Source organism: Arvicola amphibius, chromosome 4 (assembly GCF_903992535.2).
Source record: "Arvicola amphibius chromosome 4, mArvAmp1.2, whole genome shotgun sequence".
In the NCBI taxonomy this organism is placed as follows: domain Eukaryota; kingdom Metazoa; phylum Chordata; class Mammalia; order Rodentia; family Cricetidae; genus Arvicola; species Arvicola amphibius.
This window is the reverse complement of record NC_052050.1, coordinates 83,835,236-84,097,951: the sequence shown is the minus strand read 5'-3', so window position 1 is coordinate 84,097,951 and position 262,716 is coordinate 83,835,236. Positions and strand designations below refer to the sequence as shown.

Below are 262,716 nucleotides of genomic sequence, written 5' to 3'. Positions count from 1 at the left end.
GGCCTTTTGAAAGCTAAGCAAGAACTTTCCCTGAACCACATCTCCAACCTGAAAAAATTTCTATTCTGAGATTGCCGAAGTATCATCCCTTCCTTGCTGGCTAAGTACCCGCAAGTGTAAGCTTCAGTCGTTACCTGCTTAGTTTTTCTCTATCAACTGTGCTAAATTGTCTTGCACAAGAAAATGAGTGCTCGGTGTGAATGGGGGCATACAGGACCAGAAACCTAAACCTTATAAACACTTCAAGGCGAAAGAAACGGCATGTTTACCCTTCGTCTTTGTTTCAAAAAACCCACTCTTTCAATCAAAACCTCGAGGAAGAGAGGCATCAACGGGCAGCACCAAGGACCAGAAGAACATGCGCTTTAGTACAGGCTTTAGGTTCCAGTCAGCACCAGGGACAGCGCTCGCAAAGCAAGGCGCTTCTGACCACGCTATTGGTGGCTTTGGGGGCACCCCTCAGCTGGACTACCGTGTAGGATGTAAACACTCGTCTGGCCTCCCGGTTAGTGGAATTAAACGTCAGGTCCAGCCGGGCGGTGGTGGCGCACGCCTTTAATCCCAGCACTCGGGAGGCAGAGGCAGGCGGATCTCTGTGAGTTCGAGACCAGCCTGGTCTACAAGAGCTAGTTCCAGGACAGGCTCCAAAGCTACAGAGAAACCCTGTCTCGAAAAACCAAAAAAAAAAAAAAAAAAAAAAAAAAAAAAAGTATAAAAAAAAAGTCAGGTCCAGAGAAGTGGAGTGTACCCGAGGATCAGAACATGAGCCAGGAAGAAGTTGTTGAATCTCCAGATGTGCACACCATTTAAGTTTGTCCTTCACCCCCTCCTGTCCTGTCGCACAACCACAGAGAGCAATGGCAGGGCTGTTTTGTCCTGAGGGTTGTAAGCCTTCTTGACGGGAACCACAAGTCTACATTAGGATGCAGACAGGTGGCAGAGGGAGAAATACACAATTTCTGGTTCACGGAAAACACTCTCATTACAAAGTGAAGAATGTTCTCCAAAAGAGCAGCTACATTTGCTGTTTTGTTGTGTTTTCTCCAATCAAGGCCTCGTGGTAATTAATTTCTGTGTTCCTACTTGACTTGGTCATGGGGTGCTCAAATACTCCAGTAATATTAGTCAAATATTATTCTGGGTGTTTCTGGCGCAGTTTTTTTGGATGAGGTTACATTAAATTGGGTTGCATAAAACAGTTGTCCTGCATTGGTTTGGGTGAGTTTCATCTAATCAGCTGAAGGTCTGAATAAAATAAAAGGCTGACTCTTCCCAAGAGAGAGAGAATTATGCTACTAAGTAGCCTTTGACCTGGCACATGAGGTTTTTTTAGCCAACAACTTTTGAAGAAGGATGTTAATTTAGAAGATTTAGGATTTTTCCAGAACCCATAATTGCATGAAAAAATATATTCATGCATGCATGCACATTCATGTGTGTGAATGTGAAGGCATGCACGTGTTGGTGTGTGTGTGTGTTGTGTGTGTGTGTTCATTTCCCTGCAGATTCTATTTTTCAAAAAAAATCTATAGATCCTGAGTGGAGTCCACATAACTTGAGTCCACATAATCCAAATGGAGGTGATGCCAAGAGGCACACACAGGGCTAGGAGAAAGAAGACAGGGCAGCTAGGAAGGACATACTGATAAGCAGATAAACACTGTAGGTGGATGCAGTCAACTGGTCCTCTTGGGAATGGTGTGGGAAGCATCCATGGAAATGATGTGCTGTGGGCTGCAGGGCTGGGAGGTTAAACCGCCATTTCCCCTTCCCTCTCATTGGGAATGAGTTTGGGGCCTTATTTGCCACCCTTCAGATTGATCTTATAGCCGATAAAACTACAATGTACCTCAGGCCCTGTCCACCTTGTTTGTCTGAAACTCACTGCTTAGTTCAGGTTGACTGGCTAGTCAGCACTAGGTCTTCATCTCCTCAGTCATGGGATTACAAGCATGCATACCACACCTGGCTCTTTAGCATGGGCTTGGGGATTGAACTCCGGTCCTACTGCTTGCATGGCAAGCACTTTACTTACTGAGCCTTCATGTCTTCTACTCTATTAGATTGTGGTCATGCGGTCTTGTTACCATGGCTCTGTAATATAATTTGAGTTTGGGTTTTACACCCCTCCCCCAGCATTGCTCCTTATGCTGAGGACTGCTTTCAATATTCAGAGACTTTTCTTTTTCTTTGCACTAATTTTAGAATTGGGTTTTCTAGTTTCATGAAGAATATCATCGGGAGTTCGGTGAGGACTGCATTGACTCTGAAGTTTATTTTTACAATACTAACATCACTTCCATAAAACTAGTTCTCCCAGTTTGTGAGCATGGGAGATCATTCTAGTGTCATCTCCCAACTTCTCTCTTCGGTGTCTTAAAGTTGTCACAGTAGAGCTCGTCCACCACATTGATTAGCTAATCCTAGGGTATTTGTTGTTTGTGTTTGTTTTTTGAGACAGGGTTTCTCTGTGTCCTGGCTGTCCTGGAACTTGCTCCGTAGACTGGACTGGCCTGGAACGCACAGACATCTGCCTGCCTTTTGCTCCTGAGTGCTTGGTTATATATAATTGTTATCTTCTCTCCCTCCTATGATCCTCTCTTGTCCCCCTCTTACTATGGCTAATCCTTTTCCCAATAAGCACCCTGTCCTACCTTCATGTGTCTTTTGTGTGTGACTCAATGAGTTTCATTATGGTGTTTGCAGGAGCACGGGCAAGAGGTAATTTGCAGGAAGATCGGTAAGGGGTAGTTTGCAGGAGCACAGGCATCTTGCCAATAGCTACACCGCTGGGGAAAAAAAAGTCCTCTCTTCATAGCTGGCACCACCTCCTTCTCTGCAGAGAGGTGGTGGGGAGAAGTTAAAGATGCTCTCCTCCTTGCCCCTACCTCTAGCTGATAAGGGAGCTGACCCCTTTACCAGCAACACTCAGGAAATCAAGCCCCGCCCTTCATCTGTGCAGCACAGCAGAGCTGACCCCGTTGACGAGGACACAAGTGAACCAACTTGGAGAAGCTGAGCGTAGGCCGAGCCCCACCCCTCATCTGCCACATGGCAGCATGGAGTGGTGAGGAATGATCCCCTTCCTGCCCATCACCACCTAAGGCAAGTGGGAGAGTGGACCCTGAGGTAACAAGAGTGAGAGAACAGTCCCTGCCCATCATGGGGTGCAACACTTGGGAGAGCAGGCCCTGCACCTCACCAGGTTAGCAGAGGTGTGGGGGAGCCGCCCCTGAAGCCTGTGAGCATAGAAGACCCTGTCCCCATGGCTCACCTGTCTTGTGGCAGCAGGGACAGGGCAAGTATGCGCTTCCCTTCCCGCCACCAATACCTTGAGGCAGGGGGACAACTGGCCCTGAGGTCACAAGAGTGGAGAGCTGTCCCTGGCCCCCACCAGCTGCACCACTCAGGAAGAGCAGGCCCTGTACCACACCTGGGGCAACATAATAGGGCCAACCCTGTTAGCAGAGGTGTGGGCCAGTCCTGAAGTTGAGAGTGTGGAAGAGCTGTCCCCACTACTACTCACCTGTCATGCAGCAGTGGGGGTGGGGAGATAATCTCCCCATATCTGCCACTTACCACCTGCAACCGAGAAGAGAGCTGCCCCTCCCCCTTGCTGACTGCAGCACTCAGGAAAGGTGATGAGCAGGATATCCTGCTCTTGGCCTGGGCGGCACAGCAGAGCTGACCCTGTTTTCAGAGGTGAGGGTGACCCAGCCCTGACGTTTTGAGCAAGGGAGAGCTGTCCCCATTACTCATCTAACATGTGGCAAAGTGGACAGAAGGGAGATGCTCTTCCACCCCATCCCCTGCCCATTAACACCTGAGACAGGTGAGAGAGCCTGCCCTGGGGTCACCAGAGCGGGAGAGCTGTCTGCCCCTCACCATCTACAGCTCTTATGAGAGTGGCCCCTGCACCTAGCCTGGGTAACACACTAGAGCTGGCCCTGATGGAGTAGATGGGGGAGGGCCGACCCTGAGGGTGTGAAGGCAGGAGAACTGGCCCCACCCTTCACTCATTGCTGCAATGGTGAATTAGCCAGGGTAATGCTGGAGAGCTCCCCCTCATGGTGAGAACAGGGGAGAACTGGAGGGCTGACCAACCCTGCAGCTGCCTAGGTCCCAAACCAGGGTTATGAATTGGCCCATTTCAACATTTATCTATGATCTCCTGGAGCATGTAAGGGGGTCTGACCTACAGACCCAAAGCTGTAGGCTCTCCATGACACAGGGTAACAACAGGATATCTGAGAGGAGTCTGAGTTAAGGCTCAGCATTAATAGTGTAGCAGAAACTAGAGACCTTGAATCAGACCAATGACTCTTTGCAATAAACACTTGAAAGTAAAGATATATAGACAAAGGGGTTTACTATGTGACTCACCGTGTCACACTGCAGCTTCCATAATGAGAATTTTATTTTTTCCTTTTTTATTTTTTCTCTTAAATTTTGTTTTATTTTTTGTGGAGGGGGGTTGGCAGGGGGAGAGGGTAGATGCAAAGAGATGGGAAAATGAGTAGAATCAAGATGCATGATGTGAAAGACATACAAAATAAATAAAAAGTTTTAAAAATATCTTTTGGGGGCTAGAGAGATGTCTCAGAGGTTAAGACCATTGCCTGCTCTTCCAAAGGTCCTGAGTTCAATTCCCAGCAACCACATGGTGGCTGACAACCATCTGTAATGGGGTATGGTGCCCTCTTCTGGCCTGCAGGCATACACGCAGACAGAATATTGTATATATAATAAATAAAAAAAGAGCACTAACTGCTCTTCCAGAGGTCCTGAGTTCAATTCCCAGCAACCACATGGTGACTCACAACCATCTGTAATGAGATTTGGTGCCCTCTTCTGGTGTGCAGACATACATGTGGTCAGAACACTATATATAATAAATATATCTTTTGGGGGCTGGAGAGATGGCTCAGAGGTTAAGAGCATTGCCTGCTCTTCCAAAGGTCCTGAGTTCAATTCCCAGCAACCACATGGTGGCTCACAACCATCTGTAATGAGATCTGGTGCCCTCTTTCTGGCATGCGGGCATACATGGAGGCAGAATGTTTTATACATAATAAATAAATAAATCTTTTAAAAAACCATATCTTTTAAAAAATTAGTTAAACCAGGATGTGGCAGTGCATACCTTTATCCCAGCACTTAGGAAGCAGAGACAGGTGGATTTCTGTGAGTCTGAGGCCAGCCTGGTCCACAGAATGAGTTCCAGAATAGCCAGGGCTACACAGAGAAACCCTGTCTCTAAAAACCAAAAAAATAAATAAAGAAAGGAAAGAAGAAAGAAAGAAAAAGATTTTAAAGGTTAGTTTAAAAAAGTCCTCTGTCTCCTTCATGAAAGGCTGATGGAGTGTCTATGTGTTACTTTCATTATTAATAAAGATACTGCCTTGGCCCTTTAAGAGACAGAAAATTAGGTAGGCGGAGTAGACAGAACAGAATTGTGGGAAAAAGGAAGCAGAGTTGGGGAGACGCTTCAGGCAGTCACCGTAGTGAGTCTCCATGCTTCTCTCCGAGATGGACGCAGATTAAGATCTCTCCTGGTAAGCCACACCTCGTGGTGCTACACAGATTACTAAATATGGGTTAAAGGAAGATGTGAGAATTAACCAATAAGAGGCTGAAACTATGGGCCAGGCAGTGTTTTAATAGAATACAGTTTCCGTGTAATTATTTTGGGTAAGCTAGCCGGGTGGGCGGGACACAGCCCGCTCGCTCCTTTCAACAGATTGGCGCTCCAACGTGGTGACTAAATCCACTTAAAAACCTGAGAGGGCTTTAAATAACGGAGGGAGAGAGTTTAACACAGCTTTTTGCTGTTTGCCTGGACGTGCCGTAGAGAGATTTCCTGTTTCGGCAATAGCGGCAGAGAAAAAGCTGAGTCATTTTAAAACGCGGCTTTCTGGTGCTGTGCTGCCAGTGCAAATTCTGGCTACAAAGCATTTCAATGGCTTTTATGGGCCTGGATATCTGTGTTCCCGCTTGGGAAAAGTCTTTAAAGAGACAGAATAAAGTAAGTGGGATCGGAAGGAGAGTGTGCTGAGACCGTGCCAATGGCTCAGAGCTCCCTGCCTGCACCTGAGCAGATGGCGGAATCTGGTTTAGGCAAGCGGGAGAACATGGCGGATTTCTGCTGCCATAGAGAGAGATGTTTTCAGACTGCGCAGTGCTCTGTCTCAGATTTGGCTGTAACTTGGATGAAAAGAGTTTCTGTGCTGCACGCTCAGTCTTAGAATTAAACTGCTGAGTGCGGCTCCAATGTGGACTGCTGTGTGCCTGGAACTGTGTGCGGCTCAGGGGCACCAAATGACTGAGGCAGGAGCGCTCCGCCATGCTGAATTGTGCTGATCTCAGTCAGGATCTATTGTAATTACCATGATAACAGCGCAGTTAAGGTTTAGACTTGGCTGGAAACAGGCAGTACCGTATTACCTCTACATGGCGCAACTTAAGTTTTTAAGAAGTGCTTAACCTTTTAAGAAGTGCTCCTGGATAGTAAAAAAAAAAAAATTACAGATTCATAATAGGAAAGATTCAGACATAGAAGGCCTTTAAATGGCTCACAATGTTGGATGAATATACGTAGGCTTGAGAGAGAGAAAAAAAATAAATATATAGAGAATAAAGTTAAGGGCCTGTTACCTCTACAGTCATGGGTTTTTGATCAGATTAACAGTATCAGATGTGAATTCCCTCCTATGAAGCAGGCATCAAATCCAATCAGAAAACAGTAGGTTACCTGATAACAGACTTGACACTATTGCACCAATGGACAGATTTTGACTCATTGATTGATAGTGTTGTATAGATGCCTTTTCTTCATTGATTGAGATGATTGTATGTTTTCTATCCTTAATTCTATTGTGTAGTGAAATACACATTGATTTGCATATGTTAAACCAACTTTGCATTCCTAGAATGAAATGAACTTGGTTGTATATATGTTCTTCCTATTATATTCCTGAATTGAATTTATTATTTTTTTCCCACAATAGGTTTTCTCTGTGTAGCCTGTCTTGGAACTTGCTTAGTAGACCAGGCTGGCCTCAGAAATCTGCCTGGCAGCTGATGGAGGAGGGTCATCTGTCTATGTGTTACTTTCATTGGTTAATAAGGAAACTGCCTTGGTCCTTTAATAGGACAGAAAATTAGGTAGGCAGAGTAGACAGAACAGAATTGTGGGAGAAAGAAAGCAGAGTCAGGCAGACGCCTCAGGCAGTCGCCATAGCTCTCCTCTCCAATATGGACGCAGGCTAAGATCCTTCCCGGTAAGACACCACCTCGTGGTGCTACATAGATTACTAAATATGGGTTAAAGCAAGATATGAGAATTAGCCAATAAGAGGCTAAAACTAATGGGCCAGGTGTGTTTAAATGAATACAATTTGTGTGTTGTTATTTCGGGGGTAAAGTCAGGCGTGTGGGAGCCGGGCAGAACGCAGCCCACTGCTCCTTCTACAAGCAGCCTCAAAAGTGCTGGGATTAAAGGCTTGCACCACCACCCAGTAAATTAGTAAGATTTACTGGGAATTTTTCTAACTGTTTCCATCCAGGGAATTGGTATATAATTGCACTGGATAGTTTTATATCTACTCAACTCAAACTAGCATCATCTCAAGAAGGAAACTTCAGCTGAGAAATTTTTCTCTGTAAGATAAGGTTGTAGGCAAGCCTGTGGGGTATTTTCTTAATTAGTGGTTGATGTGGGCGGGCACAACCCATTGTGGGTGGTGCCAACCCTGAGCTTGTGGTCCTGGGTGCTGTAAGAAAGCAGGCTGAGAAACTATGAGGAGCAAGCCAGTAAGCAGCCCTTGGCCTCCGCATCAGCCCCTGTCTTCAGGTTCCTGCTGTGTTTGAGTTCCTGCCCTGACTCCCTTTGATGACGGACTACAGTGTGGAAGTGTGAGTCTAAAACCCTTTCCCTCCAGCTTGTTTTTGCCACTGTGTTTCACTGACTAGGACAGAAATTGGTACCAGGCTCACGGTGTCTTGCTGCGGCAGACCGGATGTGTATTTTTGGAAGGATTGTGGAAGTACTTGGGAACTTTGGTCTAGAAACTCAGTGGTCCAAACCTGGTGAGCTGTTCTGAGGATATGGGATGTTAGAGGAAAATGCTGAGAGCTCGGCCGAGAAGGGAGGCCTGGCTTGTGACGTGTTGGAGGGAAGAAAAGTTTCTTTTCAGGTTGAATTAGGAAGCTGTGGCTCTGGTTAGCTGAGCCCACCATTATCAGGAGAGCAGCCACCACCAAAGAAAAACCTTTGCTTTACTGTGACAATGGACATTGGTTGTCTGGGGCTGAAGGACCAGCTGTGGTTAAGAAGACCAGCATCCTTGAGGTGAAATCTGAAAAGTGTGTTCTCAGGGTCAGGACACAGAAGCTGTGCTCCAGAGACGGCCAAGGCCGAACTTGGTACTGTAAGAGTCACCGAGGTGGTACTGATTTTGAATGCATAAGGGTCTTGGAGGGCAGCTGACAGCTGTGTGCCAGGTCTGGAGTTGTCTAAAGAGAGCCCAGGAGGGTGAGGGTGTTGGAGAGGGTGGATCCAGAGAAGAGACACAAGGAAATTGCAAGTGAATGCCAGACTTTATTTTTTCTTTTTTCTTTTTGAAACAGTTTTTTCTCTGTTTTGAAACTCGACTCACTCTGTAAACCTGGTAGGCCTCTAACTCACACAGAGATCCACCTGCCTCTCCCTCTGGAGTGCTGGGATCAAGGCATGCACCACCACACCTGACTGTGAAGGCCAGGCTTTTGACATTGACTCATTTACACTGTTAGAGTTGGTTTTGCTTTGTTCAGATTGTTGACTGTGCCCTGGTTCTTCCCTCTTGGAACAAGAAAGTTTTTATTTAGCTCATTTTTGATTTTACAGGAGCCCGCAGTTGAGAGACTGAATTTTTAAAAAATATTTATTTATTTATACATACGATATTCCATCTGTGTGGATGCCTGCAGGCCAGAAGAGGGCACCAGACCTCATTACAGATGGTTGTGAGCCACCATGTGGTTGCTGGGAATTGAACTCAGGACCTTTGGAAGAGCAGGCAATGCTCTTAACCGCTGAGCCATCTCTCCAGCCCGAGAGACTGAATTTTTAAAGAGACTTTGGATTGTTAAGTCTTAGAAATGTTAAAGACTGTGGGACTTTAAAAAGTTAGGACTGTTTCATATTGTGATGTTAATACGTGATCGTGGGGATGAATAAGAAAGGAAAAGTTTGCCTAAATAGTGATGCGTTTGTGTGTTAAATGGACAAGGGGTTGATTGTGTTGATTTTCTGTTAACGCGAGACACAAGCTAGAGTCAGCTGAGGGGAAGGAATCTCAATGAGAAATTTTCTCTGTAAGACTGCGCTGTAGGCAAGCCTCTAGGGTATTTCTTAATTAGTGTTTGATGAGTGTAAATGTTAACTAGATTTGTGAAATAACCAGGCCAGCTTGAAGATAAACAACTATATTTTTACTTATTATAAGGGGAAACTCATGCCACGAGAATGGGAAGTCCAAGCTCCACTGTGTCCCACGGGAATCACCCAGAGAGAGCGAGCACCTGGTCCCTCCCAGTTTTTCTTCCTGGGCTCCTGGTAGCCATGCCTTAATTAGGTTCCACTTCTTGGAGGTAATTGGTTATAAAAGCTCCCCCATCAAATGAGGGAGGGTCCAGCCTATCGTGGGTGGGGCCATCCCTGGGCTGGTGGTCCTGGGTTCTGTAAGAAAGCAGGCTGAGCAAGCCATGAGGAGCAAGCCAACTAAGCAGTACCCCTTCATGGCCTCCGTGTCAGCTCCCACCTCCAGGTTCCTGCCCTGACTTGCCTCAGTAAAGGACTGTGATATAGATGTGTAAATCCTTTCCTCTCCAACTTGCTTTTGGTCATGGTGCTTCATCACAGCAATAGAAATACAGCTAGGACTGTAACACAGAGAAACTCTGACTAAGAGCAGTTTTCTTCCTTTATTACTGCCTTGTCTAGTTCCGGTGTCTGGGTCAAACTGCCTTTGCAGAATGACTCTGGTCATGTTCCTTCCATTTCTATTTCATGGAACAGACTAAAGAACACTCGTGTTAGCTTTGAAAGTGTGGCAGAGGACCAGGTGGTGGTAGTGTACGTCTTTAATCTCAGCACTCGAAAGGCAGAGGAAGGCGGGTTTCTGAGTTTGAGGCCAACCTGGTCTTCCACAACAGCTGGGACTGTAACACAGAGAAACCCTGTCTCGAAAAACCAGGGGAAAAAATGTGGCAGGACCAGGTGTGGTGAAAGACACCTTTAATATCTGCACCGAAAAGGCAGAGGCAGGTGGAGTTGAAGCCAGCCTGGTTTACATAGAGGAATATGTCTCAAAAATAGTTTGTTGGAATTAGATTGATTGAATATTGAATGCATCTGGACCTGGACTTGTCTTCTTAAATTATAAGTCACTTATACTCATGTATTTAATGTGTGTATGTGTGGGTATGTGTTGCAACTCACCAGGGATCAGTGCTGAGGAGTTGGAAGTTAAACTCAAGATTCAACAGAATGTGATTTTTGATAATTGCTGCTCAATACTGCACCTTTATTGGGCATCTCTGAAGCTTTTATTACAAGGCCACTCAGGGTTCAAGGCAGGGTGGGGAATCAGTCAAAAACATAGAGCAGCTCCCATCACTGTCACCAGAAGTGCTCAGGAGGTAGGAATCTCACAGCAAATGGCGGCTGTCTGCACGGTGTCTGGACATGCTAAACTGGGAAAGGAAATATTTTTTTTGCCTATAGCATTCCTCAGGCAGGTGGAGGCATTCATCCCAGGGGAATAAACCAAGGTCTAAGGGAGTAGAGTTCACACTGTAGGACAGACTAGGAAAGTCTGTATATATGTAGGTGACTTATATGTTTGTACTTATGTGCCTCGACATGCAAGTTGAGGAATAGATCAACTTGTGGGAGCCAGTTGTCTCCTTGCCTTCTCTGGGTTCTGGGATCCAACTCCGGCCATCAGACTTGGATGCTAGGAATCCTACTGCCTCTGAGCCATGTCTACAGGCCTGGGGCTTTTCTTTGTTAGAAAACATTTTACTGCTGTTTCAGTCTTACTGGTTTTCTTGTTTTTGTTTTGTGAGTCAGAGTCTCACTATGTAGTTTGGCTGTTCTGGAACTCACCATTTAGAGATCCAGCCGCCTCTGTCTCCCAAGTGCTGGAATTAAAGGTCTAAAGGCCAACTTTCCTGACCTGTCATTATTCTTTAATTTGTTTTTAATTTATTTTTTAAAGAATTATTTATTTATTTATTTATTTATTTATTATGTATACAGTATTTTTGTCTACATGTATTTTTGCAGGCCAGAAGAGGGCACCAGATCTCATTACAGATGGTTGTGAGCCACCATGTGGTTGCTGGGAATTGAACTCAGGACCTTTGGAAGAGCAGGCAGTGCTCTTAACCACTGAGCCATCTCTCCACCCCCCCTTAATTTTATTTTTTAATGAGTACTAGTGTTTTGTTTCATACTGATTTGCCTGGTGCTCATGGAGGCCAGAAGAGGGTGTTGGAACTGGAGTTACAAGCAGTAGTGAGCTGGTGGGACTCGAATCCGGACTCGAATCCAGACTCTCTGGAAGAGCAGCCAGTGCTCTTAATCACTGAGATTTAGTCTCATCGCTTGTTGGGAATGCTTGCTATTTTAATCTTCTTGATTTTAGAGATAAAGTATCTAAAAGTTTATCCATTTCTACTAGATTGTCCAGGTTTTTGGAATTTAAGTTCTCAAACTACTCTCTAATGATTCTCTGTAGCTATTGGAATAGGTTGCAATACTTCCCTTCTTCCCACACTTTCCTTTTTTTAAAATTTGTATTTATTTATTTATTTATTTATTTATTTATTTATTTATTTATTATTTATGAACAGGTTTCTTTATAGTCTTGGAGCCTGTCCTGGAACTCACTCTGTAGACCAGGCTGGCCTCGAACTCAGAGAGCCACCTGTCTCTGCCTCCCTAGTGCTGGGATTAAAGGTGTGCGCCACCCTCGCTGGCTATCCCACACTTTTCACAACTAATTTTATTCATTTTAATCTTACTTTCCTTTTATTTTGGCTAGGAATTGTCAATCTTGTTCATTTCATCAAAGAGCCAAACTTTGATTGGTATCTGTGTATTATTCTTTCATTCTCTAGTTATTCATTTCTACCCTGGTCTTTACTATTTCCTGCTATTTGCTGCTCTGGAGTTGCTTTTCAGGACCTTGAAGTACATTGTGGCAGGTGAGTGTGTGCTCGTGGCTGCAAACCTTCCTCTTAGAAAGGTTTCATCCTTATCCCATAGGTTCCTGTAGGACACGCTTGCATTTTCGTCCAGTTCTAGGAACTTAATACATCTCCCGCACCTGCCCCTGGTTTTTTGTCACATGGCATCAGACCATCCATATTGTATAGGCTCTGTGTTTGTGTAGTTCCTGTAGGGTTGGTTTATTTATTTATTTTTATTATTGATTTCCATCTATGTATGGTCTGATAAGATAGATAAGATCATTTCCATTTTTTTTTCCTTTTGAGGCAGGGTTTTCTTTTTTTCTTTCTTTTTTTTTCTTTTTTCTTTTTTTTTTGGTTTTTCGAGACAGGGTTTCTCTGCAGCTTTTTTAGAGCCTGTCCTGGAACTAGTTCTTGTAGACCAGGCTGGCCTCGAACTCACAGAGATCTGCCTGCCTCTGCCTCCCGAGTGCTGGGATTAAAGGCATGCGCCACCACCGCCCGGCTGAGGCAGGGTTTTCTTAGTAGCCTTGGAACTCACTACGTAGTCCATGCTGGCCTTGAACTCACAAAGATCTACCTGCCTCTGCCTCCCCAGTGCTGGGATTAAAGGTGTGTGTCATCATGGCCTGGCCCCAGCTTCAATTCTCTTACACTTGGTAAGACTTGATTTGTAGCCTAGAAGATGACTTGTTTTAGAGAAGATTTCCATGGTCTCTTGCCCATTCAGCAACAACATCAAAGCATACAAGATGTGGACATGCACTGAGAATCAGTTATAGCCCCTTGATTTGTCACCATGGATGACACAACCAAGAACAGCCAAACTGTTAAGGAATGAACTATGAACTTAAGAATTACTTAGGTTCCATATGAAAATAGTAAATGAGCAAGATAAGGGAAGGAAGCAGGCAAAGAGGAGGAGGAGTTGGAGCAGAGACATGAGGAGGAAGGGGGGGGCTGGATGACAAGGTAGAGGAGCAAGAGACTAGAAAGCAGAACAAAAGGAAACCAATAAAAAGGACTTCCTGCAGGGGAAAAGTTTCCAAAAACTTTAGACAAATGTAAGGGGATAAAAAATATAAGATTTTAAAGCCAGTCAGACATGGTGGCACACGCCTTTAACGTCAGCACTCTCGGGAGGCAGAGGCAGGAGGTTCTTTGTGAATTCAAGGCCAACCTGGACTACCGAGAGTGAGTGAGTACCGGGGCGGCCAGGACTACACAGTGAAACCCTGTCCTGAAAAAAGTTAACTGAATAATGCAGAGTAAGCACACTGCTAACACTGTGGGGTGACATGGAGGGAACATGGGGGCAAAAGGGACTCGAGGAAAAACCATTATCCCCGCGCACAAGATTTCATCAACCACACTAGATGAGTGCATGAAAGGGAACAACAAAAATTTTATGAGTTTTAAGAGCTACGGTGATTAGGTTCTAGAAAAACTTTTTTTCCTGGATCTCCCAAACTTGCAGACTGCTAGTTGCATGCACAAAGGGGGAGGAAGTAGTTGAGCTGTGGAGCCTTCTTAGTGGACGCTGATGCTGAATCCGCAGTCAGCAGATGTCCGATTCTTCCAGGCCTGGCTTCACAGGGCTCTCTTTTGTTCTCTGCACATCAAGGGCCTCTCCTAGGCACCCTTGATTTTGTACGGTGTGGTGTGGGCAGACTCTCACTCTGCAGAGGCTCCTTGAGCATACACTTTGCGGTGGCCACTTTTGCTGTGGGCTGTCTCTCAAGTGCTGGGAGTGTGGGAAGCGACCGCTGTACGGAGATCAGTAGCATGAAGACCTATCTGCCTGTCTTCCCAAGTCTCCTGAGGACTAGTCCCCCTGCCAGAGGGGTGCAACTGTGGGTGTCCAGTGAGCCTCTAGCTCAGAGTTATCAGGTTCTGCAGCAACGAAAGGCAGCTCTGCTGTCCCAGGGTCTGATCCATGCTCCATCTCGGGCTTTGAGCTCTCAGACTCCAGGGCATTTCTCAGTTGCTGAGATCTCTTTCCGGCCATTGAAAGTGAAGTTATATGCTACGCTTGTTGCCTGCACCCTGAGCCCACCAAGGTCCAGCCTTCCTGCCCTCCACAACCGCTTCTCTGGGTCTTCCATCACCAAGGGGCTACCGCAGGCCAAATTGAGGCTCCCCAGCCCGGAAATGTCCCCTCGTCTCATCCCCCTGTGGCAGTTTAGAATTTGGTTTTATTTTCAAGTTTTTGCTTTGTTTACCAGGTAACAAGTTTCTTATAGTTCATTTAATTGACCTTTCCTCACCCCTCTCCTCGCATCTCCCCATCTCTTCCCCACTTAAACCCGTCTTCCTCCAGTGCTCCTCCCTCTACTTTCATGTGATATGTGTTTTGTTATCTTTTCTACTCCATTTTCTGAAAGTCTCCCTTCTCCCATGAGCCCCTTTCTAGCTTCCTGGCTGTTTCACACACCCTCTCCTTCATAAACACACATAACCAAAGTTAGACTCTAGAATCCTCATATGAGACAGAGCGTGCAGCTTTCGTCTCTCTGAGCCTGGATTACCTTGTTACAATAGCTTCCAGTCCCATTCATTTCTCTGCAGGTTTTATTTTTATGACTAAATAAAATTCCAGATGTGTCTAGCCACATTTTCATTATCCGTTCAACATCTAGGCTGGTTCTGTTTACTTGTACTTGCAGCAAAACTAAACACGAATGAGCAAGGTGTCTGTGGCAGAATGAGGTCCTCTGGGCATCTGGCCTGGAACCCTGGTTACAAGAGATGCTCTTTCACGATGGTGTCTTGCTTCTACTGTCCAAGTGATGCAGTGTGATGAGATGGGATTTCTCACTACCACAAGCCTGTCCTTTGGAGACATCTCAGCAAAACCTGCCACTGGATTTGAGGCTCATGAGGGCTATAGCTTGTTCTGAGGATAGGACTGCCCAGGTTTCCTGGTGCTTTCTATTGATTGATCTCACACACACACACACACACACACACACACGTATATATATGTATATATATACATATATGTGTGTATATATATATATATATATATATATATATATATATATATATGGTTTTTGTTTTGTTTTTTTTTTTGAGACGGGGTTCTCTGTGTCTGTCTCTGTCCTGGACCAGGTTGGCCTCAAACTCCAGAGATTCGCCTGCCTCTGCCTCCCAAGTGCTGGGATTAAATATGTGCATCACAACTGCTCGACTTAGCTATGGTTTTTACATCCCCTGACCCTACTAAGAATTGTTGGTCTGAGGCTGTGCTTGGCTTTCTACTTTGTGTGGTGGTACCTCTTTCCTGTTCTTTCCAATATTCGTCTTCCTTCATGGGTTTCTGGGGACTTTCCTCTGCTTTTTTATTCTTTAAAAACATTTTTGGGGTAAGATTTTACTTTTACGAGTGTGTCTGTCTGCATGCTATGTACCATGTGTATGCAGTGCCACACATACACATGAGAAGGTGTCAGGGCCCTTTGCTCCAGAGTTATGGAGGGTTGGAAGCTGCCATGCAAGTGCTGGGACTTGAACTCCTGTGCTCTGAAGAGCAGTCAGTGCTCTTAACTACTAAACCATCTCACCAGCCCTTTCATTGGAGGATCAAGACAGGGTCTCACTATGTAGCCCTGGCTAGCCTGAGATTCCCTATGTAAACCAGGCTTGCTCTTTAGTCAGAGGTCTGCCTGCCTCTGCTACTCATGGGATTAAAGGCATGTACCACCACACTTTTTTTTCCTTATGTCTATTTTTTTCCTAATATTTCTGTCACAAGATCTCACAGAAGCAGCCTCCAGTCTGCCATCTGATACCGCTAATCAATGTCTATCGAAGTACCTGTATACGCAAATAGATTTAGACTACGTATTGACCAGCTAATGAAAATGAGGCTCACAGGGATGTGACCTTGTAGTTCATCACGGAGAAATATTAAAACATCCATTAGCTGGGCATTCATAATGACTTTATGGACTCATAGCTATGTAGCTGACAATGGACAGCTTTGTAACAGTTATGAACTTCTCTAAGTCTGCTACACCCTCAAAATACACAGAGCACAGCTGCCCACAGCTAAACGGAGAACAGCCAAACTTGAGAAGCCCAGTGAGAGAACTTGATGCACTTCTTCCACCACCTGGATGAAAGTCAGACAGAACACAGTGGGACATGCGAGAATAGAAAAGAGATTAAAGGTCAGTGAAAAATTCCCACGGTCGACATTTGGCTCATTGCAGGTAGGGCAGCCGCAGTCACGTGCTCTGGGCTCTCCCCCTCCTCCCTTAGGCTTATTCATTATTTGCAGCGCTGTGTGACACCTGTGATTGCCATCTCAGTACCCGTGAGAAGGCATTCCTATCTCCACTCCAGCTGCCCCAGGACTGATAAAAGCATCTTTCCTTCCGTTTATTGGCAATGCCTGAATCTTGTCTGGAAATGTTATTCTTCAAGCCCTTTGTGTGTGTGTGTGTGGGGGGGGGGCAATGAAGGGGTGGGGTTCAGGTTGCCAGCAGCTTTTAATTGAGAAGAGATTACACCTTTTATACTGCGTAGTTGCGTGTAGGATTAAATGTGAACTAGGGTGTGGCTTGAGATTCAGGGATTGAGAGGAAGCTCGCCTTGACCGTGGCAATAGGCACCAGTCACGTGTGTTAATGAAGGCTGTCCCTCTTGCTAGTGGTGAGAATGGCTGCTTGATAAAGTAGGGACTTTCCTCAAACCAGCTAGGGACTAGAGACCCGAATCCAAACGCCTGACCTTGGGAAAAGGACTTCTGGGAGCAGATTCTATATTACAGTTTCTTAATCTTACAATTGGCCTGTTCCCCTCACATGCTCCTAAAAGGGAAGGTCCTGATGTCTTTCTCTTTTCCCATTATATTGGACCATTCTGATTTCTCCGTATTTACTAACTGAACTGTAGCCCTTAATGGCTTCAGGCTCTGGGTCTGAATTGTAGGCTTTTCATCCTTGGGATCAGACGTGTCTGGTCAATCTCTAACTTTCCTGTTCTTGGTGTAGTTAGGAGGGTACAAAGGAATTCCTGGTTTCACACTGGTGGGATTTTTTCCCCATAAAGAATTGTTTAGAGAGGCTACCAATGTACACATTTTCGTTCTTTACCAAAGCCACAGCCGAGGCAGGCAGATATTCCTTCCAGTTTGCAGCCCGAACCTTTTCCTTTCTGTCTCTCTCCCAATAGGTAGCTGCTGCTGTGGCTCCTCTCCTCTCCCCCCTCCCCCTTCTCCCTCCCCCTCCTCTTTCCCCTTCTATTCTATAACCCACTAAATAAATATCCAACCTCTGCATGGCACGCCTATCCATCTTGGTCTCTCAGCCGCCACATGGCTCCCTGCCTGGGACTCACTGCCCTCATTGCCTGGGACTTGCTGCTCCTTGTGGCCCGCTGCCCACTGCCACCACTCGGGAAACTGTACCCACCATGCGGATGTGGCTCCCTGCCTAGGACCCGCTGGCCCTCATGGTCTGCGGGCCACTTGGGGACTCTCTACTTGGAAGGGTTGCCTTTGTGGCCCGCCATGGTCTTGTGCCTGCTGGCCACTGCCTCCACTCGGGGACCTGTGGCGTTTACTTTTACCATTACTCATTAAAAAAAAAAAAAAAAAAAAAAAAAAAAAAAAAAAAAAAAAAAAAAAAAAAAAAAAAAAAAAAAAAAAAACTTGTGAGCTTTTTTGAGCAATAATTCAATTCTTTGTTATGTAGATCAGTTTTGGTAGTTTTATGTTCATTTGTTCTAGTATGTCATTCTTATTCTCAGCTATTTCTGAAAAGTCCTCACTTTTTCAGTCTTCTCCCTTCTTAGCTTAAGCATTTGTCAATTTGATCTTTTTAGGGAAAGAACTTTTAGTTTGACTTTTAATGTCACAGCCTGTGCTTCACTCATCTCTCCACTTTTTTTTTTTTTTTTTGTTTTTTGGTTTTTCGAGACAGGGTTTCTCTGCAGCTTTTTAAGAGCCTGTCCTGGAACTAGCTCTTGTAGACCAGCCTGGCCTCGAACTCACAGAGATCCGCCTGCCCCTGCCTCCCAAGTGCTGGGATTAAAGGCGTGCGCCACCACCGCCCGGCCATCATCTCTCCACTTTTATTCCCTTTGGTTAAACAGGTAGTATTTGAGTGTGCACACTTGGGGTTTCAGAACAATGGATTTTGAAGGAGCAATGGGCTCAACCTTAAGTCACCAGCCATGTTACTCCTAACAAGAATTAGTCTTGTCTTCTGAAAACATTAAGAAGACAATGTTTTCATTAGTGAAAACACTAAGGCTATTTCTTTATACTCAAGTTTTCCCTGCATCTGTTTACCTGATCCCATGAAGGCCAGAAGAATGTGTCAAATGCCCTGAGACTAGAGTCACATTTGATTGTGAGCTGCCATGTGGGTGCTCGGAATCGAACCCTGGCCCTCTGGAACATCAGTCAGTGCTCTTGACTGCTGAAACATCTCTCAGTCCCTAAGGCAAAATAAAAACAAACCCCATGTTTGACTGGGCATGGTGGTGCATGCCTGTCCCAGCACTTGGGAAGAGTAGTACTTCAGAGCCACCTTTGGCTACACTGAAACCGTTTAAGAGGATGTACTGTGAAATTGGCCTCCTAATAGTTCTCCACAGATCTCTATATGCTGTGGATTCATTCTTAAGAAAAACAAGGTTTGATAGAGGAAGACCCCCTGGAAAATCTCCAATGGGAAAGGATGGCCCAGATGATTCAAATTTTCAGAGCACCTCTGTTGCAGTTTCTTCTGAGTTCTGCATCCAGTACAGCTTCAAGACTGCTGGCTGAGATGATCAAGCCTCACAGAATACTCCACTCAGGACTCAATCATAATCCTAAATTTTCTTTGGCTGTCCTGAATCTCACTCTGTAGACAAGGATGGCTTCAAATTCACAGAGATCTGTCTGCCTCCACCTTCCAAGTGCTGGGATTTAAGACGTGCACCACCACGCAACACTCGATAGTTGACTGTTTTTGTGTAACTTCAAAAATACTGTACTAGCATCACATCTTGGAATTAAGGGGGATCTGGCTTGTACTAGGCTTTGTCTTGGTACAGCTGGGTTGGATCTTTACACATCAATGATGGGGTTATTGGCTTCCTCTCCATTTGTGTCCAATGGCCTTAGCGCTTTTAATTTCCAGCTCTTCCTTTGCATTTAAAACATGGCTGCTTGGAATAAGTCATGTGGGCCTATCCTGGTTTCCGATATGCTTTTCTCACCAAGTGTAAACATCTTCAGGAACTGTTTAAAATGAGACATGCAACAACCCCTTCCCCCTAAACAAATAAGAGCCACTGTAGACTATTAGCTGTCTTAATGTCAATTCTGTTCAGGGAATAGTCAGGCCAGAGAGTTCTCACAGATGGGCAATAGCTGGTCTGTTGGTGGGGATGTCAGAACACAGGCTGATCACCCAAGCCTGTTACAGCACACGGGCATGGTTGTGGTACCCTAATCACAATTATCAATACTAAAGATGATGGATACCATCACAGATTATGTCTGAATACTTAATTCCCAGTTGGTGGGACTGTTAGGGAAGGACTAGGTGTGATTTGGAGGTCTCACTGTGGTGGGCTCTGAGGTTTCAAGACTTGTGCCCTTCCTAGCAGTCTCATTCTTACCACCCCACTTTCCGTCTACTTCCTGGTCTGTGTGTGGACCAGGATGCCAGCTCCGTCTCTGAGTTCAAGGCCCAGTCTACACAGCGAGTTCTAGGACAGCCAAACAAAGATACAGGGCGGGGGGAGAAGTCTTGAAAAGCAGAAAAAAGATGTATTCTGTCTACCATCATAGATGCTAACCCTCTGAAGACATAAGCCCAATTAAGTTCTTTCTTGCATAAGTTGCCTTGACCTTGGCGCTATTTATTTATACAGTGTTTAGCAAGCCTGTGTGCCTAATTTCTTTCTTGCATAAGTTGCCTCGACCTTGGTGTCATTCATTCATTCATTCATTATGTATACAGTGTTTCGCAAGCATGTGTGCCTACAGGCCAGAAGAGAGCACCAGATCTGGTTGCTGGGGATTGAACTCAGGACCTCTGGAAAAAGAGTCAGTGCTCTTAACCACTGAGCCATCTCTCCAGTCCCAATCATGGTGTCTTATCACTAATAGAAAAGAAGCTAATATAGAAGCATTAATTATGAGAAGTACCAAAATGTGACAGGCAGAAGCACAAACACAACATATTTATCTTTGATGAATGTTGCAAAAAGGGGGTGGTGGGATGGGAACGAATCACGTATGAAGTACCCTAAAGTATGTGATACCTGTACTTTAACCACCTATAAAGCAGAGGTTAAGCTTAGTGTCACAGAGATAACTTTGTTAGGATTCATGGGATTTCTTTTTCTGTTATCCAATGATGATAAAAATCACACAATGGCCTTTATGTTTAAATGTTAAGGGTTTTTTGAAGGCAAATTGGTACTGTTGTCTCCAGGACTAGTCAGTGCACTAAAAACAGGCCAGCTCGAGTTTTACTGCTTAAGGAAAATCACGTGAACTAATGTTTGCATTTCTCTAAGCTGTGCTACAGTATCTAGCAAAGCTGAATATAGTTGGGAAATGCAAAGACTAGCCTGCATCTAAAGTGAGTATGCTGGTTAAATCCACACTCCTGTACTGTTCCCCCTACGTGTCACTGGATGAAGAGCTGAGGTCTGCACTTGAGGGCTAGAAAGGCTGTGCATCAGCACACTAAAGAAAACCGCAAGGCTGCCCCACGGTTCCTGGAGAAACAGCTGCTGTCTCCATCATTAAAGTCCTTCTGAACTTGAAACTCTTAGTCTATTTACCAAGCCTTGGCATGTTACTGGCCCACATGTCACGGCTCTCCCCTCCTGTCTGCCCCCCTTGCCACCACTACCAGTCTCTACTTGCTTTGCTAAAAGAACTTCAATGTTACTCTGTAGAAAATAATGCTGAGCCCAGGGACGACTTTTTCTTACAATGAAGAGTAGACAAATGGGACATCTGGAGTTAATCTGGGGCCTACTGTTTTCTTGTCACCTTAACCAAGATCTGTTGTACCAATGCCATCTTTTACTAACACGGAATTTGAGAATGAGCCATATATAATGTTGTTCCAGAACAATCTGAACAACTTACTGACCTCTGTGGAGCCTCAGTTTTGTAACATGTAAATTTGAGGTAAATGTCAATCAAAGAAGAGTGCTAAGTTCTGAGGGCTCAATAAGTTGGGACTCCTTGTCTAATGAAAATTATTGAAAACACATCGCTGCCAAACCACTTTCTCTCCAACTCTGCTATCTGATGGTTTCTACACCATTTTAGTTTAATGCTCATCAAACAAAATTTATTCAAGTAATTTTCTTTTTAGAATCAATTCAGTTAGAGACAAAGAAACCCAGTTTGTATAGATAATTGTGAAAATTTCTTTACTGTGAAGTTGTGTTCACATGATTGGTAAACAGTCTCCAAACCTAAGGATTACATCCTTTGGACGGCTTTTATTCCCAGTATCTCGAACCCCTTGGCCATGACAGCAGCTACTGCTTCACACAGGAGCATCCGCCACATGTTCACCTTCACTACTTGCCCTGAGAAAGAAAAGACAGCACAGATAAAACCTGACAATTCCCAGCGCTTTCCTAAGCCCCCATGAAGTAATTACACACCATAATCGGGAGGGACACCACCCCACCGATTCTGTTCTCAGGCTTGACTCGGTAACACACAGCCATCAATGATACTGGCTGTTTCCAATACCAACACGACTTAGACCCATTTTCTGCTTTGATTGGCCCCATCTCAAACTGTTACATAAGCCACAGCTTGCTGTGAGCTTTTAGTTTCTGTGCACTGTCCTGGTGTCACCCTTCCCCAAGATGGACAGTGGATGGACAAGACACTTACCCGTCTGCCGATCTTTCTCCACACAGTAACAGCTATCGTAAAACTCTGTGAAAGTAGTTGCCAGCTCATATATATAATCGCAGAGAGTATGGAGAAATAAGTCATCTAAAATCTTTTGTAAAATCTCAGGGAATCGTAAGATGCACCGGCCAAGTTTCCATTCCTTCTCATGGTCTAAAACAATCTTGGTTTCCCGAGCGGCTTTCTGAAGCATCTCATCATCAATACTGGCCAGACGTGCAATAGACCTGAAATACAGGTAAGTACATACCTTTAGGTCAGGCACAGGCTCTTTCACAAAAGAACGTAATCTAGTATGACCAGGGTAAAGTAGAAAACATCAGCAATTAAAACAACCTCGGCTGTAGAGCCGACCTGTAACCTCAGCACTTGAGAGGCAGACGATCAGAAGCTAGCCTGGGACACAGACACACACACCACATGATCCAGACCAATTCTGAACAGAGTCTGAGTAGTCACCTGATCCTAGTGAAGGCATATAGTAAGTATGCAGCCGTGTTTCCTCTGTCGTCCAGCATCTTGTCAAAGGAGAAGATGTAGTCATTCAGCCGGTTATGGGACAGGTCAGCGTATTTGATACAGCCGTACGCAACAGATCTCTGAGCAGCTGTCAGCTCCTCCTCAGTTAAGACCTTTGGGAAAAACAAGCACTTCAGATCTTGCTCACTACTGTTTCAGCCCCATGGCCTCACAGGTAGGAGACTGAGTCCGAAGTACCTATGGAGTTATCGTTTTCTGTTTTTCAAGACAGGGTTTCTCTGTGTAGCCCTGGATGTTATGGAACTTCACCTGTAGGTCAGGCTGACCTTTGAATTCAGAGTAATCATAACTGATCAACATGAAATACCTAAAAATAAGTTAGGTAATATGCCAATTTTATTATTATTTAAACAGGACTTCAAGTAACTCAGGTTTATTCCAGAGTCATGTAACCTTGAACTCATCCTACTGCTTCCAGTGACTAAATGCTGGGGGACTGCAGGTATGTGCCATATGGTATTGGAGATCGCACCCAGGGATTCACTCATGCTAGACAAGCAATCTATTGACAGAATCATATCTGTGTTTTCTTTAAACACTGTGTCTAAGGGAGGAATAAAAACCAGTGGGAAGGAGCTAGCGTGAGAAAGAATTTCATGTGGTAGAAACAAATTATTGGATAGTTTGACAATGTGAAGAAAGGAAGGATGAAACTAAATGCTTCAGCAAGCTACAAAGGACCTGAATAAATCGAACAAGGCATAGAAAGGATGTCTGTTCCCCTCCCATCTTTTTTTTTAAACATTTATTTATTATGTATACAATATTCTGTCTGTGTGAATGCCTGCAGGCCAGAGGAGGGCACCAGACCTCTCATTACAGATGGTTGTGAGCCAGCAGGGAATTGAACTCAGGACCTCTGGAAGAGCAGGCAATGCTCTTAACCTCTGAGCCATCTCTCCAGCTCCCCCGCCCCCATCTTTTGAGATAAGCTATGTACATAGACCTGGTAGGTCTTCAACTGCTGTAATCCTCTTGCCTCCCATAATTACAGCCAATATCCCATGATGACTGACAGATCCTAAGAAAAAATCTATCACCAAGGATGAAATAACTCTGTCATCAAGGAAGGAATAACTGAAATGCTGGTAGAGTTCTAAGACAAAATCATCCTATGGTAGCTTAGGCCAGCTTTGAAATCAAGGTCCTCAGGCTCCTAAATGTTAGACTTACAGATGTAGGCTCCCATGCCCAGCCTGAGATGTCCTTTACCTCTGCTGCATAATCACAGCTGAGTCCAGGTTATCCAAACAGCCCTCCTTTCTATAAGGAAAGTGCCTACTGAAATGTATGCCTTTATTTGGTTTAAATTACTTAGGAACAGACTTCAAAGACTTAGAAAGCAAAATGTTTTAAAACTACAACCTTCCAATTGCTTCTAACTCTGCCTAACAGATGACTATTACTTCTCAATGGTTGGTCTATGATCAGATTTTAATCAAGTATTTTAAGCCTTTTATGTGGTAAGCTTATTCAAAAGAATCCCTTTCTTGTACAAGTAAGAGCCTAATAAAGTTGAGTTCAATTCCCAGCAACCTCAGGGTGGCTCATAACCACCCAATGCCCTCTTCTGGCCTGCAGGGATATATGCAGGCAGGACACTGTATACATAATACCTAAATAAATCTTTTTTTTTTTTTTAAAAAAAAAAGAATTTTGATGTGTCTTTAACTCTTAAAAGAATAGAATATCCTTGTTTGTTGCTGAACTCTCATCAAAATTTGAACCAAGTCTTCATATTTCTTAACCAATGGAAGTACATTTGCAGACCTTATTCCACAGTTAATAGCAATTTGGTATATCCTTCCCACATTAAAACCCATGGAACTGCAGTTCAGCTGGTGCTTGCCTAGTGCACACAGGGCCCTGGGTTTCATCACTATAGCACTGTATAAACTGGGAGTGGTGGCACAGGACTATTGAGGATCAGGAGTTTGCAGCCAGCTTAGGTCACATAAAAGACTACCTCATAGTTTTGCTTTGTTTCTTTAGATATGGCCTTATTATGTAAGTTAGGCTGGCTTCTAACCTGTGCTCTGCTGCCTCAGCCTCCTGAGCAAGTGCTGGGGATTATAGGCCTATGCATGGACACTTCGCTAAAAATAGTAAGTAATACTACTGTTCACATATTGAGCAAGATCCTTACAGTCTATGCTCATACACAGTTCACAGCCTGTTTGGGCTACAGTGAAGGCTTCTGCTTCAGAAGATAAGCTATGCATGGGATGCCTGCTTTACAGTGACATTAGCTACAGCTGCAAGAAAGACTGTAGCAGCCACTGTCCCTTTGCTCTTATACTGTACAAACAAGCTAGTATAACTCAAACACAATTCATTTATATGATGAGTCATGCCTGTAACCTTCAGAGTTCAAGGCCTGACTAGGTTACAGTGAGCCCCATTCTCACCTTCCCCAGCAAACAAAACCCTGAAATACACACACTGTGTGTGTGAAGGGTCTCACCATTGCCTACATGGGTTTTGAACGCCTACACCAACTCTATTACTTCTGAGCACTGGTATTATTACTGGTGTAGATAGCACATCTCGCTTTGCTTACTGTTTTATCTACCAGTACTGCATCCTAAATTCTTCTGTGTTCATCCAATCCAAAGTTTCACAGTAAACAATAAACGTTTAAGTTGGGCAACACAATGAAGACCTACCTAAAGAGACAAGTCTCATGACACCTTGAGGGGCAACCCAAGACATTCAAACTGCAAGAACACTGTAAGACACCAGAGTCACACTGCAAACCCACACGAGCCTCATGTCAGAGCCTTCCACACTGTACCTTAATTTCAATGCAGTTGTGGGATGCAAAATGCTAACCACTATAATAAGCATGTTTCTGCTAACATAAGATCAGTTGTGTCAGTGGAGTTATGAGATGAACGCAGACATTGCTAGCTCACAAAACTCCCAAAGACACAGAGCTAGGTGCCTCAAGTCTGCCCCTCAGCATTGCCTTCACACCAACACTCAAGAGCCCTGCACCACCTTGTGAAGAACTCCCGACAGCATTCACAGTGGACAGGGGCTCAACCTAATTATCTGAAAATATTACGCAGAAGAGTCACAAAAACAAGCCTAAGGATGATTACATGAAGAAGTAAAAGGGTGGCTGTGGCAGTTTATGGCACAAGGTCAGCCTCAGATATGTGTTAACAAAACTACAAAAGCAAAGGTCTCCAGAGACACAAGTGCTTGCCTGCCATGCCAAAGCTGACACACTGATGAATGAAACCGAAAAACACTGTCTGTTTATAAATTATGACAAGGGACTGAAGAGATGGCTCAGAGATTAAGAGCACTGGCTGTTCTTCCAAAGGTCCTGAGTCACAATGGTCCCAGCAGTCACAATTATCTGTATTGAGATCTGGTGCTCTCTTCTGGTGTGCAATCATACGTGGAAGAAGAGCACTGTATATGTATTAAATAAATTTAGAAAAAGAATAAAAGATAAAAAAAAAAGATTATGACAAAAGGCCCATTGTAGCCAGAGTAGCATACACCAATAAAGCCAGTACTGAGGAAACAGGCTGAACATGGAGTTTAGGGTCAATCTTGGCTAACAAGGGAGAACCTGTTGCAAAACCTCAACAAACCCACACTACGCATAGACTGTTTGGAAAGCAGAGCAGGAGGAAGTGGTGGAGAGAGGGCCTGAAAAACTGAGTGCTGGACATTACTTTATAAATAGGATCTTGATAAAGTCTTGAACACCGTGAGATATTCTTAACTTGATACTTAGCATGAATACACACCTATAATCCAGCGTTTGGGAGGCAGGAACATCCAGAGTTGGCTACATGAGACCTTATCTCACAAGTCACATGGTTTCTGTACTTTCATAAAAGGAGAGCCACATGCAACAGCACACAAAGGGGGAACTTAAGAGCTCCTGTCCTACCTTGTCTCTCTCCTTCTCCTTTAACTTGTCCATGGACCGTTTCAGTCCTTCTTCTAGCAGGTCCATAAGGCGCACAGTTTCACCTGAACGTGTTTTAAACTTCTTCCTAAAAGACATTTAAAGCCCTATAAAAAATTCTGAATTAGACTGTTCAATTTAAAAATCCGTGAAAGCGAAGGTTTGAGGGGTCCAGTCACATATGGCGACCTATGCCAAGGTAACACAGCCAATAATAATAGTCCAGCTGGCTACCAGGGATGAGCACAAAAGAAAGTTTTCCAGTGTCTCTCAACTCAACACATATTTGTTCTTAAGCCCCTGGAACTCTATCCTTGCTACACTTTAATTGTGAAATAAAGAATAGCATCTACAGGGCTGGAGAGATGCCTCTTATTGGTGAGCACTGGCTGCTCTTCTAGAGTTTGGTTCCCAGCACTCATGTTGGGCAGCACACAACTAATGACCCGCAGCCACAGCTCCACCATATTCTGGACTTCACAGGTACCTGATGTACAAAACAAAAATATCTAATAAACTCACTTTCCTAGAATATAAGATGTTTAAATGTTTTGCCCTTTCAGAAAAATTACTAAATCAAAAAAATCCACTGCACTTGCTTCTACACTGGACTAACATAATAAAATACTACCTGACAGGAAGAAAGCCAACCACAAGTTCAAGTTGGTAAATACCGAATATAAATATCCCATTATATTTACCTTTTGTCTCAAAGACTGAACAGAACAGAGGGAGATGACGGGGAAACAGAAAAAGCGCAAGCATGGACACCATTAATTTAGAATTGATAAGCTCCAGCTTCATGCTTTGTACAAAAATGAAAGGAGTGAATCTTAAATTCAACTGGACTCTCAATGACCCACACTTTTTCAAGATTGTAAGCAAAGGTAAATGCACCAAGGGCTTTGAGTACGCTGCCAAGCACGCTGTGTGAAATGGGCACAGTCTATCTAGATGGGGATGTGCGAAGGCAGTCCAGTGCTCTTTCCACACAGAGCACACGCGCATCCCTAGGCTGCATCCTCTGCAAGAGCTAACTCATGGGAGAAGCGGCTTTGCTGAGATTCCATGACAGTGTAGTAGACTCTCAATTTCTTGGTGCTACTGGGGGACTCAGGAACAGGAAGCCTTTCCTGAAGCTCTGGGGACCGGGGCCATCACTGCCAGCTCCTGCCTGTCCACTCACTTGTCTTCTCCTAGCACCACGCCGAATCCAACATGTGCCACTTGAGTTACTTTCGGGTCATACCAGCCAATCATTTGAGCAGCAGCAAAAATTGTCTGGAAATGTACAGCCTACGAAGAGCAAAACAGACAGTGCTTGTTAGTTTTCTAATACTAATTTAAAAAGACAACTGAGCTAGTCGGTAGTGGAGCACACCTTTAATCCCAGCACTCGGGAGGCAGAGGCCAGCCTGATTTACAAGGCTAGTTTCAGGACAGGGTGCTCAGAGATCACATGACAGTCTTGTTAGGCAAACATCATTGTAAAGTTCTCCAAAACAAACAAGCAAGCAAGATTACAATGACATTTTCTACACTCAGGTCTTAAAAGAGGCCAGGCAGTTGATGCCTGCCTGTGATCTCAGTGCCTCAGAGCTGGAGAATCGGGAGTTAAGGGCATATTCAGCTGTGCAGCCAGTGTTGGAGATCAACAAGTCTCATAAAACAAAACATGTTTAAAGAGCAACGGAGGGAGTGGGGACACTGCTCAGCGTCCCAGCACTCGCTACCACATACAGAGCACAGGCTCTGATCCTCACCACAGCAAAAACAAAGTGACTAAGGACAAATTCACAAAATGGTTTCTTCCTACTAAATTTTAAGTTTTCATCCAGAAAGGTAGGGTTTTAAGTTTGTGGACAAATGGATTACTTGAGATTTTATCCCACAACAAAAGCTATATGGCTTTTCTATTTCCATGAAGTAAAATTTCGATGTGTCTATATGTTAAAATTAATTTTAAGTAAAAGCTGAGTCACAATGCCACATTAACAAAGGGGAAACCTATGACTTTTTGTAATAACCAAAAATAGAATATTACACAGAAGGACTTGTGAAAAAAACAAAACCAAATGTTGGGCTGCACCACCATCACCCTGTGTAGCCATGGTTGTCCTGAATTTAGAATCTACCTGCCTCTGCCTCCCCAGGCTAGGAATAATCTATATGTTCAGAAAGTAGCTACAAAGCAGGCTCCAACCCTGTTCTTTCTCCAGTGATGCACCAGTGTTCCGAACTGTACGTTTCTAGTAAATTTTTAAAACTCTGTAAGTGCTGAATGCAAGCAGGCCCGGCAAATTCAACTTACTTGTCCATTGTCCACCACGTAGATAAGCTTATCTGCTTTCTCCTCAAATAGTCTCTGTTTGATAGCAGCTAGGTCAGATGTATCATAAGTAAAGCCCCCATCTGACTTCACTATGGTTAACGGTATGGAACACCCAGGCACAAAGACAATTTTTCTGCCATCATCCACTTGCACAAATCCTAGCAAAAAAGGAGAAAAAAACCACATAAAAATAAAATTAAAAAAACCTTCATCATTGATGTGGGAGAATCCTCTGTTATGATGCGAATATGTTTTATTACCACTGGTTAATAAAGAAGCTTCTTTGGCCTGTGGCAGGGCAGAATATAGCAAGGTGGGAAATCCAAGCAGAGATAAGGGAGGAAAGAAGGCAGAACCAGGGAGATGCCATGTGGCAAGAGGTAACAAACCACAAGCCTTGTGGTAAAATATAAAATAACAGAAATAGGTTAATTCAAGATGTAAGAGTTAATTGATAAGAAGCCTGAGTTAATAGGCTAAACAATGTTGTAATTAATAGTTTCTGTGTGATTATTCGGGCCTGGTGGCTGGGAATGAAAAAGCAGTCTCCGTTTACACATTACCAAAGCTAAAAGAGCCTCCCTGAAAGCAGAATCCTAGTTTATTCTAGGACCACATAAATACTTAGCCATTTTAAGAACATTTTGTTATTTAAAAAAGTAAGTTTATATTTTTTTGCGTGTCAGAAAGTGAGGGTGGTACATGTACTACAGTGTGAGTATGGAGGTCAGAAGATACCTTCTGGGAATTGGTACCCTCCTCCTCCTCCTCCTATGTGGGTCTCAGGGACTAAACTCAGGACACCAGGCTTGGCAGCAATCCCTCTACTGCAGAGCTTTCTCACCAGCCCTGAGTATTTTAAAAGGTGATTACAGAGCTGAGGAATAATTTACTCCCACATGATCTACTGCCGATACTGATTTCAGGGCGCAGGGTCAACACGATGGCAAGGCTCTGCACCCACAGCACACCTGGTCAAACTCTGCCACCACACCCAGTGGAAGCATCCACTCAACAGACAAAATATGAACATATGTGCTTTTCTGGGTGGAATCATGACCTTCCTCTGGATATGTTCGAACATAGCAAGATTTGGTATCTGGAATAAGGAGCGGGAAGAAATAAAAAGTGCACGTGCTTATAGTGAAAAAGTAATGTTCTCAGACCCAAGCAAAGTCAGGAATAGAAATGAACTTTCTAACAGCTACATTTGACTTATGTCACTTATAATATCGAGTCCCAACTTTAATGTTTATAGTAGCTACAGTCACTATGCAGATTATTTTACCATACTACTTACAGTTTAGGAAACAGACTCATAGGTAGTAGCTAAAACTACAGTCCATGAAGGAAGACTGCCTGTGTGTAAATTTCAGGTTCATTGCCTTTGGGCCCAGACTTCTCTGTGCTGATAAGGGCTGAGCACAGAACTAGGAGTTATGTATGACAGCATTTCTAGGGCTGGAGAGATAGCTTAGTGATTAAGAGCATTGACTGCTCTTCCAGAGGGCCTGAGGTCAATTTCCAGCAACCACATGGTGGCTCACAACCATCTGTAATGAGATCTGGCCTTCAGGTCTACACACAGCTGACAGAACACTGTGCACATAATAAATAATTTAAATCTTAAAAAAAAAAAAGACAGCATATCTAAGACCCTCTGTTCAATCTTTAGTTCCACAATGCCAACAAAACCCCATGAATATTGTTTTATTATCTTCAAAGTGTGGTTCCCAGTCTCCACTTCCACATTCAGGCTTCAGGGTTGAAGGATGGCTCAGTTGTTAAGTTAAGAACACTCGTTCTCTTGCAGAAGACTGACCTGGGCTCAGTTACTAACGGTCACAGGACAGACAACTCACAACTGACTCTTACCCTAGTTCCAGGGAATCTGATGCCCTCTTCTGGCCTCCATGGGTGTGCACATGGTGTGTGCTCTCGATAAAGCTATATACATTTTTTATTTATCAAGACAGGGTTTTTCTGTGTAGCCCTGGATGTACTGGAACTCAGAGATCTGCTTGTCTCCCAAGTGCTGGTATTAAAGGTCGGCACCACTATGCCTGGCAAGATATATAAGCCTTTAATGAAAAGATCATGAACCGTGGTAAATTTGAGACCAGACTGGAGTATGCAGTGAAACCCTGTCACAAAACTCCGAAATCACGGGGCAAACTTTTGCACAATTCCAATTAAAAAATGGAGAGGAATGATAACTACGACCAGAGTCACAGTCACCAACAGCTACTAAAACTACAGGGCAAAGTGTGACAGATGTACAGTCGACCTAAACCAAGACAACTAGACATTGCTTGTATTCTTGAAAAAAGCAAACCAGACTGAATGAATCCTCTTTAAAAATACAGGCAGATGCAGGTTGGTGGTGCGCATGCCTTTAATCTCAGGCAGAGAGAGGAGGATCTGAGTTTGAGGCCAACTTGATCTACAGAACGAGTTCCAGGACAGCCAGGACTGTTACACAGAGAAATACTATCTCAAAAAACAAACAATAAAACTCAGATAGAACCAGGTATTGTGGTTCATGCCTGTAATCCCAGCATTTAGGAAGCTGAGGCAAGAGAATCATTAAGTTGAGGCCAGCCTGGTATACAAAGTGAGATTGTTATGCCAACAGGATGAATTCTATAAACCTTCTTTCTTTAACAATAAAAAAAAAATACATCCAGGCATGGTACTGCAATGCCTGTAATCCCAGTACTCTGGGGGCAGAAAGGGGAGGAGTGTCACAAATTTGAGGTCAGCATGGCCTATAAAGTTCCAGACTAGCCAGGGTTCCTTACAAAGCAAGAAAAAAAAAAAAGTACGCAGAAAAAGGAGGGCTACTATGTATTAACAGACCACAAATAAATGTAATATTCAGACTCTGAGAAAAAACCCTATGATTAAAAATTTATAAAGCTGGACATAGTTCAAACATACATTTGGAAAGCTGAGGCAGGAGGAAAGTGAATTTTAAACCAGCTTGTGGATTCAGAGAGACCCTGTATTTGAATATCAAATTAAAATAAGTCCCATTGGGACATCTGAATTGCCTACTGAATGGCATTAAGATATTACTGTTGGGCGGTGGTGGGGCATGCCTTTAATCACAGCAACTCGGGAGGCAGAGGTAGGTGGACCTCTGTGAGTTTGAGGCCAGCCTGGTCTACAAGAGCTAGTTCCAGGAGAGGCTCCAAAGCTACAGAGAAAGCTTGTCTTGAAAAACCAAAGAACGAAAAGAAAGACATTCTTGCCCAGGCTGATGCACAGCAGCACATGCTTTCCTAGCATGCACATGTCTTTGGGTTCCATCAGATTGGGGACGAGAAATTATTACCAAACATGAAGGTTTACACTTGTTATCTCAGCATGGGGAGACAGAGGCAGAACAATTTCTGAGTTCAAGGTCACCGTGGTCTACGTATTTAATTTGAAGCCAGCCAGGGCTCCATAGCAAGACCCTGCCTCTATCACACACAGAGAAGGAAATTTAGGGAGACAGTGACGCCGGAGTTTCTGGAGGAGTAGACACAAAGCACACGTCCTTTCAGAGACAGCGGGAGACAGCATGGCGTAAGTGTGTGGGTAGAACAGGGTGTGGTCTAGCTTTACTATATAACTGCTGACATTGTGTGATGAGTTTGTCTTCTGTAATCATAAATTTCATTCTATTTTTGTCTGCTTGCAAGTTTCAGTGATAATAAAGGACCCAGGATCGATACCCAGCACCCACGATGGTTAGCAACCACCCGTAGCTCCAGTACTAAAAAATCTGGCTGCTCTCTTCTGACCTTTGCTCATACACATGAACACACACACACACACACACACACACACTAAACCCAAAATAAATCTAAAATGTAAAAGGATGTAATGCCTACCTTTATCTTCAAATTCCTTTACAATATCATTCATCCTATCTTGATAGAAGGATTCTCCTCTCTCTATTAAAGTGATGTCCAATGCATCATAGATTTTCTGAAACTCTAGAAAATATCAAATATAGTAAATGAATAAATATTTAAGCAAAGCGGGGGAAACCACACCATTTAGGAAGCTTTATAACTGGATGTAACACAAACAGAAATTAGTAACACTGAATATGTACAACACAGACAGTATATGTGTGCCACCACTGGGGAAGAGAATATGGTGCCATATATGAAAACACTAGGCCGTAGGTACAGCTCAGAGGCTCAGCACGGGCTTAGCCAGCCCCTCACCCAAAACATCATTACTAATTTTTTTTTGTCTATCTATAAGAAAAACACCCTTTCTAAAAATGTAAGTGAGGGTTACAGGTGCAGCATTTATGGGGCTCTGGTTCAGTCTTCAGCACCAAATAAAGTAGCGTGCTTATGCATGCCCATGATCCCAGCCCAGGTAAAGGGAGAAAGAAGACCAGAGCAGCCATTTTGAAGATAGGCTGGACTACATGAGAACACTTCTCTAAACAGATATGAACTCAAATATGGTATTCTGGATTTCCAGCCCAACTAAGGAAATCTAGCAAAGGGATGTTTCAGGCCAGGAATTCAAGATTATCTTTGACAAACCAAGAAGACCCTATTTCAAAGTCAACCTGGACACAGTAGAATACTCTTATAATTCTAGCATTAAGCAGAAGGACGGTGAGCTAGCTCAAGGTTAGTTTAGGCTATACAGCAAATACCTACTCAGAAGCAAAAGACAACAATAGTATATATTTAAAAAAGGAAAAACCAGGCTACACATGGTAGCACATGCCTTTAATCCCAGCACTCAGGAGGCAGAGGGAGGCTGATCTCTGTGAGTTCAAGGCCAACCTGGTAGTGAGTTCCAGGACAGTCAGGGTTATGCAAAGAGAAGATCCCAACACAAACATCACCTAGCTGGTGATGAAAACATTTATTCAGCTTTCTGTTTGGTACCCCTGACTAGTTGGTGAAGAAAACATTTATTCAGTTTTCTGTTTGGTATCCTGACTTGATTCTCATTTACAAATGACACAGCATTTCCTAAGTGCAACACTTTCATACCTTAAAATCTAGGTTACAAAGCAGTCATCAATAATCTTTGCAAAAGGCCTATGGTGATATTCATTCATTTACCAGTCAAAGTGGTCTTTTAAATTGATTTTGTGAAACCAAACATGGTGGCAAATGCCTGTAATCTAAGTACATGAGAGGCAGAGGCACTGTGAATTCAAAGCCAGCCTGGGATTGAACTGAGACAAAGACATAGACAGCCAGCCTTGTCTCAAAGACTGGCATTTGATTTTAATCTTTGGAACCCATGTGATGGAGAAGCCTTGTCAGCCAATTATCTTTAAGAGGTAGTCCAAGTTAAGGCGTGGCTTTCTGGGATGGGGGACGACCTGTGCATGACCCAGGTGCCCCCTCCACCCCGTGATTTCTTTGGGGCACAACTGAGCTTGGACTTCTCGTTCCTGTTTCATGAGTTTTCCCCTTATAATAAATAAAAGTATAACTGTTTTTATCCTTTAGCTAGCCTGATTATTTCCCGAATCAAGCTAGTTTCTACACCCGTGTAAAAACCTGGATGTATGGGCTGAGACGGCTTAGCAATTAAGAGCATATACTGCTTTTGTAGAACCTAAGCTCAGTTCCCAACACCCATGTCAGTAGATTCACAATGACCTGTAACCCCAGTTCCCAGGGATCCAACACCTCTGTCTGGTTACTACAGCCACCAACAAAGACATGCATCATTTAAAATAAAATAAATTATATGCTGGGAATGGCAGCACATACTTTTAATTCCAGCAGTCTGGAGGAAGATGGGTCTCTGAGTTTGAGGCCAGCAGGTGTATACAGTAAATTCTCGGATGTGATGGTATGCATCTGTAATCCCAGTATCCTACAATGAGATGGATTTGGATTTGTTTTTCAGGGTTTCTCTGTGTAACTGCCCTGGATGTCCTGGAACTCACTTTGTAGACCAAATTGGCCTGGAATACAGAGATCTACCCGACTCTGCCTCCCAAGTGCTGGAATTAAAGGCGTGCGCCACCACCACCTGGCTTGCTACAATGAGCTAGGATAACTGAGGCCACGATAGCCTGGAGCACAGCATGAAGCACAGCAGAAACAATACAACAGATCCTGCCCTATAACGAATAAGGAGAACAGATTCCCCAAAGTAGCCCTTGTCCTCTGATCATCAGGTGGGCTATGTGTCAAAGCACACACCCGAGTTCACACAATTAATTCAGAAAAGTAGATGGGAGGTTTGAGAAACAGGCAAACAAGCAAAACCACACAAAGACCCCAATTACAAAAACCTAGTTATCAATCCCGAATAAAAACACTCACCTGCACGGGAGACATCACAGATGAGGTTCCAGGCCTTTATGAAATCTGGGTTTTTACTCTGCAGTGAAACAACACATTGATAGGCTCGCTTCTTAAATTCCTCCTCAGTATCAAACCTCTTCTTAGATTCCTGTTAAGAGATTTGTAAGATCCAATCATGTTGCTCTAGATAAAGAATGTACTCATTTCTGTACATATGCACCATAAGAAATAGACAACTGAGAATGTAAGTGCTCTACATCAAAGATAAGAAGAATACGAGTTTCTAAAAACAAATACAAAAACCAAAGTAAACCAGTGTGGTGGAGCACTTTTAATCCTAGCACTAAGGGGTTAGAGGCAGTAGGTTCCAGAGAGGTACGGACACAATTGTTCTCTAATACCCTGTTCTCTAAAACACCCAAGCCAACCAACAGAAAAGCACACCCTGCAAGAGTGCAACGATTGGCAACAGCTGAACTGGGAAGATAGCTCAGTAGATATAAAGTGTCCCCTAACCTGGAGGGAACAATAGTTCTATCTCCAGAATCTAAGAACAGCTGGGCCGTCTTGACAGCCACCTATAATTCTGACAGGGATTGGTGTGTATGTGTGTGTGTGGGGGTGGGGGGAGACAGCTAGACTAGACAGAACTCAAGAGATCCCGATCTTACTAAAAAGTGATCAAGAAAGATACCAGATGTTAACTCAAGCCCACACACACTCGAGTATGTGAGACAAACAGCCTAGATTTTTTAACAATGAAATTATTTTTTCTTAAATATACCAAACTCAACTGAGCACATAGCTCCTACTTATAACTCTAACATTCAGGAGGCAGCCAGAACACCAACTTTACAGGCCAGTCTAGTCTCAAACCGTCTCAAAATCAAACCCACAAAAGCATTCAATGTTTCATTTTTATTTTGGTAACACAGCTTTCTCACTTTACGGTATGCTTCCTAGTGTTTCTCTACAAATACATCGTTCAAGAACAATTGGGGCGAGTAAGCTGGTTTAGTTAGTAAAGGCGCTTGCTGCCCAGCCTAAGTACGCGAATTCAATTCCCAGGACCCACATGGTAGGAGAAAACTGAGTCTCACAAGTTGTCTTCTGGCTTCAGTGCTCACTCTAGGCATACAAACAAAACAAAACAAAAAAACAAAAACAAACTAAAAAACACTGGAAAACTGATTCATTACCAAATCAGTAAATTTTAGTAATGTACTGTTGGGAGCAGTGAGACCCCAGATCCTGAATTTCTTGTAATCCCCTGATCTGAGTACCTACAGCTGTTCTGAGCACGAGACCTTCAGGAGTTCCTGATGGCAGGAGAGTGGTTTCTGGTGGGTTTGGCTGGGGCGTGGCTGTCTCTATATAATCTGCCCCTGAACACAATAAAGGGGGCATTCTTGGGGAATTCAAGGATGACCCGTGTTGCTGTCTCTCTGTCTGTGTGTGTCTGTGTATTTTAACCTCCTGCCCCTTGCCCGAATCTTGCGAACTGGGTGCCAGCGCACCAAAAGCAGACACGGGGGCGCGGCGCGCGGCAACTGGAGGTCTCCACCGAGATAGTGGCAATGTACTGCAAAATCATTTATATTAGCAAATCTGTTTCACTATATCCAAAAACAATTTAACATGATTAGTTATTTTTAAATTTTTACTAGAAAACATCAAAACTCAAGTGTTTGCTTTTTAATCCATTAGTCTAACTCTTGGTTCATTTATCACAAGAAAAATGATTTTGAAAATACAAGACTGTATGTACAATACTGCTTTATGGGGAAGAGTCACAGAAAATTTTCAGTAGATGGATAAAAACTGCAGCATGCCAATCCAGAACGCTGACCAAAGTCAACACACAATTAAGATAGGGCTGGACTCACTATTACAGCTGAGGTTAATTTTGAACTCTAGATCCTTCTGCTCCCACCTCCCTGGTGCGGAGATTACAGGCATTTGCCCCCACACCCAGGCATATGTTTGTCTTTTAAAAACTGCTCTGGAAGATAGCACAGTGGATCAAGGTGCTTGGCTGATGAGTCAGACAGAGTTCAAACCTAGGACCCACAGGGCGAGAACTGATTCTTACAGGGTGTGCCTGGACCTCCACACACAGACAATGATGTACAACCTACCCTAAGATGCAAGCATAATAAAATCAAAAAACTTAAAAACACTACCACCACTTGGTTTCAGCCAGGTGTACAGTCAAGCTCCTGCGAGGCTGAGGCAGGAAAGTGCCATGAGTCTAAGGGAGTGAGGGAGTCAGGTCCCTGGAAGAACAGCTGAGCCATCTCTCCAGCCCATCAATTTTTAATATAGATCAATAAACCAAACAAAGACATGCAATGGGGTGTAGGGCAGCTATTTCTATGATTACACCCAAAAGTAAATGGACATTAGTGTGGTTGTTTCCAAGCACACAAGTTATCTATGAGTGAAAATGAATTCGGGTTTTCGAGTAAGTGAACTTTGTGGATCAGCTTTTACTTTCACCCAGGCAATGCAGCATTACCAAGGTAGCCACTGTATGTGGAAAATATTATTGGTAAGGATTTGTCTTTTCTGTAAAAGATTTTGTTTGAATTATGTATGTGTGTTCCTGTGTGTGGGTTGTGCACCTGGAAGCCACAGAAGGCACCAGACCCCTACAGCTAGAGTCAGAGAAGCAATTCAGAGACACCTGTGCGGGTGCCGGGACCAGATCTCAGGTCTAAACATTTGGCCAGGTCCACCTTATTCTTTTCAGCACAAAGTAACTTCCACTGTGGTTTTGAACTTCCTCTGGGAAAAGGGCAGCAGACATACAATTACACAACAATTGTGCCAAACCTTATAAAAGGCCTGAAGATCCCCGATAGGAGGCGAAACTGTCAGATAATCTGGAAACTGATCTTGTAGGTGAGCGATGAGCATGCCAAACTGGGTCCCCCAGTCTCCTACATGGTTTATCCTAATACCAACCAGAAAACAAGAAGTTAAAAAACAAACAAAAAAAACTAGCAATTAAATTAAACGTATACTCCATTAGAAGTCATAACATCTAAGTGTCAATCTGCCACTCTAGTAAAAGTTGTTTGTGTAGCTGTTTCCTCAATGGGGTTGCTAACTGTCAATTTGTGGAACTAGGAACAGCTGAATAGGGCAAGAACTTAGGATTTACTAATTTCTAACTAATGGGCTATAAACTGCGTATTATGTAGCTAGCTAGAACATTACAGCTGAGCCAAGGCTAGTCACTGACACTAAGCCTGAAGAACTGATTTTGATCCCTGGAAGGAGGCAACCAACTCTCATAAGTTGCTTGCTGACCTTTTAAAGTATCATTCCCCAAAAAAGAAATGTGTAATAAAAGAAAAAAAAAGGAAGAAAAATGTAACTTTCAATCAATTACTGTAGGGGACTTAAAATAAATGGCTCCAAAATGCCAAAGGGTAACATCCTTCCATTTCTGCCTTTAGCGACTGCTCAATCACGTTTCCTTACTCACCTGCTTCTTTACTAGCGCCAGAGCAATCTTTGGATCACATGGTTCTAGTTAGAACAGAATCCCAGTTTCCTACCATGGCCTACAGCGCCCAACACATATCCTCTGGACCACCAGGAGGTGAGTTCTTGTTATATATGAGGCACTTAAGAAGTATCTGGGAAGGCTGGAGAGATGGCTCAGCAGTTAAGAGCACCCACTGCTCTTGCAGAGGACCTGGTTTGGTTCCCAGCACGGCAGTTCACAGCTGCCTTTTTCTATAGTGCCAGGTAAATACAATGCCCTCTTCTGGCCTCTATGGGTTCTGCATGCACATGGTATACAAACTAATGCAGGAACATAGACATAATTTTTTTTAAAAATTATTTATTCTTATTTTATATGTATTTGTGTTCTGCCTGTGTATGTCTGGATGAGAGTATCAGATCTTGGAGTTGCAGACAGTGGTGAGCTAGGAATTGAACCCAGGTCCTCTGGAAGAGCAGTCAGTGCTTTTAATCACTGAGCCATCTCTCCAGGCTCACATAAATTTTAAATAAATAAATAATAAAATCTGTGGAATGAATGCATATACCCTTGGTTCCATAGGAAGTCTACAAAAAGGATGTAAAAAATTCAGATACAGGATAGGGACCAGGATATTTATAAGATTAAGATGTATTTTTATTTATGTATATGATATTGAGTCTGTATATACGCAGGCAAGCCCCATGAAAGCCAGAAAATTGGATCCCTGGCACAGGAGTTACAGGCAATTGTGAGCCACATGATGTGGACATTAGGAACTGAGCTTGGGTTCTCAGAAAGAGGAATGTCTCTCAGAAAGAGCTGTCTCCCCTGCCCCCAGGATATATTTTTCAAAGAGTACTTGGCAAGTGAGTACAAAACAGAACCGAGCTTTTAAGGCTGGGTGTTAAAGATACTTAAAAAAAATAAGATGTGTCATTTTTTAATAAAAATTTCCAAATAAAAGCAAGAGAACACACCTTAGCACATCATATCCAGCAAATTCAAAGAGTCGGCTTGTACTTTCGCCTATGATAGTTGACCTGAGGTGGCCAACGTGCATCTCTTTAGCGATGTTGGGAGACGAAAAGTCAATGACAACCTGAAACAGAAACAAGATTTTAAAAGGGGGCACAAGTATTTTATCATGCTACCATCTGAAATTAAGTCTTAAATATTATTCTAGATTCTGATTCAAGCATATTCGATTATCTGTGGCTCTAACTGCATATTAACTGATAAAGAATCCAATTAATTTATACAAATTACTATTCAACAATACTATATTCAGCAATAGTTGCATTAAGTACCAGTTATAAATCTAAAATGCCTATGGAATGAGATTAAAAAGTTATAAAACACCAAAAACCCACTTTCCAATTACACGCATGATCTTGATATAAAGTGAAGGTCATCCCCAGTGATGGTGTTCGCCATGCAAGTCTAAAATACTGAAGGATTAATTAGCACACAAACCTTTTTTCTCTCTCCAAGAACAGGCAGTTGAACTCCATTTATTAGGAGACTGGTCAACTGTTCTGACACAAAATCCTTCCTCAAGTGGACATTAATGAAACCTAAAAGAGTAATAAAAATGATCAGTCTTCCATTTTGGACGACTGTGTACTCTGAAGGGTTTCTCCATTTCACTTATGCTGGCTCCAGAAAGAGCTGTGGCAAAACTCTTAGGAGTCTAACAGCAGTCAAGACAATCACCCAAGCCCTGAAAACACCCGTCTCGGCATCTACTTCAACTATCACCCCCTTGTCCCCGAAAACTGCTGCGTATTACTCCAGCCCATCCACGTTCACAAATGGTTGGCTCATCTGAGCAAACAGAAAAGGCCCTTCCGCCACAGGCTTAGCCGTTCCCTAGCCCTTTGCTGAGGAAAACTTGACTCAGTGGAAGGCAAAGTAACCCAACCAAGACAGTCACCAAAATGGTAGCTCTTAATTTACAATCCAGGTTATTTTTAACGGGCTGGCTCACAATATATTAAACGCCTGGGACGGCCTGTACGTATCATGCTGCCTCCTGAGTAGATGTGATCACAGGCATGTGCTACCATGCCTGGCAATTTTTTTTTTTTTTTTTTTTTTTCTAAAAACTTTGGTGGCCACACAAAGATAAAGCTCAAAGATCTTGTTATACATGTTAGGAAAGCACTTTACTACTGACTTATATCCCCAGACCCAGCGTTCAAACTTTAAACCTTTTCAAATCTCAAAAAGCACTCATCAATACAGTAATTAAGAAAGCTAGCATATCATACCAGGACCCGCAATTTCAACTTTGTCAATATAGTCATTGTTCGGCAGGTGTTTGGTAATGTTTTCTGCAATTTCTCTAGGGTTTACTTTCTGCTCCTTTGCTTTGAGCATCTACAACACAATGTGAGACAATTCATTAGCACCACGGAGCAAGATCCTAGGGAATGTGCTGACCAAGCATGAGCTACATTTGTAAAACACTCAGGAAGCAGAAGCAAAGCCCAACCACCTGTGAATGGATAAACCAGAGCATCACCAGTGCCCAGAGGAACCAACATGCCCAAACCATAGTCTGTACTAAAACCAGCTCCCTGCCTCCCACCTCTTAAAGACACAACAAAGTCTAGGGTCACAAAGCCTGAGCCAGCAAATCTACACCCCTTCTCTCTCTCTCTCTCTCTCTCTCTCTCTCTCTCTCTCTCTCTCTCTCTCTCTCTCTCTCTCTCTCTCTCTCTCCAGGGTTTTTCTGTAGTTTTAGAGCCTGTCCTAGAACCGCTCTTGGTAGAGTGGGCTGGCCTCAAACTCACAGAGATCTGCCCTGCCTCTGCCTCCCAAGTGCTGGCATTAAAAGCACACACCATCACTGCTTGGCCACATTTACACTCTTAATTCCAAGTCATGAAACTGTCCACTACTGGTGTTGGAGGTCCTTCTGTCTATGTGTTACTTGTATTGGTTAATGAATAAAGAAACTGCCTTGGCCTGATAGGGCAGAACTTAGGAAGGCAGGGAAAACTGGACTGAATGCTGGGAGGAAGAAGGTGGAGTGAGAGGATGTTATGGATCCACCACCAGAGATAGACATGCTGGACCTTTGCTGGTAGACCACAACCTCATGGTGATACACAGATTAATGGAGATGGGTTAAATTAATATGTAAGAGTTAGCCAGTAAGAAGTTAAAGCTAATGGGCCAAGCAGTGTTTTAATTAATACAGTTTCTGTGTGATTATTTTGGTTATGGGCAGCTGGGACAAACAAGCAGCTCCTTCCCTTGCAACACACTATTCAAAAGCAGCACTGTTGGGCTGGGATGTGGCTGAGTGGCTGTGACTCTCTGGGTTGGAAGCTCAGCACAAAAAAGAAAAGCCAGTAAAAAGCTCACAGGAGTATTAAAGAAAAAAGTCTGCTCAAGAGCAAACCCTTCCCAATCAACACAGAAAGTGAAGGAAACAGATTAGGTCATGTGTAGTCAGATAACGTAGCTATTGCAGATAAAGAACTCAGCTTAAAAATGAAATGTGGCTGTTTGGAGCGGCACACTCCAGAAATCCCAGGAATGAGGTCTGAGGCAAGAGGACCTGGCAAGTGACCGTGTCTCAAGAAGCCAAAACAGAAAAGGAAGCCAGGTGGTGGTGGCACACACCTTTATTCCCAGCACCTGGGAGGCAGAGGAAGGTGGATCTTTGTGAGGTTGAGGCCAGCCTGGTCTACAAAGCAAGTTCCAGGACAGCCAAAGCTACAAAGAGAAAATCTGCCTCAAAAAAACCAAACAAACAACAAACAACAAAAAAACAGTCTATAAAGTCGGCTTTCAAAACATTCTAGCTCTAACAAGTAATTGATGGTGATCTTCAGCCATATGCTCCTTTAAAAACAAACAAACAAAAAAAAAAAAAAGAAAAAGAAAAAAGAAAAAAAAAAACCAGGGACATTTGTGAAACCTAGAATGCCCTTTACTTGTGGCAATTCTCCTGCCCCAGCCCATGGAGTGCTGAGATCACAGGCATCTGTCACCATGCCCAACAATAATGTGCTAACTTTATTTCACTTTCCAAATGTCATTAGCCACACACACCAATCCAGAACACAGCAAGAAACACCCAAAACAATACAAATGCGGCTCTCTCTGAGCTTACACCCTGGTCCCATGTGGAAAGTGTCCCTCTCTTGAAGATCCAAGTGTTTACTGTTATTTATGTTCATAGGAGTGATGATGATATGTCAGAAAATCAAGTCAACCAAGGCCAGGCAAAATGATACTTCACCTGAGAAATACCCATTGCACTGTTGCATTGATAGTCTCCAAACTTGGGCTGCTGACTTGGGGTTACGACCAGAGGAGGATTGTCCAGGTCTGGATACGCAGCCTTAATGGCATAGCCAAAGACATCCTGCAGGCAGCTATTGATGTTAATCATATTTTTAGTTGGTCTTCTTTTCCTTTCTGACTGAAGACTCTGCAGACAAAGAACAGCAGTGTCTTAATGAAGTAGTATAACATCACACAAAGCTCCAAATATGCTGAGAAAAGCCAGGACGGGAATGCTCAGACTGGAAGAGGGTTCTAAGAAATTTCATGAGAATCAAGACTGTCCATTCTGTATGCCTTAACAGAACACAAGCAATAAAAAGCAGTGATTGAATACAGAAGAGAAGTGAGGCCCAGCATCGGGAGGCAGAGATAGGCAGACCTCTGTGAGTCGAGGCAAACCTGGTCTACACAGTGAGTTCCAGGACAGCCAGGGCTCTGCAGAGAGACTCATGTCCAAAGGAAACAAAAACAAACAAAAAACCAGAAGTGAGTCATAAGCTGCCTCACCCCAAGCACTGGCAGGGGAAACTCAATGGGCAAAACAACTGCCAGACTATCCAGGACAAGAGAGGAACCCAGAGTGACAGCTTTGCCCACTGTAAATAACCCTGGGTCAAGCCCTACTTGTTATTTCTCAACAGCTTTTAAGTGGGGCATACTCATTTAAGATAGACGATAATTACTCCTATCGCCACTCATTACACCTCCACAGAACTGTCTACCACGAGACTGCTGAATGCAGAGAAGTACTTCGTCCACAGTGCGATACGCTATGCCCACATCACACCCGCCATATAAGATGTTATCAAAACCGATGACAGAACAGACTCCAGAAAGTCAGAGGGACAGCTGGATCTACATATTAATCACCAGGCCAACTAGGGCTACACAATGAACCTCATCTCAAAAAAGGGAAAAGGGCGGGCCTGTGACCTGTCAGCAGAGGCACTGGCCTAGCAGAGGCCTGGATTCGACCTCTAGAGCCCTCTCCACAGGAGCGGGCAAACATGCTTTCCGTGGAGCATGGCGAAAATGCTCCTGTGTTCTAAGAAGTGAACCTAGGGCCTCAAGTGTGTCTACCACTGAGCCACTCATAGTCCAACTATAACTTACAGTAATCAGCCGGGTGGTGGTGGTGCACCCCTTTAATCCCAGCACTAGGGAGACAGAGGCAGGGCAGACCTCTGAGTTCCAGGAAAGCTAGTACTAAGACTACACAGAGAAATTTTGCTAAAATGTTAGGTCAAACACTGAAAAGGGGAAGGAATGACTGATTATGCCTGAGATAAACTGGCAATTGTATTCTGGACTTGCAACACCCCAATTCTCTTCCCAAAAGTCTAATCAGGTCAACCAGCCTTGAAGAAGGTTCAATATAAGGTGTGGTTCTTTCTGGGAACATTTGTTCTCCACAGTATAATTCCATCCATGTTTACAAAAACACCTGCTGACACACAGAGTCAAAACAACTTTGTAAAAATAGAGCTTGTACTTTGGCTGACATCTTCCATGCTAAGAAATTAAAAATATTAACTCAGGGAAACAAATAAGAGCTGGTTTAAGGCTTTTTTCCTCTTCGGGTTTGTTGTAGCAGAGTCAGGCTGCTGAAGCTGGCCTAGAAATCCTGATCCTCCCAACCTCAAGTGCTGGATAGAGACATCAGCTCCCAAACTAGACCAACTTTAAGTTTTTACAAATAATCTTAGGTCCCCAAAAAATCAGTAACTTTTTTTTTTAAACTATAAAGATATTGGTATATATCTTTTGTATTAAGCATTACACATACACATAAAATCCACTGTACTTGATCTCATCCGAATTAATATGTACGTATATCAATTTAAACACTTTCACTTTTTTTCTTCCCTGATCCCTCCTGCCTCCACTACTACCAAGTGCTGGAATTATGGGCATGCACCACCACTCCAATGTTATCTGGTGCCAGGGACTGAATCCAGGGCCTTGACCTGTACTAAGCAGTCTAGCAGTGAGCTTGACAGCCCTTTTTTGGTTTTGAGACAGGGTCTTGTTCCGTAGCCCTTGAACTCCTGTCCCTGCCTTTCAAAAGATAGCATTACAGAGGTGAGCCAGCACATCAAGATCATCTTCATTGCTAGCCACGGTGCCATACTCCTTTAATTCCAGCTCTTGGAAGGCTGGAAGCAGGAGGACTGCCACAAGTCTGAGGGAGATGGGCTGCAAACCACATACGAGGATAGTCAAGACTATATTATATATAAGGCCAAGGCCCCAAATCAAATAAAAACCAAAAGAAATACACATCTTAGTACAATCACCTTTTACTGTAGCTTGATTGTATGCATTTCGTAAAACCTCATGTTATGCAAGAGGTAAAACAGCTCTTGAGAAAATTAAGATTACGAGATTTCTGAAAGTCTACGGGATTCTCTAATAGCAGTACTATTATAATAGCAATCTTAAAACCGCAGTGTGAAAAAGCTTTCTGTGAATATCTAATTAATAAGTACTAAGCAGCCAGACTCTGGAGGTAGAAGCAGAGAGGCAGGTGGATGTATATGAGTTCAAGACCAGCTTAGTCTATCTTAAAAAAAAGTACTAACTAGGTTTATGTCTCTGAAATACATAGACAATGAAGAGGAGTAAGAGAAACTGAGACTGCCATGCTCGTGAGAATAAGAGTAAAATTCCTTGCAGCCAGAACCACCTGGTATGTGCTTTCAAGTTGGGAAGTATGTAGCCCCCAAAGAGGAAACAGGCAGGACGAATGGCTACTGTATGCAATACTTCACCCCTGTGGTTTTTCTTCCTCTCTCTTTTTCAAGACAGGGTTTCTCTGTGTAGCCCTGATTGTACTGAGACTGGCTTTGTAGACCAGGCTGGCCTCAACTCAGATCTGCCTTCCTCTGCCTCCCGAGTGCCGGGATTAGAAGCACCACCTCCATGGTGCCCTCGTTAGTCTTTGTGTTATCTCCCCTACTGCCCTTAGCAGCACGGGAGCATTGAAAAATGCATCTGAATTTTAAAAAGTAAACACAACAGAGAATTCAGCATAGATAAATGCAGACCAAATGCATTTAACAAACCAAATTGTATTTCTTTAGTGAGGCATCCACGAAAAAGGAATTCTGGGTTAGAAGACATAAATACAAAGTAATTTAAGCACAGCTGATCCCAAACAGGTAATAAAAACTTCAAGGGAATGGCTTGGGCAATCCAAAGAGTAACACACACCGCGGAGAACAGCTATGAATGAGAATGATGTAATACTCCGGGCTGTGGCATCAGCAAACCAGAAAGGCAGGCCAAAAGACTGAAGGTAAGCGCTTTCTCTCCTACACTGACAACCATCGCTGAACTACACGGCCATTAAGATAGGGGCATGGCAGTACATGCCTGTAAACCCCCCACTAGAGAGTCAGAAGCAGAAATCACTGCAAGATGGAGCTGAGCCTGGAAGCCCATCTGGGCTGTAGTGAGACACTTTAGAGAAAGGGGTTGATGGAAGGATAGAGACAAAGTTTTGCAACATTAAATGAAAAGAAAGCTAAGAGATGCTATAAAACGTAATGAAATTGTGGAATAGCCAACTCAATAGCATAGAAGTTATGTATGAGTGCGTCTATTTTAAAACATCCCCCCTATTTGTTCCTAGACTTCAGTACCAAACCAAATAAATGAAAAAATTTTTTCTGACAGTGGTAATGATTCTTCAAAACCATTTCTTTGAAATGCACGGGTATAACCCACGGAAGAAATCTCAGCTCCCAAGTCAATCTTTAAGCCTGCATGATGAACCACTGCCAAGGGTTCTGGAAGCCACAGGCCTCACCAATTTCTCCATCATGAGCTGAATGAGTCTTAATTTGCCTTAGGCAGGAAAACAGATTTTTAAGTAAACTCCTCTTTTCAGTTTCTGTAGTGCATACTTTTAGAACCTCCAATAACAAAACATTTTCTTTGAAGATACACTCACCCTTTGAAGAATATTCAGTCTGTACTTCAATTTTAAATTTTCTTCTCGTAACTGTTCCAAACTTGGAGAATCTTCTAAGTGACTACCTTTCTTCAGCCGGTCGATCTCAGCAGTCAGAGACTTGATCTCCTTTTCCTGTAAAGGGAAGGGCACTTTCCCAGTCAGCTCAAAGGAACGTTCCCAAGATAATAGCAAACTGGACCAGAGGACTCACTTCCTCTTTCAGTTCTCCACAATATGTGGCCTGGGTGGTGAGAACGGGCTTTCCTTTTGATGCCAACGGTTTTACTAATATCAGCAATCATCCTTGATAAAGTAAACGTGTGTCTACCTGAGTGCTGGGAAATGAGGGGCAGCAGCGCTGAGAAAATAACCCGAGAAAGTGTGCACTGCAGCACACACCTATAATCCTAGCACTTGGGAGGCTGAAGCAGGAGGGTCGAAAGTTTGGGACCAGTCTATGACAGATATAGCAAGACCCTTTCTCAAACACATTAGTTTCGTCCTCAGCTCAACAAGGCACCTTGACATCGTCAGAGTACAAATTGTCTACGCTCCTAAATTTACGACTAAGGCTACAAAAAAAAAAAAAGGCAAAACAAACAAAAATTAAAACAAAACAAAACAAAAATACCAACAACAAAAAACAAAGCCGGTGAGAGCCGGGGGAACGTATCTCAGCGGTGCTTGCCTAGCATAAGAATGGCTCTGGGTTAGATCCCCAGAGGGACAAAGGTGACAGCACCATATTCAAATCACTCAAGTGTCTTTGCTTTTTCTAGGTCCAAAGTAAAATTCCCACATATTTCCCCCCCCTATTTCCAGTATCGTATACTATAAACGGCTCTCAGCAGTTAAAGCGCTTGCCCCTTTTACTGTACCTTGGAGCTGAGGATTTGCACAAAGCAGTTGCCTGTTGCAGGACAGGTTTAGGCAAAGGGTGTCCCTATCACCTCTCAGCTAGGCCCGGAAAAGAAATGAAGTTGGTCCCACTTTCGCTTTCTAAAGATGTGACATTGTCCCGGACCAAGGCTGGCGGCTTCGTGGGAAGTTTCTGGCCAGGGTCCCCGCAGCACACATCGGCCCCACCTGGCCTTGGCCGCAGCTTGCACACGTGCGCCGGGCTGCAGGGGTGAGCCTGGCTCTCCACACGCTTAGGCCCTGCGACACCCTCTCATCTCCGTGTGACAGTCGCACGACCCAGCCAATGATGGCATTTTCCTCGCCCAGCTAAGAGAAAACGGCCCGCCAGAGAAGCGTGAGTCTCGCAAGCCCCTGCGGGACGTCGCCACCGCCTACGGAAGCTACTGTTGACCCGGCACCGCTTCCGCCGGGGTCCGAGCCCTCCGGCCCACCCAGAGGACTAACCTGCTGGCAGCAAGCCTCAGCTGAGCACTGAAGCAACCAGCCCGTCCATCCTCAAGTCCTCGACTCCACGCCAAGTGTCCGGAAGCGGAAGTGGCTATTTATGGCCGGAAACGGAAAATTCCTACCCGGGTACCTCACTATTTCCAGTCCTTCAGAGTGCGCTCTCTGCTGCCCCCTGGCGGGATCCAGGAAGCACTGCGAGAGAGGCGGGGAGCTGTGTGCTATGTAGCTAGATAGGCTAGCTGATAATGGGGCCAGGGAGGATGGATTATAAGGAGCCGTGTTTAGTTAGGGCTCTCTAGAATCACCAAACTTACAGATGAATCTCCTCTCTCTCTCTCTCTCTCTCTCTCTCTCTCTCTCTCTCTCTCTCTCTCTCTCTCTCTCTCTCTCTCTCTCTCTCTCTCCACACACACACACACACACACTAATTTATTGGAATGACTTACAGGCTACAGTCCAACAAGGCTAGTTGTGAATGGAAAGTCCAAGAATCTAGTAGCTGCTCGGTCCCACGAGGATGAATGTGTCAGCTGGAATGGATGTGCTAGCAAGGCAAGGGCAGACAGATGACAAACAAACCCTTTCTTCTTCCATTATCCTTATATAGACTTCCTCTAGGAGGTGTGGTCTTCTTTTTATCTAAAAGTGTACCTTCTGGGCTTAAGGTCTGTATTAAAGGCATGTGTATTCCTGTAGCAGCAGGAGGCCGCTAGTTTGTTCCTGGCTGCTTAGCCCCGAAATAATCACCCAGAAACTGTATTAATTAAATCACTGCTTGGCCCATTAGCTCTAGCTTCTTATTGGTTAACTCTTACATGTTAATTTAATCCATTTCTAGTAATCTGTGTATCGCCACAAGGCTGTAAAGTTCCAGCGTCTGTCCTCCAGTGGCGCGCTCTCGACCCCACCTCCTTTTCTCCCAGCATTCACTTTAGTTTTCCCCTGCCTAGCTCTGTTCTTTTGCCCCTATCACAGGCCAAGGCAATTCTCCTTATTCATTAATGGTATTCACAACATACAGAGGGAAATTCCACATCATATTCCAGCCTTAAGATCCAGATCAAAGGGTTGTATTTACACGCCTCAAGATCTGGATTACAAGTATGCCCTCTATTTGAATATAGTTCATTCAGATATAGTCAAGTTGACAACAAGAATAGCCATCACAATCGCCTTAGACCAAAGCTACCCAGTGCTTGGACCGATGTGGAGGCATGTGTGTAGACTCTGTCTTCAAGACACATTCCTGGCACAGAAACCCATAACCCACCCCTCTGTTAAACAAGCTTTTTGATATTGTTATTCACATTAATGTGTTAGACACCATCTCCAGGATGGTGTGGATGTGACAGAAATGCATGAGACAAAGGTCCTCAAATTTAGGGGAGACTATGTCTGAAAAGGGAAAGGCAAATAAACAACAGTTTTTCTTTGGGTATGTGTGTGTGTCTGAGACAAAATTTTGTAGTACATTCTGGCTCTCAACTCTCCACCCCTCCTGTTTTAGCCACCTTAGCACAATGATTACAGGTGTGTACTGCCATATGATACTAACAATCTGTCTTAATCACCTTGCGGCCAGGCAACCTCCTAAAACATCTCTCAGGCCCTACTATTTTGTTTAAAAGAGGTAACCCAGGGTAGGTAGCCTTGCACTGTATAGTGGAGGCCCTTTTTTTTTTTTTTTTTTTTTTTTTTTTTTGAGTTTTCAGGACAGGGTTTCTCTGTTGTAACAGCCCTAGCTGTCCTGGAATTAGCTCTGTAAACCAAGCTATCCCTCAACTCACAGAGATCCACCTGCTTCTGCCTCCCTAGTGCTGGGATTAAAGGTGGGCACACCACTGCCCTGCCACAAAGAATAGTCTTGAACTTCTGATCTTTCACCTCCAACGACTGATCGATAACATGCCATTTGCCACCAAGATAGGCTAGTTACCTTAAAATTTACTTATCCTCATCCTAAACACATAATATTTATGAATCCATTGGTCTTAGCTTGCTGGTTAGAGATGTTGTATACTCACTAATTATATTATAGAATTGGAGAGAAAGCTCAAGCAGCTGAGACCACTGCTGTTTTTTCCAGAGGACCTGCGTTTTGATTCCCAGCACCCACATGGCATTTCACAAGCATCCATAATATAGATTCCTAAGGGATATGATGCTCTCTTCTGGTATCCAGCCCAAACACACAGACAAAACACTCACATTACATAAACAACAAATCTTTAAAGATTAATAAATATACTGTTATAATAATAAAGAATACAGTCATATCTACCTATCTTTTACTTTTGCTTACTAGAGCAGGCTGGCCTAGAACTCAAGAGTTTACTGTGTTCTGGGATTACATCAGTGTGTCACCTATAGTTTTCTACAGGGGCACCAGTGGTACCTATATCCATTTGAATATATGCATCATGCATTATCACAGCAACCACTACAAAAGGCAAAAAACTGTGAGGCATAGTGGATCATAACTGTAATCCCAGTACCTGGGATGTTGAGGCAGGAGGTACTTAACCTAGCCTCAGCCTGGGTTAAGTGAGTTTTAGGGCAACCTGGGCTTGTAGAGTAACACACTGTCTCCAGGTAAGGAGAGAGAGAGAGAGAGAGGAGAGAGAGAGAGAGAGATCGAGAGAGAGAGAGAGAGAGAGATGAGAGGGAGGGAGGGAGGGAGGGAGGGAGGGAGGGAGGGAGGGAGGGGGAGGGAGGGAGGGAGGGAGGGAGGGAGGGAGAAGGAGAGGGAGGAAGAAGGAATGGTCACAAACAATTGAGAAATGTCTCCACCGTTACATAGCAGGACCAGAAGGACTTTTGCTTTCAGTTTAGCAAGCTACTAAGTACTTGTTTAAGTATCTGTCACGTGTTAGGGACTACTCTGGCTCAGGGACTAAGGTAGTGAACAAGGTGTCTGGTGTATGAGACATGAAATTAGGGAATCAGATACATACAAATAGTTAACAAGAACTTCTATAATATCAAACCTGTAAGCTGCTCTTTAAAATTAGCTTCATTTACCCACTATCCTATGGCCAATAGTAAATTGATGATTGTTCTTACCATAGTCTCACTAATGGATTTATTTTTTCACATTTATTTATTTATTTATTTATTTATTTATTTATTTATTTATTATGTATACAATATTCTGTCTGTGTGTATGCCTGAAGGCCAGAAGAGGGCACCAGATCTCATTACAGATGGGTGTGAGCCACCATGTGGTTGCTGGGAATTGAACTCAGGACCTTTGGAAGAGCAGGCAATGCTCTTAACCGCTGAGCCATCTCTCCAGCCCCAATAATGCATTTATTTAGTCCAAAGTACTCTTGGAATGGTTGCACTAATGGTAAAGCCAAAGATATGAAAATGGGTTATCCCTAACAAGTAGAATATAAACTTCACTACTGTGGCTTAACATGGTGGATCTACAGCAATAGAGAGCGGATCTCAGCATTGTGGGTCTGCAACACCAGAGAGTAGATCTTAGCATTTAGGTCTACAACAGTAGAGAGTGAATCTCAGTAATTTGGTCACAACAGTAGACGTTGGATAAACAATGCAGGGCTTTAGTTTCCAAAGTGTTATTTTTTTATGTTGCCTTTCAAGTACTGGGGATGATGAACATGCAGGGAGTAGATGTCTGGGTGGCACGTTTTTAGTTTATATGGAACTCTGATGGTGTATTTACTGTGTGCGTAATTGATCCACAGTTTCAGTCAATGTGTAAGAAAGGAAGAATTGGGCAGGACTTATTTTCAATTTTACTAATCTTCTGAGACTGACTGGTCTATAACTCTGGCTGGTCTCGAACTCACTTACATAACCCATGCTGGCCTTGAATTTATGACTTGGTAAGTAGTGGGATTATAACAATGGCAGTGCACACATAAGTAAACAATGACCTGAATGTGGCAAGATAATACATTGCAATCCTAGCATTTGGGAGGTGGAAGCAGGAGCATCAAGAGTTCAAGATCATCCTTAACGACTATAGTAATCCATGCCTGAAATCCCAGAACTTGAGAAGCAGAGGCAGGAGAATCAGGAGTTCAAGGTCAGCCTTGACTATATAGTGAACTAGAAAGCAACTTAGAGTACAGGAGAATGGGTCTTTCTTTATTTCCAGCTCTGAGATTGAACCCAGGGATTTGTGCCTCTCTTTTAGGAGGGGGCGAGGCGAACTTTCATTATATAGCTCTGAAACTTGTTATTTAGAGCAGGTTGGCCCCAAACTCACAGGGTTTTGTTTCACTCTGATTCCTGAGTGCTGAGATTAAAAGTGTGTGCCACTATGCCTGGCTGAGACCAGCCCCTTTTCTTCTTTTTTTCTCTTTTCTTTTTTTTTTTCAGACAGGTCAATTTGTAGACCAGGTTGGCCTTGAACTCACAGAGATCCACCTGCATCTGCCTCCCCAAGTGCTTAGATTAAAGGAATGGGCCACTACTACCCAGTTTTTTTTTGTTGTTGTTTCTGTTGTTTTTTAGGACAGGGTTTCACTGTGTAACAGCCTTGGCTGTTCTGGATCTATGCTATAGACCAGGCTGGTCTCAAACTCACAGAGATCCGCCTGCCTCTGCCTCCCAAGTGCTGGGATTAAAGGTGTGTGCCACCACAGGTGGCTGAGAAAGACCCTTTCTTAAATAAAACAAGACCAAGAGAGATGGCTCTATAGTTAAGAGCAACTGACTTTATAGCACTCACCTTTAATTCCAGCACGTAGGAGGCAGAGATGGGTGGATCTCTGTGAATTTTGAGGCCATCCTGGTCTGACACTCATGTCAGATGGCCCATAATCCCCTGTAACTCTAGCTCCAGGGGATCCAACAACTCTACTGGTTGTCATGGGCTACTGCAGACACACATATACATAAAAGAAATCTTTAGAAACAAGCAAAAAACCAAGGCCATCCTAGACTACAAAGTAAGTTTGAGACCAAACTGGGATACATAAAAGGACCTAGTGTCTGTCAATAGACAACCAAATAAAAAGTACTTTGAAGTGCTGGGGTGGTGATGGCTCAGCAGTTAAGAACACTACTTCACAGGGTGGTGGCGACTCATAATCCCAGCATCAGGGAGGCAGAGGCAGGCAGATCTCTGTTAGTTCAAGACCAGCCTTGTCTACATAGCAAGTTTCAGGGCAGCCAAGGCTATGCAAAATAACCCACCCTGTCTTAAAAAAAAACAACAAAAATAAATTAAAGCAAGCAAACAAAAAAAGAGCCCTGACTTATTCCAGAAGACCTAGGTCCAATTTCCACCATCCACATGGTGGGCTAACAAGTGTCTGTAATTCCAGTTCCAAGGGAATCCAGCGCCCTCTTCTGGTGTCTATAGGCACAGCACCCACAAATATATCTCTCCACATTATATATATATATAGCACACTGAACAGGGCGTTGGTGGAACACACCTTTAATCCCAACACTTGAGAGGCAGAGGCAGGTGGATCTCATTGAGTGTGAGGCCAACCTGGTCTACAAAGCAACTTTCAGTATAACGAGGACTGTTACCCAGAGAAACCCTGTATCAAAAAACAAAAACCAACCAACCAACCAACCAACCAACCAACCAAGCAAGCAAGCAAACAAAGGCACAGTGAAGTCAGGCTGATAATCCCAGAGAGGCTTAAACAAGAAAGTTTTTCTGAGTTTGAGGTCAGTTTGACCTACATAGTGAGATCCTGACTCAAAACATAACCCCAAATCATAAATAGAGATGATTATAATAGTACCATCTGGGATAGGATATTGTAAAGATTAACCAGCCCAAAAATAAACTTTTAAATAGTGCCTAGGAGAAATTACCTGGCACGAGTGAGAAGGAAACCTGGAACAAACCCGCTTAGGAGTTTATTGGGGGGAGGGCGTGCACAGGCCTGGGGAAGTCAGTGTGCAGAGAGAGAGAGAGAGAGGAGGAGAGAGAGAGACGAGGAGAGAGAAGGAGGAGAGAGAGAGAGAGGAGAGAAGAGAGAGAAAGAGAGGGAGGGTGGCGTGGTCCAGCTTTTAAAGGCTTGCCCTAGCGCATGCACACAGGAGTGTTTGACAGGCTATGTCCATACACAGATGATGGGTGTCCACAATATGTGCAAAGGCTCTAGCTGAGGTCCTACGTGGGATGTAATCCAGTGCTGCATATGGGCTCACCCTCGGGCTACTTTAACATCCATGGGGGCCGTTAGGCCACACTTCTGCAACCATGAGGGATTGTCCTGCACATGCATGACCCTAGAACCCAGGAGGTATCAGCTTCATTGTATCTGACATAATCTATATATGCCACCCTTCATTACAAAAATTTGGGAGACCTTTGGGGTCTTTAATGGTAGGAAGTGGGGCATCATAAGGTCCTCTCATGACTGCTTCCTGCTGATTTTTGTGTGTGGGCGTTGGGCAGTTGAGATGCTTGACCACGTCCCTGGGTGGGCTGATTACTTTTGTGTTTTTTCTAGGCTCTGTGGAACTGGCTGACTGGCAGCTTGGACCTCGCAAGATGCTGGAAAGGAAGAAATTTGTGTCTGGAAAAAATTTTAGATCCCAGTGATTAAGGGAGGAGAGTCCCAAGATGGAAGATAGAGATTTGGGGGGGGGGGTGGAGGAGGAAATTTCCCAGGGGTGCCCGAGACCAGAAATGATAGGGGGAAGAAATTAAATACTACTATTCTGGGCGAGTCTGGTCCATTTAGATAGGTCAGTTGGCTTCCGGGAGCTTATGTTTTTGGTTGTGAGCCTAGCCTAGCCTTTAATGGCTGAGCCATCTCTTAGCTCTCCTTCGGAGTTTATGAAACAGATGTTTGAAAAGAAATAGAATTTTAGACATATTAAAAGCTTGTGATTATGATGATATAGTGTGGGGAGGAGGGAGGAAATGAAGGGGGGATTATTAGAAAGGGGAATTATGAGACCCCTTAAGTTTTTACCCAAAGCAAATCTTAAGGCACTTGTTCTCTTTAGCATCATGGTATTACCTGACATCCAGGAGACACTGCTGCAGTCAGTGATAAACCTGTTTGTTAAAGTCCGTTTTTGTGAGAGTTTTTGGAGTTTTGGGCGCTGTGAATGTCCCCAGATTCGTTATTGTTTCTTACCACCTGGCGCTTTTGGCCAATCCTTGTACTCTGGCTTTATGTTTAATGATGGTCCCTGTAATAACAGCTGAAGTGGTTAACTGGAAATTTAAGCATTGGCATTGGATATAGAGAAGTTGGTAACGCCAGATTAGGAAAAAGAGGAAGAGGGAGAGTATATGGAGTTTTTTGGCACAGGAGAGCTGAGTTTTTGGTGATGAGACTTCTATTTTTCTGGAACTGGAGAAAGAGTGGCTGATCTTTGGAACCTAAGGGAGCAGAGCCCTGTTTGAGTTACCGTATATGAGTACCTTGAGCTGGAAGAGTAAAAGGTTTAAGGTGGGACAAGTGACCCCAATGAGAATGTCCTTCAAGCTTGGCAGTTGTGGGAGTTGCAAGAATTACTTTAAAGAGGCCCTGCCATTTTAAGGGAAAGGGGTGAGGGGTATTGATCTGGGGGAAGAGAATAGTACCTGGTCTCCTATTTTAATCAGTGGTGGGCATGAATTGGCACATGGTTGAGGTAATGAGTAGTTGGTAAAATCCCATAATAGGAAGCAAAGATAGGATAACAGCAGAGTAAGCAGGTGATCAGGAAGGGGAGAGGTTTTAGGTGAGAGGCCGGGGGTTAAAACCGGCTGCCCACACATGAGTTCAAAGGGCAAGATGGAAAGGGGGCTTTTGGGGAGATCTCTAAGCCTAAGAAGGGCCAGAGGCAAAAGTTTTACCCAGTCGAGGTGAAGCTCCTGCGACATCTTAACAAGAACATTTTTTAAAGGAATGGTTAGGTCATTCTACCTTCCCTGAAGACTGAGGGTGGTATGGGATATGAAAATTCCTTAAGAGCCTTAGGCAAAGTTTGAGAAATCTGGGAAGTAAACTCTGGGCCATTATCCGACTGAGGAGAGATTGGGATTCCAAACTGGGGGACGATTTCTCAGAGAAGAAATGGGAAACTGTCTGGGCCCTCATTGTTAGTGGTGGGAAATGCTTCAATCACCCAAGACATGGTGACCACCAAAACCAGAAGATATTTAAACTCTTCTGACTGTGGGCATATGAGTAAAATCAAGCTGCCTGGCAATTCCTGGAAGGGAGCCCCTGGCCTGGTGAGTGGGAGAAAAGGGAAGCTACGATATTAGTCTTGGGATCTGAACTTTTGACAGGTTTAACAAGAAGCAGTGATAGCTATTTAAGAACTTTAAGTCTGGGCTGGAGAGATTGCTCAGAGGTTAAGATCATTGCCTGCCTTCCAAAGGTCCTGAGCTTCAATTCCCAGCAACCACATGGTGGCTCACAACCATCTGTAATGGGGTTATGGTGCCCTCTTTCTGGCCTGCAGGCATACACACATATACAGAATATTGTATACATAATAAATAAATAAATATAAAAAAAAGAACTTTAAGTCTTCAGGGGTGAGTTGGAGGTGAGCCTTAACAAAATGAAACACAGCTTTGCCATTAGGGTGAAAGAGCTGACGTAGGTAGGACAGAACTTGCCAGGTGTCAGGGGGTGAGTGTGAGAATGTGGGCTGTACTGTATGAACCCCCTGAGGTGAATGAGGTAGGTTTGGGCTCTGGAATGCTGCTGTTCTAGCTGCTTGGTCAGCCCAGTGAAAGCAAAGATATTTTGATATTGAGAGAAAAGAGCATCCCTGAGATCTAGAACTAAGAAATAGGAGGTTCCTGGAGGGGGAGTGGAAAGAAATGTGTAACAGTTAGGCACTACAGAATGAAGAGGGACCACTGAGGAGTTAATGAGCCGGAAGTCTTCAACCAGGCGATAGTTCTGTTAGGTTATTTTTTTTAACAGCAAGTATAGGGGTGTTAAAGGGAGAAGAGGTGGGGTGAAGTAGCTTTTTTTCTTAAAAGGTCAGAGATAATAGGCTTAAGTCCCCTAAGGCTCTGGAGAGAGAGAGGGGTACTGAGCTTGGGTAATATACTTAGTAGGATCTTGTAATTGGATAACGGTAGAGGAATGGTGTTTAGCAACAGAGGGGTTTTGGGTGTTCCAGACTTGGGGGTCTACCTGAGAGGCTGGTAGAGGAAAAGACACATTGGAGCTTGTAGGTTGGGAGGCTAGAAGGAGGAGGAGGGGAGCTGTTGGCAAGTTTGAGGTAAGGTGAATGGAAGGAGCAAATGAAATGGAAACTTCTACTTTTGCTATAAAAAAAAATTTCTTCCCATAAGAGGTACTGGGCAGGTCAGCACGACTAAAAATGAACGAGTGAGATAAATACCCTTAAAAACACAGTTAACTGGTGGGATCTGCTGAGGTAGATAAGGCTGTCCCCCTACCCCGACAATAGGGAAACTAGAAGGAGAAGTAGGCCCCCAGAATTCCCTCGGTACCAAGTATGTGGCTACAGTGTCCAAGAGAAAGGAGATGGCCCGTCCTGATACTATGATGTTTACCCATGGCTCCCTGTAATGGATGATGATTGTGGCCCGGGCAAAGGAGCCCAGGCAGCCTCACTCATCCATGGCCAGACCTAGGTCAACTTGGGAATTTTCTGGGTTTGAGGTCTCCATGCCACTAACTGCACGGGGACAATCAACTGCCCAATGGCCTTCCCTATGGTATCTTGGACATGGTCTTGTGGGACCAAGATGATTAGGGCATGCTCAGGCCCAGTATATTTCTAAATTCCCACGCCTCTACTCTGGAGAAAGGTATTTTTGTCGAGGCTAGACCCCGCCAGTTCACCAGTCTCCAGTCTTTTGTGAAGAGCAGCAAGCATTCTTAACTGCTGGGCCATCTCTCCAGCCCCATTAATCACTTATTTATTTTAGGTGTATGGGTGTTGTATGTGCATGTATGTCTGTGCACCATGTACAAGCTTGGTATGCACAGAGACAAGAAGAGGGTGTCAAATTCCTGGTACTGGAGTTACATATAATTGCGAAGCCACCATGTACAATGCTGGGAATCAAACATTGGTCACCTGGAGAGCAGCACAGTGCTTTTAACCACTTAGCTACCTCTCCAAGCCTCAGCTTTTTTTTTTCAAGACAGGTTTTTCATGTGCTGAGATGGTCTTGAATTCCTGCCTCTATTCCTCAGGTGCGGGACCACAGGGCACACACCACCAGACCTTAGGTTCCTAAAGAGCTGAGCAGCCACATTAATCTAGTGAAGAAATGAGTGGAACAAGCAAAATAAAAGAAAAGGGAAAACAACCAAACTCCTGCAGGACTGGGACGTGAGTGAGCCAGAGGAATAACACGTGAAGGATGCCAGGGAAACCAGGGACAAGGAACTCTTCAAAGGCCACTTTATTGATAGAGACGAATCCAAATGCCGATCTCCGCAGCCCTCCCCTCACTCCGTTAGCGGCTTCACTGGGCGTCTGAGTTGGGTGTAGCCTGTCACCGGTTTGGGCTGGCCTTACACCGCCAGCTTCACACTGCCTGCTTCAGGTCAGGCGGCCACATTCAAAAACACATCACAGCTCACAAAGATCCGTGGACAATCTTGGAATCCCCCCAACGGTTTCTGTACACCCTCCTCTTTGTAATATTGTACAAAATACGTTAACTAGGGCAGGTTAGCTGTGCTGTGCCGGCTGCAGCACTTCTTGAGGATCACCGTTCCTCAAACACGACCTTTTATTGCAGGGAAATCTCTAAAAGTTGTTTCTGTACAAAAAGAAAACTCTAGACAATTTGAAGAAGAGCAGCCACTTAACACTGCTTCAGTTCATTTAAATTTTCTTTCCCAAAAATACATTCCTAAATATACAAACTATACAATCTTGTCATTTTAATGCTGGTTTTTTTTGTTTGTTTGGTTTTGTTGTTGTTGTTATGGTTGCTTTTTCATTGTTTAAATATAACAAGAAAACCTGAACTAAAAAGTCTGTCAGTCTTCAAACCAACAAGAGTGCTCGGGGACTTGTGACTGGGTACCTTCATATACTGCCTCATAAATAACTTTAGCCACAGTCAACCTTCACAGCATGGTCCGTGCAACAAAGAAATACTTTTCTGGTGGTTAGACGTCGTCTGCAGAGAGAGCTGGGATGTTCATCCGGGGCCGGGTGAAAAATGCCATCTTCTCTCTGTGACGGAGAACAGGTATCTCAACTCACTTGGAATATACATGGACAGGAGACTTTCTGTTTTGGGTCTGAAACTCAGAGCATCGTATATGCCAAGCATACAGTCTGCCGCTGAGCCACATCCCAATCCCTGGGCTGGGCCATTCTTTGTTTATATACTGTAGGATACTTAGTGACAGCCCTGGCTTCTAGTAAATGCTCTTAGCATGTCTGAACTCAGCTGTGAAATCTGAAACCCAGCACTTGGGATGCAGAGACAGGTGGATATCTGTGAGTTCGAGGCCAGCCTGGTCTACACAGCGAGTTCTAGGCTAGGCTTCAAAAGAACTATAGAGAAAGTCAAAATAAACACAAAACAAACAAAAAAAAATCAAAAACAAAATGGAAAAAAAGCCAAAACAAAAGAGAATACATTTAAATAAATGAATGAATACATAAATAAGTGACTCAATCAATCAATCAAAAATCTGTGGACTCTAAGCATGGTGGTACATGCCTCTGGTCCCAGGAACATGAGAGGCTGATGGAGAAACATATCTTGAGTTCATAATTTTGAGGCCTTAGTCACATAGACCCATCTTTAAAAAAAAAGTATCAACATTGCCAAAAAACCCAGGTTGGCCTTGAACTCGCAATGTGGTGGATGGAGAGTGACTCTAAACGCTCTTGTTTTGGGAGGCCCAGGCCAGACGGCATTTGTGACCCTCCTCTGACATGTGTAGGCCCAGCAAAGCAAGGACACAGCTGTGATCCTCTCAGGCAGGCAGGCAAAGCCAGGAAATTAGGTGAGCATCCAGAGCACCCCGCTCTCCCCGCCTGCTTTATCACCAGCCAGGCCTCTGCAATTACCAGTACTGGAAAGGCTAAGAGGAAAAGATGAAGCAGGTGGCTCATTCATTAAACAACAGGATCTCACAAATTGGGCTGAGTTGTGCGGGGACCGGTAATGGCAGCACAGTGGTCACAGCACTAAGGGAGCCTGGCAGAGACGGAACAGCTGCTCCAGCACAGGCTACAGCTCTATTAGCAACCGAGGCAGTGCCCGGGAGCGGGGCCTGGGCAGGGAGAGGCCGGCAAAGACGGGCTGGCTGGGGAGAGGAAGCCATCAGTCTGGGATCACCGGCTCACCTGAAAGACTGTACTTCCGGTGGCTCCTTGCAGCTCTGGCCGCGAAGCCTATGCACATCCTTGGCGGCTGCCCTCATCATCTTGTCTGTTTGCAGCTCGCTCCTGTGCTCTGCACGATCCACCTGTGAGGCAAAGCAAACAAGGTTGGGCACGGGAGAGAGTCCTCTGGTCTGTAGGGCTTCCTACCGGCCAATGGAGACAGGACCGTGGGATCTGCTTTACGGAGAAGGATAATGGGCTGTGCTCACACTATCTGCCTATGAAGCCTGATATGGGGCCAGGGAACAGAGTCCCGTGTGTGCCTGAAGGAAATGAGATGAGAGATGCTCAGTGTAGCATACTTTGGTACCTACTTCTCAGGCGTCTGGAAGGGGAGATTTTACCATTGTTTCAGTTTTACAGACCAAGACTCAGATTGGGTTGTTTGTCTCGGAGACAGGGTTTCGCTTTATCTTAGTCTAGACTAGAACATGGTCTAGGCAGGTGTTGAACTCCTGGTCATTTTCCTTCTGTTAAGTACATGGCCCACCTGGATGAGGTACTTGCAACATATGATGAAGGATTAATGGTGAGGGGCACTGAATCATAAGCACCCACACAAAAACATCAACGATAGGGCTGGAGAGATGGCTAAGTGGTTAGGAGCACCGGGATGCTCTTCCAGAGGACCTGAGTTCGATTCCCAGCACTCACATGGCACACGGCAGCTCTCAGCTCTCCGTAACTTACGGTTCAAAGGGATCCGGGCACCCTCACACAGACAAAACACCAATGCATGTAAAATAAAAAATAAATAAAATAAATAAATCTTAAAAAACAAAACATCAAGGGTAAGCACCTGTAGCGCCAAGTCAACGGCTTCCTGGTTCCCTGAATGCCCGCAGGGGCCCGCAGGGGCATCACAGGGCCGTGGAAAGGCAGCCATCCAGTGGCACTTACCCTCCTCTCCAGCATCCTCAGCAGCAGGCGGAAGCGCTCGTCTCCACGCAGCCACTGTGGCAGCTCCTTCTCCCCATGGTTCTTGGCTTGCTCCAAATGCTCCTTTAGCTCCTTCAGCACCGAGATCTCCTGAGTCAGCTGGCTATGCCAGGTCCTCGTTGCCTGTAGGTCTAGTTCCAGGTCCAGCGAGGTGCGGATCAGGCGCTCTGTGCGCACGGACTTGACAGATGAAGGCTGCAAGGGGCGGAGACGATGCCACATCCACCAGAGGGCTCAGCCCAGAAACCCCACAGATCCTCGTCCCTTGGTCCCCAAGATCCACCTTCCTTTATGTGAAGGCACGCCCTTCTTACCGAACATACCCTCACAGTCAGACAGAGTGTGTCTGATGTACAAGGTACGCTACTTCAGTTACCCCGTTTCATAATAGCCCTCCAAGGGCCCAGCTGTTACTGTCTGCTCTTACCTACTGAGTCATTTCCCCACCCCCACCCCCCAAGCAGAAAATAGTTGAATAAAGAAGCTCTAGAAATAACTACTCATGCTTGGAAGAATCAAGCACAATGTCATCTTCTACCTGGTCCACAACCCAAGCAGAAAACATTGGTGAAGCCAAGTGGATCAGCCCTTTTTAAGTGACGCAATGAACGGGGTGGGGAAATTTTGGGGTAAGTTCATGATAATGAAGGTAAAAATCATTTCTATTAAAAATGATCTCAATACCTGGAGAGGATGGTGATTAAAAAAAAAAAAGAAGTTCTAGAATATTCTTCCAGATCGAATACCTGTCTACCTGTCTTGCTATCATGGTGCATGTGCAGGCACACCCAAGAATGCATGTATGTGTATACATGGCGCACATGTAGAGGTGAAAGGACAATTTTGTGAAGTTGGTTCTCTCCTTAGATGTTTACATGGGTTCCCAGGATTGAACTCAGTCATCAGGGTGGTGCCGCAAGCACCTTTACAGGCAGACCCTTTCCACCCACCCTGGCCCATGCCCTCTCCTTTTCCCCTGACACGCCAGTCCTCGGCTACCCACAGGCTTTCCAGAAATGAAGAGCAGCAGACACACAGAGCTCCAAGGTGAATCTTACCCGTTTCATCCGGACGCTTCGACGCTCCAGGGAGTTCCGGACAAAAGGTGGCTTCTTGGACAGAGTGGAACTATCACTGTCACTTCGATTCAGCTGCAAGAGAGAAACCAAACCAGGTGTGGTAACAGTGTGCTCTGGAAGGTTCAGCAGGAGCAGGAAGGGGATCACCTTCTTGAACTAGAGCCGGTCATTGAGCTTCCTATTCCAGGCTGTGATTTGAACTTCCCAGCCTTTTAGAGTGACCAGTCACTAAACACGCACTAGGTTTGGAGTGTGCTGTTCTAGCTCACAATTGTTGCCACATGGTGCTAAATGAGATGGGGCATCTTGCTGCATCCTCAGAGCGCCGTGTGGGGACTCTCCCCATGTTCCATACAGCTCACGAGTCATGGAACCCACCCAAAGCTGTTAAGGAGCTGCTCAGCAGGGATTGATGATGAGAGTGTCACCAAAGGATATGTTGTCTCTCTGTTCTACCATGCGAAGAGATGCTTATAGCCTCTATTCCTTGTCACCCAGAGAGCCTACCTTTAGTATCACAAATAGAACTACTTTTGAGACAGGTACTTGGGCCAGAGATGTAGCTCAGTGGTATAGCAAGTGTTTAGCATATGCCAGGTCTCCAGCACTGCCAGCAAAGGGATACAGGGGGAGAAAGAGGCTGGTCCAAGGTCAAGAAGCCACATCTTTGCAGAGAAGGCACGTATAGGCTCTGCAAACGTTGAGCTCAGCTGTTCTCTGCATTCAAATCCCTCTATGGGCTCATTTTTCAAGTTTCCCCAGAGGACCCCATTCTCATCTATGACAGTCTTTCTTTCCCCCATCCGGTGAGGACAGGGTGACTTCTTGATCGGGACTTATTTCCTAAAGGGGCAAGGTTGACACGGGCCACACCACTGCATCGGCCTGGCAGCTGTCAGTTCACCGCGGTGGGACTCTATGGAGAAGCTATTAGTGTCATTATTTTCATGACTATTTATCACGATTAAAGATAATGACATTAACAGTCCCGTGCCAGGCAGAGACTGAACCACAGCAGTAACTGGGCGACAGTGATATAAACGGTGACCACATGGGTGGAGCCCCTGCCTCCATGTTGGGTGCCTTAGTAATTGTTTTATTCAAACATTCCAGAGAGACAAAGATGATTTCACAGTTCACAAGCAGAGATCCCAAATGGAGACTTCAAGGCCCAGTGTGTTACTACAGGACCAGGCTGTGCATTGTACTGTGAAATTAATGTAGAGGAACCTATTGGTGGCACAAGGGACCAGAAGATGGTCTCACACTTTATTGTTTCAATTAAAGGTGTCTTTCTTAAAAAAAAAAAAATGTATCACTGTCTATCCCCACCCTCCCCAAGTTATCAGAACAATTTATCCTTAAGACCTGGATGTTTTCCTGTTATTAGATAGCAGGAGAAAGAACATTCTTGAACTTCACTATTTATTTGTTTTTATTTTTGGAGATGGTCTCATGCAGCCCAGGTTGGCCCTTAACCCTCTGTGCAGCTGAAGCTGGGCTTGAATCTCTTACCTCCGCCTCCTAAGTGCTGGGATTACATGACTACACTACCAAACCAGTCTTGATATCACTTCCTCCTATTTCCAAACATCCCAATAGGTTTAATCTCACACATGAAAGAGAATCGTTATTTTATTACTGCTTCTATTTAACAAACTAGAAGAAATGAGGCAGAGAACATAGTAATTTCAAGTCCCAGGAAACACCAAACTCAGTGATTGCAGGCTGATAATCCTAGATAGCCAGAAGGTTGAGGCAAAAGGATTACAAAGTGAGTGTTGGCCTGAGCTGTAGAGTAGGCTCAAGGCTAGCCTGGGCTACAGAATAAAACCCTGTCTCAAAACGAAAGGCAAAGATACTGCGGATATAGCTCAGTGGTAGCACACTTGCCTACCATACATGAAGGCACTGGGTTTAATTATTTTATGATGTAAAACAATAATAATTAATAAATAAAATTAAGGTCACAAGAGAAGACTCCATCCACTTGATCAAAGTCAATAACAAATGACACAGTGTTGCTGATGATACACAGGTGCTGTGGAACACTGCAGGAAACAGAATCACTGTCCCTGTCTCAGACTTAGAAAGCCAGTGGGGACGCCGCGGACATGCACGCAACCATAAAGCAATTGACATGACAGCAAGGCTCGCAAAGCAGGTGCCGAAAGTTGGGCCTGACCCCTGGCAGAAAGCAGCAAGTTCCAGAGATAGTAACCAGCATTGCACCTAGGGCTCTGTGCCCTGAAGTCACGTAGGGTACATCTACGAAGTCACCTATGAAATGGGTACAAATGTAATGGCCTTGTAGTGTAGTTCGTAAGATGAGTGGTATAAAACATTTGGGGCACTGGAGATAGTGTAGTGGGTAACAGATTTGTTACCTAAAGCCAGGAGTGGTCACATGTGCCCCTGTAAGCCCGGGGCTCTTGGACATAGAGACAGGAGAATTACTGCGAGCCTAGTTCTAGGTCAGTCAGAGACCTCGTCTCAAGGGAACAGAGTGAAAGGTGATAGAACAGGTGACACTGAATGTCCTCCTCTGGCTTCTGCGTGTGTACGCGGAAGCATGGTGTGTGCTATGCACACACACAGGTGAATACGCATCCCAACTATACACACGCACGTTCACGCACTCACAAACACAATCATATCCCAACCACACACGTTCATACACTCAACAATACATCATATCCCAATCACACACCACACACACACACACACACACACACGTTCACGCACTCACAAACACGTCATATCCCAACCACACACATGCACATCCACTCACTCACACACCGAAAAATAAAAATAAAGAAAATTATTACCTCCCCCCCAAAAAAAAACCCAAAAACCAAAAAACCATTTCGTTTTGTTGTAGTTGAAGATGCAAGCCCACCACAGGACAGAAAAATCCCACTTTGTGATCCTTGGTCAGAAACAATGCCCATCTCCTGGTATGGAAGCTGATGGGCCTTGTGTCTCACTTTCCTGGCTTCCCTTACAGCCTGAGTCAGGTCATCAGGTCAGGACTAGGCTGTCAATTGCATGCGATTGTCCTAGGCTTTGAATCCCAATATAACTCAGCTTTCTACTGCTATGTCTTCACATTCAGGCCTGCTAGTCGCTGTGCTGCACGGATGTACCACATTTGCCAATATCTCAGAGAGAAGCTACCAATCAGATGCCTGAAGCCACAGATGGCACCTATCCGAGTTTATGAGTTTCCCCTATGCATGCATATAAAATAATGTTTTGATTCATAAAACAAACACAATTAGAGACTGACAATAACTTCCTATAGATCTTAGCAATTTCACATATGATAGGTTTTCTTTCCTCAAGTCAGAACATTTGCCTTTTCACCGAGGAAAGACTCACAGCTTCTGGGGTGCATCTCAAAGGAAGGCTTCCCTACTCTTGTCCTTTGAGTCACTATTAAGTGAAAAAAAGATTACTGAACATAAGCATTTTCATAGCATGAAAGTCAGTCTGATAACAGACGGCTGATGTACCTGGACGGATGGGTCAGTGGTTAAGAGCAATTGCTGTTCTTGCAGAGGACCCAAGTTCGGTTCCCAGCACCCACAGCAGGGAGCTCACAGCCACAGCTCACCCCTGTAACTCCAGCTCCAGGAGATCCAATAGCCCGTCTGGCTTCCGCAGACACCTGCACTCAGGTGGCACATACACAGATACGTACACGTCCACTAAAGGAGCGCTGGCTACAAAATGACTGCTGGTGGCTGCATGAATGAATAACACTTCTCTGACGTGCTGATGCGTTCCATCTTAACAAAATCACAACTGTATTCTAATCCTGATGGAAAATGAGTCAATCAGTCATTTCCCCTGCCGTAGCCAGTCACTGATTTCCCTTCTGATGAGTGGCATCCATTTATTTGTATTTGATTTTCACCGCACATTCATATCAGTCTGCAGGAACTGCGGTCTTAGCCGTTACCCTAAAGCCTTCTCTAAATCGTTCAGAGCCCTCCTGTTTGAAGCTTCGGTGGTGGTTTTGCCTCTCTACAGTCGTGAGCTGACTTAACTGTAGCACCCTTCAGTGGAAGGAGGGGTCTCCCACATCAGTATCCTGTGACGTCAGGAAATCCCACACCTCCTACAAGCTTTGCGACCCCTATGAGCTTGGCCTGCATTACTCCCACAGATGTTGATCCGCTTGAGTGATTAGCTTGAGACATTAACCCAGAAGAGAAGGAACTCCATTTCCACTAGGAAGGGCTTTGGGAAGGTTTTCTGGGGGAAAAAAACTGAGAGGCATCCAGTGAGTTGAATTTGTATAGTTTGAGCTAATGAAAAGATGAACTTTTCTCATTTGGTCTCATACGTTTAGGCCTTGGAGATGGGCTCCTGGGACCCCGAGAAATTCCCTTTCTCCCTCCACAACAACAGCTAGGGTAAGTGGAAAAATAAGAGTGTGGTGGCTTTTCAATTAGAAGAATAGGCAGGAAGGCTGTACTTACTGATCCTCATGACTCAGTGGGTCTGCAAGGTTCCAGACAGGGGAAGGTACTGCAAGCATTACAGAACTCAGGGAAGGCATGCACTTGTCTTAGACACGCTACCCTCATGGCTAGAGGGGAGCAGCCGCTGGTTCCAGAGCCCAGGCAACTAGAATGACCCCTGGGACTTGGTAGGTGCTCACACCCTCCACACAGCAGCATGAAAGAAAGTAGGCCTCCTCCAGGCAAGGTTCAAGAGTTGGATAACCAGAAAGAGGTGAGAACCCGTCACAGGGGGGCAACCAGAAGAGAGAGAGAGCTGGGGGAAGTGACCTACAGAGCCCAGCCCTAGGCCAACTGTTGCCATGAGAGAACGTGTGGCCTGGGGGTCCCACAGAGTCCCTTGTTCCACTTTTTCCACCTCCACCAAAGAACTGGAATTTAATGTCAAACTTTATCGCTTTTTAATTTCTTAAACTAAAATGTTAATAAGAGGCTCAAGAGAAGCCTGAAACTGGACTGAAGTAGAGCGGCTGCCTAGCATGGGAGTGGCCTACGTTCACAATCAGTAACTCAAAAGCTACAAGCCACCACCCGCCACAACAGCCAGTGGCCTAGCACCTGGCTAGGTCTGTGGGGGTCTATTAGAATGTTTGAAGGTAGGGGAGATGCTTACTGGCCATTCCACAGAGAAGACTCTTTCTGAGCTCAGCAAGTGGCCATTCTGAAGGAAGGGCCGGGTGTGAACAACGAGGAAGGGAGCACACAGGAAGTACAGTACGGTTGATTACAGGACTGTTTACCAAGTCTTTCCTGTTTTTACCACCAGGACAGAGCACCAAACCCAAGGCCTTGCCCACGCTAGTCTGCTAGGTGAGCAGTCTGCCATAGGTGAAATCTCCAGGCCTTGCTTATCTTTTTTGAGGGGTGCATATGGGGATAAGTATAGGGATGCGAGGAGGGGTGGTGGTGGGGCTTTGCAGCCCAGTCTGGTCTTGAATTACTGATATTCCTGCCCCATCAGCAATCCTAATCCTTAGGTTATAGGTAGGTGTGTAATATCACCAAGCCAGTCCCTGGTTTCTGAGACAGGGTTTGCTATATATGCCAGCTTGGCCTTAAACTCAGGAGTGTCTTGCCTCAGCCTTTCTGACTCCTGGTATCATGGTTTGTGCCACCACATCTAGCTGACTTTCTCATTCTCTATCTAAAGCAATTTTTCCTTCATAGGAACACTTGAATTCCTTTTGAGGTGGGGTCTTATGTGCCCTAGGCTGGCCTTAAAATTGCTAGGTAGAGCCCAAGCAACGGAGCCAAAGATGACTTAAAATTCCTGATCCTTCTGCCTGTCCCTCCCAGGAGCTGGGATTGTAGGCTCATGGTACCACATCTGGAACGGCCAACAACTCTTACAGGTGTGGGCCATCACACGCAGTCAGACACTCAGTTTCTGTCGTGTTCTGTGGGGATACAGAGTCACAAAACAGTTCCGTCGCAATGCAATTCAAAATCAAAGCTGCCAGTAGCACCTTGCTGCGGCATACGCACACCACACAGGGCCTTTTACATCTCTCCACAAGAAGAGGAAGAGGAAGCAGCTGGCTAAAGAACATTCTGGGACAGACAAGAACAGCTTTTCACTTCTAGACATGGCTGGATCCACCACCCCGAGTGAACCTCTTCAAGGTTTTAGTCTCTGGCCTCTCTTGTCTCGGTTCCTTAGATTCTAAAGTGCTGGCATTTCAACTCCTTCTATGGGCTGCAGAAATGGTCCAGCGGTTAAGACATTAGCTGTTCTTACAGAGGACCCAGGTGACACCCAGCATCCTTCTGAGAGCTTACACCTGTCTGACTCCAGTCCCAGGCAACCTGACACCCTCTTCTGGCCTCTCTAGGCCCCAGACATGCATGTGATGTATAGATTAAAAGCAAAACAAAATGAAACTATCAGAAAATGAAAAACATCCTTCTAGGACCTTTGGTTTGTTTGTTTAAATCGCATTAAAAAATCTGTACTAAAGAAAAGGGAAGAATATTGGACAACCAAAAGTGAAGGAAATCCTGCACATATCTTGGTAAAGTTGTTCCTATATTTTCTTTTTACACAGTTTCTCTAGGTAAGCCCAGTCTGACCTTGAACTCTCAAACTCTGAGTCCTCCTGCCCTAGCCACCCAGATGATGCGATCACAGCTGTGCTGGGTTGTGATTTTTAAATCATAATCCTCTTCCTTTAGGCTGCAACTACATGTCCCATGGCATAGTCTTTCTTCTTTAAGAAGCTTACTTTCTGTGTGTGTAGTATTGAGTATGTGCACAGGGAAGGCTAGAGGGATTATACATGGTGTCTCCTTTCCCACCCTGTGTTTTATTCCCTTGAGACAAGGTCTTTTCATTGAACTCAAAGCTTTGGCTAGGTTGACTGGTATCAAGGTCCCGGAATCCACGTGTTTCTGGGTCCTAAAGCTGAGGCGGTAGGCCCATGTGTCCATGTCTGGCTCTTCAACTGGGTGCTACGGGATTCTAACTCAAGTTCACATGCCTGTCCAGCAAGGGTTTCATACCACTAAGCCCCACGTGCCAGCTTAGTTTCTTATATCAATCAATCAACCAATCAATCAATCAAGAGCAAAAGTATCCTATGAAGTGGGGTCCGTATGCTCCACATGAGAGAAAGTGAGGTCCACGTTAAACCTACCAGAGATGCCCATGGCACACTGTGAGAGTCAGGCAGGCTATGAGAGGGACACCTATTTGTATCCAGAGCTGGATCAGAGCCCTGCTGCTCCCAGGGAAGGGGAAGGCACCATCGCTTGCTTACCCGACACACGTACTGGCTCTGGGGTCCGGGTGAGAAGGTCTTGGAGCGGATGATGGTGTTCCCTCGAAGAAATGGCCCTGTGGAAGGGGCACCCACCCGCCGGTCCTTGGGCCGCACCACTGTGGGGGATGGGGCCACGCTCTCGGTATTGGTCTCTCTGTCCACCTGAGGAAGAAGTCAGTCTTGACACGAGTGTCCACCGAGTCTCTGGGCCCTCTCTTGGTCTACTTGGCAGCTCCTACTTCTGGTGCCTCACTTTTGGCCACAGGCATAGACGAACTTTTTGGGCTATCACCAAAGCTGATTTAGTCAGCTGAATCTACCAGAATGGCGACCCAGGCCAGAGTTCCCGTTCCCACTCTTCTACCGCATGTACTGCTGGGAGCTTGAGGAGGCACCAGCTCCTGAAAGCCACGGTGGCACTCAGGTTCGGGCGTGCTGACCAGGCGTGCTGACCATCCACCCCACGTACTGAAGCTACAAACAAGACCTTCAAGCTCCTAGCCATAACTCGAATGTTTTCTTCTGAAATCATGAAGGCAACTAGCAAACCTCCTTTTGGTTATAAGACTATGATAGAGCCAAGCATGGTAGCACATGCTTATAATCCCTGCACTAAGAAAAACTGAGTTCAAGGCCAGCCTAGGTTACAGTCACCAGCAAAAGATGGACATAGACACTTAGCCCAGAAACTATCTTAGCAGGAACTTTCTCAGTACCCTGCTCGAGTGTGACAGGAGTGCCCCCTCATGGGAGAAACTGCAGACGACACTCCTTGGTGTATACAAGGCAGAAAAAAAAGTGCTTGGGTTTTGCTCTAGGACTCCCTCCCTGGCCAGGCTCTGGAGACTGCCCCAGGGCTCTGTTCAAGAACACCACGTGTCTTAGCCGCAGCATCCTGTGAACTCTGAGAAAAGAGATCCATTCCAGGCCTATGAGCAAGGCTGGTGGTCCCATGTGAATTTAAAGATGAAGAAATGGAGGCTGGGTGGGAATGAAGTCATCCAACCAAGACTACACAGGGAGGGGCAGAGCCGGGCTCTGAACTAAGACCCATGTGACTGCAAGGCTTGAGATCTGGCTAGAGAAATAGGGAAGCCATAGAGGGCAGAAGGAAAGATAGGGCCCCTTCAGGTGCACTGTGTCTCTAAATACAACTCAAAGTGCAGGGTCAGCCACTTCTGGGAACACTGTCCACTTGGAGAGCTACCCCTGATGCTGACAGCCTTTTCTGATGGCGCAGACATTGTGATGAAATATTATCTTCCCAGATCAGTTCTGTTTACCTTTAGTGCTGGGTACTCCTCTGCCTCTAGGGAGACCTTTTCAGCGAAGACATCTTCCTCTCCCTCCTCTTCCTCTCTCTCTTCCTCCTCCTCAGCTACTGCTTCATTCTCGCTGGTCTCTTCCTCATACGTCCTGTGGTGACATAATGCTGTGGTGAGTCCCACAACACCGTTCCACCTCCACTTGCCTGCTCCTGAGTGCATCCAGGCAGGCAGGGTTTCTGAGACTTATGATGGTAAGGGTATTTATCAAAAGGACCTCAGTATAGGGCTGGGCTGAGGCTCAGAAGCACAGTATGTTCCTGGAGTGTTTGATTGCCCCAGATTCCACCTCTAGAACCCCCAACAAACACAATCTTCTTCCCTACCCTCACCTCCCTCCCTCCCTCCCTCCCTCCCTCCCTCCCTCCCTCCCTCCTTCCCTTCTTTCTTTCTGTATGTGTGTCTGAATGTGCATCATAAGGATGGAAGTCCCATGGAAGCCAGAAGGGGGCATCAAGATCCAGAATATTCTACATCAGAAAGGGGCCCGTCTAGCTACCCTTTCCACTCAGTCTCCCCGCTGTTCCCTGGTGGCTACCAGTGAGCTTTCCGGTGTTACAGATCAAATTTGATTTCTCTCGAGTTTCATATAAGCAGTCAAACAATACGTGCTCCTGCATCCTTGGCTTCTATTAGTATGCCTTTGAAGCTCATCCAGGTCCTATAATCATCAGGAGCTCACTTCCTTTTTATTACTGAGTAGCATTCCCCAGGATGTAGTGTGTTTAACACTTCATCCGTCCGTGAGCACCGAACTGCAACCATCTCTCAGTCACCGTGACTGAAGTTTCTATGAACCCAGGAGCAAGTCCTTGATATGGAGCCAGGGGGTCACTTCTGTTAGATATTGTGTTATTGGTTGAGGCCGCCAAAGTGAAACACCACAGAACTATATTTCCCACAGTTCTGGAGACTGGCGTCCGAGACGGAGGTTCCAGTACACAGCTTTCTCCTGAGGCCCCTGTCCTTGACTTGCAGGTGGCTCCTTGCTGCTGTTTGTGCTTCATCTTTCCCATACTCACAAGTGCTTGGTGTCTCTGTGTGTGTCACAATTCTCTCTTTTTATAAAGATACCTATCAGGCTGGATCAGGTCCGCCCTACTTTAATTGCCTCTGCAAGGCCCCATCTCCAGATGCAGTCACATTCTGAGGTACAGGCACTCAGTACGGTAAGAAAGAGCACTGGTTGCTCTTACAGAGGTCCTGAGTTCTATTCTCAGTAACCACATGGTGGCTCACAACCATCTGTAGTGAGATCTGGCGCCCTCTTCTGGCGTGCATGCACACACACACACACACACACACACACACAAACACACACACATATATATATATATATATATATATATACATACACACCGTATACATAATAAATAAATAAATCTTTTTTTTAAAAGAATTTGGAGGGGTGTACAATTCAGCTCATAGAATTCAGGGATTTACTGAATTAATGACTATACATTTGCCTTTTAACAGAACCGGCAGAGTGAGTCTCCGGAGTCATTCCCTCACAGTTCCAGCAGCAACACAGCAAGTGAGCACGTTCCAGCTTCCTGGCGACACTCGTGACTGGCAGCCATTCCATTGGGAACAGCCTTGTATCTTATTGTGGATTTTTTTAAAATATTATTTTTGAGACAGGGCTTCATGTAGCTGAGGCTGCTCTGAACTCCTGGTTGACGCCTGCCTTATTCCATCTCTAGTTGGGCTTTTTGTGTTCCAGGAAGCCTTTGTAAAACATTTCCTGCTACAGTTATTTATTATTTATTTGTTCATGGCTATACTGGGGATTGAATTCAGGACCTTAGACACACTTAGGCAACCTCTCTCCAACCGAGCTGCATCACAGATAACGGAATTTCCTATACTCTCTGCTAAAGCTTTATCTTTTCAGTTTTGATGTTTTTAGCTCTATGATCCAAAGCAGGATTCATTTCTGATTGAGGGGAAAATAAGAATAAAAATTAATTTTTCCATACGCTATAGCTAACTGTCCCAGCACCGTTTCCTGAACAGCCTCTGCCATGTTGCTCTCTGTCCCCTGGGCTCCAGGGCTGGAAGGATTCGCCAGGCTAATAGACTACACATGTTGGGTGTAATTTACATCTTAACTTCTCGAAGATGTGCACTGCTGCCAGGCCATGGCCCGTGTGAAATACTGTCACCATGCTGAGCCACCAGAATCCCAGCCAAAGCGGAGTATGTGACACAGAGTCTTCTGTGAGGCTTACTGTGGGGGAAACGCAGCATCTCCCTGAGGGTTACCCAATGGGGAGAGCCAACCCCCATCTCTCTTCACAGCCCTGCAATGGAGACTCCTCTCCACTGCGAGGGAGCTTGCGATAAGGGGAGTCTTGTTCTCCTCTGTAGCTCCAGACACAAAGACCCACAGTTGGCGTGGACACAGAACAATCTGTAGGATTCACTCACCAGCCCTTCTGGGCTGCTTCAGAAAGTCAGCAGTACTGAGGGAGGGCGTGCTCACCCCACAGGTTCAGTGTGAGGCGCACAGGCTGACAGCCTCATCCGTTGTCACAGGGGAGCTAGGTGGCTTAGCCTAACAGAGCCCTTGACCGCTGGGCCAGTCTCTGATATTTCACTGTAAGTCTGATTGAAATGTCCCAGGACAGGAATAAAGACCCCACTCGATCTCAACAGAGAAACAAAACACACATGGCATCCTTCACCCAATGCAGCGGCAAACAAAGCAACCAACCCAAAATGCCAGCTGATGCAAGGATGTTAGCAAGCAATGCTCGCTTCGCATGCAAGTCCGTTAGTAGCAGTATCTGTCAGATCATAAACAGGGACTTCATCTAGTTTCTATTTTAGCCGTGCTGGAGACTGAACTCTGGACCTCTTTCATGCTAGGCAAACTATATCCCTAGCCCTAAATGTACATATTCTAGGTTCAGTGAAGTGTTGGGGAGTAAGTTTAGTTTTAGGGTATTTTAGTCACCGTTAGTGGCAGTGTTTCCGGGCTAACAATCCTACCCAAGAAACACTTTGCCTTGTGTGTTCAGGTGACATGCTCAGGCTCAGGGACACAGCAGTGCCGCCTATGGTTATCACCCCAGACAGACATACATCAGGGCCTCTCCCTTGCGTGTGTATGATGAATGCAGGTGAGTGAGGGTGTGAGCAGGTCATGGTATGCACATGGGGGTCAGAGGTCAGAGGACAACTTTCCTGAGTTGGTTCTCTCCCTCTACTGTGTGAGCCCTGGGGATTGAACTCAAGTCTTCAGGCTTGGTGGCAAGTGTCTTCGCATACTGAGATAGTTCACTGGCTCCTCTATGTTTTCCTAATAACCAGGGTCTTGTTTTGCTCGTGACTCTTCAGCGGAATGAATGCAGTTTCTCCTGAGGTGCGGAGAGGTCCTCTGCACTTGGGAGGCAGAGGACACTGAGAATTTGAGGCCAGTGTTGCTACAGAACAGACCAAGAGAGAGAAATGTTCCTCTGATACTTGCAGTAAAGGCATCAAAATAGTTTTTTTTAAAGGGGTGGGTAGCTGAGATCTATTGGGCCTTAATACTGCAGGTCAGTGCCTGAGTTCTGGGGGCTGGTCTCTGGGAGACCTCCACTGGGCTCTGAAGCTGAGCAGGTGCAGAGAAGCTAGTGACTGCCCGAGGATCAAAAGCCACCTTCAGGCCTGGGGGAGGGGGCTGCAGATGGAGCCACCCTACCAAAGCAGCTCTGAGAGGCCTGGCCCTTTTTGTAAGCTGGCATCTGGGAAGTGTGAATGGCAGGGGGTGGGGAGAGAGGGGGCCACAAGGGGAGCAAGAACAGAGGTGGTTGCTAGGAGACGGCTTGAAAAGTTTCAGCACTAGCTTGGAATTCAGTAGCAACCACTGATCTCATGCCAGGCTGTGGGGAGAGGGGACCTGGGCTGATTCTGGCATCAGACCTGAGCCTGGGTGACTGTCAGCATCAGGGTTGCCAGGGACAGGGAGAGGGAGATAGACACTGTGACCAACTGAGAAACAAAGGAATACAGAATTCCTGAGGCCTGGTACGCTCTTCATCACATGGAAAGATGGTTAAAGAAGAGCGTGTATGTCAGCAGCTATCGCCAGCGGGCCCCATCCAGCCTGCTGCCTTGTTTCTTTTTGGTTGTTGTTGTCTGTTTTGTTTTTGTTTCTTTTTCTTCCCCTGGGGATTTTAAGCTGAGAAATGCTTTTACATTTATATTTATTTTTATGTGGAGACAGGGTCTCAAGGTATCCCAGGCTAGCCTTGCACTCACTATGTGGCCAGCTGGAAATCTGATTCCCCTGCCTCCACCTCCAGAGTACAATGACTGGAATCACAGGTAATGTGACATCACAGCTGGTTTAGGGAGTGCTGGGGAATTGAACCCAGGACTTTGTGCATGCTAGGCAAGTAAGTACCAATTGAACTACACCCTCAGCCCATTTTTAAATGGCTGAAAATAAGTAAGTAAGTAAATAAATAAATAAATAAGGCGGTGATCATTGTTGCAGGTACAAATGCTAAGAAATGTCAATCCCAGTGTCCACACATGGCGTGTCAATGGAACACAGACGTAGCCACTGGTTACTCATGGCCCACGCTGCTTTCACACTGTAGAGGCAACTTGAGGAGACATAGCGGAAGCTTTGTGGCCACAGCAGATGGTATCTGCCATCTGTTCCTGACCAGGAAACATATGGTGACCCCTGGAGTCAAAGACTGTAACGGAAGGCTCCCTCCAAGAGCAATTACAGAATTTGGGACTACAACAATGGTAACACAAAAGAGTTATTGAGCGTGTCCTCTAGGTTGGTGACTGCAATAGAAAGGCTGGTCTCTCTCTGTGCACTGCAGTTCTGTTCCCAGCAGCCAAGGTACGGGGGGAGCCAAGTGTCCACCAGCAATCGCGGTCCTGTATACGGAATGCGAGTCAGCCATAGTAGCTGTCACCTGTGACAACACAGAAGAACCTGAAGGACATTAGGCTAAGGAAAAGGAGACAGGCGCAGAAAGACACACACTGCCCATTCTCCCTTAGGTATGGAATAAAACCGTTGACCTCACGGAGATGGGTGGAGAATGGTAGTCCCAAGAGGCTGGAGTCAGGGGAAGAAAGGTCACGTGACTCAGAGCAGAGACTACGTTCTTGTTTTGCTACCACTCACTTTGGCTACAATTCAGAGCTGGTTGTGTGAAAGAATGGCTAAAAGAAACTGGACCTCGTGCAGGCTGGGGCTAGAGGATTATGCACGAATTTGAGGCTAGCCTGGTCTGCATGGTGACTGTCAGGCTAGCCAGGGCTCCATGGCCAGACCCCATCTGAAACAAAACAACAGAACTAGCCAACAGAATGGTTTAGAAGAGCAGAGTCTGCATGGTGCTCTTCGACAGTGGCTCGTTGGCCTTCCCAGCACTGTGACCCTTTGGTACAGTTCCTCATCTTGGGGTGACCCCCAACCACACGGTTGTTTGCATTGCTACTTTATAACTGGAATGTTGCTACTGTTATGAATTGCAATATAAATGTATATGCTTTCTGAGGGTCTTAGTGGCTCCTATGAAATGGACATTTGATCTCCAAAGGAGTCACAACCCACACATTCAAGATATGGACTATGAAGTAGATATGTCAGCCATTAGCATCTGTGACCACAACACACTGCAGTTACCTACATATGATACTGTCACCTGTATAAGTACAATTGACTATGCATCAATTTTTTTCAAAAGTAAAAGTGCATAGTGGCACACCTTTAATCCCAGCAGGAAGGCAGAGGCAGGTGGATCTCTGGGAGTTCAAGGCCAGCCTTGTCTACAGAATGAGATCCAGGAGAGCAAGCGAGACCCTGTCTCAAACAACAACAAACAAACAAATGAACAGGCAGAACTACCTTGCTGAGGGATGTACAGAGACAGGATTGACACCCTAGCAGAGGTCACGGCTGCTGAAGTGTATACTGCTATCTTGTTGTTCATGGGAAAGAATCCAACTGCATCAAACCACACAGTGGAACGCTGTGTCCCAACCTCTTGTCTAGACATTCTGATTGGCTCAGCAAGAAAGCCTTCCTGTCCGGAGTTAAGTCTTCAGCATTGCTGGACAGCTCTGTCTTTCCTTTCAAATATGGGGAGACGGCAGGCTGAGCAGTTTTGATGCTTGCTACCCTCGAAGGCAGAGTGTTCACCTGCCACAGATCCATTCCGGCCTCTTGGCTTCAGAGGCAGAAACTTGATTTTCCCAGCTAAGCAACAGTCCTCACTTCTCAATCTTCTTCACAGTGGGATAGGCAAGGAGAAGCAAGAGGAAGCTGCTGGATGTGACTTGAAGAAGAATTCTGGGCTGTGAGATACACGAGCATACTCATCTCTAATCCTTCCGGATGGACGATTGCCTCAATGGTGAGGCCTCAGTAAGACAGCAAACCAGAGAGAGAGAAGGAGCCTGAGTTTCCAGTAACACCATGGAGCTTGGAGATTGGATTGTTTCCTCCTGTTCTTAATCAACAAAGGGACAACTTCAACAATTTCCTCTTCCTCCTTCTCGTCATGCTGGGAATTGAACTTAGGGCCTTGTGTGCGCTTGACAAACATTTTACCAGTGAGCCACATTCCCAGACCAGGACTTTCTCATTCCTATCATTTCTTCCATCTCTTCCTAGTAACTAAGTGCAATTCTTACTGTACAATACACAATTTATAGCAAATGATTCAAATTTAAAATCTACAGTAGGGCTTAAATTTTTTTCTCTGTAACCTAGACTTTCCTCGAACTCACAGTAGTCCTAATTAGCATCCCAAGTGCTGGGATCACAGATGTGAGCCATCGTGCCTAGTTTTAATTTTTTTTTTTAGTGCAAATACATGTCAGCAGACTAAAACAAACAATAACATCAGGCAGGAACAACGCATGGGAGATTTTATGCAACATAAACTGTGAAAGGGTTTTAGGTACCACTGTGCCAAACGAGCCTTGTTGCCTGTAGAGACTATAAGCATAGGTCCTTGATGTTCCCAGCAGGACCTTCGCTCGGCTGCCCTGAGGTCAAGGATCTCTGTACTAAGCCCAAGGGTACATCCACTTACCAGCTGCCTTCCAGTGTCTGGGAGCCACTTCTCTCCTCCTGCCTCTTCTCCAGCTCCACAGCTGTCTGTTCCAGCAAGGCAGACACAGTATCCTGAGAGACAGAGGCCGCCAGGTCAGCAGGGGCTCCGGGTGCCTCCTTACCTACCAGCATCTCAGACATGTACCCCTCCTAGGGAATACAGGGTAAAGCCCGAAGGTTGGAACAGCCAAGCATCTGGCCCATGGTCACCCACACATGGGAACTATTGTTTTGCTTTCACTGGCCAGTCTGCGTCTCTCTCTCTCTGTGTGGATCTACTTAGCAGAATTAGCTTAGCAGTGAAGGGAAAACATCAGGGCTCCGATTGGAGGAGATCAGAGAGCTGTCTTCCCGAGTCTTTGTGTCCCATGAACCATCAATGACACAGCAGTGCAGTAAGGGTCTAGAGAGAGGTAAGCACTGTGTGCTGTGTGTCTGGGACAAGGACCCAGTGGCAAGTGGGAGACTGAAGATGTGGAGGGCTTCCAGGAGAAGGAACTGAATGGTGCCATTACTGAGGAGGAGGGTGTGACCTGAGAGAATTATTGAATCTCTCCGACCCTCATTTTTTCCCAACGAGCACCAGGAAAGTCTTTATGGAGATTATTTCTGATGATCTAGGCTCAGAAGAGTGACCTAGCAAACAGTATTCAGTAGACAGCCCCTGACATCTGAGCAAAGACAAGTTGTGGCTTTCTGATCACATGGTTAATTTACCACCATCCTCAGCCAGGGGTCGGGGTGGAGGTCACAAGGCTAGGAAACTCCTGATGAGTTCTTTGCGGAAGGAAAGAAAGAGCTAAAGTTAAGGGCTGTGGCAGATGGTTTGCTCACATATAGAAGCCCACTGAACCACACAGCCATCACGCTCTGCAGAGAGAAGCCAGGAGCTGGGGGAGGCTTTTTGGATGCATGCCTTTTTGGTTTGGGTTTAGAGACAGGGTCTCTTTGCATAACCCTGGTTGGCCTAGAACCTGCTTTGTAGAGCAGGCTGGTCTCAAACTTTCAACGATCTTCCTGTTTCTGCCTCCTCATGCTGGATTATAGGCATGCCAGAGATGGTGTAGGGATGTTTTCAATGATTAGCGCTAAAACATATTTTCAAACCAAAGCAAGGAAAACATTTTCAAGTAACTCAAAACAGGCCAGCTACCACTTACCCAGCCCTTGCAAGAAGCACTCGCTAGATCCATTTCTTCAAAGTTTCTCAACAACCTTATCTCAAACTCTTACCAGACACGGAAAAAACAAAACAGACAAACACAAAGGAGGCTCAGAGAGGTGACGTACTATTGCCCAGCTGGAAAGAGCCAATTCTGAACAGCCTTCGGTCTCGGTTCTCAAGAAAGAACTAGGGTTCTCAAGAAAGAACTAGGGTTCTCAAGAAAGAACTAGGGTTCTCAAGAAAGAACTAGGGTCTCAACCTCCCAGCTTTCTCCTTCCTTCTGTACTTCTTTTATCCAGGATCTCACTTGTGTTAGCCTGGCCTCATCACTGAACCATGAACCCACTCATATAGCCCTCTACATCACTTTGGAAAAACTTTAAGTTTTGTTTGTTTTTTTAAATCAGAGAAGCAATATAAGGCACAGCAGAATATAGAAGAAGAAAATAAAAACCCTCAAGGAGCTGGATCGTGACCACTCAGGGAAGACCATTCCTGGATGGCTCTCTCTTCCCCCTGTTTCTGTTTCCTCCTACCCCAGGCTCCTCTCCTTCACCACTGCAAGCTGGGATCTGGTTCATCGGGTACCCACTTAGCCCACTCACCATGTGGCCGGGCCCCGTAGCTCCCGCTGGTTGGGGTTCCCTGCACTGTTTCTTCAAGTATTTGTAGCTCAGGAGGTTGTACCAGCGTGTTGACCTCTCCCCGGACCGGCAGACCTCAGCCAGGCTGATCTGGGCGCCTCCCTGTTAGGGAGAAACAATGAGAAACGTATGGATATGCCAGCTAATGGAGACAACACGGAAAACAGGAGTCCCAGTGAGATAGCGGCAGAGCCTCCTAACAGGGTTTCACTATGCTGCTATGGCAGGTCTCGGGTGAACTTAAACCCCTCACGTAGCTGGGACTAGGGGTATGTAACCATACCTATTTATACCCATCCCCTGCTTTTTTAAGAGACCTTGAATTCACTTCGTCACCTACCTTAGTCCTGAACTCAGCCTCCTGAGTGCTAATTTTACAGCCATTACGCCACCACCTTCAGCTTCTATGAATGTATATATCTAATGTCTTCTGACACTCTCTTCACATGGCCGAGGCTGGCCTCAAACTTGCTGTACAGCTCAAAATGACTTTGAACTTCTGATCCTTCTGTCTCCACCTCCCTAGAGTTGGGACTATGGGTATGTGCTACCAGACTCACACATGGCCCATTTTTAAAAACTGGTTATTTGAATTTTGATTGTTGATACTTCTCCTGCGCTGAGCTAGGTTAGGTTCTGGGTTGAATACTAAGGACGACGAGGGTCCCTACACAGCCCCACTTCCTAGCAATTAAGAGTCCCAAGGAGCAAAACACTGAACAGGCAATTACAAAAGAGGTTGTTTTACATTCCTTATGGGAGAAATTTGCCAGCATCTTGCAAAATATGGATACATTTTACCCCGTGGCTTGGGAATTACACGTGTAGGCATCTATCATGTACTAAACGACCCATGAACAGGAACCTTCATTTTGGCTTTCTTTGTAAGAGTACAAGAAGTTGCTATGTAGTTGAGACTGGCCTTGAATTACTAATCCTCCTGACCCCAACTTTCTGGGATATTAGGTGCACATACAGATGCAAAACCAATCAACCCCTACACACACACAAAGAGAGAGAGAGAGAGAGAGAGAGAGAGAGAGAGAGAGAGAGAGAGAGAGAGATTTGCACTATGTCTGTGGTACAAAAGGTCAGATGATCATGTGTTTAATAAGAAATAACAAGCAGCTAAGGAATAACAAATCTAAATGGCTACTGATAAGAAGGTACATGGTAAGATGGGATCAGTGACAGAGTAGAAGCTTTTCCTGCACCCATCTTTGAAACATACAAATGCACTCCTTAAGTTAAAAATGAAAAGCAGTACACTGACCTACCTCACCAAGAAGGGATGTGTACAGCACCCTCCGATCCAGCCCCATCCGGAAGCCTTGCAGGCTAACCTTACTCTTCCTTTGGCATTGAAGAGTTCCACCCAGCCCTCTTCAGAAGAGCTCAGGACAGGTTTGGGGTTCAGCTTGCCCACTTTCCCCTTTGTCTTCACATAACAGTGGCTGGGTCAACGGATGGCAGGTGTATCAGAAGCCAGTTTGTAAAGCAGGCCTCTAGTTGGGGTGGGCTCACTGACCTAAGGGCTCTTCAACCCACCTGAGAGCCCATTTCTCCCTCTACAGGATGGTAGCTCCAATGCCAACCTGAGCACAAAGACTGTTTGAGCACCAACGGGATGCCACCGGTAAAAAATGCCATGCTGCACCTTTTTCTCATGCACAAAGTTACTTAAAATATTCTATAATACCTTCAGGCTAGGAATACAAGGTGTATCTGAAACAAACAAATTTCCTATTTAGACTTGAATTCCAGCTCCAGCATATCTCATTATATATGCAAATATTCTAAAACAAAAAACCCAAAAACAAACAAACAAACCACCGCCCCCCCCGAAATCTGAAACAGTTCTGGTCATGTGTTTCTGACAGGGATATTCAACCTAAAAGAGGAGGAACCAGGTAATGGCACTGATTGCTAAGTCTGGGTGACTAACAGCAGTTTCTGGGGGAAGAGTGTTGCATAGGGAGAGGAAGTCAGCATGCACTGACACTTTGCTATTTTGACATCAGTTTCCTCACGAGGAGAATCGCTGCTCTATGCAGGGCTGGGGGCGGTGGGTTACTGTCATTTCAGGAATTAAGTGCCTGGCACGCTCCAGGCACCAGAATAAATGTAAGTATATACAAGAATATGTATATTACTCCTTTATTCATTCAACAAGTATTCCCTGCAGCCAGAGAAACATCTAGAACACGATTCCTCCCCCAAAGAATGACAGTTTCCTGGGGAGACATACAAGCATGCTGGATATTGCAGTTTGGAACATGACAGGCTGTGTCTGAGGGACAAGCCTGGGAGGGATCATGAGAACGGCTTGGAAGCGTGACACCTTCATCAGGTTATTCTTAATGACAACAGGATGAGCTGCCTGCTGGCATAGGCTCACAGGCATGAATATCCCTCGCCTTCCTAAGCTGGAAGCATTTGGAGCGCATTTACGCACTCACGGACTCAATAGACACGATTTACTGAATAGCCTGGAAGGAAGCACTGGTGTTTGCAAACCCTCCAAGCAGCCAGACTGTGGGGGTGAGGGGCACTGGCGGTTTGAGGGAAACCGGTGATGAGCGGTAACTTCAAAGGATGCCACACGGCACTGCTTAGGTGTATTTTCTGTCCAGTTGCACAGGTTGGGGATGGGGTTCACATCGGCAGGGGTAGGCTTTGCCCGGTCAGTGACAGACACCAAGTGAAAAAGGAACAAGGACTCTATGGTAATGGCCACACACTGGCGTCTGCCCTGGCAGGACCCGAGCTGAGGGACACTGGTCTTAGTAGCTAGGTGGAGGCAGGGTGATGCCACACTAGCACAGGTGGTGGCATTACTGATGACAGTCTTAGGGAAGGAGGCTATGTGTTCCCCTAAACCTGGGGTCTGTGGAGGTGAGAGTCTTTAGTCACCCTGCAATGTAACACGGTGTGTGACAGGAACACATAAAGAAGGTGAGCGTGTTCAAATTCATGCCAGTCCTCGGTCATTTCACCGGATGAAGGTAACTTAGTTTTTTGGGGCCTTGTTTATTCCCTAAAATGAAGATCACCCGGATACCTCTTCCTGGGGCTGTGCTGAAGGTTAAACAAGGGGTTCTTGGCCCAATGGTGAACTCACAGATGCTGCTTGTAAGACTGACTGAAGGGCTTAACACAGGCTGGCGATTCCACAGCCCCAGCAAGACAGAGAAACACCGAGTAGAGCAGAGAAGCTCTTTCCCACTCCTGTCTCATGGCTTGTCCTCCTCAGCCACCCAAACCAACACTTCATGTTCCCAAAGTAGCCAGGCAAGGAGGCTTCCCATTGGTCATGGGCAGCAACAAGCCACTGTAAGATCAGCGGCCTTTTTTTTTTTTTAGCTGTTGCCATGGCAACCAGTCATGGCCAGACTTCAATTAGGAAGGTAGAATAAAAGGCACCCACTTAGGAGAAGAAAACAGGATTTAGTCTCTTCCCAGGGCTGAGGGAAAGACTCGCTAGAGGAGCCTGGGTCTGGAAATGCTTCTCAGTATCCACCATGTTCCTGAAACCATTTTTGCCACCATTTGTGGTCTCCAGGGAGCCCTGCGTTAGCTAAGAAAGGGCACTGAAGGGCTCAAACGTATGCCCTGCACACAAGGGGTCCAAATACAGCTCTGTTACTGTGCAGCTGTGTGACCCAAAGCAAGATCTTCATCTCTGTGCCTCAGTTTCTCACTGGTGCAAATTACCTATTTTATAAGACAAATGAAATCAATGGGGAGAATGCTTGTCAGGGACCTAATTTGTTGTCTGTCAGAAAATGTCACCCAGCTGACATTCACTGCTGTACTTGTGTCCATGGTAACATCATTATAAGAGGTGTGGTTTCTGTCGTGGGCTGAGAAGGAAAATGGCTGCCGCTCATGCCCACTGAGTATTTAGCAGGTTCCCAAATTTGCTGAATCTCCATCTGCATTTGGACCAAAGCACCAGGTGACGCAACACTTGCCACAGGCACTGAGTGGGGGCAGCACTGCAGGGATGCTTCATCGGACACGAGACCAGATGGGATGGTTGGCAGTAAGGGCTGCATTACAGATTTGGGAACTGAGCCTGGACATTGGAGACTCTCTGGTGGTGGGGCTGGGAAGGGCTAGCCGGGTGACTTGTCCTTATATCCTGAGGGTACAGTCTGCAAATTCCCCAGCACAAAGGATTCTCCACCACAAGCAGATCCAAGTGAAGCTGGATAGCTAGGAGTCTCCCACTCTGGGCAAAGACCCATGGCTGCCACCAGGAGAAAGAGCAGCCTGCAGGGGAGGCAGCAACTGCCACGGTTACTTTCTCAGCTTTCAGACGTGGATGCAGGGAGAAGGCTCAGTGCCGTGGACAAATCCCTGGCTTATCCTCTACACAAGTTCTACATTTTCTTCTGACACTTCATCTACTTCCAAAACAGCCCACACCACAGTTCGTCTGTATGTTAGCTGCCTTGTGTAGGGGGCTCTCTCACCAGATCTCCAGTGCCCAACACAGGCACAAGCACCTAATAGGCTCCCAGCAGAGACCAGGGTAAGCAGAGCTCTCTTTTAACTCGAAAGCCCACACTGATTTAAAGACACTGGAGCTGTCATTTAAACACTCAGAAATGGCACCAGAGTTAAGAAAGCCTTTCATTTGGTTCAGTTCATTTTATCCCAGAAGCCCCTGGGGAGGGGTTATTCAAGGTTGAACAACCTTACTCTGCCTGTATTTAAGTGCATGGCTTTCATAGGGCCGTAGCATCTCCAGCCCCGGCTCCCATCAATGCAGAGAGGGGGAGGAAGCTGGAGGAGCAGGAAAGGGTCTGTTAACTGAGAACCCATGTCAGACTCATTGGTAGGTGCTTTGTATGCACGCTCGCAAACCTCGAGACACTCCCCAGTGGGCAATCAGGGGGCATTTTGTAGACAAAGAAAGTAAAAAGCGGAGGTGTTTAGGAACTTGCCCATGATCCCTCAGCTCAGGGGGTAAAGGTGGGATTTGAATGTCAGGCTGTTTTTGTGACTCTGTGCTTCTTGTCTGATCTCTATGCTGCACGGTGAAGCTAAGGCCGATGGCATGCACTTCCAGGTCCTTTCAGGCTTGCTGCTCCTCTCACACCAAGGGGCTCTCACATACCACAAGACTGAGACCACTCTTCTCTGGGGAGGCATCTCTGCCTGAAATCCCGGTTGAATATGACACATACCCAACCTGTTAAGACCTTCATGCCCTAAGGACTGAAGGTCAGGTGGAGAGACAGACAGAGACAGACTGAGCTCTCACCAGGCACTCCTCCGCATGGCTCTTGTCTGTGGTACAGATATCTACACGTAAGGTCTTCTGGTGAAGGGCTGGGTAGGACATGGACACCCAGAATGCCTCATTGAACACGAGGGTATCTGCAGAGTCCAGAGGCCGGGTTCGGAACAGGCAGGTACTGCTTTCAGAGCAAGGCAGGATGGCTACACGGATGTTTCTGGGGGAGACAGAACCGTCAGAGTGCTGGGTCAGTTGTGTGGGGTGATGTACTGCAGAAATCCCCAGGGAGACAGCTGTCGAGGAGAGAGTGCAGAATGTCTTATGCGAGGGATTCAGGAAGGGTTCTGGGGTACCAGCTGTTCTTCCTGCCATGGGTCTCCAAATTCTTAAGGGTCCCAAAGGCTGTGGAGGCTGAAGCAAACTGGGTGCAAACACTTGATAGGCAGCAATTCACTAGAACTGAGCAACGGTGGGAACAGGGGCGCTCATGTACTGAATGGATGCTCGAATCTCTGCAAGCAGAATTTGACCATTCTGTTTTGTGTGTGCACATGAGTCGAGGCCAGAGGTCAACCTTGTGTGTCAATCCTCACATGCCTTTTAGTTTGTCTTTTAAAACAGAGTCTCTCGTTGCCTTGGAGCTTGCCAAATAGGTTAGGCTGGCTGGCTACCAAGCCCAGGGATTTGCCTATCTATGCCTCCCCATTTCTGGTCCTGGCACTGTCTAAGGGGCAGAAACGAGACAATCTAGAGGTCTGGTCTGGCCTTCTTTGGGTTTTGCTAGACTTCTCTTCTCCCCCGACATCCTATCCTAGGACACTGTCTTAATACAGCAAGGACTGTCTCCAGGCCTTGTGGTCTAGTTATAGGAGAAAACGTCTAGGTAGATGAATACAATGTAACATAAACCCAGGCTACAGCAAGACATGTAGACAGTGCAGGTGCCTGCTGTCCTTGCAACCTCTAAGGTAACACACCAGTTACGTCTAGAACTAGAGAGTTGCTTCTGCACAGAGAAGATAACAGGGACCTGACTGTTCTCATGAGGTCACAGACCAGATTTCCATGCAGGAAGGACCAGCTTGACCAGCATTCCTTGAGCGGTGGGTGGTGGGCATCCATTCTGTACCAGGAAGTGGGGAAGCTGTCTACAGAGGCAGTCTCCAAAGCTGATAAGTGTGCCACTGTGTGTGTTTGGACACAGGCAGCACTAGCCTGCTCGCTTGCATTAAATGCCAGCAGTGGTATCTGCAGTTAGAGCTTTCGCAGGGAGAGCGCAGGTGAGAGAGACGCACAAATACAGGGCTCCGTACTCACACTTTCTGCTCTTGTTGCAGTAACAGAGCGGAGAGGTTACTCAGCTGGATTACTAATATTGCAAATTGCCTGTTCTTCTCATCATACCTGAAATGAAGGGGTGGATAGAGCACCAATCAACAAATCATTTATTTCCTCCCCCCGTCCTTTCTACTTCCCCCTCCCATCTTTCAAACAGGGTCTCACTACATAGCCATGGGTAGCCTATGTAGTAGACCAGACTGGCCTTGAACTCATGGAAATCCTTCCGCTTCTGCTTCCCCACTGTCAGGATTAAGGGTGTGTGCCACCATGCCCAACATTTCCTTTCTCAAGAGTCATAAGTCAGTGCTGCTGGCTGCTCTGTCCAGTGTGGTAAGCTGAACAGCACTCACCCTCAGCTTTGCTGCCACAACCAGATACAGGTTCAGAACTGGCGGCCATCTGAATTTTCATTTGTTTGTTTATTATTGAAACAAAGTCTTACTATATAGCCTGGAACTTGCTATGTAGACCAGGCTGGTCTCCAACTCAGAGACATCCACCTGCCTCTGCCTCCTGAGTGCTGGAATGAAAGATGTGCACCACCGTGCCTGGTTCTGGGGATTGAACTCAAGCTTTCACGGTAAGTGCCTTTACTGGGTAAGCCATCCAACTGGCCCATTCATTTCAATTTTAAAGAGTTACCAGAAGTATTGAGGACCGGCCTCAACAAAATCACCTCTTACCAGTGTAGGGGTGTGGGAACTGAAGACAGAAACCACAAGACAGTATCAGGAGGGAGTTTCATGGATTACTCAGATCCTGAAATCACCCACTTTTATTTTTCCATGGCTTTTATACCCAATGTAAACTGGGGTATGAAATTTTCTGCTATTCACATTTTTGCATAAGAAGACGTGGAAGTCATCCCCCAGGAAGAGAAGGCAGCAGCAACAGCAGTGCACACATCAGAGCTGGGCTGTGCTCTCCAGGGTCAACAATCCTGAGTTAGGATGGTTGGAACCTGGATGGGGATGCAAAGGCAACCACCATAAGAGCGGATACTCAGCAAGCAGAAAGTCTGTGTGCGCAGCCACTGTTCACATCTGTACCAGTCATAAGAAGCTTGGCAGTTCTCATCTAAGGTGAAGAGGCCAGTACTCAGAAGCCCACCAAGGCTAGTGGGTCCTGCTTCTTCTGTGGATAGCCATGAAGGTACAATACTGTCAATGAGGAAGAGGCCCTATATAAACTCTTCCTCTGTCCTGTCGCGCCCCCCCCCCCCATCACTTACTTCAGGGCAATTTGAACCCGAGTGGCTCCCATGGCTTCCGATTCTTCACTGTCGAATGTAGCAGCTTCAGAAGTGCCCAGTCTATAAGACATCAGGGGAAGGGGTTAGTGTCCCCATAGCTGCCCATGAACAAAAGCCTTTACTGGACTCAGGGTCCCTGCTGTGTGCTCAGTGTGTCCCTGGACCCTCATTTACCCAGGTGCTTAGGACCTTCTCTAGAATATACTCCCTTTCTCTAGCATCTATTTCCCTGGCACACACTTTACAGTTGGCTCCCCCTGAACCCACATTTGCCCTGGGAGCCTTGGATACCATCTGCATCTCTGCTGCCTGCATGTTGGGCGTGGCTCCAAAGAGGGCTGCCTGGGGAAAGGCTAGGGCACCGAAAATGCCCTTCTGCAGCTCCACCACATCCTTTGGAGCATGGGCTTGAACATCCAGAGCTCACAGACTCCTCAGGAACAGAACAACAGCCAGGGACTCACCTCTGTGCAGAAGGCTCGTACACACCACTGTCCCCAGCCACTGACTCATCAGACACTGCAGCGGATACACAGGCCACTTTCAGGCCACACCCTGGGGACACACCTGCAGCTGTATGAAAGAAGTGGAAGAGGAAAGAAGGTCAAGTTCAGAAACCACACAATTGTGACCCGCTCTCCTAATGGTTCCAGTGAACTCTATTATACCTCTGAACACTCTAGTAAGGTCCTTCTTGACTTGGGACAAGGGAAGTGGTCACATGTGATTTCATGGCTGTGATGGCTGCTCTTTCTTGTCAACTTGACCACATCTGGAATGAACTAAAACCCAAATAGCTGGGCACATATGTGAGGGAATTTTTACCTTAATTAAATTATTTGACATGAAAGATCCATTTTAAATCCAGATCTTTGGGGTGGACAGATCCACCTTTAATCTGGACCATACCTTCTGCTGGAAGCCTATATAAAAACATGGGAGAAGGAAACTTGCTCTTTCTTTGCCTGTTTGTTCTTGCTTTTGCTGGCAAGTTCATTCCCCACCCCTGGCATTACAGCCTACTTATTTGTTATTCTAAGGAGTACTGAAGACCAGCTGAGACATCCAGCCTCGTGGAGTGAACAACTGCTGGATTTTAGGACCCTCTGGTCATAGGAAGCCATGTTGGATTAGTTGGACCACAGCTTATAAATCATTTGTCATTCTCATATATCCCCCTTTTCCCCCTCCTCCCTCCCTCCCTCCCTCTCTCTTTCTCCCTCTCTCCCTCTCTCTCACCCCCCCCCCCCCACACTCCATTAGGATAGAGTAGTTGGCCAGCAAGCCCCAGGGATCCACATCTGTTTTCTAGTGCTGGGATTATAAGCATACACTACCAATGCTGGCTTCTTATCACTTTTAAAACATGAATTCTGGAGGTTTAACTCAGGCCCTCATGTTTGTGAAGCAAACACTTGACTAGCTCTCCAGACCTGACAGGTTTGGGTTTTTAAGACTGGGTTTTAGGATGTATCCAAGGCTAGCTTCAAACTCCTGATCTTTCCGCCTAAACCTCCTCAGTGCTGGGATTACAAGACAGAGTCATCCTGTGCAGAGAGTAGTATTGTTTTCTAGGTCTTCCCTACATACCCGGGAAAAATTAACAGCCCGTTGCCTCTTAAAGGAAAGCAAAGGAGGATGAATCCACAGCCAGCTCCTCCTTCTCTCCCCCTCTTTCCCCTTAGCAGAAGCCTCTGGCTGGGGTCATAACTGGGCTCTTTGTATGTGGTCCACATTTCCTCCATGCCCAAATAATGGCGCGCAGGACCCACTGCCAGGCCCTGAGCTACAGAGGGGAAGAAATCACATCTTTCAGTCCATGAAGGCTAGCTCCAGATGTTTCACCCCACAGCCTAAGCACTTGTGTAAGCCCGGCCCTGGGGTAGACAGAGACACTCCAGGGGCTTGATGTATGGTTGTGCACTGAGATTGGGGTTTTAAAAGGCCGGGGAAACAGGCCATTGGTGAGGAGAGCTTGGGACGCATCTGGTGCTGGAGATGCAGGAAAAAAAGCTTTCCCATCTTTGTGCCACACCTGCTGAGCCCTGGGGGAGACTTCCCACCTTCAGCCCTGCTCGCTCTCTGCTCTCCGCTAAACCACTTAAGGAGATTAATTTGTCTGCTGACTGAACGGCAGCGCTAATCGCATAACCTGCTTAGTGGCTGAGCCCTGCCTGGCACAGCTCACAGCAGGGCAAGATTGCTGGAGATGGCGTGAAAGAAACAGGTTGTCACCTAGCTAGCCCAGGAGTCCAGAGACTACTTTTTGGGGGAGGAGGGGGATGGGGAGGGTCTCTTTCCAGGACCTGGTTGGAGTCTGAATGTCCCGATGTGGCCCTGGATCCTGAACAAAGGCTTCTTAAGCCAAGGAAGAGCTTTTACCCACACCTCCTTCTCCCTGGGGATCAATTTGCTGAGGCTTGCCACCTGCAATAGGAGGAGGCTTGTTTTTATTTTTGTTCGAGAGAACTCAGCGAGATTCCCTTCCTGATGAGGGAACCCCAGGGATCTCTCAGTCCCTCTTTAAAGAAATGGCTGACACCAGGAGCCTTTAGTTAACTGCGAAACCTCACTCCCCCACTACTGACTCCTATGCACAGACTGGCAGTTCCAGGCACAGCAGCCACGCTACTGCCCATTCTAAAAAAGACAATGCACACTTTGCAGAGGGATGGGGCTTAAATGGATAGACACATGCTCCAGGACCTGAGTGAACCTTGTATGCCTCGATCCAACCACAAAAGCCAATACTGTGGTTGCTAGGACACTGTAGGGGCAAGGTGGGGCCCACAGATGAGCTGCTACGTCATGTCCAGATGGGGCGAGCAAGTACCAACATCTGTGGGACACTGAGCCCATCCAGGGATTGGGCTCTGAGATCAGAAAGACCTGCTAGCTTCCTCATTTGCTGCGAGGGCAACCCTGGCCAACAGATGTTACCTCTTTGAACCTCAGCTTCCTCATCTAGGAAATGGGCAGAAAAGAAACAATTTTCTTCCCTCCCTCCCACCTTCCCTCCCTCCCTTTCTCTCTTTCTCTCTCTAGTACATCTCAATCTCAGATAAGAGAACTGTAGTTTATTCTGTGGCAGCGGCTCCGGTTTTCCGTCTCATAAACCGAGGCCATCAATTTCACCAGCAGCATCCAATCTGAAGATTCCCATCTGACTCCTAACCAGAATGTTCTCTTTGATTTTATGAAGAAATGCAAGCCATTCCCTGGGTTCCCAAGGTCCGTGCTATTATTAGTATACAATCCACACCCCACTACCAGGCCCTGTGTGTTCAGGATGCTGCCACTGACCCTAGCTTTTCTCGGTCTGAAGTTACGACCACTGCTGTGGCCCCAGAGATTTTACTCACTCCCTTCCTTTCTCTCCCCGCCCCTTAAATTTATTATCATTGTGTGTATTTATGTGCATGTGTGCACATGAGTGTGCACTGGCACGCATACGGAGGTCAGAGGACAACTTTTGGGAGTCAGTGCTCCTTTTACCGTGGGTTCAGGGTATTGAACTCAGGCTGTCAAGCTTGTGCAGCCAGCACCTCTACCCATTGCTTTTGTGTTTTGAGATACAATTTCAAAGCTTCCAACCGAAGAGGCTGCATAGTGGAGGATGACTTTGTGCTCCTAATCCTCACACCCCTTCCTCCTAAATTCTGGGATTATAGTTGAATGCTACCACACCTTCTTATACCCGGGCCCCCAACCAAGCCCTTCTCATCGATTTAAGCCTCTATCCATTCTCAACGAGCCACCTCACCCCCATCCAAAGGCTCTCCCACATGCCCTGTTGGGTTTTCTTCACATGCTTTTGTCTGGTATGTATCTAGTGCAAGTGGCTCCAAATGAACCTATGCTTTTTAAGAGTGGTGTCTGTCATCTACACCGGTCCTTAGCAACTAAGTTTGCCATATGACATATCTGTGGAAAGCTTAGCTGAATTAATCCATGTATATTCAATTAGCCCAGGATCTGGGATTCATTTTGGTAGGTGCTGAATAGCTGTTGAATGAAATCTACCACAACAAAGCAAAATCCTAGCCCAGGACCTAGCACATTCTGCATTTGTCAGTATTTACTGAATAAATAACCAGCCCCATAAAGACCCAGCCATTGACAGTAGTCAGGAATTATCACAGGAACCCTCTGCCTCCTGGTTTCAAATAAGGACCCCATGCTCCTTACCTTGGCCCAGTGGCTTGCCCTCAGGTCCTGGTTCCTCTAGCTGGTATCTTTCCCGGGTGCTGCTGCCGAGGCTGAGCTCACAGAGAGCCGTACTCAGCTCTGTGTCTTCAAACTCCAGCGGGGTCAGAAAGGCATCTCCAGCCAGGAGGGGATCAGCAATGAGAGGGGAGCAGGGAGGGGAAGGGGAGGAGAGAGAGGAGCGTGGTGACAGGGAAGTCATGGACTTTGGAGTGCCAGACAGGGAGCGTAAGGCCTGCAGGCGGCTGCCTCCCTCTGCCTTCTGTGTCTTGGCCACCTCATCCTCGTGGATGGTGGTGATGCAGCCTGAGGGCCGGAACCCTGTGCTGCCCTCCAGGAACAGCAGTTCCACCTTGCTCTGGAGCTCCGGGTCTAGCTGCTCGAACGGGTCATAATAGAGGTCAGTGAAGCTGGCTGAGGTGGAGGAGTCCAGGCTGGAGGCAGCCAGGGAGCCCCGGCTGGATGTGAGTGACCCAGGGCTGCTGCCTGAAGACAGTGACTGCATGCTACTTGAGAGGCTGGGGACAGGAAGAGGAAGAGAGAGACGACGGTGCAGTGAGACGGCTTCAGGGAACTCCACCAGGTCTGGGAAACGCTAAGGATACTGGGTACGCATCTGTCTTCCTAGCCTACTTGACAGCCTAAGCTGGGCCATGTACCCAATTCCACTCAGGAGAAAATAAGAGATCCCGAGAAAGTCATGTACCCAAAGTAGCAGAGCTGGGCTGTGGGCCCAAGTTCAGACTCTTGCTTTGTAGGTCAGGCTGGCTTCAAACTTTTGATGCCCTTGTTTGAAGCTCTGAGTGCTGTCACACATGTGACTTCCAGTTTCCTTCTACCCCTGATTCCTATTGCTCGCATTGCAACTTTATTGAACTATTTTTGCTTGTTTATTTCCTTTTATTTATTGGCTGATTGAGATGTAGCTCTGGCAGGCCTAAAATTTGCCATGTAGAACAGGTTGGCCTCGGCGATTCGCCGGCTGTTCCTCCCGAGTGCTGGGATTAAAGGCGCGGGACACCATGTCCCCGTCCCAACTCACTTTTTCAATATGTTCAAATATTTAACTTAAAAGGAGACCTTACATCCTAAACGTCAGCTGAAAGGCGGTATCTACTGCTATAAACGGGAAGAAACCACTTTGCTGGGGACTGGGGAGGGAGAGAAGCTTACAAAACACTACTGTGATGTTTCAATAATATACTTCAGCCCTTCAGGCCTGAGATTATTATAGAAGCCTACTATGTGCTGTAGAAGTTGGCCAGCAGGCGGAAGTGACAGGCTTTCATACACTTGGGCATCTTCCTGGGACCATCTCTGAGTGTACAGTCCCAAGGGATGAAGGACCATAGCCAGCCACCCTGGCCAAGCCCGTATCTGCTAGAATAACCACCTTCTCCACATCTCATAGTCAAGGGAGATGAGTGAAGGGCATCATGGAGCTGGACCACCTCCCGGCCATCCCTATGGGGACAGTCACCACTCACCTTTTCAGCTGTGAGTGCAGAGAGGCGACCTGCCGAGTGGCTTCCTCCAGTTCTCTCACCAGCTGGTTCCTCTTGCTGTTTAACTTCAACCTGAAGGAAGAGAAGGCACGAGGATGATGCCCCAAAGGGATGCCGTGCTCCAGGTCCCCTCTGGATCTCCGTAAAGGAAAACGAGGTCTGTGCCCTGACAGACGGACATGACAACCGAGAGACACGTGCACAGGGACTACTGTAAAAACATCTCACTAGGGTGTTGTGAAGACATACAGTCAATTCATACACAAATTCTGTAGGAATCGTGTTGCTACCTGCCATGCCTTACGGACTACACTAGGAACCTAAACACATTGCACTGATTTATTTTATGATGATATGTGCACATGAAGATTGATTTTGAATCATTTTACAGATGAGGAAATTGATGCTCTTGGTTACATAATTTACTCAAAGCTATGGATGTAGTGGGAGAATTAGGATTCCACCAAGTACCATTCCCTCTTCCTGCTGCCTCTCTCTTCCCTTCCTCTCTTTCAACTGCTCTCTCCTCTCCTGCCCTCCCTTCTTCTTTCCATCAACCACGATTTGTTGAGTCCCCAGGTCACACTAGATGCTGTCCCTGGGAAAGAGAACTTGCTGCCACTCTTACAGAGCACGGAGGGTGGAGGACAACAGGCATCTAATTAGAGGAGGGTGTGGCAAGGTCCAGAAGAATTGAAAAGAGCAGAGGACGGGATCCCTAATTTAGACTTTGAGCAAATGGCTTTTGTGGCCAGATTTCTGGCACCCACTCTTGCCTGTGTCCTGGGTTCCCAGGCTCAACATTAGATCACTTTCCCAGGCTCTCTTAGAACTGGCTGAGGCACATGAACAACCTCTAGACAATAGGATCTGGGCAGATGGCACGTGTATCAGACTGAAGTGTTTAAGGGAAGTGTCTTCCTCAGATCCTTGTGGCCTTAAAGGAGAGGCAGAAAGGCTGTGGGCTCAATGACAAGGGAGGCTGGCAGTTACCAGGAATATTAAGATATTATATGGGTAAGATTCAAACTTCAAGAGTGTTTACCCACGAGATCTGGGACAGTTCGCGATCCCCTACTAATAGGGAAATTGAAGTGGCTCTGTGGACAGGAGGTGGGGAGGAAGGGGCCACTCTTCTGGGCGAAGCGGGTGAGTTCATTCACTCTACTGTGGGGTTTGGATGATAAATTTCCATGTCAAGGTGACTCATTGCTCCTCCCTGCCACTCTGCTGGAGAAGGAGCTTGACTGACCCTTGCTCTCTGGACCCAGGAAGGCACCAAGAGCTCACAGTCAGCGCTGCCTGGTGCCTGAGGACAAGGGCTGGTTTCACACAAAATCAAACCAAGCCAGGCCATCTCTCTACCCACAACAGCTAGGCCTCTAGCTCATGAGACCAGAGGTGGCCCTTGACACAAGCGTGCAGACGCTGAGCTTGCTCCTGGGCAAGTGAACCTGTGAAATCACTGACAAGAACAGTAAGCCATCGGTAGGCTGACTGGCCTTGGCATGAGTCTTGGCCAACTCAAGCTCCAGAGCTTTCCTCCCAGATTCTTGCCTGGTCTGATAGGGACAGAGAAGAGGCTGGCAGATGGGGCCTTTAGTGAACAAATCCCAGAATTCTCAAGGGAATGGATGAGGCCGTGCAATATCCCATCCCTCTCTAAGAGCAAAGCTCACTAAGGAAGATACACATCTGAGGTCAAGAAGTGGAGCTCGTGCGGTTTCTATAGCGCAAGCCTGAGTATGCCGGGAGCAATTGCAGGTCCCCACTGGAGCCTGGGCGGGACAGTGAGGGAACGGTCCTCAGGCTGACTTGACTTCCTAAGCAGGCAAGGACAGCCACAGACAGTAACACGCAGGTGCTGCGGTCCCCTCCCAGAGGCAGCAGGCTTAACGGGCCAGATGGCCTGTGAGTGATGTGCTGGGCACATGCTGGGAGGCCGTGAATACATCGATTGTGGAAATAGGCAGAAGATCCAGGGGGTGGGGCCTGAATGCCCACAAGCTGTAGCTAGGCGCCTGGGGTGCTGGTTAAAAATGCAATCGCCTGGGCTGCATCTCAGGCCTGAAGAACTGGTCCCCGGGGTGGGGCTGTGGTGCCCATGATCTAACGAGCATCCTGTGTGACTGCACACCAGCTCTGATGCATGGTTCGCAGAGAGAGTGAATCACAGGGAATGCAAAGAATGTGAAGACAGACCTGAAGGAGAAAGAAAAGGCGGGAGGTGGGGAGGAATGCAAAAAGGGCACTGGGGCGCTAAAAGGAAAAGAGAAAAAGGGACACAGAGGGGGAGGGGAGGGAGGGAGGGACTTACAGAAAAAGAAAGTGGGAATCTAGAGGCCCAGCACTGAATACAGACAACAGGGATCAGAATCAAGAGATCCATCAGCACCGTCCCAGACATTCCCTTGGCTTCTCTCTTCAGACCCCCGTTAGGGCACAAGTGGCATCTTGTCCTGTGCCCACAGTCTTCCTGACTGCTGCATGTGCCCAGGGACCTTGTCCCCCAGAACCCTCATGTGGCCCTATCAGTGGAGGAGTGGAGAGTCGTGTGGATTCACTGTTCCACTGGGGCTGCTGGACCTTTGACAGATGGGGTCGAAAGCAATATTGAAAGGCCTTCTGAGCAGGCAGCTGTCTAAATGGAGTAGGCACTAGAATCGCAAGCCTGGAGGCTTCTAACTCCAGCTCTGCTGCTGGGTGATGTCAAGGGAGTCTTAATTTCCTCATCTGTAAAGCATGCTCTCAAGTTACTAGACAAAAGATAGGGTCTGGCCCATGACCAGTGCACCTTTGGGTTGCCTGAAGGATCTTCTAGTTCTAACTTCAGGAAATGAAAACTTTCACAGCAGTGAAATATCTCCATTCACAATCTGGTCCAAAAGGCCTGCTCGTAGACTTCCGGTACTTGGTGGCTTTGCCTTCTTTTTTTCCTCTATGAGGCAAATGAAGCCCATATTGGTCAATAGCTTAGTCACGGTTAACAGGTATAAAGTATCTCTTTTGACCCAGCAAGAGTCAAGTGTGTCTTCTCCAGCTTCTGGCAGAGAAGATGATGGACGACCAATGGCTCTCAGGGACAGTCACTGGGTCTAGTCCCAGGTGAAAGTCCAGGCACTGGCACAAAGGAATCTAGAGGCCCAGCACTGAATACAAACAACAGGGATCAGGCCAGGCCTCCCATCCATTTATACTTTCAACAAACACAAAAGGTACAGGGCATACGACAGAACCCTTATCCCCAAAGGGTATGGCACTTCAGGCAAGTGCCAGTGTGGGCTATATAACACCAGTTATTTAAGGTCTGCTGTTCTCCTTATGGTAAAATTGCTGATGGGTCAGATCTGGCCAGCCATTCCTGCCAGTAGATGATAGAAGGGAAGGCGATAGACTTTGGATGTCTCAGTTAGTAGTTCTGAGAGTGTGCTTGGTTGGAAAGATTGGTCCAGTTAGCAATCATGGGATTCTTAAAGGCCTCAGGGTCAGGACCAGGCCTGGAAAAGCATCAGATGCTAGTGAAAACAGAGCTTACTCAGTTGCTAGGATGCTGCTGCAAGCTGGGTGTTTTAGAGGTTAAGGGCTACGGGCAGTGTATATGCAGAACACATACAGGTACATACAGGCGCCCGGCCTTCCCAGACTGCTCCCCATGAGGCACATGCGTGTTCCCCTGCTTTACAAACTAGACGTACGCCTGGCATTGCTGGGAAAATGAATCCCCTCGCTTATTCCTGTTCAACAATTATGCACATTTGCAAATCACAGTGTGGCTGTGTGGGCGTGTATCTGCTTGTACAAATATTATTAAATCATAAAAAAGAATGAAATACTGTCATTTGGAGTAAGATAGATGGGTCTGGAAGACGTTTTGTTAAATGAAATAAACCGGGTACAGATAAACACTGCCATGTTCTCATTTTAAAAGCTACAGAAATCAATCTCATAGGAGCAGAGAAGAAGCATGGTCATTGGGAAGGTTAGAGGGAGGTCGGATAATGAGTCCGGAAATACATTCCCATGGGAGAAATTAGTTCTGGGGCTCTATGTTGCGGTCACAAAGCTGCAGTGGACAGGTTATTTCAAAACAGCAAGAAGATTCTGAAAGCTCCTAAAACAGAAACGAGAAATGTTGACCATGGGAATGCCAATTATCCTGGTGTCGTCATTATTCAAGGTGGACACACGCTGAAATAGCATCCCGCTTTGTAAATATTTACAAGCACTGTTTATGTTAATATAAAAAAAATTAAAATGAAAAATCACAAGCTTTAATTCTTCACCCCTTAAGTGGTAGGCTCAAAATCTGCTACGGACAGAATGAAAATAGCCAGAAGAGACGTTCAGGTTATTAGAAAAACGCTCCCACTCTTCCGTGTTGTGTTACCATTCTCTCTTGCTTTGTGTCTCACACACACATACACACTCTCCTGCATTATACAATCCTAGAAACTGGAAGGCCCGAGGTCCTGTTTCCAGCAGACCTGGTTGCTATGGAGGAATCCCTTTGTGACTGTGGCAGCTTGTGTGAGAGTGTCCTGATAGGTTCATCTATCTGGATATTTGGTTCCCAACAGGTAGAGCTATTTGGGGACATTTAGGAGGTATGGCCTCACTAGAGGAAGTATGTCACCGGGGACAGGATTTAAGAGCTTCAGGCCGTGCCCTATTTGTAGTCTGCTCTCTCTCTCTCTCCACTCTCTGCTTGTGTTTAAGATATAACCCTTCAGTTTGCTGCTCCGCTGCTTGCTGCCACACTCCCCTGCCAGGATCAAATCCAACCCTCTTGAACCATAAGCCAAAATAAACTCTTCTTCTCGAAGTTTGCCTTGGTCACACTGCTTCCTCACGGCAACAGAGAGTAACCAACACTGATTCACCGACAGCAGGCTTCTCACTTTGACCTCAGATAACAGACCTCTTAACTTCTGAAAGCTCCAGATTGCCACACACAGATATCATGCGACACGTCAGCCTTTGCACAACGAATGATGGCGGGTATGACTGAGCGAGTGAATGGATGGACGGGTGAATATCTGGACACTAGAAGACCTCCCTTAAGCACAATTCTCTATTGTTTTTGATTTGCTTTTCAAGACAGAGTTTCTCTGTGTTGCTTTGGAGCCCATCCTGGAACTAGCTCTTTAGACCAGGCTGGCCTCGAACTCACAGAGATCCACCTGCCTCTGCCTCCTGAGTGCTGGGATTAAAGGCATGTGCCACCACCGCTCAGCAATAATTTTCTATTTCGTAATTTGGGAGAAGGGGTCGCAAGGAGCACTAAAGGAAATACAGAGTCTGAAACAGGTCTCAACGTCACAGATGAGGCTGGCTCACAGTCTTTACAGTTTACATTAATTGTCATTATTTGAAACTTAAAAATCCAATTGATAACCTTTTGAAGTTCCACTGTAGTGTATAGCTCAATAGTAGAGCACTTGCCTAGCATGTGTGAGGCCCTGGGTTGCATCCCTAAGCACTACAAAAAGGAAATATAAGGACCACGGGCCACACAGAACCCTAGAGCCTGCTCGCTGGATCTGGGAGGCAGCGCCCACATCAGACAAGCAGGGTCAGTGTCCTCCAGACTGACGGGTCTACAGCTAGGTGTGCCTCAAGCAATTCCAGCACATGCTTGGCCTGTAAGCATTTCAGTCTGCAACCCCTAGGCCACTGGCCATCAAACGTCGGCCCCCTCGGGACATGCTGAAATCAGGACAGTGGGTTGTGAAGAAGAAAAGCAAACATCGGCATATTCTGGCAATGACTCCAAATACCCTCATCAGTAACAAAACATACAGATGTTTAAGACTGTCTATAACTAAAACCGTGTCTGTATACATAGTCTCCTGCGCGATTCATTATTATTTCAGTGTAAGTGTATATGTGTGTCTGTGTGTACACTCGTGCACAGTTTTTCCCCAAGTAGGTCCTAGGAATTAAACTCAGGTTGCCAGGCTGGGTGGCAACCACCTTTACCTACTAAGCCATCTCACCCATCCTCCTGTAGGCTTTAAATCATCTCTATACAGGGCATCCCAACACAATGTAAGTGCTACAAATTAGTTGTTAAGATAATGCATTGAATATTTGTATTTTTTTGTTATATTAATCTTTAAATCTACTTTTCAAACATTTTCAATCTGTGATTGATTTCCAGGATCAGGAACCCAAGAGTACCAAGGGCTGACTGTTTAACAGAAGAGAGGAAACTTTAGAGTACGTCCCCTGCCCCAAACTCCCACACAGGGAATCCAAGGGTGTGTATATGTTTGGGAGCAGAAATAAGCAAGGGGAATCATTTCCCCAGTGACAACAGGTACAAGCCCAGTTGATAAAGCAGAGATGTCCATTGTGTGAAACCTGTGAATTTCCCGTCACCTAAGAGACCGAGAGTCACCGTTACAGCACTGGAATACCACTCTCCCAGGTGATCAGGTGCTGTGGGGCTTGCTTCAGGGAGCAGACACCCTCCCGAGAAGGTGAGAAGTACCTCCTGTGTGAAGTACCAGGGTCCAGGTGCAGAGGAACGGGTGCAGAGGAACGTAAGCCGTCATTTCTGATGTGCCACCCCGGAAGGCTAACAACTCTAAATGAGAGCGCTCACCGGTCTGCTCAGGCATCCTCACTATGACCCTGACTCCCGGCTCCTGCAGGGCTGTCAGGTCAGATTAGCCCCATCTGCTCAGCCCAGACCTACCTCTCGGTCAGTGCCTTGCTCTGGGTGTCCCGGGCTGCCTGCAGGTCCTTCTCCAGTCGCCTCCGGGCCATCTCTAGCTGTTCCACCTCTCCCTGGGTCCATTTCCGGGGGCTGATGAAGCGCATCTCCTTCAGCAGTTCCTCCTTCTCGTTGATGAGGATCAGCCGGTCCCTCTCTGAGTCTAGCACCCCAGGCCAGGCCTCACCGTCAAGTCTGGCCAGCTGGATTTTGAGGTTGGCAATCCTGGGGGGTCGAGATGGATAGATGAACAATGAATGACGTTATAGAAACTGGAAGACGGGTGGTTCTTCTAAGGATCCAGGACATCCTCAGCTCCCGGGCCGGTGCAGTAGAGATTGGACACCATGGCGGGCAACAGTTTCTTACCAGGAGCTCTGGGACCCTGGGTGAGGTGCTCACATCTCTGAAGGGAATTATGAGATATCCATCCCAGGGTGGTGGCACATGCATGCACACACATAGACACACTCAAACTATAGTATCTGGCATATAGTAAGCCCTCCATAAATGTTTCTTCTTTGCTACTGCCGTCACTGGTTGGACCACTAATGTTAGTTATGTAACACTGGTAAGATGTCCCGAGCCTGGGAGATGAGACAAGCAATAACTCATCCTCCAGAGTGGGCATGCAAACCAGTGATGACATACGCAGTGTGCTGTGTGTGAACGGGGCTGAGTCATCGGCAAGGGGAATCACTGGGCTGTGGCTACCTGTGTGCTCTCAGTTCTTCCTGAGTGTAGTAATGGTACCGTGAGAACAGGCATGAACTTGAGCTTCAGAGACCCTGAGTTAGGAGTTCTGGCCTTGACTTTTATGATAAAAAGAACCGTCTCTTGGGGAAAAATCATTTGAGGTGCTGGGAACATTTGGGGCCTCTGTGCTTTCACCTACACGAGGCCTTGGGTTCGATTCCCAGAAGCAACAATGAAAATCGTCTTGGTATCATAGCTTCTAGCACAAAGCCTGGTCAATTGTAGGCAGTTATTGAATACTACGGAAAGCAGCCAGTAGCCCCGAATCTTAACTTTTCTAAGACCTAGAATCCTCAGCTGTAAGGCGGGGAGAACGATGGTAGCCAAAGAGACAGCCCATGAGCACCACATGGAAAATTTGCAGCAAGAACTCTACATATTGTCAGGCGTTCTACAATTCTCATGCTACTTAGAGGGTATTGTTATAAACAGCCAACAGCAAGTACACCACTGTCTTTTAGGATCTGGCCTCTGCAAAGTGCTCTGCGGTCTTGGGCCCTAGTGTTACTGCAACCCAAACGGGCAGACACAAAAGACTTACTGATCTCATTGGACAGCACTCTATGGCTCACTCGAGATCAAAAATCACCACATATGGTCAGTCCTTGTAGTGAGCCCAGACCTACGGACTTGACGTTCCAGCTCACTTACGTGAAGTGTGACCAAACTGTCTTTACCAAAGATGCCTTGTGATAAGTAGCCAAGGTTCTATACAGACAAATCCATCTAGCTCTTTCTCCAACCAAGAGTGCTAGCAGGAATTCTAAGTTAATCATTTGATTTCATATTCATATACACAGCAATGGATGACTATGTCTATGGTTGCTGACTCCCAGCACTCAAAGGCTAGACTGGTACAATAAGCGTTGGTGGGATTCAACTACAAGCAGGACACTGAATAGCGACTGATGTCTTCCTGTGTGTACTTTCCAGGGTGGCTTTCCCATGCCACTATATAGGTCGTCCATCCTTTGGAGAATCAGATGTAACTACTAGTCCCTTTCTCAGACATGCACGGGGGACAAAACCTGGAAGGCGCCGACCAAGGGAGGTCTCCATGAATTACTGCTCCATTTCTCCCCTTCTTTAAGACCTGTGCCCTCTGTTTCCCCATCCCATAAAGGGCTGTCTTCTCTCTCAAATCCAGCTTTCGGTGGTAGTGAGACATTTAATGTCTCAGTCCCAGGGGGGACAGTTCACTCCTCCAGTCTCTCTAGGACTGGTTATCTAAGATATGCATTGCCACCCACAAAGTTGGAAGACATCAGAAAGTCAAGGATGGGAGGCACAAATACACAACTGTTGCTGTCTTGCTAAGCCCCTAGGGGGAGCTGAAACAGTTCACACGAAAGAAAACTCTTCCTACCGGATCGTCATCCAATTCCTTCCTTGTTATTAGCCCAGCTTCTCCTGAGGAAACGATAGGTCCTCAAGTCACTTGGTGAGCTGACCTCAATCCTCATCCCAGCATGAGCACAAGACCCATGCCTGGATGGGAGTGGTAATTCCCCTATCCCCTACCGGCCCTGCAACAACGACAGGCCATTCAAAACTACCAGTGACTCTCAGACCCAATATTTATCAAACCTATTAGGAACATGGCTTGGGAGGACAATGATATCGAGACCAACCTGGGAGTCGTAGCAAGACCCTGTCTCAAAAACCGAGAACACAGTTATACACCAAACCCCAAATCAGACAAACAAGAGTCCCTAGTAAAAGATTTATCTGTTGGGAAAGAAAGGTGGCCTTTCTGTGGAGGCTGGAAACCTGGAGGAAGGTAAGCATAACAGACCTGCTGGATATCCATCTTGCTGTTTTGATGAGGAAAGCCTGCTCGAGGGTGAAGCCAACACAGAGGGCAAGTCAACAAGCAGGGGCAGAGAAGACGAAACGAAATTTAAGCTGTACCATCCAAACCCTGGATCTAGCTGAGCCTGACGCCAGAAGTCTCCCTGCTGGGGGAGGGGTGGGTTATCCTGCTGGATTCCGTTTTCTTTCATTCCTTTTGTTTCTACTCAATGTCTGAGGCTCTTGCCAGGAGCTGTGCTGCTCAGTGGGAATGAGCAGAGCCTCAGGCTGGCAACATCCTAGCTGGCTCCATGGAGATGCTTCACAGACCGGCGAGCTGGTCTAGAAAGCAGTGAATGCCACTAAGTTTAGCCACCACCAAAATGGCCAGTTAGTTCTTTCCCAATAACGCTGGTGCATCATGTAGAAAGAATACCATGAACTCAAAGCTGGAACATCCAGGGTTCCAATACTAACTGTATCTCCTGGGAGAGTCACGGAACCCCTCTAACAGCAAGATAGCAACTCTTTCTTTCCTTCCTTCCTTCCTTCCTTCCTTCCTTCCTTCCTTCCTTCCTTCCTTCCTTCCTTTTTGGTTTTATGAGACAGGGTTTCTCTGTGTAGCTTTGGAGCCTGTCCTGGAACTTGCTTTGTAGACCAGGTTGGCCTTTAAGTCCATCCATCTCTGCCTCCTGAGTGCTGGAATTGAAGACGTGCACCACCACCACTCTGGCTTTTTATTTTCTTAAGTTATCACATTTTGCTTGTTTGTTTATGCAGGTGTGTAGGGTCGCATGCTATGCCATATGCCACATGTGTACAGAGGTCAGAGAATAACTTGCTGGAGTCACTTCTCTCTCCTGTGTGGATCCCTGGGATTGAACTCAGGTTGTTAGTCCCATTAGCAAGCACCCTTACCCAATAAGCCATCTCCTCAGCCCTGCTGGAAGTTTTTAAAACTGGGTAAGCCGGTCAGTGCACAACTCTTTTTAGTGCAATACGCAATCTTCATATGCTTTTCCACAAACACAGAAGAAACACTGGTTTTATGATGCTATCATTGTAGTGGCGAAACCCAGCTGCTTACGGGTCTATGCAGCCACAGAACATCCGAATCCCCGGAGCCCGAGCTGCTGAAAAGCACCAGCTATTAAAGCAGGAGGTGCTACTTCAGGATTTTAAGACTGATTTCATGATTTCATTTTCATTCTCAAGGGCATCTGTGGCGCTGGTGAGATGGCTCAGCAGGTAACGACAATTGCCACTCGGGGATCTGAATTCAGTCCCCAGAACCCACCGAAGTAGGGAAGGAGTGAAGAGACTCCACAAAGCTGTCCTCGGACGTGTGCACAGTAACACGTGTGCATCCCTACACTGACCCTGCACACACATCATACATTCATAATAACAAGAAGTCAGGTGGGAGTCCTGGCTTATTAGTAAAATATAAGTGCCTGCCATAGGCAAGGCCCTGGATTCAATCCCCAGGACTCAACTACGAATCAGTTCAGGGTCAGCCGGCCTGGATAACATGGGGAAACCTTGTCCAAAAACAAACAAGCGACATATCTAGAGGAAAAAACTAGAGATGCAGTTGTTGCACCTGCTTGTCACGCACAGGGCCCTGGGTTCAATCCCCGTTATAACAACACTAAAGATGATCACAAATAACATTTTGTGTGTGTGTGTGTGTGTGTGTGTGTGTGTGAAGCAAGAAATATCAGTAGCCCTCTTTCACCTGTTGCTGAGCCCAATCAAACAAATTTACTGCTCCTTTAAACCAAACTGATTCCAAGACCATCAGAAAGTGTCGACTATCGAATCCAAGCCAGGTAAATAGAAAAATGACTAGGCTCTGACCTAGTAATTTAGACAGACCTGGGTTCAAATGTAGTTCAAACTCTGTCCAGCACAGCGTCCTGTCATTTCCTCTCCAAAACATATAAGGATGCTTATACCTACCTTGATAATCTATGTGAAGATTAAGCAGGAGGCATGTCCACAGGGGCCTCACCACGGGAGTTACAAATACAACCTTCCCCAGCTGTGGCCCTGACTTACCTTCTCTTGGCCTCTTCATACCGCAGGCGCAATCTGACCTTCTCAGCCAACTGGTTGTTGCTGCTCGTGCCAAACTAGAGGACAAGATAAGAACAGAGGCAGGAATTACGAGGTTACCGCAGCGAGGCCAGTGCTGAGCGAGGTTTCAATAGCTCATGCGAGACTTGACAGCTTACGTGGGCAGAGCCAAGAATAGTTCCCAGTCACTGGGCTGGCTGTGTAGACAGTGGAGGAAGATAGTTAAACAAAAACACTTTTCTTCCTTCAGGCCATAAGAATGGTCTCAAACTTAAGTACTTTGGGAAAAGAAACAAAAGCCCCCGACCCTTCCATCTTACAGAAAAGAAAAATCAGCTAAGGGCCAAAGCAGATAAAAAGCAGAGACTGCAGATGAGAGGGGTAGGAGCAGATAACATACAAGAACCAACCTGGGCACAGCCGAAAACTCAGGGAGGCTACAGTGAGATCAGAAGCCAGGCAGAGTCAGAAAAAAGACCCAGAAAGCACACCTAGTCTGGCTCTCCGGGGGCCTGTGGCTGGATGAATGGCTGGGACAGGGAAGGGGGAATAGCCTGTTTCTACACTTGCCTATGGAAAACAAAACTTCAGGCTCACAGAATCACACTTGGACAGAGTGTCCCCTCATTAGAGGGCAAAGAGCTATAAAACTCAGTCGGGGACAGCATTTAACCAGCGGAGGCTAGGAGGCGGTCACCCAGTATCCTGTGCTCCGGGAGAGGAGAGCAAAGGCTCTCTAAAGACCACACTCACTGTGGGTTGGTCCTACTTGGCCACTTTCATGACTGGCAGCGTTTTCACTACCCACGGCTGGGACCAGGCTGAACCTTGGCACCAAGGGTCAGCAGCTGTCTGGGAGCTGTAAGCATTGTGTGGGGAATAATGCGAGAAATACACTCTGTTTTCCAGATGGAAAGAGATCCAGAATGGGGCTACAAAACAGTATGAAAGAAACGAGAGGAAGGCGCTTCACCCATTAAAAACACACTGCATGCAGGGCCTACAGGCATAAGCTCTTGGCCAGGCAGTACTTAGGACGGTGGAAGCCAACACCAGGCTTTTTTTCATATCATCATGCCACTTTTGGGGTTCACTGAGCTCCACCGGGCTGAGTTAACATTCGGTGATGAAGGATAAGCAGTTACCCTGCTAGGGCGGCCTCCCAGGTACCACCCCAGGCTACTCACACTCCCAGAGATGTCCGTCTGTGAGCTCACGTCCAGGAACTGCTTTGGCATCGGGAAGCTGGAACTCTCCAGAGAGCTGCTGCTGGACCACAGGTCAGAGTGAGACCCTCTGTCTGTGCGGAAGCCATCCTTCAGCATGGCAAGGCTCTGCAGTGTAGGGAGGGGTGGGGGAGCAGTGAGTGTTGTGGCTCCTTGGCAGTGCCCTCAGACTCCAGAGAAGGACATCGAATCCCTGGCTACAGTGGTTGTGAGCCACCGCGTGAGTGCTGGGAATTGAACCCAGGATGCCTAGAGAAGAGTCAGTGCTCTTAACATCTGAGCCATCTCTCCAGGCCTCCTGAAGTGTCAGTGAAGGAAGGGGAAGGTGTCTTCAGGGTTAGGTGGCTCTGGGAGGGGATTGCATTCAGGAGTGAAGCAATGGGCTTGTGAATCACATATTCTAGGGTCTGATTGGTGGCTCTGCCACTTACTGCCTGAACCAGACTGTCCTTATCTGTAGAATGGAGATAACCTGAGCCACATATGCAGAGCGCTTAGCCCCATCACCACGTTGTGGAATTGATCTCCTTGGTTCAGTTCCCAGCACAGAGAACACAGGAGAGTGATTCAAAGACATTATGATGTTCAAGGTTAAATGACTCCATCGTTTGGTCCATTAAAAAACAAGCTGGAGGGGGCTGGAGAGATGGCTCAGGGGTTAAGAGCACTGGCCGCCTTGCAGAGGTCCTGAGTTCAATTCCCAGCAACCACATGGTGGCTCACAACCACCTATAATGAGATCTGGTGCCCTCTTCAATAGTGCAGGCAGAACACTTGACGGATAATAAATAAATCTTTAAAAAACCAATCAAACAAACAGATAAACAAACAAATCAAGATGTGTAGTAAGAGCTAGTGGTAGGGACCTGGCTATGGTGGTACAACCAGGCAAAGCTTCCATTCCAGGTTTGTTACTGACCATATGGCCGTAGGCAAGGAACTCAGTGCTTCTGAGCCTCCATTCTCCCCTTTATAAAAGGGGAGGGGAGTGGAAAATATCAAGAAGCCTGCTAGAGGGTAAATTTACCTCATTCTAAATGCCCGTGATTCTTTCTTTTTAATTTTGGTCTATTGGCGTTACATACTAAATTATGCTAGGGATGGGACCAAAGTCTAAACGCAAAATTGATGTTTCATGTACACAGCCAAAAGTCCCAACTTGACAGTATCTTGATATTTTTGAAGCACACATACTGTGTCTGTGTTTGTGCCTACCATGCAAAGTCAGGTATAGAATTTTCCATGGAAGTATCATGTGAATACTCAAAAAAATATTTGGACTAGGGAAAGTCATGAGAACTGAGAGGTCTGTGTGGTGTATGAAAGTAGCTGATGTGAAGTCCTTACACACACACAGGGTACCAGGGGCTCTCATCCCTGGGGCCCTCATCACCTTGATCAGGTCCTGCTTCTCTTTTTCTCCACAGGTGATGGCTTTCTTGATTGCTTTGGTTTCCCTCAACACAGCCTGGGCCTCATCCAGTTTGTAGCCACCCTGAGCATCGGACATTTTCTTGTCAATCCTAGGGTTCAGGAAACGAGAACGATCAGACGTGAGAGGATGGGGAAAGCATGGGCACTCTCAAGTCTCCCCTCTGCATCCTGCACAGCCGTGCCCAGGCCCTGCTGGGCACAGAAGGACCGTGTCAAGCTACAGATGTGTGTGACTGCAGAATGGAGAAGCACTGAGCTCTTCTAAGTATGAACTCTTAGTGAAAATCTTCCCTGATTCCCTCCTGAGTCCGCCAACATGTCTCCAAGAGCTCAGCAACTTCGCTTGTGCTGTGACTGTAACTTTAGACTCTAACTGTGATATCCTGGGAACAGAGCTGAACATGAATGGCATTAGAATCTGGCATAGGCTGCAAGAGTCGGGGGCGAGGAGATGGTGTGTCTCCTGTCCTATATGTCACAGGCTGCTTAGTAGTGTCCTTGACACTGATCCACAAATTGTTAATAATACTCCAGTCTTGAGTTGTGACCACTTCCTGCCAGGTGTGATGGCCCGCGCCTTTAAATCCCAGCATTGGGAGGCAGAGGCAGGCAGATCTCTGTGAGTTCCAGGTTGCTAAGGATACATAGTCTCAAAAAAAGTTTCCATATATTGTCTAAATAGATGGTACCAAATCACCCTTGGTGGAGAATCACTGTGTTTAACTTTGTGGGGTTCCCCTTTTTTATCTTTCTGTGGGTTCTGGGGGTTGAGCTCAGGTTGTACCTTGCATGCATGGCAAGCACTTTTACCTGGTGAGCCATCTCACTGCCTGAGAACCCTTTCGGCAATAAATATGTGCAGAATTACAGGACTCAACAAGGGCAAGGTGAGAAGGACAAAAGACTCTCAGCTGTCACAATGATCTACTGCGTGGCCTCGGACATGGTCCACAACCACACACACCTCGGTGTTCTAACCAAGCTACTACACAGCCTCAGACATGGCTCACAACCACACACATCCTCAGAGTTCTAACCAAGCTACTCTGCAGCCTCGGACACGGCTCACAAAGCACACACACACCTTGGTGTTCTAACGAAGCCTAGACTGTGGTATTTGCCTGGCCCTGTTCAGGGTTGTTCTCACCATCAAATGGGACAAAGAACTTAAACCCTATGGCGAACTAGGAAGTAGTGTATAAATGTAAGGGATTAAACACCGCTAGCCTGGAGATTATTGGCTTATCCAGTCCCTATGTATAGGTCTGTTTTGATGAAAGCAAAGGTTGAAGGAAAAAAGCGGAGTGTCTCCCCACTTGTTTTAGAAGTGCTGACATCACATCAGGGCTGTACCCATGGGGGCAAGTGCTCTGCCACTGAGCTATGACTTAAGGAACCAGAGATGGCTGAGGGGTGGGGACCCTTAGAGGACTAGGCTGTGGAGGAGGTTCTGAGAGCCGATACACTTACGACTCCACGCTTTCATCAAAGGCTGGCCTGAGGCATCCATGGAGGGTGGAAAAAGGGAAGTTTAACAGTCAAGGGAACACCACAAACCCATTATTCCAGGACAGAAACCCTCACAGGCATTCCTCTCCGGCTTCCTGCTACAGCCCAAACTGTGCCATGCTAAATCACTTGGAAAGGAGGAAAGGGGAAATAGGAGCAGGTTCCCACCCTGCCCTGGCTCCGGAGGAGAGGAAAGGACAGGAGGGAGGGAGGGGTCCCCACGCTGCTGACCCCTGCAGTTACTTCAGCTTCTGTGGAGACAAAACAAAGCCCCAATTGTGTTTCCACTAAAAACAGCCCGTCTATCCTTTTGAGGACTTAGGCCTGGGCAAGCCTGCCAGGTTGGCGATTATCTATCGCAGAGTTAGTCTGAAAACATCCGTATTGTTTCACATAGTTCTGTGGGTGATATTCCAGAGAAACACCCCCAGAGTTCGGGTGGGGTGGGAGGTCCCCCTGGCCAAACTATGGGGGGGATGTGTGCAGGGGACAGCTATATGCAGCACTCTCCTCTGCCAACAGGGCAAGAATGGTTTTACATCCCCAGAAGGGTGGACAGAGCTATTTGTGTGCTGGACTGCAAAGAGCTTTTACCTGATTTCTCCAGGCCCTTGGGGACCAGGGCTCCGGAGCTGGGCTGCAGAGAGCAGCTCTGAGCGGACACTTGGAATAGAGCTGGATGGAGCGAGAGGGGTCGGGGAGAACAAAGGTCACCATTATATACTCAGTAAAAGAATCTTTTGGTGTGTGTGTGGGGAGGGGGGGTAAAAGGAAAGAAACGTGTGTGTTGGGCAGTAGAGAGATGTGTTTTAGGATTTCCAAATTATGCAGCTGTCCTTTCCGGCATGCCTTTGGGGACTCAGAAGCTGGGCATAGCCTCTGATAGTAGCTGGTTCATCCCGTCTTATCCAGAAAACTCTGGCACAGGGGCTCTGTGGAGTGCAGAAAGAGGTCCTGCCATACCCTTCCCTGCCAAAGCAACAGCCTAAGTCTCAGCTCCCTCTGCTCACAAGGGGTCAAGCCACAGCCCAAAGCTCCACACTCCGGTTTGGATTTTTCTTTTTCCTTGTCCTTGAGAGGTTCCCTTTAGTTTTCATCTACCTTCCTCTTTCCTTTTCTTTCTAATTTAAACAGAACAGAACAGAAACTCTTGTTGCTGACTATGGATCAAGCTCATGGGTCCTTAGACGTAGCTGCTCAACAACTCTTGGCTGGTGTCATGGAGGCAAATACATAAGCTCTTGTGAAGCAGAAGAATTTTATGTTGGCCTCTAACAGTGATCCTGACATGTCATCAAAGTCCCTCTGGAAACTCCCTAAATTACTCCTGAAGAATGAGGTTCCCAGGCTCTGCAAACACGGGAGGCTGCAGGAACGCTTGAGTTGTCTCCCACTGAACAAAAGCAATTCCAAGGGAGCTTGAAGGGGCCGTATACTTTTTGGGTCTGGGGAGAGGGTTATCTGGGCGGTGACTAAGATGTGAACTTCAAAATCCTGTTAAGTCTCCAAGCGTCTCAATAATAATAATAATAATTGATAGTAACCCCACAGTTCTAGACTGGAAGTGTAGTGGAACAGACTATGTGCTTACCATTGGTGGAGTTGAATTCTTGGGTACCACCCCCCAAAACAAGCAAGCAAACAACAAACAACAAACAAACAGAAAAGCAAGGAACAAGACAAAGGCTAGATGTCTCTCACTGGCCAGAACACATGTCCAGCATGTGGAAGGCCCTTGGGTTTCCATTCTTAGTCCCCAAACAACAAAGAAGTAAATAGTAGAAATGAACAGTGTTAGGTCCCAGGTAGTCCACCTCTCTAGAAATGAGCTCAAGCTGGACCCTAGGAGGATTTATGATAGATAAAACTAGCCTTCCTCAGGCACTTGTGAAACCAGTTCTCATCTGCTAAAAGGAGTCATTTCCCTTCCCTGTGGCAGAAGGGACATTGGTGACCCCTGGGGTCTACCAGCATACTGAAGCTCACATTACCGCTGGCCTCCAGGCTCCCTCAGTACCACAAGTACCTGTTACATCTCAGGCCCTTTCTTCCTCGGGCGACCCATACTCCCTACAATCCACATGATTTGTCTGCCCACTTTGTCTCTCTCTAGTTATCCTCTCTCACTCTTTCTTGCACCCTGACTGTCTGTTCTCTATTCCTGGCTATCTGTCCTCTTGCTCCTTCACCATCTCTTGCTCTCTTGCTGTCTCAATTATCCTCCCCCAGGGTCTGGCTTCCCTAGCCCTAGCCGTGGCCACGCTTTTCTTCCTTGCTACTCTCAACCCTTCCAGGTGCTTCTGGATGCTCTCTCTCTTACTCATAAGAGAGACCTTCCCCTAAGACTGGAGAGGTCATGTCGGCAGTTTCTTTCCTCTGCCCCCTTGCATACAAATACGAAGCCCCAAAAGTTCTTGGGTTCCAGTCCCAGTTCTGATCCTTGCTGGTTGGATGGGTAGCCTTGGACTTTTTTTTTTCCTCCTATGTTTTCATTAGCAACATGGGGCACAACAAAAACTATCCTTAATGAGGTAAGGAGCATGGCATGAAGCCACTGATATAACAGGGCTCTCTAGCAAGCAACAAGCTCGGGTTAGATGGAGAGTCTCTCTTCCCAAAACGAAGAGGATAACTAACTAATGGTCCGCTCCCACCCTCCTCACTGAGCACCTAATCTGCACCAGGCTCTGTTACATCCCAGACAGGGATTTTTCTAGCTCAGTCTTGACAACCATCAAGACATCAAAACTTAGAAGGGTTAGGTTATTTTTCCAGGGTCCCAGGTCTGCTGCCTCATGAACTTACATTCCTAACCCTCTCTGTGTGTTAGGGCTGATATCTGTCTCCACCCTGGTCTACTTCTAACTGAGGACTGTGAGAGCCAGGGCTGCAAAGGAATCTCATCTGGTCCAGCTATCAACCTGGGAGGAGAGGGGGAGGGAGGGCAGGGTTGTCTTAGGGTTTCATTGTCAGTTTGCCAAAGGACAAGGATTTTCAATGCTGCTACAGGGTGACAATGTGGTAAAACAGGTTTGTGGAGGCCCCGAGAATAATGGGAAGTGTTTTGAGTCTAGCTCTTGAGGTGGGGAATAAGCCTGCCTTAAACCATGCTTCAAAGCTTCTGGAGCCACATGCAGAGAATGGGGCTTTCACAGGTCAAATTAGGAATGTCTGTGCTCACACTAGGGCTCTGAATTGTCTCTGATGTTCACTAAAAATTCCCAAGGAGCATAAAGCACAACCCTTGGCAGGAATGAAGTTAGAATCTGGTTTGAAAGATATGACTGGCACATATACATATGTAAATTATACACACATAAGACATAAAAAAAAGATACAAAAGCCAAAATTTTAAATTAAAAAAGAAAAACATTCCACACAATCTAATACAGGGTTGTATTTCTAATCCCCCCACCCCAGGACTAGGGGCTGAATTTAAGGCAGTGGTCCTCAGACTTTCTAGTGCTGCGACCCTTAAATACAGTTCTTCATGGTGTGGTGACCCCCAACCAATTATTTGCTCCCTATTTTATACCTGAAATTTTGCTACTGTTGTGAATAGTAATGTAAATGTAATGCAAATGGTCTTGGGGGACCCCAAAGGGGTCAAGACCCACAGCATGAGAACTGCCAACTTAGGCCTTGTAGATGCTAGGAGGTACTCTCCATTGAGCTACACTCTCAGGCAGGTTATATTTTCTTTTGTTGTTGTTTGATTTTGAGACAGGTCTTGCTATGTAGCCCAGCCTGGCTTTGAACTTTTCACCTTCCCGTCTCAGTCTAGCAAGTGTAGGGATTACAGGTGTGTGCTACCACCTGCAGCTCACACTTGCTCAGATCATGCGTTGTGCTGGATTCCTGGAGGCTTCCTCAGGTGGTGATGGCTTGTGGGATAAAGGCTGGTAAAGGAGAACCAACTTCCGGGCATGGTGACACAAGCCTTTAATCCCCGCACTGGGAAGGCAGAGGTAGCTGGGTCTCTGTGAGTTCCAGGCCAGCCTGGTCTACATAATGAGTTCCAGGACAGTCAGAGGTATATAATAGAGAAACTATCAATGAAGAAAAAGAAGAGGAGAAGGAGGAGGAGCAACAACCATCACCAACTGGCCCTCAACTAGGGGTTACATACATAACTATGTTACATGCATAACGCTTTGAACTATAGTTACAACAGGACTTGCTGATATATCCCAGGGCAGGATTCGGTACTCAGTCAATGATGAAGATAGACTTGAGGCTTACGGGTGTGTGTGTGGGGGGGGGGGGGGCAGATTATAAAATGGTATGGGGTGGGGTTGGGGGTGGGGAGAGAAAGCAAATGACTATCAGAACAGCTGTCCGTACAAGCACAGCCTCCTCAAGGCTGAAAGTCTCGTGAAGCTAGGAATCCTGGTAACCTGCCTGGTGTTTCTGTGAGGGTTGCTAGGTTACCTATGCAATGCTCACCATGGGAGCCACCAGATAGGCTGAACACAACTTAGTAAACAAGGAGCCGTAGCAACCCATCTAATTCCAGTGCTTGAGAGTCTCAGGTAGGAGGATGGCTATGAGTCTGAGGCCAACATGAGCTAAAGGATGAGACCCTATCTCAAAAAACAAAACAAACAACCCCCCCAAGCATGACAAAAGCCTGTTACATGTGTGTAACAATAGGCTGATATTTACTGAGCATTTAGTCTATGACTCAGTTTCCTCAACTATATCATAGGATTATAGCTAAAGACAAAATAAAACAGATGATTCTTTTGGGATTGCCACAAGGGCCAGATGATACCCTCATGCAGGAACACTTGAAGGCGTTTCCCGGCACACAGCAAAAGCTCTCCAAATCTTCATGGCCATGGTCAACATGATAACCGTAAACACAGTGTAACACAGTGCATAGGAAAAAAAAGAAGCCATATCCCTTACTTATCTGTAAGCCCACTTCTGCACAGTGAAATGACATCTATCTGTTTATTGTGGAAGCTCTTTGTCATAGTCTGGTGTATGATTCTCTAGGAATGTGCTCAATGCTGGACGAGGCTGTTAGCTCCGCAGTGGGGTAGCAGAGAAGTGGCAGCTTACTTTAGGGGCCATAGGGCTAAAGGGTTTGCTTGGTCTGTGACTGACAGTCTAGCTGTCAATTAGCAGAGCCCAGGTGTGCACAAAAATGCTTGACACTTGCTTCTAGGACTGCGGAATAAGACTCCGCTGACCTTAACGGGCTTACAAGTTCAGAGGCCAACAACAGCTCCATGGTTTGCAATGACTCTGTTTATCTCCACCCCTGGGTGATGGCATCTTCAGTGAGTGACAGGGGGAAAGAAATTAAGTAGATTTGTGAGCTGCATCTTGAGAAGGGAGGAAAAGGACTAATGGAGAGAGGGGCAGAGAAAGCAGAGGGGACCCAGGGTAGAGACTGCCCCTTGCCCTCCACTGCGGGATACTTACTTCTTCAGGGTCTGAAAGCCGCGCTCTTTGAACTGTAGTTCATGCTGCAGGTGGACCATCTCCCTCTTCAACTTGTTGACCTGAATGTCAGAGGACCACACAGAAGACGGGGGTCAGAGGCGGGTTTGGAGCTGTAGGCTGGGAAGGGGAGCCCAGAAGCCCCTGACGATACTGCTGTTGCCTAAAAGGCCACCTGCATCCCTTGGGCACCATACATCACAGCACCTTCCCTTCACCAGCGTGGGTCTGGGAGTCAGCCTCCCAAGCAGTGTCCCTGTTGGTCCTGCCAGGCTGTCTCCACACGGGGGAAACAGGAAGAAATCAAACACTGACTGGGATAGTCAGGCCTCCCCATTGCTTTGCTATGGGATCCCTCTTGAAGGACCCCGTCTCACCTCTTCTTGCCTGTTGTGATGAGTGGGAGCGATAGCAATGACCTGGGCTGCATACAGCTTAAAGCTGGGGGTGGTCTGAGAGCAATTTGCACAGAGGTGGTGGCGAGACACCACCAAAAGCTAGATCCTCTTTAGGCCTGCAGAGTTCTGGCAGACTTTCAGCGAGAGCTTCTGGTTAAGGTCTAAGAGACTTCATGCACTAAATCCTGATGTACAGCTCTTTCCAAAAATACCTGACATCTAAAAACATGGGGCTCACCTTCCAGTATGGGTGTGGTGTTCTCGAGCTAAACTTTAGCTACTCAGACAAGGTACACCAGACTATTAGCCCCCAGCATTTCATCCTACCTCAGGCCTCTCCCCCATTTATGTTTTCATGTGTGGAAATCATTCAGATCTAAATGAAACCCGTGTTCAAAAGACCCAGTGTACTGCGAACAAGCCGCTTAACCCCTCTGCCTTAGTTTCCAACAGTAAAATGGGGGTAACAACACTACCCTCCTAAAGTCATCATGAATGAAGAGGATGCAAAGCGTTGGGCAGCTAGAAGGAGGAAGAGGACACCAAACTCCAGTGAGGACTCTGGTTTCTTAGGCAAGGGTCTTGGTCTCTGCTTACTCATCTTTAAAGTGCAGAGGATGGCAGGAGCTTACTCTCAAGGTGTGAAGCAATGGCACGAGATGAAGTACCCAAAACTACGCCAGGTACAAGGTGAACGCCTCTGAATGGCAACTGTGGTACCATTGTTAATACAACAACCACAGCTACTATTATCTTGGGGCCTTGCTAGCCCCGACTGCCATGGCCTGAAGGGTTGGCCAGTGAGTGGCAGCGAGGACGCCGTGAAGATCCTTACCCGGGATTTTGCAGTGGCAATTTCGGCTTTCAGGATCTCAGGGTCATACTTGGAGCTGGATGACGACCCAGACACCACTGCAGGGGAGAAAGAAGAGAATCTCAGTCGAGGAAACACAGCAAAGGTGGCTTATCTAGTCATCTAAATGAACCCAGAAGGAAAGGACTAAAAACAGGAACAACCTACAAGTCCAATAAAGGGGGATTTGTTAAATAAATACGGCACACGGAAAATGAAGATGTTGTTGTTAGGTCTCCAACTCCAAAGAGGGGGTGCATGCGTGCAGAAATGACAGTCTTGGCTCAGCTCATATGGGACTGAGGATGTTAGTGGATGCTTACAACTTTCCTCAGGGCCTGTGAAATGGTAAGGCCCATTCCCTTCTCTTCCCTTCCTTTGGTATCTGGCTCCTTCTCTACACATACGTATGGCGTATACCAAGCCAACACTAGCCTCCAGACTCCTTCCTATCCTCATGTACTCATTATGTATCTCAAAGCCCTCGCTAGCCTCCTGGTCCTTCTCACTTCCTCCACTAGCTTCCAGGCGGTTCCAGATTGCAGTTTGCTTCCCACTCTCTTTACAACAGCAAGGCCCTTGCCCTTGCTGTTCTCTCTTGCTATTCTCGCTTCTCTCCTAGAAAACCCTGGCGGACTCTTTCAGATGCTTCTGGATGTTCTCTCTCTCTTATCTACAATAAAAACCTTCTTCCCAACTCACGGAGCGGCCATCTTGCCAGTTTCTTTACCGCACCCTCACTTACAGATATAACTTGGGCGATTTAAAACCACAATGTAGAAAACCGCAGAAGGAAATGAGAAAATGTCTGACACCTACGGTATCATGATACCCAGCTGAGAAAATGTATAGAAAAGCTAAATGAGGGAAATGTAGATTATAAGCTGATACACACACATGCCTCTACAAAGACTGCACGCTGGGGACATAGGTCAGCTGCTTGCCTGGCCTGGGTGAGACCCTCGGTTAACACTGCTGTCTCGAGGGGTGGATGATAAATGAAACTAATTTTCACCTTTGCATGTTTTGGTCTTTTTCCTATTTTCTAACATGAATATCTACTTTCCTAATAAGGATGCTAAAAAGTTCATTTTTTATACTAATGTGCATTTGAGAAGAAAATAAAGTGCCCATAGCTATACCACCCTAGAACAATTATCTTTGCCCTAAGTCATCTCCTACTGCATAGCTATAGTTCTTTCACGTTAAAATTTCATTGCCTTTTAATAGCATTTATGCCGTTGTGGCTTATGGAAATGAACGCAATACAGTGTGAAATATTTCAAGGAAGAAAACAAGACAAAGGGAAACCAGCACCGGCCACAGGCTCCCTAGAGACAACCAGAGTCACCGCTGACCTGGCTCTGAGCATCCAGGCTGGGGAGGTGAGAAGGAAAATGTGTCTAGATATGAGACTCAATCATGTCCTAAGTCAACACTCTCTCCCACAGCTGAACAGGCTTTCGTGGTAAGGAAGGTATTTCTCCAGTGTCCTGAATCATCCTGGATGGGTCAGCTCATCTTCCCTCCCACTGCGGTGAGAACCAAAGCTGCGGTCAGGCTTCCCCGGAAGACGTCAATGGTATCGCTGCTAATTTTCAGCATCTGACCATGACATAGGGAGAAGCTGCTATTTGGATTTAGTTAAAATAGTTTAGCGGGCTTTGAATTATGCATGAAGAGGGTTCAAGTTTGGGGAATGAGAAAACAACTTCGTATAACGGTAGATGAGGAACTATGGGCAGCAGAGTACTTCAGCAAAACTAATGGTGATGACCAGGGTGATGAGGTCTGGGTTTTACCAGAAGAGACAAGCAGGGTCAGAGTGGGGACAAGGGGGCTTCACACTGTTTGTCTGGAGCATGGGACAAGGACTCAGGTGCTCAGGGTGTTTCACTGACAGTGAGAAGTTGTCAACTCCTGCCTTCTAATTCCCCTAGTCTTCAGTGGAGTGAGCGTCTCTAGGATCAACCTGGCTGGATACAGAGCTGGAACATGGCTTAAGAGTATTCTCCAAAGAGGCACTTCCGGGCATTTTAAAGTGGTTCACACGGTCTGTTATCCATGCTGGATGGTAAGAACACAATGAGAAGCCTAGAGAAGTTGTCAGTGTGGGAAATAAAATGGAGATGTATGTGGAAAAGTCACCATCTCCTGCCACTCCCCACCCCCCTGCCACAGATCATGAACCTGTGCTGCTGGGGACAGCACTACACTATGGGGGAGACACTAAGGAGAATGGTAATGGTCTGAAGACCGGTCTGAAGTGGCAATTCCTAACCTAGGCTGGATTAAGGTGATTCTGGGGTAAGTCCTTGTGAAATGCATTAGCATCCCTTGGGCATGCTCAGAAATTCTGGAAGCAAAGGAAGCCAGAAAAAGAACATATTCTTACCAATGGGGCTGTCAGAAACCTGAATTCTTACTCATTGGAGAATTCTTATGAAATGCACAATTTATACACAAAGCTGCTGAAATAGAATACAGCCGGGTGCATATGTTTTAGGTAAACTTTTTACTGAAGTTTTTTTAAATTCTTTTTTTTTAAAAGTTTATTTCTATTTTATTTGCATTGGTGTTTTGCCTGCCCAATGTCTTCATGAGGGTGTCAGATCTTAAAGTTACAGACAGCTGTGAACTGCCATGTGGGTGCTCGGAACTGAACCCAGGTTTTACAGTTAGTGCTCGTAACCACTGAGCCATCTCTCCAGCCCCTGAAGTTTTTTTTTTTCTTTTTTCTTTTCTTTTTAAAAGAAACTTCTAGGTGAACTCCAAGGGAACAGGAGCGCATCCAGACCAGGGACATTTGCGGAGGCAGGACTGAGCCAGTGACCTAGGCCAGAACTGGCCCAAGACAGTGAACTCCGCATGAGTGGGAGCAGAAAATTAGGAAACAACCTTCCTTGGGACTCAGCAATACCACTTGGGCATATATCCAAAGGATGCTCAATCGTGCCACAAGGACATGTGCTCAACTATGTTCATAGCAGCATTGTTTGTCATAGCCAGAAGCTGGAAACAACCTAAATGCCCCTCAACCAAAGAATGGATAAGGAAAATGTGGTACATTTACACAATGGAGTACTACACAGCAGAAAAAAATAACAATGTTTTGAAATTTGCAGACAAATGGATGGAGCTAGAAAACACCATATATTGAGTGAGGTAACCCAGACCCAGAAAGACAATTATCACATGTACTCACTCATAAGTGGTTTTTAAACATAAAGCAAAGGAAACCAGCTTAGAAATCACAATCCCAGAGAACCTAGACAACAATGAGGACCCTAAGAGAGACATGCATGGATCTAATCTACATGGGAAGTAGAAAAAGGCAAGATCTCCTGAGTAAATTAGAAGCATGTGAACCTTGGGAGAGGGCTGAAGGGGAGGGGAAAGGCAGGGAGGGAAGCAGAGAAAAAGGTAGAGCTCAATAAAATCAATAAAAAAACAGGAAGTAAAATAAAAGAAACTTCTATAAACCAGGTATGGTAAAAACCTATATAATCTCAGCACTCAGGAACCTGAGGCAAGAGAACTTCGAGAGTTCAGGGCCACCCTGAGCTACATTCTGCATTATCTAATCCCTTTGCTCGGAGTACAGGTACTGTACTTTCTGCCAGTAAGCAATTCTGCTTCCTTGGGACCTGGGAGGTGGTGTGCACAGTCAGCACCCTCTTCAGCTACTCCAGCCCTCCTCACCTCGTTCCTCTCTCCCTCATTTCAGGTCTTTTCGTGCCACCCCCATTATGTTGCTAGAACTTCACTTCTAGTGGCTTCCTGGGAAAGGAGATGGGAAGGAAGCAAAAGTTTTGAAATCCCACATGTCTCAGAATATCTTTATTCTACGCTCCACTTAAAGATAGCTTCACAGTGATGGAGTTCTAAGTCGGAACTGACTTTTCGGAGAAAGGAAAAGGCATTGTGACCGTCTAGTTCGGTACGACTGGCGACAAATCTGGAGTACCCGGAGTCCTGACCATTTATTTCTACGTGATCTGGTCTTGCCTATAGGATGCTGCCTTGGTCCCAGGGTTTGAAACTTCCCAGTGGTGAATACATGTATGTTGACTTTTATTCACCAAGTTGAGCACTTGGTGAAGCTTTACAGTGTAAACCCCCCCCCCCTTCGGTTCTGGGAGACGCTGCTAAGTTTTTTTCATGGAGCCTTCTTCCTCTGTTTCCTCGGTTTCCTCGCGCTGTTTGGATCTGGAAGAGGCTGCCAGCACCATTGCTCTGTTTTCCCCCTCTCGTTGCCAATCTCACTGTATCTTGGCTCTGCTTCCTAGAAGGTTTCCTTGGTTATATCAATATAACTGTTATTTCACATGTTTTGATTTCTGAAACATCACGCGGTGGCTTGGAAGTCTCCTTGGTTTGGCATCTAGCTCGCTAGGCTCGTCTCGTGGCTGTGTAGCCTCTGCTGAGATTTTCTTCTCATGAGTACTTTCTACTCCCAAGCCTCTCCATGTAGGGGTCAGTCTCTCTTACAGGATACCTGGAGTCTCAGCGGCTGCGTGTGCAAAGAATAGAAGCCAATCCACTTGCTTGTGACCTGCGCGGCCCGTGACTTTGTTGGCTGTCTCACTCGGGAGCCCTCAATGTCTGTGTCTTTTAATTGTTTTTTTCCCTTTACTTCTCACTTCCGCCCAGGTCTCCCAGAGTTCTACCCAGCCTGGTGGGTGGTGGCCCTGCCACCAGATGAAACACAAGGGTTGGGGTCTCCAAAGCCTGCTCCCATGTTCAATTAATAATTATGCTTTAGCAGGGCATGTCCTGGCTTTGAACTTGCCTGGTATCTCTAATCTTCTGGTCCTGAGACTCCAGCACAGACCTTTAGTCTTTTGCCAGGTTAAAGATGGGTAATCACTTGGGCTGGACCAATATGGGATGTGGTTTTGGTCTGCCTGAGATCTTTGAGATACTCTTCTCTTCACTTTCAGAGAGAGCTGCAGCTGTGCCAAAGCAATAACCGACCTAAGTATAGAGCTACCAGGTTCCCCATTTCCTGTCCATTTTTTCTCTTCTGAGGCTGTCCAAGTAGGTGTCCATTTGCCTTGTAGCCTCCAGATCTTACTGTGGCAGCTACAAAACGAAACGAAACCAAGCCAAAACCCACCATGACGGAGAAAACTGAGGAAGAAAACACTTGCTTCCTCTCACAACTTATAAGGCATCCAGCAAAGTCAGGACTGGAGCGCAAGGGCTGATACAGAGGCCACGGAGGAAGGATCCTTACTGCCTTGCTCCTCATGGCTTGCTCAGCCTGCTTTCTGGTAGAACCTGAGACCACCAGCCCAGGGTGGCACTAATCACTCATTAGGGAAAGGCTCTACGGGCTTGCCAGCAGCCCGATCTTAAGGAGGCATTTTCTCAAGTGAGGCTCCCTCCTCTCAGATGACTCTAGCTCATGTCAGGTTGACATAAAACTACCCAGCACACTCAGACTGTTAAGCACAGCAGCAGCAGCTACTTTTACATGCTGAGGCATCTCAGCCCTCCTGCTGGTATTCGTTTTTAAACCACAGGGTGCCAATGATTTTATTTTTCAGTTGGGACATCAAAGTCGGAGAGGGGATGGAGCATAGCAAGGCTCCAAAGGACCCAGATCTTCCGAGTCTTCACCTGTTTCAAGCTGGGAGGAACCAGATGTAGTCCAGGAAATTTGACATGTGACTTGTCAATTTGGAGACAATGAAGGGAATGAAGGTTTTGAGATCAGAGCTGCCTGGGTATCAAGGCACCTGCTACTTTTCAGGGGTGAGATTCTGGAGGAGGCCTCTTGCCATCCTGGGGGCTTGGATTCCTTGCCTGCAGAACAGTACGAACACTGTCTTGTAAGAGGGTGTGGGTAAGTGGGAGGGAGGTTAACTGCTATAGAGGGTTTCTTTCTCCTTCCCATGGGATGAGAGACTATACCAGAGAGTTGACGTTAAGCAGCCCCACCTGTGACCGGCACTCACTCATGACAGTCAAGGCCAAATGATGAAACCCTCACAAGCCCCAGCAGGCCATCTGAGCTAGAGGCCAGGCATGTGGCCTCGCCACTCCGTCACCCAATAAAAGTTGACTTGGAGAGCACACTTGGCTCCTCCCACCAAAAAGAAGATCAAGAGGAGGCCTTGGCCACACCCCCTTTAACTGGGATTCCGAATCTCAATTCTAGTTGCCTGCCTGACCCCATGGAGGTGCCCTGAGGCTCGTGCAGCTCGCGGAGATTGGTGAAAGCTGCATTAATGGGCTGAAGAGCTGCACTGCCTATTTCCCGTCCTTTGCGGAGTATTTACAGACAGAGCATCCCTATTTGAAATGTGTGGCGCTGGCTTGGTTCCAGGTTTCGGGATTTTTGAATTTTAAAATGCTTGCATATACATAATGAGGTATCTTGGGGATAGGGCTCAAGGCAAAAATAAGGAAATTTATTCATGTTTGATATGAACTGAAAGTAACTTCATTTATTTACTAAGTTAGAGTCTCACTATGTAACCCAGGCTGACCTGGAGTTCACTATGTGGACCAGGCTGGCCTTAAACCCACAGAGATGCACCTGCCTCTGCTTATGTGCGAGGACTGAAGACATGTGCCATCACACCGTGCTTGAAAATAACATAGACAGTATTTTAACTACCTGTGTTCATGCCACAAAGTCCATGATACGGCATCTCTTACTTATGGCATCACAGTGCCACTTCAACAATTCTAGATTTTGAAACATTTTAGATTCTGGTTTTATAGATGAGGGAAACTTAGCTTATATTCTTGGTGCCAGGGATCTGTTAAAATTCTCTCAAAATACCAATAAAGAATAATAATTTTACTGATAGATGAACAATGTGATGTGTACCACTTTATGCCCTCATTGACCAGTTTAAATCGCATAAAGACCCACAAGAGGCAGATTTAATGCTATTATTAGATCAATTTTGTACACACACAAAAAAATAAGACCAACAAGTTACAACATTACATAGCTGGCAGACCACATATCATGCATTTGAAGCCGGCACCAACTCTGAAAACATTATATGGGCTCACGCCTTTAATCCTAGCAGAAACAGGTATATCTCTGTGAGTCAGAGACCAGCCTGGTCTACATAGTGAGTTCCAGGCTAGCCAGGGCTACATAGTGAGAGCATGCCTTTAAACACATATAAAATACATCTCAGTATGCATATAATAGGCTAGATATCCCTTGGGCTGGAGAGATGGCTCAGCGGTTAAGAGAACTGGCTGTTCTCCGAGAGGACCCAAGTTCAATTCCCAGCATCCACATGGCAGCTCACAACTGTCTGTATCTTTAAGATCTGACACACTCACACAGATATACATGTATACCAATGCACTTAAAAATAAAAATAAATAATTTTAATATAATAAGCTAGCCAGCCCACAAATGTCTGTAACTCCAGCTTTGAGGTATCTAAAGCCCTCTTCTGGCCCCTGCACACACAGGCATGCCCCTTCCCCCGTTCACACACATGCATACACTTTCATGGACACATACACACAAATTAATTGGCTTTTTGAAAAAAATGCTAGCTATCTGGGCAGATAAAATGGCCTGGCAGGTAAAAACATTTGCTGTCAAGTCTGTTGAGCTGTTCTTTGGCCCTCAGGGTACACTGTGGCACATGGGTAGCCATTCTTTACACATACATAAATAAGTAAATCCTCTCAAACTAGCTTGGGACTTCGAGTGCAGTCTCATTTTAACTATGGGGTTCTATGTCAACAAGAATATTTACTTATCCATTAACATGTTTCTAATGAAATTGTACTAGGTGCAATAGACCAGTGGCTTTTGACTGGAGCCAGTTTTGCCTTCTATGGCACCCTGAGATGTCTGGAAACGTTTTTGTTTGTTACAACTTGCAGGGAAGGGACACTGCTGGTACCAGCTGAACGGAGACCAGAAGGATGGATGTGGAACATCCTTCCGTATGCAGGGCACCCTCAGTGCTTCTCTCAATGTCAGTGGCCCTGCAGCTAAAGATCTTGATGTGGATCATCAGAAAGAATTATATAGCTCAGACCAGCCTCAAAGTTGCAATCCCTGGCTTAGCCTTTGGAGTAGCTGGGGTCCTGGGCATGCTCCACCATCTGTGACTAGATCCTCCAGCTCCTAACACTTCCTCACTCCTTCTGCCTGCTTATGAATGTCCTTGGTTTACAGAAACTAGGGATGCAGAATGTGTCTAGAGTACACATGGACCGAGGTTTGATCCCCAACACCCCTCAGCCCCACTCCCACTCCCCTAGAAGACAACAAAAAAGAATTCAACAAATGATATTTAGAAACACTAGCAAAAGCTGAAACACACACACACACACCACACACACACACACACACACACGTCATCAATAGCTATTGACAGTCCACTTGACACCATGGTTTTTTTCCATGCCTTCTTGCCCACTCCGAGCAGCTTCTTTGGCCTTTTAAAATCTGGACCAATTACCTTGCAGACTATTCTACATTATGGGCCTAAATGGCTGTGTTCCTGATTAGCAAGATCTGGATGAAATATTATTGTGCAGGAACCTCTATGAAACATCCACCTTATAGGGCTTTTGAGACAAACTGGCTATTTACTGGTGATGTTAATTCCAACCCATACAGAAAGGCCACAAAGATCTCCAATAAAAAGGATCATTTGACAGTCTAAAATTACCAAGTGATTTGTGGGCTATTATTCTGGTACCAAATAAGCATCCTAGCCCCCCCCCCAAAGAGAAATGTATATTTGCCATCTTTCAAACTATGGAGCTTTCGAGAGAGGAAAAACATCAACTTCACCTTTACCAACCTGAGTTTCACTAGCAACATTTCAGAACTGTGTAATAATAGTACCAAAACCCAAATTCCCAAATAAAGCCCTAACCTACAAAATGATAGGGGTCTAGAGGCAGGGCCTTTGGAAGGTAAGCAGGCCTAAGTGAGGTGCTGAGAACTGGGCTGCTGGGCTGGGATTAGTGACTCCAGAGACAAGACACCAGAAAGTCTGTAGCCTTTGTCTGCCGTGTGTAAGTCAAGAGTGCCCACACTGGCACCACAGGTGCCAGCACTTCATCTCCGATGCCCAACCTCCACAACTGTGGGAGAACACGGTGGAAGAAGCCATCTAGTCTATGGTACTACACTGGCTCCCACCGACTAAATCAGACTCAGGGCTAGAAGTTCCTTTAAACGATTCTAGCACATCATTGGGTCCGTAGATGGTAGAGACCCTGAGGGAGCTCCCGGGTGGCTAAGGAGGACAGGACTGGGACACTAGGTGGTCCAGCCGGGCTGACTCCAGCCTCCGAGATGAATGAACCTCCCAAATCAAGGGCATCACAACCAAGCCACAGATGCCCAGACACCATGGTCACATGCTTATTCCCACTGCCTAGCCCCTGCTCAAAAGTGGCAGAGACGACAGATGGGTTTGCGTGTTACAATTGTCTCTCACCAGCTGTAAGGCCGTGGGCACATACATTATTGACCCTGAACCTTGGCTTCCTTATCTGTTAAGGTGGCTATTAATAGTTGTGTTGAACAGAAGTGCCAGGGGGATTGTTGGAAATACCATATACAGATTGTAGGAACATTTAATAAACATAGGGAAGATCTGATGAGTATAAAGTAGTGGCTTACTAGATGTGACATCATAGGTCTATAATCTCAGGAATTAGGAGGTTGAAGCAGGGGGACGCCAGTTCAAGACTAGCTTGGACTTTATCCCTCAACAACAACAGCTTGGTTTGCTCCTGTGACACCGGGGTAAACAAGAAAGGAAGGAGCCCTGCCTGTATGAATCTATGGAGACCACTAAGCTATAGGGTAACCAGATGTGTGGTGAAATGCGGAGGCTGGGGCCAAAGCTGGGGAAGGGGCTTCTGACAGAGCTGCAGAGCAGACCTTCAGTGGTAACGGCCCAAGAGATAAGGCTTGAAGGATAAGGTGTTTGTCTCGCATCCAGGAAGTGTAACTGCAAAGGTCCTGTGGTAGGAAATTGAGGGGAGAGCTGGAGAACGGGGTGGGAGAGACACGAGATGAGGCAAGGGTGGCCTGCAGGGACTGGTCACACAGAGCTCTGAAGGCCTCACGAAGAGTGATAGGAAGACTTTGAAAGCTGCTGACTCATTTCAAGGCTGTAGTAAGATGTGTATAACATAGGGCTGGATGGAGATAGCTTACCTGGTAGAATGCTTTCTTAGTATGCACAAAGCCCTGGTCCTATCCTTAGCACCATATTGAGCAGGCATAGAAATAGGGCACACAGCCGGTGGTGGTGGCACACACCCAAAATCCCTATAGTCTTGGGAAGGATGAGGAGTTCAAGGCAAGTCTCGACTACAGAGCCAGTTAGAGGCCACTCTCTGCTACAGAGGCCACTCACTCTGTCTCATAATGGTGAAGGCCACTAGCAAGATTGTTCAGTAGGTGAAGATGCCTGCCACCAAGCCTGAGAGCCTGATTTCGATCCTTGAGACTCGCATGGTGGAAAGAAAGAGCCATGTTTTATAAATTGTCCTCTGACTTCCCCACACAAACCATAACATGTGTGTGCTTACATATATACACATACACAATATAAAATGTAATTTTAAACTGTACACATGCCGAGCGTGGTGGTGTACGCTTTTAATGCCAGGGGCAGCGGCAGTGGCAGAGCTCTCTGAGTTGAAGGGCAGCCTGGTCTATATAGTGAGTTCCAGGCCAGCCTGGCTTACATAATGAGGCCCTGTTACAAATCCAAAAAACAGGGCCTAGAGAGATGGCTTAGTAGTTACGAGCACTTGCTGCTCTTTCAGAGAACCCAGGTTTACTCTCGCTACCCATTTGGTGGATCACAACTATCTGTCACTCCAGTTTTCGGGGATTCAATGCCCTCTTTTGACCTCCACAGGTACCAGGCATACATGTGGGACACATACATACATGCAAGCTAAACACTCACATACACAAAAACAAAGTTTAAAGAAGAAAACAGAAACTTTAAAATAGCAACAATAGAAATAAAAAGCCACACACATGCAACCTAAGATTACGATTATAATTATTTCAAAGCATACTCTTCACAGAATTAAGTAAATTCTTGCTGTTTCTAAAGGTGTTATTGCCCATCATTATCAGCAATTTCTAGGACTTTTTTTTTTCTCCCCAAAGAAAAATTTATACCTGTTAAGCAACTTCCTGCTCCCCACAGCCATGGATCAGCTTTAAACGAAGAGATATGGAATCTGGTCAACATTCCAAAATGATTTTAAACGAACTGGAGTGAAACAAGGTGTAAAGAATACTTGCAGTGAAATCATGAGGACCTGAGTTCGGATCCTCAGCACTCACGTAAAAAGCCAGGGACGGCTGTGTGTAGCTGTGTGTATCTACAACCATGTGGGGAGGGCGTGCAGGGGAAGAAGACAGGAAGATCTCTGGGGCTTTCTGGCCACCAGCCTAACTCTAGTGAGAGACCCTGTCTCAAGGGAATAAAGAGATGAGTGACAGAGCAGGATACCCAGCATCCTCCTCTGGCCTCCACACCTATACATGGCACAAGCATCAGTGAACACATGTGCACACAATGCACACATGGGCACACACGTAGAGAACAAAAGGAAGAAAAATGTAATAGGAAGAACAACAGAGAGTATGGTGGTTTGTACAAGGAATGGAGGGGGAGAGAGGACAGATTTAAGCACTGAAGTTATGGTAGCACTCAGTGGACGGTCCCTGCTGTACCAGCGGGGGATGCTGGCAACAGCCCCAGCAGTGGGAGGTACTCACAGCTGACCTGGGAGCCCAGCTTATGCTCCCAGACGGCATGTAACTGCTGATACTCCTGCTGTGCCAGCTCCAGGCGCTGCTGCTTCACCTGGTAGATCTCCTTTTGGGCACTGAGAGCCTCCTGGGCCACCACCAGGTAATCCTTCAGCATGTGCTCTTGCTCCCGCCGCCATTGCACCCTCGGATCCTCGATCTGAGTGGTTTCTGAAACAGATCCCAAGGCAGGATGTCAGCACTGTACATGTACTTACTGGCTCGGTTGGTGGACTACGGGCTCCACTACTGGAAATCAAAAGCACGATAAATGTAAATGGGTTAAACTTACTGCATGGAAATGCAGTTCCACCTGGATTAGTCACACAACCAAAAAATAAATCAAGATCAGGTTTGAATTGAACATCAAGTTCTGCCTGATAACAACCAAAAGAAGGAATTGGTTACGGACATAATAGAGGTTCGAGGTCCTCTGCTGTGACTCAGTATAAAAGGAAAGAACTAATCAGTTTTAAAGGATATGAATAGGCACCCTGTACTGTTTGCAACATAGAATACAATTGTACTATAATATAAATTAGAAGGAGCCTTAAAATATGAATACCCATGACCAATAGTTCCTCCTATAGTAATTTATCATGAAAATAATATTTAAAATTCAGGGGGAGATAGATTACACAAAAACATGATAAAGAGCAGGCAAATATTAAATGTTTATTCTGAGCCAATAGCTGCTCTAGGTACTTTATACGTACTCAATTCTTCAGCATTTGCATTAACTTTACACAGTAGACTCTGATCCTACTTCCATTGTGCATAATATAGAATTAAGACACAGAAAGGTTAAACAACTGCTTCAAGGTCGCACAGGAAGTTTTTTTGCCTAAAAATAATATGCATTCAAATTTTTTATTCATATTCTCATCTGCTGGGTTTTAAAGATTTATTTTTAGTGACACATATGTATGATTATCTATGCGTGGGTCCATGCACATTAGTGTGAAAATCTGCACAGATCAGAGGTGTAAGATCCCCTGAAGCTGGAGTTACAAGTAATCATGACTCACCAGGTTCATAAGGAGTGATGGAAACCAAGCTTAGGTTCTCTGCAAGAGCAGAACATGCTCTTAGTGGCTCAGCCATCTCTCTAGCTATTGTTGGGCTTCTTGGGTAAGAATCCTGGATATATTCTGAATGTGGGTGCTGTGCATGTATTTTCTTCTTTTCTCTGGTGTGTGTGTTTCAAAATCTTTCAGATTTTCTCCCACTTCATTTTTCCTCCCTTTCTCCCCAACCCTGCAATTGGTCTTGAGTTCCCGGTCTCAAGCGCTTCCCTGTCTAGTCTCTCTAGTGTGAAACTCTTAACTTTAGCTAAGGTCAAGAAGAGTATATAGTGCTGAGACCAGACGTCTGCTGTCATGCTAGGCTCAGGTTTTTGCCTGTGTTTTCTTTTAGGTGTTTTCTAATTTTAGCTTTTAGGTTTAGGGTTGTGGCCCATTTAGAATTTGCTTTTCCATATCGGGTGAAGTACGGAGAGAAGCACAGAGTGCTCTTGAGGTCCACTCTTGGTGGCACCAGGTACTCAGAAGATTCCTTGAGGGAATCATGTTAAACATTGTTGGTTCTGAACCGGCGACTCTGTGCAGTGGCTTTCCCAGACCCCAGGCCTCCTGCTGCCCTGGCTGTGTCTCATAATGCTGTCCTGGGGCAGGCTCTGCAAGATCATCTTGGCTGGCTAATTTTCTCAGTTCTTGTTTTCACTAAAGTTAAACATGTTGATGACAATGTATAAAGTTATGACACAGTCGGACAGTTAAGCATGCTACAGTGTGTGCAACTGAAAACACCAACCCCTGTCCTCTCTTCCACACACATCTCCCCACAGGAAGGTAGCCACCTCAACAATCTTTCAGTGTATCACAGTCATCTTGAGGACCCCTCACTCACACTGCGCCATATTCCAGATCTCTATCTATAAACACATTCTCCATGCAAGGGTATGCAACTACCACACTCAGGAACTTTGCATAGTCTCTACTTGCCTCCCCACTTTTAATTGTAGGCAGATTTTCAGTACATGCCCACCGCTGACCTTGAACTCACTTTGCAAATCAGCCTAGCCTGGAATGCAGAGATTCTCCCACCTCTGCCTCCAGAGTGATTGGACATAAGGTGTGCACTGCCACACTCATTCTCTCCTGCTTCTTATACACAGCACACACCCGCTTTCCACACACAGCAAACACATCCGCAATGTTAACAACATAGTATTTCCTTATTGTGTAACAACATAAAGAGCAATAAAAACAGTTGAACATGTGGGGAATATGTAACAGTTATGATGCAAAACCAACCAAGTAATACTCTAAACCTTTGTAAACAGCAGACTGTGCTTTTATTCCCGGGTGCCCAGACCCAAATAGTCACACAGAAATTATATTAATCACAATACTGTTTGGCCAGCAGCTTAGGCGTATTCCTAGTTAGCTCTTACATCTTGAATTAGCCCATTTTTATTAATCTGTGTATCACCACAAGACTATGGCCTACTGGTAAGATCCCAGCGTCTTTCTCCTTTGGCAGCTACATGGCATCTGCCTGACTCTGCCTTCTTTCTCCTTGCATTCAGTTTAGTTTTCCCGCATGGCTTTACTCTGCTAAACCATTGTCCAAAACAGCTTTATTCATTAGCCAATAAAAGCAACATAGATACAGAAGGACATCCCACATCAAACCTATGAAAAATGAATTTAAAAAAAAAGATGAGACACTTGAGCTGGATTTGACCTGAATGTGCTCTCCCTGAGGACTAGCTTTAATGGTACCAGAAAGAACATAAGAGCTTAGGTGACCAACAGTCCTACCCAGCTATAAATCACATCAATGGCCAGCATAGCATGATAACCCTGAGGGTGTAGTAGTGGCACACACCTGTGGTAACCAACAGCTCTCTAATGGCTTTAAGACCCAATCAACAAGAGGGAAACCACAGCCAACTACTTCATGCTAACGAAATCAAGGTTACCGGAGGAGAATCTACAACCACGAATTCACTAAACCAGCACAATCCTTCACAACAGTGTATAAGTGTTTGTCCTTATACCCGAAGAAAAGTGCAGTCTTCGCTCTTCATTGAGGAAATTTCTCTTTGCAACACTACAGAAGAAACCACTACAGAAGACCACAACTGTTGGGGAATATTATTTTTAAGATGTGCTGCTTTTGTTTATGCTGCATTTATTTAAACTCTGTGAAGCTGTGATTCTTTGCCTGTCTAAATCACCTGATGGTCTAAAAAGAGCTTAACAGTCAATAGCAAGGCAGGAACAAGAATAGGGGTGGGGCTGGCAGGCAGAGAGTATGAATAGAAGAAGAAACAAGGAGAGAAGGACGTCAAGGGCCACCCACCCAGCTACACAGTTAGCCATGAGAAAGAAGTAAAGAAATGTATACAGAAATAGAGAGAGATAAAAACCCAGATGCAAAAGGTAGTTGGGATAATTTAAGATAGTAAAGCTGACAAGAAACAAGCCAAGCTAAGACTGGGCATTCAAAACTAAGAATAAGCCTCCAAGTGTGATTTATTTTAGAGCTGGGTGGTGAGCTCCCCCCAAAAGAGTAAAAGAATAAAACACTGCACAACACACACCAATCAAAATATAGAGTTGTGGAGCCCAATCCCAATGAATCTACAAAGCACCCCTGCACCTAAGGCTCAGGGAACATTGGGGAAGAGGGGGTGGAAAGACTGTAAGAGGCAGAGAGAGGGTCAGGGAGTAGTTTACTGTGTGATCGTGTCTCCTAGTATGAGAAGCCACATCCATAAAGTCTCGCCAACTTGACTGGCCAGACATGTGCTGTACAAAGATGGTACCAATGAATATGCAAATAGGAAGAAGAGAAGGCCTCAACCCTATACAAAGAACCATAGGCAACGAGAAATGCTGGGAGTGGAAGAGGTGGTCTTCTCCAGAGCACACTAACTGGATGTCCAGTACCAAATGGTCAACCATGAAAACATACAAATAACAGGATATGGGCTGAACAGGTTATATTTAGGTGTATGTACATATGTAAACACACACACACATGCAATTAACAATTGGTCAAAAAGAGGCCATGAAATTGAAGGAGAATGGGGAGGGTACATAGGAGGGCTTGAAGGTAGGAAAGAAAAAGGGAAAATATTATAATTAAATTATAATCTCAACAAAAAGAAAAAGAAATAAAATAGCCTTATAGTGCAGAAGGATGAAGAAAATAGGACCTAATGGCTGGTGGAAAAATAGATTGACCCAGACTTTTGAGGATACTTATCAATCTAATAATATACACCCAAAGTTCTCAAAGGGTTTTTAATCTTTTAAAAAATACTTTTAAACCGCCAGGCAGTGGTGGTTCATGCCTTTAATCCCAGCACTTAGGAAGCAGAGACAGGTGAATCTCTGTGAGTTCAAGACCAGCCTGGTCTACAAGAGCTAGAGCCAGGACAGGCACCAAAGCTATACAGAGAAACCCTGTCTCTAAAAACAAACAAAAAATACTTTTATTTAATGTTTTGCCTGCATGTATGTCTGTGCACCACATGTGTGCAATGCTCAAGGAGGCCAGAAGAGGGTGCCAGATCCCTGCAACTGGAGTGATCTGATTGTGAGCCTCCATGGGGATCCTGGGAATTGAACATGTGTCCTCTGGAAGAGCAGCTAGTACTCAACCACTGAGCCATCCTTCAGTCCCTGTTTCCATCTTTTGATTTCATAATGTCATAGTTTGTGTCTTGGTATCCATGAGAAATGCTATTCAAATGATCCATAAATGCAAAATCTACTGATGTCCAAGCCCCTTATACAACATAACATTTATGATTCATAACATTTATGATTCTCATGTACCTGAAATCATCTCTAGATGGCCCACAACACCTAACAAGCACCCATCCTCTGCCAAGAGTTGTTATCATGTGCTGTGTAGGGAACAGCCAAGGGAAAGCCGTGCCATTCATTATGGATAAAATCTTCTCCAAATATTTTCAACTTAAGGTTGGTGGAATCCATGGTTGTAGGATTCATGGGTAAGTGCTGATGCCAATAAGACACAGATACCTTTAGAAAATTATCACAGAGAAAAGCAAATAATGAGTCTCCCTCTGTGTACAATACAAATAAGTAGGGGGAAAACCCAAAGGGTTAGCAACAGGGGCATTGTGGTAGCTTTGTCTTAGGTGTTAAGATGTATTATATATCATCATAGAATGTACTGGTGTATTTAAAATGGTCAGTATCCTTCAAATACTCAGGAGAGACTGAAGAGGAAACATCAAAGACTGTGACTTGATCCCAGATTCTAATCACCTAGGCAGGATGTACACAGTCAGAGGGAAACCCAGTGCTGACACAGAACAATGTGGGTTGTGTTTTGGAGTTCTTTGCTCCTTATGTTCAATTTCTCCATCTTCTCTCAGACTAAATCTAGTAAGGCTTTTGTCCCAATTCTTATCCAAAGTTGTTCTCCAAAGTCAAGGTCACCTGTACCACCTGAATAACCAAATCTCAGTTCTCTTTGTGTGATACAACCGGGGGCTTTTTCTGTAAGCTGTCTCCCCAGACTTCTCCTGGTTTTCCCTCCTACCTTGTGGCCACTCCCCAGTCAATCCTGTTTGTTCTCTCCCCACCCTGCAGCCTGCAGCTTCCATGTTATTCCGTGGTCCTTTCCTTTCACGATCTCATCCGTTTTCATGCCTTTGCCCACTATCTATATGCCGACATCTCCCAAATGGTCATCTTTATCTCGGCCATGTCCTTTTCCTAGAGTGCAGGTTGCTACACTAAACTGCGGAGCCACCTACTCCAGGCATGCGAAGGTACCCGAGGCTTGATATTTCCAAATAAATAAAGCCTTTTCTTTTTTTCTAAACTGACTCCACCTTGCCGTCCCTGCAGTCAGTAGATGGCAACTGTATCCCTTCCTGGCTCAGGTCCAAGGAGGGTCCTTCCGACCTTTTTCTTTCCTACTCTATATGTAAGCAATCAGGAAGTTCTGACTACTTCCTATTATCTATGCCCTGGTCTGGAGCTCTGGCTTGTTCCAAGCACTTGCAAGGGGCTCTCCACTATGATGCTTGCTTCAGGAAGGTCTGTTTTCTTAGAGCAGTCAGATTGGCCCTTGATGACATAAGTCACCTCAAGCAGGTCCCATGCTGACAGCTCCGATGGCTCCCACCTCAAGGGCCAGCTTTTCAGTCACACCTGCCTCCTGCTGCTCCCCACACTCCTTCCTTCCTCATTCTTTGTGCTCTGGGCATTCCCAGTGCTTTGCCACCCCCCCTCACCCCGAACACATGGATCGAATGTGATCGGGCCTCATAGCTTTGGTTCTCTGTGCCCTCTGAAACAGTTCCTTCCCGCCCCTCACATCTTATGCTGCCCACAAGATAGCCTTCCCTAAAGACTGGTTTTATGACGGCCATCATCACTGTCCTTCCCTCACTCCCTGAGATCTGTCCCAGCATGCCTCAGTTCCCGAAGTCTGCTCTTCCCCCCATGGGACAGAACATTTTCTCACATACAACATCATCTACCAATGATGTTTATTTTCTGTCTCTCTTGACTGCATGAAATTTCCGTAAGGGCAAAGAGCTCGGTCAGTTTGTACTCTCGTGTTTCCTTAGCTCCCAGAGCAGGCAGTCGATAAATGTTTTCTGAAGGAATGCAAGCTGGGTTGTGAATGATGAGCAAACTGCTCAGCTATATGGAGTCTATCATTCTTTGCTGTTGTCTTTTGCTCGTTGGAGACAGGGTCTTTGTATGTGTTGCTGGCTGGCTTCAGCCCCGAGACCCTCCTGTCTCAGTTTCCCTTGTCTGGGCTTGCAGGCATGTAGCAATTGTGTCAGACTCAAGACTCTGTGCTGGTTTGGTTTATGACAACTTGACACAGACTGTAGTCATCTGGGAAGAGGGAACCTCACTTGAGGAACTGCTTCCATGGATTAACCTATGGGAAAGTCTATGGTGGGTATTTTCTTGACAAATGATTGATGTGTAAGGGTCCAAGTCGCTGTGAGTGGTACCATCCCTGGGCAGGTCGTCCTAGGTTGTATTAGCAATTCTCGGAACGAGCCATGGGAAACGAACCAGTAAACAGTATTCCTTCATGGCTTCTGCCTCAGGTCCTGCCTTGAGTTCCTTTTCTGGTTTCACCTTTATGAGGGACTTGTAGGCTATCGGCTGCAATACCCTCTGCCCCACAAGGTGGTTTCAGTAGCGGTATTTGTTACAACAACAGAAAGCAAACTAAGACAGACTTGGAGAAGAACTTTGCCCAAGAATGACGTATATACAAGCAAATTTGCTCCCATTCCACAGCTCTGAATGGTTAAGCCTCAATAGTCGCCCACCACCCTCATATTTGTCTCGATTTTGCCCTCTACAGATAGGGTGTCTTCCATTCAACAAGACTACTTCCAAACCATAGAGAAAACCATCGTCTGTCAGCTGGTTGAATGCCCAGATAACAGTCTTCCTGCTTGGTTCCCTTTTATTAGCATTCGCGCACACACACACACACACATACACCCCACACACCACTTCTGCGATCAGCCCCTGGAGAATTAGTCTGCCACAGCCTGTTAGTCCCTCCTCCCTTCTGTTTCTTCCAGCAGCTCTCAGAAGAAGCACTTAAAGATCCCACTCCTGCCATGAGATTTTAATGAGGGGGACGCTCTCAGCAATTAGAAACAGGAAAGGACTGATTAGGGCTCCAGCACATCATCGTTTAACCCAGCATCTGATACGGCCCTCCAAGCATTAACCTCATTCCCCATACACACTCAATTAGGCATATTTACTTCTCATTATCCAGTGCGCAATCATGAGTGCTAATAAAAACCTTTGCTACCCCCAACAATGCCATTAATGCCATTAGCTGTCTCTCGGATACTCTCCTACACTTTGTTGCCAACAACAGGCTGTTCATTCATCCAGTTACTCATGCGTTCATGCACAAACACACCTTTCTCTACTTAGCAAGGGTTAAGTGCACACCTACTGCGTACCTTGGTGGGCAAAGGCTTGGAACTAGATAGAATTAGACACAGTAACTTCCCCAGAAGACATAGCAGTAACAGGCAAAGAACATTTAGAAGAGGAAGTGGATGGACAGGAGTACGACTCCATCCTTCGGTATCAGTTCAAATCCCAGCTCAACTGTGTTTACTCCTTTCCCCCTTGCTTGAGATGGGTCCAAGGCTGTCCCAGAAAAAAAAAAAAACAAACAAACAAAAAAAAAAAAAAAAAAAACCACTGTGTAGTCCAATTGGCCTCAAATCCACAATCTTCTTGCTCAACCTCCCTAGTGCTGGGATTAGAGGTGTGCACCATCATGCTCACCTTTGGCCCTGTTTCACCTCTAAGTACTGAGCCTCCAATCGCTATCTCTACATCTCCATGAGATGAAGAGAGGCACCGTAGCACCCCACAGGGTCCTGGGGGCACTGAGTAAGCCACTGCCTACTGAGCATCTGCCACAGTACTGGAACAGAATGCATAAATCAAAAAACAGGGGCAGTTAGGAGTTGGTGCCCTGTTCTCAGCCTCCAGAGGTTGCCAGGCATATCCCAATCCCTGTCATCTTCCTCTGGTCTGAAAGGATAAGAGAATCTTATGGTTCTAAAGACATACTAAGAGGAAAGCCTGTTCCTCTGCACACCATTTCAGAGGACAGAGATTGTCTTGTCTTCCTTCACTTGATAGACAACATGCTTTTTCCCAAATAGTTCCTCTATCACGGTCCCAGAAGGAGAGAGCGACAGTAGGTATATTCATCTTGGATCAGAATACTGTGGTCACAGGAAACGAGAGTAGGCTAATCTACTAAGGACATATGTGCGTCTACATAGCTAGAGGCTCGGTAGGGCTTCAGATACTTGACTATGACAATGTGCATTTATTTTTTAATGGGAAGACAGCCATCCATGAACATACACATATGAAAAAAAATGTGCATACAGACACATATGCAAACACACGATTGGAAATATTTGAAATGACACAGAAGAAATCGTCAGCAATATTGCCTCTAAAGTAAGGGAGCTGGATGGTGCTGGATCGTGATAGAAGTTTCAGATTCTATTAAAAACCCTTCTGAACTGTTGTTTTCACATGAGCATACATTATCTATCTATAACCACACTGACATCTCTAAGTCTACATTAAACAAAACACAATCTGCCTTCAAGACTCTGCTGGGGCTTCTTCCAGGCTGTGAGGGTGGGCATGAGAAGGGGAGGGGATAGGCACAAGGGTGGGGTCTGGGGACGGGAAGAGCAACAAAGAACTTACTGGTATTGTGGTCTATGAAGTAATCGCCAACCTGTGGGTCATATGCTTCTTCCCATCCTAGCGGCAACTCATCGCTAATGCAGTCAGCAAAGGTAAGTGGTTTGGTGTACCTGGCAAGGAAGACAAGAAACACATTCTGTCAGCCTACGGTCTCCAACACTCCTGCAATGTGCCGTTTCTTCTGGACTCCCTGCTTCTCCTGACTGTTCAACAGGTCCGGACATTTTACACTATAGCATTACATCTGCTGGGCCCCGAGCCCCTGGGAAGGTGAAGGCATCCTGCAGTAGCATCCATGTAAGGCTACCCCAGGAGGGAGACAGAGAATGTATTCTGGTCCTAACACTTTGCGCCTAGCTTGTTACTGACTTCAGAAAGTCATCTGTCTGTCTGGGCCTTGGGTTTTTGCATCTCCAACTGATAGTTGCCACAACAGCTCTAAGGCCAAGTCTTGGCTTCATGACTTGGATTCTAGTCTCTTCTGGCTTTTCCACCTGTGGTTGGCTGGCCCACCCCACTCTGGTCTATGTCCTGGCTCTGTCTTGTATTTGTCATGCCCATTTGCCCTTCGAAAAGCTGGCCTCCCGCAGGCTCTAGAGGAACAGACGCCCCAGCCCCAGGAGTCTGGCCAGCAAGCCATATTATTTGCTGATTGAGTTGGTTCCCAAACGCCCTGCACCCACTGCTAGCTCTCCCAGCCTGTCCTGGCCAAACTGATTATTTGGCAATAATAACCTCCTAAGGCCCCATCTCGCAGGGTGTGAACTGACAGTAATCACCGAGTCTTAGTGGCTAAATCAGACAGATAAACAAATCATGCAACTCAAGTAGCAAAGGCTTGTCAAGGCTGGAAAACTGCACATGCACCATTTGTCCAGGGTTTCATCCAGAGAAAAGGAAGCCAGGAAACTAACACGTGGGGCCAATGGTTCCCCAAGACAGCCACTTCCAAGTAGTCCCATTGCAGCCTTTGTCTAGAATAACACACGCTATCATGCCCATGTGGAGGTCAGGGGACAACTTTGGGTTGTCGGTTCTAGTCTAAGACAGGGTCTTTCTTGTTTTCTGCTACTGTGTGATCCTCCTGTCTCTGCCTCCCCAACTTGCAGTAGGGGATTGCAGATTTGTGCCACTCCTGGACTCCAGAGAAAGAACTCCGGCCATTGGTATACAGCTAACACTTCTATGCATGGAGCCATCTTTCTGACCCTCAGACACTCGTTCTGATATTCCTTTCTTGGGGAATATTATTTCAAGGTGTGTAACTTTTGTTTTTGCTACATTTGTTTGACTCTGTGAAGCTGTGATTCTTTGCCTGTCTAAAACACCTGATGGTCCTAATAAAGAGCTGGACGGCCAATAGCGAGGCAGGAGCAAGAATAGGCAGGGCCGGCAGACAGAGAGTCCAAATAGAAGGAGAAATGAGGGGGAACGAAAAAGGAAGCAACGAGGAGAACAAGGGGGGGAGGATGTCCCAGGCCAGCCACCCAGCCAACCACAGATTAAGAAGAAGGCAGTCAACCTGGCAAGAAACAAGCCAAGCTAAGGTCGGGCACTCATAACTAAGAATAAGCCTCTGTGTGCGATCTATCTGGGAGCTGAGTGTCAGGCCACCAAAGAGTAAAAAAGCCAAAAGGGTAAAGATAAGAAACAAACAGCAGCATTCCTTTGTTCTGTCTTTTTCCTCATTCCAGTTCTGGAGGTCCAGGAGACTCTGCTTCACACCCTTTCAACAGATTGGCAGACTGGGTGCAGTGGAACAGGAAGGGTGACCATTATCTCTTCCTTAACCTGATGATTGCTTGCTTCTCGAACCCTGGATGTAGGACTGCGTCAGAGGCTTCACCCCTGGCCAAGTGCTATGGGAATCGACGGAGCCCTTAGGAGTTGAGACTTAGTGAGAGGTCATTCGTCACTAGAAGTGTGCCCTGGAAAAGGGGAGGGTGGGACCCCAGCCTTTTCTCCCCATCTCTTGCTTTCTGGTCACGAAGTGAGCAGCTTTGCTCTGTCTCATGCTACTGTCATGATCCATTGCTCAAGGCAAGAAAGTCACAGCTATAGTTGGAAGTCCCTAAAATGGTGATCTATAACGAACCCTTTTCTCTTTGTAAGCTCATCACTGCAGGCCTTTGACAAAGCGATGGAAAGCTGACTAACAGCCCAGTCTACACCAGACTTAAAACGATACAGGGACAAAGAGACACTGTGACATTGAATAAAGCTTCCGGCTGTCAACACAGTGATGTGCTCACCTGCCCGCTGCATACTCAAGGCTTCAGAGGTTGTGAACTGTATCTACATTGGCTTTGTTAATAATTCACTGCTGCATTGTGGGAGACTGTGGTTCCGTGAGACTGGGGTCAGGGGTATGTTTTTATATGTAACAAACTAAGAACTAGCAAATAAGGATTTAATATGCATTGTTCTATAGTTGAGTGAGCTGGACAAGAACTTAATCTCCCGGAGCCTCAGAATTTTTCATCTGTGAAGTAGAATCTAATACAACTCTTCAGGATGTTGGATAGATTAAACATGATCATGTTTGGAGCTAAAATATGTAGTCCAAAGGCTGCGGGGGGTGGGCAACACAGCTGTTAAAGCATTTGCAAGATGACCAGAGTTTAGCTAACTAGAACCCACAAAATGCAGGGTGAGTGTCGCAGCCTACTAATAATTTCAGCTTTGGAAGGCGAAGGCAGGGGATTCCTGGAGCTAGGTGGTTAGTGAGACTATCCATACTGGCCAGTTTGGGATTTGATTGACAGAGTCTCTCTGAAAGAATAAGGTAGAAGAGTGACCGAGGACAAGTCCTGCTATCAATCAACCTTGGGCCGGTATACACATGTGTGACCATACACATGTGAACACACAGAAGGGGACAGGGTTTAAAAAGTTATACTAGTCTGTTCTTCATTGTTTGTTTGTGTGTTTTGATACAGGGCTCACTATGTAACCCAGGCTGGCCTCAAACTCTTGGTATCTCTGCCCCCAGCCTTATGAGTGGTAGGATTATAGGTTTACAACAGTACACTTGGTTAAAAGGCTATAATAATCTCAAGAGAGCTGGAAAGGAAGAGGAGGAGAGAAGGGGGAAGGGAAGTGGGGTAGTTTGAAAGTAATTGGTCCTCATAATCTCAGGAATTGGCAGTATTAGGAGGTGTGGCTTTGTTGGAGTGGGTATGGCCTTGCTGAAGGAAGTGAGTCACTGTGGGGGCAGGCTTTGAGGTTTCCTACGCTCAGGACATCAGTGTGTCAGTCAACTTCTTGTTCCTTGCAAGCCAAGATGCAGCCAACACCATGTCTGCCTGCACACCGCCATGCTCTCTGCCATGACGATAATGGACCGAACCTCTGAAACTGTAAGCAAGCCACCCCAATTAAATGTTTTCCTTTATATGAGTTGCTGTGGTCATAGTGTCATGTCACAGAAATAAAAACCCTAACTAAGTCAGGAAGGGAGAGAAGAGGAGAGGAAAAGAGAGGAGAAAAGAGGAGAGGGGAGGGGAGAGGAGAGGGAGGGGAGAGGGGAGGGGAGGGGAGGGGAGGGGAGAGGAGGGGAGGAGAGGAGAGGAGAGGAGAGGAGAGGAGAAAAGGAGAGGGAAGAGGAGAGGAGGGAGAGGAGAGGAGAGGAGAGGAGAGGAGAGGAGAGGAGAGGAGAGGAGAGGAGAGGAGAAACCGAAAGATATGAGTTAAAATATCTTGAGGTTAGGGATTTAACTTGGTAGGTAGAGTACTTGCGTAGTAGGCTTAAAGCCCCAAGTCCATAAGTCCGACCCCTAGCACCACATAAAACTGAGACTGTGTACACACATCTGTAATTCCAGAAGTGAAGGCAGGAAGAGCTAAAGTTCAAGGTCAATCTTGGCTGTTCTGCAAGTTGGAAGCTAGCTTAGGCTACATGAGACTGGACTTATAAAAAAAAAATCTAGTCAGGTGTGGTAGCACACGCCTTTAATGCCAGCACTCAGGAGACAGAGGCAGAGCTCTGTAGGTTTGAGGCCAACCTGGTAACCTGGTCTGCATCATAAGTTCTAGGCCAGCCATGGCTACAAAGTAGTAACCTAACTTAAAACAAAATAAAAACTAGGTAAACTAGGTAACTTTAATATAGTGTCAGTTTTCTTTTTCTTTCATTTTAAACTAAGCTTGCTGTAACAGTTCTATAGTAAGCATAATTAAATATTGAACAATGATCCTATCTAGGCCTACGACGTGTGCTATGAAAATCATGTTCCCTCTCTGGGTAGTAGGTGTTCTTGTTCGATTTTACAAATGAAAGCACATTCTTAACAATGCATAGTTAATACACCAGAGGCTCAGTCTCCTGAGGCTCCCAGGGTTAGATCCCAGAGACGAAGCTTTGGCAATGAAAATTAACAAGACCCAGCGGGTCTCAGAACAATCTGGAGCTGAGCTAGGAGTACGGGAGAGGAGACTGAATGCAAAGGCGCAGTGCAGACAAGAGGCACTGGGGTTTTACGGGATGACTGCTTTCGGTCCTTGGGGTCTTGGTACCAAGCTGCTCAGTAACCCTCAAAAATCCACGGCTCCTACGCACAAGGATGGTTAAACATTTCCAAGCCACCAGCACAAATTCAGGCTCTCAAGGTATCGGGGATGGGAATGTGAATAGGAGAACAGGACCCAAACTTCATGAAGTTTCCAGAAACTCATGAACTCCACATAATACTCCAGCCCTGCAGGAAGAAGGTGAAGCTCTCTGGTCATTGGCTGTAGCATCAATGATGTGATGGACATGGGAGAAAAGATACTGATTCCTACGGGCAGTGACTGCAGACATTTTACCCACCAGGAAGGAATGCACAGCAAGAGGGCTCATCCGAAAGAGCGGCCAGAAGAGGAAAGAAAGGCTTTGGGCTTTGTATTTGGGTTCCCCCTGGATGCAGCCATGGGGGAGCAGCCAGCTGATGCTCAGTGCACTTCTATGGGAAGCAGGGAAGTTGCTATGGGGAAGAACTGTACAACTTACAGAAATCTGGACAGAAAGTTCTCTTTGGCACAAATGCCAAGAGGAAGATGAATTATTCAGTGTGCAGAGAGGTGTCATTCAGAGAATCAGTATGAAGAGAAGTGTTTTAGCCTTGCAGACACACACACACACACACACACACACACACACACACACACGTCCCCAGTGAGAGGCAGAGCTGTCTGTGGACTCTGTTTATCTTCCAGGAGCTGTGGTGCTCCCTGGCCTTCCATGTTAACCTTGGGAAGGGATGCCTGCTTTTGGATGAGGCCAGGATCTGGAACTCCCAGCCACAACCCCTCCAGCCCCCGTGTCTTGGGCTGCCTGAACCCCCAGTCACACAGTCAAATGACCCAGCTGCTGGAGGAGCAGGAGGGAAGCAGGGCGAGGTGCCAGGCAAGAGCCAGTTCTGCCCCCTTTTAATTACAAATCGCTGAATGAGCGCAGACATTCCTGAATGTTTCACAACTGGCCTTCCTGGAAAAGCAACCCGGATGTGTTGCCGTGGAGACAGGGAAGGTTCTGCCAGGTGCACTCTACCAAGGGGGACATGGGCACACCTGTCAAGAAACATGGCAAGCAGCTGGAGAGCACAAACGGGTCCCTCACTTTCCTCACAGAGCAAGCTGTAGCTTTCCTAGAGGATGAGGCTCTGGGGGCACGTGGCCAAAGCTACACTGGGTATTCCGTGTCTTTTCTAGGGAGGCAGGAAGCAGGGGGAGCGGGCAACCTTTTGCCAAGTGTAACACTGAATTGTGAAATTCAGAATGGGTAAGTCATCTTCCACATTCCCTGAGATGCCGGAACAAGGACCATGACCATCCAGAAGAACACTGCCCTCTCCACCCTGGCTCTCTCCTTCCAGTGGCTAGTGGGAGGGGTCACAGTCTAGAGCCCCTATCCCTGCCCCAAGCCAAGAACAATCTATCTTCAGCAGTAGCTCTCCTCTCAACCCCGGCACAATGGCCAGGCTGGTTGTTCCTGCCCGGGGCTGTTTCACATACATAGCTTTCATTTAGTAGCTTAGACGGCTAGGCTCCCGACAACACTCTCCCCTGTAGCCAGTTTCTTAGCAGGCTCTGCCCTCAACTTTGAAAGTCTTCCTCCTCCCTTCCCTTAATTTGGTTCAGTGCTGACACCTTTACTGATTCCTCTAAGATGATGAAAAAAAATAGCCATTTCACAAAACCCGCTAAGAGGGCTAAGTGTGGCTGTTGGGAGGACACACTGTCCTTCTAAAGTATGGTAGAAGACACTCCAATCGTAAGCAAAATTTCAGAGATGAACAGCATCCAAAAAAAAATCAAGGTGCTGGTTTTTTGAAGAATAAAGAGCAGCTGGTGGTCACAGGAAGCCTCTAAGAAGGTGACTTTCTGAGGAGCTCAGGGGTGGGAAGCAGCAGAGGTAGCCAGAATCTGAGGAAGGCATATGAGAATAGCAAAACTCTGAGGCTGTGGGTCAAGATGGTGCTGGTGCATTGATGAGCACCAGAGCCCACTGGGGGGCTCTGGGCTGCTGGTGGGGACATCGGCTCACACCCCTCTGCTCTCTGCCCGTGCGCTAAGCTTCCCCTCCCATTTCAGCAAACCTACCCCCCCCCCCAAGCAAGAGGAGGCCCTAACAGTCCAGTGCCAGCTAGGCAGAATGAAGAAGGCTTGTTTCTGTCCTCCAGAGTGTCATAAGGCTATGGAGACAGACAAGGTTTACACTTCAAACGGGGAATGATCCCCTGTGACATTCCACAACAGATGTGGCCGCAATGCTCCCTAAGGCCTTGACCTACAGGGAATGTGGGGGATACAGGGCAAGGTAAGCCAGAAAGATGTGAGAAGCCAAGCAGTTGGGGGGGACAGACAGTAATAGGGTGTGAACGGGAGGGGCGGGGCAGAGGGCCAATTAGAGAAAGGTCTAGGAGGATTCAAGGTAGGTGTCACCCACAGAGGGTCAAGAATGAAACCGCTGGCCCGAACCCAGGTTCCACCCCCCGCTAAACCTGCAGCGGTGTTAGGTAACCTTGTGAAAAGGTATTTCCTCTATGCAACATATGACAAGCCCTTGGAAGCGTGGTGTGGCCGTACAATAAGACAGCCCATAGAAAAAGTGTTGAGAACAGGCTTTGCAGGTAACAGGCCCTAGACCGTGTGCATGCTGATGCGCTCCCTGGAGACCCTGTACACCTAGTGGGAATCTAGTCACCCTGCAGCTTACATCCTTAGCCCACGAGCTTCCAACCATCACCGCCCTACTGACGTTCTTCATTCCTTCCCTGGGTGATCTGCGGCAACACTTAAAACCCCACAACAGCCGCCCCGGGTTCTACACCTGTGGCACCGGCGTCAACTCTCACCTCCTGACTTGGGCTTCCTTCTGCACCTCGAGGAGGCTGCTCAGAGCAGTGCTCTCTTTAGAGAAGGCTGTATCTCACACATGAGCACTATCAGCTGCCTGTGTGTTGGCTTATATACCCTGATTTCCACTATGGCAAAATAACTGCTCAGGCTTAAACGGCTATAAGAAGCCTCGTAGCGCACCCCAGTGCCTTCCTTCCTGGGGACTGGGGACTGAAAAGTCTCCTTGATCCCCTTAATTAAAAGGGCTAGGGAAACCGTACAGCACTTGCACACAGTTCTGATGACCCGAGATTGATTCCTGGATCCCACAAGGTGGCAGGAGAGAACCGACTCCTGGGAATTACCTCTGCACACTGCAGGATCCACACGTGCCGTCTCCCCCCACCTCACCCCCCAATAGAAATTAAAGCAGACAAGCTGAGAGTTGGCAGGTGTTCAGACTCGGCGCTCTGTATTTGCTCTCTGAAGGTGATGACATTTGCTCTGGGAAGGCTGGGGTCCCTGCTTCTCTGAAACACCCCTCTCCCTTTCTCCTGTTCTCTGCTCTCCAAACACCTGTGTCCACATTCGTCTTACCGCACCCCAGAGTCTCCCAAGGGTCCTGCTTTGGTTTGGCTGGATTATCCAGGTGCCTCTTGGTTCTGTCACTCCCACACCTGAAGTTCTTTGCGAGGACAGCAAGAGTTGAAAAAGAGCTCCGGATTCCAGGCTGTCCCTTCCACCATTCTCCCTCTGACTTCAGACTGGACCCCAAATACCAGTGGCTCACCTCCTGCCAAATCAACCCACTCTGCCCAGCCTAGTTCCATGAAACCCATGGCTATTCCCTTCCTTCTCCGCCATGTCCACGTTAATATGGCTGTGTTCCTTCCTGGGTGTCCTACAAAGCGCCAGGTGAATCTGGGCCTGGGTCCTTTCTGTATATCCCCTGCTGGAACTTCGGACTATAGTTGTGGCAATCAGGAGTGACAACAGGCATGGACCACCTGGCAGCCCAATTCCACCTGCAGGTATGACTTCACTATGGTACTGTGTTTTAATGTGGGAGCAGCATGCTGTGGGGGGGCAGGTACTTCTGCGGTCCTCGGTCGTCCCCCCCCCCCCCCCATTCTTTAACGCATTGCTCAAGCATCTTAACATAACAAGAAACACAGTAAAAAGTCAGCTAAGAACACAGGACTCCGAACCCGCACTCCCTGGGTTTGAATCCCCAGGCTGTCATTTTCTAGCTCTCTGACCATGAGCAAGATACTTAAAAACATATCTGCAGTATAAGAGAGAAAAACGCATTTACCGAGCCCTCGCTGTGCACCGGCAGCTGCTAAGCACTTCATAGGCACTTCCTCATTTCCATAACGACCCTTGTAGGTAAGTGCCATTCAGAACTACACAGGGGGTCTTCATGGGGCCAAACAGACAGCGAATCCAACAGCATTTGAGTGCACAGTGAGCGGTCAATAAATGTGAGTTATTTGCTCTTTATTTATCCCATCGATGCCTAAGGTAGGTCACTGACGTGCTTATTAGAGAAAGTTAGAACTGAAATGGATTTGACAGATGAAAGGCCCAGCTTTTACTAAAAACCAGGGTGAGAGAAAGAGAGAGAGAGAAAGAGAGAGAGAGAGAGACTGAGACGAGGGGACGTGAGAGAGGAGAGATGAGAGAGGAGAGAGAGAGAGATTTCCCCAGAGCCACCCAAGGGTCCAGAGGCAGAGCTGAGATGAAAACCGAAGAACCAGGGCCATACCACACTCTTGTCACACCCATGACATGAAGAGACCAAGTCAGCTTGGTGCTGGGTTCGGCTTCAGCAGTTTCCAGGAAATGGCGCTAGCAGGATTTTCCTAGTCACTCTGACACGTACACAGAGGGAAGACCTGTGGCTGGCTGGGAACCAAAAGGAAATTTTAGCCGAATCTCTTTGGGGAATCGCCTCCTGAAGGCCCCACCAACACCAAAGCAGACTGTGATCCTGACATCCCTGCCCTGTTGGCCCTCACAGCTGGATCCTCATACTCAGCCGGGGAGTTAGTTTACAGAAGTTCTGTGGTACAGAGCCACCCAGGCTCATCCTCCCCTGCTGTGTAATCTCGGCCCATTTCATCCCCATCTTGGAGCCTCAGTATCCCACAAAGGTATATAGATCAGTCTAGAAAACTTGCTTCTCATAATAGTTTCGCTCCCGGATATGACTCACCAGAGCACCTGATGTTACAGCCCCCAGCACGACCTGCCATCACCTTCTTTTCTGAACGAAAAAAATTCAAGGACACTTGGCTCCCAGCTTTGATGATTTGGGTGCCATGAACTCAGTTTCTAAGGATCCAGCTATCCAGATGCTGCCCGCCCCTCAGTGGTAAGAGCAGAGCCCCCCAGCGGTAAGAGCAGAGCCCTAACCCTCCATTATTCCCTGAAATAGCCACTCCAGAATCTTCTCAGATTGCTAGCTCACTCTAGCCTCACCACCTGGGAAACAGATCTTCTCAGAAGAAAACTGGTCCCTGCTTCCCTCCCTGGGACCCATCTGCCCAGGGCCTCTCTCATGCTGGCGCGATTTGGACGGAGCCCTGGGAAGAGGAGTGACATCTGAGTCTGAATCCTCTGTCTTGAGTCAAACACTCACTTTTTCTGGGCAGTGAGGACGCTGGAATGTGACATCTCTACGGCCCTCTTTGTGGGCATTGGCTCTAAACGCTAGTAACTGCCTCTCCCAAAAGTCGAGGGCATTGTGAGACCAAAGTGGAGTAAGCTATAATTAAAACATTTTAAAGCCTGGTCTGGTGGTGCATTCCTATAGTTCCAGTATTTGGGAGGTTGAGGCAGGAGGATTGACATAAATTCTAGGCCAACATGTGTTGCACAATAAGACCCTACTTCCAAACTGAGAACAAGGGCTGGAGAGATGGTCACATGGGTAAGAGCGTTTTCTGGGCGAGCATGAGAACCCGAGTGTGTATCCCCATGGCTCATCTTGCTGCACAGGCCTGTAACCTCAGTGTTGAGGGAGAGGGCAAACAGGAGGGGCTATTGCTGGGGACTTGGCGCTGGGTGGCTGTCAGCCTAGCTGTGAAATGGTTAGCTCCAGGTGAGGTGAGAGATGAAGAGAAAAAGCTCAAGAGAAAAAGACAGCGAGTAATAGAAGAGGGGATCTTTTATCCCTCTTCCATCAGGAGCTTTTACCTGCACATGCACATGTGCACCCCCACCACACGTATATATATACACACACACACACAACCACAAAAGTATTCCCAAGGCCAATTAAGTCCAAACATTGGACTGTATACTGTGTACAGAAAGCAAATCATGTCCTTCATCTTCCTAGTGATTTGATGAGCCAGACACCTGCCCCCTGCATATTAGCCAATGGGAAAGCAGTGAAAATAAGAGATGAATTTCATAAAGTTCATAAAGGACCAGGCCTTTCCCATGGGCCATCCACAGCCTTCCATGTCATCGACCCCGAGACGCCCACGTTAAAGCGTGCTCAGCATCTCTGGAACTGCGTATGACTAACGCTGGCACCGCGCCACCACTGTCATCCAGACTGCATCCTCAGAGAAACACCCGCCGTGTGAGCACAGGTACCATGACACCAGTGTAGCCCCTGGTGGAATGAAAGTCACAGGCTTGGGATAATATACCACAGGTAAGAGTGGAGCTCTTTCAACTCCAAGGAGCCAGAGCCGCATGCTGGGAGAGGGTGGAGGAGGCAGTGAGCAGACCTGTCAAGCGACATTCCTAACGCTGGCCTGAAAGTAGGTTAACACTCCACAAGTGCCAAGCAGCCACTGGAACTCAGCAGCAGGGAGCTCAAGTTCCTGTAAGGGGCCAGATAACAAGGCTGTGCCAGTACCACAAAGGACAAGGTCAAAAGCACAGATATCAGCAACTCATCGAAAAGATCAGCGAAAGGAATCGGTTCTGAACATGTCTTAGGGCCACGGGAGCTTGATTTCACACATGTGTTCCTTTGTGTTTCTCTACATATTGGTGTGTTAATTAAAACAAACATTTCAGTTTAACTCCACACAGTGGCACATACCTGTAACCCCAGTACTTAGGAGGCTATCCTCAACTACACAGTGAGTTCAAGGCTAGTCTGGAGTACATGAGACCCTATACCCCCCCTCAAATAATAAATATACAAGTTTGAAAGGTTTCTTTCTTCTTCTTTTAACAAGTATGATACAAACAGGGTGATTAATTAAAAAACAGTGGTTCATAGCTTTGTGGATGCAATGTAAGTACTACCTTATATACTCTATACTGTACTGTGTATTCTGTGTGTAAATACCTAGTTCCCAATAGGACTCATAAGCATCTGTTCTTTGTCTTTTCCTGTTGCTGTGGTAAAATATCCCAATGAAAGCAACTTAAAGGAGAAAGGGTTTATTTAGCTCACGACTCCAGGTTTCTGTGCATCATGGTAGCAAAATCACAGAAGCTTGAGAAAGCTGATCACGTGACACCCTCAGAGCAGACAGCTGTGCATAAAGCACACTTGCTGGTACTCAGCTGGCTCTCCCTTCACACAGTCCAGCCACCAGCCCAGGAAATGGCGTTGCCCATACTCAGGATGGGTCTTTTCACTTCATGAAGAGAACTGAGAAAATGGCGGCTGGAGAATAGCTCAGAGGAGAGGTGAAGAACACATATCGCTCTTCCAGAGGACCCAAGTTTTATGCCTGGCACCCATATTCAACAGCTCAAAACCACCTGTAACTCCAGCTCCATGGAGATCCAATACCTCTGGCCTCTCAGGGTACCTGTACTCGTGTGCACATACCCACCCCTTACCCCATAAACTCACATAATTACAAATAATAAAAATATTATGATAAAAGGAAATTCCTCATGAAGCACCTAATCTAAACAACTCCTCATTGAGAGGCTCTTCTCAAGAGTGTCAATACACAGTGTCAAGTTGGCAATTAAAACTATTTAATTGGTGGTGGTGGTGACATGTTGCCACTCCCAATGGCACTAAGATGACTGAAGAGATCTTGGAAAGAGGGAGTTGAGAGGTAATTTTTTTGTTTAGTTTTTAATTAATTTTGGGGGGCATACTGCTGGGATGAAGGGAGGATATGGAGGGGCTTGGAGGTGAGCAGGATTGGGGTGCAAGATATGAAATTCCCCAAAATATCAATAATGAATTATGTAAAAAAAAAAGGAAAAACCAAAAACTAGCCATCACAACTCCATCTTTTGCCAACTTGACACTCAAACCCATCAATTTAAAGTCATAACCTTCTGTCCATTGTCCCCAAAGTCTTATGTATATCTCATAACATAAACTACAATCCAACTTTAAAAGTTCCCAAATCCATTGACTGTTCTGACTTTAAAAGGGTAAAGTCTCCTAACTGTAAACTATAAAACCTATAAAATCAGAACCAAGTGACACACTTCTAACATACAATGGCACAGAGTAAGCATTCCTAATCCAAAAGAGAAGGATGGGGTATACAATAATCACACAATTCTGTTTGCTTCTTTGTTGCTATGATCAAACACTGACCAAAAGCAACTTGAGGGATGGGTTTATTTGGCTTACACTTCCGGGTCACAAGTCATCAACGATGAAAGTGAGAACAGGAACTCAAGGTAGAAACCTAGCAGCAGGAGCCATTGGAGGAACCCTGCTTTCTGGCTTGCTCACTGATGTATATTCAGCCTGCTTTCTTATATATCCCAAACCCACCTGCCTCAGGATGGTGACACCCACAGTGGGCTGGGCCAACCCACATCAATCATCAATCAAGCTAATCTTTCACAGACATGGTCATGGGCCAGTCTGATCTAGGCAATTCTTCAATTGAGGTTCCCTCTTCTCATGCGACTCTGACAATAAAACCTAGCCAGCACATACTAAAGCAAAACCAAAATCCATCAGGGAAACATCAAACCCTGCAGTACCATGTCTGGCATCTAGAGCTTGTAATGTAATCTACTGGGCCCCACTCTCCTAGCTCTGCCACTTACAGCACATATGGCTTCTCTCATGGGCTTGAGCCAGCTCCAGTGGAAAAACCAGTAGTCTGTAGATTCCCAAGTGTTTGCTGACCATACCATAGAGCATAGACTGATGGGGGTCAGGAAATCTATATACCTACCCATCCAGTTTCTCCTTATTGAATTTTTAGGACCATAGAGGTCAATGGGAACTGGTTAAAGAGGAGATTAACAGAGGAATTAAAAAGTATGATTTTCTTTAATTCCCCCATTATTTCTTCCTAGAGAAGAAAATGAATAGAAGGTTACTTCCGAAGGGAAGCCTGGCCGTTAAGTCAACATGAAACACCAAAGCGTTCTGAGCTGAAGGCAACTGCATTAAAGTCAGGGGCGCAACACATGAACAATTAAAATGGCTATTTTGGGAAGCCCTGGAAAGAGGTAGATACAGTATGAATTATTCATTCTCACTGCAAGGATGACTTTAGGGCATTGTCCTCTCTGTGGGTGCTTGCTCTTTCTTGTTCATTCAGCCACTCAAGTGCAGACAGGGAACACAATACCCTGGCCTGTGCACTCGTGAGTGCACATACACACACATGTGCACACTACCACAAGGAAGGCAGGATGCTACTCCAGATGGTGAGCCCCACAGGAAAAAAAAAAAAAAAAAAAAAAAAAAAACCTGCACAAGGTTGGCAGACTCGTACAGCTCCAGTGCCAGGAGAGACCGTCTGCATTTCCAATTGGCCTAGAAAGGGGGGGGGGGGGAGAAAGGGGAAGAGTACACAATGGCTGTGGAGATCTCGAATACACAGGAGAGACTACATGGTAATTCTGATATTCCATGAGCTTCCAGCTGGGATTCATTTGGGTAGGATAAAGACCAGCTGATCCCAGTGTCCCCTCTGAGATCTACTGAGCATGGCAGATGGCACCATGGAGCCATTTGTGAGCCTACCTAGGGTCTGGGCTTGACAGGGTATGTCTGGCAGCCTTGATGCAGGCATGCCATCCCAAGTCTCAAACACTGCCCTTTACTAACTAATGACGGGAGTGGCATTGTGACGTGATAGCTTGTCTTCACCTAGGAGACCTTGGTCCAGTCCTTCCTCTAGGACAGGTATTCACGATGTCCTTTTGTCATATGCAATCATGAAGAGTTGGCTTCCATGTTTCTTTCTCCTTGGGGATGGACGCAGTACTAACAGTTGCTCAGGACTTTATATGTGCTGTGCTGTGCTGTAAAGTTCTTGTGACAGTCTTGTCACACGGTTCCTTTTACAGCCCCTGGTACAGACGGCGCCTTCCCAAAGCTGTGTGAGGCTGATTGAGGTCACTTGGCTATTTAGCGGCGACTGCAGATTTGAATTTGGGTCTTCGCGGCTGCTCGGAAAATGAACAGAACAGCTGACTCGATAGAACTGGGTGACCAGAAAGAGGCGGTTTGTAAAATACCATACAATTAGGAATAATTCCTAGAAGGGGCCTCCCTTTATAATGTCTGGAAAGAAGGAAAAATTAAGAGGTGACTTTTGCCGAGAAGGTAGCTGGCTGAGGAAGACCAGAAAGCAGGAAAAGTACATTAGCTAAGTAGGAAACACTCACTACTGAAGACCAATAAAAGAAAAGTCAGAGAAGGATCTAGAAGGGATGGGTTCTGAAGAACCTCACTTGCATGGAAGACGGATGCATCAGTGACTTGCTATTGAGATATGGCTCAGGGACAGAACCCTTGCCTATCATGCATGAGGTCCTGGGTTCAATTCTCAGTTATACATTCTCCTCCCCCCTCCCTATCTACTTACCTACCTACCTACTCAGGTGGAAAGATTTATACACAAAAAAGTTCAACACAGCATTGCTTATCATAGGAACAGGGTCTGGGGATACTGCTCAGTGGTAGAGAATTGCCTGGCATGGGTGAGGCCCAAGGTTCAAGTCCAGTTGCAAACCTGCCCCTCCAAGCCTTACATGTTTATCACGGGGAGATAATGAAACCAGCTTCAATATTTAGATAACATAGGGTTGATATTTCAGACATTTGACTGTCTGAAATAAGGTTTTCTGAATGGCACAGGAAACCCTTACAGCATAGGATTTTACAAGAAACTTAAGAAACAGGAGACAAGTGATCAGACCTTCCTGTCAGAAAAATGCCCCAAATGCTGATTGTTTAGAAGCAAAAACGTCAAAATGCTGATTAGATTTGCTTTTCAATGAGTGGGGATAAGATTTAGGGGTTTTGTTTGTTTGCTTTTGTGTATGTGTGTTTATAACCAGAATTATGAAAAATAAATAAACTTGAAAGACTGAAAATATTTTTCTACCCAATTTTAGTCCTTCTATTCAGAATCTCTTACTGTAATCTCTTCATACCAAAAAAAAAAAAAAAAATCATTTCAGGGGCTGAAGAGATGACTTAATTAAGAGCACTGGCTGCTCTAGCAAAGACCTGAGTTCCGTTCCCAGTGCCCACACTAGGCAGCTCAACCACCTGAAAATTTAATTTAAGGGTGTATGATATCCTTTATTGTCCCCAACAAGTACCTTCAGACATGTGGTACACGTAAACACACACACACACACACACACACACAAATACACACACACACAAATAAACAAAATTTTGAAATTCATTCCAAAATTTTTTTGCCACAAAAATCCACCCATAATTGAGAGGTTGGAAAGAACCCAAAATCTGCAGCAAATTTTTTTTTCTTTCCACCAAAACAGGGACTTGGTATCATAGCCCAGACTATCCTTGGAACTCTCTACTGTCTTGCCTCAGTCTCCCCGGTGCTGGGATCAGCACCTGGCTGAAACTTGTTGACCGTCAACATGGCACCAAACATTGAAAGATCTACTCCTGGCCTTATGCAGCAGGTTGGGGTTTAAAGGAGTTATATATTATAAAAATACCAAGCAAGGTTATGCCCTTCCTGGACATGTAAAGAGCATGGGAAACAAGTAAATTTTATATTTAGGCTTGTTCTAAACCGAAAATCCCCGTTCCTTAGGCTGCTCATTAATGTGTATACAAATATTTACAGATCTACAAAAATCTAAAATTTGGAACACTTCTGGTATCAACTATTTTAGGAAAGCACTAACTCCACTTAAGTAGGAAAATAGAAACAGCAGAAGTACTGTGGCGGTTTGAATGAGAAATATTCCCTATAGGCTCGGGTACTTGGTGCCCAGCTGGCGGTACTGTTTGGGGTGCCTTGCTGGAGGAAGCACATCACTGAGGGGTGGCCTTTGGGGGTTTATAGCCTGACCCCACTTTCGGTTTTGCTCTCTGCTTCCTGTTTGCGGCCAAGATGTGATTGCTCGCTTCCTGCTCCGCGTGCTTGTTTTATACCATCACAATAGTTACTTGGCCCTGCCCAGAAGGGGTCACCAGGCAGCGAGAACCCTGGTGTAGCTCCTGCTCTCCCACCCTGCAGCCTGCCTGGCCTGGTGGGAGAGGAAACCTGGGAATCATCTCAGCATGCTTTTCCTTGGACACCTGCATGTAAAGAACATAGAAAACAGACAAAGAAACCAATAGCAATGTCCCCAGATCACAAGCGCTCTGGCTCTGCTGGGAGACTGCTGGGGGAGAGACACAGTGGGGCAGCCTGTATCTGTGTGTCAAACAGCTGGCAAAGATCTGCTCGGCCTGTGACAATAACTGGGCTAGGAATGTGTGGTGTTAGGGACCCTGAAGTCTCCCATCCCTGTACTCTCTCCACTCTTTCTGGTCCTCTCCACACCTCACTTCTTCCCCAGATCCATTCTTCTTCTGTTTCTCTTCAAAGAAAGAAGGAAGGAAGGAAGGAAGGAAGAAAGGAAGGAAGGAAGGAATAAAGGAGGGAGGGAGGGAGGAAAAGAAAAGAAAAGAAAAGAAAAGAAAAGAAAAGAAAAGAAAAAGAGCAGGCCTCCCAGGAATATGAACCAATCACAGTACAACAAGTTATAATAGAACTAGGCAAAACCATCAGATCAAGGCTGGATAAGACAATCCAGTAGGAGGAAAAGGGTCCCAAGAACAGGCAGAAGAGTCAGAGACCGCCCCAACTCCCACTGTTAGAAGTTCCACAAGATCACCCAGCTACACAACCATAACATATACGCAGAGGACCTAGGTCAGACCCATACAGGGCCTGTGATTGTTGTTTTATCAGAAAAGTGTCCTTCAGCAACTGATGGGAGTAGATGCAGAGACCCACAGCCAAATGCCAGGAGGAGCCAGGGGAACCATGCAGAAGAGGGGTGGGGAAGGATGGCAGGAACCAGAGGATCAAGGACACCAGGAGAAAACTGCTCACAGGATCAACTAAGCAGGACTCAGTGGGTCTCAGAGACTAGAGGAAAGTGACTTCTTTACAACACATTTGCTTTTACTATCTGCCCATATGTTGTCAAGTCCAGAAGATTCTCACTGACACAACCTAAGTATCTGAGCATCCACTGAGAGAATAGGTAAATTCTTAAAGAAAGTAAGAGACATTTCATTGGAACTCCCAGCTATGTTCTCAGGTCCTAACAAAGGCAAGTCTGTGGCAAAAGGAAGGCCACAAGGTTCCAAGTATTTCTGCCTTCTATCATTATCTGATTCTCAAATAAACATCATGGCAGCCACATTGTGACCCTCATTATAACCCTTCCATCTTACAGACAGCCAAGGGGCATCCAGAGACCCTCCTACAGGACAAGGCTCCTGGCTGCCTGTTTTGTGCCAGGGTTGGATGTGGGTTTCTTGAACTCTGGTCCAACTGCTCAGTCCCCTCCTCCATGAATTACCCCCAAGGGCCTCTCTCTCTTTCCCAGCTGGTAACTATAGAAGCATGCCTCCCTCCTTCCCCCCTACCCCGCCACCCTGGAGCCGCTAACCCCCAGGGAGCTTACAGGGCTTCTGTCTGTCCTCCTGTTTCATTAGCATCATTGGGATCATCCTCAGGCAGAAGAAGGTGCCAAACCCATCTTGGCACCTGCTTCTTTAGCTCTTGGATGGCTCAAGCGTCTTGAGGGAAGGGGGGACGTGGAAAGTGGAAAGGATCCTGGAGATTGAATGTAGGTGTCAATTACATTGGAGTCAAGGCTGACTCCACATGGGATCCTTGGATTAGAGTAGGGTGTGGGGCAGGGAGCTCATGCAGCCTGGCTGACTTGGGTGACCCTCACCTGACACTGATGTCCCTGGCTCCTCTCCTGGACACCCACGACACACAAGAGCCCAGTGCCCAGGGGAACAAGCACGGGTTTTGGAACCACAGGGCCCTACTTCCCCAGCTTGGGTCAGGCCCATTGCCTACACAGCATGTCCCTGCACAGAACAGCCCTGGCTCAAGCAATGTGCAAGACTTTCTCTCCGGGAAGCCTCCGATAAAGATGCTCTCGGCTATGTAATAGGCCTAAGGTAGAGCGCACATGCAAGATCTCATGGTGGAAAAGGAAAATCTGATATAGTGCCAGTGTATGTGTCCACCGTCTTCCTCTGCTCCTGCTCCTTCTGCCCTGCTCCCCTCCCCCACCCCTCCATCCTACAGGGATGCGGGACCAATCCCTGTGCTCCCTTTTCTAGACTTCACCTGGACTGTCACCTAGTGGATTCTCAAAAGCACCCTAGATTTGTCTTCACAGGTTTGTACCCCCAAGAGCACCTTTGACGCCCGTCTCCCCAGCTCACTCTGCCCCCAGCTCCTAGCTGTTGATCTTTTCCAGATCTTCCACTCCCTCCATCCTGTTTGCTCCCTCTGCTTTCTCCACAATAAAGAAAACCAGGAAAACTACTCTATCGTGGCATCATCTTGCTCTCGACCTTTCGATGTCTCAGATTCCTGGCTTGGGTCAGTGCTGCGGTCTCCCTGCCGAAGCCTTTGCTCCCCTCCTAGGACACGCCCCTCACTTCTCAGACCACGGTAAGAACACTCGTACCTCCCAGCTTTCACTCACACAGATCTCCACACACTGGGTGCTGTGGTGGCCTGTCCACGTATTCATCCACCTTTTTACAAGAGCCTCTTCGTCCTTTAGCTCACAGCTGAAAGGCCTCTTCCTATAAGGCCTTTGCTAGGCAGCCCCTCAGTGGGCCTCCCCTGGCCTTCGGCTGTCCGTCTGTCATCGTGTTTATTGCTATATTGACTGTCTTTCCGCCAGAGCCCCACCTATACTTCACCACAGCCTAAGCCCTGGCATGGAGCTTGCCCACTGATGGGCACGGGCAGAGAAACAGCAGGAGACATGCGTGCATCCCTCTCCAAGAGTGAAGTCTTAGACTTCAGGGGCTTTGCTTTTCTCTCTTCTTTTTTTTCTCAAATATCTTAATCTCACACTTGTAGGATCATTTCTACAGAGGGTTCCAGAGACATGAAGGACACAGCTTCTTCACTCCTGGGCCTGCTGCAGACCACAGAATGGTTCACTCTGGAAGCTCCTTGCTCTCCATGTCCCCCAGCAAACTGGAAAAGACCTGCCCTTTGCAAAGGATGTCAGGGGAAGGGCAGCCACCGGAGTAAGGCTGGAGTCTAGGGGCATAGTCCCGCAGCAGCCTGACCCAGGGGCAGGGCTGTGGGATGTTGTTTGGCCATAGGAGCATCTTGTTTCTTTACTTAGGAACCTTCACTTGCAAAGGGCAAGAATGACCTCAGGGTCACGGGGTCTCTCAGAAAACATGTAAGTGTGCGTGTATGTGTGCGCGCATGCGCGTGTATGGTCTGGGAGGTCAAGGATAAGAAGCAGCTGCATGAGAAGTGTGTCCTGGGCCTCTGGATGGGGTCTCAGAGCCATGGAGACTGCCAATGAAAAGAACACGGGCTTCAGGACACGGAGGTCTGGCTTCAAGTGTCAGTTCACTCAATTGCTTGTGAGATGGTGACTTCACTTGACCGGTCAGATGGTGACAGCAAAGCTTCCTCCTGTACGGCATCACCATGTGCTACTATACATCCTGACTCATGTTCACCAGCATCCCTGTGAGAAGACACCCGTCTGCATGACTAAACATCCTCCACATGGTAGGTACACAGGGCACTCCAGCTGAAACAGGGCAGAGCTGGGGTGGGCATCCGTCAGGTAGCTTCTGAAATGCTGTGTGGGGGTCACATAGTGAAACAGGAATCAATGCAAACACATTCCAAGACCCCAGGGGATGCCTAAAACCACCAACAGTAAAGAGCCCCACATATGCTGCTACACACGCACACACATACGTGCACACACACACACACACACACACACATACATATGCACAATGTAGTCTAGGATGACTTCAAACTCCTGATCCTACTGTCTCAGCTCCTGAGAAGTGAGTCTCTGAAATCTGGACCCAAACCTGCCTGACTCCAGAACTCCAGTTCCTTCTTCCATAGTCGCCCCTCTGGACGGTCACTCACTGCACAGAGTGTGGGAGCTCGGCAGGGTGTCTCAAGGGCCAGGCCAGGTCACTGCATAAACAGATTTTATAGCTGGGCACACTTATCAAACAGCAGTAGTAAGATTCAGGTATACATAGGCTAGGCAGAAACAATGCAGACACCCTGCACGGTGGGGTGCAGAAAAACAGAACACTGGTAAAAAGTTGTGAAAAGTGACCTCTTTTTGCACATTCCTTGAATCCCAGAAAACCACATAGACAAAGTTGACCAGTACAGCATCAGGCAGAGAGAAGAGAGAGAGAAAGGAGGGTGCTCTTGGCGATAGTTACCGAGTCCTGCTTTAAAGTGATGTCTCCTAGACTTGACCAGGGTGTAAGCCAATGTACTCCTCTAGCATTTAATATCCACCTTGGCTGAGGCTCCTGTATGAGATTTCAGAGGAAGGACCTGAGCTTGGGTGGTGAATGAGGTGGAGGAGAGCTGGCATCTGGGGGGCCCAGGAAGGTATGTCTGTCTGGATCATCATCCTGTGTGCCGGACAAAAGACTACTTTGAGGAAACCAAGGGCTACCAAGGAGGCTGCTGATGGCCACAGACTTGGGACAGATGGTCCAGGCTAACCCTTGCAAAAATAAAAAGCAGCAGTGAAGTTTGCCTCTAGCCTTGTTCTTCCTCCTTCCTGAAGAAACAGCAAGATGGAACGAAATGGGCCCATGAAATGGCTCAGCGGAAATGTCTGTCACACGCACATGACGACCTGAGTTTGGATTCCCAGTGCACATACAGCTGGGTCTGGGCCTGAGAATCCCAGAAGCTGGCAAATGAGCAGGCCTGATACCAGCAACCAGAAACTGTTAGCTATCTGGTCTCAAACGAGGGAGAAGGTGGGTACAGAAACCTGTGCTTGCCCACCGACCTGAATGTGTGTGCAATGACATGCTCACATTCAGTCTAATCTGAGCGCGCGCACACACACACACACACACACACAGCCGAGGGGTGGGGGGACTGAGACAAAGAAACTGAGATTCAATTAAGAAGAGCCGAGTCAGGGTCCTGAAAAGGAAGACAGTAGTGGTCCTACTATGTGTTGAAAAGCAGACTAGGTAGAAGTCTCAGCCTGGTACCCTCTCTCACAGAGTGTCCTTGGGCAATCCTTGCCAGGTGGTGAGAACTATAACCGTCACTAAGGCGCCCGGGCAGGGCTGAGTTCAAGGAGAGGCCAAGGCTGTGTGGCCAGCTGCTGGGACACAGTTGTGAGAACCTAGTAGTGGCAGGGCTTTTAGAAATAAGTGTCAATCATCCCACTGTGGACAGCCCCAGCATGAACAACTCTAGAGCCTTGAGCGTATCAGGAAACCTCGCTTTGCTTCATTTTCTCCTAGGTAGAATGGGAATGCTAACAGAGTGGCAGAGAGGTATAGGACGGCATGCAATACCAGCTGGGACAGCTGGCACATGAAGCACTCCAGGTCGATTAGCAGGGCATTTTCACACCACTCGGCAATTTCATCTCCAGGAGAGAAACCTCCTTTACATTTCCCCCAAGCAAGAAATCCAGACCACAGTTTTGGGGGCTTGCTACCTTAAGCCCCACCCCAACCGAATTCCTGCTAGGCCCACATTCAGGAAGAACTTTCCTGGATTGATCATTTTCTCCTTTGTGTTTCTCCAGCGGACCCTGACCAGACAACTACACTTCGATCCTCCTCATCCCCAGCCCTCCGGATGGAGCCTTTGTATTTCCTCCTTGGAGAAGCCCTTGTTTGTGATGGCCATCACCCCCAGCTGGCAAGATGTGTAGGTCTCGTCTGGCCTGTTGAAGTGGCATAATGGCTGGCCTGTGTTTGCAGCCAAGCTCCCGCCCCACCCCGGAACTTCTTGAGAGGTGTGCTTCAGTGAAAAGGACAATGGTGTGTGGCCCTTCTCTCTGCCAGCGGCAGTCCCCATCCGGCTGTGGATTAAAGAAGCCTGGGTAACTGCCCAGGCGGAATAAGCCTGCAAACATCCTGGGGATGTGCCCCTCGCTGGGAGGAAGTCAGGAGAGGGGGTTAGGGTGATGGCCTTGGTCTATGAGCTTTTGCTACCCATTCTTATATCCATACACACACACACACACACACACACACACACACACACACACACACACATCATGTCCCAAACACAGATGCCAGGGCTGCCACTTGCCAGCTGTGTGTCCTATGTACAGCACTGTACTGTGGCGGAGTGACCTCAGGGACAGTTCAAGACTCTCGGGGATTTGCGTAGCATTTGCATGCAGTGGTATTCGTGCTCCGTTACATGGTAGATATATATGTTGAACAATCAAATGGCTGTCACCTGAGCAAGACACCTCTACCCATCCACATCCAGTTAGGGCTCACCTCCATACACCCTTAGCCCCTCTGTCTGTGTTCCTAGCATCTCACAATGCCTTACAGTCTTTCCCTGGGGATGATGACCTCTGTAAAGGCAGAGATTAAGACCTGACCACTGCAGTGTCCACAGTGGCCAGTGGCCAGAATTATTCTTGATCTATAATAAGGATAACAAATACATATGGTGTGGTGGTACATGCCTGTCATCGCAGCGCTAGGAGATTGACGTTGGAACTAGCAAATTCCAGGCCAGTCTGATCTATAGGGTGAGACTCTGTCTCAGAAAATGAAAAACGCTTAGAACAAACGTCACCAGACATCCCCAGGCTGGTAATGAAACAGCCCTGACACCAAAAGCTGCAGAGGGAAAAGAGAATGCTCACGGGGCATGAGCTGCCTGAATGATAAAGGAGGGATGTGGCGCTATTTCAGTGAGTGACCCAAAGACAGGTCCCAAGGGAAGGAGCAAACCTCACTCTCGATGGCATATTGGAGGAGGTGCAAGAAGATGCCCGGGCTGCCAAGCTCCATCTTCCAGCATGGTTGAGTGGAGTGTGGGGAACACTGGGGTATGGACCTCTCCTAGTCTGTTGGGTAAACTGAGGAGCAGCCCCAGAAGAGCTTTGTATTACTTTCCATATTTCTACAACAAAATACTCCGACAAAAGCAACAAGGGATAAAGGGTTTTTTTTCTTTGCTTTATGTCTGGAGGGGCCATCATGGTAAGGGAGGTATGGCGGCAGGAGCGGAAGGTTAGCTAGTCATGTCGCATTTGCGGGCAGGAAGCTAGGAGTGTTCAACTTGCTTTCACCTCTTATTTAGTCCAGGGCCCCAATTAAGGAGGGTCTCCCACCTCAATGAACCCAATCTCAATAAGTCATCGCAGGTACAGCCAGAGGCTTGTGTCCTAGGTGATCCTAAATTCTGTCAAGCTGATATTAACTATCACAAAAGCCCTCCCTTCTGCGGTTGACCCTGGAGGACCAGTAATCTTACTCCACTAAGTCAAGAGCTCCAGCTGTCTACAACGGCATAGCTGCAGCACACCAACATCAGTGTAGTTGATCTGGACAGACCCTGACCTTAGCCTCCAGGGAGGATCTGATGCTCAGTGGGTAGGATTTGGCCAATGCCTGGAGGTGGGAGAAGGAGGTAGAGTCCAGACTGTATGCAAATCCAGTGTCAAAGACTTAGAATAATTTTCTGGGGACAAGGGAAGCGACTCGTCAAAGGAGAACCTATACCCTTCTGCAGTACTCTGCTCTTCTACCTGCCTGGTCCCTGAGACTGAAATTATCTCTAGACTGTCTGCCTGGTGCTCCTGTGTCCAAGAAGAAGAACCTTGGGAGATTAGATGAAACACAGGGCCTGGCACAAGCCAAGTGGCGCACCTCAAACACACAGAACCAAATGTCTGTGCCACCTTACAAAGGCACAGCCGACAATCACTTCTAAGCTGCCACCCACTTATGAAACCATCTCATGGGGACAGCATACCAAACTTGAGCCCTAGGAGGTCACTAGTTTTTACTTTTTAACTAATGTTAATTCTTTGGAGAGGTTTCTCCACAGTGGCTTGTTGGAATTCCTCAGCTCAGAGCCAAACAGGAGATTCAGACACAACAGGCATCTGCCATATGTTTGATCTCCAGGTAAGCATTTCAGGTGAGCCTACTAAGGTCAGGGTGTGTGCAAGTATCTCGTTACCATGTTTTTCTACCTGCAAAATTCTGATTCTTAGCCCAGCACATCTGAAGGAGCCTGCCCCTCCCACATCTTTTTCCTTTGTCCTTTTTATATCAGACACAGGGTCCTAATACAGGAGCGGTGGCTGCAGGTGGCAAGATAGCCAGGAGCATTCCCAACCGTGGCATTTCCAACATACCTGCAGGCTACCTCATCATCCGTCTGGTTGCCATGAGACAGGGCTATCGTTCCTCCTTGCCTACTTGGATCCTGGAGAGACAGGGCCTCTCAACACACAGTACTCTAGTCATGGCTGTAGTATGGTCTTCAATCCCTTCAACCTGCTGTACAAATCTTGGTCTGCAAAGTACTACAGAATTCATGAACTGCAGCACCATAGAAAAACTGGGCCACATATAAGTCTTTGTTTTGTTCTAATTAGGAATGACCATATTTAGCCTTTGTGGGACGTGTTCATGAAGATCAGATGAAAGTCATTGCAACTACTGCATAAACCCTTTATGGAAACTCCCTACATTAGTGGATAACACTGTTCCCTTTATTCTGGGGGGTAATTGAAGCTATCTTATCAAGAGCTGCTGATATTATGTAAATAGAGGCTTAGGTTCAAATCTAGACTGTTCTTATGAGGAGCTTGGAAACTGGTTATTTAGGTTTTTGTTATTGTTGTTGTTTGTTTGTTTGTTTGTTTTATCCCCAAACTTAGAAGATTACTTGGTAAAGCGATAGTCATCAAAATATGAAAGTTTAACCCATAAAATGTGAACTTATGAAGCCAGTGCCTGCTCAATCATTGTTCCCCCTCTGACAACAGTGTCTGGACCATCAGCAGTGGCAGCTGAAGCCCGTACAGGCTAGTCAGATGTCTAGGCAGCGTAGATACGATGTACATCACTGGTACTCGAAGAGCTGGGGTTTCACAAAGTTGCTGAAAGTGACATTGAAGAACTACTCAAATCACACCCAAAGAGAGAGGGGGTTAACAGTTAAGGAGATGAAGCCACCATGCTGAGATAACAGGTCCGTGTGAATGGAGGGATATCAGTGACACTAAAGGGTTAAAAGAGGCTCCCAGTATACGGAGTGGTCCCTTCTAATATTTCACAAAAGAAAACAGTCTTCCCTATGAGCTACTGAAAAGTCATACTGAGAAGAGCTCTCGTGTTTTGCTCTCGTGTCAAAATACTTATGCAGTAAATAAACACTGCTGTGGCCTATCTCAATAATCAGATCATAGCTGCAACCGCCACTTCAGTTCTGCTCAATATAGTCATGTGCCCTGTGGCATCGCTACAGTCAGCAAAGGGCTGGACCCATTCCTACACAGACGGCCTTGCAGCCATCCCACACAGCCGTGTAACACACCCCTCAGGTGTCTGTGGGCTACAATATTTGGTCGTGCCAATAAGCAACTCTGGCCGGCTTACGAGCTGACCACACTGCAGTACTGTATTATAGAGCTTACGCATTCTTTCTTTTGAAAAAGAAAGTTTACTGTAAAGCAGAAGACCACGTCACAAAGGCGGCAGTCCCATCTCACTGTTTACTGTGTCTCTTGGACACAAGAGGCCATGCCAGGTGACTGCCTTGGACTATCTACACAGAATAGCATACAGCGACACTCACACAATGATGACATTGACTTACAATGCTTTTTTTCGTAATGTATCCCACCATGAGGGAAACACCTGCTATGTTACTCTGCCATAGGCCGACTGTGCAGGACATAAGCCACCCTCATAATTTACAGATGAGAAAATCAAAGTTCAGATAATGTAGCCCAGCAAGGCTTCTTAACCCACCACTGAACATTTTAGGAGAAGAACCTAGAATTTTTCCCCTACCTACAGTTTCCTTCCTTTGGGATTTTACTTGACATATAGTTATTGTACAAACTCACTGGGTACCATGTGAAATCAATGCATATATAGGATATAGTGTAATGTAAATAACATAAGATCAGAGTGGTTGGCATGCCTCTTGCTTTATGTATATTGTCCCTTTGTTGAACCCAGACTTTGTTGTTTGCTAAGAAACAAGATCTTGGGATGAAGCCAGGTTAGCCTTGAACTTGAGACCTTCCCACCCAAGCATCTGGAATGCTGGCATTATAGACATGATCCCATTTTAACCAACGATTCTTTCCCTTGGGATACCCACCTCTCTCAAGATTGGGGAAGACAACTCAAAAAGTTTTGAAGACTAGTAGTGTATTTTCAGATGGATGCATTCTTTTTAAAAAGTTAGATGCAAAGCTACCTTCAGCTATTCAACACATCTCCTTTGCTGACACAGAAAACCCGAGAGAGAGACAATGAGAACATTGTCACACTGCCCTATTGCGGCCACTCTAGGTGGAAAGTAAGTCTAGGAAGAGCCCTGTTTAAACAATCAGAAGGACAGGCCTCACGAGTTGCCCTTTGCTGGGTTGTGTAAGAGCCAGTAGTTAGTTACAGGGGGGAGGGGGGACCAGACCGAGCAGGGCTCTTTAATGCCTAGCTGGGCAAGGAAGCAGAGCATGAACTATTAAGAAATTCCATCCATGAATGACTGGGTGGGGGGAGAGCTTCTAAGACACTAAGTCCCTGAGAACCAGGAAGTAATGCCCGTGGAAACAAGCATTCAACCCTTGAAGTATAAGTCAGCGACTCCTTTGCCATCTATACTGCCGCTGGCAAGCAGGGGAGGGTGGTGGAGAAAGAGATATTCTAGAGTCAGGGGCACTCCGTGACCCTGCGAAGTTGCCCCCTCTCGGTGGAGCTCAGTGTTCCTAATCTGTAAAATGGGTGATGACCGTGCTTGTTATGAAAGTATATAAGGAAATGGGGGCACAGCACAAAGCCTGTTTCATGGTTAACACTCGAATCAGCACGGGTGTCACGAATCTTCAGGGGCAGACATGTGGTAACATCCAATCAAGATGAGGTCCCTTCATTCCGCCCCTGAAATAAGGGACCTCATGACTTTCAAAACAATGACTATCGTTCACATCAGTGGAAAGGGAAGGAAAGTTGGGTAAATTCTGGGTAGGGGACTCAATCTGTACAATGGAAATAAATGCTGAACCCTGGGGTCTTAGGGTTGGGGTGGTAGTCCCAGGGTTGAACCCCAAGCTTTCAGGAACCTAAGTGTTTTGGGAAGGTAAATGCAGAAAGAACGCCCCTTGCTCCCTGCTGGTGCTGACATCGGCACTGGCGGTAGACGTGTGGTCAAGCCCCACTGCCCCGTGGGTGAAAATGCCTAGAGCCTTTACCCAGGGCCCTCAGTCATGTCCAGTATGAGCCTCCAGTACTTTCCTATGCTTGACTTTTGCTCAGGAATCTGTGAAGAGGAGAGATGGCTCAGTGGTTTAGAGGGCTTGTTATCTTGCAGAAGACCCAGGTTCGATTCCCAGTAGACACTTGATGACCCACAATCACCTGTAGCTCCAGTTCTGGGGGATTGATGGCCTCTTGTGACTCCCAAGGGTACCAGAAACACATATAGTACACATACATTCATGTAGGCCGTCATTCATACACATAAAATAAAAATAAATAAACCCTTTAAAAGAAAGAATGAATCCAGAATGGTTTCCTTTTTTGAACCTCTCGGGCTCCTCCTTTATTCTTTGGGAATTCTCTCTCCGCAGGAACCCCATCTGTCATGTATTGTGTCCTGTCTACTCACTGTGTCCCTCTTCACCTTGATACGTCTACGAGTGTCTTCTGAAAGCATTTAACCCACTCCGAATTGGTCCATTTTGCCTTTCTTGGCCCTAGGATTCGCTCTGTTTGACTTTTGCTGCTGTGCACTCAATCCAATGTTACTGCTTCCAGCTCCCGGGGATGCTTCACTGAGTGAACTCCTAGGTGGGGCTCATGTCCCATAATTCCTTTATTCACCAACACACAGCATGCAACACATAACAAAACCTGGATCTTCTATTGGCCCTCCTCTGTTTGGCTCCATCGGCTTCTAGAGTTTCCATTGACCCGGGGCTGTGTGTCTGTCCTCCACCTTCCTGTCTGCACACAACTCAGAATCAAAGGCTGCTCAGGAGCTGGGGAGAATCTTCCTCACACCTGGAAACGGGTCCAGAAGTCCCAGCACCGCTCCGCATCTGTCCACACTGGGGTTTCTCACCACCGAACATCTCACTGTCTGCTGAAGCACTCTACCCCAGTATTCTACAGCATCGCACCCCACACCATGGCCCTGGAGTTGATGGGAAGCAAGAGCAGCATGAACCTATGCCTTAGAGTCTAAGGGGACAGGTGATCCTGGTAGCTCTGTGCCTAATGCAGACCTACTCCAGGATGAGGATGGCTTTTACATCTGGTAGCAAGGGCTTCCTTCTCCTGACCTTCAATGAGCCACCAGGTCCTCTGCATGGCTCAGAAGGGGATAAGGAACGGCCCTTTGCCAAAACAGCAGGCAGTTTTGCATCTGGTGACTGAAACCTTTACTTTTTCCCAAATTCATTTTTTTTAAACCAGCAAAAGATACCCACAATCCCTCTGAAGTGCAGCAGATCTTCCTCACCATTTGAAAGGCCAAGTGCCCAGAGGGCAGGAGATGAAAAGCACCAGCCCGGTTCTGATCTGAAGCATGCCAGCCTTTTGATGTTAAAGATGAGAAGAAGGATCAAAACCCATGTTTTTCTGACAGAAAGTGGCAATGCCCAACAGTCAGATATGTTCCTGCCTGGAGCCTGAACTGGAGAGACTATTCTCAGGCAGCCTGTGCCTGAGATGAGAACTGAGGAAGTGCTTGGCTTCTCAGAGGACAGAGGCCATCCAGCCCTTCTCCCAAGGGCTTGAGCCCCACTGAGGGGGCTGTTTTCCTTCCGCTTCATCTCTGCCTGGGTAACAGGACTCCTGCAGATCTTCTCCCCTGGAAGGCTCACAACCTCCCCGTATCCCCCCGCCCTGGTCTTATCTGATGATGGCAAGCTCCAGACCCCACCTGTTGAGTCTTGGAATCCACTGTCCTCACCTTTCATACAGATGTCTTTGAATACTGCATATTGTCATCCTAGAAGCTTAGCCAGGCAGGGGCATGTCTGCCCTGACTTCCCTGGTCTGTCTGGCCCCCAGGATAACTGATGGGTAGAAAGTGCTCAGGAGGGCACACAGAAGAAGGAGGGCAGTGTATTCCTATAACCCCAGTAATGAGAAATAGAATATGGAAGAATCTTGGGTTCTGCCTGGCCGGACAGTCTAACCAATCGGTGAGCTCTAGGTCAGTAAGAGATCCTGTCTTAAAATGTAAGGTCAGCTGGACCTGGAGTGGTATCTCACTTGCTGTTCTTGCAAAGGGACCTGGGTTCATTCCCAGCACCTACGCTATCACTCACATTGACCGATAACTCCAGGTCTAGAGGAATCTAGAATCTTCTGATGTTCACAGGCACCAGGCATCCATATGGGCAAAACACTCGTACCCATAGAAGAAGTGAATATTTCTTACAAGGCCATCGAGATGGCTCAGAATGGAAAGGTGCTTGCTGCACAACCCTGATTGTGTAAATTCAATCCCCAGAAGCTACACAGGGAGAGAAGTGACTCCCAAAATTTGTCCTTTGACTTCTACATGTGTTCCATGGCATGTGCATGCCTACACACTCACACACACACACACACACACACACACTCTCACTCACACACACACACACACACACTCACACTCACACACACATACAGAGAGAGAGAGAGATCTAAAAACGTTAAATTGGAAAGAATTAGGGGAAAACTCTCTAGCCTCTTCATGTACACACAAACACACATATGCACACACACACACATGCACACACAAACATACACATATACCATACTCCAAAACAAGAAATAAAATTAAAAAAAAAAACCAGAAATGCATATGAATGAGCTTTTAGAAAGGAAGAAGAAAAAGTTTAGAAGAGGAAATGTCCAGTAGCAGACAGTGGGTTATCACCTGGAGATGAAAACCAAGGAATGCAGGCTTCCAAAGGGAAGTGTCAAGATGGTTGTGGAACTCTGTGAACATACTAAGTGTCACTGGACTGTGAGTTTGAAATGGATGAATTAACAATACCAATGACTAAAAGCAGAAAGACTCCAGGGCGGGGACATAAGCCCTATGACACACACACTGGCTGTTTCAGTTTGGGTCTCTATTGCCGTGAAGAGACACCATGACCACCGCAACTCTCATAAAAGAAAAACATTTAATTGGAGTGGCTTTTAGTTTCAGAGGTTTAGTCCATTATCATCATGGCGGGAAACATGGTGGCATGCAGGCAGACATGGTGCTGGAGAAGGGGCTGAGAGTTCTACTTCTTGATCAGCAGGCAGCAGAAGGACCCTGACTGTGTGCCACACTGGCTGTGGCTTGAACATTCGAGACCTCAAAGCCTGCAACAAGGCTACACTTACTCCAACCAGCCACACCTCCTGACAGCGCCACTCCCTATGGATCAAACATTCAAACATGTGAGTCTATAGGGGCCATACCTATTTCAAACCACCACACTGACCTAGTAAGGGAAGAGGCTCAGTTCCATGTTCAGCATAGGAAAAAAAGAAAGTCCTTCATAGAGCTGTTTAAGAACTCAGTTAAACGTACTAGGGCCTGTTACCTAGACTAACTACACCATGAGGTATGACCCCATGTTCCTGATGGGTAACTCGAAATAGCATCTCCAACACAAAATGGGATTCTATTTTCCCCACTCTATAGATGAAGAAGCTAAGGTGACATACATTCCTTAAGGTGACACAGCTAATAAGCAGCAGAACCAGGCAAGATGCCCTGAGCCTTCACATCCACAGAACAAGGTCTCCAACACAGAGGACCCAGGACTTGAAGCAGGAACTACTAAGCAAAACCACAAACCAAATAACAGTCTCTTGAACCTCAAATGACTTCCTCACCCAGGTCCTCCAAACTGTCTGCCTGCTTTCTCTCTTCCTATGCAGCCGGCAGTGTGGCAGCTCCACAGCCCCCCACCCCCCGTCTCAGGACGCTCCCACAGACAGAGGTTATAACTGGTTTTCATGAAGGGCACAGTTGACAAGTTCTAGTTATATCATTCTAACTGTCCCCACAGCTTCTAAGGAGCCAATGGCTTCCCTGGTGCCTCTAATGTCTAGGCCTGGTTTCCTAACACCTCCTAGCATGTCCTCCCTCCTTTTATGGTTGCTGTTTGAGACAGGAGTCTCACGACATAGTCTTTAGTGTTCTGGAACTTGCTATGTAGACCAAGCTGGCCTCAAACTCACAGAAATATGCCTGCCTCTGCTTCCGAATGTCTGACTTTATGCTAGCCCCCTGCCACCACTGAAACATGGTTTCTCTCTGTAACACAGCCCAAAGCTCATTTCGTAGGCCAGGATGGCTTCGAACTCACAGAGATCCACCTGCCTCTGGAGCGCTGAGATTAAAGGTGTGTGCCACCACAGTCTGGTTATCCTAGTATTTTTAATATCGTAAAATCCCTTCCAATTCATAATATCCTTGTCTCTGCTTCCCAAGTCCGTGTGTGTGTGTGTGTGTGTGTGTGTGTGTGTGTGTGTGTGCGCTCTCTGTTTTTCTTTGAAATTGGGCTACTATGTAGCCCACACCGTTCTCAAACTCAGCACCATCCTGCCTGTCTCTGAAGTACTGCGATTAGAGAAAAGCACCACCACACAACCTCCTCCCTCTTTCTCTCTAGCCTGGTTAACTCCAGAGCTCTGGGATCCCAGGTTAAGGGTCACGTTCTTATCTGAATGAGCCACCTTAATTGGTCCCAAGTTCCTTCCCACTATGACATCATTTACTTCCTTCATGAACTTGTGACAATTGGCAATTGTTATTTCTTTGTTTCCCTGAAGGTGTAATTCACTTAAGTATTCATTATGCCCTCTAGACCTCACAAGATCCACACAAGCCAAGTCTATTCCGTTCATCACTGCGTCTGGGCAGAGGGTGCTCGGCATGTATCTCAGGGCTTTTCGAACTTGGTCTTCACCATGAAACATTATTGACCATAGACCTGGATTTATTTGTTGGGGGGGGGGCTGCCCTATGCACAGTAGGACCTGCCCTATGCACAGTAGGACTGCCCTATGCACAGCAGGACCTGCCCTATGCACAGTAGGACTGCCCTATGCACAGTAGGACTGCCCTATGCACAGTAGGGTGTTTATCCTCATTCCTTGCCTTGAATCATCAAGGCTAACCACCTGGTTATGACAACAAAAAATGTTTCCAGACAATACCACATATGCTGGATAGAGGAAGGGCACGGGGGAGAAAATGGCAGTTTCTTTAGATAAAAGACACCGAGGATTGTTCAAAGATTGAGTGGAAGAGTTCGTCCTGAGGTCCCTCACAGCCTAAGAGGGAAGAAACACAGCGACTTTTCTTCCTTCAACTGTGGGGCTGGGCTCAGGAAACCAGGACAGCGTGGGAAGTGCTGTCCATCAGCAGTGGGTGAAGAAGGCTGAGCAGCCAGAGAAAGGAACATGAGGCCACCTTCCTACCTTAGGAGGCCACTCTAGTTACTCTGTGTAACCCAGGGCTGGCCAACTCAGTGTCCGTATGTGAGAAACCACAGGTTCTCCACAATCAAGATTAACACGAGGATTCTTGTATTCTGAAATTCTTGAAACCAAAGGTGTTTCAGATTTCACAACAATCTTAAGGAATGAACCCAGGTCTAAGCTTAAAATGAATCTTATGTTTCACAGAAAAAAAATCTTCTGTTCGGTCAGTGATGCAGCTCAGCAGGTAAAGGTGTTTGTGGTATAAACCTGTTGACCTCAGTTTGATCTCCAGAACCTAAATAAAGATACAAAGAGAAAACTAACTCTGTAGGGTTTTAGATTCTGACCTCCATATGTGTGCCCCTACATCATGCACACACATACACCAATAAACAAATAATTTTGTTTCATGTATACCCTCTATATGTAGCTTACAGGTAATTTTATATAATATCTCTAGTGCCTGTGTTTCTCCTATTACCGTCTTTGTCACATGAAATCACCTGTAGAAGTTTCAACTTGAGGTCATGTATTGGTGTTCAAAAAATTTTGGGTGTTGTATAATTCTGGATTTCAGATGCTATTGATATCTGTAGCAGTTTTTCTTTCTCTTTTTCCTTTTCTGCACAGCTCTCATTATATAGCCCCAGCTGACCCCAGAGTTGGTATTCTTCTGCCTCAGTCTCCCACATACCGAGATGACTGACAAGTGCCTTAGTGAGACTGGTGGAAAGAGCAGAATAGCTAGTATTGGGGGCTGGACAATTGCTCCCAGTTAAAAAGTACTGCTCTTGCAGAGGATCCTGATTTCAGTTCCCCACACCCTTGTCAGGCAGCTCAGAACTGCCTGTAACTCCAGCTCCAGGAGATCAACACCCTCTTTCTGGTTTCCTTGGGGGTTGCACTAACATGTGCACATAAGTGTACACATGTACTCAGATAAACACCTATACATATAAGCAAATAATGAAATAACTCTTTTTTTCTTAATAGCTAGTATCTTTCTCATTGAAAACTGGGGTCTGGGGCTGGAGAAATGGCTCCGTGGTTAAGAGCACTGGTTGCTCTTTCAGAGGACCTGGGTTCAATTCCCAGCAACCACATGGCAGCTCACAAATGTCTAAAACTCCAGTTCCAGGGGATCTGACACCCTCATAGAGACATACATGTAAGTCAAACAGCCAATGCACATAAAACAAGAATAAATAAGTCATTAAAGAAAAAAGAAAGCAAGCTGGGGTCTGAGGTCATCACTACTCTTCCCACATGGGAGAAACAAAGGCACAGCCAGGCTGGGTATCCCGCCCAGCTCTAGGCTGCAGAGCCAAGGAGCAGAGATGTGAACAATGCGGCTGAGCAGTAGCTCTGCTCCACTAACTACTAACTCATAGAGATATCCCGTACATCAGACCACCAATGTGTGTTCTGCACGCGTGAAATGATGAGTCCCTTCCGGGTTCAGGAAGTGTCCACACATAAGAAGCTTGGATCCTTCTGTCGGGGTCCTGGGGAGGCCAGAGTTCACCAGATACTGTGTTTTGCTTTTGTTGATGTTTTGTGGGAGTTATGATTTTGTTGAAATAACGTCCCACCCCCCCTTTTAGCCCAGGCTGGCGTGTAATTTACTATGGTACCTACGCTAGCCTTAACTTCCCAGTGATCCTACTGCCCCGGCCTCAGGTATCATGGGATTATAGACATGCATGACCATACATGGGATTACAGATGTGCGCGACCACACAGGCTAGGGCTGTGCTTAAAAGTGACAACACATACACTCTTTGGCTCCTTCACTGGACCAAGAAATCACAGAAACAAAGAGAGCCGCCTCAGTTTGACTGAATGTAGAGTTATTGTGGAAATATACCTCTTCCCAAGGCTTTGGTGGTATTTTCTGAAAGACTTAATTTAGGTGGTCAGATCTAGTGTGGGTGTGAGTGGTGTCATTCCCTGGGCTAGGGTCTTAGACTGAATAAAAAAGACAGGACAAAGAGCACTCATGTCTGTCGGTCTGTCTGTCTGTCTGCTTCTTGAATGCAGATACAGTGTGACCAGCCACCATATGCTCCTGCCCCCATGCCTTCCTTACCTACTATGAGTCCCACTGTGAGCCAAATACATCCTTAAGTTGTTTTTAATCGCGTATTTTTTCAGACAAGCCACCGACAGACAGAGCTGCTCACACTGGGCAGGCTTTTGGAAGTCACAGACAGCTGAGATGCACAAATGGGATCCACCCACTTCCCCAGGTGGGCTGAGGCAGCAGGGACCAGGAATGGGAGCGTGGGCATGCCGCGTTCAGTGCGGATCCCATCTGAAGACACAGCTCTGAATCCATCCGCGTGTCAGCACCTTCACTTGACAGACAAGGAAACAGAGGGGCAGAGAGGAAAGCAATCTGTCCCCTGCAACACAGGCTTCCCTCTTCCCAGAGGCAGGAAAGCTGATGCCTGCGGGTAGATGGAGCTGTGGCTGAACTCGGTCCTGCTGTTAGATGAGTTGCTCTAAACATCAATCATGCATCAGCAAGAACCAGACTAACCCTATCTTCCTCAACGGGCTTTATACACAAAAGTGGGCCAATGAGCACGAAGTCCAGAAAGACAAAAGTAACTGTGCTGCTTGGCCAGGTAAGTGGTGAAGATGGGGAAGGTGGCCCAGTGGTTAGAGCTGAGGCTTGGGTGTTATGCGAGGGATCCATGTTCAAACACTGGCACTTCCACCCCGAGCCATGTGACAGCAATTCTTTGAGCTCTAATTCCCCCTTTGTCTAACGGCATAATAATTCCTTGTATACAAGGGTGCTGGGAGGTCCAGAATGTCTGCGACTACTGAAGTGGACAGTTAACTTACTGCCATCTTCTAACCATCTCATTATAGGACCTGTCTGGGAAGGCTCCTGCAAGAACTTCGGAAACATCCACCAGGAACCTCAGCATCTCCTTGGAGGTCAGAGACAGAGTGTCTTGAGGCTGCTGCCCTGCACCAGCAAGAGGAGGACCTGGATGACAGTGGAGAGTGACTGGGACCCAGCTGCTAGACGCCCCCACTCGAAGAATGTGTTGCGTGATTGTACCCTTTATCTTGATTTTTCTTTTCTTTTCAAGTGGGGGTGGAGAATAAAGGCGAGAACTTCAAGGTCAGGTTCACTTCCCTTCAGCCTCCTTCAAGGCTGCAGGGAAATTTCAAGAATGCAGCCTCTCGGCCCAGTTTACATTCCCACCCTCCCGGTATCCAGGATACCAGAGGGACCTGCGGCATTCCATCTTGCCAATCAGCCTCCTTGCTGGTCTGGTGGTCTGGGTCTCAGAAGCTTTCAACACCATCCTAAGCCGCCCTCCTACAGAGTAGGGTCTGCCCCTGGTTCGTGGGAAAAGCATCAGTGCTTGCCAGGAGGGTCATTCATTCATTCACCGGCCCAACACACATGCTCCGGGCTCCCTGACGCAAAGCATGCTGGTAACCAGCTGGACTGCCCAGTACACTGGGGGAAACGGACACAACAGTAAGCCAAGTGATGCTGCGAAGCGGCAGCACACAGTGGCATGGTGTGGGGGTGGTTATGTTCAAGATCAAGGACGGCTTCCCCATAAAGAGACTTAAACTCTGACTTGAAGGATGTGTAGGCAGACACAGGTGGAGGGGACAGGGAAGAAGCATTTGCAAGGCTCTCTATATTGCAAAGGTTGCCACGCTGGTGCCTTGGCAGACCCCTGGCCAGCCTGGAGTAGAGACTGAAGACAAGAGCAGAGATAGGCTTCCATGAGAATCCTGTGCACACAGACATGATCGTCATTATACCAAGAGCCACAGCAGAGGGTTGAAAGCATTGTATGCAAAGGGACTATTTCTGTAAGAATTTCCTAATAATAGAGAGATGGCTCAGTGGTTAAGAGTGCTTGCTTCTCTGACAGGGGATGCAAATTCTGTTCCTAGCACCCACATCAGGTAGCTCACAACTGCCTGTAACTTCAGCTCCAGGGAATCGGATGCTGTCTTCTGGCCTCTCTAACACTTGCACACTTGTGGGGAGCATACAACACACACACACACACACACACACACACACACAGAGACCAAAAATACATTCATAACACTCGCTAAGAAAGCACCACATACGAAGCATATTATATGCACAACTAAGAAAGAAAACATTGCAGCACTCTATAAACTCATGATTTAACACACACACACACACGCTCTTTTGCTACCTATTTATTTATATTTAGTGTGTGTGTATATCAGGGTCTATGTGTGGAATTCACAGAACGACTTGCAGGACTCAGTTCTCTCCTTCCACCATGTGGGTCCCAGGCATCAAACTCAGGTCAGGCGGGGAGTGACAGCTCTACCCACTGAGCCATCTTGTCACCCCCTCGATACTTTCTTTATGACACTGTATTTTTATGTACTCAAAAGATAAAGACACAAAACAAGCAAGCTGAAGTACTGGTCTCTGTGCTATAGAGGTAAAGTGTCACGCTAGCACCTGCAAAGCCCTGGGGTCCATCCTCAGCTCTGGACAAAGACCCCAGCCACCAGGGACTGTGTGGTTCAGTGTCAGTCTCTGTGCCGCTGAATGCTGAGGCACTTCTTTTTCTTTTTGTCCCTCTTTTGTTTGTTTTTGTTTGTTTGTTTTTGGAGGTAGGATCTCTAAGGCCAGAGAGATGGTCTAGCGGTTGAGAGCACATGCCGTTCTTGCAGAGGACCTGAGTTCAATTCCCAGCCCCCCCACCACCACCACATCAGGCAGCTCACAACAACGCCTTTCCAGGGGACCTGAGAAAAGATCTCTAGCCCACTTTCTTCCAAGCCACTGAAAACTACTTTGAGCTTGAATTCAGGAGTTTGATTTTACTAGGAAATATAGAAGAACTATTACCCCGCGCTAAGCCCCTCCCCAAGTACCTGCTCTAGTGGAGATCACCCTATACGTGATACCTACGCCTCCTACCACTGACCTACATTCCGATCCCTTAAATAAATAAATAAATAAATAAATAATAAACATTTATTTTAGGCAAAGTCTCATTAAGTTGTTCATGCTGGTCTTCAACCTGCAATCCTCCTGCCTCCATTTCCTGGGGAGCTGGCATTACAGAGCCACCAGGCCCAGGAGAAAGGTGTTCCAACAAGAGGTTTGTCTGCAATGATCTTGAAGTGAATCTTCCCGGAGAACGGAGACAGGCTACAGCTCTCTGGATTCATCACAAGCACAGTAGAATTCATCCATGTGAAGTTAGTAACGACGGCCAATGGCATTCGTGAGACTCACCCTGATACAAAGACATTCTCAGGCTAGAAGAAAAGCTAACCTTGAAATTGATGGACGGCACCATAGTGCACATACACTCTCCCTGGCTGCGGATGTAGCTCAGTTGTTAAGAGTGCCTGCTTCTAAGGTTAGATAGAGCCCTGCTTTCAGTCAGAAGTTCAAGGTCATCCTTGGCCACACACCAGGTTTGAGGCCAGTCCGGGATACATGAAACCTTGTCTCCAAACAAACACAAAACTCCAGAGTCTCGGCTGATTTAGGGTGCAAATCCACATCCCGGCATGAGCCAAGGAAACAGAGTGCAGCAGCAGAGCGGGGCTATGCTGATCGGGACCCACGCTGCTGGGTCACGCTGGGCCAGCAGCAGTGTGGGCCAAGCATTAGTGTGAACTTGCTAAGTCTTTAGAGTTCTAGCAGAGCACGCGCGCGCGCTCTCTCACTCTCTCTCTCTCTCGCTCTCTCTCTATTTTAAAATGTCTTTCCTTTAGCATGAAGCATATTATTCTCAGGCCTGCCAGGTCTTAAACTCTTACTATTTTGCCTCTTGTAGCTCTGTCTCACCATTCAGCAGTGCTTGAGTAGCCCAGACTATCCTTGGAGCCTCATATTGCCCAGGCTAGCCTGAAATCTATCCTCCTGCCTCTGCTTCCTGAAGGTCATTGTATACACACCAGGCCCAGCTCGCCCACTCTTGTCAATATCCCTTCCAACCTCCACAGCACATTCTCACACAACCTCGCAGCCTCCAGTGGGAGAGGTGCAGGCTGACTGCTGGCTTTCCTGCTCTCAAATGCTGAGGTCGCAAGGAAGCTGTAGTTCTGAGTCAGAACTCCCATGGACGGGCAGGGGGCACACTGTAATGGCCCCAAACTGGAGAAAGGCTGGAGTCACCCAGCTACTTCTTGGCCCTCTGTCTCATGAGTGAGGCCTCAGGAGAGGTGAGGAGGGAGTGATGGCGTGAACTCAAATGGCATTAGCTGTTTGTTACCCATAGACGATAGCCATAGTGAAGGGGGACTAACTCCTCCACAACCTCCTAAACATAGAGCCTTAGAACCCCCAAACCCTGCTGCTCCTGCTAATGGCCCCAGACATTGCACCCCTTCGTTTGTACCCTGTCACTTCCCCTCTCTGCCTCCCCAGCACCTTCAAGATGAACAGAGGAAAGAGAAAAGTCAGAGAGGCTTCTGTGAATGCGAGGGGCCAGAAGACGGGCTTAGTGTTTATCCCAGGGTTAATTCCTAGGCTCATCCTCTGGCACATCCCAGGCTGAGTGCCATAGGGTGGGACCAACAACACTGACCTCATAAACAATCGCCGAACTCTGTGCCGAGTGAACACAAGAAATAATACTAATTTCTGAAGGTGCTGGTGTTCACTCCGGTTTATTAATGAGAAACCTGAGCCTTGGAGAAGGTCAAGGGTACAGCCTGTCAGTGGCCTCCCTCCAAAGAATGTCTGACTTGCTCTTGGATTCTTTCCAAGGTGGTGTTTTGCAGGCCCTCTTCTGAAGTTCACCGTATTTCTTTCTGCAAGCCTGGGCCCTGAGCAGTCGCCGGGGTCCTCTACTCCCCGGCCCGCCCAGGGCCATTCTGAGAGTGCCGCGGGGCCTGGAACCTTTCTTGCACTCCTCTTTCAGAAAATGGACATTTTCGGCGGAGCCCGCGCTTGTGGTCAGAGCGGTTACATCATTTCACTTTCCCTTTGTTTACCTTTCCACCCTTTTAACGACTGGCGGGCTCTGGTCCTCCCACTTTCCACGGACTGACTTCCCCGCGAGGGAGGAAGCAAAGGGGGCTTCCTAAGCTTGCTTCTCCAGGGACCCAAGAAGCCGTGGAGCATGCTGGGAAGATCCAACTCCAGGTGCAGTGGCTGAGTTATAAACACCGTGCGCTCCTCCTACCAACCCTCTCCCCAAACACCCCAAACAGCAGATTAAGTTTTAACTCTGGCTGACAGAACACCTGTTTTTGAAATCTCTCCTCCCCACCCCTACCCTCGGAGGGTTTACAACACGCAGGTAAACATTGACACTGGTTAAGAGTTACTGAAAGGAACCAGGGCCTGGAATGCTGCTGGCTCTGAAGGCCCTATCCAAAGAGGTGAGAGTCCTCTCCAAACACCCAAAACGAGAAAACAAGGGCTGCAGAGAGCACTAGCAGAGGACCCGGACCAGGCAGGTGGCTCATAAATACCTGGAACTCCAGCTCCAGGGGATCTAAAGCCTAAACAGTCACACAAACACATGTGGACAGACAGGCACACACACACACACACACACACACACACACACACACACACACGTACATAAATAATAAAATAAAGAAAGAGAAGAAGCTCAGGGTGGAAGAGGAGACTTCTTAGGCTTCTTGGTGATGCTCAGCCAGTTTCAGCATAATCAAGGCTTTTAGGCAGGTGGGCAGGAATCCGAAGGTCTCTGCCCCATGTAAACAGGGTTATCCGTCAACAGTGCATTCAAAGGACCTCCTGGAAACTCTTACAGAAGAACTTTTTTCTTGGTTGAGATCCTCCCAAGGGAGGGAGGCAGGAGCATGCTACAAAGGGGGCCCAAACCGTCAGACCAACTCACTCGTGGGGAGGGGGGGTATCTGTCCACCTGCTCATGCCAGACAAAGCTGGTCCTCTCAAAAACAAGGCATAGGTGTTTGAGTAGCAGTGACATGGTGGGGGCACAACCAGCCCATGGTGTACATTGGCTGACACAACAGAGTGACAGATGTCATGCAGATGGAGTCACCATCTGAGGCTGTGCAAGAGCTTTACTGCGGGAAGATGAAAGGTAGGGTGAAAGGTGACTATCAGCAAGCGCTCTACTGAGAGCCTTGTTCAGGTGGGCTGAGTGGAGGATGGGCTTAGCTATAAGGACTCCCAGGAAACAGTGTCACTTATAGCCAACCTCGGTCTAGGTCCCCACTGACTGCTGCGTGGATAGTTGGTACACCTGCTGCTGGAAGGGCTGGGTGAGGGACACTAACCCAGCCACGGCTGCGAGGCTGCCAAAGCCTAGACTCTTCCCACCATCCCTTCCAGATGAAGATGCTCATGAGAGCAGCCAGCATGTCTGTGGCTCCAAGCGCTGGAGCTGAGGTCTCTTATTGTGACCGACACCGAGTCACACCGAGCAAACCATTTCGCCCTCTGCAGGGGCTCTGATCCTACTCCTGTCTTCGGCAGCTGCGTCTCATGGACTGCCCACTGTGGGAAGTCGTCTGAGTCCACCCATTTGCTCTGACTTCAAGGGCAGTTGAACATCCTGAGCCAATCAGCCTGACCGCAGTGTGTTTTGATTGGAGCGTCCCTACTTCCTGGGTTCTTTAGAAAGTGACAGGCATCTTCTTCATAACCTGGCAGAATCATTACATACACTGGAGCCAGAAAAGCTGAAAACGTAAGACTATCCCAGCATCATTTTTACACTTACGGCCCTGCTTTCTTTATGCAAATATCTAAAGCTTTGGCTGTTCATTCTTCAGACAATTCCAGACTCCTAAGCCATCCCTCTCATTGATAAAAAAGAAGCAGCAGATGCCCTGAACATTGATTGATCCCTGCCCCCTACAACTCCCTGAGATCTCAGAGAAACTGCTTCAGAATTCAACAGAAGGACAAAATCACAAACCTATTTCTCTGAAGTTCTGAAGCGCGGTTCTCTAGCTTGTCAGCCGGGGGTAGGAGGATTCACCCTGCTAGGATTTGGGTAGCAATGAGGAAGAGCCTCCATGGAGAAGTCAGGAGTGAGCCTTCCTTATGCTCTGGGCCCTGAAGTACAGAGCCGGTATGAAACACGCATGTCAGAGTGGATTCAAACACATTGGACCAGGAAATGATCCAACTGCAGAGTGGAGGCATGAACTGAAGGGACAGGGAGGGGTCTGGAAGGCCAATGGCCAGTCTGAGTTATGTGACCATCTACTAGGGCTTTATACGGATACCGGAGAATAAGGTTTTACTGGGAAGGGCAGCAACTTGCTCTTGAATTTCTGGAAGAAAATTCCAAAAGTAGGGGCTAGAGATGTAGCTCAGTTGACAGAGCATTTGCCTAGCATGTTCAAAGCCCTGGGTTCGATTCCTAGCACTTCATAAATCAGGTGTGGTGGGACACATCTGTAATCCCAGTACTCAGAGGATGGAAGCAGGGGGCTAGCCTCGGCTATATAGTAAGTAAGCTCAGGTCATCCTCGGCTACATAGTAAACTCAACACCGTCTTGGATTAGGTAGTGAGACCATCTCAAAGAAGAAAATTCCAGAAGCAGTCTGCTCACCATGCTGGCTAATGATCACTGCAGCTGAAACAGCTAATGTCAGCTCAGCCAGTGACCATGGCCAGAAAGTGAATCGGGTCAAAAGACCACAACCATTCCATGTCTGTCAGTCCGTATCCTTAGAACTGCAGACGCACAAGGGTAAACTTGACCAGTAAGCTGCTATTGCATCAACAAACGTGACATAAAACCATTACACCCCAGCAATCTAAACACTCATTCCCGTCTCATTGAAAGGACGAAAGAAAGAAAACCATCTGCCCACATCATGAGCACAGTATCATACCAGCATTGATTGCAATAGCCAAAAGATGGAAGCAACCCAAGTGTCCATCAATAGATGAATGGGAAACCACAATGGACTCTGACTGTACCTTGGAAGTACAGTCAGCCTTAAAACGGAAGGAAATTCTGACACAGGCTGAACCCTAAGGACACTGTGTGAAGTGAAGTAAGCCAGTCACAGAAGAGGTGGATGTGGTGCAATTCCACCCTGTCCCTCGAGCCGTCTGGTTGGCGGAGCTCGAAAGTAGAGTGGTTGTGGTTACAAACGGGGAGGGGATGAAGAGCGGGGAGTTGACCATCTGGTAGGTACAGCGTTTCGGTGTCCCTAGATGACTAGAGACCGATGGCAGGGTGGTGGCCATAGGTGTACAATGTGACGGTACTTGACGCCACTAGAATAACTAAAAATGGTCAAAATTAACAAACCCTATTATATGTAATTAAATAAAAATACTTAAAATGCGGATAGTTAAAATGGTTAAGTTATAGCTCCAGTTCCATTCTGACCAAAAGCAGCTAAGGGAGGGAAAACGCCTTGGAGCTCCCAGTCCATCTCAGAGGGGAGTCAGGGCAGGAACCTAAGCAGGAACTTGAAGCTCACGCTTGGCTTGCTTTCTTACACAGCCCAAAGGAATGGTGCCACCCAGGGTGGGCTAGACCCTCCTACATCAACTAGTGATCATGACAACCCCCAAAGACATCCCAGAGGCCAAGCTGATCCCAGCACTTCCTCAACAAGACTCACTTCTCAGCCAACTCTAGCTACGTCAAGCTGACAGTGAAAGCTAACTAGTGCATGTGCTATGTATGCATAGCTGCCATCAGTTTGTTTTAAGGAAGGAAAGGGGGAGAATAAGGAGAGGGGGGACAGAAAGGGAAAAAAAGAAGTAAAAGGGGGCAAGGGAGTGGAAGAAGGGCAGGTCAGGCAGGCGGGCACACAGACTTGGCCAGCATGGCTCACACATCTTGTAGGCACACAGGGTGGCCTGAAGCACAGTGCTCTCTGCCGGGCACACTTTCTCCCTGGGAAGCTCCTCTTCCTCTTCCAGCAGCTCTTCATTATTACTGAAAAGTCCCCCATACCTTCTATTGCTCTACCTAGGCTCCCTTCAACATCTTAAATATGAAAAACCAGGGTGGCCGTCACTTCCCTCTCTGATGTTGTAGGTCGTCCTCCCAGAGTTCCTAATGGCCTTGATGCCATCTGCCACTCCAGCACCCCACCTAGCTTTCTCCAACACCAGCAAATATGGTCCCAGGTCCCAGCTGGCATCCCATGTGAGCTTGGAAGTTTCCAGAAAACTGTTCATGGCAAGAAAGGCTAGGGGTGGAATATCCTTTGGTTGTTATTTAAGGCAGGCCTCCTATGGGGCCTATCTGTTACAAAACAGCTGGTCTTAATGCTGAGCACAGAATGAAGCCTCTGAGTTTGGCTCTTCTACCCACTTCTGTCCTTTCCATGGCTCACGAAGTCCATGACTGGAATGAGGAAGTGGATCCATGGGTCCATCTTCTGCTCAGAGCCACCAAACTTGCTCTACCGGATCTCTCTTCAGGCATTTGAACTCAGCTATCAGGTATTTGAACAAGTGGCCCTGCCTTGTCTTCTTGATGGATCTGTCTGTAATTAGTAAAACTCCATTTGGAGCCCGCTGATGGCCGTTGTAGCTCTTGTCTCGTAACTGTGATATAGCATTTCCATACTCTTTTAACCTGCCACTGACCTGAGTTAGAGTGAATCTCCCTTAGGCAACCTATATAGTTGAGTCCTACCTTTCTTCCCAACCTGATAGTTATTTCCCTTTGATTTCTTTCATTTTTATTACAGTGCTGGAGATTGAAGCAGGGCATTTACACATCTTAGGCAAGTCCTCTAACACTGAGCTATAGCCCCAGCCCAAGAGCCACTTTTAAATTGAAGTGTTCTATCTATTAGTTGATTGATTGTTTGAGACGGGGTCTTACTATGTAAACCAGGTTGGCCTTGAACTCAGAGATCCACCTGCCTCTGCCTCAGAGTGCCAGGGTTAGAGGTGTGCGCCACTATGCTTACCCAGTCCATTTTTAAATTTTTACTTATTTTTATTTGTTTGTTTGTTTGTTTGCTTGTGACAGGGTTTCTCTGTGTAGCCCAGACTGTCCTGGAACTCACTTTGTAGACTAGGCTGGCCTCAGACTCAGAAATCTGCCTGCCTCTGCCTCCAGATGCTGGGATTAAAAGCATGAGTTACCACCTCCTGGGCAAGACCATTTATTTTTAATGAATTACTGACATGGTTAGCTTTAAGTCAAACTTCTTCCCCTTTGTTTTATATTTTTCTCATTTCTGCCTTGATTTCTTGTACCTACTTTTCAACTTTTAAGGACTTTATCCACAATGCATCATTATGATGTATGCTTTAGTTTAAATAGTTAAATCTCTTAAAGAAATAAAGAAAAATTTAAGTCTTTTAAAGCTGGGCAGGCTGGTGCCAATGGGGGAAACTGAGGCAGGAGGTGGGAAGACTGCAAGTTCAAGGCCAGCCTAGACTACCATGTGAGACTCTTAACTTAAAACCAAAGCCAAACAACCCTCCCTGTGTTTCTGGCGCCCTTAATCTCTTGTACAGAGCCAAGCTTGTCTGCTAAGAATTTAACATCTTTTGTTACATAGCTCTACTGGTGGTAGAGCGTATACTCAACCTTATTCTTTCTTTGAAAATGTCTGCATTTTTGGCTCATTTCTAAAAGGATATTGCTCCATAGATCACAAAATTATAGGCTGGCACTCCTTTCCTGTTTCAGCGCCTTCAGAACTTAGCTCCATCATCCGCTGACTAGCATTGCCCCCATCTAGATGTCAGCAGCATTTCCTACTGTTCTCCACTGGCCAACCCTTCTTGTTTTCCTGCCCGTTATTCTCCAGAATCTATCAGATTCTTACCCTCTTCCCAGTCTTCCTCAGTTCAAATCAATGTATCTAGATGTGTTTCTGTCCATGTGTCTAGATATGACTGCCCATGCTGCCTGGACTCTGTTGTGTTTTTTGGATCTTTGGATTGGTATTTTTTTTTTATCAATTTTAGAAGCTTTTGGTCTTTATGCCCCACAAACATTCTTCTACATTTTCTTTATGAATCCTAATACACATTTCTTTTTAAGATTTATTTTTTTAAATGTGTGTATACGTATGTGTATGTGTCTGTTGTGCTTGAGTAGGGATGGTGTTGCCCTCTGAGGCCAGAAGAAGGTGTCAGTTTCCCAGGAACTAGACAGATTTATGAAAGCAGTTGTGAGCTGCCTGGCCTAGATGCTAGGAACCAAAGCTAGCCTGTTGCCAAAGAGCCAGGGTTCTTAACCATGGAACCATCCCTCCAGCCCCTAGACACACGTTCTCTTTCTTTTCTTTAAGTTTTTTGAGACAGGGTCTATGTAGCTTTGCCTGGTCATGTTCAGCAAATACCCATTTCTTGAACTGCTTTAAACTGCCACATATACCACTAAGGTTCTAACGGCCCCCTCCCCTCCAGCTTTTTTCTTATTCCATTCTAGTCTGACACTTTCCTAGTCCTCATTCATGCTCCGTAGTTTTTTCCCTACAATATCCAGTTTAGCAGAGTTAAATTCATCTAGCACATTTCCTGTTGTGGAATATTAATTTAAAATGTGTTACATTTGTTTATGCTGTGGAACATTTGTTTTATTGATGCAAAGATGTGTTGCATTCTTTTGTGTCGCAATTGTTTAACTCTGTGAAGCTGTGTCACTTTGCCTGTCTAAATTACCTAACTTATTTAATAAAGAGCTGAGTGGCTAATAGCTAGGCAGGAGAAAGGGGTAGGTGGGGTGGGAGGACAGAGAAAATAAATAGGAGGAGAAATCTGAGAGGAGAGGATCTAGGAGTGAGAGGAGGAGGACTCCAGAGGCCTCACAACTACCCAGCAAGCCACAGAGTAAGAAGAAAGTTGTACAGATACAGGGTAAAGATAAAAGCCCAGAGGCAAAAGGTAGACAGGATCATTTAAGAAAAGCTGGCTAGAAACAAGCCAAGCTAAGGCCAAGCATTCGTAAGAAAGAACATGACTCCATGTGATTTATTTGGGAACTGGGTAGCGGGGCCTCCAAAGAGTAAATGAGCAAAGAGTAAAAAAAAAAAAAAAAAAAACCAACAATTCAACAAGCCTACCTATAACAATTATTTTTAAAGTCATTTCCAGCTAATTTGGCCATGCCTGGCATCTCTGTCTATTGCCATCCTTGCAAACCAATTGCTTTCCCATTATACATTGCATATGAGGAATGCCCAGTTCGTCTTTACGGAGTGTCGCTTTGTTCTGCGTGGTTAATTGACTAACTAGTCAGTGAGGCTTGTTGTCAAACTAAGGGGTAAGTTTAAGGATTTAAAAGAATGACAATATAGAGAAGAATGGCCTAGGTAGCTTGGGTCCCCGACGACAACACAGACCAGTATCCCAGCCCTAATTGTCTGAGGGTCATGGGGAAGCGGGGAAGATTACAAAAAGGGTCATTATGTAGCTCTGGCTGCCCTCGATCTTCTGATCCCCCTCTGCAGTGAGCTACAATTACAGATATATTCTATCATATTCATCTTTTTAAAAGTATAACAAGAAAGCCAACATCTATTTTTGACAGTGAGACACTATTTGACCTATACCATGAGCAACCAAACCACTGTTTCTACTGAAATTATTGGCATTCACTAAGTAAATGACAGACAGGGCTCCCGCTCTCTTCAGAAAACGGGTGGCAAAGCATCGCCTGCAGGCCAAATCTGCCATTATCCACTCCCCAACCATGCCTCTTTATTCACATCCTGCCTTTAGCTGCTCTGATGCTTCACGACTGAATATTTAAGACAAAGATGGCGTTGTACACAAAGCATAAAAGATTGACAGCCTGGGTTTTGATTGAAAGACTCCTCCCAGGCAAAGATGGTGTTATACACAAAGCATAACAGATTGACAGTCTGGGTTTTGATTGAAAGACTCCTCCCAGCCCTCATCAAATACAACAGTTCTTGAACCTTCTGGTCTCAGGACCCCTTCACATTCTTTACTGAAGGCCCCAAGAACTGTTGCTCATGAAGATTTTTACTGATAATAGGTTATCATATCAGAAACGAAGACTGAATGTTAGAGAGGTGGCTCCACAGTTAAGAGCACTTCCTGCTTTTCCAGAGGACTTGAGTTCGGTTCCCAGCACCCGCAATGGGTGGCTTACGACCCACCTGTAACCCCAGGTCCAGAGGATCTGGCATCCTCTCCTGGTATCCACACATGTGTCGCATACACTCACTCACACATATGCACACAAGATAAATAAATCTTGAAACAAACAAATAAAAATCCCCCAAACTGGAACCATTTAAATATAATCCTTGGGCTGCAAGATGGCATAGTGGGAAAAGACACATGCAGCTAAAGCTAACGACCTGAGTTCAATCCCTGGGACCCATATACTGGAAGAGAACAGTCTGCTGAAGGCATGGGCTACATGACTGCTCATGCAAGCACATATGATATGTATACACACACACACACACACACACACACACACACACACACACAAATAAACGTCATTAAAAAAAACAAAACAAAAAACCAAAAACAGAGCAGGGCGGTGGTGGCGCACGCCTTTAATCCCAGCACTTGGGAGGCAGAGGCAGGTGGATCTCTGTGAGTTCGAGGCCAGTCTGGTTTACAGAGTGAGTCCAGGACAGCCAAGGCTATACAAAGAAACCCTGTCTCAAAAACACAGGAAAAAAAAGTTTTTTAGGCTGACATAACAAGGAAACAACATGAACTATCAACTAAGTAAATACCTGATTCAGGGGGCAAGTACTGTCACCGAGAGCATGTCTCTCCAACCGTGGCTCTATTCGGAAGCTCCCTGCCCCACCCCGTGCTGGGACATCAGATGGGCACTAAGAGGAGAGACTCAGGAGGTGTGGCATGTGGACAGGGTCACAGTGCCCTATGAAAACACGTTGCTTTTCATACCCATGAGCACCAACTTCCTAGTTGGCCAGTTATTATAGTGTTACTGTCCAAAAGGACATGGTGGCTAGTGTCCCACTTCACTCTCAGATGTTCCCAGCAGCTTCCAGCTCTACACATGCTCACTCGCTTGGGCACCTCCCATCCAGGAGGCCTCCAGGATTCTCCCCCTGGTGTTCTCACCCTACCAGGTCCTAGCTATCATCTCTCTCACATCTTTCAAGCGAGGCCATTCCCGCCCTCGAAAAAGACGAAGTGGAGAAGAAGGCATGCCCAGGTGGTGGAAGGCAGCCTTTGGCGCTCTGCTCAGGCCCAGCACTCAGACAACACACGCACTGCCATACGGCAGGCTTTCTTAAACTTCTGCTCACTGGGTCTGTGGAAATGCAGCCGTTAAAAATGCATACTGTACTCGGGAGGCAGAGGCAGGTGGATCTCTGGGAGTTCGAGGTCAGCATGGTCTACAGAGTGAGTTCCAGGACTACACAGAGAAACCCTGTGTGATTGGGTGGGGGGGGGGGGAAGAAGCATATTGTTCTTGCAGAGGATCTGAGCTCATCTCCCAAAATCCATGTCACACAACTCCAGGGGAGTCTAACACACCCACAAACGTGTGTGCATACCTACATACAGATACACACCTACATATAATAAAAATAAGTTTAATGGCACATGCCTTTAACCCCAGCACTTGGGAGGCTGAGGCAGGAGAATCTGTGAGCTTGTGTCCAGCCTGGTCTACAGAGCGAGTTGCAGGACAGTCAGGGGTACACAGAGAAACCCTGTCTTGAAAAGCCAAACAACATTTTTTTTCACTTATAGTCCCTTTTTGCTTTATAAAGTTTTATAAGACCATGCGCATATAAGTAATAGACATATAAAACCAAATGCTTTTTGATAATAAATCACAAAAAAATTATTTTAGGTATGGAGAGGTGGCTTCAGCAGTTAAGGGCAACTGCTGCTCTTGCAGAGAACCAGGATTCAGTTCTCAGCACCCATACGACTAAGCCTTTTCCTACAGTTTACTATGTAGCCTATTTCACAGATGGGGATGTAGAGAGAGCGGCGAATGACCCAGCAGAGAATAGCAGGTGAATGACTCAAAGAACAAAGTGAGGAACGGAGCCGCGATGAACACCGGACATCATGGCTGATAGTCTACCGCCTGAACATTTTCACAAAACATGTCTTTCATCATTGTAGACAAATCCAAGTTAAAACCACAAGGAGACACCACCTTACGCCCACATGGCTGCTAAAACCGCAGGGCGCAAGTGCTGGCAGGGTCCTGAAGAAACAGGGTCCTGATGGTGACTGCTGGCAGGAGCACAAAATGATGCAGACCCTGGGGGAAGGCCCCAAAAAGCAAACATAAAGTGAAGATGGGGGTCCCGGCTTCTACTTCCGAGTCTATGCCCACAGCAGCCAACAGCACAGCCAGGCAGGCATTTGAACACGTGTGAGGGGCAGCATCAGTCATAATCACTAGAAGGTGAAAGCAACCTGGGGCCACAAACGAGTGCACGAACACAATGTGGTCGGTGTACAGGTGAAAGGGAACTCGACACAGCCCACCAGCTGGGTGTATTTTGAGGGCAGTATGCTACGCAAAACAGCCAGGCCCAGAGACAAATGCTGTGTGCCCACTTACACGACATCTATTGAGAAAGTTCACAGAGGCAAAAGGTGGAATGGCGGCTGCCATGGACGGCGGGGAGGGAAGGACAGGAATAGGGATTGCCATTTAATGGGTGAGCAGTTTAGGAGTTAGGGTGGTCAGTCCTAGAACCTCCTCTAGGGCTAAGTGGACGCTCTGCCTCTGATCGTATCTCCTTCCTACCAACCTCAGAAGTGGCAGCTTTGCGGGATGAAGACTGTCCTTGGAGTTGTGCAATAGTGAGGATGTCCTCATGCTACTCAGTTGTGCAACTTTAAATGGTTAAAATAGGGGCTGGAGGGGTGGCGCAGCGCTTGCCAGCACACGCTGCTCTTGCAGAGGACAGAGGTTCACTTCTCAGCGCCCACAATCAGGTGGCTCACACAGGCCTGCAACTTCCGCTTCAAGGGATCCAATGCCTTCTGCTGGCCTCCAAGGGCACGCAGGTGCACACACACACATGCACGCACACACACAAATATTTAAAACACTAATCATAAAAATCGTTAAAATGACAAACTTTCTATTATATCTATTTTTTTCCAAGACAGGGTTTCTCTGTATTGCCCTGGCCGTATTGGAACTCACTCTGTAGACCAGGCTGGCCTCGAACTCACAGAAATCCTTCTGCCTCTGCTTCCTGAGTGCTGGGATTAAAAGCGTGCACCACCACTACCCAGTCTATCTATCTTTAAAGTAAAAGATAATTTAGTTTTAAGACTGGTGATGTAGCTCAGTTGGTAGGAATGCTTGCCTAGAATGCAGGAGACAACACATACATCAGGCAAGGAAATACAGGCCTGCAACCCCATCACTCAACCCTGGTAGAGGCAGGAGGACCAGAAATTCAAGGTCATTCTTGGTTATGCGGTAAGTCTGAGGTCAGCTAGTGAACCCTAAGACCTGGCTTTGTTTTCAATATGATAATAACCAAGTTTCCCTTAATGTAAACTATAAAAGCTTCTACATAATAAGGCTGAGGACTTTATCCGTAATTATGGTCAGGATCATCCTGAGTAACAATCTAATAAAAAATATAATGGGCTGATTCCTCTTCTGAACTTTGGGGACTGAGAAAACACTGCGAATAGATCAAGTACTGTGGACTTCTCGGGGTCTACATGACAATTTAAAGCAGTGAAGAACAGCCAGTCTACTCATTGACTCATTGACTCATTTCTTCGTTGATCCATCCATCCATCCATCCATCCATCCATCCATCCCTTTAAATTTTTTTTTAATTTGAGACAGGATCCTCAAGGCTGGCCTCAAACCTGCAGCAATCCTGTCTCTGCCTCCGAAGTGCTGGAATTAGGGTGTGAGTCACCAGGTCCACCTTAACTACAGATTTTTAATCGGATTCTAAAAACCATCTTTTGACAAAGGGAACATCTTTGACAAGGCTGGTCAGCCTAGGGGTTGTTCCGTGAGAGCTGGCTTCCACAGAGCAGAGGGCCTAAAGAGCCATTTTCACGAGTGGGGAATTTTCTCACGTCACCTGGTCACTGCCTTGCAGAACGGCCGCTGAATGAAGATAGGGACATCTGAGAGGACCTCTTCCCTGAGCTGTTAGCAATGTCATCGGAGCTGTCAGCAGCACCGGCTTTCCCTCCCCAAACATCCTGTCTGACATCAGGAAGCCAGGAAGGAGACTCTGCATACTTACTCATTCCCATACAGCTAGAGACCAAGCAGGTAGGAAGCACAAAGGGACTTGTGGCAAGTGGCCTGAACAGAGGAAGCCCAAGGTGTCCATCTCTGCCACCTGCTACACTGCCCACCTCTGGGCCCCTCTTGTCCTCAGAGCAGGATCTGTGGACTTCAGGAATGAGGCAAGAACTCCAGCCACTGCACCCCTGAAGAGTGTGAGGGCTGAACTAATTCTCTGGTTGGAACATACGGAGGAAGGTTCTGTGAAAGGACAGCAAACTCACACGCCAACAACCTGAAGAGGCAATGCAGTATGGGCAGGGACAGAAACCCCAGCATTCTTGCCAACTTGCTGTGTGACTGTAGAAAGTTTCTATGCCTTCTTGGACCTCAGCTGCCAGTCTGACCTGCTCTGAGAGATGCGGACAAGAGAAAAGTCAAGGTATAAATGATCCCAATAAATGGCACTCCTGCCAGCAGACAGTCGGGAAGGTTTATTCTTCCTTTGCTATTTGTATGATTTTTTAAAGTAAACTTATTTTTATGTACATTTGTGTTTTGCCTGCATGCATGTCTGTGTGAAGGTGTCAGATCCCCTGGAACAGGTGGTACAGACAGTTGTGAGCTGCCATGTGGGTGCTGGGAATTGAACCCGGGTCCTCTGGAAGAACAGCCAGTGCTCTTAACTGCTAAGCCATCTCTCCAGCCCACTAGTATGACTGATATATTTTTAATATGAAATATTAAAACATATATTAAATATACATATATATCAAATATGAAATCTTGACTCATCAGCTCCATTCTTGAAGCATTCACTCCTGGGGCCCTCAGTAACTCTGAGGCCCTTCAGCCAATTTTCTCTTCCTTTCAAGGCAGTTCTAAGCCTGCTACAGAGAGGGGCCCCTTCCCCCAACCTCACGACTGTGGTCAGCATGCTGAGCCTCCCTAGGTCAGGCCTGCCCTTTTCCAAGTCTCACTGTCTACCATGAGCCAGCTCAGAGGAGGCAGGCACCAGGACTGGTAAGGCAGGTTTGGGGCGGGGGGAGGGGGTGGGGGGAAGGGGAGGATCAAGCATCAAAGAACAAGGAGAGAATTTTGTTTTTCAGGACTGGGTGACAGACACCAATCTTGGATCCCAGGAACCTGGGTCTCTCCACAACCAACACAACAGAGACAGCCTGTCTAGGGCACTGGCAGCTTAGTCTGGTGTCTGTTGATTGGGTTAACAGTTATTGGATTGGGCCAATAGTAATGATGAACCTCTCAGGCAGACCATGCCAGTGAGCTCTAAGGAAGCTGTGGGAAACTCTGAGCTTCATGAGTTTTCACTCCTCCCACCTAAAATAAAGGGGGGGGGGAAAGGCTGAGCACTGCAGCCAGGCAAGGCGTAGACTCTGGGCTGGTGCTAGAAAGTGACAGGGTCCCCCCCCCACAACACACACACACACACACACACACAGCAGAAAGACTTCAGACCACAGCATCTTCCCCAGACGCAGACAGAAGAGTCAGGGACAGTGGCACACTCCTATAACATCAGCGTTTCGGTGAGAGAAACATGAAGACCAGCCTCACTACATAAAGCAGTCTTAAGACACACACACACACACACACACACACACACACACACACACACACACACACACACACAGGGACTAGCCATGAAGCTCATTTGTTAGAGCACTTATTAGCATGCATGAAGCCTTGAGGTGGGGGGATCCCCAGTAGAGCATAAGCCAGCATGGTGTGTCTACCTGCAATCCCTGCACCCGGAGAGGTAGAAGGAGCAGAAATTTATGATCATCTTCAGTTACTCACTTCAAAGCAAGTTTGAGGTTCTGCTGGACTACATGAGACCTTCTCTCTCTCTCTTTCTCTCTCTCTCTCTCTCTCTCTCTCTCTCTCTCTCTCTCTCTCACACACACACACACACACAATCGTGTGCGCACACATATGTGCTTCCACACACAACCCCCACACATATACATGCATGCACGTGCACACAATGCTGTGCTTCCCCAAGAACGCCTCTGTCCCCTCAGCTCCCAACAGGTAAGCAAGGCCTCCTACCAGTCTCAGCTTGGACTCTCCTTGGCTCTCGTGCTCAGGCCTTTGGCAGGAGGCAGAAGACAAGACTGTTGATAGGAAACAGTGCTCCTGGCCCCAGTCTGCAGGGATCCCCAGCTGCCAGCCCCTTCACAGGCATCCTCTCTCACTGAGGAATGCCAAACCTTAACCAAGCCTGTGGAGACCCCGTAGGAATATTTCGCCACTGAGTGGAGCAGTCAGGAGACAGTGGAAGCGATGGGGAAGGTTCGCACTAGAAGAACGCAGGTGGGTGCCACACAAGCAGGTCAAATGGGGCACCTTCGAGGGAAAGACAGCCACACTGGACCTGAGAGTGATGTCTCAAGGCAGCCAGACTTGAACCAATTAGGAAACACGTTGGAAATGCAGATTCCCGGAGGGGAGGGGCTGGGAGGAGTGGAGAGAGGGGAACTGTGGTCTGAACGTAATGTATGAGAGGAAGAAAGAAAAAAGGAAGGAAGGGAGGGAGAGAGGAAGGAAGGAAGGGAGGGAGGGAGGGAGGGAGGGAGGGAGGGAGGGAGGGAGGGAGGGAGGGAGGGAGGGAGGAAGGAAGGAAAAAAGAGAGGGGAGAGGAAATGTAGATTCCCCAGGAACCTGGGGATTTTATTCAGCTCACAGAGTTGTGTGGGGGTGGCTAACACTGCAGGTCTGGGGACCACACTCTGAGAAATCCTGCTTTGAAGGAACAAAGGGGGAAGGGGGAAAAGCTCTTCGCGGCTTTGACAGATTATTGGTTTATTTTCCTGGGATGTCCTAAGGGGTCTTTGGGCAGATTGCTAATGGCTCATTCTTTGGTCATTGACACAGACACACATCAATGTGAAACACACTGGAAATGAACCCAGAAAGGGTGTCAGCCTCTCTCCCACACACTACAGGATTTCTAGGGAGGTGGAGGGGAAGGCAGTGGCAGGGCCTTGGCATATTATCTCAGGAATGTGTGGGGCAAGGTCCTTGCTCACCCCGAAATACAGTTCACAGGTGAGCCCTGCCAGGAAGGGCAGTGTACCAATCTGGAACGGAGAAACTTCTGGAATCTGGCCACACTTCCTTGCCACCTTCATGCTAGAAGCCAACGAGCACTCTGCTGCCTGTGACTAGTTCTCTACCCTCTGGTTGAAATCCCCAGAGTAGGAGCCAACCTGTGGAGCCCCAGGCTCAGGCCAGGGTTTACACATAGAGCCCTGGCTGGGTCAATCCAAGCCTTGGCCACCTTCATGTCTCCTTCCTGTTAATCCCTTGTTCCCGGGAAACTGGACCACATGTTCCTGCCTTGGAAGCTTGCTGGGAACCTCAATGCCTTTTCATCTTGCCCCTGCCCATGGTCTGCAGTCCTGCCTGCAGACCATGATGTGTTAAGTACCTCACCATCTCCTCATACCCAACGGCCAATAAACACAATGCACCTGTGAGGATCACGTCACTGGCCCTGTGTTCCCTAGACACCGAGTTCTACGGCTTGGCCTAATCTACTCTAACCTTTGGCATCCAGCCCTGTCGGTCACTATCATGTGGCCTCATGGCCTTGCATTTTCTTAGCAGGTGTGAACCCCTAATCAGGGGAGCCCCACCACCCCACCGCACCCTGCTTCAATACCTTATCCCATGTTGGGTTTTGAGAATAGCCAAGAAGTTCCTTTCTGATAGCAGGGCCGGGCGGTGGTGGCGCACGCCTTTAATCCCAGCACTCGGGAGGCAGAGGCAGGCGGATCTCTGTGAGTTCGAGACCAGCCTGGTCTACAAGAGCTAGTTCCAGGACAGGCTCCAAAGCTACAGAGAAACCCTGTCTCGAAAAAACCAAAAAAAAAACAAACAAAAAAAAAAAACAAAAAACCTTTCTGATAGCATTTATAGCTGGCTATAAATGTGACACCACACCGTGCGGCACATCCCAGATCGGAGCTCACAGGAGGCTCCCGCTGCACCAAGGAAAGAGGCCACACAACCTGGAATGCTCAACACTCAAGACCCATGCATGCATCCCATGCACTGCTGGGACCTGCTAAAAGTGCAGACTGTTCCACAGCACACGCATGTCACTGAAACCCCTCACTGTAGCAGTAAATAACGTACAATGAATATGTCGCTTAAACATTTTTTTAAAAATTAATGCAGATGCTGATTCAGTGGGCACCTATCAAAATCTCTGAGGCACTCGTCATGAGCTGGCCTGGAGCTCATACTCTCAGGAGAAGAGTGGAAGATACAGAAAAATAGGAGTTTGCCATGGGGGACGATCTGGAACAAAACAAATACTCAGATATAGTAGCCACCTGAGCCTGGACATTGCTGTGAGCTTTAGACAATTGCTCCTCTGGAAAGGACTACCCTCCAGATGCCCATGGCGGGTGACGCGGCCCTAGTGAATAGCCGCTATGGTCAGTATATGACTATATATCATGAGACTTCAGTTCAAGGCCAGTCCCATAGCTCTTTAATCGGCATCTCTGGCTGCTTCTATCTAGACTGAGGGCCTGAGTTTTGCCAGTGCCTCACACACCAGTTGGGTAACAAGCAGAGATGCTGAGTTGAATATTAACTACTGGTATTTCTGAGTATTTAAGATTTCACCAATGTCACATTTGGCAAAAGGTAGATTCATACATGGGGATTCAGGAAGGACAGAGGGAAGAGTAGGGGGACTATGGTACCTCAGTTGCTCCCAGTCTCTTGTTGGGGCTCCCATCTGCCCCAGGTTATCTTTGGCTTCCTGAGAACCAACAGCCACCCGCCCACCCCCACCACCCCAGTCCTTGTGCAGTTCTGTTTTTCCAGGCCTGGTCTCATAGGCCACTGTGGTTTTGGACCAGAATGGACCTTTTGGTTCTTGGTTTTTGAGACAGGGTCTCATGTAGCCCAGGCTGATTTCAAGCTTATTATGTATATGAAGATGACTTTGAACTTCTGCTCCTTCTGCCTCAACATCTAAATGCTGGAATGACAGGAATGCACCATCTAGCTTGCTCAACCTGGGTTATGCATGCTAGACAAGCACTATCCTAAGCGACCTACAGCCTCCTTAACTAGAACGGAACTTAACTCAGGCACGAGCAGCAGAAGCGGGGGAAGGTGGGAAAGGCTGGGCTCAGGGACCAGTGTCCGGAAAGGCAGTAGAGTCCCAGATGTTATAACGGGACAGTGGGGGGGGGCATGTAAGGGGAACAGCTGAGTGCAGGGTATGCGTGGTACTGTCCTGATCCACATAAGCTAGAAGCAGAGGGCCAGCGCTGAGAATTTGGTAGCTCCATCTACTGAGTATTGGCCCTGTGCGGGTGGGGATAATTGGTAAAATTAAAAATTAAACAAAAAAACTCCAACTTACCCTAAATAAGATGGTTTTCCGAATACTGAAAGTTGACCATCCCTAGCCCCCAACTTCTCCGAAATCTGAAAATTTTGATCATCAACATAACATGCAAAAGGAAAGTTCCACCTCAAAGATCTACGCCACAGAAGCAAGATCACTGAAACGTGTAAAATAACCCTCGCCCAGTGTGTTCAGGGTATCCGTGAAACACCTGTGTATATTGTGTTTGGACTAGGCCCCCAGCCCCAAGGTGTTGTACGATGTGCATGCAAACACACCCAAGCTGGAAGAAACTGGAAGTACCTCTAGATCTCTGGTTGCAGTCATTTACACTTCATACAGAGCCTTTAGGTTGGATGTTGTGTGTGTGTGTGTGTGTGTGTGTGTGTGTGTGTGTATGTGTGTGTGTGTGTGTGTGTGAAAGAGAGAGAGACAGAGAGACAGAGACAGAGAGACAGAGAGAGACAAAGACACACACACAGAGAGAGAGAGAAAGAGAGAGAGAGAGAGAGAGAGAGAGAGAGAACACAAGGCAAGCTGACGAGCAAAACAGTAAATCAAGGTAAAGGAGGCAAGGGAATTTTGCATAGAAGTTTTACAACTTTGCTATCTTTGCTATTTTTGGAATCGTCCCCAACCCAAGATATCTAAGTACGTGTGAGAGAGCCAAGGAGGTTTGTGTGTTTCTCATTTTTGTGGCACTGAGGATAAACTATGAACGCCAAGCAAGTGCTCTACCCCTGAGCTATATACCTAGCCCACAAAGGGCTACTCATCTGCTTGTGTGTTTTGTGGGTATGACTGTGTATATGTATGTTTGTGTGGGGGAAGGGGGAAAGGCACATTGTGTGTGTGCAGGCCAGGGGCTCACATTGAGCATCTTCCTTAATCACTTTCCACCTTATAGAGTCTCTCAGGGCACCTGGAGCTCCCAATTCAGCTGGACCAGCAAACACTAGGGACACTTCTGTCTCCATTACCCACATCTGGCTTTTATGCTGGGTACAGAGGCTCAAAATCACCTACACAGCAAGTACTTTACCAAACAGAGCAATCTCGCCAACCCAAAAGAGCTTTCAAAATGCTCTTTTTTAAAGTGATAGTTCATAGCTGGGTGTGAAGGTGCACACCTTTAGTCCCAGCACTTGGGAGGCAGAGGCAGGCTGATCTCTGTGAGGCCACCCTGGTTTACAGAGGGAGTTCCGGGACAGCCAGAGCTACATGAGGATACCCTGTCTCAAAAAACAAACCAAACAAACAAAAAAGTAATAGTCCATATTTTTAGTCTCAGCACTTGGAAGGCTAAGTGGGAAGATTGCCAGCAGTTTAAGGTCAGCCTGGGCTGCGGAGTAAGAACAGGTTTCAGAACACCACCAAAATAATAAAACATCAACAGTAAATCCAGCACTTTATTATTATTGTCTTAAAGTGAGGAGAATGAGGCTTAGAAAAGGGGCACAGGCCAGCCTCCAAGGGGGTAATCAGCACTGGATTGTGATACGGGAACTTCAAGCTGAGCACAGGCTGGAAAACAGAGAGTCCTCTCATTTGGTTTCTATTGTTACCTCGACCCCTGCAAGAACACAGGAGAAGGAATGGGACATCAAAACCTGGGGGAAAAAAAGGGACAGAATTTGGCAGCTTGGTGGAGGGAGGGGAGACTTGAGATGGATGCTTTTGGAAGTGGCAATTGCCTACGGGTAGGGGTGATGGGAACCAGGCAAAAGGAAGGCCCACACTGCACTGTATCCCACATGGACCTTTAAAATCTGAACAACAGGGGCTGGGGAGATGGCTCAGCGATTAAGAGCACTGGCTACTCTTCCAGAAGACCCAAGTTCAATTCCCAGGACCCACATGACAGCTCACAATGGTCTCTAACTCTAGTTCCAGGGGATCTGACACTCACACAGACATGTACGCAGGCAAAACACAAATATACATTTAAAAAAAAAGAATCTGAACAGCATGCTTCAACACACTTGAGACCAAGATGAGACCTGAAAGGTGGCTGAAACTTACATATAGCGCCTAGCCCGAGGGGCTCCTGAGAGCGGGACGCCTGATGACTGGGAGACTTGGGACAGGAGGGAGAATTCCCCACACTTCCCTGTCAGTGGAAGACCATCGGTCAAAGGTGAAGCACTGACTGCTACAGGAAGGGCAAGATGATACCTCTGTGCAGCCTCTCAGGATGCCGCTGGAACTTTGCTCCGCCGGTAGCGGAAGAGGACAGGCGCAAGGGCTGAGGCATGGGGAGCTGTAGGCAGAGGTCACAGACCTCCTGTTCTCCAGGTAAGCGGGGATGGGACAAGGTATACAGGCTGAAACCCTATTCTGGAATGGAATCTGGACAGACACAAGTCCAGGAAGCCTGAGAGAGAAAGGGGGCCTCAGGCGGAAGAGCCAAGAAGGGATGGATGGTGAGTTGTAGGGAAGGCTGAGGGATCGACAGTACTCTTGGAATCTGTTCTGTGATATGCACAGATCTGTCCCCTTGGGGAGTAGTGAGCCACCCTAAGATTCCATCCTAAGCACTGGAGGTCTTTTCCCCAGCGTTGGGTCATCTCGAGATCTGGACTAGGTTGAATCGCTTTGGGAATCTGCATCTCAGTCCCTCTCCAGAGTGACACGCAGGTCAACAGATCACACTGCCTTGGGGGAAAGAAAGTTCCCTGACTAAAGTCAGGAATACTATTTACTGCCAGTATGGACTCGTGGTTGTGATGAAGAAAGGCTAAAAAGGTGTAGAGGTGGTCAATATAGAGGAGTTGTTTAAACTAAAGAAAAAACAACCCTCACGTTTCCACCTAAGAATCTTTCCAACTGTGCACCTTTGACCTTGGGTGTCATTGACATGGTACACTATTTTCTAACACATTACTCTGTGTTCTCTTAGTCGGTCATTTTGTTTGATTACTGGAAGCACTGGCAGGATGTCTGTCTCTGTTCACTGCTGTACCCAATCCTTGCACCGTGCCCATCCGGAATCACACACACACACACACACACACACACACACACCACACCTCATGGAATTCTTTTTCTTTCTGTTTTGTTTTCTTTTCAAGTCAGGGTTTCATGATCTAGTCCAGGCTGGCCTCAAACTTGTGACTCTCCTGTCTCATCAGCCTCCCAAGCACTGGGGAATTATAGGTGTGTGCCACCACACTTGGCTTAGAATTGTAGTTCCAGTTCTACCTGATGAATGCAAGCGGAAGGTGATCCACGCATGGCTAGTCCCACTTCCTGTTCAGTAAACCTAAGTCCGAGATGACCCACTTGACTTCTACCAAACTCAAAACAAACACCCTGAGGGATGTCCCGGTGGCTGAGCAAAAATGCTCGAGACCAAGCTGATATCCTTGCCCCTAAAACCACAGCAAGACTTGGTTCTTGTCAAGCAAGGGTGATTGGAGCTAAATCACCCGATGAAGCTCCAATAAGCAGAACAGGGTCTCTAAGAAGGAGGACGTCTATACCATGGATGGGTTCTTTGGCCAAGGAAACCATTACCAGGAAGGATGTTGACTAAGTAGACTCAGAAGAGCTCACCCACCCTGCGGACTGAGAGGCACAGCTGCTAATGCGGCAGTAGAGCAAGCAGCAATTCCTAAGTGACTTCAAGTGGCTGTCTTGAACGGGTCACAAGAAGCTATGGAGGGAGCCATGGTTGAAATGACCTGACTCAGTATTGCTCTCCTTAACAGCTAGCCTAGCCTGACCTCTAGAATGGAGAAGAACTGAAGGGGGTGAGGTGATTCACACAACAACTTTGCCACTTTGCAGCCAAAGGCAAGTTTTCAATTCCTGGTACCCCAGTTTCCCTATCAGCAGGATGGAGATGGCAAGAGTTCTTGCCCCAGCCAAGGAATTGACACAATGTAAAGTCTTCATAAGCGTTAGATAGTATCAGTGCTGGTCAACAAGCTGTGGTGCAGAAGGGGTGAACACCAGCACCCGCCCTCCAAGAGGCTGGTGGATGCAGGTGCATGGGTGGAAGCCAGAGCCAGTCCTGCTGGTGGAGATGGAGCTGAGCCTCACTCTCAGGCCGACAACAAACAGCTTAGAACAATTTATTTCAAAGCATCGCAAACACAATGGGAATGGAAGATTTTCGATTTTCGCATCCAGCCAAAAAGGAGTCTTTGATATTCTACACATCTGGAAAGCAACACCAAGATGGGTATAGAAGAGGGCAAATTACGAAAAGCAAAGTACCCTAGATACCCACTTCTCCTCTGGCAACTGTTTTTTTTTAACACTTCTTGAATCACCTCAGTTTTTCCGAGTAGAACTGTTTAACGATGAGTTTTGCGATGATGCTCACTCTCGCACCATCTCATTCAAGTTAGACCAGAAAGCAGATATTTAACTATAACTGTGATTCTCCAATCTAGACGAATCCCAGAGTCAACTGGGAATTTTCTGTTCTATTTTTCTTTTCGAGGCGGGGCCTTGCAAGCACTGAAGGCCGAACTGAAACTTGCCATGTAGCCCAGAGTGACCTCAAACACTCCACCCTTCTTTCTCTACTTTCTGAGTCAGCATTTCTCAACTTATGCATCTTGACCCCTCTCTGGGGTCAAACAACCCTTTCACAAGGGTCACCAAAAACCATCAGAAAAACACAGGTGTTTCCATTACAATTAATAACAGTATCAAATTACAGTTATAAAGTAGCAACGAAAATAATTCTATGGTTGGGGGTCACCACAACATGAGGGACTGTATTAAAAGGTCACAGCATTAGGAAGGTTGAGAGCCACTGTCCTGAGTGCTGAGGTTACCAGTGTGCACCACCACACCCTTTTCTCAATGGGACATTTTCTAGAAATCCTAGTCAGGCTGTACCCCTGACCAACTAAGCCAAAATCTCCAGGAGAGGGCTATGTGGGCAGATTTTGAATATTCCCATCAGTGATGGGTGGCTCTAATATGTAGCATTAGGGGAACGACTGTCCTTTCTCTATTGTTTCCAAAGTTCAACAACATTCTCTATTCGCTATTATGCAAAGATATCAAAGGTCCTTGATTCCCTGTTGGGGAGTTATGGAGATCCAGTCACAAGAAGAGCAGCAGACTTGCTAAGAGGATGGATCAGAAACAGTACACTCTAGGCGGTGGTGGTGCATGCCTTTAATCCCAGCACCCAGGAGGCAGAGGCAGGTGGATCTCTGTGAGTTTTGAGGCCAGCCTGGTCTACAGAGTGAGTTCTAGGACAGTCAAGGCTACCAAAGAAACCCTATTTCGAAAGAAGGGAGAAAGACACACAGACACACAGACACACACACGGGGGGCGGGGGGACAGACAGAGACAGAGAGACACACAGCATGCACCTCCTGGCTCAAGTACTCCTGCTACATGCTAGCCACTGAACTAACCAATAACTAGAACTGAGAAGAACCAGGTGACCCTGCTCTTCTAATAGCTCACAGGGTGTTGTGGAACCAAGGCAAGGAAGGTGGGGGAAACTTTTCAATTCATCTGAGAGCGAGAGCAATGACAGTGGGGTGTCTAAAGAAGGGCTTGAGGGCTGGAGAGATGGCTCAGAGGGTAAGAGCACTACTTGATTTTCCAAAGGTCCTGAGTTCAATTCCCAGCCACCACATGGTGGCTCACAACCATCTATATTGAGATCTGGCATACATGCAGACAGAACACAGTATACAAAATAAACAAATAATTTTTTTTTAAAAAAAGAAGGGCTCGAACAGTCAACGCAGGGACATAATATTAAAATGTTCATACATTGATGAGGATCAATTCAACTGGCCACACAGAACTGCTCCAAAGACCATGCAGTACTGGCCAGTGCAGTGAAGAAGGTAAGGTCTCCTAGAGGACCGCGCTAAAGGCTCCAGAGCGGGAGGCATTGGCCTTCTCCCAACACGATGCCCCTGCACTTTCTGAAGTGACAGAGATGAAAGTTTCCAGGGGTGAGGAAGCTCTGAGTTCCTCAGTGCACAGCTCAGCAGGGAGCGCAGTCACAGACAGATCGATTCTATACAAAAGATTATACCATCTCTGTGAGTTCGAGGCCAGCCTGGTCTACAAGAGCTAGTTCCAGGACAGGCTCCAAAGCCACAGAGAAACTCTGTCTCGAAAAACAAACAAACAAAAAAAAAAAAAAAAAAAAAAAAAAAAAAACAAAAGATTATACCTTCGGGCTTCTAGACCCTTCTCAGCTTGTATGCTTTGTTTCAACAGGTACAAAAAGTCCTACAGGTCTACGTATCCGGTCGTCACGGTGCGGGCCTACACTCTCAGTACTCAGTAGGCAGAAGCAGGAGGATCAGAGGTTCAAAGCCAGCCTGGGCTACATAGTTTAAAAAGTAGGCACATGATTCGGTTATTGAAACCGAAACAAGAACGCTCCAAACGTTCACGGAAATGTAATGAAACTGCTTCCTTAGGCCCACTCATGTATGGAGTAGCACCACTATTCGTGACCTATACTCATTTCACCGTGGTACCGACTCTTATTGCCGTGACTGGATGAGTCAAGACATCGGTTCTCAAGGTGTAGGGCAGAGACCAACAGCCTGACTGACCTGGTGGACACAAATATTCTCGAGCCAGAACCAGACTCCACCTCCAGTTCCAAGACTTTTTAGTATCTTCTAGGACCTTTTGATCTCTTCTAAAGATTGGCAATCAGTGCTCCAGAAGGCAAACCTCACGAGGGCAACAACAACAACAACGTTCGTAGTCATACTCAATGCTGAATCACCACTGTGGAATGCAGGCTGGCATATTCCAGGCGCACCGTCCAATAAATATTTGTTAAATGACTGGATGTGTCGAGATGAGACAGGGGAGATAGGAAATGGGCTCAAAGGGCCTGGCACCTCTGGCTGTATTTGCATAGTTTCGAGACTGCTATGTTGCTCACCTACCTGTAGTAAATCCCACGAACTGGAGACTTTGCATTTCACAACTTACTTTCCCAGCACTCAAACCGGCTCGCCACCGCAAGATCTCAGTAACACCCTATGGCGGGCGCAAAGGTCTCTAGTTTCCAAATCCAGATTCATACCACCAGCATGGCCTGTCTGTTTTCCTCACGTGGGTAAAGGAATTCAAGAGAACCAAGTCTCAGGTCATAATGCAAGTATCTGTTTAACCATTGGCTAGTCTTCTTCAACCGAGCGTCCACCCCGCTGCAGTGGGACTTTGCTCTGATCCCCGGTACCGCAAGCGCTCCATAAATACCTGTGAAGTGAATGGCCGACACCTGGCTGGGTGGGACTGATAAACGCCAGGGCCCTTCTGCACCTCCAAAAAACGCCCAAATCCCCAGATTCCCCAGCAGCTAAAGGGAAAGATAGGGAGGGAAGCGGCCCGCTAACAGAGCAGTGACAGGAGAATGCCATGTGAAGTCTTCTGAGCCCTGCCATGACAACCACAATTCATTTCTCCCAGCTTCACACACAGTCCTGGTGCCAGCTCACCCGCAAGTCAGTCCACTCTAGAAATTCCAAAGAAGGGCTTGCCTCTCTGATAAGACCCGGGAGGAAAAGTTTATTGATTTATTCACATGATGAGCGCTGCCAAGATGGTTGGCAGGCACTAACGTCAGTATGGCTCGGGCGAGCTACGGCCTTCAAGAGACTTCAGCTGGAAAGGAGGCAACGGTGGGGGTTAGCGCCTCTACTGATGCGCAGGTGGATTAAGTTAGTCTAACTGGTAGTGGCCTAACTTGTAAAGCATGTTATTTATTAGGCAGTGTGCTGTGATCTTGCACACTGATATCATCTTATCCCCAATTAAACCTTCGGGGTAGGCACGGCCTATTTTACGCCTCCCTAGTTTACAGTTGAGGAGGAGGAGCTGGTTCAATGTCGCTTGCTACAGGCGAGAGTGCTAGACCAGACTTAACTACTCCCCAGCGATTTCAGTGTACAGGACTAATGGGATGGTCATCCTTACGGTAAGCTACAACTGTACATGTATTGTTCTCTATGGTGACATAGTACGTGTGCCGACAGCTACGTCTGTTTCTTTTGTTGTAGTTATGAAGGCCCCTGTTCTTCGGTTTTCCCTTTTATCAGAACCCAAAGGGAGAGTCTTCAGGGATGGGAGGAGTTTAACACCCCTTGCACCCGGCGGGACCTTGGAATTGTCATTTGGCCTCTTTCTACCTCAGTTTCCCTATTTGCAAAATGCCAGGAACGATGGTGCACAATAGAGCCTGGCGCATGACAGATGCTGGATTAACATCATTAAAAATAATCATTTTTCTTGAGCATCCCTATCGTTCCAATTATGGCTCTCAGTACTGCTTCCTGACCCAAAGGCAAGGCAGACACTCGCAGGCAATTCCTGGAGTACTCAGGGAAATGCTCAGAGAGCTTGATAATATAGCACCCGCAGAGGCAGGGTGGGAAGGCTGTCCCAGCCACCTCACCGGAGCAGACACCTGATGCCTGTGTCTTGATATTTTATCCCTCCAAGTCAGTTGCCAGTCAGTGAATCCCAGGGATCCCCCAATGATAGCCCAAGAACAGGAGAAGCCAAGGTGTTGGGGGTGGGGGTGGGGGAATAGGGAGACTGCTACCAAACCAGGGAGGGACAACAGCAGGCAGCCGACTGGGGAAAGTCAGCAGCTGCCGCTGGCCTGGTGTCCCTGCTGCCAGCGAGTGATGAATGGAGACCAGGGAAAAGAAAAAGCCAACAAAGGTATCCCTAATCTTGATGCAGCTTCATTTCTCCCCTCCCTGGCTGACCATTGAGTGAGAATTTAAGCCTCCGTCCCTTTTCTTTGGCAGACATTTGAAACTGAAAGATCCCGTTTCTTCCCAACTGGGAGATGTCACGGGTAGAAGCATCTGGGAGGTACTGGGGGTGGGGGGACAGGGGGAGCATGTGACTCCACACACTTGTCCTTTTTGTTCTCTCCTCCTCATTCTCTCTGCCCATCTACTCTTCCCAGACCAGCATTTTTACAGAATGTTCTCCTTGCCCAATCACAGTGAATGCCTATCCCATCCTCCCATCCCACTGCATTATTTTGGTAAGAGGTTTTTCCGCCTCGGAGCTAAAGGCTTAGATAGCTTGTACGAAGAGGTTTATTAATAAAATCTTAAGTCTTCTCTCCCGCTATCACATTCTGAAACAAGGATTCAAGCTCGGGAGAGGCACAGTGTGATATTTTCATGTAGATTCAGCTCTGGTCCAGCTCTTGGTCCTAACCAAGTAGACATGTTCCCTCATCAAAGAGCCCTTTGCTGATGACAGAAATGCTACTGAGGCCACTTGAAAGTGAAGTTGATTCCACTTATCTGGGCCCCTTGCTGAGACAGCGGGGTAGGGAGAGCTGAGAAGCTGCCACATGTCATCAGAAAGCTCTTGATGCTCTCCATAGACAGCCTCTAGCCATGAGGTTATCATTCCCGAAAAATGTCATCAAAATCCTGCCCATGGATTCTCCCTGAAGCAACACGCTGGCCACCTCCTGCTCTCACATAGCCAAGTCTGTCTCTCCTTCCCTGCACCTGCATTTGACATGCCAGCCTTCCTGGTAACTAAGGCAACTTGATTCTCTCTCTTCAAAAGAGTAGTGTTTCTCTCACGGCTACCTGGGACCCTAGGGGATTGGAAAACCAGGTCAGTTTGGCTAAGCCCTCTCCTAGAAGGGGGAGGGATGGGGACAGAGAAGAGCGACCTCCTCCATCACTCATTCCCTGCGTGGCAGCAGATTTGCCCAAGTGACTTGGCAACAACCCTGACCTCACCGCACAACTTTGCCTCTTTCAGAGTCTCTGCCTCCTTTTGTGGTCTCTCAACCCCACTGCTTCTGTGCCCAGAAGGTAGAATAGATTCTAAACAGTCTTCTAAGCTGCCACAGGGTCCCACTGGCTTCTCCTATCAAAGGACTTTAGCAGCATCTTCCCTTGAGATCAATGTCAGATTTGCTCATTCCGAGAATATGTAGTAATGAAAGCCTAACTTGTCTAAAGGGCTGGTTGTGGGCACGACATGGGTGGACAATCTGGAGCAGGGTATGGCTAATAGATAAGGGGTATTGATTGATTGAGAGGCCCACCTTGCTGGGTATTAATTATTACTTACCCTTTCTAAGTTTCCCCATCTGAAGACGGGAAGGGTAACAGTATTGACTGTATACTGTTGAGAGGATTAAATGATATCCCACCACAAAAGCTAAACCCGTAGTGCCGCTCAGAATGAAAAATCAACACATGACGTCACCGCTTTAGACACTTGCGGACTTCCACACCTCTCTGTTCTTCTTGTTTATCTCAAGTAGTGCTTGAAATTGACACAAGATGTTCCCTTGCATAGTAGATGTCTATGGACTATGTAGGGATGTCATGTGATTATATAACCCAAGCTAGCCTCAAACTCATTACTCTTTCGCCTCAGCTTCCTGTGTGCTTGGGAATACAGGGGTATTCCATCACACCTGGCTAAACTCAAGCCCAGATACTGGCAGCAAATCTCTCAAGTAACCTGCATGCAGGTATCAGTGTTGCAAGTGTAAATGTAATGGGACATTAGGAATGTAAGCATGGAACACACGCCTTTGGGCAAATTCCCCAGCAGGCCTGTGACACTAGCCATGGAAGCAAGCATGTCACAATGGAAACTTGGAAAGTGACAACAGTCAGACAGTGTCCCTAGATCCATTTTAACCAGTAAACACAGTAATTGTCATGGGACCACTGGCATTTTCACTGCCCCACACATTGCAGATTCCCGTGACGCAACATACAAATGACTTAACACGAATGAGACTTGCTTGTCTAGCACAGACCGAAACGCTAACAAAGAGCAGCTAGCTCACCATATAAATCACCACGGGTTAGGAGAACCTGGAGCTGGTGTTTAGAGGGGAAAGTTTCCATAAAAGAAGGAAGGACATGACCTTTACTCAAGGCTGAAATCGATTGGCTGTGTGACCTTGGGTAAGTCTCTTGTCTGAGTTCCATCAGTGAAATCAGAAGCCTGGATTACATCATCAGCAGGGCCCATTCCAACTGACTGGTTGACTTAGGTGTTTCACAGGTACTTTTCCTAGTGAAAGCTGAAGAGCTGACACTCTCCAGTGCCTCTTGCACACCTGGCTTCATGCTGGCCCGCCCACCTAACTGCTTCTGTTCATTCAAAGCGCATGGCCTCCTTTGATGGTTTATATGGAACTCTTCACGCAGGCACACACAAACAAGCAAATAAAAAAAAAAAGCAGGCAAAACCAAGGTGCCGAGAGGCTCTGTAAGCTTGCCAAGGTCACTAGAGAGCAAGTGGCAGAACCGAGATTCCAGGCTCCAAAGGCTTGCCCCTCTTTCCATTATCTGTACTTGCCCCCTGCTCCCCCCCCACCCCCCACCCCCGTTGATCACGGCCACACCAGAATGGCCACAGGTAAGTGAAACCATCCTTGGTTCAGTTCCGTTTCCCAAGGCCAAATTCCTGCCCATGGTGGAGCAGAGGTCCTGAGTCAGCAACTTGGTGGGCTGGAGCTGGAGGCTGAACAGCTCAATCATTAGAAATGGGGGCTCTACCCCAATACTGCTTAATAAATAAATAAATGCGTAAAATAGAAAATGCAGGCTCTTTCTAGACTCAGCCTGTCTAATACTCGTACAGTTTCTTACAAAAGTTGGGTGATCCACCTGGGGTAGTACTAGCTCAGTGATAGAGCATTTGCTTAGCAAGCCGGAGGCCTGAGGTCCAATCCCCAGTGCTCTGAAAATTAATAAGTAAAGTTGGTGTGGCTTCACTGCGTTTAGTCTCCCAGAACCTCAGATAATTCAAGTCCCGGGGCTGATGGGAGGATTTACAGAGCTAATGACCCATGTAAAACTCTCAGCAGACCTCCTGAATACAGTGAAGGCTCAATCATTACCTGTTCTCCACCAAACAGAAAGTCGAGAGAGGGTGGCAAGCAAGCAGTTTTCAAGTTTGTCTACAGCAGGAGTTGTGAACCTGGAGTTCACAGGGCCCAGGATTGTGTGCAGAAAACCTCATTTGCACAGGGCCTAGAACACAAAGGCCTTTACTCAAGCCCTTTCAACAAAACTTATTTCTGAACACGTTGACAGCAGTTGGCGGTTTGGTGGTGGAAGAGATCGCCAAGTCCCGATCTACCTGGGTCTGCAGGACTTGTTGCTCGAACACAGAAAATGCTGAGTTCTCAGGGAGCTCCTACAAGATCTAAGCACAAAGCCTCCAGGAATCTCCTCTGTAGAGCCAGTCCCCATATTCACTCATCCTCAGCCAACAATTGGGGCATTTGTTTCTATATACCACGAAGCTGAACACATGCGGGAGGCTGGTCCTTGGCTGGCAGCTTCCAAAAGCACCTATGTTCACCTGCAAAAGGCACCCAGCTTGAAGGGGGTGTTCAGGGATGGCCTGCGGCAGCACCTGGTTCACTAGGGACCTGCCCCTCCCCTGATTGGCCTTGACTTGGATAAAGCCTGGGTGCTACTGCAGCCTTTGGCCCAGTGGGCAGGGTCCAAGCTGCCCACTGGGCCCTCTCCCGTTGTTGGGACAACCGTCCTCAGGAATTCCAGCCTCCCGGTCTTCGCTGGGTGAAAAGGGGAGAGAGCTGGCAAAGCTGGCAGCTTGGCTGCTCCTCCACTCCCCTGGTGAAAGGGGGAACTGAAAACTGGATTCTCTACCCCCAGCAGCTCCACGGACAGCACACAAAACAGCTTAGTCCCAGAGGGTGGAATGTGCCAAGACATTCTTTAGGGTTGGTAACCAGAGACACTATTTTGTCCTTGGTGGCTGAGAAATCCCTTTTCCAACTGAAGGACCATTTGACTGACTTCTTTGAAATTCGGGGGAATGGGCGGGCATGGCTGTGATGTGGGCTCAGATACACACACTCTTAAGGAGTGCAATTTCCTTAAATGTGATTTCTCGCTTGTTTGTTTCCCACCACTAACTAGTTATGGAGATGGAACTAACCACTCTGGGGGAATCTGCCTCCCCTCCCTAACACCCCCCCAAAACAAAGTCTGCTCTTTTCAGCCTTGTTCAGCTGCCCCCTGCTCATGCTCCTAGACAATCCCCATCATAGCTCCTTCTCCTCAGAATCAGCTAGGGTAAGGAGAGATGGGAAGGCTGAAACCAAAGCTCTGAGCAGCCCATGGAGAACACTTAGCCAATCTCTTCCATCATCCAGGCAGACTCAGACCTTACAGAGGGTAAGCAACGAGCCCATGCCCACACAGGCAGTTAAAAGGCAGAACCCCTAACCAGGTGTAAAAGAGATTTCAAAGAGAAAAGCAAACATCATTCACACAGCTCCATCCCAAAACTCCCAGGGGCCCTGGAGAAACCCAGTGGCGGCAGGATGAGCAGAGGGTATAAAAACAAAGAATAAAGAAGAATCTCCATCAAGCACCGGTCATGGTTGTGACTTCTTACCAAGCCAATCTGCCTAAAAACAGAGGTTGCTTGGGTCTGGCTTGGTGCAGAAAGTAAGACATACTATCTAGTCAAAGTAGAATTTTGGTTTTTTTTTTTTTTAAGATTCTTTTCTATTAATGACAGTGTATATTAATAGTTTCTCATTTGTTAAAATGATACAAAAAATTTTAAGTGAGTTGAAGTGAAGCCAAGCATTAAGCCACAGTTCAGGTGGATATATCAAAAGTTATGAATATGGCACATAACTCTATAACCTGGGATATTATGTTCCAGCTACGTCAGTTCTTGGGAGGCTGTTCACTTGCCCTCTTCCAAGGGCAAAGGATTACTTGTATTTTCTATGTTGTCTTATTCCGTCAGATGCATGTTCATCAAGGCTGGCAGGGTAGTCCTCACCCATAAACATGACATCCTCCTTCTAGCAACACCCATGCTCAACTGCTGGGACTTACAGTGTAGGGCACACAAGTTTGAAGTTGTCCGTTCTAAGGAGAAGACAAGGGAAAGGGGTTGCCAAGCTCACCAACACAGCTCTAGATCCCCTGGGATACCTTGACCTGAGAGGCATGGGGAAGAATGGAGGACACCAGCAGAGGTTACGAAGTCAGAGAATAACAACTTAGTAAAAGTGGAAAGAGCCAAACAGTAGAGCAAATCACGTCCCTGGGTTTCTGAGTTTCTCTTGTGTTTAAAAATGGGAAAATGGGCTAGATGCAGTGGCATGAACTTTTAATCCCAGCCGTCTGGAGGCAGAGACAGGCAGATCCAGGCCAGTTCCAGGCCAGTCAAGGATACACGGGAAGCTCTTATCCAAAAAAAATAAAACCAAAACAAACAAAAAACGAACAAGCAAACAAAAAACAAAATACAAGTTGGGCAGTGGTTGCTCAGGCCTTTATCCCCAGCTCTCAGGAGGCAGAGACAAGGCAGATGAAGGCCAGCCTGGTCTACAGAGTGAGTTCCAGGACAGCCAGAGCTGTTACACAGAGAAACCCTGTCTCAGAAAGAAGAAAGAAAGAAAGAAAGAAAGAAAGAAAGAAAGAAAGAAAGAAAGAAAGAAAGAAAGAGAGAGAGAGAGAGAAAGAGAGAAAGAGAAAGAAAGGGAAAAAGAGAAAGAAAGAAAGAAAGAAAGAAAGAAAGAAGGAAAGAGAGAAAGAAGGAAAGAGAAAGAAGGAAAGAAAAACAAAAGCAACAATAAAAGAAAGCCCTCAACCAACAACAAAAAACAAAACCCCAAATCCCACCAAAATATATAAATAATAAATAAATAAGGGAAAATAGGAATTGGGAGTTGGTGAAATGGCTCAGAGGGAAAGACATTTGATCACGGGAGGCTGCCAGATGGAAGGAACAAACCTGACTCTTACAAGTAAGTTGTCCACTGACCTCCACATGCGAGGGTACACACACACACACACACACACACACACACACACACACCATTAGTAACCACTGAAAGAGCCAGAGGTGTTAAGTTGGGGGAGCATGGGGAGGAATTGGGCTTGCATTTTCTGTGTCCTTTGCAACTTTGTGTTTTGCTTTGTGTTTTGATACAAGGTCTCACTCTGTAGCCCTGGCTGGCCTGTCTTTTTGAGTTCTCATTACTACTCCTTCCCTTCCAAGCAAACTATTAAGCAGACACAAAGGGAAACTGAGGCAAAAAGATGAAAGCAGCCTGCCTAACATTCTGGAGCGTTAGGTTTTTCTTTTCCAAATTACATGAGGACCAGAGTTGGGCAAAGAATAGCACTCATGAAATGAATGAATGGATGGATGGATGTACTCAAGAGAAATGGAATTTATGCTGTCTGGGTTTTTTTTTTTTTTTTGCTTTTTTTTTTTGTTTTTTCTTTAATCTTGATATAGCGGGTCCTTCATCTTATGGTGCTTCACTGGCACCTAACCCCCAAGGTCACAGACCAGGTGAAAAGTCAACATTCCTGGGACAGTCTGCCTGCCTCAGTCAAAACTACACCCAGCGAGGTGCCCACCAAGGTCAGGACTGCCTGAGGAGCCTCGGCCCCAGGAAGGAGAAAGGGAGGAGAGGAGGGTATTGGCAGGGCTTTGCCAGAGGCCTCTCACCTCCATCTGCATCCTAGCAGTTTCCAGCTTGCTGTGAGATTCCTGGAGAACCAGTCTCCCTCTCTCGCCCTCCCCCGCTCCCTCCTTCCCCTCCCACCTCCGGCTTCCCCAGACTTGTTCCAAAGCTCTTCTCAGCAGCCAACGAAGCACCTGTCAAAAAGCTGCTTTCTTTTCGCCAAGCAGAATGTCCTTCCTCCAGGAGTCTCCTAGCGACCCTTGGGCTCCCTACCACCCCTCGATACCAGAACCACCTTCTCTCAGACAGGGGAGTCCCCAGGGAAGATTCGCTTCACCTGACTTGGTCTTTGCCTTCATCCTGGCCAGACCCTTCTTTATAAAGGGGTCGGGGACTCCTCTAGAGCTTAAGGTCAAAACTCTGGGCAGGTGCCACTGGGGCCTAAGTCCTCCACCTGGTGCTGGCTTTGGGCGGCCCGCTTGGCGTCCACCTTTCTCTGCAGCTCTTAGGGCAGAAGTGCAGCCCAAGAAGGGGTGAGGGTGTGAAGGGGGCAAACTAAGACCTTCTAAGAGGCACGCAGAGTTGCCCTGCACACCAAGGGCAGGTGCGGCCCAGGCGCGGTGCCGGGTTCGGATCGGAGCTCTCCGGGTCCTACCTGTCCCGTGGGTCGATCCAGCTGGTGGTGCGGTTCCTGTGGTCTATGTAGTAGACCTTGCCGTCGAAGTCGCGCGCCTCCTCCCAGCCCTCCGGCAGGGGTAACTCCGGCCGGGGCATCTTCTCGAGCGCGGCCCGCGCTCCCCCATGCAGCTCGCGGCCGCCGCGGGGCTCAGCGGCTCGGGCCGGCCGCTTTGGGTCCAGGCGGCCGCCGAGGCAGCATGATCGTGGGGTGGCGCCCGCGGATCGGGGGCCCTAACGGGGGCCGGCCGGAGTGGCGCCGCTGTCCATGCGGCCCTGCGGCCCCAGCCCAGCGCCGCCCGCCTCTCACGCTGCCATGTGCGCCCGCCGCGGCGCCCAGCCGGCCCGAGTGTGTGGCCAGCCGGCCGGGAGAGCGGCCCAAGCCGCCGCCTGTCGCCTGCCTCCGCCGCCGAGCGCCGCGCTCCACGCTGCCGCCTCCCGCAGTCGCAGCCGGCGCCCCGCCGTGCGCCCCGAGACTTCTGCCTCCGCCAGGTGTGGCTCCGGCGGTGCAGGTAACAGCGCTGCCCCGGAAACGGGAGGCGGAGCGCCGGGCTCCGGGGTTCCCGGGTCTCCTCCCCGCGCCTAGCGCCGCGAGGGCGGGTCCTAGAGCCCCAGACGCGCCCCCTCGTGGGACAGTCCCAATCGCCGACCACCCCGGCACTGCCCCAGGAGGCTAGGCTCTCTCCACGCCGAGTGGCCAGGCTCTTTGCACAGGTGCCCCCAAATCTCGACACACCCTGTTTTCTGTGACATAGAATCAGTAGTCAGGCAAGAAGTGGTTAAGTGAAAACATTCTTGCAAATCGGGGAACATAAGTTTTCCAGGATCTCTCGTCCCTTCCCCCAGCGCTCACACCATCTGTCTCTCTCCTATTCAATTCTCCCCACGTTGTTTCAACCCTCCCCTCCGTAATTTGCAAATGTAGCTGGCTTTCCTCTGGGTCCCTAAAATTAGGAATGCTATGGATCTGCCTAAGAGAATTTCCAGCCGATGGTAAGGGAGGAGAAGGAAGGACATACCTTGACAGTCAGTTATAGTGAAGTGCACCTGTCTCTCAGCTACACAAGAAGCTGAGGCAGAAGGATTGTTTGAATCCAAAAGTTCCAAGCTAAGTCAAAACAGCAAACACGGAAAAAAGAAATGAAAAAAAAAAAAAACAGCAAATCTTATAGCAAGAATAAGTAAATGTCCTGAGAAACTAAAAATATGGAATCAAATACAAAAAGAAGATGGAGTCTTCCAGTCAAGAACCCTCTGGCTTTGCCCTTGTCTGTTCCTTCTTACTTAGGTCTGGTGTTTCCCTAGTTTGAATTTAACCACACCTGAGACAGGAAGCTGGACTGGAAGCATGAAGTCCAGTGCCTATGTATCCCCTCCTCAGAATCCATTCATTTGGGGAATAGCCAGTCAATTCCCTGTACTGTATGGGAATCTCCTGTTTGGGCTTCGACTCCTTTTGATAGACAAGGCCTTTCAGGGTATGCGCCTCTGCCTCCCATCTAAATGTCCTGAGGCCTGACCTAGGGGATTAATGGAGCCCTTCTTCTCTTCCTCATTCTATAAACACTAAGCTTCAAAGTCAGGGATCTCAGACCTCAGTGGGGGGTCCTCATCACCCAAAGGCTGGCGTTCTCCCTTCCTCTACAGTTGCTCTGACTGGTCAAAGCCCTCACTATTATAAACTCTAGCTGTTTTTATTTGTGCTGTCAGGGACAAACCCACAGTGTCACACCCTGTCCCTGAATTGTAACCCCAGCAAAACCATCCAGTTTGTTTTGATTCTTTCACCTTTTGAGACACAGCTCTGGGTGGCCTGGAATTCACTATATAGATCAAGCTGGCTTTCCTACCTCTGCCTCCCAAGTGTTGAGATTACAAGTGTGAGCCACCATACCACATCCAACACTTTCCAATTGTGGGTTAGAAATAATAACCCCGAAATAAAGGTGACACAGGGCTCCATGCTTCCGTACACAATCTCAGTTAATCTTCAAGAGAAAGCTTTGGAGAAGGTGGGTATATATTTGTACCCTTTCTGGAGATGAGGAAACTGAGGCCTCAAGATGGCCAGGGATAGAGCTAAGAAGATATACAAGCCTTTCTCATTCTAGCACCAGTTAAACTACCACTCAAACATTCATCTTGCGTTGGTTTTTGTTTGAGTTTGGGGTGTTTTTGAAAGAGTCTTGTTATTCAGCCCAGGATAGCCTTGAACTCACCATCCTCTTGCCTCCCCCTCTGAGAAATGTAATAACTTGACTCCTTCTGCCTGGTTGGGAGGAGCAAAATAATGTGAGAAAAATAAAGGCTTAAGCCATTACCTCAGAAATCTCATGAGGGTCCATTTGGAGCACCCTGGCTGGTGACCAGCACATGTCTATGAAGTGTGGGTCAACTGAACAACTTTCTGCTCAAAAAACCCTTGTCTTTTCCTTCCTGAAAAGTACGTGTGGCTGCTATGACAAGCCTAATCGGTGTGAGTGTGTGTGTGTGTGTGTGTGTGTGTGTGTCTTATTTTCCAAGCTTCCTCGCTGGATGTGCTGTATTCCAGATTCCCACAGCCTGACATTTTCGAGGGATTGGCTCCTCTGAGCCTTTACACCAGGACTCAGGAGCAAGAATTGGTTCCTTAAAGACTAGGCCTTCCGGTCCCAACAAAAGGTTCCCAGCTTATCGTCCAGAAGCTGCAAACAGGGTGATGTCATCTACAGATGGTGGCCTGCCCCCCTGCAATGCCTGGTGAATCATCTCCAGGCATTCAGAGGCCCAGGGCAAGCATGCAAGAGATTAAAGGTAAAACCTGCTGAGCCTTGTTATAGGTTGAATTGGTTGTTGTTCTACAGGTGACTGAACCACAGGAATTCAAACCAAAGACAGCCCCAGCCTTCTTGGCCTTTCTCTGAGGGCTCTCTGGCTTACAATGTGCTGAGTTCAAGAGTCTGGATATCATAGCGTTGGGGCTGGGCAGAGGGGACTACCAGCCACACCAACACTGACTTTACTTTCACAGGCTCGTGGGAGATGACAACACAGGTTGTTTTGATTTTAAAGTCAGTGTTCACTTCAACGAAAACAAAGACCATTTTCCACACATGTCTTTTTTTTTTAATTGATTTTATTGAGCTCTACATTTTTCTTTGCACCTCTCCCTTCCTCTCCCCTTCCCTCCCCTCAACCCTCTCCAATGGTCACCATGCTCCCAATTTACTCAGGAGATCCTGACTTTTTCTACTTCCCATGTAGATTAGATCTATGTATGTCTCTCTTAGGGTCCTCATTGTTGTCTAGGTTCTCTGGGATTGGATTTGTACGCTGGGTTTTTTTTTTTTTTTTTTTTTTTTGCTTTATGTTTAAAAACCACTTACAAGTGAGTACATATGATAATTGTCTTTCTGGGTCTGGGTACCTCACTCGATATGATGTTTTCTAGCTCCATTCATTTGCCTGCAAATTTCAAGATGTCATTATTTTTTTCTGCTATGTAGTACTCCACTGTCTACAGATTTGTCTTAAGAGATTTCATGAGAACGAGGAGGGAAAATTAGGTATGAAAAGAAGAAAGGGGAAAGGAGAGGAAGGGAGAGAGGGAGGCTGAAGAGATACTCTCTGGGCAAGAGCAAGCATTCCTTTCTAACAGGACAGGGATTTGATTGCCAGCACCCATACCAGGCCGCTCATAACTGTACCTCCTGCTCCAGGGATCTGACACACCTCTGGTCTGCAGGCACTAGCAATCACATGCACATATACATACAACCCAAGATAATAAAGTAAATCTTAGAGAAGGAGAGTGATGGAGAGACAGACAGACAGAGGGGGGAAAGAGAGAACAGCTATATCAGAAGTGGTTTCTGGGGCTGGTGAGATGGCTCAGTGGTCAAGAGCACTGACTGCTCCTCCAGAGGACCTGGGTTCAATTCCCAGCACCCACATGGCAGCTTGCAGCTGTCTTTAGCTTCAGTTCAAGAGAATCTGACATCATTATACCAATGCGCATTAAATAAAGTTTTGTTTTTTTTAAAAAAAAAAAAAAGAAGTGGTTTCTGACTGGCAACTGCATGCTTTAAGGGGCTGAAGACTTGGAGAACCTTTCCTAGAATTTGTCTCCCCACTCTATGCCTCCCTACCTCATGCACACTGTGGAGAATGCACACTGTGACATTCTGTGCCCGAGCCAAGTCCCCTTTCTTTAGTCATGCATTACTTGAGATTCATAATTATGCCCCGGATTGGTGGTTTGAATGATAAGAAAACACATCCTTAGCCAGAGAGAAAGTCTGGGTAGAGGAAACCTTGGCGATGGGAGAGTCCAGCCAGAGGACATTTCCAGTTTACCTCTGGGTGCTCAGGGCTTAAGACAGTGCTGCGGAACTAATTGGGCCGAGTCTAAGCTAGTCTCCTCCTTTTCCAGTGGAGAAACAGTTTCTGTGCCTAATGAATTGAGCCCTTGTTCTTACTGGTTCCACTCTATAGAACCAAACTGACACTCTGAAAGGCAAACGACTTTCCTACAGTAACAGAGCCCAGATTCCAAAAGTGGCTTCCAGTGACTATATATATATATATATTGACTATATATATAAAGATGGGATCTCATGTAGCCCAGGCTGACTTCAAACTCACTTTGTAAGAGAGGAAGACGCTGAACTTCTGATACTCCTGCCTCTACACCCTGAATGCCGGGATCACAGGCACATTCTATTACACCCAAGAAAGCGAAACTTTAGGGCCACAGTCTGGTTGGAAGGAATAGGGTAGTGTTTTCAGCATAGACCACCCTTGAACTCCTGCTTTGAACTGGTTGTGGGTCAGTTTGGAGGGAGAGGAGAAAGCCCTGGAGCTCTGGGAGGACAACCAAAGTCAGACCATGGTAGAGTCTACGTGAGCCGAGAGCTCACAATTCCAAGCTGAGGTTATACACACCTCCTCCACCACTTGCCTAGAGCTGTCATCAAAACCCACTTTAGGGGCAGAAGGGGCATTTAGCAAGTAGGGAAGCAGGGCATTTTCTCTCCGTGGTGCCCGCCTCCCTTCCCAGCTCCTTCCCTTCCGGCTTTATTCATTAACTGAACTGCATTTCTCCCACACCAGTGGCTATCCTGGAGCTGGCTGGACAGGTTGCACCCATCCTATTTCCAAATCTCTCATCAAAGAGTCCTCGGGGGCCTGGGAGCTGTTGTGTCTTTCACCCAGGAGGAAATGAATTATGCACTGTAGGAGGTGGAGATGAAATCGCGGTTTCAAGCGTGGGGGGTGTGCAAGGAGAAAGCAAGCCTGCGAGCAGAGGGCGGGAACCGGAGCACAGAGCGCAGGCGTGCTCTCCTCCACTCCTACCCCAGCAGCTCGAGCGGAGCCCTGGTGGGAAATGGGGGTGGCGCGAGAGAGCGCGCAATAACTAGCGGGCTGGCTGCAAGTCCCCAGGGTATTTATAGTACTTCATCGCCATGGTACCCAGAAGCTTAAATTAAACTCTAGCCCAACCACTAGAGATGCAGAGAGTGGGATGCTCTTTACCTGTACACTGCGGGTCTGACCCCGAAGCTTCAGAAATTTAGTCACGTGAAGATGAGCAAAGCACGTGAATTTTATAAACCACCCGGCAAAGAAGGACGTAGGGGCGTGGCTTAAACCCAGATAACCTGCCTCCACTAGGTGGCTGGGTAGAGAAGGCAGGAAACAACAAACCGTGGCTGAAAGTTGCTTCTTTATCTTGGTGGATGGGTGATTTGGTGTGTGACGCTGTGTCCCCCTGAGCTTCAGTTTCCCCAAGAGTAAAAATGCCCACTGGAACTCGTTATGCAGACCAAGCTAGACTCGAACTCAGAGAAACTCAGGTGCTTTTGCCTTCCATGCGCTGAGATTAAAAGCGTGGGCCATTACTCCCACCTGGCTTGCCTGTGATCTGTAACAACTAAGTGAAGTGACCCGACGATTGGCTCTAATTGTCCACGAACTCTAGAACCACCCGGAAAGAGAATCTCAAGGAGGAATCTTTTAGATCAGGTTGGGTTGTTTTGATCATCTTCGTTGAGGTGGGAAGGTCTGCCTGTTGTGGGATGCTGCATTCCCCGGGGATGGGTATTAGAGGTTAGCAGAAGTCGCTCTTTTTTGTTTGTTTGTTTTTGTTTTTCGAGATAGGGTTCCTCAGTAGCTATGGAGCTAGTTCTGGAACTCACTCTGTAGACCAGGTTGGTCTCAGACTTACAGAGATCCGCCTGCCTCTGCCTCCCAAGTGCTGGGATTAATGGCATGTGCCACCACTGCCTGTCTTCCCTCTAGAGCAGTAACGGTTTGTCACTTGGACTTTTAAGCAGGCAAATAAATCCTTTCCCCCTTAAAGCTGTTTTGTCAAAGTATTTTGTCAGAACAACAGTAATGAACCCCAAATGGAAACAAAGGGCTGTGTGAGACTCAAAGTTCTTTTAAGGGCAGGAATTATGGTCTGGATATAAAGTATTCAAGCCAGGTGTGATGGCACACATCTTTGATACATGCACTTCCTAGGTAGAGGCTGGGGGATGCCAGTGAGTTCAAAGGTAGTCTGGTCTACACAGTGAGTTCCAGATGAGCCAGGGTCACACAGTGAGACCCTGTCTCAAGAATAAATAAATAATTGAGGCATTCCCCCAAAAGGCTTGGTCTGGACCTGGGGGTGCTGTCAAAGGAAATTGGAGCAAGGCAGTGCTAACATCATCAATGTTCATCCACTGATAAATTCATATTAAATGTGCTTGGTTGGAAGAAATGGGCCACTTGGGGGTTGCCTTCAAAGGGTTTATGTTGTCCCGATTCCCTTTCTTTTTTTTTTTTTTTCCTTCTTTCCTCCTGTGCTGTTTCTGCCTCCGCACAGACTTAAAAGCTGCAGAGCCAGTGCACCGAACCATCTGAATCCATGAGAAAAAGAAATCCCTGTCCCTGGCTTACTCGGGTATTTTGTCACGGTTACGAGAAATGGTTGCACACAATCGGTTCCTTTGGCCTTTCAACTCCGTGACTTGTTTACAACAACAAACCTTTTTTGCTTGCTTCCCATGCGCCAGACAAGACATTGTGGCACAGAGCTGGTTTCATATGAGCACGCGGAGCTCATCACGTAATAGGGGCGGGCCGCATAATAAAGTCAATAGGCAGCTGTAAGTTGTTATCGATAACGCAAAGGAAGCAAAGAGCTCTGAAGGTTTTGTAGGGTAGGGGTTGGGCTGAAAATGGACATGAGACAGGACCAGAGGGGGAGGACAGGGTGAGGAGGTGACAATGAAGCAGAGACCAGCAAGGGGAAAGCTTAAGAGCAAAAATGCTAGGCCAGCCTTCTTAACCTTCCTGATGCTGCGACCCTTTAACACAATCCCTCCTGCTGTGGCGACCTCCAACCATAAAATTATTTTCATTGCTACTTCATAACTCCAGCAATTTTGCGACTCTTATGAATCATAATGTGAGTATCTGTTTTTGTTTGTTTGTTTGTTTGTTTGTTTGTTTTGATGGTCTCAGTTGTCTCCAAAGGGCTCTGGACCCACAGGTTGAAAACCGCTGTTCCCGAATAAGGGAACAGAGGCACTAAGGGGCTAAAGACATAGTTTGACCAGTGTGACAAAGAGCCCTGTAGGCCCTGCTCTGGAAACAGTTGCTGGGTGATCTTCAGGACAGGCAGGCTCTCACATCTCTTAAGGCCTTTAAATCCCAGAACTTGTGAGGCAGAGGCAGGCAGCTCTCTGAATGGGAGGCCAGCCTGGTCTACAAACTGAGTCCCATGACAGGCAAAGCTACAAAGAGAGGCCCTGTCTTGAAACAAACAACAAACAAACCTAAAAACTGAAAGTAAACATATAAAATTTAAAAATATTTTTAATTGTTTTATTTATGTGTCTGTTGGGATATTTTACGTGAACGCATGCCCTGTGTGTGCAGGTGCCTAAAGAGGCCGTGAGAGGGAAAGAGGACCTAAGTCATTGCCGGAAGCTGCCCAGCATGGGTATGCTGGGGACTGAGCTTGGATTACCCAAGAGAGCAGCAAGTGCTCTCAGCCACTGAGCCATCTTCCCAGATCTCTCAGTTAGAGGCCACCACTCCCTGCATCTCTGAGAGCCTCACGGCTGAGACGCTTCAGCTGCGTTGAGACGGCCATTCTGAAGCGGCCATCAGTTAAGCACCTTGTGTGCTATAGGTGAGGTGGCCAGGCCATCATAATTTTGTGTGTCCTCTCCTCTCACCGTACCGTTAGGCTGTGTGTCCTCCTTCATGCCGAGACTTCTCCAGCTTCCTGCTAAGCCTCTCAAGGTTGGTCTCTAATCCCTTCTACCTTCAAGAAAAAATCCCTCCCACACGTCCTCTCCCGGACCATAAGCCTCAGTGAGGACGGATTTCTCGGTTCTTCAGTTTTTCTTTCCTACTTCCCCCATCTCCAATGCCCAACTCAGTCCCCCCACAGATAACCCCTGAGGACAGAATTATTGTTATTGAGGTGGGGGACTGAGCCCTGGTCAGAGCCCAGAGCCTATTGTCCCTACTTTTTTGCCCTTTTTTTCCTGCTTGTAGGGAGCAGATGGCTTTAGTCTGTTGGAATAATTAGGAGCCCATATGCCCTTCAAAGAAATAATTTGCCCATCTGTAGCGAGGAATGAGAATTATGCAGTATCCAAGGGTCCTGCATGAAAGGAGTTTTGCCTTTGAGTCTGAGTCTGAAGTGTCTTCCATGGCTTTTTATCTTTCCAGAGCCTTCTGACTATGAAAATGTTAGAAAGAAATCAAATAACAATACGGATGCACTGATTCACTGGGGATCCTGGATTACTTCACGAACAAACGAACACCCTAGCAGCAGCATTCTGGAGATTGCTGGAGAAAGGGGGATGTGGCTTGCATCTCAGGCGGCCAGCATCATGTCAGTGTTAAGCATCTGGGGATTTACAGTGGTATGGCAGTTATGCGGGAGAATAATTCTTGCGCTTAGGCGCTCTCTGATGGCACATTTAGGAGTGCCGGGCTGTCTGTAATGTACCTTTAGATGTTCCAGTCGCTATTGGACCATTTCAGAGGGAAGGAGAGAGTGTAAATTGTGACCAAGATGTTAACAGCCAGCAAATAGTAACAAAAGATTGTATTTGGTGTTTTATTAAACTCCTGCCTGGTTTCTCACAGGGTCTCCTATGGAATATTTCTCCATCAAGACCGGCTGAACTACAATAATAATTACTAGGTTGTCTAAAAATGTGCGCTGAGTTGCTTAAGATGAACTACCAACTTCCTATCTGTTAACTTTTGATTTGGAGCCTGGAGCGGCTTTCCAAACGATGAACCCAGCAAACCGCTATCACACGTCTGGTGAGCCATATGGCCTGAGTTCAAAATATATTTCACGGAGCTTTTCTTTCACAGATCTTAATATTTTGTAGCAGATGCGTGGATAAAGAATAGGAAGGGTGGGGAGGAACTTGGGGTAGCCCAAGCAAATCAAATTAGTTCTGTGTGGCTGTGACTACATGTCACAGGTCCTGCACTGATGCTAAGAAGGATGGAGTCCTCTACTGTCCACCTTCCTGGACAGATCCTTCTGTGACCCTGGAGTAGCTCAGCTGCAGGTGGCCGATATCTACTCCACTATCCAGCATAAGGACAAAACTTCTCTGAAGACTGAAGGCACACATGTTCCTAAAATTAGGGATTTGTGAGCAGGCAGACTCTTGGAGTTTGTATTTCCTTATGACCATGTGGGAATCCCTAAGTTCGGCCTAAATACAGAAGCTTTCATATCCTTCAGCCCTCGAAGTGGAGTATTAGACCTCCAGAGAAGGGCCCTGGCCTGTGACATGGGCTGGGTACATGATGGAGCAGACATTTGGTGGCCTTCAAAGTCTGTTAAGCAGGGGCTTCCTTGAGGAGCGGCACTGACCACAGCAATGAAGAAAGGGTCTGTTCGGCCAACAGCCACACCATTCTGTACCTGATCTCATCTGATCGTCAAAACTAAGCAGAACGACCGAGCACACACTCCGAACCAGGGGTGGATTTGTCCCTTTTCACATCCCAAACGCATTCCAGCCTCCAGGCTGGGGCTCCAGACTCAGGCCTGCTTGGCGTCAACATCTAGGATGCTAAGTATCTGGTGTAATTTAACCCTGGGCATGTAGAAGATTGCATCAGTCTGTGAGATCTTGCCCCTGAGAACTTGGTAAAGTTCTAGATTAATCTGACCAGGGATCTGTAGGCTGCTATTTTCAGAGTATGAGCCTTCCTCTGCAAGTTCTCACGCTCGGCTCTCATGACCACCTCAGAAGAGAAGTTAATTTCCAGTCAGCAGGTTAACAGGTCATGAGGTCGCCTCAGGCGAGGGGTACTTTCATTAGAGCAGGGGAGAGTCTGGATCAGCAAGGAAGCAAATCTCACCTCCCCTTGGGACCACCTGGCATGGACACAGCCACTGCCTGGAGAGTGTGCCGCAAAGTCCTCCCACCATGGGCCCGGGAACTCCCTTCCTCCAGGTGGCGGGGAAGCTGCCATCTGTGCCGCATCCTCTGGCGCTGAGGGAGCCAGGCTGGGTTTCACTATTGAGGCTTAGTTGCCAGAAAGCTGGCAAAGGGAAGGCTGGTGTCTGTTGGGGCTGGAAGCCAACAAGTTCTTCCATCTAGGGCCCCCAGCTCAACCCTCTAGAACCCATAACAAGGTTGGGCTGAGCCAGAGGGAACTTGAGGTTAGAAGACAGACTTTGTGGAGTCTGACTTAGCACAATGAATATGTGCCCCGATCTCCCCGGTGACCCTCTGATGAATGAATGTATGCAACTTGTGTGTTTTCAAGTATCGAATGTAGGTGAGTGGCAGAGACCAGATGAGATTTGGCTCTGACACCAGGGGCTGACTCTGACTCAGCAATATCTTTTCCACTGAAGACCAGCGGAGCAACATTCTTCCCACTCTATGGTTCTTTTACAGCAGTGTGCATCGGTAATCCCCCCCACTCAGGATGCCGAGACAGGAGGATTTCTTGTTGCCAGGAGCTTCAGGTCGGCCTGAGAAACACAGTGAGAGACCTCCCTCACCTCAAAAATAAACCTAACCAGGGCTGGAGAGATGGCTCAGAGGTTAAGAGCATTGCCTGCTCTTCCAAAGGTCCTGAGTTCAATTCCCAGCAACCACATGGTAGCTCACAACCATCTGTAATGAGGTCTGGTGCCCTCTTCTGGATTGCAGGCATACACGCAGGCAGAATATTATATCCACAATAAATAAATATTAAAAAAATAAACTAACCAATCAAACAAACAAATGAACCTTTGATGTGGGTTGTGTGTGTTATTACAGTGTGTGGTGTGCTTGTCTGGTTTTGTTGCTATTATTGGTAATTACATTCTAATTAATCGTGTGTGTGTGTGTGTGTGTGTGTATACATATATCATGATACATGTATGGAGGTCAGAGAACAACGTGTGGGAATCAACGATTGCCTTCTGCCCTGTGGGTCCAGGGGTCAAACTCATGTTGTCAGGTGAGCTGGCAGGTATCTTTACCTACTAAGCCATCTTACTAGCTCAAATGTTAATTTTGTGGGGGACAAGATCTCACTGTTCAGCCCAGGTTGACCTTACAGTCATAATCCTCCTGCCTCGGTCCCCCAAATGTTGGGATCACATGAGTGAGTCACCATGCGCAGGACAGAGAGGGTGTCGGTGTCTTCATGCTCAGATCTCTGTGTGGGACACCAAGCTGCCACCACACAGGTCCTAGGGAAAGCAAACTCCTGCTTTTGTCTAGCTCCTCTTGCTGCGACAGTTTTGAGCACAAACACCAGCTTATGGGGCGGTGCTCTCCATCTCCATCAACAGCTCAGTTTGAACTATCTACAGTAATGCCTACAGCAGCATCTGCTCTGAGACAGCGCCCTGCCGTGACTCCCTGCAGAGCCCCAGGATGGCACACCACATTTCCATGCTCCCAGTGGTGGGGATGGGAGGAGGAGAATAGCGCTTTCTGGACAGCGGTACCTGCAATAGTTTCCAGCCTCTTTTCAGGACCGGTGATTTCAGCTCCCTGGGAGACGGACTGTGGGCTCCTTTGTGCACAATAAATCTCTCTGCTCTCTCAAGAGTAATACTTGGGAGGGCACGAGGGAGACTGGGGCCTAGAGATGGTCAGAAGGGGCCTTGTCCTGGATGCTGATACAGCTATACCCTGGCTGATCCTACTGATCAAGAGGTGCTCTTCACTGCTTATGGAGGCAGCCAGGCAGACTTTTGCCCCGGCACTGACCAATCCGGGCTTCCTCACTGTGACTGACAGCACAGTCGGCACCTGACCAGCCAGCAGGTAACTGAGCATCTGGGTTTTTTGAATTGGGATCTATAGCCACACTGTAATGGTCCTGCTGTGAGAAGATGAAAATGCCCCCCCCCCCCACACACACACCTTGCTGAAGACATTCTCTTCTTGTCCTTCTGCTGGGGGTAGTGTAAACAGGAGCATATGGGTAGGTACTTGTGTGCTTGTGAATAAACACATATGGAGGTCAGAAGTTCACCTCAGGATGTTTTGTAATGATCTGCTCTGTCTCTTTAAGAGACAAGCCACGCCTGTCTTGACCCTCTCCTGTCTGCTGAGGCAGGCTAATCTTCAGCTTCCAGCCTCAGCCTGAGTCTCTTCTTTTTCCATCTCCCTCTCGAAGAGGCAGCTTCTGCCTCTCCCCACTTCTCCCCTTCCCCCTTCTGTGTTCTCTCTCTCTCTCTCTCTCTCTCTCTCTCTCTCTCTCCTCTTCTCTCCTTCTCCCTTTCCATAACTCACTAAATAAATATCCAACCTTGGGGGAGGGGACTGGAGAGATGGCTCAGTGGTTAAGAGCATTGCCTGCTCTTCCAAAGGTCCTGAGTTCAATTCCCGGCAACCACATGGTGGCTCACAAGCATCTGTAATGAGATCTGGTGCCCTCTTCTGGCCTGCAGACATACATGCAGACAGACTATTGTATACATAATAAATGAATAAATATAAAAAATAAATAAATATCCAACCTTACTCTGCATGACGTGCCTATTCGTCTGTCTCTCGCCCGGCGCCTGCTGCCTGGGACCTGCCACCTTCCGAGACCTGTGGCATGGTCTTGTGCGCTGTCTCTGCCTGGGGCTGGCTTCTCTGGGGCCCATTGCCTGTCCCTGCTCGGGCACCTTTGGTGTGGTCTCTTCCAGCTGCAGCCACTTGGGATCTGCAGCATTTTTATTAATCCATTTCATTATTCCTTGGGTTACTGTTTTGCCGAGTTCTCCAGCAGATAGGGTTGGGGCAGAGCCGATCCAGTCTCCCTGGGGCTGAGCGGGATGATGAGTGTCGATGACCCAGATCTCCCCACTGGCCACGGGGAGAAACACACACCAAGCAAGGAGACTGTCGAAGCAGGAACTCATTTTATTGCATCAGGGCAGGAACTTATATAGGGCTGAGGTAGTGGGCTGGAGTCTTAAGGTGGGGTGAGGTGGAGTGGGGAATAAGGGCCAATAATATCCTGCCACATCAGCGGTGGGTGGGCAGAGGCAGGCCAAGGTCAGGTGTGCTGTGTAGCTCCTCTCCAAACTCAAGTTAGGCTCAGGAAGTTACCCGGGCCTCATGAAGCCCAACACTGTTTCTTTTGAGGCAGCGTCTCTCCCTGGTCTGGAGCTCTCTGAGTAGGTGAAGCTGGCCAGCCAGCCCCAGGGATCTGCTTGTCCCTGTGTCCCTAGCACTGAGATTACAAGCACTACCATGCCTAGCTGGGAACTCGGAATCAAACCCGGATCCTCATCTTCCGGATCATAATTTACATGAAGTACCCACCAGACTTTTTACAGTTTTATGTCCATTTTTTGTTTACTGGTGCCTGATCTTTCTTGACCCGTGACTGTCAAGGTGCCTGCATCCTTGATGTCAACAGAGACAGCTCTCACCCATGACCATCCTTTCTCTTTTTGCAGCGGGATCTAGTGTATATATTCATTCTTGTATCCAGGCTGCCCTGCCCATCTCAGGAGACTATGCCAGCTTCCATAGTGTGGATGGTTCCATCAGTGACTTCAGAGTCCTAGTGTGATGTCGGTAATGAGATGCATATGTGCCTTGTTTTTTTTTTTTTTTTTTTTTGGTTTTTCGAGACAGGGTTTCTCTGCAGCTTTAGAGCCTGTCCTGGAGCTAGCTCTTGTAGACCAGGCTGGTCTCGAACTCACAGAGATCCGCCTGCCTCTGCCTGCCTAGTGCTGGTATTAAAGGCATGCGCCACCACCACCCAGCCATATGTGCTGTTTAAGCAGGTGCCAGCACACCTGAGTGTAGGCAGGTGTGCACATCAGCAGGGAACACGTGAAGTGTGTAGCTTGTGTGTAGTCGGTGACACACTGGTTTCTGGGAAGGGCTTGCCTGCCTTTCCACCTGTGTTTTGGGCCTGGGGTATTTTGAGTAGCTGCAGCTATGTCTCTGTCCTTCTTGTCTCAAGCATTTGCATCCACAGGGTGGACTTCTAGATATGAACTTTGGGCTGGGGAGATGGCTCAGAGGTTAAGAGCACTGACTGCTCTTCTAGAGGACCTGAGTTCAATTCCCAGTAACTCCATGGTGGTTCACAACCATCTGTAATGAGATCTGGTGCCCTCTTCTGGCCTGTAGGCATGCATGCAGACAGATTACTGTATACATAATAAATACATAAAATTTAAATTTTGTTTTGTTTTCTGAGGCAAGGTCTCACTATGTAGCTCTGGCTGTCCTGGAATTCACTATGTAGACCAGGTTGGCCTTGAACTCATAGAGATCCACTTGATTCTGTCTCCTGAGTGCTGGGATTAAAGGTGTGTGTCACCACATTAGGCCCCTGAACCTTGTTCCTTGATGTGCTGACCCTTAGTTCCTCCCACCTACCAGATTCGCTGAAGGCTGATGCCAGGGTTTCAACAGAGGGCTTACAAAGATGGGACAAAGAACTGTCCCAGCAAGTAGTTTGCATTCTGGGTAGGACAGTTGGGCCTGGAAGAGCCTGCTTCTTCAACTACAGGAATCTCAGATGACCCTGGAAGATGTGTTTCTTGTCCTTAGGCTAAGCAGAACTCACCCTGGGGAGTGCGCCCCCTGGAGGAGGTGCTTTGCCATTGCACATTGTTCAGCTTTCATAACTTCCACGGTAGGTGGGAAGTTACCCTTCTTTTCATTTTGATAATAAGCAAACCTGTTTATGGGAGTTGTCAGATTTTTTCAAGGTTTGTAGCAAGTATGATCAAACATGGTTCAGACCCAAATCATTGATCCTGGGGGCTGTGGAGAGATGGCACAGTGGTTAGAAGCACGGGCTGCTCTTTCAGAGGACTTGGGTTCAGTTCCCAGTTCTACATTAGTTTACAGTCGTCTATAACTTCAGTTCCAGGGGATCAAAAGTTCTCTCCTGACTTCTGAGGATACCAGGCACACATGGTACACAGACATACACACACAAGCAAAACACGTACACACATAAAATAAACACATCTTGTACAAAATAGAGGGAGGCTCTCTCTTTCCGCCACTAGTCTACTCTGTACTTCTTTTCACTGCGCTGTTGCCCGGTCTTCTGCTCACCACAATGGAAGAATAAATCGCAGGGACCGTCACTGACAATGGCTACGGCATATGCAAAGCTGGCTTTGCTGGCAATAATCCGTTTCCCCCACCCCTGCCATGGCCATGTTCCTTTCCGTCATCAGATGCCCCCTACACCAGGGCTATCATGGTGGCCATAGCCAGAAGAGCTTCTGTGGGGGGAGGACGAGGACTAACACAAGAGGGGTATCCTGGCCCTGAAGTACCCTACTAGGTACAGCATTGTCACCAACTGGGATGACATGGAGATGATCAGGCATTACACCTTCTACGGTGAACCGTGCATGGTCCCTGAGGAGCACCTAGTACTTTTGACCAAGGTCCCATGAACCCCAAGACTATCAGAGAGAAGATGACTCAGGTAGTGTTTGAAGCCTCCAACACCCCAGCCAAGTATGTGGTCCTTCAGGCGGTGCTGTCTCTATAAGCCCCTGGGTGCATCGGTAGCACTGATAATGGACTCCGGTAACAGCATCACGCGTGTGGTACCCATTGATGAGGGCTATGCCCTTCCCGAAGCCATCTTGCATCTAGACCTGGCTGATGGGGACCTGATAGATTACCTTATGAAGATCCTGACTGTGTGGAGCTTCACCACTGTGACTGACTGGTAGATCGTGTGTAGCTTTAAGGAGAAACTATGTTATGTTGGCCTAGATTTTGAGCAAGAAATGGCCATTGCTGCATCCTCCTTTTCCTTGGAGAAGAGCTAGGGAATGCCTGATGGGCAGGCATTTACTATCAACAATGAGTAAATCTGGTATCAAGGGTGTTCTTCCATGGAATCCAGTGGCATCTGTGAAACCACCTTTACCACCATCATAAAGTATGATGCGGGCATCCCCAAGGACCTGTGTGCCAACACAGTGCTGTCTGGTGTACTCAGACGTTGGGACAGGATGCAGGAGATCACAGCCAAGGCACACAGCATAACAAAGATCACGATCATTGCTCCCCTCCGCTCAAGTTCTCAGACTGGATTGGTGGCTCTATCCTGGCCTCACCATCCACCTTCTAGCAAATGTGGATCAGCAAGCAGGAGGATGGCCAGTCGGGCCCCTCCATCGTTCTCTGCAAATGCTTGTAGGTGGACCATGCAGGTGCCAGGCATCTGCTGCAGGAGCAGATTCTGAAGTATCAGTTTGCCCTGGCAAACGGACACCCTTCACGCTAGCCTCCTGAAACTGGAATAAGACCTTTAAGGGAATAAGCCATTGAAAAGGAATTTGTCCTTGAAGCTTGCATGGATCTCAGCACCCTGATAGCACTCTGAGATCAGAGGACCGGCTGCTGGTTTTTGACCTTGTATTCAAGCTAACTGTTTCTTTGGTAGGCATTTAACACCCCGGCGCATATCTTATCTTGATTTGGACCTTAGTCTTCAGGGCACAGTCACCTGGTGGCCGAGGAGAGCAAGCTAAGGAAGAGAAATTCCCGGCCTGGCAGATCTGTGTGAGCACCATGTATTGATCTGAGCAGGGTATTAACCAGCATCTCGGTGTCCCAGGATTTCTGGCAAGGGCTCCTGAACCAGTTGCCGCAACCCTCTTGCTGTCTAACAGGGAAAGCAAAGCCCAAGCCTTAGGACCAGGTTTTCATTCTGGTGTTTGCCCTCCTGACCACTGTGGGTTGTTACTTGCCTTGGGTTGGGAACATTTGGATTGACACCTGTGAATTTATTCATCCTTTTAATTTATGTAAGTTTGTTTTTATATTCAATTATTACAGAAGTGAGCAATTTTGGTTTTCTATGGTCCAGTGAGAACATTAGGTCCCAGCAATGTGTCATAGGGTAAAGAAGAATAAAATTGCTACCAAAATCAGCAAAATAAAATACAAAAATAAAGGGGAAAACAGTTAAAAAAAATCATTGAGGGGTTGGAGTGATGGCTCAGCAGTTAAGAGCACTGGCTGCTCTTCCAGAGGTCCTGAGTTCAATTCCCAGCAACCACATGGTGGCTCACAGCCATCTATAGTGGATTTGATGCCCTCTTCTGGCACACAGGCATACATGCAGATAGAACCTCATATACATAAAATAAATAAATTTAAAAAAAGTCATTGATTCTAAAATGGAATTTCACTATATTTCCAGTTTTAGAACAGGTTTGGCCTTACCTGAAAGCAGGAAGAAGGAAAAGGCACCCTAGGCTTCCCTTTTCTCTCTCTTTCTCTCTTTCTTTCTTTCCTTCCTTCCTTCCTTCCTTCCTTCCTTCCTTCCTTCTCCCTGATTTTTTTTTTTTGATACAAGGTTTCTCTGCATAGCTCTGGCTGCCCTGAAATTTGCTTTGTAGACCAGGCTGGCCTTGAACTCACAGAGCTCCGCCTTCCTCTGCCTCCCGAGTGTTGGGATTATAGGTGTGCTTTACCACCACTGCCCGGCCTCCCTTTTCACTCTTTTGTGTGTGCAGAAGCCTTGTGCATCCTACTCCAATTTCCTGTCTGCTCTTGGTGCACAAAGACATGTGTCCGAACACCAGAGAATGAACCCCCTTGCCTCACTTGGTGTGCGCTGCACCCCTATACATCTTTGTTGTACACATTCCACTAGTTACATACCATGAACTCCCCCCAACTCCCTTGTGTCTCTCCTCATACTCGGATACACTCCCAATTGCACCTGGAGGCTTTGTGCCTGCATCCATCTCCCCAAACCTGTGCTACACATCCCCCCTCATGCTTGCAATGTGTTACTCAAACACACACACAGGTGTTCTTCCTTCACGCTGCCCACACTCTGAATCATGCATGTGCATGCACACAGACACAGATGCAAGTTGAGGCTCCCTGGGCATTCAACATATGTTACCTTGCACATGGGCAGGCACACAACGTATGCTGGACTTCTCCGGTGCTAGAAGGATGTTGCCCCTGCTGTAGGCCCCAGGTGGCACACGCTGTCCTGCACAATGGCGTCTGCATTCCTTTCCTGAGTCCACTTAGCAGGCAAGACTGTCTGCTGGTCCATTCTTCTTTCAACAGCATTGGAATTGGGATGGTTACCCCACCTTGCCTCACAAGACACACTCAGGCAGGTCGTGGGAAGGAGGGAGAGTGTGACAGACCTGTGGTCCTGAGACTGTCATCTCCTCTAGGCAGTGCCCTGAAAACTTACCAGATGGACACCAACTCCCAGTCTCTCTGGAAGTGTTATGACTGCACCTATGACTACATCCTCAGGACTTGCCCAGAGAACATTATTGAAGCATCATCGACATATCGTTACAGCCAGGTGGTGGTGGCGCACACCTTTAGTCCCAGCATTCAGGAGGCAGAGGCAGGTGGATCTCTGGGAGTTAGAAGCCAGCCTGGTCTACAGAGTGAGTTCCAGGACAGCTAGGGTTGTTACTCAGAGAAACCTGTCTTGAAAAACCAACCAACCAGCCAACCAACCAACCAACCAACCAACCAACCAACCAACCAACCAACCATGAAAAACATACCATTCCATGGGACTCCATGGGGCTGTATGGTCTTTGGTGTGGGACATGACAGGATGAGGAAAAGAAACACTGCCCTGTCACCCCAGGCCCAACAACCCTTTGTCTGCTCCTGGCCTAAGGTGCATGGAAAACCCTGGGTTCCTCTTCTCTGGTCATCTTCTCATGTCTGTTGCTCTGGTAACCAACAGTGCAACACACTCATGGGGCTATACCTGACTGCAGACAGAGTCCAGCCACCCTGGCTTCTGAGCATTCGGCTCTGCCCACTCTACACTGAACAAAGCTCCCGAGGCCAGCTGCTGGTGAAGGAGGAGCTGGGGGAGCACCAGTAGCTTTTCCTTCCTCAATGGGATAGTCAGCCACTGAAGGTCCTGGAGCCCTATAATTCCAGTACCTGAAGGTGCTAGATCCTCTAATCCAAGTGCTTGTGAGACTGAGGCAGGAGGATTGCCATTGCTCAAGGCTAGCTTGGGTTACATAGCGAGATTTAGGCCAGCCTGAGGTATAATGTGAGACTCCGTCTCAAACATAAATAGATAGACAGACAGACAGACAGACACAGAGAGAGAGAGAGATAGAACTCCTGGGTGTTGTAGCCTAGAAGAGGGAAATTTGGGAAAGTTCCAGAACATGGAGGAGTATGGCCTATATGATCAGAGGACTGAGGCTTCTCCCTTCTGACATCTGAACCTTGCAGGAATGAGAGAAGGGAAAGGGGGGCAGGAATAGAATACAGGGGGGGCAATGGTCCTCCAGTGGGGAAGATTATACCAGTCCAGTTCTTCTGAGCAAAAAGGGAGGAGCCGGGTCTCTCTGCTGTTGCCATGGTTGCTACAAGGACACAGGCTTGGGCTGCAAGCAGCAAACCTCTCAGGAGAAAGGCCACGTCCCAAGGGAAGCAGAACTGTGTGTTGGAATCAAGGGCATCTTATGGACATCCTTTAAGCCATTGAATCTAGCTTGTGGGTTCCCAGGTGCTTTATTTTATTTTATTTTATGCTTGATTGGTGTTTCGCCTACATGTATGTCTGTGTGAGGCTGCCGGATTCCCTGGAGTTACAGGACTGGTGTGAGTTGCCACGTAGGTGCTGGAATTGACCTCGGTTCTCTGGAAGAGCAGCCAGTGTTCTTAAACCCCTGATCCGTCTCTCTAGCCTCTCCCAGGGCTGCTTTAAAATTCGGGTTCAGTCACTGATGAGGGACAAATCTCTTGGTTATTGGTTTGGTGCTTTCTGGGTCAGGAGCTGGTCTGTTCTTCTCCTTTCACCTTCTTTGGCAAAGAAGGCTGACCTTTCACAACACAGGATGTTGGAGTCAACATTTCTATGGCCTGTCAAAGGGACAGATTCCTTCAGGCCACGGCTCTCACTGAGGAACAAAGCTGCATGCTTTTGGTGAAGAGGAGGCTGAGATCAAGGGCTTGTGGAGAGAGCAATCCAACCCTGGGGTCAGAGGTAGTTACTGACTTCAGAAGACACTTGTCCAGCCACCTCAGAGGGGCCCTCTCTGCTGTGGGACTTGATCTATGCGGCCTCCCTGGTCCTGTTCCCCATCTGCCTCCCTGTGTGTGTGAGGTTCAGATGAGGCCAACTCTTTCGAATGACAGGGTCTGTGTCAGCATGAGATCGCTTTTGCTTCCCTGGGTTTTGGGCTCAGAGGGAGAATAGGCAGGGTGGAAGATGAGCGGAAGGTTAGAAGAGGACGGGAGGGCAGAGACAGGGATAGCGTCTCACACACTCTAAGGTGAGGGGTGGGTCAGGTGACGCTTTTGCTGAAGACTGAAAAAGTCCTACTACTGAATCCCGTGAAGCAGTCGTTAGTGGTCTGCCCTGAGCATGCTTCTTATACCAGCTGGGGGCGGGGGGCTGTTCTCATGCCCACTTCAGAGAGAGGAGGTCAGGGAAAGTGCTCAGACTTAGCAGGAAACCCGGTGCGGTAGGGATTTCAACTGAAATTTTCTTTTGAGACTGTCTCACATAGCCTAGGTAGGCCTTGAACTTCTGGCCTCTTGATCTTCTACCTCTACGTGCTGTTTCTAGTCTTCTTTTAGGAAAGTCACTGAAGGACGTCTGGGAATGTACCCGGGTCGTGCATGAGGAGCTGCAATGAGACTCGCAAGACTGCCCTGCAATTGGGCTTCCTGGTAATCTACCAGGGCCAGGTTCTGGTAGCCGCTGGAGACGCAAAACCTCTTCGCGCCAAACACAGAGCCTAGCAAGATTTACAGGGAAAGGCTGCCACCTGGTGGCCAAAGGGCAAGCGGTACACTCTGGGAGGAGACCAAGTCTTGGGAAAGAGGGGCTTTGGAGAATAGATGGCGCAGGGTGGAGGGGGTGAAGGGGCTATACAATCTTGTTCTTGAAGGGCGGCCCCGCAGAGTGCCAGTGGAGTCCGGGTGGGATGGAACAGGGCTGCCTGACTAGCAGTCTCAGGACTCGGCATGGGACCTCGCGCGCGGGGGGTGGTGGTGGTGGAAGGGGGGAGGTGGGCAGAGCAGAACCGCATAGTTGCTCCCTCTCTCTCTCTCCTGTCGTCCCCCCCCCCCCCGTAGTATAGTGTCATTTTGCCCGAGGGCTGGAGGAGGTGAAGGACCTAGAGCAAGGCCTTGGCCGGATTCTTACTTTAATTCAATCCAATCAGACACTGTCACCAGCTCCAAGAAGTTACAGATCCTTTTTTCCTTGAGCAGGCTGGGAGCCCCAGAAGGCCCTGCCTCTTCAGCCCTTTCGACCCTCTTCTTGCTCTCTTCTGATAGTACCCCTCCGCTCTCACTTCTACGCACTTATGAGAACACCACGTACGCACCTCCTAACCGTGAACAGAGAAGTCTGAGTCTCAGGCTTGTTCTTTCTGCCCGCAGGGTGGGGAGGGGCTCATCTCAGGCCACGCCCCTCCTGCCTTAAATTGCTTCCACGTGCAGCCAGCAAGCTAAGACGCCCAGGGGCCTCAACAACCTGGCTCCTAATTTAGCTCACTTTCTAGGAGAGGTCCTGATTGAATGGGTTTGCGGCTTCTGCCTAAAGGCTTCCAGGTGATTCCTCCATCTCGATCCCTAGTGATGGGGTGAAACCCAGCAGGGCCTTTGCGCTTGCCAAAACAAGCCCTCCATCTCTGAGTTACATCTCCCTCATTCACCAGGCAGCCCCCTGCAGCTTCTTTCTCACCTTCTCGGTCGGCTCGGTTTAGCACCGGGGTTATCCCCTGGCCTTCTTGCCTGCTGGTGTCCAGCTTAGATGTTCACGGAGACAGCAGGGTCTTCTGTCCTTCTCCTTGCTTCCTGTCTAGTTATCAGCCCGCACCACTCTGACCTCACTGTGTGAGCCTCACACCGATCGACTGGAGAGGGGTTCTGAGCAGTTTTGTTCGTCTTTGTTTGCACTAGGCCACTTTTGACAGGTGCATGGGACGGACTTGTGCCAGGGCGACTGGGAATGTCGATACACGGAGGAACGCCCGAATGGAGGTCCCACTCAGACAGCCAGACTTCACGTTGCTGAGACCCTTAACCGCCAAACATCACTCTTTCTGACAATCCCTTAAGGCCATGAACAAGGGTGGGGCGCTGAAGGTGCTTGCTGGAGCTCCCTGGACCTGAGAGGGTGGCTGGGGACAAACTCTTGACAGTGTCCTACCTAGCTGCCTGATGAGAAACCACCCTCCCAATGATCTCTTTAAAAACAAACAAACAAGCTGGGCGGTGGTGGCGCACGCCTTTAATCCCAGCACTCGGGAGGCAGAGGCAGGCGGATCTCTGTGAGTTCGAGGCCAGCCTGGTCTACAAGAGCTAGTTCCAGGACAGGCTCCAAAGCCACAGAGAAACCCTGTCTCGAAAAACAAAACAAACAAACAAACAAACAAACAAAGCAACAACAAACCAAACCAAAAACCAACCCGTGCTTGGGGACAAAGGTTTAAACTTGACAGAAAACAAGTAACATTAAGCCCTTACCACGTCTCATTTAGTTGTCACCTGGCTTACACCGAGACACAGCGCACTACTGTATAATTGAAACGGGCTTTCTGAGGAGATGCTATTTTGTGTTGAGTTTAGCTTTTTCAGTAACCAATAATTTTTTTTTATCCAATTGATACGTGTAACTTCTAGTTTCCACAATTTTAAGTTTTAATTTTGTGTGGATGGGGTGTTTTGCCTGCATATGTGGGCACAGTGTGCATGCAGTCCCTGAAGTGGCCAGAAGAGGGCAATGCAACCCCTGGAATTAGAATTACAGCCTGTTGTGAGTCGCCATGTAGATGCTAGGAATTGAATTTGTGTTCTCGGGAAGAGCTGTCCAGTGTTCTTTAACCACTGTGAGCAGCCGTCCCTCCAGGCCGCCGCCGCCCCCCAGCCGCTGCCGCCGCCTCCTCCTTCTCCTCCTCCTCCGTCATTCTCCTCCTCCTCCTTCTTCTCCTCCTCCTCCTTCTCCTCCTCCTCCTCCTCCTCCTCCTCGTCCTCCTCCTTCTCCTCTTCTTTTTTATGACATAGTCTTACCGTGTAGCCCTGGTTGGCCTGGAACTTGCTATAGAGACCAGGCTGGGTTTGAACTCTGCTTCAGCACTTTGTTTCTTTTTGCATGCTGGGGATGGAGCCCAGGCCCTTGCACAGGTTAAGCAGGTGTTGTCCTACAGAGCCACATCTCCAGTCCCATTCCCCCATTCAGGGGGTAGCTGAGTCAGAACTGGTTCCCAGGAGCTGGCCAGTGGTGGCACACGCCTTTAATCCCAGCACGCAGGGAGGCAGAGGCAGGTGCATCTTGTGAGTTTCGAGGCCAGCTCTGGTCTACACAGCGAGTTCCAGGACAGCCAGGACTGTCACACAGAGAAACTCTGTCTTGAAAAACAAAAAACAAACAAGCAAACAAAGAGAACTGGTCCTCAGGCGTGCTGTTAGAGTGCAGTCCTTAAAGAACCCTTTCGAAGAACTCTCCACCTGTCATTGTCCTGGCTTGAGGAGAGCTGAGGGGTTCTTCAGCCAAAGCTGTTTTCCTGCTATAGCTGTATCTCTGTGGGGGTACCATGTGGGGTTGGATTGGCTGGGATATAACAGGGACATTTCAAGGATCGTGGACCCCCAAAGAGGAGATGCTTTCCTGCTTGTCCAATCTTTCTCCCATGTGCTTCTCAAGAGGCTGCAGGTGCACAGAAGTCTTGGACTGAATAAGTGTCCTCTGGCCCCTCGCCTGGGGCCAACTTCCTGAATTGCTTTCTCGGGTACAGCTACCTGGTGAGAGACATCACCCTGTCTCATCCCACTGAAGGTCCTACCAACAGCATCTGAGGCTGCTCTGTGATCATGTCTTCAGGCCCCAAAGCCCACAGAAGGAGACATTTCCACCTGCCTTCACCTGAGGATGACAGCCCCATCTCTGACCATTCCCCATCCGTGGAATCAGGCCACTTGCACAGAGATGGGTGCTCCTGGGGCCATGCTCCTTTTTGGGCTTGCCTTCTTAATCACAGCTTGTTCTGCTGGTAGTTCCTGAGGCCTGGTTTAAGTCAGGCTGACTGAAGTCAGGCTAACCCCGCTTCCCTTTCTTTCTATTTGTGGAGGCCTCTTGAAAACTGCCTGGATGACCCGCAACCACAGAGGGCTGGCAGATCTCAGGAGGGTCTCAGGGAGACAGGCCCATTAGTCAGATTTCCAGGAGAAGTCAAGGACACAGGAGCTTTGAGTCTGATTTCTCCACATACCAGATAGAAACTGTCCATTAAGCTGGGCGGTGGTGGCGCACGCCTTTAATCCCAGCACGCGGGAGGCAGAGGCAGGAGGATCTCTGAGTTTGAGGCCAGCCTGGTCTACAAGAGCTAGTTCCAGGACAGGCTCTAGAAACAACAGGGAAACCCTGTCTCGAAAAAACCAAAAAAAAAAAAAAAAAAAAAAAAAAGAAAGAAAGGAAGGAAGGAAGAAAGAAAGAAAGAAACTGTCCATTAGCGTTTCCCACCCAGCAAAATGGATGACTCGGGAGAGCGGTCTTGAATTCCGCCTGCTTGGCGTACCTCCAGATTCTCCTCTGGAGTGGTGTGTTACCTCTGCCTTAGGTTGATGGTGCCCTTAGCCTTCTCCTCATCTCACTTGTGAGACTACACCAGCTGCTTCTCCCTGTGCTGCACACCATCTTCGTGGCATTTGCTTATGCCACTGAGATGAACATCTTCCTGTTATGGAACTTTCCATTCCTGCCGTTGCTTCACGGTCTTCTTTCTCAGCACTGACACATTCAGCCATTTTCATGTCTAGAGCCATTCTTGGTCTACTGTCTCCCCATTCATCTGCCTGGAAGTTTTATGGGGTGTGAGCTCCTGGTTGTGTCTACTTCTCTTCTGTACCCCAACCCTTAGCCTGGCTGCTGTGATGAGTTCTCTATAAGATGCTGTTCAGCCAGGCAGTGGTGCACACGCCTTTAATCCCAGCACTTGGGAGGCAGAGACAGGCGGATCTCTGTGAGTTCAAGGCCAGCCTGGTCCACAAGAGCTAGTTCCAGGACAGGCTCCAAAGCTACAGAGAAACCCTGTCTTGAAAAACAAAACAATAACAACCAAAAAAAGATGCTGTTCAGTGAATGGAAAGACTGCATGGCAGAGCCCTCGGTATTGAGAACGGCAACTCAGAAAGCACAGGTTCATGCTGGTTGATGATGCTATTTTAACTGTAGAAGTGGTATGAAATAGCCGGGCGGTGGTGGCGCACGCCTTTAATCCCAGCACTCGGGAGGCAGAGGCAGGCGGATCTCTGTGAGTTTGAGACCAGCCTGGTCTACAAGAGCTAGTTCCAGGACAGGCTCTAAAGCCACAGAGAAACCCTGTCTTGAAAAACCAAAAAAAAAAAAAAAAAAAAAAAAGAAGTGGTATGAAATAAAAGTTAAATTAAAACCCAAAAGGGCAGGCTGGAGAGATAGCTCAGCGGTTAAGAGCACTGCTTGCTCTTCCAAAGGTCCCAAGTTCAATTCCCAGCAACCACATGGTGACTCACAACCATCTGTAATGAGATCTGGTGCTCTCTTCTGGCTTGCAGGCAGAGTACTAAGAATGTTGTATACATAATAAACAAATAAGTCTTAAAACCCAAAAGGGCTTGTCACTTGATTTGCCCAAAGTGTTTAAATCTGGGGGCAAGTTGATCTAGCTGGGAAGAATATGTGAGCACACAAACAGTGTGCAAGCTTTCAAAGGGGGTGAGTGTGGTCACCCTGGATTTTCTGCTACTGATTTGCTTAACTAGAAAGTGATGACAGAAGGTGGGCGGTGGTGGCGCACGCCTTTAATCCCAGCACTCAGGAGGCAGCGGCAGGCGGATCTCAAGGCCAATCTGGTCTACAGAGTGAGTTCCAGGACAACCAGGATTGTTACACAGAGAAACCCTGTCTCAACACACACACACACACACACACACACACACCATAAACACACAACACACACACTCACAAAGTTGTGACAGAAAGGGGTCCAGGTATCCCAGGAGGCCTTGAGGCATCTATCCATGTTCAGGTTAGGCCCGAGGGTCCTCCACAGCCACATACATCCTCCCCACCACAAGGATCTGCAGATACAGGTGGAGAAGTCTCAGAACCACCAGAGCATTTTGGGGGTGCACACTAAGGATGCTCCAGAGGCGGGTGAGGGGCCACACATCTGTCATTTTCCGCACTTGCGTGGTGAGGCAGGAGGATCAGACGTTCACAGTCAACACTGACTACATAGCAAGTTTTGAGGTGAGCTTGGGACTACATGGGACCCTGTGTCAGTGTCCCCTACCTCTCACCATCAAACAAAACACAAACATACACAAAAAGGATCACTTCTCCCAATAAGACCCCAAATCACAATAAAACAAAAGGTTTTCCCAAGTGGTCCAAGTACAGGCTGATCATCCCTAATCCAAACACCTCAAATCTAAAGTTGTTGAACACAGATCCAAGGAAGGAATCTTCATACAAGATTCCTAACTATGAAACTCTCCTGCAGGCACCACATTATTACAAAGAACCGTGTTGCCAGGTGTGACAGGACATTCCTTTAATCCCAGCACTTGGGGGGAAAGGCAGGCAGAGCTTGGCAAGTCTGAGCTTGGTCTCCATAGTGAGCTCCTCCAGGACAGCCTGGGCTATCTAGGAGACCCTGTCCTAAAGCAAAACAAGAGGCTAAACACTGTGTAGTGGTGGTCAGGCTCTGTGTATGTATAATGTATGTAAACCATAAGTGAATTTCATCTTTTTCTAAAATCTGAAAAAAAGGAAGAAAGGAAGGAAGGAAGGGAGGAAGGAAGGAAGGAAGGAAGGAAGGAAGGAAGGAAGAAAAGAAAAGAAACTCCAAACCCCTAGTTTTCCAGGTTCCAAGCTTTTGCAATAAGGGCTCCCGGATCCAAACGAGCTTAGGCAGTGAGAATCCATCCCAGATGCGCCTGTTCCTCCAGCCTCTACCGCAGTATAAAACATTTCCACAGAAGACGAGTGTCCACAGGAGTTTTAGAGACTTTATTTATGTATAAACAATTTAAACACTTTGCCATAAATTATCTTTGCCTGTCCCTAGTCTTTGCTTAGCAGCAAATTAAAATTAATATAAAAACTCGATGAACAATTCATACATGTATATTACAAAAAAGTTCCTGTACCAAAGTTCTTATTAGACTTTTTTTTGTTTTGTTTTTTTTTAACCTTTTAAAATTTTTTTTTTTTTTATTTTATTATGTTTTTATTTTCTCTCCTCGTGGTGACTGTCATGTGATTGTCTCAGTTTCTGGACCAAACAAACACACTAATAGTTTAAAGTCTGAAACAGTGATTGCGCCTTGTGGCGTCATGTATGTACAGGGCGATCGGAAGTGGTAACCGTTAGCAACAGAGTCACACACGTCGTACCTCTACCGCAACTGATACCCACGAACTACGGAATCTAAACAGACTACACCCTGTAACTGCGGATTACTGTCCACAATGGAATCTCCAAAGACAAAAAGAGTATGAGATTTATGTGTAGTGAGTATAGCCACCATTTTGAGTTACATTTTACACTCTGCCCTCAAATAAATTAGCTCAGGCCTGACTAAGTAGAGACCTGAGAGTTAAGTGCTGGACGGTAAGGTTTCGCTTTGACTGCCGATAGTAATTTTTTTCTTTCTCTCTCTCTCTTTTTCTTTTTTTCTTGCGTTTTTTCTTTTTCTTTAAAAAGTATTTCCAGTGCTCGCTCCTCCACTTTTGTGCCCCCCCTCCCCAGGCGCTACAACACAAATCACCCCCAAAGTCGTGTTTTTAAATGCACCTGTATTTGCTTAAACGAAAACGTCGGAAGTGTCTGCCCAACCATCAGTCTGAGTCGTCCTCAGCTGGTCTAGTGACGGCGGCCCTTGTGAATGTCTCTGTGTTGCTCACGTTGTGAATGAGTGAGGTATTAGGATGTGAGGCCTTCTCGTCTTCATTTCTTCGTTTGTACGGTCGGTGGTGTTCGTCTTTGTTTGTCTGTTTGTTTGTTTTGTTTGCTGTTTTCGGTTCCTTTCCTTTTGGCTGTTCTGCGTCTCTTCTGCGTTAGACCCGGAACAAGTGGGTCGTATTTTAGGGGAACTTGAAACATTTTGTGTGTTTGTTCATTCATTCATTCATCCTTTTGTTTTGTTTTCTCAGGATTTGTGGCTGAGCTCTAGTCTACTTCAGGATGAGGGACTTTGCGCTTGGACAGTAGCATTTGAACTCAAAAAATGTGAGCTTTCTTGCCACTTGGGATCCTAAAGCAGCCTGGCCTCAGTGCCCCTGTTAGGTCTTCGTCTCCTTAGGAGAGGAGGTCACAGTTGCTCCTGCCGAGCCACCCAGAGAAGAGGTGGCAGCAGATTATTTTGTTACCTCTTTCCCATCTCATTCTGTCTTAAGAACTGGATGTTGCTGCTACTGTCTGCCAGCTCTGGGTACTGTTCCACCGGAAGCACGTAATAGCCCTCATAACCTTGCACCCGTCCCGTGCTTAGGAGTTGCTGCTTCTCGCCCTCCGTCCACAGGCGGCTGCCCTCTCTCCCGTCCCTGGCTTTCTGCTGCTCCTTGGCCCAGGCAGTGCCCAGGGCCCTCTGTCTCGCTTGGTCCAGGACTCGGGCCTTCTCTTCGTCCAGCGTGTCAGGGGTGAGGCCATAGCGGATGCTGAGCAGCAGTGTTGAGTACTGGAACTCAATGTTGGTGAACCTTCGAGTCCTGCCATTCACCAGCAGCGTGGGCTGTGACACGGTCACATTCACCCCACTCTCCAGCACCTTGCGCCCAATGGTGGTGCCCAGCGTGACCAGGTCAGCATCCGCCGCCCCAATCTTCACAAAGTAGTGTGTGTCTTTGCCCTCGATGCTGTAGTGCATCTTGTCCAAGTAGTAGGCGTTGTTCAACACAGACGCCACCTTGCGGCTATCCTCGCTGGCGATGCTGGATACCCCTGTGGTCACCCGCCCTTCTTTGATGGCAAACATGATGCCTTTGCCGATGATGGGCGTGGTGGTAGCAAACCAGTGACCTGCTTTCTCTCGGATGCTGGCATGGAGCTTTTTGGAGATGACCTGTCCTTCTAGAGCCAGGAAGGCCTGGTTATGTCTCTCTGTGGTCTGCTGGACACCCGTAATGAGCTGTGGGCACAAGACAAAAGGAAAAGGTCAGAAGGTAGCCTAGACAGTGCATGAAGCAAGAACTGGAGAGATGGGTGATGAACACTCCTCTGCCAGGATTGATAGACTGTCATTGTATGTCCCTGCCTTTTGGAGCTAGGGCAGACTGGCTGGTTCCCTGTCCCCTAAGGCGGGGCTCTGACCGTCTTGCCACCCTGCCACTCAATAAAATATGGCGAAGGAGGTTCTCCACCTTGCCCAAGTCTGTATCCAGGTTGTGCACCACAACTCTGGGAGCCAAGAGATAGTTTGTACTTGTGGTGATGCACCTGCCCCGTACACTTTAGACCCAGGGAGATCCTGATGTGGGGATCAGGTATCTGAGCGGCTGGCAGCCCTGATGCTGTAACCTGCCCTGCTCCAAACTTAGTGACTTGTGGATTCACTACCTTTACTCAAAGTGAGAGCAGCCACAGATGCATATCTGGGACTGACTGCCCTGTTAGTAAAGCCGTTCTCAGGCAACCTGGCTGAGGCTGTGTTCTAGCCAGGTACTCTAGGTGATTTGTGCGCATATTCATATTCGAGGGCTTGAGGCTAAGAGATCCGGGCTGTGAGGACCAGAGGGAAATACCCCTCCTTCCCACTCGGAGTCCATTGCTTTGGATCTCAGCCCTGGTTTTGCAGAGGAATGAAATCGCCATTATCTCCTTGGCCTTGAGTTCTCCCCTCACAAATGACAACTTGTCTCAATTGGTGGTTGGGGGACAGGCTGGAATAATGGAAGAGGCTGTGTTTGGGAGGTAACGGCACTTAGATAAATGAGAGAAATGATGGCTATTCATCCACTGAGTGGTCCCCGAGGGGCAGGATGGAGAGAATGCTGTTCTCAATTACCCAGCAGCTCCTCCTTGCCTCTCTATAGTCACACAATCTGGATGACTATTCAGAGCAGCTGAGACCTTCCAGACTTCCACAGAGCAGAGCCCCAGTCCCGTATCGGGGGTCAGCTCAATGCAGCTCCCGTGCTGCCCATCTGCTAGTGGCTGAGGTCTCAGCTGCACCCAAATTGAAACTGACCACCCTTCGGCCTTCAAAGAGCGACCCAGGCACAAATTATGTTCTAAAAACTCAATCTGTATGCATTTGGGCCATAACACGCTGCGGTTTTATGTAGGGCATAAAAATGTTCTTTAATGGGACAGAAACTGCAAACCACAATTTTATTGCCTCCCATAAAAGCTGAAAGGGTTATGATCTTACAGAAGTGCAGATGGCAGGGGGCCACTGGATTTCTCTGGGCTATTGTTAATCAAGAAGTGACCGGAGGGTAGATACTGAATAGATAATGATACCACAATTAAGGTAATCATTGAGGTTGGGAAGAAATATGGGCCACACTAGAAAGGATGGCAGTGGCATTCTCTCGGCCCGGGAAGTCTCTGCTCTTTCCTTGCTTTTATACCCAGCCTCCGTGTCCCTTTCCCAGCAAACCCCCATCTCCCATGTGGCACTGTCTATGACAGGGATGAAGACGGTTGTTGGGATTGTCATCAAAAGCCATCCCCTGACCTTGCCACTTACCTGTCCATTTTCACTTGCTTGACTCTCTGACAGTTCATAGGGGGGAGGCACAAAATACATTTTGGCTCTGGGGAATCCGGGAATGATGTTGCTGAGCTGAAATCCGAACATCACAAGCCAGCTTTTCACATCTGTGGCAGAAGCAAAAACAAAGATTTCTGAAACCACAGGGATGGGAGGGGGGGGTCTCAGTGGATCATGCAAAAAATAAAAAAATAAAATATAAAATGGGTGCTTGGGTGTGAGATCTAAGAGAAGAGGGTGACGATACCTGTCCACTAGTTCTGGGAACAGGGACCAGAGACTTTTTAAAGAAACATTTTACTTAGTTTTGTCCTATGTGTATTAGTCTTCTGCTTAATGCATGGTACCCACGGAGGCCAGAGGAGGGCATCAGATCCTCTGGAACTGGAGTTTTAGATGGTTGTGAGCCACCACATGAGTACTGGGGGAACAAACCTGGGTCCTCTGCAAGAGCAGCAAGTGCTCTTAACTGCTAAGCCATCTCTCCTGCCCAGCTCAGAGATTCCTTATGTGCATCCAAAGAAGATGTCCCTCCATGTGTGGCAGTTGATAATCACCATGTCGTGATTACAAAGGCCAATCATAGAATGGACAGATCTGACTTCAAGTACCCTTGCTGTGTGACCTTGGCGAGGTTTTTGTACCTCTGTAAACCTCAGATCTTTCCATTCTGAATTACGACAATCATTGCTCTTACCTCATTGGGTTGGCATGAAGACCAGAGGAGGTAACATATACAAAAATCTCACAACAGAGAGTAGCCCATGGACAACTCAGCCAACATGAGTTTCATTTGAAGTAGTTCCCATGCATTATATTTTAAAAGACTTATTATTTATGTACTTCATGTTTATGGGTGTTTTGCCTCATGTATGTATGCACACCAGAAGAGGGGATCAGATCCCATGGGACTTCAGTGATAGGTGGTTGTGTGTTACCATGTGGGAGCCGGGGATTGAACTCAGGACCTCTGGAAGAGCAGTCAGTGCTCTTAACTACTGAGCCATCTCTCCAGACGCTCCTACAAACTATTACAGGCCAGATGGTGTGAAGCTGGAGGCAGCGACAAATCAGGGGGATGAGCGCAGACTATGATCAAGGTGCAGAACATCTGGACTGGGTCTCTGCACTGAGACTGGCTCACCAGGGAACATCTTCAGAGCTGGACATGATGAACAGACTTTCAGTTCTCGAGCCCATTTCTCTAGACCTATCTTTCAAAGAGAGCTCAAGAGATGAGCCCTATTACAGGTCTACATCCCAGCCATTGCATTTGGGCTGTTGTCACGTGTCTCATGGAGAGTTCTGGTTTTCTGAGTAAGACAGCTTCCCTTCAGGCCTTCTGACCTCCCTCCACCATGATCCAGAGAGTCCTGCACTCATCCTCCACTGCATTTCCATGTTCATCAGAACCATTAGGATCCCAGAAGGACGGAGCTCGTTATGCCCCTCATTTCTATTTACAAAGGTACCCTGAGATTTGGCCTCACATCCTGGGCTCTTTCCTGCTCCCTTTCTACCTCCCCTAAGTTCAGAAATATTCCACAGGACCCTTGGAGTTCAAACCTGCCTTTAGGAAAGCTTGCTATGTCTTCAGATTTTTAAATAGCTCTTTTCTCTTCTTGTCACAATTGAAATTATCTCTTCCCACAGAGCATGAGTCTCCTACCCTTTCCTATAGCCACTGGACCAAAGCTGACCTTGGGCTACTCACCTGAATTCTGCGAAGTGTACTACCTCTGTTTCTGACTCTGAATTAATTCTTAGTGATTTCATTAGACAAGTAGTTGCTCCTTCTAACACTTTGGCCCCTTAGCTCCCTGACCTCCTCTCACATCTCAGTTTCAGACTTGATCCCTGATTGTTCTGATCCTCCTGTACATCGGTTTCATACACACAGCCCTCTGGCCACAGCCTCAGTTCTCTGGTTTATTGTCCAACACCAAGGGCCTTCCAGCCATCCATCCCAAACTCCTTTTCTCAGTCTCTCTACTTCTACTCCCGTTTCTCTCCTAATCCAGCACATATTACCTAACCAACCCCTGGACTAAATCCTTGGGGTGTACTTGAAGGTCCACTGTCTGCTGTCACTTCATCATGCCTGCCTGGTGAAATCATAGTACTTATTAAATCCAAGCTGCCATCCACTCCTTTTTGCACCTGCGCAGTTGAACGATGTTGGAGAAAACATGCTGTCAGGCGTCACTGAAAATCCCTGACCATGAATCTCCATGGTCCCTTCCAGCCACCTGCAACCCTCCTGCTTTCCTTTACTCCTTCCAGCTGTCCACTCACTCTCCTGCATTGTCTCTGTATCTATCTTATCTCATCCCATCTATCCATCATCCATCTATCCATCATCCATCTATCCATCAATCATCCATCCATCCATCCATCCATCCATCCATATCCATCCATCATCCATCATCCATCCATCCATCAATCCATCATCCATCCATCACATCCATCCATCCATCATCCATCCATCCATCCATCCATCCACCATCCATCCATCCATCCATCATCCATCCATCCATTCATCATCCATCCAACCATTACCCATCCATCATCCATCCATTCATTACTTATTCTTTTTTTTTTTTTTCTGAGACAAGGTTTCTTTGGAGCCTGTCCTGAAACTAGTTCTGTAGACCAGGTTGGCCTTGAACTCATAGAGATCCACCTGTCTCTGCCTCCTGAGTGCTGGGATTAAAGGCGTTTGCCACCACCACCTGGCTTATCTATTTTTTAAGACATGGTCTCACATGTAGATCAGGCTGGTCTGGAACTTGTGACAATCCTCCTGCCTCCACCTCCTAAGTGTGTGATTAGGGGCTTGAACCAACACACTTGGCTCTTTCATCCACTCCTATACATATTTAATTTTCTTTGCCCTTCTTTCCCTAAACCTCTATTATCTGCTTTCCCTCCCTCCCACCAACAGTCAACCTGGTTTCCTACTTTTCTGCAGAAACTGAGGCAGCCAGAGAAAGAAGGATTTCCTCCAGTGCTAGCTCCTGTTTGCCTATGGCACTGTGGCTCAGGCTCTGCACACTGGAACTCTGTTTTTTTTCTATTCTACAACATGAGCTGTGGATGCTGAGCACTCCTCTGTTCACGTGGTCACACAACTTTTCTTGCCAACTCAAGGCCATTACGCCAGAAATCTTTCTTTCCTCCCAGTGGAGACTCACTCCCTCCTCTGATGGATTTACCCTACCAGCACACCAAGATACTGTTAGATGTCATCCCCAAAATAGTTATTTTCTTATTCCCACTTCCCATTTCATATCCATCTTTACAAAAAACCTCTTAAGCCCCCCTGTACTCATTGCTCCCCATTTTTGTTTTCTTCCAACTCCTGCTACTGTGCGGAAATCTCATCAAGGCCTTGAGTGATCCCTCCATGGCCAAGTCCCATGCTGACATGTTCTTTTTATGTCTGAACCTATCCGACAAGAGGTAAACTATCCCGCCAGCCCCAGTTACTGTTACTATGCATTGGAGATGGAACACACAGGCCATGGCAGGCATGTGGACATCAAACAACAAATTTTCAGATTGTATTTTCCCCCTTTCTACCTTACATGGATTTCTGGGATTGAACTCTCCAGCCTTGAATGGCAAGATCTTTTACCCACAGCGGCATTTCCCAGCTGTAGTCATCTAGGCTTGGGGGTTCAGTGCTGCCGCTAGGCTGATGCTGACTCCCAAACGTACAGCCCTGCCTGACCTTTTAAGGTCAGCACTGTGCCTCTTATCCATTTCCAGTTCGATGAGTCCAAAACTGAATTCTTGTTCTGTCCCTTGCGTATCTTTCCCCCTCCAAACGTTCGCACCACCTTCCCCTACTCCTTTCTTTTCTCACTTCCCACATCCAATCTATCAGGAAATCCTCTCCCACCTTTATTTTTAACATTGGGGTAAATTTTATATGACCGAAACCTCACCATTGTTGCCTACCCAATGTGCGGTCCCCGGGATAGTCAAAATGTTGGCAGCCATTGTCATTATCTAATTCCATGACACTCGGATCCCACAAAGAACAGTCGTTCTGTATGCCCCTTCCCACAGCCCCTAACTTTCAGCCTCTGGATCTGCTGTGGTTCTGGACATTTCATACAAATGGATCATCACTGTGGGGTTTGACAAGGAGTACATTTTCTTTTCTTTTTTCAAGACAGGATTTCTCTGTGTAACAGTTCTGGATGTACTGGAACTCCCTCTGTAGACCAGGCTGGCCTTGAACTCACAGAGATCCACTTGCCTCTGACTCCCTAGCGCTGGGATTAAAGGTGTGCACCACTATCACCACCTGGCACAGTTTTTACTCTTTGTAGCAGAATGCTATCCCATTGTATGACTAGTCCAAATTTTATCTATCCACTCATTCACTGATGGATATTTGACCAGTTCATACTTTTTAAAAACTACTATAAATAACGCTGCTATGTACCTTCATGTGTGAAGTTTGCTTTGAATACCTATTGCTATGGTTTGCTCCACCCACTGTGTTCAAGTTCCCAGGGGGTGTTACTGGGTGGTGGTGGCATCTTTTTAAGTTTGGCCTTGTGCTAGGTTCATAGGTCATTTGGGGTACGAAGTAGTTTTTGTGTGGCTCTTTGTGTTTTGTTATTTTACCCCCTTCTTTGAGACAGGGTCTCAGGTAATACCCAGTCTGGTCTTGCACTCCCTACATAGTTGAGAATGACTTTAAACTTCTGATCCTCCTGTCTCTGCTTCTGGTGTGCTGAGGTTACAGCCACACGCCACCTCGTCTGCTTTATGTGATGCTGAGCATGACTGTGGGGCATCACGTATGCTAGGCAAGCACTGTAGCTACTCAGAGTATCCCCAACCCACCCTTAGAGGTCTTTAGTAGACTGTTAGAAAAGGGTCCAGCCTGCCCCTCTTCTGTCCTCTGAGATGTGACCGTGCTCACACAAGTGATTCTACTATTGTCATTGGCCATGCTGTGATGTAGCTCTCTCAGGAACAGAACTGTCTGTCACCATGCTCTTCTCGACCTTCCAAATTGTGAGTTAAATGAACCCTTTTTGCTTTTCAAGCCTTAGGTGGTTCATTACAGCTGACAAAAACTCTCTGGTTCCCTTGTTTCTAAAATTATCTTGGTGTGGATTTTTTTGCTTCATTTCTATTACCTTTATTTTAAAACAATAGGAATATGTGTTGGATTCTTGCCACTTCTGCCACCTCTACTCTCCTGGCCCATCATACTGCACTGCCTGGACTTGTAGACTTAGCTTCTCTGCTTCCAGTCTTTGAGCCACTTATCATTATAGTAACCAGATGACTCCCCAAATATGCAGCAGATGAGGCCACTTCCTTAGAAGATATCTCTCAGGAGAAAAGCCAAGGTCATTAGAATGACCTTGAAGAACCCAAGGTCCTGCCTCATGATCTCTCTGCTGTAATCTCTACTTTTCTCTGGTGTTTTGAGGCTTGGTCTCTCTCTCTCTAGTCTTAAACTGATTGTCTTCTTGTCTCAGCCTCCTATGTGCTGGTATTACAGGTCAGTACTATCTTGCCTAGCTGTGCTCCTTCTCAGGCATGATAGGTGCATACCTATCTCTGGATCATCAGGACAGCAAGCCCCTCTGCCCAGCATGATCTTTCCTAACAGCATTTTCTTTTTTTTTTTTTTTTTGGTTAACTCAGTGTATTTATAAAATGAAAAGTCCTATCAAAATACTTTTCACTGGAAAAAATAAATAGAACAGACAATGGATCTACTCAAAGTTCACATTCACTTTGGTAGACTTCAGTGTAGGACAGTTCATGACAAGCACATTTGCCCTTATTCCCCCAGAGCCGAGCAGCTTCCAAGCTAATGGTTAAATCATTTTTAACAGATTTTATAGTGTTGATATCTGGCTCATTCCACATCATCTTCAGCCAAGCTCTGAGCACTTACAATTCTCTGACTAATGGTTGGAAGCTTGGTCAGAAGCATCTGGAACACTGGTGGTGGGAGAGTCTGCTGTAACACTTGCAGCAGCTGCTGAGGCTGCCCACACACAGCAATCGCATTTGTCAGGTGGTCTACACCGTTCTCGTAGTCACCTTGTGCTAATAACTCTTCACCAAGCTGTATCTCCTCAAGGAAGAACTTCTGAACAGCTTCAGCATCCTTTAAGTCAGGTAACTTTGAAAGCCCAGCTCTCTCCTTAGCAAGCTTTTGTTTCTTTCTTCGTTCTCGCAGCCTGTTCTTGAAGTTGGGGTCGCTCCGCCTTTTGCGGTCGAAGTAGATGCAGTAGCCGATGAAGAGGGCGCCGCACACGCCCGCGGCGATGGCACTGTTGCGGCCCACCATCTTCGCTCGTCCGCTCGCTCGCTCGCTCGCTCGGCGGGGGCGCGCGCGGGCCGGGGCCGGGGCCGGGGCCGGGGCCGGGGCCGGGGCCGGGGCCGGGGCCGCCGAGGGCCGCCAGGCAGCGCTTCGCTCCGAGCGCTCGGAGCACGCCGGCCGCTCGCCGCCCCGCGTCCCCTAACAGCATTTTCTGACTCTTCTTTTCTCCTACTTCTTTCAAGTTTAGCTCAAGTGTAACTGAAGCCAATGCCACCCATCATCCTGAAGATGCATTCCTACCCAACCTTCAATATCCCAGGGCTCCTCACTGTGCTCAAGCCTCCCTCTGAATCAGTTATCACATACTCACATGCAGTGCTTTCTGGGAAATATTTATTCTCTCTTGTGTGCTCACTTAGCATGTGCACTCTACCAGAAGAAGGAATTTAAACATTTATTTATTTATTTGTTTGTTTGTTTTTTTAATATAGGTTCTCTCTATGTAGTCCTGAATGTCTTGGAACTCCCTATGTAGAATAGAATGGACTCCAACTCGCAGTGATCCTCCTGCCTCTGCCTCCTGAACAGTGGGATTCAAGGCATGTTCTATCACAATCAGCCCCTAAAAATTTATTTTATTTTCTAATGTCTCCTACACAATGATGCTTGATACAAACAGATACTCAGTAAGAAACCATGAAATGAATGAAGGAACTAGAACCTTCCTGGTAAAAATCTACCTTGTAGAGCAAAATGCAACAGAGGATTCCTCCATACCCGTCCAAGAAACATGTCTGTTGGGGGTCAGGCGTAACTCTGTATCCTGGGACTTTTATGGGAATCTAATGTTGCTATTGACACTAAATAAAGGCAAAGAATAGCCCTCTCTGGGAAGCAGTCTGACAGCTATGGTCCACCTGTTATCTATGGGAGCACATTCAGGTCTTTGAATGGCTTGGGAACTCACATGGCTGAGGACATAGCTCAGGGTCATGCGAGGGCCCGTAGCTCCGTGGCAGAGTGTTTGTCTAGAATACATTGCCTGCATTCCAGTCCCAACATCACAAAGACAAAACAACATGAAAGTCATTTAAGGGTGTTATTCTGCCTGGTGTGACGGCACACCATTTTAACCCCAGCGTCTGAGAGGCAGAGGCAGGTGGTCCTATGTGACTTCACCTGTCTGCATAATGAGTTCTAGACCACACAGGGCTGCTATATAGTAAGACCCTGACCAAAAAAAAAAAAAAAAAATGCCATTCACAATAGCTAAGAAATAGGACCAGCCTAGATGTCCGCTAACAAATGAACGGATAAAGAAAATGTGGTCTTTGTACTCAAAATGATTTTATTTAGTTGTAAAGAAAAGTGGAATCATGCCATTTGCGGGAAAATGGATAGAAATTTTCATGCTAAGTAAAATAAGCTGGACTCTGGCAAATGACATGTTTCCTGTCATATGGGAATCCTATTCTCTCTCTCTCTCTCTCTCTCTCTCTCTCTCTCTCTCTCGTTTCTCGAGACAGGGTTTCTCTGTGTAGCTTTGGAGCCTGTCCTGGAACTTGCTCTGTAGACCAGACTGGCTTCGAACTCACAGAGATCCACCTGCCTCTGCCTCCCGAGTTCTTGGATTAAAGGTGTGCATCACCATTGCCTGGCTGGGAATCCTATTATTATATATGTGTATGTGTGTGTTTCAAGTAGAATTATGGCACTCATATTGCTTTTCAGAGAAGTTCTTCCATGTCTCTGAGTCTAGTGTCAAAGTCAAGACTGACAATGAGAAGGAAGGAAGAAATCCTGAAAGAGAGAGAGAGAGAGACAGAGAGAGAGAGAGAGACAGAGACAGAGACAGAGACAGAGACAGAGAGACAGAGAAAACAGATATGATATAAAGCCAGAAGGGGGGCTGATGTGGGGAAGAGAGGAACAATGGTGGGTTGGAATGTAGTATAGCTGGGGGGCATATAAGAAAAAAGTATGGAAATGCTATCATGAAACCCATTGATTTGTATTTTAAAATACCAAGTAAATAAATAAACAAAAAATAAAAATAAAAAGGAAATACAGGTTTGAAATTACTTTGAAAAGTACACTGGGGGTCTGGGGAGAAGGCCCAGACAGTAAGTGCTTCCTTTGTAAGCATGAGGACCTGAGCTCAGATCCTCAGCACCCACACACAGTCCTGGGTATGGCAGAAATGCCTGTAATCCTAGCGCTGAGGAAGCAGACACAGGCAGGTGCCCAGGGCTTGCTCCAGGCTCAGCAAGAGGCTCTGTCTCAAAGCATAAGGTGGAGAGAGACTGGGAAAGATACATTGCTCCACACATATACATATACATGCACATGCATACAACACACACATGCACACACACCACACCGAGAGAGAGAGAGAGAGAGAGAGAGAGAGAGAGAGAGAGAGAGAGAGAGAGAGAGAGAGAGAGAGAGCAAGCATAAATGTCTGGCTTTAGTTTAGCAGCCCACCCACTGTGGCCAGGCAGGTGGACAGGGCACTGGTTTCCATCTTGGGATATTTATGGCCACTTGTCATGACATTTAATACCACTTCCAGGTGTCACCTGCAAAATTATTTATTTACTAACCTAAAAAACAAATGTGTCCCCCTTTTTTTAAACTTGGGAAGGTGCATTTAGAAAAGGACCTCCCTACCGTTGTCACACAAACCAAAAACTAACTGTAAAACTGAAAGAGAGGAGATGAAGCCATGTGCTTTCCTGCAAACCCCATTGAGGGCTCTGCCAGAGAGTGAGCCTTAGACCAGCTCTCTTGGCTGAAAGATGTTCAAGGGGGGTTGCTACATGCCAGCACTAAGTGATGGAGCTCCGAGACCCTGAGAAGTGACTACCCCTGCCCCCATGCTCATGACACTGAACCCCTTGTTTGTGTACCATGTAAACCTACCCAAATTTCACCAGAGACATACAAGACTTGTGGGGAATGTCAGGAAAAGCATGCGAAGTCCTTGTCTGATGGTGGCGGGTCTTCTATCAATCGGTTGATTTCATTGGTTAATTAATAAAGAAAACTGCTTGGCCTAATATGTTAGAAAATAGGTTGGTGGAGTAGACAGAACAGGAAGAAGGAAGTGAGGTAGATGGCTCAGACAATTGCCCTGCCTCTACAGCCAGATGCAATGAAGCTCCAGCCTAAGATGGACGTATGCTAGGATCTTCCCGGTAAGGCACCACTTCGTGGTGCTACACAGATTATTAGATATGGGTTAATCAAGATGTGAGTAAGAGGCTGGAACTAATGGCCAGGCAGTGTTAAAAAGAATACAATTTGTGTGATGTTATTTTGGGTAAAGCTAGTCGGGCACCACGGGAGCAGGGCGGCAGGAAGCTGGCCCACAGCCTCCTCACTACAGAATGGCACCCAACGTGGATAACTGAATCCAAAGAAAGCTTGAGAAAGCTTGGGAAAGAATAGAGTAAAGCATGGCTTCTTGGTAGCAGCAATTTCTCGGGTCTGAACGTGTGTTTTTCGGTTTTCAGCCATAGCAGGCAAAAAGCTGTGCTGTTTTAAAATGCCAGCTTTCTGGGCCATCCTGCCAGGGCAAACTCTGACTCTTGCAAGCAGTCAATCCTGACTATGGAGCTTTTGATTGTTGTTTGACACTGTTGCAGCTTGCTTGCTGGCAGGGACCTTGAACCTCCACAGAGTTGTGGTGATAAACATGGCTACAGCCCGTACCTCAGCCACAAGGCGGGAATCGCAGAAAGCTGAGGAATGGGCTGGATCTAGCTGTCAAAGCCACGGCTTTAATCCTACTAATATTGCTTGGTGAATTAAAGACTCGTGTGGTCATAAAAGAGAGAGAGACACAGTAAAGAGAGATTCAAAAACAAAGAAAACCTCTAAATGATTTACACTGTGTTAAAAATATATGCATGCTAAAGATTAAAGTTCTTAGGGTAAAAAAAAAGAAAGAAAGTAGTTGGGTGTGGTAGTACACACCTTTAATCCCAACACTCGGGAGGGAGAGGCAGATTGACCTCTGTGACTTCAAGGTGTGGTAGCACACGCCTTTAATCCCAATGCCTGGGAGGCTGAGACAGACAGATTTCTGAGAGTTCAAGGACAGCCTGGTCTACAGAGTTATTCCAGGACAAAGATGTACAGAGAACCTGTCTCAAAAAATAAAAGTAAAAATAAATGAAATAGAGGTTAAAATAAAGCTGGACAAAGATGGAAAATACGCAGAGAATCTTGATACTGTATACTATTATGCTCTCTTTGAATTATCTGAATGCTGAGGAAGGAGCAACAGCTGTTAAAAGATATTTGTTTATAAATGCTGCTGAACTAATCCAAGAAAGATATCTTGAGAATACCTTGACTTCAGAATTTGGATTTAAGGATATGATACTTTGGAAAAGAGATTCTTTTGTTTTTACAGAAAATGAGACCCTATGGATTGCATCTATCCCAATATGGTATGACAGACCACGGCCTCCTGAAAGGTTGCTGTGAACAACTTCAGAAAATTACATCACCCAACTGATGACTGAGATGAACCTGGCACACAGGTTACACCATGAAAGATCTGATTAACAGCGTCCCCATTCAGCAGGAAGCAGTTTGGAGAGAAATAACTGCGCCCATTTTCCCAAATATTGTTTATAAATGTTCTTTTACATTTAAAGGGGGAGATGATATAGATATGAATAATTTGCATTGGTATAGATTTTAAGGTCAATTTTGTTATATGTATATGTATTTCTGCTCTTGATTAAGGTAATGTGATTGTGTAGTTCATTTTAAAAATGTAATGTATAATTAAGAAATATAGGTTGTTAATGGATAATCATCGATAATAGTAAAGCTTATAGTCATGTTAGTTAGATTTTCTAGATATATAGAGATATATTTTAGTTAGATAGGCATTCCTAATATCTTTCAAAGACTACAGAATATTCCACTTAAATGTTTTAATAACTTAGGGCTTTTCATGACAATGAGACACGTCTGCTCCTGGCAGCACCAATCTACTTTAAGAGGAAGATGGGCATCGAAGAGGATCCTTACGGAGTTTGACAGCCATTTGGGCAAGAAATGCTCACAAAGAACCAGCAGAGAGAGGACTGCTGAACTTGCCTAAATGTGAGATTCTTTCGGGTTCCTGACTCATGAAAGAGTCTGCGAGACATTCTACAGGACACAGCAGATAGTGACTGAACTGCCTTTGAAATTTCCTGCATCATGGAAATGTCTCCTGGAAACTATGGGCCTGTAGGCCGAAGATGGATGCCCCAACAGTACCAAAGAACTTTGGGTGACTGTCCAGGCAGCGAGATGTCTCTGTCATTTTTAGAGTTTTGGAAGTAGCTTACTTCTTGTTTACCTAGGTAATATTATATCTTTCTGGAGTCTTTGATGGAGTTGAAGAATAGATAGATAGTTATAGTTTTCCTTAGTTATGATAAAAGATAAAGTAGATATAAATATTGTAACTGTAATTTTTGCATAACTGTTTTGTTATATGTAATTTTACTATGTTAAAGTTAAAGCCTTTCCTTTTTGTTTAAACAGAAAAAGGGGAAATGATGGAGGCGGGTCTTCTATCAATCGGTTGATTTCATTGGTTAATTAATAAAGAAAACTGCTTGGCCTAATAGGTTAGAAAATAGGTGGGTGGAGTAGACAGAACAGGAAGAAGGAAGTGAGGTAGATGGCTCAGACAATTGCTCTGCCTCTACAGCCAGATGCAATGAAGCTCCAGCCCAAGATGGACGTATGCTAGGATCTTCCCGGTAAGGCACCACTTCGTGGTGCTACACAGATTATTAGATATGGGTTAATCAAGATGTGAGTAAGAGGCTGGAACTAATGGCTAGGCAGTGTTTAAAAGATTTGTGTTATTTTGGGTAAAGCTAGTCGGGCACCACGGGAGCAGGGCGGCAGGAAGCTGGCCCACAGCCTCCTCACTACACTTGTCCTCAACATCCTCTTCCTTCAAATGAGGAGCTCCCGCCCTACCCTATGCTTTCCTCAGTGAGCAAGTCTCTGAGCAGAAAAGCTGTTGCTTTAGAGTAGACTTACTTATCTGGGGAGGGGAGTTCCTGCCACAGCCTAGTGTAGGTCAGAGGACAACTTGTGGGGGTTGGTTAGCTCAGGCTGTCAGGCTTTTCAGCAAATGCCCTACCCACTGAACCATCTCACCTGCCCAAGACCAGGGATTTTTAAAGAGCACTCCTGTGAATGGGATCTGTAAGGTTAGCTCCTTTTTCCTTCTTTTCCTTTTCCTTGTTGGCTTCGTTCCTTCTCTTCCTTTTCCTTCTCCTGCTCTTTTAACTTTCCTTGTTTGGTTTCTTCCTTCTTTCATTCCTTCCTTCGTTCCTTCCTTTGTTCCTTCCTTCCTTCCTTCCTTCCTTCCTTCCTTCCTTCCTTTCTTCCTTCCTTCCTTCCTTCCTTCCTCCTATGCTGAGAGTCTCTGAAGTTTCTGATACTTTGTTTCTCATGGTAAACCTGTGAAGCCTCTGTTTTAAGACATGTGTCATATCCTGGACCCTTCAGGGGCAGTGCAGGTCCTAGTCCCTTTGGAATGGCAAGTGTGATGGAAGACAGGTCCCCTAAACAAACGGCCTGCCCAGAGATGTGAAGACGAGGTGGGTGCTACCAACCCAGCCCCTCATAGCTACCTTTTCTTTCTCATACAGCACGGGACCACACCACCACCACTGTCATGGCTGCCATGGCTGCCACCACCACCAGTGTTCAAGCTCTGACAACTGTTGCAGCATCTTCCAGTGTTGAGGGTAAATATGCAAAGAAGGTGATATGAAATAAGTGTGGCTCTCCTCGGAGAGATTAAAGACACAGTCTCATTCAGCTGCAGTATGCCTTTGGCTTGTGCATTCAAGACTCTTCAGGGAGGAAGGGTAAAAGGGAACATGGCTCACTACACTCGTAGAATGTTTATTTACCTCCAGTGTCTGGGGCTTATCCCTTACTAAAGGGACACATTAGCTCAGTCTGAAAGTGCCTCTGGAGGTTTCTCCCAGAGTCTCAGAACAGTATCTAGCATGTCTCCACTCCACTGCCGCTCTCGTTAAGGAACGTGTGATCAGCCCTCACAGTGTGCCTGGCTGAGTCACTGTTTTCACACTCCGTGAGCTGAGTGTAATTATTACCATCATTTTGAAGTTGAGGAGACCAAGGATCAGAAAGCTTGAGACGTTCATGTAAGTCACACAGCAAGCGAGCGGTAAGGCCAGAATCGGTGTCCGGGGAATGTACTCAGACTCTGACGTCAGAAGGACGAGGTGGAAGATGGGTAGTGCTCCGGCTGGCACGGGTCGACTGTGTCCAAGATTGAGAAGTTTCCTCTGCAATTTCCCCCACGCCAGTGTTCTTGGATGGACTTGGAGCATTTCCTACATTAGGAACAGTCACTTTCTTTCAGAGAGCTGTTTCCAAACAGCACGGGCTCTTCTGGATTCCGGAGAGAGAGCGATGGTCCGTTCTTTGCGTTCCTCCTTACTACATCTTTTTTAATTTTGTGTTTTGAGACAGAATCTCTCTGTGTCGGCCTGGCTGTCCTGTCCTGACTACATCTTAATTGCCTGAGTAGCAGGTCCAACCACTCTGCGAGTCTCCTAAGCGGCAAATGACGGCTGATTTAGACAGGGCGTGCGGGTGAGCCTGCGCTAGGGCTCATCTTTGCTGAGCCCATTCTCCAAGGGTCAGCTGGTGGGAGCAGGAGGCTGCAGGTGTGGTCCTGCCTGCCCTGGCTGTTCTCCCAGTTCCCTTTCTCAGCTGCTACTGCAGCGTCTGTGAATCCGCCCTTTATTTTAGACTCTCTCTAATTGTTTCTGGATTCAATTTGGCTGGACTTCGTTCAAATTGATTTGATTCCCACTTATCCAGTCTCCATGAAGCCCTGAGATTAGGAAAGCCATCTTGCTGTTCAGAAAACCCTGATAATCACATTTTTCTTTTTCTTTTTTCTTTTTTCTTTTCCCAGAGAAGTAGGACCAGGGCTAAGGGTCTTGGTGAGTCTGTGAAAAGTTTCATTTGGGCCTTGGGAGCAGCCGGTATCTACGCGGCCACTTCTGTGGGCTTCTCTTCGCTCACTTCTGGCTGGGTAATTTCTAGGGAGGCCAGTGTTAAACAAGGCAGTGTGAGGCATATTTGTGCGGGACAGGATTTGTTCCTTCTTTCTTCAAGCTGAGACCTCTGTGCTCTGCCTCCACCATCACTGGGTGTCTTCTCAAATATGCTTCTCTTCCCTCCTCCAACTCAAAAAGGTCTCTACACCCATGTCACCTGCACAGCCAGGCTTTCTAAATAAAGGGGCACTTCCGACCGCTCTTCTGGTAACCCTCTTTTCCTGTTTTATTTGTCTTCATAGCAGTTACCATTGCACGTGTGTGTGTGTGTAGGGCTTTTCTAGAGATATTTTAATTGGAAATGGTAGTGAGTTGGAGACAAAGTCCTGCCAAACAATGGGGAGAGAGGAAGGCTTGGCAGGGTGTCAGAGCAGGCAGCTCCTGATGAGACATAGGGAGGAGCCAGCTTTAGCCACAGGCTCCAGCTGCTTTGCTTGGCTGGAGATGTTGGTTTGGGTTCCTAAAGGTGTGCAAATTGCCACAGTTGATCCTAGAAGTGAATAACTTGTGAGAGGCACCAAGGCAGCCCTGGGCTTCAGGCAGCTCTGGCTTCCTTTCCCATTCTGGGGGATGGACAGGTCATCTCCTGAGAGTGAGTACAGCTATGGTCTCCTGGAACTTGGGAAGCCCTGGTCTTGGGTTTTCTTCATTCTTCTTCTGTGGCATGCACAGCCAGATGAACTCACCTTTGCCTGCTTGCTGGAAGTTGGCCCTATTGGAGCCCATCTGTCCAATACTAAATCCATCTACATATCTCCATTTCTTTGTCTTCTATCTTCCCTGAGTACAAGCTATTTGTCCTGCTCCTGATTGCCTTACACTTACTACACCCAACATCTCCAGCATCTCTAATGGATGGGTGGATGAATAGATGGATGGATGGACAGAGGAGTGGGCAGGGAATCTCATTTCACCAACTTCTCACTTATCCTGTGAAATAAATCATCCTTACCCCACAGTGCCTCCTTACGTACCCATGTGCAAGCTTCTTGTGTCCTGTTGACTTTTGTTTATAGTCTTCTTTGATGTGGGAGTGTCATCTGTCTATCTGTTGTTTCATTGGTTAATTAATAAAGAAAACTGCTTGGCCTGATAGGGCAGAATTTAGATGGGCAGAGTAGACAGAATAGAATTGTGGGAGAGAGAAGGCAGTGACTCAGAGGCCATGGAGCTAGCAGTCAGGTCAGACATACTGAATCTTTTCCGGTAAGCCACCACCTTGTGGTGCTACACAGATTATTAGAAATGGGTTAATCAAGATGTGAAAGTTAGCCAGTAAGAGGCTAGAGATAATGGGCCAGGCAGTGTTTAAATGAATACTATTTGTGTGTTTTTATTTTCGGGGTTAAGCTAGACGTGCAGGAGCTGGGTGGGACGAAAAGCAGGCCTGCTCACCTCCCCTCACTACACTTCTTTCAGCCTTGAGTGAGCATAGCTCACACTCCTTCTTCAGGCTCAGTTTGACACAGGCCCTTCTATATTGTGCCATATCTTCAAAAATATGAATACACACACACACTCACACACATAGACACAAACGCCAGTATATACACACAGACTCTTTCTCCAACTCTTTCTTTCTCTCTCATACACAGTATACACACTTACTTGAGTGTAATTAAGTGTGTTTCTTATCCACTGCTGTATCCTAAGAATCTTCCATGGCACTACTCTATGGATGCTTTTTGGGTAAATAACTGAGCAGATCTCTCTGGGAACAGAGACTTCTTTCTATCTGTGACAATACTTGCTCTCTGTAATGTGTTTCACCAGGGACACCTCTGAAGGTCAGGAGCAGGGGCATCTGTGCTAACTCACTGCTTTGCTAGTAGTGATAATATTGGCACGGGGAGAAGTCAGGCCAGGGCTTTACCTAGAAGAAGCTCCCTTACTTCTCACTATTCCTCCATAGGGTGCCCTTCACAGAGAAGGAAACTCCCTGCAGAGACTGGGCCACTAGCACTAGGCCTTTTGGTTTACTAACCAGAGAGAGAGAGAGAGAGAGAGAGAGAGAGAGAGAGAGAGAGAGAGAGTTTGAACTGTACATTTCTGCTATAGGTCTCTCTGCCAGCTGAGTCCTGGTGGGCTAGGAAGGGCTTATTTCAGAAAAGTTATTTCAACAGAACAGATGTGAAGTGGTCAGAAAATGCCCCAGAACACCTGCTTCATGGTCCCTTCATCTTCCTGGACATGATCCTGCAGTGCCCTGGGTTGCCAGCGCTAGAGTTTGGCCAGCAAGGGTAAGACCCTCCCCCAGATGGCTAGCAGTCTCCAGGACAGCCACCTCCCAGGGAGTTACTGCTGTCTGCCGACAGCCAAGTCTTACCTGTCACGTAGTTCTTCAAATCCAGCTCATTGCTGAGCGGATTGTTGTTCTTGAACATGTACAGGTTGAAGGGGGCCGGCTCCTTGCCCACATTTCTCCACATGGTATAGTCAGGGGATGTCCACCGTCCTGCTAGCACGTCATAATCACGCTGAGTAAAGTGGACAAGCTTGGTGAGGGGGTCGTAGAGGCCGCCGTGGAAGCCAATGACCATCTGAAAGTCAGGGTTGGAGTCATAGTAAATCTCCCCATAGGCCGTGTATTGCAGCTGCTTGATCATGAGGCCATTGATGCTGAACACAGCCAGAGGGGTCCCTGTGTTATCTGAGGCCACATAGTACTCCTCCCCGCTGCTGCTCTCCATGGCAAAGAGGTGGCCCTGGAGGTCATAGTAGAGCGAGGTGATCTCGGAGTTGGAGTGGTTGTAGACATGGGTGATTCGCGTGGGGTTGTGGAGGTCAGAGTAGAAGTACTGCAGGTGGTGGCCCAGGTTGGTCTTGTAGGAAGCCCGCCGGCCCACGCCATCATAGCGGTACTGCACGCTCCACCCGCTGGCCTTGTTGTATGCTCTTGTTAGCAGGCCCTTGGAATTGTACTCGAAGATGTCCGACCCTCGCTGGCACAGATAGCCGTCATCATCGATTTTGTACTGCACGTCTCCCAGCCTGGTTATCCGGTCACGGAGGTCATAGCGTAGGGGCATGAGGCGAGCACTGTTTCCCGGGTTTAGCAGGTGCAGGTTCCCATTGAGGTCATAGCTATAGCGCCAGGTAGGCCGGTCGTTGACTGCCACACTCTGGAGCTGGCCATCTCCGTCATAGTCATAGGTGTACTTTGTGGTGTTGGCGTAGGGTCCTAATTTCAGTTCCCGCTTGATGACCCTGCCCATGCTGTCGTATTGCACTGTCATCCAGTACATGAGGGACCGGAACATCTCATATTGCACTTCCTTGATGCGCCCATGCGTGTCAAAATGCTTGCTGAGCGTCATGACAGCGGTGGTGATGATCTGGTTGATGTCGTAGTAGATGACCCCAAACTTGCCGAAGTGTTCCACCTTGCCAGAGATCTCATCGTAGCGGTAGAGGTCAACAGGAAGGGGCGTCTCACTGATGACGGGCTTGATGCTGGCGATGCGGAAGCTGTTGTCGTGATAGGTGTAGTCGAACCTGGCGTTGATCATGCCTTCCTCAGAGAACCTGTAAATCTGCTTGTCCACAAGGGGCCCCACTTTCCGGTACCTGATGGTACAGGAGAAGCCCCCGCTTTGGAGATTGACCATCTTCAGCACGCCAGTCGTCTCGTCGTACCCGAAGGTGACAGCTGTGCTGTCGTAGACGATCTCCGATAACTTGGAGAGCTTCCCGTACTTGTAAAACACCTGGCGCCCCGTGCCCAAGAAAGATGTCTTTAGGATGCGGCCATCGTCGCTGTAGTCAAAGATGACAGACGCGTTGCTTTCAGGCGGGTTGTAAATGTTTCGGATGTAGCCAATGGAGGTGTGTGTGGACATGCTGTGCCGGGCCACACTGGGCATGGTGACGGCGTGGAGGCGGTCAGACGAGTCATACTCGAATATGTACTGACGCTGGCTCTGCAGCAGGAGGACCATGGACTGGGGAGGAAATAGGAACAGATGAGCTGATCTTTTTTGACCAAGCACTCAAGTATTAGAATTAACCCCATTTCCCTGTGTGTCAGTCCAAAAGTCATGGAGGGTAGGGAACTTTTTCTCCTTTGTTTTTCTTTTTGTTCTTTCTTTTCTTTTCTTTCATTTTCTTTCCTTTCCTCCCTCCCTCCCTTCTTCCCTCCTTCCCTCCCTCCCTCCTTCTCTCCCTTCTGAGACAAAATTCTTACTTAGACCAGGCTGACCACAGAAACTCACCTGCCTCCCAAGCACTGGGATTTTAGGTGTGTACCTCTACACTTGACTGTGTGTGGAGCTTTGCCCAAAGACTAAAGGGGCCCATAAGGTACTAATGATTCATGGTGGTCACTCAAAGCAGACCTTAATGACGATCTTATTAGACTTATATATAGTGGGCCTAGGTAGGGCCTGTGGCCCTCAAAGGATGATCTAACTTTGCCTGTAGTGAGTGTGAGGGTCTGGAGTGCTGGAAAGCCTGGGGTTTGCTCCCTGGTTCAATGATAAGAACTCTGTTTAGAGGGGCTGGAGAGATGGCTTTTTGGTTAAGAGCACAGACTGTTCTTCCAGAGGACCCAGGTTCAATTCCCAGCACCCACATGGCAGCTCACAACTGTCTGATGATCCAGTTGCAGGGGATCTGACACCTTCACACCAATGCAGGTAAAATAAAGTTAAATAAACCATAAAAAAAAAAGAACTCTGTTTAGAGCTGACCTGCCATTGGTCACACCGGAGAGAGGTGTGCATGCTGTTTTTACTGCCTTTGATAAAAACTGGAAGCACATCTTCCTTTGAGAAACTGTGAGGAAATGAAATGCCCCACAATCGGTGACACTGGGAAGGACTAGCCTCAGACTCCTGCCTCCCAGGCAGTCACTCCGAGACACTATGGCAGAGTGAGAACAGCATTAGTTAAGGGCTCTTTCTGTAGCGCTAACTTTGTATGGGAGTTACACATGTGTGTATGTGTGCATGAGTATGCACATATGTGTGTATGCATTTCATCTGTGCATGTCTGTGGTAGGACAGAGGTTCACATTGGCTGTCTTCTTCAATTGTTCTCCACTATGTATGTATGTATGCATGTATATATGCATGTGTGTATGTATGTGTGCATGTGTGTGTTTTGACCAAGCACCCAAATATTAGAATTAACCCCATTTCCCTGTGTGTCAGTCCAAAAGTCATGGAGGGTAGGGAACTTTTTCCCCTTCGTTTTTGTATGTATGCATGCATGTATTTTTTTTAAGATTTATTTATTTATTATGTATACAACATTCCTTCCATGTGTGCTTGCAGGCCAGAAGAGGGCACCAGATCTCATTATAGATGGCTGTGAGCCACCATGTGGATGCTGGGAATTGAACTCAGGACCTCTGGAAGAGCAGCTCTTAACCGCTGAGCCATCTCTCCAGCCCACATGCATGTATTTTTGAGACAGGACCTCACTGTGAAGCCCTGGCTGGCCTGGAACTCACAGAGATCTGCTTGTACCTGCCTTGCAGGGGCGGGGACTAAAGGTATATACTGTTGTGTGTGGTACCACTCTCTGTTTTGAAATAGGGTCTCTCACTAACCTAAATTTACCATTTTGTCTAGTCTGACTGGCCAGCAAGCTTCCACGAGTTTCCTGTCTCTATTCTCAGTCCCCCAGCATTGGGATTACAAGTGTGTACCACTCTGTCTGATTCCGGGGATTTATATGTAAGTGGCAAGCACTTTACCTACTGAGCCAATCTCCCTAGCCCCTGTGAGCTCTCCATGTAATGGTTTTGTGAGAAGGAAGACTCTTAGCCTATACTGAAGGTGGAGCAAATGAAAGGACCTGCCCAGGGAGTAGACGTTCAGGGCAGCATTTCAAGGTCACAGCAAGTGCTCTTAAGGGACCTCTTCATTCTGTTCTTCCACTAGGACTATTCTCCAGCAAAAATCCCCAAGTCAGTACTGCCAGATACAAGGGACTAGGCAGAGAGGATCTAATGGCTGCTTTGGCCAAAGTGGGAAAACGTAGCTGTGTGTATTCTAGTTTCCAGCAGACTTCCTGCCCCTAGTGGCTTAATTCAGGGCAAGCAGAAGTGACTCAGCAAGTTCCTAATTCATAAGTAATGCTTTGTCTTGCTGTCAGTGGATGGCTCTGTTGGATTCGACAACATTG

At 47.0% G+C, this 262,716-nt stretch overlaps 4 protein-coding genes and 1 pseudogene across 10 annotated transcripts in view; 1 reads left to right on the top strand and 4 right to left on the bottom strand.

Annotated features, from left to right (window-relative positions):
- Window positions 1–21,622: 21,622 nt before the first annotated feature.
- Window positions 21,623–54,591, bottom strand: Rars1 (arginyl-tRNA synthetase 1). The gene is made up of 15 exons (XM_042054895.1): window positions 54,515–54,591; window positions 46,994–47,189; window positions 42,992–43,183; window positions 41,007–41,115; window positions 40,210–40,310; window positions 39,714–39,835; window positions 38,073–38,193; window positions 35,256–35,385; window positions 32,823–32,927; window positions 28,921–29,099; window positions 27,796–27,905; window positions 26,592–26,697; window positions 22,598–22,770; window positions 22,118–22,365; window positions 21,623–21,801 (listed from the first exon to the last, which is right to left on the bottom strand). The coding sequence occupies exons 1-15, from the start codon at window positions 54,589–54,591 to the stop codon at window positions 21,692–21,694; spliced, it is 2,079 nt and encodes a 692-aa protein (XP_041910829.1). The 3' UTR covers window positions 21,623–21,691.
- A 4,106-nt stretch (window positions 54,592–58,697) lies between these two features.
- Wwc1 (WW and C2 domain containing 1) lies at window positions 58,698–211,285 on the bottom strand. 2 transcript variants are annotated; one of them, XM_038327024.2, is made up of 24 exons: window positions 210,930–211,035; window positions 146,137–146,276; window positions 137,049–137,158; window positions 127,720–127,923; window positions 115,932–116,008; window positions 114,681–114,760; window positions 107,698–107,827; window positions 106,266–106,412; window positions 105,061–105,134; window positions 100,435–100,677; window positions 93,717–93,806; window positions 92,212–92,747; window positions 88,488–88,596; window positions 88,003–88,083; window positions 86,748–86,834; window positions 85,455–85,647; window positions 80,144–80,284; window positions 78,354–78,445; window positions 71,254–71,386; window positions 69,968–70,132; window positions 62,662–62,754; window positions 61,565–61,798; window positions 60,626–60,747; window positions 58,698–59,497 (listed from the first exon to the last, which is right to left on the bottom strand). In XM_038327024.2, exons 2-24 carry the CDS (start codon window positions 146,154–146,156, stop codon window positions 59,431–59,433), a joined length of 3,228 nt encoding a protein of 1,075 aa, XP_038182952.1. In that variant the 5' UTR covers window positions 146,157–146,276; window positions 210,930–211,035; the 3' UTR covers window positions 58,698–59,430. The 2 variants fall into 2 exon arrangements, with proteins under 2 accessions (XP_038182952.1, XP_038182950.1); XM_038327022.2 differs by lacking the exon at window positions 146,137–146,276 and having other exon boundaries at window positions 210,930–211,285.
- A 6,182-nt stretch (window positions 211,286–217,467) lies between these two features.
- LOC119811517 lies at window positions 217,468–230,302 on the top strand (annotated as a pseudogene).
- A 9,497-nt stretch (window positions 230,303–239,799) lies between these two features.
- The window catches only part of Tenm2 (teneurin transmembrane protein 2), a 961,804-nt gene continuing 938,887 nt past the window's right edge, over window positions 239,800–262,716 (bottom strand). For all 6 annotated transcript variants that reach the window (XM_038326028.1, XM_038326022.1, XM_038326023.1 and 3 more), the window contains 3 exons: window positions 258,914–260,528; window positions 242,125–242,255; window positions 239,800–240,561 (listed from right to left, as the gene is read on the bottom strand). In XM_038326028.1, the coding sequence (XP_038181956.1) occupies window positions 239,800–240,561; window positions 242,125–242,255; window positions 258,914–260,528 (2,508 nt within the window). The remainder of the gene's footprint in view (window positions 240,562–242,124; window positions 242,256–258,913; window positions 260,529–262,716) is intronic.
- Window positions 247,882–248,553, bottom strand: LOC119811878 (mitochondrial import receptor subunit TOM20 homolog). Its single transcript, XM_038326029.1, has one exon. The coding sequence runs from the start codon at window positions 248,480–248,482 to the stop codon at window positions 248,045–248,047; it is 438 nt and encodes a 145-aa protein (XP_038181957.1). The 5' UTR covers window positions 248,483–248,553; the 3' UTR covers window positions 247,882–248,044.

Coding starts and splice junctions, on each gene's coding strand:
- LOC119811878 (XM_038326029.1), bottom strand. CDS start 248,482: ATGGTGGGCCGCAACAGTGCCATCGCCGCGGGCGTGTGCGGCGCCCTC.
- Wwc1 (XM_038327022.2), bottom strand. CDS start 211,048: ATGCCCCGGCCGGAGTTACCCCTGCCGGAGGGCTGGGAGGAGGCGCGC. Junction 92,748..93,716: donor CTGCACTCACAGCTGAAAAG/GTGAGTGGTGAC, acceptor TCCTGTCCCCAG/CCTCTCAAGTAGCATGCAGT. Junction 86,835..88,002: donor CGGGTTCAAATTGCCCTGAA/GTAAGTGATGGG, acceptor CCTTCATTTCAG/GTATGATGAGAAGAACAGGC.
- Rars1 (XM_042054895.1), bottom strand. CDS start 54,591: ATGCATGTGCAGGACAATCCCTCATGGTTGCAGAAGTGTGGCCTAACG. Junction 40,311..41,006: donor AGTTGAAATTGCGGGTCCTG/GTATGATATGCT, acceptor TTACTCTTTTAG/GTTTCATTAATGTCCACTTG. Junction 26,698..27,795: donor GTGGTGCTAGGAGAAGACAA/GTGAGTGGACAG, acceptor AATGTCTTTTAG/GAAGAAGTTTAAAACACGTT.